The sequence below is a fragment of the Stigmatopora nigra genome, chromosome 8, assembly GCF_051989575.1.
Source record: "Stigmatopora nigra isolate UIUO_SnigA chromosome 8, RoL_Snig_1.1, whole genome shotgun sequence".
In the NCBI taxonomy this organism is placed as follows: Eukaryota; Metazoa; Chordata; class Actinopteri; order Syngnathiformes; family Syngnathidae; genus Stigmatopora; species Stigmatopora nigra.
The window spans coordinates 7,822,707-8,064,235 of NC_135515.1; the positions used below are offsets into that span (position 1 = coordinate 7,822,707).

The following is a 241,529-nucleotide window of genomic DNA, read 5'->3' on the forward strand; positions in this document are numbered from 1 at the left end:
ACAAAGAAGTGTGCTTTTGTTGTCAAGCAGTGTCGTGTTTCACCAAGAAGATTAAGAATTCCATCCCTAAATGTAAACAGGCATTTTTAAATGACAGTTCATGTTGCACATTTAATCCTTAACTGTGAGGTCTGTGGTTAGCATTTATATGCGTGTTGCAGTTTTGTGTTAAATGTCAAGATTTGTATGCATATTGAAGAAATGATTATTCAGTGTTAGAAAATGGCTAGGGAAAAGAAAGAAATTATATCAGTCAGTTTGGCCTTGGAATGAGGGCAGTGCTGCTTGGGAAAAGGAAAAAAATCAGACACAATCATCTCCTCTTTATACGCTTTGCTGCCATAGTCTTCTGTTTCCCTAAACTCCATTTACTTCCTTCCTTCTGTCATGGATCCCTCTCAGGGTGTGGGGTCTCTGCCAAGCCGAGCGTGCCAACGGATCATGACCAAAAGCCGCATTATCCTCGCAATCCTATGTCACAATGCCTATATCACCCTACTTCAATCCCATATAATGGCCATAAAATACATTAAAATTCAATACTACAGACTACAAACTAAGGAACGCACTGGACTTGACAGCCTGCCAAATGAGCTTTAATGGCTTGGCTCGTGTCCTCCAACCTTCTTTACTTTGTCCCACTTTGGGATTTTGCAAGTTGCTTGGCCATTGGAAGAAAGCCCACCCCCCGTATCAGGTGACCCATCCACCGAGGGTCTTTGCTCTGTGCCCAGCTTGCGGTGAAGGTAGTGCTCCTGGTGGCCGCTTGTATCCAGTGTCACAAAAGCACCTTTCTGCTCAGAAAAGGAGACCACAACATAGTGGTTCCGTTTGGTTCCGATTCAGGCGCTAGCTACCCTTGTTGGATTTCAGGACCACCCCCTGTTCTTCCGCCAGACACCCTCATTGGTGGGCTTGCACTCTTCTTGCTGGGATCAGATGGACCTGGCTCCCGGGGGGGAATCTTCCAACAACCATTCTAGAAGCTTAATGAACATAACGTATAACCGGGTGAGTTTCTTCTCATCTTGAAAACTTTAGTATGTTGTGATTTTATTTCCCTGTTATTTTCCATCTTAGATGCCGTTCAGAGAGCAATTCTGGATGCCTTGCAGCGAAGAGATTCAAAGACGGGTTGATTGCCGTTGACTCTTCAGTTATCCAGATGGTCCTCCATCCCCAGATCCCAAGCAAACATGAGCTTCACCTGTCAGTGGATTTTTCTGTCGGTTTTCACGGTAACGTTGACCTCAATTGTCTGTGTTTATGCCAAAACAACCCCTCAGCGCAAGTATTACTACAGCAAGAAGCCTCTTCCTCAGGTCACGGCGCACAACCTGGGGATCCCCGGCACCCCAAAGCCCAAGATGGGGAATAACCCCGCCGAACTTCACCCGCTACCGAGTCTGGCTTTTTCTCAGGACCACACAGATACCCCCAATCCAGGTCCAGACAACTACACCATGGATTACAACGAGTGTTATTTTAACTTTTGCGAGTGCTGCCCACCTGAGCGAGGCCCCCAAGGGCCAAAAGGAGATGCTGGCCCGGAAGGTACATAGAAAACCGGTTCTCCTCTTTAAAAAGACTTGACTGTTAATTGGGTTTTGGAGGTTTTTTTTTAACATTATGTTTCTAGGGGCAACGGGGGAAAGAGGCTTTACCGGGTCGTTTGGCTCACCTGGACCAAAAGGTGCAAGTGGATCGAGGGGGGTCAAAGGAGACAAAGGTATGTCCGTTATGATTTCTCAAAGCTAGCATGAGAGCCTGTCAAATTATGTTTTTCACGTATTCAATGGTTTTTTTTGATCATTTCATATTGTGTATGTCTTATAACAACTTTTGTACAATTTTTTTTAATGTATATATATTTTTTGTGTTTACTAGGGGAAAAGGGTGAAAGGGGCTTCACCGGTCCTGGTGGATATCCTGGTGTTATGGGCAAACCAGGGCAGAAAGGTACAGAATTTAAAAACTATTCTTCATTATTACGACTGGATCCAAATACCAATCGGAAAGTTCTGAATGTGTGAATGCTTATGTTTAAGTGTGGCTTCCATATGTCATCTCTTATTGATGGAATTAAATGAATAAAAAGCATGCAAAAACTTGTTCTATTTGTGCAGTAGTACAGTACAGTTAGGAAGAAGCTAACATTAGCTGATGAACACATGCACATAAAAATAAAGAACAATTATCCTCTTTCTTTACAGGTGATGTTGGACCGAAAGGTGAGAAAGGCGAGGTGGGCATGTCAGGCATTCAAGGTGAGGGAGGACAGAGAGGCGAACCCGGACCCAGTGGGATCCCGGGTGACAAAGGAGAACCGGGAAAAGCGGGGCCACTCGGACCCCCCGGAGTCAATCTTGGCCCTAAAGGAGATAAGGGCGATAAGGGGGAGTGCGGGACCTATGGGGAGAGGGGCCCAAAGGGGGATCGTGGAGACACCGGCGCACCAGGAATCCCCGGTGCCATGGGAATCCCCGGAATCAACGGCAAACACGGGGCTTCGGGGCCCGTCGGCATCCGTGGAGATCCCGGACCACCCGGAGCACAGGGGGAACCTGGCGTGAGCGGTGCTCAGGGGCCGCAAGGCGTCCGAGGGCTGCAGGGCCCAAAGGGGGACAGAGGATACTACGGGATGCGAGGCGAAAGGGGGATGCGTGGCTTTAAAGGAGCCAAGGGATCCGGCTTCCCCGCCAAACGCTCTGCCTTCAGCGTGGGCATCTCGCCGAAAAAATCCTTCCCGCCGTCGGGATTCCCCGTTCGCTTCGACAAGGTGTTCTACAACGACGAGAACCACTTCAACGTGAGCAGCGGCAGCTTCGTGTGCGTCTACGCTGGCGTCTACGTCTTCTCCTATCACATCACCGTGCGAAATCAACCCCTACGCGCCACGCTGGTGGTGAACGGCTCGCGGCGGGTGAGAACGCGAGACGCGCTCCACGGCCAGGACATCGACCAGGCGTCTACCATGGTGCTGTTGCGTTTGGCGGCCGGCGATCGGGTGTGGATGGAGACCCTGCGAGACTGGAATGGAGTGTATGCCAGCAGTGAGGACGACAGCATCTTCTCTGGATTTCTACTTTACTCACCCTGATGGTAAACCTGTATTTTCAGTAAGTGGCCGTGGACAGCATACACATAACCAAATTTGAATATTCCAGTACTTTGTGGTGCAAGTAGTTTTACATTTGTCAACTGTACCCATTTTTTTAATGTTACAGTATTCATTATGTTAGTTTATGAACTGTACAATTTCAACAAATGGAGTTCACATAGTTGATTTAATTTTGCTCCTATCATTCATTACCAGTAAATGATTTAGGAATACTTGCATCATGGTCTATAAAGATCCCCAAATAACTAGTAATAAGATCGTTTTGTGGATTTAATGTTTGCAGTTTTTTTCAGGTGACTTTTTTTTTCTTTACCAATGAAACCTTCATTCTTTGTATGAAATTCAGAATACAGCAACAAACCCTCTAATTATACATACATTTTTTGCAATCATGTTTTTTTGTTTGTTTTTCTTTCCTTTTTTTTTACCAAAGACTTTTCAAAAAAACTCTAATTGTGTTGAACAATGTTACAGTCAAAGGTAAGTAAATACTTGTTTTCCTTAGAAATAATAGAGAGAAAGAGCATGTCCTTATCACTCTTAAATATTCTTCCTTTCCATAGGCCAAGTTGGGGCACCGGGCCTCTGTTTGACTAACTCCAAGTTCCCAGCCGCTTCTTAGTGCCGGAAATGGTGCGTTGTACTGGAGACTGCAACTGAGCTTCATCGGATCCAAAAGCAGGTCAGTGTCTAGAATCCTCTCTAACACAGGATCTGTCAGAACCTCTGAAGGAAAATATAAGAACTGTGGAACCATGATGAATTAGCACGGTGTCAATTTCCAGACCATGTACAGTAAGGCTTGTTTTTCTTTAAAATATACATATTTATATATGTATCTATATATGTATATATGTATGTATATGCATATGCTAATGTATGTGTATATACATATGCATATATACATATAAGCCTTTACATGGTCTTGCTTTTTAAGGAAAAAGCCTCACTATACAATGTATAGTGAGGCTTTTTTTCTTTAAAAAAAAGAAAGAAAAAAAACATACATAGCCAACCCCTCTAAGAGTGTGACGTGAGCAAAAAGTGTCAAAACACAATCCTTTTCTTCATTTTTATTCATCAGCATCATTGCTGTCATCCCCCCAACGGAAATAAGACAACTTTGCTCCAATAAGTTACATTTAAATAAAGGATAAATGTCCTATATGATACAATAACAAACCTATAAGGATGTTTTAAACCTTCCGATATATTCACAGGGCCACAACCTTAAAAAGAGAAAACTCCTTTACAAAAATATAATACTTCACTTAAAAATACCAATTTACAAGCATAATTATTGAGTTTCCATAATTTCAAGCATTATTATATTTGTGATGGCAGTTTTTTTTATGTTGAATCACTCCCGGTCATTTTGCAAATGTACATACTGTTGAGGCCAGTGTTTAACCCCCCAAAAAATAAATTTTACAGCCAACTGCTAAAGACAGTGACAAATGTCCAATTTGTTTTGGCCTGGCTTTAAAATACACCAAAACAAAGAATAGGGCTAAAATAAGTCAGAAAAATGATTTCAACCTAAATATTAAACATAAAATGGCAATTTTCATCACTCCAATGTCTTATCTTTTAAAACATTTTTAAGAAAAATGTAACTTAAAATCTATCAAAGTAATCCTACCACCACACCAAATGTGCTCTATGTTAAAACAGCATCCCGTTGAGCAACTTTAGCCTTCAAGTCCTTGCAGTCAACGATCAAGAAAGCTCTTATTAAAACTTGAAAGTCACAAAATAAAAGCATCCATGCAGCACACATACTCTAAGATTGCGGAGGTGGACTGAATGAAACAGACGTCGGACATGTAACAGGGTGCATTTCAGATCCAAGTTTTGAAAAATGTTAAGAGATTGCAGTGAGAGAATCTCATTTGCACGTTGACCCGTAAAAGTAACTAACTTCATTTTCTTCTCATGATTAGTGTTTCACCACAGATGTGAAGGACTGACAATCTGCGATGTTTACTTGGAACAGGGATCTCAAACCGAGGGCTGCAGTGAATACTGGTCTTTGTTCCAAATAGATCCAATGCTGACAGTTTGGTTGGTTTACCATTTTTCGCCATTTCCAGGTGACTTTTCAAATTTTCTTATTTTGAAAAAAAAAGTGCCATTTTCAGGACAGGGGAGAAAGAACAAATATGGCCAGGGATAATAAATTGAGCTAAGTGCAGTAATGGACGCATGTTTGACACACCTGCTTTAACCAATAAGTAGAACCTGTCAGCAATCAACTGATTTGAATGAAAACATCTACCCCTATAGGACCGGTTTGTGATCCCTGAGCAAGAAGATCCGCAAAATTCCTCCCCCATCAACCGGCAAACACTTGCGGCGTCAACGGCGGTGGCAGGTGCTCGTTTTCCACGTTATCGGAGTCTATGGCCGACGACGCGGTGGTGGTGGTGGCGGCGACGGCTGCTGGAGGGTTCTGCGTCTCCAAAGTGTCCAGAACGCTCTGCACTTTCTGCTCCACCTCGTCGGTCCAGTCGATGAGGTCGCTCTCCAGCTGGCGCGCTCGCTCCATGACCAGCTCCTGGCGCTCGCCCAGGCCCGCCAGCAGGTCCAGACGCTTGCGGACCTGGTTGAGCGCGGCGGCGTCGCCCGCCGGGGCGTGCTTGGGCGACGCCCCACCCCCAGACATGTAGCGGTCAAAGTCCTCCGAGGTCATGTTAAGCGACTTGCCGTCCAACTTCTCGATGAAGGCCACGGCGCAGCACTGAGGAGACAACGAGGAGGTTGTCAATAATAATAATTAAACTTTTACAGTCATTCATTATCTAAACTACATTATCTTCACTAGGGTCGCAGGAGCACATGCTAACTCCACACAGTTGGAGCAACCTGGATTTGAACCACGACTTAGCTTCACTTTTTTAATTATATTTTTTTACCCAGGATAATTTGGTGCTCAAAATATCCACACTATGAAGACTCATGATCTTGCGCAATTGGAATTTGTTCCTTACCAGATTGGTGAAGTAGTAGCCATCTTCTCCGGTCATGAGCCTGCTGGGATTGCAGAAGCGGGTGATGTACTGGATGTTGGACTGAAGCCGCGGGGGGTTGGCCTTCAGCACGATGTAGATGAGCGTGGGCAGGAAGTCGTCGGCCGAGGCCGCCTCCTTCGTGCTGATGCGAATGGCGCTGAAGATGTGCTTGCTGCAGCGGGTGATGCATGCCAGCTTATCCTTGGGCACCCGCTTGGAATCTATTTCAATCACGTCTGGGGGGGGAAGATGTGGATTTTATTTTAGGGGGACGTCAAAGCCCCAAAAGAATTGTCTTTGACGGGAATGCGACTTACCCGTGATTGCTTTAACCACGTTGTCGGATGCCTCAGGAATCTCCTCATCGACGGGAACACCCAGCATCTCAATAGTGACCCAATGCAAAGCTCTGTAAATGTAATGAATTTAGAGGAAAACATGAGTGTCATTTTTTAAAAGCATACATTCAGTACTAAAAAGATGAGTTAATCAATACATATACATACATATATATATATATATATATATATATATATATATATATATATATATATATATATATATATATATATATATATATATATATATATATATATATATATATATATATATATATATATATATATATATATATATATATATATATATATATATATATATATATATATACACACGATAGTATTAAAGACATTACATTTTCCTGCCTTGGAGTTCATCAAAGTGTCAGTGTTGCGATTTTGAAAATATGGACCATAAAGAAATACTAATTTCAATTACAGTTATTTCTGTGTACAGACCTGATCCTGTTTTGAGTAGCCAGGTCTTTCTTTTCATCATCGGACGTTTCAGGGCAGAAAACCTCTTTGTAAAGACGCGTCATTATGTATCTTTCCACTTGGTCCATAATGCTCTCTACGTATTCAGAGTTGCCTAAAAGAAAAACAATAACATAAGATAGTGGAATCAACGGGGGGGGTATTGCAATCCTTTTCGGACCTTTGAATTGAGAGTGAAGGCGATCCGAGAGAGACTGGTAGAAGTCCTGGACGCATTCGGACATGTCTTCAGCACATGAGACCTACAGTGAAATGTTAGGGCAAAAATGAGTGAATATTGAAGAAAACCCATCACCATATGGGAAGTGGAACTAACCCGTTTGTAGGCCATGCTCTCAGTGAAAGAGCAACACTGTTTTAAGATTTGCCGACCATATTTCAGGGGCCTGAGGAACTCCACGAACTCCTTCGTCGCATGGTCTGTGTCCGCAGAGGGTGGGCGGTTGATCGAAGGGCAGGCGCTGGGGCCCGACTGGACATCCGAAGGTGCTGCGCCATCTAGAGGGTCATTTCATTCCATTTCTTCTTCACAGTGAGAGGATAATCTGTTGAAAGGCCTACCTTTTTTGGGTGGTGTTTTGAAAAGCTTGGTGACGGCATTGACCTTGCTGGCCTTTTCCTTGCTCTTGCGTTCCTCAGTTTTGCCAAAAGGTGCAAAAGTGGCTCGTGGCTGGGCTTTCTGATGTCTGCTTGCATAGGCCTGGTCTTCCTCTCGCTGAAGTCTGTGGTGAGAGAGGGAAAAGAATGAAGCCACGGGATGTTGACGAGGAGCTATAAGACCAGACAGCTCAACCACAACATCTGAGCTCTTGTAGAGCATGCAAACAAACCTCTCGGCGAGAGCCCAGTCTTCCTGGATCTGTTTTTGCTTTTCTTCTCGCCAGCACTTGGAACACAGACCCCCCCACGCTGCATATCCATAAAACCCACATCCTTTAGTGCAGAGCAGCTCGGACTGGTCCAAATGAATCCGACGCCGTTCAGATCGCTGGGTCATCATCCTTCAACTTGCACTGCAGACTTTGAACAGGAGGCTTACGTAATTATCATAAAAATAACATCGCGTTACAGTCACTGTAGCGTCGATTCGTTTTTTGAATACTACTTGCTAATTGCTGACGTTCACATTTCATCACAAAAACTGTAACATTTCCAAACAATCAGACTATACCACCCGCAATGGATTGAAATTAATTTGTTGTTTGTATGGAACATTTTGCACCAGAACAGTAAAATGTTTTTTTTTATATCCAACTCAAAAGGCTACAATTTGACAGCGAACGATGCTTAAAAATGTGAGGATGTCTGTTTTTTTTTCTGTCAAACAATGGCGTCATTCGCAGGATGGAAAAAAATAACGTTTTGCACAAGATCGTACCTGGTCCTGATGGCTCGGATGTGGAATGTTTACATTAGTTTGACGGTTACTTCTGATCGAAAGCTAGGGGGTGGCCATTTTGCCGTTTTGCTTGAGCACTTCTTCTTTTCTCAAATATTACGTAGATGGATAAAATGTTATATATCGCCCCCTCTTGGATTGGCAGTGTAGTAGCCCACCAAATACATTATTTACAGCCCCGCCCTCGCCCCAACCGTTGACTAATGCATGTTATTATGAAAACAATGTATTTTTCTTACAAGTATTAAAGTCCAACCAAAAACCATTTACAACCCCTACACACAAACATATACTGACTAATGCACGTTATTATGAAGATTTTTTTTTTTTATGTGTCCTTTTTTAATAGGCGTGGCCGAGGCCAGAGTTCAAATAGCCGACGTCAAACGCGGAAATGGCTGATAGTCCCGGAAAAAAGACGGCCGTGCTTGCATGCGTGCGTGCACTGCAGAGCAGCTCAAAAGTGACGATTTGCCGACGAAATCCTGCCAAACTTCTCACGGGACGATGCTGCACATTTGGTACGCTGTCGTTTGGGGATTTCGAATCCCCAGTTCTCGTCTTAAGAGTGATTCGTTGACGTGATGTAGCCCCATGTGTGTGCAGACAGCAAAATGTTTGCAAACAAATTGGCTACATTGCGTTACCGATCGCTCTCGGTTTAAAACTAAATCATTCCTTTGTGTGTTTCAGTCCCTCAACGAGCACTGACTGCTGGCAAACAACAAGAATGTGGCCAAAACGACCCGAAAGGAGCAGCTTGCCGACGCCATAACAAAGTGAGTCACTTTTAAATAGTTCCGATTTTCTCTATCAGTGTAATATTTAAACGCCAGCGTTTAGTGTTCAGGGCTTTGCGCAATTGTCTTTTTTTTTTTTGATTTTCATCATGATACATTCAATTTTTTTTTTAAATAACAAAAAACGGTGGATAAGTCAACCACACAAATGTCATCAGTGGATGTGTAAGGAATAAACAGTAATCCCTCGACTATCGCGGTTAATGTAGACCAGACATGGCTGTGATAAATGATAAACCGATAAGTAGGCTCATCCCTATTGAAGTAAATAAAAAAAATACTGTATTGGCAAGTAAAGGAGTAACTTCTGCTTGTGAGTTTCTATGTGGCTTTTCACATCTTTCTGAATTTACAAAAAAAAAAATCTGCCATGTAGTGGAACTGAACATAAATAAATTATGAACTTTCAGACCCTTAACTTTTTTAAAGACCTCAGGGCTTGGACCTTTTTTCCATAATAGTTTTAAATGTAGTTTTGACAAAACAGATTTATTTAACAATAGTACAGGTGTAATTTTTTTTCTCATTTAAACATAAGAAAAACAAACTCTTTGTATATTTATTTTTTTAAGAATGAGTGGATTTGAAAAAAATGACTGAAAACTTGAGGTAAAAGTAGGATTTATTTTAATGTTGTAGGCCCCTGTCCAGTGTTTTCAAATTTCCCACCATGTGTTCAAGATCCTGATATAGTTTCATGGAGGAAAATGGACTGATCGTTTTTTAGTCTTTACAGCAGACTGTCTAATATTGCCTTTTGATGTTTCATAGGAAAAAAAAAGCTAAATGTAGGAGGTAGTTTTGTACTTTAATCTATTGTGCCTTCACTCCATTTTTGGTTTCCTGCCTATGCCAAGATTGGTTCTGCCAGAGCCTATCTCGACATAGGCAGGAAACATGCTCCTGTTGGCTGAAAAACATTTCCAAGGTCTTACCTTTTTATTTTGGAAAAAAACTGTTTGTTCTGCCTGAGCATATGTATGAGTTTTTTTCAAAATGAAAGGTAAGACCTTGTGAATGTTTTTATTTTTCAGAATTCCACCCAAGGGGGACCAGGTTGCATGCCTGAGCCTATCTTTACATAGGCAGGAAACCTGAAAAACAAAAAAAAAAAAAACATTTCCAAGGTCTTGCCTTTTATTTTGAGAAAACTCATAGATTTGTTCTGCCTGAGCATATCTAAGTTTTTTCAAAATAAAAGGTAAGACCTTGTGCATGTTTTTTTTATTTTTCAGAATTCCACCCAAGGGGGACTAGGTTTCATGACAAAAGGTGAGCCCTTCCATCTGACTCTGTATTGACCTACTTTTTTTGTTTTTCAGAATCCACCAGAGGGGGCCTGTTTTCTGCCAATGAACAGATAGGCTCAGACACCTTAATTTTTCTGATTTTTCAAAATAAAAGGTAAGCCCTTCCCATTGGTTTTTTAACTAACTTTGTCCCTTAACCCTTTTTTTTTTGTTTTCCAGAATTCCACCAGGGGGTGGAGAAGATTCGATTTTTTTTACGATGCTGGACCACCAATCTACAAACTTTTTCAAAATAAAAGCTGAGGCTTTTATTTTCTGGATTTCCTGCTGGTGACAAGAGGAACTACATCATCTTTTAAAGTTTTTCAAAATAAAAGGTGAGCCCTTCTCATTATTTTTTGAACTAACTGTACTAACCCCCCCTTTTTCAGTTTTCGAATCTTCTCCACCAGGGGGTGGAGAAGATTCGATTTTTTACGATGCTGGACCACCAACGGGAACCAATCTACAAACTTTTTCAAAATAAAAGCTGATTTCCTGTTTTTCCAGATTTCCTGCTGGTGACTAGAGGAATTACTTCATCTTATTCAAGTTTTTCAAAATAAAAGCTTTTAAATGTATGCATGTGTTTTGTCTTTAACAAAAGATGCAAGTCACAATCAAAGTTTAAACATTTTATTTACAAGTAAACATTTTAATATCACATTGAAATGTTACATTTGAAAAAAACACTTAAAAAATAAAATTTGGAAAAAGCGGGGATAAACACTTAGAAAAAGGTGGGAAAAGTACTCAGGAAAAAAATGGGATAAACACTTAGAAAATAAAATTTGGAAAAAGGGGGGATAAATACTTAGAATTTTTTTTTTTGAAAAAGTAGGGGGGATAAACACTTAGACAAAAAAAATTGGAAAAAGCAGGGGGGATAAACACTTAGAAATTTTTTTTGGGAAAAAGCAGGGGGGATAAATACTTAGACAAAAAAAATTGGAAAAAGCAGGGGGGATAAACACTTAGAATTTTTTTTTGGGAAAAAGCAGGGGGGATAAACAGAAAATAAAATTTGGAAAAAGCAGGGGGGATAAACAGAAAATAAAATTTGGAAAAAGCAGGGGGATAAACATTTAGATAAAATTAAATGGGGATAAACACTTGGAAAATAAAATTTGGAAAAAGCAGGGGGGATAAACACTTAGAAAATAAAATTTGGAAAAAGCAGGGGGATAAACATTTAGATAAAATTAAATGGGGATAAACACTTGGAAAATAAAATTTGGAAAAAGCAGGGAGGATAAACACAGATAAAATTAAATATAAATGAGGATAAACACTTAGAAAATTTAAAAAAAAAGCAGGGAGATAAAGACTTGGAAAAAGCAGGAGGATAAACACTTAGAAGATAACATTTAGGAAAAAAACTGGGGGATTAACACTTGGAATTCTTGCTCCAACATTAAATGACAACCTTCTTACCTTAAAGATCTAGTCAAAAAGCTGTGGAAATGAATGGCCAGTGAAATGTCATCATGATTTAGGCTTTTATTGAATTTGGATTTTCAGAAATACAGACACTCCATATGATGCAAGAGAGACATCTTCAAGTGGGCAACCAAGATACCTCAGGCCTGTTGCGTGCAAGAAAAATAGCAAAAGTTAGAATATATAGAGATTGGAGATTCAACTTTTTTTTTTTGGTGGGGGTAAGTTTTACCTTGATCAGTCCCAGTCTCCCCTTCTGTAACCTCATGAGTGATCTAGGCACACAGAAAGCTGCATCTTGGTGCTAAACAGAGAAAAGTTGCACACAAAAAAAGCACAAGTTAGCATATATACAGCCTGGAGATTCAACAGGTGGGCTTAGTTTTTTTTTTTTTTAATGGGAAGTAGTTTCATCTTGATGCTAAACAGTGAAAACTTGATTTATCAAGGCATTTGGGGGTTGCCAACCAATTACAGCATATAGAAATCTTACAAGAATTTTAATAAACCATCAAGATAAAGAATGAAAATAAGTTAGCGAGTGCTATTTCCCCTTTTCCAGACAAGGCGATTAAATATGCAGACAGATGTTAACGGCTAGGACAATGGTGTCAAACTCGGGTTGGTTCGCAGGCCACAATAAGGTCAACTTGATTTCACGTTTTATAGATCTAAAACAATTGTTTGAGCTTTTTTTCTTTATGAGGGAAAATATCTTGTAATAATTTGTTTCTCATTTCAAAAGGAAACAAAATATTTGGGGGGAAATGTTCAATATTAGCGTGGAAAACTATTTAATTTTTTTTTTAGATTTTACTATATGCTTTTTTTAAACATAAAAACACAAAAAGTAAAAAATGGATTAAAAATACAGTTATTGATTTTAAAAAGGGGAAGATGAGGTAATATAATGTACATGAATAATCTTCATTTAAATTTGATCCTAACAGAAAGTCAGCACTCATGATTTACTTTCTCAGGCCGCACAAAATGACAGTGGGCCAGATTTGGCCCCCGGGCCGCTACTTTGACACCAGTGAGCTAGGAGAAAGTTGGCTTCAATTTTGTATACATGATTTTTTTTTTTATAAAACAGAACAATTACAAATCGGGAAAGGGTGTTAAGCACTCAGAATGAAAACGATTAAATACAAAACAACAGGAACTAAGTCGTGCCCCTGGATATCATTCTAGAGTGAACACTTACCCAGGAAACTGTCGCTTGATGTCTTGCATTGTTTGATTCAATTTAAAGTCTTGCTACACGACTCAATAATGGAGAGAAAACGGAGAACATGCTTTTTAAGTCGAATCGTGACGCTAACACTAACGCTGACTAGTAACATGTGGTACAAAGCCGGCCGGTGGAGAAAAGAAGCCCATACTTTAAATTGTCGACGGTGTGTTAAACCTGGCATTAAACGAAGAGATTTGTTGGCGTTTTGGGCTCAATTAAGTGCTGAAAAATCTCTCGATCGCATGATAAAAACGCATTTAGACCAGTAAATTGCTTACATCGTTGGCGTGGCCGTCCACCATGAGCGTGGGAAAAAGCGTTCCAAAAGAAAGAGTTACTGCGCATGCACTTAATTAACTCCGTCACGTCGACCATAGGCGTAACCGCGCCCATATTTTCCCGTCACATTGAGGCGTAACCGCGCCCATATTGTCCCGTCACATTGAAAGTGGAAAAGATGGTGAGTTGCTTACCGCGCTCCTAAGAGTTGCTTTGTCCATCCCAACCCGTCTATGTTTTGAAGATGACGCAGAATAGTCGTGAGTTGTGTGGTCTTGATGCTATAAAACACAAACAACCATTCACGCACACTCAGCATAATATGCATGTCTTTAGAATGTGGGAGGAAACCGGAGTACCCGGAGAAAACTCATGCAGGCCTTGGAAGAACCCGTGAATATAACTCGAATCAATCATGTAAGAATGAAAAAATGAAAATGATATACCTGCGTTTTTTGCATGCCTTTCTATGTGCGTGTGGGTTAGACTCTGCCTCCTTTCCATATCGCACCAAACCACGCCTCTATCTTCACATTTTTATATCGCATCAAACCTCGTCCTTATCTTCACCTCTTTTCATTAGCCTGAGAAGAAAAAAAATCGGTGGTCAAAAAAAGACAACAAAATCTCTCCAACTTCATCTCCAGGACAACTTTGGTGATAAAAACTAACAATGGCAGGTGAGTTTTGCATTTCTTCAACGTGTTTTCTGCACTTTTATTTTACTTTCGCTTTCTGCAAAACCAGCAATAATAAGCAAAGTGCCAGAAAAGTGTGTGTGTGTATATACACACATATATACATACATACACACACATGTATACATACATACATACACACAAATATATACATACATACATACACACACATCTATATATAAACACACACATTTATATAGTGAATATATAAATGGTAAATTCTTAAGAAAAACAAACGTTTATTAATCAGAAATGAAAAGAGCGAGCGTACATCTTAAAAAGATGTCACATTTTGGGGACGATGAAAACCCATGGAACTCGTCAAGCCGTCTTTCCAAGTATCCAAGCTGGAACGGCGTTAAGTCGCTAAATGCGAACTAAGAAAATTTGGCAGCGTTTTTTTTGTTTTTCTTCCCAGGGGAACTGATGGCAGTGAGAACAGCGTTTTTGGAGGACGTGTCCGATATTATCATCAAACAACTTCTGCTCAATCTTGTGGATGAGGAGGTCTTCAACCCTGGGGAAGAGGAGGCTATACTCGAGGAGCAAAAAAGAGCAGATAAGGCTCGTCTCTTAATCGACATGGTGATAAAAAAAGGCGACGAAGCGAGCTGGAAAACCATTGCTCATTTGTACAAGAGGAATAAATTGTTCGCCATGGAACTCGGCCTCCCTGCTCACCGGCCTCAAGGTGGGAAGACGTCGTTCAGAAGTGCAACTTCTATTGGAAATTCACCAGATTCGGGGGCCGAATTCAAATGGTCGAAGACTCTTGTCCGTTGCAAAAAGACCTTTTGGAATTCCAAGAAGAACGATCTGCAGGTTTGGGCTGAAAATGTGCCATTTATGTCCACATTTTTGTGACTTGATGTTGACTTTTGCCTATTTCTAGATCTACCCCGTGACTAAAGAATCCACACAGAATCGTGTGGCTCTGCTCATCAATAATATAGAATTCAAGGACATGCCGTACAGATATGGAGCTGAGGCCGATGCTCGGAACATGAAGGAGCTCCTGTCTGCTTTGGAATATGAAGTGGTGGAGCACACAAACCTCACTGGAAAGGTAACCGCCAACTAAAGCCGTGGTGTCAAACATTGTAGCGCATTCATACTGGACATATATCAAATGAAATGCTTCAAACCTAGAATTTGGTGACTTCTGTGTGTGAACTCAATTTCCCATTTGTTCTTTCACCCAAGCAACCAATGAGTTTGAAAAGAAGCTGAAAATGACCTAAAAAAAACAAGTTCCCTCTAAGCTGCGCGCGTGCGCAATATTCTCGTCTTCTCTGCGCAGCAGCAATCATATGGCTCGTAGTAAATAAAATCCAAACTTTTTTTAAACCCCTTTACCCATGATTTACTGGATGTGACCTGTTAAGTTCCCTATAAAGGGACGCACTGCCTGCCATTGACAAGAATAGACGTTCAATTCACTTAAACGGAAGGCATTTTTGACACTTTGCAATTGTACCCGTTTTACTCGTGGCAGGAAATCGACAAGGCCATCGTGGAGTTCTCCAAACATCCCAAACTCCAACACACGGACAGTGTGATTGTGGTGATCATGTCCCATGGGAAAAAGGACTTTATCTACGGCGTGGACTGGACTGCAATACAAATAAAGGATGAGGAAGATGTCTTTGCCGTTGAAAACATTTACAAAAAGCTGGCTTCTGCCAATTGCAAAGCCCTGTTGAACAAACCCAAGATCATCATCATCCAGGCCTGTCGAGGAAGTGAGCAATGAACACATTGGAAGTACAGTTTTTCACACTCACCTGACTCCATGCGTCTTGTTCAGAAAGCGACGGATCGGCGATCATCCAGGACAACACTCATGGGGTGGCGAGCGATAGCGGCCCGTCGGTGGCTAGGTCCGCGCCTGCCGACCAAGTGGCGGGTGGCTTACAATATGTGCACAAAGAGAAAGATTTCCTGGGAATTCTCTCTTGCACCCCTGGTCAGTGCATTTATTAGCTTTACTGTGGAAAGGCCAAGCTTTTAAAAGCTCGTGTACAAATTCTATCTGAAATGAAGTATGAAAAACATTTTGTACCAGGAAAACTATTAGTATTCCTTTTTTTAAATCTTGTTCTTCCTCTTGCAGATACGGTGTCTTACAGAAACATGACGGACGGCGCGTATTTCATTCAGTACATCATTGATGCGCTGAATACATTTGCATTCGAAGACGATATCGAGGAGATTATCAAGAAGGTAAGGCCATTTATTTATCCCTTTAAGTACCCATTTTTCCAGAGCAAGTTTTTTTTTCCAATCCAATTGTAATGGCTGTTGAATATTAGCTTTCTTTTTTTTTAAAGAGGTATTTGTCATTTTGATTCATGCCATGATGTACAATTGGTGTTTTCATGTTTTGACAGTGGTCTTTTGTTGTTGTTGTTGTTTTCAATCACGCAGGTCATGAGACGTTTTGAAAAAGAGTCATTTGCATTGGAAATGCAGATGCCAACTATAGAGAGAAGCACCTTGCCAAAGCGCTTCTACTTCTTTCCCGGCCTGTTTCCCACAATTTGAATTCTGACCACTTAGGAGTAGCACAATACTTTGGAAGTTCTTAATCACAATTGCTGCCATTGACGGCAATACATGTCAATCCATTAGGCTCCATAGGAAACTCATTGCAATAGTCTTGAACAGCTTATCAGTATAGTTAAATACTTTTCTTTTATACAGCATATCTTATCTTGTTCTGTGGCCTTTGCAACTGTACTATGTAACTTAACTATGAAGCTACTTTTACACTTTACTCGTACTATTCATGAACTAAAAACAACTAGTATTTATGAACTAAAAACTAAAAACAACTACTATTTATGAACTAAAAACAAAAAAACAACTACTATTTCTGAAATAAAAACAAAAAACAACAACTGTAGCCACGCAGATGAATTGTGTTGCTTTATCAGACAACACACGCATTTAAAATTACAGGAACCAAATTAAACAAAGCCAACCAAAAGCCCGACAAAATAATTTGGCCTTCACAGCAGTTGTGGAATAAAGATTAACCTGTATTTAAATACTTTGCAAGCAAGTAATTGTCCTGCAAACAAGTCCCATCCAAATTCAGTGCAGGTTCAGGTTGTCACAAGGAAAAAAATAATACTAAATTAAAATAAAAACAGCCCCCCCCCACACTTGAAATTTCAGAAAACTGTCAGAGAAAGACGCAAACGTTTTTCTCTTTTTGAAACAATCTTTACTTGGAAAAACAAAACTATTTCATGACTATACAACACAAAGGCAGCAGGTTTGAATAGGCAACGTGGTAGCGCTGTTGCTTTTTTCTTCCCCCCCCACCCCCCCACCCCCCCTTACTTTCTTGCAGGGCTACTTTTCAATTCATGCTAACATCTTCAAGGGAGAACAATCAGAATGGACATTTAAAGCTCAAAAAGTTATCAAAAGAAAAAGAAAAAAAGGAGCCATTAAACAATTACACATCCTAACTTGGGCAGTGTCTTGATATTTTGTTGTTGTTGCAACTTAGTTTCAGTGTTAAAGCGAGCTTATGAAACGGTTATTTTTTCATCCCTTGAACACTGTTCTATTCCGCACACCCTTATATGAAGCAAATGGGGTTTGGGGCTCATGATAAAAAAATAAAAATGAAAAGTTAGCAAGTCAAGCAGAAGGACATTTTCAATTCTGAGATCTTGTTCAAAAACCAATAAAGTTTTACACCTAACTTAACCATGCAGGAGTTGGATTTTGTGGCAATGTTTTTAACGGAAGTAAAGGACAAAGTAGTATTAGGGCAACAGATTTAAATATTAATATTATTATAATTATAAAGTACCCTCCCTGGAAAACGGGTACAGTTTTGACCAAAATGTCATACAAGTAAAAAACAAAAAAATGTGCTGTGGTAGTATGGAAAATAAAGGCATTATATTAAAACACCCATATGTATTGTATTTTTGACAATATCAAAATTAGCCATTCATTTTCAAGCTGCTAATCTTCACAGGGTTTACAGAGGTGCTGGAGTTTATTCCAGCTAATTATGGGCACACCCTAAATCAGTAATCAACAATCGACAACCAAACCGGTCCTACAAGGGCCGCAGTGGGTGCAGGTTTTTCACTGGAACTCAACAATAGGATACCTTTTGCAAGTGTAATCAGATAATTAAAGTCACTTATTTTAGAAGACACTTGATTGGTTAAAATGTCAGCACTGGATCGGTTGGAACAAAGACCCCGCAGGACCTATTGCGGCCCCCTTGACACCCCTGCTTTATATAGGGTTAAATTCATCTCATTTTCTGAACCGCTTGATCCTCATTAGGGTCGCGGGGGGTGCTGGAGCCAATCCCAGCTGTCTCCGGGCCAGAGGCGGGGGACAACACCCTGAATCGCTGGCTAGCCAATCGCAGAGGGTTAAATAATTGAGGGCCATTTAAAAAAATAAGTTAATTGCTGTTGAATTTTGAAAATTATGTTTTTCTATCAAACTGTGATACTATAAGTACAAATACCTATATTATTGCACGCTTGTTTTTTTCCCCTTTTTTTGTTGATCCAATACTACTTTGTTGACATTGGATAGAAAATTAAAAAGTGGCTATGGGGGGGAAAAACAAAAACAAACCCACCAACAACAGCCTGTTATGTCACCCTCACATTAAACAAACACCTGCAAACATTGTCATACTTGGAATGTATAAATAGAGCGATACATTAGGCATTTTAGTAACTTTTTTCCACACAACAATTCACTTTGAGGGGGAAAAAACATCATATCGTTGACAACACTCAAACATTTGTTGCAGCACCTCACATTTTTTACAAAATATCCCAAACGCATCCTCCAGCACGTCACCCTCAAGTCGGATGTATACAGAAAGTGACACGCCTTGTGACAGAAACATTGCGTAATACCTTTGCATTCATGGTATAAATAATGTGTGTGTGTTTTAGGCCAGCGTGCCCCCCACGGCCGACGCGATGATGATTCCCAGAACCACACAGCAAATAATAATCATAATTTTCTTCTATTAGTGAGCAACGAGGGCGAGAAGATTGAGTGAGTCATCCGGGGCAGCAGAGAGCAGAAGAAAAAAAAATGTTAGAAAGTTTTGGATTCAACCAACGTGCACCGCACAATTCATGCAAAGTCTATTTTTTTCCTTATAATAAGTTCGCCATGCAAGTTAACCAATTATAGGAGACATCATGCATTAAGAGGGATGTCAAAATGTGAAAAAAATCATCAGCAAACATGGCACTAAATTTGGTAGCGTTGGACAGAACATCAAAGCTTTTTGTGGATGATGCTTAGCCCACTTTAAGTTTTTTATTTGCTTTGCTAAGGGAAAAAAACATGCAAAAGCTTTGTAGCAATTATGTGCATGGGAGAATCACAACGCAGGAAATGTTGCCGTCATCTTTGTTAGAATAACATTAAAGAAAGGTTTATATTAGGGGTGTCAAACTTAGTTTGGCTGGCGGGCGGGCCCACTTTTATGCCAACTCGATCTCACGTGGGCCAGACTAGCTTGGTTTACGAGCAGCATTCGGTCCAAAGTCCATTTACGGCAAAATGAACCTCTTTATGATCGTCTAAGTGGGCAGGGCAAGGTACTGGTGGCGTCCTAACTGAGGCCGACTGCCAGACATATTATGAGGATGATCAAACAAGCAGCGACGCAACCTCCTATCAGGATCATCTTCTGTGAAGATGAAGGAGGAACGCAGTGTCAACAATGTTTGAGGATTAGACACACAAGGAGTCATTCCAAAACTGTCCTTATCAACTTCATTTGAATTTGAGGAAATTAGGACTTTTGGTTTTGGTGTGCATCCCTAACATTTCCAATGGCGCCATCTAGCCACCTCTATATAAAAATTCAAGTTTATAGCTTTCATTGGTCCTCAAAGAGAAAAGAGAAAAACGGGCTAGTGTTATAAATAAAGGCCATTTGCCAATTGAATATCCATAAATAAATAGGCAAGAAATACTATTATAATACAAAGTGAATGACAAATGTAAACATGGATGGAATTATGCTTGCATTTCTTTCATTTTACCGGGCCTATTTAGCGTTTAGTTTGGACACCAAATGCTGCTTTTGGCCTGCATGGCGACTCCACAAACACAACTCACGAGCTCCACATGCAAGGCAACATGCTTACTTGACAACAACACATGCCACATGCTCGTGGTCGTGACCTCGGACCACTCGTCACTCACCCTCCGCGCTTTACTCTGGTATTTAACTGCCTTCTTAGTGTCTGAAACGGCCCTCTCCACATAGTCTACCGAGTGTTCCACATTATATTCTATGCGGTCTATCATCTCTCCCTGGCAGAGGCCGCAATAGGGGGGAAAGAGAAAGAAAGGGGCAGGGGAGAGAGAGAGAGAGAGAAGGAAACATTAGTTTCAGGGTTTAGGGAGTGTTTCTCACCCGCCTGTTGGTCTTTTTAAACTTCTTGCATTTGGGGATGATGTCTTTTGCTTCCTCCACGTAGTCCTGCGCCTCCCATACGATACGCTCAATGTTGTTCACCAGATCGCCCTGCACAACACATTTGAAATCATCCTGAATCAAAATACAAATACCGTACGAGCTCACCACTCCATTGATTGGATCCGCCAAATATATGAAAAGTTTATAGTGTCAGAAGAATAATAGATGTTATTCAGGTATAGACCAGTGTATTGTATTTTACGCACTATGGGGAGCTACTAAAATACAGAGTTCACTTTCTCAAAGAAATGACCTTTAGCACAGCTCCATCTATATGATCTACAACACGACAACAACAAGTACGACTCACACTACTACTACTGCTACCAGTACAACAACTACAACTACTGCTACTACTACAACTACTGCTACTACTACAACTACTGCTACTACTACAACTACTGCTACTACTACAACTACTGCTACTACTACAACTACTGCTACTACTACAACTACTGCTACTACTACAACTACTGCTACTACTACAACTACTGCTACTACTACAACTACTGCTACTACTACAACTACTGCTACTACTACAACTACTGCTACTACTACAACTACTGCTACTACTACAACTACTGCTACTACTACAACTACTGCTACTACTACAACTACTGCTACTACTACAACTACTGCTACAACAACTACAACTACAATAACTACTACTACCACTACATATCCTTCTAGTGGATTTATAACACAACCCATAACTGCTACAACTCCCACCACGTCTTACAATCCCATGTGTCTCATATATGAAACAAACTTTAAGATGGGCCATTCATTGAATGCGAATCTTATATTTTGGCGCTCCTTATAGTGCGGAAAATACGGCAATTGAACAAGCGATTGCAACAAGTGTGTGTGAAAATGGAAAAAGTGAAGTGACTGAATTACCTTTGCGACTGGGCTGGCTGCTGCCGTCTAGTACTCTGGCGCTTAGTGCCATTGATGTGCATTCACAAGTGAGGAAAAATCAGAAGTAGAAACAAGCAACGTTAATGCTAAAGAGATAGCGGAGTAGAGGCCAGAAAAGCTTAATTAACACAATCGCCTGGCATTTTAAAACGCAAAGGTTAGTTCACTCAATTATCATTTGCAATTAAAGCTTTCCTATGCCCAGAGGAAAATGTGGCGTGTGTTCATACGAAAGCTCCACAGCCCAAAAAATGACTGATCACAAGTGAAATATCCATTTCTGCCATCAAGCAGGCCCCGCTGGTTAAATATTTGACATGGACACACAAGGTCACGTGTCGGCTGGAACATAAGGGTTTGCACCTGGCTCTCCACCAACATGGCCATGTCCATGAACATGTCGTGAAGTTCGCGGATGCTGTTCTCCAGCTTGATGATCTCGGTGTGCCGCGTCTCGATCTCATTCATGGCCTGCTCCGTGATGTTGTCCATGATGATCTGTACCGCCAAAAGAGCCAAAGGAAAGCATTTAGTAGACTCTGCATAGAAATAAATACTTCTTGAGTTTGTCTCTCTTAATAGTCCAAAACAATGATAAGTGTCATAAATGTTGCACATCTTACCCCTGAAGTAAAAATAGCTGGATTGTCACTTTCCAACATACTTTCCAGCTCCTCGTTTGTGGTATTCCTTCCAGCTAGGAAACACACACACAAAAAAAAAACACATTTGTATCAAAAGCTACCTGCAATTCACCTAAGTGGGATTAAGGGTTTTTTGACGAAAAGCGCTCAAATGGATTTGACATCTGACCAAGTGAAGTTTTTTTTTTCCCCAAAAGGGCAATAAAGCATCCAAAGTCATTGCCATTTACACATCAGGAGGGGCCACAGCTTGAGTTGAAGGACAGAATAAGTGAGTCATCTATAAAAGGAACAATTTCACACATATGCACTCACACACACAGCCTTTATATTAGGCGATCCGTCATCTGCTATCAGCAACCTTCACCATGTTCCTCACCTTTAATTTAGTCTTTGTCACATCACTTCCATGTCAAGCCCCCCCAACTCAAACCCCCAAAAGGGCTTCTTTAACCAGCCCATGCCCACTCCACATTATCTCTTAAAGAGCCACAAAGGCTCTGAGGGAGGCTCTTATTCTGTTACCATGGCGACCCCAACCCCGCGCAGCCAAATGCCCAGCCTCCCATCAACTGGCTTCATCCATTCAGGTTAATTTATGATTCAAAAATTCATTTTACACTGCTACCTGTGCAGATGGTCTTGACGTCATTTTACGAGAGTAATTTCCTCTTACTCAAATAAAATTTAAATAAAAAATGTTTTTTAGTCATCAATCAAAAATTTTAAAAAATGATTGAATGGGGAAAATACATTGAATAATTAATCATATATTTACATGTATAAGCAAATATTTATTGACTCAAAATATGATTTTGCTCTTCCAAACGTTAAATTTGATTAATAGAACATTTCTAGAAGCATTTTTTTGGCCAATCACAAGTCATGGCTTGCCATTGACAACAACATTGACATCGAATTGGTTTAAAGGAAAGTCAAGGCAAAATCATTAATACTGTACATATAGGGCCACTTATCATTGACATGACTTTACATCCATGCCATGAAAATGAGCGAGAGCCAATTATAAAACAAGGCAAAAACGAGTGAAATAGTACTCACTGATCTCCAGCTGCCTCTGGATACGCCCCTTGCAGCGCTCCCTGTAGTCCGACTGGGTGGTGTTGTACTCAGACATCACCTCCACAAATTTGCGAGACAACGTGGAATGCTGGAAAGACACGAAGCTGCCACTTAATCCGAACACCCTGGCTGCCATTGACATCCATTTCAAGTGAATAGTTCAAATGGATTAGACGTGAATGGGATTGCAATCAATGTTTATGTAAAGTAATCCCAATAATAGCAGAAAAAAATCGCAAAGTATAGTGAATTATTGATAAGTGAAGTCGCGATAATGGAGGGAAGTCTGAGGTTTTATCCCAATCTGTCATAGGTAAAAAGATGGAGGCATCCACCTGTGTCTTACGTATCCTCAAATCGGCGGACGACCTGTTTTGACTTTCTTCCTGCTCGATAATATGCTGAATGCCTGCAACACAAAAAAAAAAACATCAATAGTGTAAGATTGTGCATTTCCTAAATAATCGCATAGACAATTAATGTGAATGTATATATTTTCTCTATTTGCCAAGACCATGTTTGGACCGATTTATGGAACGCTTGAACTTGAGCAATTATTTGTCTCAGCTAAATAAGTGAACCAGAACTCACTCTTTAATTTGGAGCGCACTTTGTTGGCCAGTTTCTTGATATCCGCCATAAGATCCTCCAGTTCTACCTTTGTTTCTGAGGAGGACAAATAAAGGAGATTTGTGATTCTAAATAGAGACAAGACGAATCCAAGTGTCACCACAGGCCTTCTGTTCCAACTTCACAAAGACAAACAAACAGCACCCGCTGCTTTTTTATTTCAAACATGCCTGCTGCACACAACACATTTATTTTCTATACTTTCATCAAGTACTGCGGCATTATTGAAAATATTCAGCTATAGTAATTCATAAAAGGTGACCCAATACATTTTAATCATACATTAATTTTCCACTGTACTTGGTGTAATTTATGCATATTGTTTGGTTATATTATCACATATACAAATGTATTTCCCCCACAAAAAAAGGATGTTCTAACATATAGCATGTGAAACACTGAGGCCACTTGGAGGCACTAATGCGCCACAAAAGCATGTCTTTTCACAATAAAAGCAGTGGGATAAGAATTGGAGCTTATTTTTAGAACAAGCTTTTTCTAAAAGTACATCAGCAGCAAACAAATTATACACAAAGGTAACTCACGAGGTTATGAAAAAGGGGGGTGGGGGAGACAAAATAATGGCTGATGCAAAACCCAAGACATTAAATGCCATTTTTACAAAGTAATTTATCATCTTGCCGGCAACAGGGAGGTGCATCTCCATATGTGAATATGACACAGGATACTCATACCTATTAATAAAGAGTCTCAAGTGGAAGTGTTTCAACTAAAAAACTGCATAGCAACCAAGTCCAGACATATAATTATGCAATCCATATTGCAAATATGATCCATTCTATGGTCAACGTTGGGGTCTATTATCAGTTTTGTGCCATTCCATATTTCCTTCTTTTTAAACCTTATGCCTTTTCTCACCAATTTTCCAAAATACATTTATTTATATTTGTTTTATTGATTATTTAGCTTTGTTTTTTCATTTAATAGGATGCACATATCCTAAAAAAAATCATCCTAAACCGTGTCAAAATTATATCCTATAATATAAAATGCCCCATGTCGTGATTATTATTATTATTTTTTTTCATATTGGTATTTTTCCAGCACTACCATAAGGTATAACAGTAAATAATACAAACACCTGCCCCGTGGTCCAGGGTTCAAGGTTTGAGTTCCCGGTCTTCTATGTGAACTTTGTCTATAGTTTTCTATCGGGTACCTCATATTGTATGGAATTGGCAAATAGTATGATTGTGAATATTGACGAAAAGTTTGAATAATTCCAAAGACTTGAGGGAGGCTTGACGATGAAAGGTGTAACGTTAGGGAACAAACAATGTAACCATGGAAACGGCTGACGAGGTCAACCGTCACAGCCAAAATAGAAATCATTCCCGGTTACCAAACAGAGAGAAGGCCAAGCGGCTCCATCAAGTGTCCATCCAGCCTCGCCATTGGCGCCGGGAGAGAAAGAACGCTGATGAATCGGCGAATACGAGTGTGAGCCAAGCAAATTAGAGGGCAAAAAAAAAAAAAGAAAGAAAAAAGTGGAATCAATTGAGCCGCGGCACGGCACTTAATCCCTCTTCTTTCTCTCTCCGAGACGCTCTCAAACGGAATCCTCAGGTCATGCTTGTCGCCGGCCTTAATACGGCGTTGCCATGGCGACGCTCGCAGCCGGGACTCTCACCGGCTTCAAATTGTTTCCAAAGTGGAAGGAGGGGGAGAAGATGGAGAAGATTACAAGGTGCAGGAAAGTTCCCAGCTGTGATTTTTTTTTTAATCGTGACGCCTACGATATTGGTCATTTTGACAAATGATCATCTTTGAGTTCCATTGACGTCACCGGACGTCCAATCCATTTTGAAAGCCCTTTGCACATCCGGAATTGAAATATTTGTGCCATGTTGCACTCCAGGTAACCTAACTTGCTTCAACCTACCATCCATCAAAAATTAAATCCTGTAGCCTTTTATACGAAAATGTTAATTAAAAAAAAAAACCTATTTAACTCAGAGTGCCATTAACTAGACGTCCAATTTGACTGAATGAACATATTGTCTTTCTCCTCTAGAACACAGGAGGGCGTTGTCTTTCCCACGACTCCCATAATAAAACAAATAAAGATCAATGTTGTCTTTTATCCATCGGCATCAGCTCTCTTTAGGATTAGCGGCAATCCGTCCTGGTGGACAGTCGGCCTCAAGTCGGGACACGGTGACATGAACTCCCGAGCCAAATGGATTCCTTCGCTTTCCCCCTGGAGTCAATTTGCTGCCTTTATCTGACTTGTCCGTCTCATCTCGGTAAATGTACAACCAGTCTTTTGCGTGTTTGCCCTGCTTATTGAGCGGTCTAGAGTCCAGGCGCCACCTATTCCCAGGCTGACCTCATCACACGGACGGCAACCGTCAAATGTTATTAGCGGCTACGGCGGGGAAGGAACCATCAACCCTTTAAAGCCCAAACTGCTAAATAATTGAGGGCAAATTCCATCAAGTCGAACCCTTTAAATGTTACCTCGGGGGGAAAAAAATGATAACATTTCAAATATTTGTACCATCTTTATGCGTACATTAGCTTCCATTAGGGAGAACTAAAATATCCCATAGTTAACAACTCATCAAATATGAGATCAAAACTCTTATTTGCAGTGATTATTTAGTCAAAATCTAAACTCTGATCCCGACAAAGCCAAGCCATGTAGAAAATGAACAATACAATAATAACGGAAAGCAAAATACCTAAGCACGATCCGTCATGATTTTAGCGAGTAACATATCAACATTAAGAAATAATTGATGGCTGTGAACTGTTCAAACGTGAAAATGAGGACTTTTCGCATATTTGCTGTTTTCACATTGTCTTTTGTGCCAAAGTCGAAATGCTGCTTGCCAGAAAATGAGTCCGCAAATAAACACACTTGGGATTTCACACAATGTGATGTGAGAGGAAAATTAGACATTCTTTCTTCACTTTAGTATTTTCTCACTAAAGCAATCCGCTATTTTCCATGTATTTTACAATGTCTGCATAATCAAGTAGTAAATACAAACCCCAATTTGGTCCACCACCACAAGGTTTTAGTGCATTTACCCAATCAAAATGAGTTTGCTGCCCTGTTACATTCAATCATGCAAAAAAAGTGTGGTTTAATCATCATCGTCTTTTTTTCAAAAACTATACACCTCTACCAAAGATGAGAAAAATGTCAATAAAGCCAACATTTGCAGCTTTGCATCTCCACCACGACTCAAAAGTCAAGTTTAATAAAATCCCACACAAGCACAACAAATGACTTTTTGGGCCGACGCAGTCCAACGGGGACGAAAAGCATCGGATCGTATTAAATTGGGTTATTAATATTAAACCTGAGAATGAGGACTGACTTTGCCTTTAAAATATGATACAGTTACTGCTGAAAGAAATGAATAAGAACCCTGAAACTTCTAAATGGATTTTTTTCAAAGCCTTTTGGGACATGCTGCTTTACTGAATCGCTCACTGGTCGTCGTCCACTATGCCGATCATCAATGATTTTTGACCTTTCCTTAAAAGAATCCATGGCCCGGCACGTCATCAATCTTAGTAATAATAAGACAAGCGTCAGTAATTCTTAACATTAACAAAAATCTCAAGACACAAGTAGGCAGCCGAAAAAATGAACTTTAGTATAAGTGGCATTGGCTTTTACCTAGAAATGTGTGTGTGTGTGTGATAATTTATAATGTGCATGCGTGTTTTAATTATAGAAGACAGAGGAGGAGGGTGAAGGATAAGAACCTGGGGTCAAGATGTTGGAGGGGCAGAGAGCTACATCATGTAATTAGAAATGCAATAAATCAGGGTAAGAAACATTAACGGTAGTGTTAAAAGTGACTTATAATAGACTTTTACTGACAGAATTACAAGGTCGTATCAGTGCTGTTTTATAGGAATTAGCATTAAATGTTAAAAATAAAAACGTAAATATTGGCAGCCGTGGTTGCCTGAATTTTATGGGTAAAAAACCTGGAAGCTATAAAATACCCCATTTGATTTAAAACTGAAATTCATTGTAGACAAAAATTAATATATGTATAGATTATTTTACATAGTGATCTAGTATATGCAAGTGCATATAAGATAGTGCTATGAATGAGCTGCTTTCCACATTCTCAACCGAGATGCCAAACCACGTCGTCATTCTGGCAGTCAAGCATGCTGTCTGAGGAGATAATGAAGGCAGCTTTGGAAAGGAAAGCATTACTCTTTTTACAACTTAATAGAGTGAGCTGGCAGCTGAATAAGGACGGGGCTATTAGCACGGTGGGCAGAATGCTCGACTGCCGCGATGGCGGCATGAGTTTGCCCTCTGATAGAAGCAAGATGAGAACAAGAAGGAGATCGCAATCACGTCAAAATAAATACTGTATAATAACAGTTAGAACGTACCGTTTTTTCCGGACTATAAGCTGAACATGTTTCATAGTTTGGGCAACTAATACTCACAATCTAGACATGTTTTTTCCCTCTCTTTGACCACTGATAGGCTGTTTTGTTATTTTAAGGTATAGTTTTGTTATGTTCTTTTGAATGTATTTGGTTGTTAATTAGACATTGACATTTTATTGTCAAGTGATCTTACATGTGTCCTATTTTTTTTCCACTGTAGTTAAACTTTGGCTAAAAGCATGGATAATAGAATTGAAGCTAAAAATACAATGGCTGATTCCATATGTGCACCATAAAAGAAAACATAACATGTCATCTGGGGAAAAGCTAAAAAGCGCATCGAGAATAATTATGCAAACTAATCATCGGACAGCCTCAGCTGAGCTCCAATTTCATATAAATCTGCTTATATACTACGGCTCAATCAATCTATAAAGGAGTGATTTACCGCTCCGGTGAAAGCTTTCATGTTACGATCCCCCACGTTTCCCCCCCTAAGCCCCCTTTCATGGCTCTGCCTGACTTCTATTAGTGAAAAGACTAGGATAGATGTCAAAATTGCTCCTTTGCTGCCTCACTGCCCTTGTGATAGGCAGTTCAAAGTAAAATAGTGTGCGTCTACGTTATCACCATTTGTAAAGGAAGAACCACAGCGAGTCATCTACGTGTAATGAGCGAAACTGACATTTGCATCGGGCACTGATAGATGTATAGAACACAAACGATCATAGACTGTATTTTCCGGACTATATGTTGCATTTCAGTTTAAGACACACTAAAAAAAATACACAATGAGAAAAAAAACTATATATAAGTCGCACTAGAGTACCATTTAAGGGCCATTTTTTTATTTTACAGAAACCCCCCAAAAATGTTAAAGTAACAATAGTAAAATGGAGAACAAGAGGCTAATTGGGCATCTGTTAAGATTAAAAAAATCTTCCCAGATTAAAAAAAAAAAAAAAAAGAACGGGCTGTCAGTGGCGAAAGACGAAAAATGTTGCAGGACTATTAAAAAAAAGGGCAACATATAGTCCAGAAAATACGATACACTAGGTCCCCTTATCTTAGAATATGTTGCCACAATTCTGATTTTTTCTTAATTCCAATGTTTTTGTTTTGTTGTTCAAATTGTGCAAACATTAACAACTCAAGGGATGATGGGAACACGTAATGTGTGACATCATCACCTTTTGCAGTGCGTTTACATAAGAAAATATGGTCTCTTCTGGAGGTCATCACGATCATTTGGCAATTTTATGCCAATATTATGTTTAACCCAGTAGCTTCACCTGTGGTACTTTTACACCATTTACTATTCACTTTTCCATTTTTTTGATGACATACAGTATGCTGGTATATTGGAACAATAACCCTGTATGAAACAGGTTGCATTTGAAAAAAAAATGGGAATTGGACTGTTCATAATGCATAAAGATGTCAGCATATGGGCCTTAGATGCCATTTCATGCCGCTGTGTGTTGCAAATGCCCGCCGGCCAATTAAAAGTCTCATCTGTCTGACACCTGTACCGGAGGGGGCTGATCGATGCGTTCCCAGGCAGGTAAGTGGTCAGGATCAATGAGAAGGAAAGTAAAAAGGACTTTTGGGGAGCCTTCCTGCTTTAAAAGGGGATGGGTGGGGGTCCAAATCGATGGGCTGACATGAATGAGAAAAGCAGGTGCGAGGAAAGACGAATGACGTCGTCGGGAGATGTCCAAATGATTGGAACTGCGGGATATAATGAAGTGGTGAGGAAGAACAGGACAAGCTGTGCCCCTCCGAGACGCCACGGGAACATTTCTTGACAAATTGGTTCCTGTTTTCCCAAAAAGAACAGCTTTCCTATCCAATGAGGTGCAGGCCAACTTTCAACAGACATTTTAAAGGCAATTAATAGCCAGGCGGAATGCAACTCACGAGGAACTACCATGTGTCACAAAAATCCTTAAGGGGTGTTTTTCGACTTCATTTTCAGGACAATCACTGTCTGAGGAAGCTGTAGAATAAATAAAGAGCACAGCCACCCACATTTTCTTTGTGCTAAGATTGTTCTTCTAGGCACCTTGGCTCGATAAAGTTGAGTTGTGCCACATACTTGCCGTCTCTGGAGGCTAGTTCTCAATCAAATCTCTCGCCGGCAAATATATACGCGAGAGAGGAGAAGATGACGTTGGCAGGTTGGTGGGAATAGTGCCCGGGGGCAGAGAGAAGCGGGCTTGTGTTCGAATTCACTTCCTGATTGGGAAATTGTGACCCATATACTAACAGTGTCCCAATTTAAGGTCTGCACCATCCGTCAACAGTGGACCTGCCTCCCTGACAACCAAAGTAGGGTTTAGCCTTCAGTATTATTCCCAGTTGCATCACTGTAGACCCCCTTCCATCACCTGTTTTTATGATAGTTGTATGTAGTAGCTTGCGTATTTCTTCTTTTTATAGAGCGTTTAGTGTTTTTTAGTTTTTATACTTGTATAAAAGTGTATTGCAAATGCTTGTAAATAATAGTACATCAAGAAAAACTAGGGGAAAACTGCAAATCCTGGTCGTACAAAATTGTTACGCGATATATGCAATATCTGTCAAAGCAGCCTTACTTTCATCAGGGTTTGGTGATGCAAGGATGGCGCTGTGTTTCCGCTTCACCTCCTCAACTTTGTCCGCCAGGGATTCAATGAAACCTCGGATTTCTTCCACCTGTCGGGAAAAGGGAATTTCAGATCAGTGCTGAACACGCTGTGGTTGGAGGAAACACAAATTCGACAAAAGGTAAATATAGAGGAAAAAAACACCAGTAAAGCAAAGTTACAGTTGACCAAGTCCAAATTGTACTTTCACTGAACTCAGTAGCACAGTAACAGACTGTCTGTGTATCGTTGCCATGGAGACAAGCCCCAGCCAAATTAGATAGAACAACAAAAATGTATCCATGCACTTCATTTCCCAAGATTACATAAACCCATGGTTCCCACCCAACCTAAAAGTCCAATGTGACATTTTTATGATGTGGTAAATGGCCGAGACGTTGACGTGATTGACAGGCAAATCCTCCCGTCATCTCTCTCATCAATCTCCGGTTTGGACGGAGCCGTGGATGAAAAGCTGACACGACGTGCAATGACAGCCAAGTAGGGCGGAAGTGATGATTGGTGAGGAAAATGGAGTCGTTGCTTGGTTAGGCAATGAATGAACTCTCAAAACAGGCTAATACTGTACACTTGGACATGACACTTTTGACAATCTGCCACAAGCGGTTTGCGCTTTGACAATCCCAACCAATCAAGGCCCTTTCCATCTGCTTCTGGCAATATGGGGGCAACATCTGGAACAGCAGGTCACTTCATCTCTCACGTCAGCGTTCTCCGTCACTACCCACTCTCATCTCCTGTCGTAACTTGTCCTGCACCTGTTCCACTTTAGATCTTCACCCCCCCCCCCACACACACACACACACACCAGTAGGCTCGGTTGATAGCTCACGTTTTTGACAGTTTCATTGGGGCTCATCCCTAGATCAACCATAGACAGGAGCAATATAGACAAAGATACTCTTATAGGCCATATTTAAAGAGGGTCAAAAATAAATACCTATAATATGGTTATATTGTCTGTCTACACATGTTGCTGCATCACTAGTTGCTTTAGATGAGATAAGATTAGAAGTTTATTTCATCCCGTATTCGGGAAAATGTCATGGTTGCAGGAGCAAGACAGACACAAGACACAAAATACATTGTAGAACTAGTTAAAAAATGGATGCTTTAAGCATTACGGATACCGCTTTAGTCGTGTTCTGATCGGAGTTATTTGGTGCAAGTCTGAAGCGAGTCCCAATTCTTTCCTGTTGTGGACGAGTCAAGTCTACAATCTATCCCCCCGGACTCCTGTTAACTTGGCAGGGAGTTCAGTGGGAGGGCAGCGGGGACGCATCTCATTATCAACAAAGGGTGCAGCAATGAGGCATAGATTCTTTATCTGTTCAACGTCAAAGCAACGACTTAACAAGCAGCCATGACAGTCCGTTTAGGTTAGCCGAGGCTTTCGGCACCACACTTCAAACTATATTGACCACTGGCCTGTTTCTTGAAGAAGAGAAAAACAAATCAGCTTTCAAATTCATGTTCACAGACTATTAAATAAAGGATTATAAGTCACCAGTGAAGGCCCAGCTTCCTCAAGTGTGACCCACCGCCGGTTAATATCACGTTATGGCTTTAATTAGCTGTTGATTGGATTTTTCTTTTGTTCACACACGAACATAATTGTCTGGCCATGGCCACCCGGGAAAAAAAACGGCCTGGATGGAAGGCCCATTAATGCAAGCGATTGAACGGGCATAAAAACGGCATCCGTTTGCCGGGAAGACGATGTGAGCAACGACCGGGATGAAAGCACCACTGAAAGTGTCTCACTTTCCACACCACGTGTCGGGTGAGTCACGGCGTGTCTCTCATGAGAAAACAAGAGCGAATTTCATTAGTGTGGGTGCAAAACAACATCAGACGCGGTCGCAAAGTGCACACGCAGAAAAACACGTGCGGAAATACGACAAAAACCCTGTGTCACTTTCAGGGTTTTTTTTTATGTGGCTTTGCCACGTACTTGCACGGCCACCACCTCACTCTGACTCTGGTACGTGTCCCATTCTTGCAGGCATCTTTTTTTTTCTCGTTATGGTCCGGCTTGGTAATGAGTGATTAGAAGGCTGGCGGCGCCAGCAAGTCTTGCATCTGTTCACTTTGCACTTGCATCATCAATTTGGAGCAAGACGAGAACCAAACGGTGAGTGAGTCCTTATCAAAATAATCAATCGTTCATTCTCTGAACCGCTTACTGTATTTATTCGCATATAAACCACTTTTGTTGGACAAAAAAATGACTGAATCCAGGGCACGGCTAATACGTGCATAAAAAGTCAGCATTTACAAAACTACCAAGTTGACAACGCCATAACACTATAACGCCATGGCACCATGACCCCATGGCCTCTTGACCTCATGACCTCATGACCCCATGACCTCATGACTTCATGATGCCATGACGACGTTTAAAATAAGACAAAATTCCACTTTACTTTTCTATTGCAGTAGTATAAACCACCAAAAGAATATAGATATTTTGACATTAAAAGCATTATGGCTTATAAGAAAGTTGTCATTTCTGTCATTAGAAAGCATCAGGTTCTCATCAAGATACAAACTTATTGCTGAAGACTATCACAGCAATGTACAGCATTGTCAAAATAGCTGTCAAGTCAACACCCGACATACTTGCACATGTAGTAAGTGTGGCCTGTCTCGAATGGGGCGCCTGCTACTCAACGATAACAAAGTGGGGGAAAAGCTTCATTACGGCGACCATCTGCGCTCTGTCTCAACTTTGCTGCAAGTCCAGAGACCATTTTTTTCAACAAAAATAGGGGGAAAAAAACAAGCCACCAGGCTGATTGAAGACTCTAAATTCCCCAGAATGGCTGCCATCGGTGTATAAAACCAATCAATATCCTCAAATTCCAATTATCTGGATTTTGGGAACCTTTTCAAAGCAAGAGATATAACATCAGAAGGTTGGATTTTCTGCAAAAGAGAAAAAAGACTGCAGCAAATGAACAAAAATCTATAAATGGTGATGACGAAAGGAAAACGGAGGGGCGGCTACGGGGTGAAGGACAGAGTAATCTGCTAAAGAAGTCCACTTAAAAGCCTCATTAACACACGCAGTCAGGGTGAGAAGCTCAGTGGCTTCCAGTTTGACCTTCCTCTCCTCTATTTCTCTCCCTGACGTTATTAGCATGTTGGAAAACTGTCTTCCCAACACCTTGCAGGAAAGTCATGTGAGCGGACTAAATAATAGCTCCCTTCTCATCTCCATTAAAGTCTTTATTACATTTATTCCGATAAAAAGGATGCTTATCCTTGCTTGAAAGGCAATTAGAAAAAAAATGTATTTGGCATCTCAAGTTGTCATGCTTGGAAAAACTTTTTTTTTTAAATTGTGCACTCAACAAGCAAGGCTAAAAAGGAGTTTGAGTGAACTTTACTGAGTTATTTTGCATGGTGGCTTTTTTGGTGACCTTTCAAGCTCGCCACGTATTAAATCCATAAGACGGGAAATGACAATTTGGCTTTAAGCACAACCATTGCCGGTTGAACAGATTGCTTGCCTTGTTGTTCACTGGTACGCACACATGCTGTGTTTTGACTCATTTTCTGCAAAGAAACATGTTGCTAAGTCCGTCTTCCAAACGGTTCATGTCAAAAAAATGATAAGACGAGATGATTTTTTTTTTTGCTCAGAAAACTATCATTACTATGGTGGCTATATTTGGAGTTACGTTTTTCCGTAATCATCAATTTTGTATGCATGGAAAAAAAGGGCTCTTATGTGAGAAAGCGGCAAAATGAGCAAAAAAAAATGTACCTGCTCAAAGAATTCATCCATGAATCCTTTGTCCATCCCCACAGTCACATCGTCCTCCTCCTCAGTGGTTTCCTTCCCCTATAAACGACAATAAAAACATTGGCTGGTTAAAATAATGTCAAATTACACAAATGGTTCATTTTCACAGAATATTTAACTGCATGAATCACAACCCCACCAACTAAATATAAAGAAAAATTAAGAATATATTACAGGTATAAAATCTCCCATGGCAAAACACCCCAAAAAATGCATCAATTTTAATTGGCCAAATGAATTAGCAAAATATCTTTAAAATGAAACTACCCAAATAACTCCCCTTAAACAGTAGTTTATTGAAATATGTATGTATAATGTATACACCTGGTGTCCCTCATTAGCTGGGATAGGCTCCAGCACCCCCCACAACTATTGTGAGAATAAGCGGTTGAGAAAATGACAATATGAGCAATAGCACAGGCCCATTTAATTCAATAGGTCCATTAAAGCACTTCATTTGAATGCAAGGATGAATGGGAATTAATGAGCCGCCATCTTTACTCTAAGTGTTTATTACGGCAATAATTGAGTTAAGCTAATGATAACGTTGGGAGGATTGTCCACTGTCATGACCACTGCCATTTTATATGGTAACTATCATTCTATAGCTATTGAGCATCAAAACTTGGTCTTTTCACAACTTTATCATCCAAATGTTATTGTCATGATGCATTATATTTGCTTCAGGTGGACTCTCTTAGCAAATCCGTCATCTCTGCCACATCACATAAAGATGCTGTTTATAAAACAAGCTGTTTACAGAAGAGAATAATAAAAAGAAGGGAGGAGGAAGAGGCCATTCAAAAGGGACCGTGTAGGAGCTCCCGCAAGAAAAAAGGAGCAGCAGTTGTGTATTCTGCCTCCGCACAGTCAGAAGACAACATTGCTTTGGAGAATGAGATGAGCGGGGTGCCCTCAAAAATGCCTGAAGCCACCGACACCCCCCCCTGTGGTTGCAGAGACGGCGTTCCTACTGAGCCTCAAAGAGGCTGGAGGTGGACATCGATGACGGCACATTTTCTATCCTTTCAAATGATTTTGCCTTGAAGGATCCTGACTTGTAACATTATTATGTCTGCTCTGAAAATTCTGCATCCGAGTCCTGTTTTTAGTCCCGACAAAATTCATTGTAAATGATGGCCTTCTGGGAAAGCTTCCTTAGACTTGGTCTTTAGACCGAAGCCAAACCAAAATGTATTCTGCATTTCAAAAGTGTGTCAGCTGCACGGAGAGATTTATTATCATAAAACAGCAAAAGCAACATTCATTATCTATGTCGGCAGCGCTCACTAGCGCAAGCGCACACTTTGAACTTCCAACAATGAATTGTTTTCCGCACGGTAGGCAAATAAAAGTATTTATTATTAGTGCTGAAGCAATGTGGTGCTCATGAAAGACAATTCTCTTTTGAAAATGCACCAAAAGTCATGGCTTCACTAATAAAATGGATTATACAAGGCAGAAAATGTACTAATTTCCATTGACACATTATTTGAAATGTGATTGATTAATAGAAGCCATTAAAGTGACTGAAATCACAGTAAAAGACCATTTCAAATTGCACTTGATTGCAATTTGTCCATTCTCAATACACAAGCACGTCCTCCATAATTAGTGGGTGTGTGAACACTTATGCAAGCACATTTCCCCCCCAGTTGTCAAAATGGATTTTTTTTCTTTTCAATTCCACCAGAAAATGATGTCTACTTTCGACATGGACAAGAAGTTTTAATGTAGTTTTTGTAATGAATGCCATTGAGTTGAATGTGGCAATTGGGGATGTAATTCCTCATATTAAGTCTGAGTGAAGACCTCGAATACAACGCATCAAATTAGATGCGACTGGTGCAAAGCCTTGCGGCATTGTGTGTTCAATACACGGCGAGAACTCGTCATCTATAGTATTCTCTTCTGCTTCAAGTGGTGCTGACGTCATCACGTACATTCAAGCAAAGCACTCCACCTCTCGTTTGTTTATAGGAGCAAAATCCAGCATGTGTCAAGAATAATTCGGTGGCATTATCTTTAAGCGTCATTCGACAAATGAAGGACATTTTTGGGCTTGAAAATTCTGAAAAAATTAAACTTCACCCTTTCAGATTTCTGTTATAGATTCAGCAATAATGGGTCATGCATTTCAATGGGTTTATTGCCTCTTTGCAATGGTAGATTTGTTTTATAACATGATGTATAATATTTGGCATAATCACAGGTTGTTGCAAATCTACACAATAGTAATTGGGTAAAAGAAGGGTTTTAAAAATGTTTTCACTTTGAGGAATTTAGTCATTAGCAACAATAGACGTCCTCCAATCTAATTGGACTGGGAGGGTTGGCAGCGCTCCATTGCAAGTCATCATTAAATGTCAGTCTTCTTAGTTGCAATGGATATGATGTTCCTAAATGTGCATGTAAAACTAAATAATCCAGAGGGGAAGGTACTGCGACATATTCTAAAACATACAAAGATGTTTTAAAAATCATTAGTGGAGGATGAATGAATATATAAGAGATTTAACAAGATTGAATGGAGACATCCTCCAATTCCTGAGTGAACCTTACTCGCCCCTCGAGAACCATTTGGCTTTTTTTTTTCCGAAATGGCAGAAAACGACTTAGGTCGGAAAAGATGCTGGATAAGAAAGGCCTCCCTGTGGGATGGAGGCTTCTGCAGCAACAAATAAGATGAGGAAGAATCATGTGGGCGGCAGATGAGAAGAAGCACAGCAGCACAAAGTCCAAGTGTGTGTGTGTGTGTGTGTGTGTGTGTGTGTGTGTGTGTGTATTCTCTCTCTGTGACAATCCCCCTCAACATCCTTCTGTCTTAATGGTCTTTATGCTTCCTATCCTCCAAATATCATTTCCACTAGAGAAGTGAGCTGTTGGCCCACACAGCAGGGGAACGATGGCCTCCTCTTTCTTGGTTTGAACGTCTCTATTGACTGACTTCTTGTCACCATCCAAAGCTCTCTTCTATTCTAATTCGCCTAGCGCCAATGGTGACTTTTTTTTTCTCCTCGCTTCTTTTTTTGGATTCAAGAGTCAATAGGAGCCCAAAGCTATTGATTTTGTAGGTCCTGTCAAATGGGGATTTGTTAGTGGGCAGGTGTTTGATAGGAATGGGAGCCAATGTTTGGTTTTTGTGGGTCGCATGGGTGGAGTTTTCAGGATAAAAAAAAGTGTGTAACTGGAACGATTAAAATCAGGCAAAAAATGGGATTTGGCAAAAGAAAATATTGACATTTTGTAAAAGTGGGAACAGGTGAAAAGGGTTTATTTTTGTTGAAATGTGAAAGATGTGAATTGGCAGCAAAGATAAAAGAGGGTCTCAATGGGAAATTCTTGAAAAAAGAGACTGCAAGTGAATGTTTTTTTGTTTTGTTTATGTATGTCAACAAGAGCCAATTGTATTGATTTTGTGTTTCCTGGTTTATTGTCAATGAGACCAAACAAAAATGTGTTTTTGAGGGAAAGCTGAATACAATTATGAGCCAACAGGAAGATTTTTGGCATCAAATGGCCCCAAAGGGTTCAAGGCATTTTTGGTAGAATTGCCCCATTATTATGGTGAAGATCAAACTAAATTGCTTAAATGTTCAAAATCAGCCAAAAACATACATATTTGAGTCCTTGTTGAATGTCAATAGGATGTAATGGAATTTTTACCAAAATAAAAACAAACAAACAAACAGGGTTTCCTCCACATTCCAAAAATGTGCTTGGTAGGCTGATCGGACACTCTCCTCATCCTGACCTTCTCTGGCAAAATGATGAGACTAAATAGCCGCTTGGAGACAATCAACAGGCAATTTAAAGTTATGTTATGACTTGGAACGCCGCTCGATTCTGGGCATTAATTCAAAATATGAGCAGCTGCCAATTCTCACAGGGATAACGCCTGCCATAAAGGATGGGAGGCGGAGGAGAGGGGGTCCATCTCGGAAACAGAGCATGTGGTTCTTCTCATTGTGACTTGTTAACGCATGATTAGTTGACGGGTATGGATATTAAAACAATTAGGCGGTATTTTCTCGCCAGGAATGTAATGGACACGTCCCAGGGAAGGCATTCTTCCCTTTCCGCTTTTTCTGTCATAGTCATTGATTTCTATCTGTAACACTAACTCAATCCTATACGCTCAAATTTGGAGAAAAGGAATCAACCATTCCAAAACAACACATAACTTTTTTCTAAAGATACCTATTTGTGTGAAAAAGACCAAAACGCAAGGCACACAGATACGGGGTCTTTTTTCAAGGTTTGCATGCCATTTATACTATTAGTTAATATGTCACTCTGATTCCAAACAGAGAATCTACTTGAGCCAACATTGAAAGTGAGGAAGAAGACAAAAGTAGACTTGACAGCCTGTTGACAAATTAACTAGCAGAGAGAAAAAAAAAAAGATGTGTCGTATTATTGCAGCAAGTTGTCGTGCTGGGAGGAAAACATTCTGTGTCAGAACCAGACGCCAAGTTCTTCCAAAACGAGAAAATGAAGAATGATGATGATTTCCAGGTGCGGAATTTAGATTGCACGATAAACGCATCTCTTTTTTTTCTCAAGAAGCCAAGTGATAACCAGACAGCAAACCCCGCGGCGAGATCGCTAATAAGCTCATCAAGTCGCCCTGATAAAAGCTGACAATGACATCACTATCCCAGCCATCTGTCGGCGAACCGCTGACGGGCAGAGTGGGAGCGGCGGCCATTGGTGACGGCACATCGCCGACCCGGTTATTGAGACTGACAGCTTTGGGCAGCGGAGGCACGGCAAAGACCAAGGAGGGTCGGCGTGGAGAAAAGGCGGCGGCCTCGTGCATAAAAGGCCATAAAGGAGCATTTCCAGCCAAAGCCAGACACTTGCTTACAGATGAGTAAACGTGGAGCTGCAAAAACGACAAAAAGCCCAGTGCCTCTTTTTCTGGATGAGCAATAAAACCTTTTTTTTTTTATGTGGCATTGATACACTCGCAGAGCAGCATGTTTTATGCATCACAAAAGGCAAATAAAGGCTTGAAGGGCATCTGACATTTGTGGTTTGGACTTTGCTGAAAGGGAACACGCATGCCGTTGACCTTCGACTTGAACTGCCTTTGCTGTTTTGAGATGGATATCATAAAAGAGTTTTTTTTTTCCACAGGGATGCCGCAACTACTGCACTTTGCTCGCTTTTCTATCTGCTATCACATTTGTTCATTCGCTCCCTGCTGTTAAAACAGCAAGAAATAAGAAACCTAAAAATGCCCCAAACCAACAGAGTACAGTAACCAGGAAAGGCCCACATATGACAAACCAGGAGCACCCCGACATTTAACTCAAAATGAATAGCAAATGATCCAAAATGAACTAGAATAGACCTTTAAGTCATCCAGTAATTTCATTTTCATCCCTTTGGAAATCAACCATTGGAGAATAAATGGGAATGTTGTCAAAATGTTCCGTTTTTGACAAAAACTATACAACTTAAAGCGCATTGAGTCCCTGATTTTTTTTTATGTATAAATGATGGGAATTGAAAAAAATGTAGAAGGAGTTACAAATTAAAATATTAAAATTGAAGTGTTCTTTTCCAATGGAACAAATGATTGCCTTAACATGATACATTATAATGATGGTGGCAGGTTGACTTGGCTTGTGGTTTATTTAGACGGGTAAAACCAAGGCGGATGCTATTTCTGTTTCATTCTCTGTGGTACAGCAAGTGCATCTTTTCAGCAACACCAAGTGGCAGCAAGACACGCCTCTGGAAATCGCACGGACACACACACACAAACACGGACATGGACACACACACTCAGCAGCAGGGCGCACAAGCCGGGTTGGCAGAGCAGCGTTGCCTCCCTGGAGGTCAATTCCTAGCAAGATCCGCTAGTGAAAACTGCAGAGCCGTAAATTGTTTCCCTCTCCCTCCCCGGCTTAACTGGCAATTACGCAGATCTGACAATGGCCACTTTAGCACGGGCGCAAATGCAAACACGCGCACGCACGCACGCACGCGTCGCTGCTGCTGCTGCTGCTGCTACTAAATGGAAAGATTCCTGTCATTCGAAGTAATAACCATAGTGGATGGATTTAGATGTCACCATTCCAAAAGCATAATATTAGGGTCACTATCACAATGAATTAACTCATCTAGTAATAGTTGTTTTCTTACTGCAAAACAGAAAATAACCAACATGTAGTAACTGTTATTTTGCCTTGATTCAGTCATTATTTTTTTCATATGCGTGAAAATACGGTATGTGTATTTGCCAATCTTTGCAGAGGATAAAGAATTTGTGTCCCTGGTACATGTGAAGGGTGTGCCGCGGGAAATTATAAAAAGCCATACGTTGTAATATTCTCGTCTCATCTCATTTTCTGAACCACTTTATCCTAACTAGGGTTGCGAGGGTTGCTAGAGCCTATCCCAGCTGACTTCTGGCTTTATTGGCCTCAACTTTTGTTGACATGAAATATTGGGAACACAAAAAAAGTAAAGTTAGAAAATGTAAGTCGTTTTCTTGTTTTTCAACCTTTGGCATCATAGAGTCTGTCCAGCCTGTCTTAGTTTGGTCAGTATGAAAAATTACATTTTGGAATAATTTGAGGGAGGGATATTGGATACCTGTTGATAAACCTTTTGATGACAACGTCACCGGCCCACCCAGTCAAAATGGATTGGACGTCTACCGCCGTCAAAGGTGGCCAGCAAGTTAGTTTGGGTAAAAAAATAAAATCGAGTTGGCATTATTGTGGCCCACGTACTTAACTAATATAGACCATCCAATCCACTTCATATAAGCTTTTATAATGCAAGAGAAATCAGGAATATTTCATATATTGGTGGCTAATGTCATTCTGGGAAGCATTTTAACAGGTGAAACGGGCAGCGTGGGACTAATGCTTGATTTGCACGGATCGATCAAACCACACACTTGCAAACAATCCGAGTGATTTATCCTGGCACACTTCAACCTTTTATGGAGGCTGATTTTAGCTTCTCGAAATCGAGCGACAAAGACGCACGTACACGTCAAAATAGCTTTCGGACATAACACATCATCAAACGACCGCCTGTGTTTAGTTTAAGAGCCCATTTTAGTAATAACTGTGGGAGCGCTACTTTTTGCGCATGTCATTCCAAAGTAAATGCGCGTTCGTTAGGGGGAAGAAAGAAACAGGGAAAAAACAAGAAAACACAACTCACGTGTCGAAGTTCTTGCATGCGGTCCTTCATGGTGATGATGGAGCGGATGTGGACACGCCAACAGCCGGCTGAAGGTGCGCGTCAGGCGGCTTCACGAGGAAGCGAGCTCTTATTTTTATTCCTTCCTCCTCTTGCTTGTCGCCAGCTAACTTCCTCCTCGATGGAGACGAACGGACACGCGGATGGGAAGAACCTGTTGGTTGCGACTGTCACTTTTGACTAGAAGAGGAGAGAAAATAGAGGGGAAAAAGAGAGAGCGAGAGGAATGAAAGAAAGGGGGTCGGGGGGATCTAGTGGGCTGCCGGAATTAGGTTGAAATTGACCATCGATCGAAGGGCTCGTTGAGATAACGCCCAGGTGGTTGTTTTCTCCGCGTGTGCCGGTGCACAGCGCCGCCTGGGAGGTAAGCGAGCGTACTGCAGACAAGAGCAAGTCAAACAGTGCCAAACAGTGATGACCAACCAGGAATCGAGCCCTCGACCCCAGAACTGTGAGGCCAACATGTTAACCACTTGGTTGCCAAGAGGGTAACTTCTGTTCTGAAAGGTTACATTCATTTTTCAATGTGAAAATTAGATGCAAACGCATGAGTTATGAATAAATGACAAAATTGACGTGATTAAACTTTTTCATACTAGTGTATCATTGAAGCCACAACATGTAGTATATTGATATTTATCAATTTATTAACTGAAGACAATGCTGATCCAACATTTTTCTTGAATAGAACCAAGACAAAAATATGCTGGGAAAATTCCGTGTAAAACTAAGAAAAAAAGTAACTGTTTACTTTTTTTGGACATCATGATATAATATATGAGTATAGGTTGTTCAATTTGGGGAGTAGTGACGTAAAGTATTTATATTAGTAGTACAGTATATTAGTATATACATAGTACATTGCATGATTTAGGGGAAAAGTTTCTTTATCTCGGCCATTGTGGTCATTTAAAATTGACTTTATGGGAATAAATAACCATGGTTGGAAAAATTAGATTCTTTGTTATCAACACAAACGCATTGATTTACTGATTCATCAGCTTTCTCCAAGCACAGTGATTGGGATTGATTCAGAGGTCTCCATAATTAACATTTTCAAAAAGGATGAAAACCCAATAAGATGTCCACTATGATCAGACTGTATCTGCAAATGGCATTTTATATGATTGGCAATTGAATGAATGGCAGCTAAAAATGAGGTCTTCGCTGCCGTGCTGTGTATTTGGTGTCCGCCCGAACCTCTCTGAAAGACAACATCACATGCAGAAGTGAGACTAATATTTTAAAATGTACTGTATGTACACGGGGAGGGAAAAGGAGCAGTTGTCTATACCGTCCTTGTCGTCGTCTCCTCTCCTTTTTCTCCAGAATCCAATCCCGGCTTTTCTTTACCGATTTACCTCTCATGTTTTTGAAGCGGCATCTGTGGATGGAGAGAGTGGAGCCAATTAGAGGTTTGTTGTGTGCGGTTCAACCCGTGTGAAAAGCAGGAAAACCCACAGGACAAGAGGTTCACGTCAAGTGGGACGACCACCTTTCGGATTTTTTTCTCTGGGCCTTTCGGGTTGATGAATGCAAGTACAGTACAACCTGACTCACAACTCAGGCCCACATCTAAATGCTATATTTTCATTGTCATTAAAAAAAACTAAAAACATTTGCATTTACACATAATATATAATGTTAGGGATATTTTTTAGTTTAGACCTGGGTTTAAATCCACGTTGGTCCACCTTGTATGGTCAGCTGGGTTATGCTCCAGCACCCCCCGCGACCCTTTTGAGAATAAAGTGGTTCAGAAAATTATATGTATTTATACATATATATAAAAGAGAGGGAAAAGAGGTTAAGTGTGCGTAGAAAAAGAACTCATGAATACAGTGCCCACACGTTGATTTTTTTTGGCTTGGCATTTAAAAAACATCAACAGCCTTCCATTAGACTTGAGTTAAAGGGCTGAGGTCACCATTATCGTTTTTTTAAAAACTGGAATATGTGACAGGGAACCATTTTTTAACCAGCCAGTCGCTGTGTAATGTTAAGTAAACAGGAGGTAAAATATGCTTCAAGTGGCTTTTTGCTCTCCATTGTTGTTTCAACGTGGCCCATCTCATCATCAGTGCCACCAAGGGCAAACCGCAATGGGCGTGAAAGCAAACCATGACAGAAGCTCATATTTCAACACACACAAATTATCTGCTCAAATTCATTTACGCAGGTATCTGCTAGGGAAAAAAGTCCAATTAAATAATGTGTTGACGGTGCACATTTGCCCCGAGGTGGCATCTTAACATCATAAAAAACAAAACAAAAAAGATAGAAAGATTGGATGCTGTTCAGTGTTTAATCCAATAGACACACTAATGTGTTTGTTATAAGCAGGTTATTGCATCTGTGTAAACATGAGTCATTGTGTGCATGTGTATCTTTGTACCTTTGTCCTGAATACTGGACCTGGTTGGGGACATTCCTGTCCGACGTTTCGCAGCCCAAACCCTGAAGTTTACAAAGTACAATTGTTAGGAGGGCTATACATTTTACTGACAATTTAACCAATTGCCGAGCACTACTTTAAGACATGACCTGATTCATCATTTGCAACTGACCTTGGGCAAGACGCCAGTCATGCCAGCGAAGAGACACAAGAAGAACCTGCAAAAATGCAATGTCAGACACAATGGCGATTCACACAAATTTCAAATAATGCACAGACTTCTTGGCCTTGGTACTGTTGGGATAGTCTACCACCATCCCTCCGCTGAAGCCTGCCCTCATGGCCTGGGACGTGATCAGTTCCAGCTACCAAATGAGGGGGTTACAAATTATAATTACAGCAGGAAAACATTTTTTTTTAACAGTAACAAAAGTTTTGTGCATTTACCTGGTCAGAGTTTTCAGGGTAGAGTTGAAAAACAGCCCGGGCACCCCTTGACTGCAATATAAACAACAACAACAACATAAGGCCATGATAATTCAGGTTATTCACAAAAGCAGGCACATTCTTAGTAAAGACTATTTATCTTCATTCATTAAGCTTAGACCATCTATGCGAAAAGTACACTATACTGAAAGGCTAATAACGCTCCTTGCAATAAAATGGAATAGCATTTAGATATCCCACATCAACAGTGCAGCAGTGATTTGAATGAAAACAAATTGAAACATAATGATGCTGCATAAACTAAACAAACGCTTAATGAAAAATGAATAAATTATGAAGCGGTGAACACAAATCGCCACGACCAGTATGACAGAATTTGCCAATAACAAAAGCAGCGAAACACATTCATTAATAACAGTTTACCAATGGCCAGCCTATTTAAGTACACACTTCTTTCAACAACATAGCAAGATATTTCATCTACACAGACAATGCAATTTGTTGTGTAACAATAAATAATTGATGATATTTTGCAAGCTTAATACCGTCTTAAAACTACCCACCCGTACAATTACACTGAAAAGAACTAACCAAAGAAGAATAGAGAGTACTAAAGAAGGCGAAGAGTCTTTTTGGAGGACTGTGCGAGCGTTTGTCAGCATTGCAAAGCCACTGTAGAGCTGAGATACTGCAAGGGAAAAAAGAAAAAGAAAATCAATTTAATCAAAATAGCCCAGATACACGAAATGAAAATGACAAAAATGATTGTACCTAACGCAGCCGTCAAAGGTTCCCGGACGGAAGGGCATCCCTTGGCCCATGTCCCCCAATACAAGATCTCCTTCCACTTCTCGGTCCAGTGCCACATCTGACAGACGTACAAAATGTGTCACATTGCAAGAGCTTCTTTATTCTTTAACATCCAAGTGGGTGTGTTATGTTGGCGCAATGAAGAGTGCCAAAAACGAACCTAGCATTGCCGTACTGATGTCCACACCGACCCAGCAATGGCCTTCTTCTGTCAGGTAGTCACCACTTAGACCCGAACCACACCTGGGGGGGAAAAAAAGGATGACCTCTTTGCAACTTAAATGAGTACGGTTTTCTAACTAATTCGCCATTAAATGATCTTTCAGTGACATTCCGCTGTCTGAAGGGGTTCGATCCCTGATCAGTGCTCACTGTGTGGAGTTTGCATGTTCTCCCCGGGCTTGCATGGACTTTCTCCGGGTGCTCTGGTCTCCCCCACAACACCAAAACATGCATGCTAGATGCTTGAACCCTCTAAATCGCCCCTAGCGTGAATGATTGTCCGTCTATTTGACTGGCCAACGATTACACGGTGTCCCGCAGTTAGCTGGGATAGGCTCCAGCACCCCCGGCGACCCTTGTGAGGAAAAAAAAATGATGGATGGCTCACCCAACATCCAGCAGAAAGCTCGGCTGGTCTTCCGGAAGGTTCAGAAGTTCCACGGCTCTTTCCGACATCTGTGTCTGAATCTCAATCATTCGAGAGCTAAATAAAAAACAGCAAAATAAACGAACTTAATGGCGCGTATGATCTTTGACTTCTGACCTCGGCAAGCCTGTCATTTTGTAGACGGTAACAATAGATCTCTTGTTAAACATCAAACATTTAGACTTACTTTTGAGTGTACTTCTTTGCCTCATCAGCATTGTAGAACTACGTATGGAAGAACACAGAATTAGAACCCGAGTTGTTTACAAATCAGGCTGTTAACTAAGATGCGACAAAAATTGAAAATGAGAACTGACCACATCCGCAGGAGCAGTGTGCTCCGGTCGTCGACAGGAGCTCATATTAACCGGAAAAAAATGCGTGGATGTAGATTAATACTCAAAAACAATTTCGTCGTTTTAGACACATGTGACTGATCGGGTAGGGAAGCTCTTCTTCGGTGAAAAACGAAAGCAAAATCAACATTGTGCCATCTAGCGGTACTTCTTTTCTTATTGGTGTATTTTGCATGACGTAGGGGGAAGTTCTGTTTGTTTTCCTCGTTCAATGAAGGGGAAATGGCGGAGGTCGCCCACAAGCTGGGCGGCGGAGTTTGCCGGCTTTCCACCCTCAGGTACGGCCAGAGTCGACCGATGTACTCTGGGGAAGCTTGGCGTGAAAAAGACTATTTTCCAGCATGCCGGGATGATAACATTTTAACGTGGAATGAAGGCGATATTCGGCTAAAATGCATGAACCCAGAACCCAAAATAGAAGTCAAGCCAGTTAAAAGAACTGATCAGGTGACTGAAACTTGCTTGGATGTCCACTCTCCTCGTTTAACAAGGTTTGGTGTTCGTGCAAAAGAGACTGTGAACGGTTCAAACAATTCCTTACTGGGACATTGGAGACTCTCCGGGAGTAAAGGAGTTGGTTCCCACTACCTTAACGCCCACATCACGTCAAGCCACCAGCTTCGAGCATACTGCATCGCCCGGGTAAATAAGTCAGAAAAACGGCGCATCTTCTCCTTTAAATCCAGAAGCTACAGCTGGACGAGGGACTCTAAAGATGGCCCCTTGCACAGAAACAAAAGGGCCTTTTATGACCTCCTCAAAGTGTCCCCCAATGCAACCCAGTCCCAAATCAAGACAGCCTACTACAAGCAGTCATTCATCTTCCACCCGGACAAAAACCCTGGAAATGCGGAATCCGCTGTGCGATTCTCCGAGATCAACGAGGCCTACACGATTCTGGGCAACAAAACCTTGAGAAAGAAGTACGATCGGGGTATCCTGACCACGACAGATGTCCACAGTGGAGGAAGACCCCCATCTAAAGACACCCCGAGCAGATCCACCAAGCAGCAAACCACCTCCAGGCGGTTCTCCCAAACAGGAGGAAGGCCCATTTATGACTTTGATGCCTTCTACCAGGCCCATTATGGCGAACAGCTTCAACGGGAGCGAGAACTAAGAGCCAGGAAGGAGAAGGAAGTTGAGGCCCACAAGGAGAAGCTGCACAAGTGGAGGGAATACAAGATAATTGATGGGACGGCGGTTTTGTTGCTGCTCGCAGCGGGCATCCTCTTCATGAGCATCACACAACCTTGAAATACGAGCAGGACAACTTGGACAGCTCAGTATTTAGTCATCAACAAAGTACTTGCCGATGCCAAGTAGAGAGACTTGAAAAATCCCTTCCATTTATCTGTATAAAGTACTGTATAAATGTATCATGAAAGTCTAATTATTCCTGCAAAAAAGAAATAAATGAATGGCATCCAATGTCTGAAAAGTTCTGCACATTGTGTTTTTAAATAATTAAAAAGTACCTTAGCTTTTATTTACCAGTTTAGGATGTAGTCAGCTGGGATATGCTCCAGCACCCCCTGTGCAGAAAAGTGATGATTCTGTCAACAAAAGAGGATTAGTATCAGGGATTTTACTTCAAAACAAAAGATGCATTCATATGACAACTACTACATTAAATTATGTAGCTGAATCTAAATAGTTTGTTCACATTTTATTCACAGAAATATAAAGTAGCATGTCAAGTATACGTCACTTTGTACAAAATTGCACAGACTCTTCAAAACTCGGTCAGACAACGGAAACAAATCAACTTTAAATCTTTACCAAAACAAAAGGGGTTCCAAGGCTGCACAGACTCTCCAAAACACAGCCAGAAAACAAATAAAAATATTTTTTTGTTACGCTAAATAATGTGTTTGGGCCTTGTGAGAAGTCTGATATGTAAGAAGGGGCCCTTGAACAACAATAAGATTCAAAAGAGGAGAAACTCAATTTACAACAGCGAAGGAACACGAAATATTGTTTCCAAAAATAGAATTTAAATTGGCACATTAACCTGCTGGGCTGTCTTGGAAAATGCTGCCGGGTGGCCATTTGGACATCTTCTCGATATGTTCCTCCTGTGGACTCAATGCTTGTCATTTACAGCCAACCCTTCCTAGTCAAATGGATTGGACAGTATATCTAAAGTACACTTTTCCCAAAATGACAAGCTGGCACCAAAAAAAAAGACTTTACAGAACCACATCTTCACTTACGCAGATTAAAAATAAAATCAAAATAAGCCAGTGGGATAGCAAAATGATGGCCATCTTGAATATTATGGTGCTGCTTCACAATTAAAACCATTGCAAATTGATGTAGAAAAATCATTCTTTTTCATGCTGCGTTCAAGAAAACTGGGAAGTTGTGTGCAACTTGACAAATTACCACCCCAAAGGTTTGGTAATTTTCCCTTCTATTTTAATAAAATGTCGTACATATTTACCTTTTAAAAGGGAGAAACAAAAGAAGAAATGTTGCATCAGGAAAGCTGCCTTTTCCATAGATTGGGTTTTTGAGAGCTACAATATAAAGGAATATATGTTCTTATATATTACATTTCTAATGATACAAATATTTTGGAATATATATATTAGATCTATTATACTATAGGGAATGTAAAAAATATATGATGTTATTATACACAGCGTACTATTTTTTGGGGGTAAAAAAATAAAGACCTACAGACTCATAAACAGTTTCTCTACAATTCTATACACAAGCAAGACATATGATGTTTAAACTTTCTTAATTGATACTATTTGCTAAATTAGAAAGTTGCACATTTTTGGAGCTGACCCAAAACTTACGATTTCCATCTTTGTTGTGGTGAAGAAGTTTCCGTTTACATTTACTTCATTGAGATTTGGAGTACGTATTTACTTGTTTTTACATCTGCCAAAGGCCTCCATTGTTTATTTGCCAAACAACAAAAGAAGAAAAGTTGTTTGTGCTTGTCAAAATGTTCACATTTTAGCTTAGAAAAATCAACAGTGAAGTTGTACTGTTTGCAGAATGTCAACAAACAAGGTTCATTTAAGAAGGTTTTTGGGATTTGTGTTTCTTTTGACGTTTTCAATAAGGTGAATGATCTTGTCAATTTGAGTTGAGTTTCCGACCAAATAAAAATACTATATTACTATAAATACTATAAAAATACTAAATGAAACTTCTGTGGATTTTAGCTTAAACTAGGTCCACGTGATAACTCTGTTGTCTGCATCTATGATGGTTTAGGACCCCATCTCACCACCCTGTGAAAAATATCTGGAAGCGCCAATGTTTTGATGCTAAAAAGACAAAACCCCAGGCCCAAAATCCAGACTTCCCAGTTTTCTCAAAAGCAGCAAAGACCCTCAATGAAACCCGTCTTTTGTGTACTCTATATATCCTACTCTATGTGTGTGGAGATTGCCTCGAGGGGGAGGAGGAGGATGAGACCCCGTAAGGACTGGGAGCAGCTTTCCAAACATGAGCCTGGCCTTGTTCTCATTTCCAACTCGGGTGTCGGACGAGCAGAATGGGAACCACGTGAGAAGAGGGTGGTCGCTTCCTGTTGCTCTTTCTGCCTACGCACATCCTCCAGTGTCATCTAAGCGTAGCCCTTTGTCGCGCCTCATGGCGATGCCCAGCGCAGCTGCGCGCTCCGGCCAAGCCGCCGCCGCTGCTCTCGACTCAAGACAAACAGGAAACCGCCGTCAGAACCCAAACAAACGATGCGGCACGCTCAATAGAAGGAGTATTGGTTCTCCACGGCTCGGGCCCGCCGGGTCCCGTCGGGGTCGTGGTAGTCTTCCGAGGCGCCGCCGGAAGCCTCCAGCAGGCGCTCCGAGCTGGCGCTGCGGCTCTGTAAGCCCCCGCCGGTACCGGGGTCGCTACGGGAGAGGGAGGGGAGGGTGGTGGGCGAGGAGGAGGCGCTGGAGGAGAGCGGGGTGTCGGCGGTGGTGACGGCGACGGTGGGGCCGGAGGAGGGTGAGATCCCGGGCGGGTGCGAGGCCGACTGAGTCAAGTCCGGGCGGCAGCTGGCGTCCGCCCTGGGTGGCGTGATGAGTGGAGGCACGCTCACCTCTGTGGATTGTTTAGAACAGATGCGTTAAGGTTGTGCGCATGACATTTTCATGTAATGATGCCATTGGTTGACAGCCTAAGTCCTCCTAGTCAAGCATCGTCAATGGCACTGGAACGTGTTAAATCCGTTTATATAAAAACTCCAAATGACACATTTTTGGTTCTTACTGTAGCCCCTTAGAATGCCACAAGGTAGTGCCAAATTCACAACTAATAATAATTATTGTCAAGGAAGAAACTTCTAAATCTTGGATTTGTACGGTAAATGGCTGCTTTCTGTGCATTCCCAAATCACTTGCCTTTTGGGATTTTCTTTCAAAAAGATGGCAATTTTCTGAATAAAAATGTACTGTTAAAGTAGCATTTGAATTAATTGTGTTGAGTAATAAGGGCAGGAACTGTGGGAAAACTGATTTTATCTTCATGGCCATAATTCTAATAATTTCAATACTCATATTGTGCAACAACACAAGTTAAAGAAAGTGTGACAAGCAACCTATGGCCCCCCAAATAATAAATGTTCACGATTCACAACAGGGGTGATTCCCTATGAAAATTGAGGATTTACCGCATCTCGGTGATACTCGTTGAGCACTACAAGGCTTCTCTTTCACAAACAGTGTAGGCATTATTTTATGATCCTTTCTCAGTGACTCTAGCAACACCGGTGCCTGAGCAGTGTATCAATAACGCCTTTTATAGCGGAATCAAACCCCGGCTCTATGTGCAACACAGTGGGCCCATTTATGACCACCGAAGCAGGGCTGGGTCGGTGAGTCTGGCCCATTGCGGTATAATCGCCCCCTCACTCCCCCGTACAGGAGGGTATTCATGGCGTGCCAGTGCGGAGGCTCCATGCGGTGCAGGTTCATGGAGTTTTAGCCCCGTTCAGAGAACACAACATGCCAGAAGGTTCTGCACCAACCTCTCAAAGTTTCCAGCTTGAACTGTGGCCACTAAAAAATTAGCTGTTTCACGTGCCCTGCTTGAAGTGTGTATGTATACGTGTATATATACGTGTATATGTGTACATGTGTATATATGTGTATATATGTGTATATATGTGCAAATGTGTATATCTGTGTATATCTGTGTATATATGTGTAAATGTGTATATCTGTGTATATCTGTGTATATCTGTGTATATATGTGTATATATGTGTATATCTGTGTATATCTGTGTATATCTGTGTATATCTGTGTATATATGTGTAAATGTGTATATCTGTGTATATCTGTGTATATATGTGTAAATGTGTATATCTGTGTATATATGTGTAAATGTGTATATATGTGTATATGTATGTGTATACATCTGTATATTATATATATATATATATATATATATATATATATATATATATATATATAATATAATATAATATACACACAATGATTGTTTTTTTCAATATATACTTAAAAAAAGAGTGACATTTATTGAAGTGAACTTTTGTTGATATGCATGGTCTTTATGTAATTTCTCTAAAAGTACAGGCAGATGCAGTGTTGGTATTTCTATTTAAGGTGCAGTTTGTCCATACCTGCGTTGGCACTTCTCTGCACTTGAACGTAAGAGCGTAGCGTGATGTCCGCCGACCCCCCGGACTCCAGCGGGATGGGATGAGCGTGGAAGTGTCTGAGCATGTCCGAGACGGTGTGAAACCACAAATGGTGGACGTGGCACTGCCCGTTGTCGTTGACCGACAGACGCAAATGCTGCGGTGGGGAAGGAGAACAAATGGTTCGCTTCAGTGAATTGTTGAAGCCGACGCGGTGAGACAGAGGTCAGAGTCGGACGGAAGCGTGCGTGCGCGAGTGCGTGCGCGAGTGAGTGCGTGCGACACGCTGGGCCAGCTGACGGCTTGCTGCACACGTTTGGCTGACAGGATGCAATGAGCAGGAAACGTGTTACATAATAAGAATGGACATGAGTGAGAATTGAGAAAAATACAGATGCATAACATATTTTGCTCCCATTCTTTATCAGCTAAACTTAATGATCGAAGCTGTTTGCATGAATAATTAAAAATTGTTCTGTGCTTAAGCCACAGATGTAATATCACAATAACAGTAATTCATTCATCTGAATGTCGGGTCGGCTTGGGTCGTTCTAGAATTGAAGAATTATACACCCTATACTTCAAATTCTAAAGAATTGATATACAAAATGATCAAATAGGCATTATTCCTGAGAGAAAAACTAGTAAAATATTTACTTTTCAAATTAAAAACATTTTTCTCTTCTGAGCATATTGAATGGCAAATAATTTCAGAGATGGTAGAAATAGCGAATGCCATGACATGCCAGACTTGATAGCATCAGGCCGCTTTCCAAAAAATAGGTCAAGCAAAATTACGTCATTGCTTCTATTTTTGTAAATGTTAGCGTTGATTGACCGTCTTACTCTACCTCGCGTGACCCCACTGTGCATATTATGCTACTCCTGAGAAATATCCAACAATAATTTGCTTTTTCAAACCCTGTGATTATGCCAAATATTGGAAAGACCACATAAATCGCATTGTATATTTTTTGTATCATTCATCCTTCGATACTTTAGTATATTAGCTACTATTGATGATTATGTAGAAGAGGAAAAAAGAGAAGTAAAGACTTATATCCCTAAGAATTCTAAAGCAAAAAATAGAAGAAACACACTATACATTTGTCAGATGTCATTCCTCACCTTGGCTTTGCCCTGGAAATTGAACGTGAGCACATACTCGCCAGGGCGAGTCTCACTTTGGCGGATTACGAAGAGCCCGTGGCTTCTCGGCCCGCCCGCCAGCACCAGCTGAGCAGCCCGGACACGCGACAGCGTCCCGTGAAACCACGGATAACCGGCGAGACTAGCGTCTCCTTCAGGCTCCTTCGATCCCTCTCCTGCCAAACAGTGATCATTTTTAGCTCTACTATTCGACAGATTACTGTATTTCATTCTGTATGTACAGGAGGGAAAGGGTCAACAAGTAGAAAGAAAAGCCCCCCGATCCAATAGTTGGCTGTATATTTGACAGAACAAACTTCCAAATGATTACCTGCTGCACTGTTGGAGCTCTGGGCCTCTGGGGATTGAAGGAAGCGCTCTAAAGGCATATGGGATGGATGCTGAGTGAAAGGGGGTTCCCTACAACGTACTGAAGGGGCACTGTAATGCTCTGCCGCCACACATAATCTCTCTGGAGCTCGATACACACCTAAAATAAAGAGTTTAACCTTATTTACAAGACAACTGATGGCACATGCCAACCTTGACGATGGTGCTCACCCTCAGAAAGCAGTTCGCAGCTGCAGGAGGCCACCATGGAGCAGTCTTTGGATGAGACCTGACCATGCGGACATGACGCCAGCTCGATGTCGTCGCCGCTGTCCCTGAATACGAGCACGACAGATCGTTAAAAAAACGTACAGCCTATTACTTTGTCGTCAACAAGCAGGAATTTAAGTCATTTCTGTGTGTGTTTGTGTAAAGGAAACCTGTCAAAACCTTTGCTAATTGGATGATTAATGCTTGTATGTTTCATCGCTACGCCCCTTTTGTTTGCTTTCTTTATGAGCAAATATTTATATTGAGGTTTACCCGGGGTCTATGCAGTCCTGGATGTCAGCGACCCAAGAGTTTTTCTGCAGCGAGTCGATGGTTTCCAGGATGTATTCGCCCCCGTTCTCCACCTACGGAGTCATAAGTCAGAATTGGACATGTGCTGGAAGACCTCATTTCAAGGCTTTTGCTTGTTTTTTTTTTTACCTTTAAGACAAACGTATTGTCTTTGTCAGGCATCTCCAGGGGCATGGTGGTCCTCACCTCCACAATAGCTGTCAAGGGGATGTTCACCTTGGCTTTTGAAGACTGAACATGGAAAATAAAAATAAAATTTAAGTCAAATGTGAAGGAACTGAAAAAATATTTTGGTCATTTATAATTGCATTGTTGGTTTAATCTACTCGGGATTGGCTAAACTGTAAAACTAAACTAAAAAACGGCATATACCAATCCTTAAAAAAATTGTAGATCATCAATTTAATTCTAAAAAAATGAATATTGATACACAGAGAGACTCTAACATTCATTGGTAAGAAATACAATAACATTCAGAATCGGCAGTACACAGCAGTACTTTTTTATGATGTATTATTGAAAATAAGGGGTTTATTTTGAGAAGAGCATCCGGTGCATGCAACATATTCCCGGAAAATAGCTTTGATAATCTAATTAGCAGTTCAATTCTATACTAGTAGCCCAAAATAAGAGCGCTTTAAAACATACAACTGACAAGGATCCAAGGTTAAAATAACTCTTTCACAGTAAGACACCATACTTAAGGTTAAAATAGAGTTTCAAACATAACCATTAGGCGACCTGTCTTTAGTTGTATGGTGAGCAGGCCTCCAAATGGTCCTTCATGCATGATAATTAAGGGCCCAAATGAGTCATGGCGTATCCAGCCACACCCCCCGCCCCCAGTCGGAGAAGCCCTTAAACACGGGAGGCCAATTTTTCACGCCATCATTGGACTGCGACAGACACAAAACAGGAAGCGGTTTTACATCATGTGATCAAAGAGCCGAGACTCTGTTTGCCCTCTGCCAAGGATAATCTCAACATATCCAAAGGGGGTCTTTCTATGTGTGTGTGTGTGTGTGATGGTCTGCTCTGGCTTATCAGCTGATCTGTCTGGAGTAACAGCATTCTCATCTTGATCTTGGCCCCCATCCACACCCGCAATTCCTGTCTGAGGATCAAATGTCTAGCGTAAACTTGCCTTATGAATCGCTACCGGTAAGCCTGAGGCGACCAATGCTGCCCCCCCCCCCCACAACCCCCCTGTTTCTGAGGAAATAAAGAAGCATACATGGTAGTGCAACTAACTGATCCGAAATATTTACTTTTTCTGGTTTCTTCCCTTTTTTGAGGTGGTGAAAATAGTAACCTAAAACTCACAGAGAATGTAAACGAATCAGTTGTGTATGGTGTTTTCACTTCTGGGTTTTATGACCACTGCTGATTGAACAGAAGTCTTAAAAGCATACTTATGTTTTCTCCTATTTTATACATTTTTTGATCATTTCAAATTGTGTATGCTGGATAACAATTTTTGATGGGATTTTGTTAAGTACTTTTTTTGTAAAAAAAAAAATCTCGTTTGACCCATTTTTTCTGTAATCCAGATCATCTTGCTAATATAGTCCTGCTCTAAGCATGATATGCATATGCACATTCCCTTTTCACTATATACATATAGCGGGTGAGCAAGCAATGTACCCAGACAGTCAAGCTGTCAGTGTCATACAGAATCTTAAATTTAGTGCATACTGATTGGGCACCCCATCCACTAGAGAAAATTTGCGACTTTTAGGTGTTCTCTATGTGAGTAATTATGTGCCACGTTGCATTTGAAAGTGTTTTTATTGCTTATGGCAATCATTACATAACAAAAGTCAATTTTTCCAAATTGGAAAGTGATTCACCTATTTTAACTAGCACATCGTCATTTGAGAAAATGTAATTAGAGGCACAGTACACCTCATACTGGCTGCCAAATGTATGCTAAATATTCTAACAAACCTGCCTATATACACCATTTGGAGTCTGCTGAACTCTTATGCATGTTTTTGGAGCGTGGGAGTAAAGCACCCAGGGGAAAACCCACACATGCACAGGAGTAAAATGAATAAAACATTTTCTATGCCCCCTCAGTGACATAGTTTGCACTAAGCTGAGTGCACAGTACAATATTGTGTTAAAAACAAAACAAAAATCTGAGGCTGACCTCAGACTTTTGCAGGAGGTTAATTTCTCCATCAGTATTTGAATCAATGATTTGATGGGACAGCAGGTTGTGTGCGGTCAGCTGGCGTCTGCTGTGTCATCGTGCGGCAGCCAGGAAGGAGACTGCGCTGGTCACTTTAATCATCCGACACCGCTGAGTTTGCACTCCTGGCCGCCATGTGAAGAGGACAGTGCTAAGAAAGCCTCTCCTGCTTTATGGAAGTGCTCTTTTTTCACATGTGGACCATAATAGAAGGCCGCATGTGAGAGTGCTGAGGAACAACAATCGCATGTTCCCTTTGCTGGTGACTCATACGACTATTTTTGGGTCTTTGTTGTCAGCGTGTGCCCGAGAAGAGGAAGCCATCAGATTTTTTCTGCAAGAGTGGTGGCAATTTTTGCAACTTACTGACACCTTTCTGTTTCAAGATCCCACAATCAGTTCTTTTGCTGCACAAGCCCAGGGGTAAGAAAACCTATGGCTCACAAGCCAAATGAGGCTCTTTTATGGGTGAGGTCTGCCTCACAGTTCTAGGCTCCTGGGTTCAATCCCAGGTGGGTCTTCCTGTGTGCATGCTAGTCTAGCTGGTTGCCAAACCCTGGCTATTATTGGTTGTACTTTGCCTCCTTGTGCCCTATGATTGTCTGCCTGGTGCCTCAAGTCAGCTGGGATAGGCTCCAGCACCCCCCGCGACCTTTGTGAGAATAAGCAGGTTAGAAAATAAATGAATAATAAAAAAAAAAAATCTTCTCCGTGCACACTCAATCTCTTAATTTGCAAGTGTAATAAAATTTAAACTTTGTGTACTTTAAAAGTGACAAAATAACATTTTTTAAAAAAAACTAATGACTAAAAAAGGTTCCCGACCCCCTGCCCTAGCCTATTCCTCATCTGATATCTGAAAGCTATTATGATTGATAAAACCTTAATGACAACAAACCTTTGGCGGCACATAGAACTCCAGCAGGAACCTGTCAGCCCCTTCGTCCCTCTTGCTCTTCCTCAGGAGAAGTCGGCACTTCTGCCACTGCGCGGCACCCATGCAGTTGGTGTCGTCAGCCACCATGTACCTCAGTGCCCCTTCCCTTTGGATCTCCAACATCTCGGCCTTGTGGCCCTGGGAGCTCCTGGACAGTCTCAGTTTTTGGGACCACTTTTCTCCTCCCGCCGTCGTGGTCGCCGCCGCCGTCTCACCTCCGGCGGTTCCGTTGGGCTTCCTGACCGCGGAGGGACCGTCGGGCTCGGGGGAAGCGCGGCGATGCCACATCTCCTTCACCCCGTCCACGACGCACAAGCTCATGTTCCTCAGCGAAAAGCCTTTCTTGAAGCGAGCTTTGGGACGACTGGCCGACACGTCCTCGGAACTTCGGGATTGACCCAAGGCGGGCGTTTTGTGCGCGGGTTGAGGGCCGCGGGCGCCGCTTCCCCCGGCTTCTACGCCGCCACTGTCCATGCTGTCCAGGGATTCGCTAGAAGCTCCGGCGTCCTTGCGTCTCTGGTAGAGCTCGTGGCTGTAGGACAAGGGGCAGCTCTGGATCCCCAGAAAAGGAACGATGCCGTATTTGGGCGCGACGGCAGAGCCGTCCTCCCCCGGCGAACACGAGCGTTTCTCCCGAGCCTGGCTGAGGGCCGCCGAGAAGCACTCTAGGAAGTGGCGGGCAAAGTGTTGAGAGAAACTGGCGTCGGCGCCGGGCGAGTCGTAGCACGGGTTCTCCGACAGGAAGCGCTGGAACTTGTCGGCGAAGTCTACGGCCGAGGCTCGGGCGTGGAGCTCGCAGAACTCTCGCCAGTCGGGCAGCGGGCACGAGGATGAGAGCTCCGGGCTACCGGGCGCCGCCGCTCCGTTCATCACTGGGCCATGCCAATCCGCCGAGGAGAGGCTAGAATGGAAAAGAAGAGGAGGAAGACAATGTTTAAAATAGAAATACAGAAAATAATGAATAACAAATGTCTGTCTGGATCAAATAAAGAATAGTGTAGCTTTAAATCTTTGATGCATGCCATCTCGTTCCCTCCTCTTTTGATTTCCTGCTATTGTTGTACTATTGCCGTTTAATTGGGTCAAATGGGAACAAGAACACCAGGAAACGGCGCCACCGTGAAGTAAATGGCCAGCGTCTGGTGTGGCCCAAAACGTGCCCAGTTTGACTTTGGTGACAAGCGATTGGATTACTGGAGGTTCTGTCAAGGACTTTAAAGGACGCTTGGAGGGTCATCCATCTTACTCAGTGATGATGACAGAAAAAATGCTGTTAAAGCTCTTTCAAAAATCATAACTGAAGAAGACTACTTTTGTTTTTGTTTTAAATTCCACGACCACCAGAGCAAGGGAGCCAAACCAATGGCACAAAAAGCCAAGAGAGTCCTAGATTTTGGTGCAACCAATAAAACACAAAGTTTAACCAATTAATTTACATCTTATGTACTGATCAGACTAGATTAGGAGATCAGATTGATGAAAATGGCAAATTACAATACTAAATACTTAGCAAAAGTAAACTAATGCTTGAAGGTACATACAGTCTTCCCTCAAAAATCGAGACTTCAATTATCGCAAATTCACTTCTTTGCAATTTTTTTCTGCCATTAGTTTTTTTTTAAGTTCATAAAAATGTAAACAGATGCCAGTTTTGCTGCTAGGACTCAGCACTGAAGAAAAATAAAAAGATAAATATAATAGAGGTGACCCTACGATTTTTCAATTATCGCAGCCATGTCTGGTCTACATTAACCACAATATTCGAGATATACCGGTAGATACACTTCCTGTATATGATCTGCTAAGAAGTAATCATCAAATAAAGATTGTTGTATGTTATTAGCCACCCACGTTATTTTTTTTCACGGCCGTGAAAAACTACTTTTAAGCTGTGGAATTACAGACATTTAGACAATCTAAAGACATTTTCATGATTTCTTATCCAATACATATAACTACTTGTGCGCTGAATTGCTAAATCCTTGCAAATTTGGATAACATTGGATTTTTACTGTACTTCATTACTTTCAGAACTTAGATAAACTAGTTTTAGCAACAATCTCTTTTCATGGGGTCTAACACAGACCAGCATTAAAATCAGAAAATGCGATTGGTCTCCACACCGTGATTTCCAGTCACGCGTGCTGTCGGTCTGCACACCAGCGATAGCGACACATCTGCAGAGAAGCATTGCGCCGCAACACACATGTTGATCCTATTATTTGTTTCTGTGAAGCATGAACATGAAAGAAAGTCAAGGAGGAAGTAGGCAGGCTCGGCGACACACATGCGCGTACACCCCCGCCCGCGCACAAAGGGATGACAAACATTCCACACGTGGTGAAAGGCCATTAATGCGAAATACGACACACACGTGCGAGACAGTGCCGGACTTTCTTGGAGAAGACGCTCCATTGTCGACTCCATGGCTGCCATTGACGGCAAAGGGCGCTCGAACCGTTTAAGTTGATGATCATGTCAACATAGGAGCACCTGTGTGACTCAGGAATAGGATGCCCCGTTTCCACCACAATAAAAATGAAGACATTTTTGGGAATTGAGTGAGGAAAGAAAAAGATAAAACCCAACTCAAGCATCCTCCCCCAAAAATATATATAGAATTTTTTACTTGATAATGTAGAAAAGGTATTTTTTTTACACAGTGCTTCTAAGGAATATTTTTCATTACAAGGCAATTATGATTCGATTCAATTCCTTAGTTTTTTAGGTCAACAAATTGTACCTAAAAAAGAAAAATAAATATAAAACCACCATATCAACATGACACAATGGGATATTATAATGTGGCAGAAAAATGATTATATGCTATTATTATATTAATAATCCAATCCGAGTCATTGAAAAAGCACAATACTGATATTTCCCTTGACCAGGAAAATATTAGTATTGTCCCTCAGTTAACCTCAGGTGTCAAAACTCCGTGTATATACAATTCCTTCCCCATCTACATGAATGAACCCATCATATGATCTGCATTCATTCAGCAAGCCCGTATCTATTCAGCTATTTAAAAACCAACACCGGGCCAACTTTCCACTCATTCAGCAAAAGAACAAGAACACCCGAGGTAGAACGGTGAGCTGAACGGATGAGGATGTGCTCCCGTAAGAATTAACACACACACACACACACACACACACACACTTTCAGAGTCAGCATGAAACTGAAGCCGTGGGACGAGAGGAAGTGGACAGCTCGGCCTCAGCACGCTTCGGCCTTATGATTGACAGTCGGGAGGAGGACCTATGAATGAAAGAAGGAGCCAAGGGAAGGCGGCTTCCATGTTTTGGCTGCAGCTGCTAAAACAATCCAGCGAGTGTATACATGTGTGTGTGTGTGGAGGCGGGAAGAAACGCCAAAAAGCCCACCCCGGCCCGCCCCCGCTTTTAAACCTCAAGGCCACCGGAGCCAAACCTCCTTCCGTTATCTCGTCCCTATCTGTTGTTAAGATCTACCACGACCGAGCCTCCCCCTCCTCGTCTCCCCCTACCCGGGGGTGAGGGGGGGCTTGATATCTCTGTCAGATGCTTGGGAGTAGCGAGTGTAACAGTAAACTGAGCAGGAAGGAGAGGAATAAAAGTGCAGAGTGGAAAGTCCGATTTTTCTCAAGGGTGACAAACGGGATGCTTTGTGAATGGCATCCAGCAATGGCTGACCTGTCACAATGCAAATGTCCCGATCACATTCTTGTCAATGGGAGTCCTAGTCCCCTCATTTTGAGAAAAATAATGAACTGTGTCTTGCATAAAATGTGAAAAAACTCACTTACTTGTGCCTGCCATTGCACACTCAAGGGGGGCACCATCTTTTCTATTTTGGTATCAAAATTAAAATGATGGGAAAATTGGCTCGGATTTCAACAAGAACACAAATGTACTATGTTATGTTCATCAAGGGGTCAATATTGAAAAAAAATGTGTTGACCTGGAATAGAGGGATGAAATCCATGTTTGTTATTGGATTTTCTTGGATTTTTGGGTGATGTCAGTATAAATGTGTACTCATAAAAGCTTAGAGAACTGACCTTAAAACAGGAAGCTGACATTAAACCAACAGGAAAGTAGTCCACACCCCTCAGTCTGATATTGAAAAAAAAAACATTTTTTACCCAAAAAAAATAGTCATGTGTTCTCTCTAACTACCATTCTATAAAACACAAACCCAATGAAAAACATGATACATTTTCAAGACCATTATTGAGTAGAATACTTGATTTGAAAACAAAAAGGATAATTTTGGGCTCACCAAATAGAACAATTCAACATTGCTTAGCCTTCTCAGGGCCACGGGGTGCTAGAGCCTATCCCAGCTGACTTCAGGCCAAAGACAGACTACACCCTAGATCGGTCGCTACCCATGGGGTCACTAGAATAAGCTATTTTCTCAAATATTTCCACTTTCTGGCGACTGATGAGCTTTTTGACCAAAGACACGGCGGCGGCGGGTGCTTCATACGCCCCCCGCAAGCTGCCTCATGCCAGCAGCACTCCCGCAGTGATCAGCTAATGAGCATGATTGGCTGCATCGGGCGCTCCCCCCAGGCGCATTGGGTCCGCCCGTGTTTGCTAAGATTAGCCCGTAGGGCGCGCGCACGCACATGCAACAACAACACAACGCGGCGACTACAGTACACAGCGGCACGCAATCTCACTGTGAATTCATTAAGGATGTTTTCTTACGTAAGATGTAAATAGGGCTGCAGAGTTAGGACATTTCAGGATAAAACAGCTGTCAGCCACAAACACAAACACACACATATACACAAACATCCTCAAAACACTCCCACAGTAAAACAATGAATTGCCAGTAACACGAGGAGCGACATTGATTGGATTAGGAACGATTGTGGGAGCGCGTGGCGTTGGGACAAAAAACATGACTGAGGAGAACGTCAAAGGCTTCAGATCAGAAGTAAAAGGAACAAGAAAACCAAGGTGGGGATTATCAGTAACAGCCCCCTTGCCCCGCCTTGTTTCCAATGAACTTTGAACTGACTTCTGATGATAACCCCCAAGGCTTAGAGACGTTTTGGCCTAGACAGGCCAGCAGGTAGAAAAAAAGGTTCCTAGAGCAGTGGTGTCAATTGTCAATGGCACTGAAATATGAGCTTCCACAGCCAGTTTAAGCGAATTGGACATCTATCAATGTCAATAGCAGGCATGAGATAAATTAGTGACACTTTTTTTCACTTCTACTTAGCACTTATTGGCTACTATTAATGCCCAATCTATGTTGATCGCCATCTTTTTGTCTCCCAGTCAAAAGGCATTGGGCATTTGTTGCTCTCAATGGCAGAAAACAATTTCAAGAAGCATCTCCGACTCATTCTTTCCTTCTGAAAATCATTTCATTTTTCAAGTGTCATCATCCCATCTAAAAAGGCATTGACACAACATTAACCTGGAAATATTCCACTCTCCAAAATAGCATTTTCATATTTACAGTAAAATCAGTTTCCATCTTTTACCCCCCTGGTTCTTGTTCTCCATAAATAGCAATGGCATTTCAATACACGCACTGGAACAATGGAACATTTTCTCAACCTTCAGCTTTTATTTATTTATATAATACTCGTCGACGCCGCTGTTCTTGACCAACATCGCCGATCCGAGCTGGACAAATCTCTGCGACGACACCACGGCACAAAAAGCAATCATTCATGGGGAAAACTCACGTGAAGACGTATGTATTTCCCAGATGGCGACGCCCGAGCGCACAGATCGGCGACGAGCCTCCGCCATCACCAAACAAAACCGAGGCGTCCATATGGCATCAAGCGATAAAAGGACGGAGAACGTGTGGGAGACGCACATTCCATCGCTGACTGCCATTTCCTGTCACTCACCCACCAGGTCTAACTAATTTCACAGATGACCACCGGCCTCCAAATACGCTACAAGCGTGACACCTCTTCAAGCTTTTCATTTTTTTTTTTTTTGGCGCACGCACTCCACGCAACATTAGAAACACCTGCGACATCAGCATCAAAAATGCTCAGTAGAATCAATTACGCTGTCATAAATTTAACACATACAATACATTCTGTGACTGAACTCTTAGCTGAAGGCACTCATAACTCAAATCCAGTCTGTGTATTCATGAATGATTATGGCAACCTGTAAAACACCAGGAGATAGATTCAAGTACTCTCTAAAAACATACAGTATAATATTAGAACATACATTTTAAAGAGCTGTATAGTTTCTGATTTAATTTGATGGTTCTATTCAAAAACTCTATTTTCTAACACAAAAAGTCATCACATACTTTGATACTATGGAAAAGGGGGGAAAAAACTTCATAAATATGATATAAATACTCCTTGAACCTAAATAGGCCTTAATTCTCTTCAAACGACTGAAACACAAGCCAATATTGAATTGAATTAAATGCCTTTATTGAGATTATAAAAATGTAATGAGATTCAAAGCTTGATCATGAAGTGCACACATAGAAAATCAATATAAATAAGTAGTAAACATAGATGAGTAGTGAACATGAATAAGTTACCTCATAGCATGTAAATCTCTCTGTGTAAACATGATTGAAATATTCCAGAATATCATCAATTCTACCTGAACTTTACCTAGCAACATGCAACTGGAAGAAGCAGAAGAACCTTGGATTTTGACGGATCAAGTTCCCTTTTAATTTAAGATTAGAAATCTACCTAGTCTGTTTCAATTTTTCCTCATTTGAATGACAATAGGCGAGTCTGTAGCCTGTTCCTAGGGGCCTTTTTCTGGCTCAGCGAATGGTAATGGGGCCTTTTCAAGGAGACACCCGATAGAAAGTCAATAGAAAGCCCAGCCAGCCAGCAGAAGCAGCAGATCCGGTGCCAACAGTGGACTTCATGAATGGAGGCTGCCTCTGCTCTTCTTCAATGGCTCACACATCCAGGCTGCAGATGAATGGCAGTCTTTGGAGACAACACCATGCTGACGCCCACATGGACACGACCACCACCACCATCGGCCAGGGGGGCAGGCTCCGAGATCCTCTTTAAATACTGATAAACGGATTATAAGAAGACCCATAACCCCCTCCCTCGTTTGGTGCCTACAAAAGTGACTTAAGCGCCTGTCCAAAATGTCCGATGTGTCGCACACGCCAAAATAAAGCAGTCAACATGGCTTTTTTCCGCGCACATCACACATGACAGACATCATGAAAGAACAGATGGATGGATGGATGCTGGCACATGCAAGCGGGGCTCACTCACCTCAGTGCGGGACTGGTGTCATGACGACGATGGCTGGCGGAGGAGATACTGCCTCGTGGGATCCTTTTCCTAAGGTTTGAAAGTCCACCGCCCCACGCGTGTACCTCCAACTCCGCCCGGATACGCCTTCTTCACGGCCCGACGAGCTCCTTGTCCGTCCCCGCTAAGTACGCAGTGTGAGCCAGCCTGGCTGTGAGTAGCTGCTCCCGAATGTTGGTGCCTGCCAGACAAGCTAGCGGGAGGAAGATGAGGCATGACTTCCGGTTTGGCCCTTCCACAATACAACATCGAAATACGTACAATGAACTCATTCCCACAGGCTTTGATATACAAAAGAACCTTATTTTTATAATAGCGACCGATGTGTTATTTTTGTTTCAATAATAAACACAAATTGCTTGACAAACAGTCTCTGATTAATTGCATTGACCTCATGTGTGTGACCTCGTTTCACTTTGAAAAGAAACAAATCGACTAGTTTTAAGTTAGCAAACTTCGATATTTTACAACAAAACAAGTGCATCAGAGTTTTAAATATAAAATGATAACCCCAGTCAGCAAAACCAAATGAGTGAAAAACAATGTCCACTACATCACTTGGCTATATTTTCAGTAATTATCTTCAGATGCATACTACTATACTGTATTTAGATTAAAAATAAATCTATGCTTTTTATTATACTGTGTGTGTGAGACTGTCCACACGCTTGTTGATGTTTTCCACTTAGTAGCTAGCTAGCTTGCAGAATACATCCATCCTTTTACTCTAATCCCCTCTGAGAGGAATGACGTGGGCTCTTTCTCAACAGGGGCCAAGGGCCACATCGTCATGGCCTAGTCGAGCAGAAGACAGCTGCTGCCTTTGGTAGACCTGCTAGTTGCTAATCCAGGCCGTTTTTCAGCTTCAAACCTGCTTAGAACCATGCAAAAACTGTTGTGCACCTCTATATAGGACAAGGGTGTCAAACCCAGTTTGCTTTTTGAGCCACATTAATGCCAACTAGATCTGATATGGGCCAAACTAGTTTATTTTTGGCCCAGAATTAATTTACTTGCTGTCAATGGCACTGAAAGATAAGCACCCACAGCCCATTTTACTGAAATGGACGTCTATTATTGTCAATTGCAAGCAACGAGTTAGTTATGCGTCACCATTTTAGGGTGTTTACATGTCTACTTTTTTGGAGGGGGTACCGATCCCGGAAGCACGTGACGGGGTGATTCAGCGAGATGCATTGTCAGAGCAAATCGTGGAGCAACAACACTGAGCCACCTGACAGAGGAGCTCTGTTTCCATGGCAACACCCAGGGGGAGGAGAGGGCGTGGGAGGGTTTTTTTGCCGTGGGAGGAAGGAGAACGATGGGAGAAAAGAGAAATAGTTAGGAAGCTGAAACGTTGCTGAGAGAATTGAGTGCAATCAAATGAATGAACGTGTGCGCGCGCGCGCGCGCGCACGCACACACACACACACACACACACACACACACACACACACACACACACACACACACACACACACACGTATCTATGCAACAGTTCTCAGAAGAATGAATGAATGAGATTTAAAGCAACGCGGCACAATGCATCCATTGGCAAGACTGGGGACTTGCTTAAAAAAAAACACACAAGAATTAAATCACAAAGAAAAGATAGCATAATTTGGACAGAATTATTCACGTGCCACTGAAAAAGGATAAGCCATAAATAAAAAATAAAATGAAGCAAAATAGCATGCCAGAAAATAATGGGGGAAAAAAAGATCAAGCTGTAAATTTAAAATTACAAACAAAAAGAACAAAGTACTAAATATAACCATGTTAAACAATAAAATTATAGAACTTAAATAAGCCAATTACCCATCCAATTAAAATAAAATTGGGGAAAAACAAATTTAAAAAATGCCCATCGAACAACAATTGAAGTATTTGAAGAGAATACACATTCCACTTAGTTCAATGTAAAAGTCCTGTAAAAAAAAGCAGAAGATATAAATGTTTAACTCATCTTCAACAATGATGAAAAACCTCATTTAAAACCCATTTGTATTGGGGGGACTGACTAAAATGCTAAATGTACTGAAACCTACATACTATAGAAGAAGCATAGCAGAGGGCAAAAAAAGATGCACACGTCAAATCCACTAAATAATTCATACCATAATAAAGAAACAAATTGACAAATTAAACTTTGGAAGAGAAAGAATGAAAAGAGCCATTGTTCCCAGCGACTGCTTCCTCACCGCAGGATGACATAAGCGCTTCTCTCGCACTAGAAAACGGTAAAGAAACACGACACAGCTGCCTAGTGACTTGGAATTAAGAAACAGTGACCCTTAAGCGCCGCTGCAAAATAGCAAGAAGCCATTAGGAAGTAAATATTTCAGGAGGGGTCTTGTGAAAGGGCAGGGGTCGATTGGGTGATAAAAAAAACAACAAACAAACAAAAAAAACATGGTTGAGTGGAGGAAGTCATTCTGCTTGGAGTTAAACCTTGGTGGAGTTCTTTTTAGACATTTTAATTGATTGTATAGGTAATACAACTAATATCAATTCAATTTAAAATGTAAAAAGATGGATGGAATAAGTCAAATGAACTACGACCGCCCAGTACTCATGCTAAATTTGACACAATACTGCCATCTTTTGGGTTACTGGACTAACTATGTAACAAAACAATGATTAATAAAATGGTGCATTTGTTTTGTTAATTATTAAGAGATTAAAAAAACTGTTTTTATAATTGGTTTTAGGGGATTGTATAGAGCATTTTATTTTAGTCTGGCGAAAAACAAAGCAAAAAAGGAACAGGTAAAGGTAGATCAAGAAGAAGGAACAACAAAGCGAGTGACTTTTTGAGCCCTCCCTCATGCGTTGATAAAAATAAACAGGGTTAAATATTATAATTTGCTGGATAATATTTATTAGGGATAAATGTGCAATACAGAGAAATTTCAGTATCTATCATGCATGTGATGTTACTCTAAAGATCAAGCGATTTTGAAGTGTCATCTTCTAATTTAACCGACGATAATTTTTGATTGATTATACACTACAATTAATCTTCATTGGATTGCTGGCAGCCCTGTCAAAATCAACTGGACGTCTATTGCCGTCAATGGGACTAAAATATGATCATTCACTGCCAGCAATCACAATATAATTCCCCAAATCACTCTTTTTTTTTAAATCTCTATTATTGTTATTTAAGATGGAAAGCAAAGGAAAGGGAAAGCTGCCCCCTCGTGGGGTCGTGAGCAAACTACAACAACAAAAGCCCATCTGACTCTTCACGTGGATTGTGAATGAAGCCAGGCTGCCTCCACCTTACAGATTTGGGTCGTTCTCGTGGAAGCGATGCAAGTGGTCAGAGTACCTGAGAGGAAACATGAAACCTGCATTGTCAATATATTTTGTGAATTTCAGAAATTTCAAAATTCTTTAGATAATATAAGCCATAATCGATAAAAATAAAACAATATCTGCAAAAATATTGTATAGTATAAATGTTTTTTTTCTTTAGTTAGCAATTAACCTCACAAGAGTCACGGAGGGTGCTGGAGCCTATCCCAGCTGACGAGGCTTATATGAAAATATAAAGATTTCAACTGACTTTTTAGCACAGAAAGCTGAGCAGTCTCTCCCAATGCTCTCACTCCAAGCCGTCTTGTACAGCACCTGTCAATCACGGGTATGACAATTCATATTACGATGGATATTCCAAAGGCTGCGTTAAAACCTCTTTTTTAACCCACCAAGAAAACCAGACAATGCAGAAAGACGGTGTAGAAGAAGGCCACGGTGCGTGCCATCTTATTGGAGAGGATGGCACGACCCTGTGAGGATTCGAGAAGAACCAGTTAGATTGAGAAGAAGGTTGAGGACGTTTCGAGAAGCCGTACCAGGCTCAGAGTTGCTTTATCCCAAGGGCTGAGGCTCAAGTAGCGCCGCTGACGCTCCTGCGGGAAAAGACAGCGGCGTTCATACAAAGTCAAGGAAACTGACAGAATGCTCGAGTTGGGCACCTTCTTGCTGAAGGAAGTGAATGGATCCAGTCTTTCCTCGTACTGGGAGGAGTAACGCATCACCGTGTCGTCGTTGCCTCCGGCCTGCGGCGCAAAATAAAAATGGGAGTGGCTTCCACACCGGGAGGGGAAAAGAGAGCGAGTCGTACATACCCTGCCGGCGTAGCTCTGCAGGAACTTGATCTTCTCGTAGAGTTTGATGTTGTCGGCGCGCAGGCTGTCCAGCTCGTGCTGCAGGGCATGCATGGTCTGCTGTGTGGAGCGGCTCTCCTGGGAGGTGGGTGTAGGGGTCAAAGGTCACGGGTGGACCACGTGGGAGACGCCGATTTGACTTACGGCTTCCAGCTCCTGGTTGCGGGAGCGGAATCTTTCCCTTTGGCTGGAGATGATGGAGAGAAGAGAGTCCATCTGAGCTTGAGGAAGCTCAGCGTGGACACCAGGATCTGATTAAAAAAAAATAAAAAAACATTCAATGGAAAAGGAAGGAATGTTCAAGCATCTTACTCTTTAGTTAGTCATTAACTTGTTCAACTTTTAGGATGCATTTGTATGAGGTTTTGCACCATCACCTGAGTTGTGAAGCAAGCAAAACCATATCACCAAATTGATGTCAGATTCCAAGTTAAGCACAGAAGATCATTTTTTTCTGAAAAGGATGACTTATTTATCTATTTACATTGGTACTTATGTGGCCCAAAAATCTGTAAAATTGAGAATGAAATAGTAATTTCTTTGAAAGTTGAAGGTCCTAAGTGCCAACATTTGGAGTGAACACTCTCACAAAGGGTTCAAATGAAATCAATTCCATATAGAAGGCCATTGTGTGACCCCCAACTATTTCCTGGCAAAACTAGCTTAGCAATTTACCTTTTGTTCTCAACTGTAACACACCAGATAACTGAAATTCTACAGTTTGTTATGCTGTCCTCTTAATATTGTTGTCGGTACAGGAAGGGGGAAAAAGGGCCATACCGGCAAACATGGCAGTAGCTTCCTTAATAGGCTCAGGGATGTCGATGACCTCGGCACCGTCAGCTCCGGGTCGGGAGGACATGGCGTGCACGGTGCTCAGGTCGTGCTCCAACCTCAAGATGAGCTCCTTCTGCTCGGCGCCGATGCACACGGCTGCCGCAAATTCCCCCTGAAGCTCCCCGTAGCGCCCTGTGGAGAAAAGGGGGAAAAAAAAGAAAAAAGACTTTTCACTTGAAACATCAAAACATGTCATTAATATCAAAAAGGCACTCACCTGCGGGAAACCGTCAATCACAGGCGGACAAACTAAACTTTAAAAGTACCTTTTTAAAAAAATGTTTTTCTCTGAGAATACTTGAAGGACAAACTCCCACGGCACACTTTTAGTATTTGTATAAAAGAGATTTACTTCAATTATCACACCTAGGGTGCATGTGAATAATAATAATGATGATGAATGAATCAAATGTCAATCATAACAAATACATTGTGAACGTTTCATACAGTGATATTGCTTTTCAATGTTGTAGAAGAAGGGGGGCGGGGGCCAGGGGCTGGGGGGGGGGGGACTGTCTTACAGTGCTGAGAACAAACAACATGATACATTTAGTTAATAGAAAGATATAAAGAAAGCAATGATACATGAGGAAACAAAGCAAAAAATGGAAGGAAATAGCAAGTCGGGGGTGAGAGAAGTGCTGAAAAAAATAGGGGTGGGGGGTCCGGGCATGGTCCGTCCGTCCGTCCGTCCCTTTTACAGTCATGCACACGCTCGTCAAACTAAGCGGTGGGTGGGGTGGGGGGAAAGCGTTAGGACTTCCACGTTGTTGATGAGAAAAATTCAAAACGCAACATAAAGCCTCGACGAGTATCTTAAAGCTTTCCAAAAGTTGTGGGGGAGGGCACAAAATCTCTCACTCTCCCCCCGGGTCATTTGGTTGTCAGTCTACACTGCGGCGGAAACTACGGGGATGGGGGGGGGGACGACAATGTGGACCACTACATCACTATTTGGCTTTTTGCTTCCTCTTCTTTTTTTTTTAAAAAAGTTTTTTTTTTGTGTGTCTTGGAGTTTTTTTTCTTGGTTGTTACATTGAAATGTTGAGCTCGGAAATGACGGAACAAAAGCAAAACAAAAAAAGAAGGAAACACGAGCAAAGTGAAGAGAATGGATGTGTGGATTGTGCTGTATTTTAAGGTGTGTATTGACTAGTGTGTGCTATGCATACAGCACCGCTGTATCCTGGGTTTGAGGGGTCTGGGGGGGTTGCAATTCCTTACAAAAAAAACCCACTTCATAAGATATATTCTAAAAGTATTAATATTATTACAAAAAACATCTTGAGGTTTTTCTCTCTTTTTTTCCTCCTTTTTTTGTGAGTTTTTTTTGTTTAGTTTTCCTGAATAGGGTGACCAGTGCTGCTGTCCAGGCGGCTTCCGTTACAATAATTCTTTCCCCCCCACCCCCCAAAAAAGAATAAGCACTACTTAAAAAAAAAAAAAACAGATCATACAGTAAAGCTTTACGAGTTCAGAAAAAACATGATATGATATACAGCATCTGTTCCACCTTTACAATGTTATTCGACAGTGTATAGAATCATCTGGATCTTTAAATTTGTAGAAAAATATCTGTGGATCATGAAAAAAAAGTCCTGAATCGTCCCTTCTCTCGTCCTGCCTTTTTTTCTAAACCAAAAAAAAGCACACTGTGACACTAAGTGACTCCGTAGCTACTTGACCTTTGACCTTTGCCTGGTTATTTACAATTTGCTTTTCTTTTTTTCCCTCCCCGGATAGTTGGCACACGTCAAAACCCGCAAAGACGTCACAGCGAAACCTGACACGGAACAGAAGGAAAAGACAAACCCGACATAAAATAAAATGCCCTATGAAGAAATTCAGTGTTTTTACAGTGTCTGCTGTTTTTTTCCCCGCGTGCTTCCTCCTTCATTTTGCTTGTTAGGTATATATATATATATATATTTATATATACACAATATCCAAAAAAATCGAGGAGGGAAATGTCTGATACGACCCCAAATGGGTCGGTCGTTAAGGACAACACGGGCTCGTTATCTAAGTACAGGTCCGTGGGGGGGAATTGGGGGGGCTGCGGTTCAGAGTGGACGCGGTCCACACGACGACATCACTTTTGGGTGCCCTGCTTGGCAGTTAAAGGCACAAATCTGATGATCGAATGTGGTTTTTGAAAGGGGAGGATGTGAAGGGGGGAAAGACGGTAAAAAATGGGTTAAGTGCTTAATAGAGAGAGAGAGGGAGAGAGGTTACAGTAGCCAGACGTGCCGTGTGGACACCTGGGAAAAAAAGAGATATGTTGATTTGTTTATGGGCTGGAAGAGTAAAGAACAGACGTGCTTGGATTGAAATCCTGTGCATTTTGCAGGTTGGATTGACAATATGGACAAAAGTAATGATTTTTTTTAGCGGTATGTAATAGGAAGCCTGATTAATAGACTCTTAATTGCATGTTCAATTTGACAAATTTCTTCTAGGGTTGTTTATCGGCTTCTATTTGTAAGTCATAAATATAAAAGATAAATGGTTTAGAGTAAAAAAAAATTTCTGCACTTCAAATCTTACGACAAATGCTCAAATTGAAAAGAATTAAAGTTATTAATAACAAAAGATTTAACAGAAGCTTTACACAATACAACACTTTTCTTGACCATTAAAATGTTTTAAAATGGCACTATGACATTAAAGCTTTTTGTTTTCTCCCAAAATAATTGCTTTTCTATTGTTTTGTATTAAATCAATCATCCTATTTAAAAAACATTGTGCTTTATGGTACAATATAAACAAGATAAATGACTAACAAAACCTAACAGTTAAGTCAATATACAATTCTTTTAAATTGAATTAAAATACCCTATTTTATAAGCGCCACTATGCTACTGCATTATAATATTTGTCCAATCCATTTGAATTGAAAGGGTTGGCAGCAATAATTCACTGCCAACCTCTCACAACCTAAATAAATTGGACATACATATCATGGACGGCAGTCAAATAGTTTACTATTTAAAAACTTTTCCCACCCAAAAAAATACTACAAAACGAGAACTCCCATTAAAAATGAATTGAACAATAACAACCAATAGGTCCAATTTATAAATTGAGATTAAAGCCATTAGAAAAATAGGAAGCCCATCAATGTATTATTATTTTTTAAAGCAACTAATTTTCAATAGTATATAAATTAATTAAACAAATTTCCCTTCATCCATTTTTACTGCCTACCAAAATCCCATTACTTTGTCCATATAGCATCCATGGATTTTAATGCACATGAGCAAAATTGTTGGTACGCTTCTATCAAAGAAAATGTACAAAAAAAAGGGAAATAACAGATATTGTACTTTTCCCACGCAGTACAAGTATAACTTGATATGATGCCATTTTAAAACGATATTACTCCTCCAAAAGACAATACCAACAATCTTGTCTGTCTGTCTTTCTTGTGCGTGAGTGCGTGCCTTCTCGGGGGGGGATTTTGAGCGAGAAGATCCTGGCTCGATACCAAATCAGGTGCTTACTAATTATATCTAGTCGAGCCGTGCTCCCGTTCTGTCACACGCAGTTAAGTTTAAGGACGCAGTTCATCGTGGATGAAAAAAACAAAAGCGGGCCCACGTTTTGTTTCCATTTTAGTGTTTGGCGGCCTGGCGTCTGTGCTTGGTTCTCAACCACTTTTCACAAAAAAAAAAGGCAGCCTGGGATGCAAACTCTAGTGTATAGTGTTTTTTACAGACCCTGTCCTAATAAGTGCTTTGCAATATATGGACTGCTATAGGTTTCCTTTCTGCATAATGGTAGGCTGGCTCTTCCTGCTAGCTGGTATAATTTTATCTAATCTCAATTTGGCAGATATGACCTCTTTTTCAACCTGCATTTTTCCTCTTCAGGTGATTCTTTCATTTGACCTATTTGACAACAAGCGTTCACCCGGACCTGATCGTGTGGTTAATGTGGGGGTCGGAGGGAGGGACAGGAGGGGATGGATTCTACCTTAAGACCACGTGCGGTGGCGGCGTCAAATACGCCGGCCAATCCACGTCTATCTTGATATGTTATTTCTATTCTCGAATCAACGCTCGAGGGCTGGGCGGCATAAAAGCGTGCCGAACGCATTCATCCGAAAAGGTATTGAAATGACACTAAACGTTTTTTTTTTTTTTCGATTCATGAATATACAAACAAATGAGAACTAGTACGTCTCTGTAAATAATAACCAATACTGCCGGCAGTCTATAACGTCTAGTAAAAATGTTACTTGCCCTCAGGAACAGTATAATAATCCCTTACAAAATAGACAACTCAAATCATAAGACATTAAATGAACATTACAGCACCTATAAATAAGCAGAATAAAAACCATAACTATAAATGCCAACAAAAAAAAAAAGCGATAAAACAGAGCTACAGTAAATCATCGTATTAAACTACGTGGTGAGAAGATTAATGTAATGGTAACGCGTCAAACAGCTTAAAAAGAAGGGTGTCAGTTGTGCACTAGTAGTGTGTGCAAGTAGATACGAAATATGAACCCCCCGACACTCATTGGAAACCCACACACGTGCACACCCATACAAACACACACTCACACACAAAAGGGGAGGCAGTGGGCTGACAGGCACTGAGGGCTTATGTGGGAAGAGGAGGAGGTGATATGCCTTCAAATTTGTAGTGTTTACAGTAGAATTGAATAGGAAAGAAAACAATTCCCTGGATATTACAGGAAAAACTAGGGGGTGGGAGAGAAAAGTGTAACGAGAGCTCATGTTAGAAACTCCAAAATTCATTGAGAAAGGAATAAACATCCTACCAAGAGGAGCTGGATAAACTAACTTTTTTTTTTTTGTAAATTGAACTCTGAGTGAATTGACCTCGACCCTGACTTTCATGCAGGCAGATAGAATATACAAACCCACATGAGACACACGCACTTCCTGATTTGGCCTATAAAAAGATGCGTTTTGTGAGGAGGAAATTAGCTGGTGGCAAGTGCCCAAACACACACATAAGCACGCAGACACAAGCGCACACACACGCGCACACACACACACACACACACACGCCCGAGCAGATCCAGTGCTGGGTCAAACTGTGAGGTGCACAACTTGAGAAAAACAAACAAAAACAACCCCAAAAAAGTATCATCAGCTACAGTACTACGTGAATTCATCGTATCGTATTTTCAACAATGCAACATAATTCCATCCTGATTTGGAGAAAACGAACCAAAAAGAAACAGTAACTTGTTATTAATCGCTTCTTGTCTTCTTATTTTGAAGTAATTCAAATGCTTCCTAAAAGTCCCTATTTTGTTATCTTTAGAGTCAGAAGACTGTGCAATCTCTTATTGGCAACCAAATTGCAATATGAACGAACAAAAGAAGAGCCAGACGGTTATTTATCTTTAAAAACAAAACAAAAACAAAAGGACGTAAAGGGTTTTTCCTTCTCTCCTCTTTTTCCAGACGTGAGTGTGTTTGTTAGGTGATCCTACTGGCCATTATATGGCTGTCAGCAGGATAGAGATGGGAGAAAAGGGGCAAAGGGGCAAAGGGGGGGTACACAACAGGTCAAAGTTCGTACATGGGTAACCATGGCAGCTCAGGCGCACCACTCTCTTAAGAGCGCATAGGAGTGAGATAGAAAAGCAAAAACGTGGCGCCCTCGCCGACGTAAACCCTAAAACGTACAAAAAAAACAACAAAAACAAACACACGCACGCGAGTGAGTGAAAAAGGCCAAGGGTTTGTAACAGTCACTCTACAGTGTGAAAAAAATGAGGCATCTCACTGAGTGAGGGGAGGTTTGTGGACACTTGGGAGGTGAGAAGAAGAGCGGAAAAACATCTTCTTTAAGAAAGTGAGCGTTCTCCTCAGAGAGTTCCTTCTTTCTCTCTTTTCTATCGTACAGTCAGCCGGTAGACAGCTGCTGCGACAGGCCTGGCCCGTCTTTTGACCCGGTCCGGGTTTCCGAGCCCGGCCGCGGGTCAGACCCCCGGCGCGAGGCTAACCAGTCTGGTGCACCAGTGGCTGGTGATGGGGCCTGGGTGGGGGGTGCTTGGGGAGGGGGGAGGTACAGCAGGGCCAGAGGCCAGCAGGACGGCTAAGTGCTTTTTCTCAGTACATACAAAAAAAAAATGTTTAAAAATCCGTTCAAAAGGAAAAAAAGGAGAGACACTTATGCTCTCTTATTTTGTTCTTCTAGGTTTTCAGTAAATCTTCTGTTTTAAGGATTTCGCCAACCACACGCTGTCGTTTTTTTTTTTTCCTCTTTTGGGAAAGCTGCGTGCTTCAAAAATGGCTGCTGAGCTTGACTTTGGCTGTGTCCGCTCTCCGACCGGATCGGAGCAGGGGGGTCCGAGGTTGGAGGTGGTGAGGTTTACGAGACGTGAGGGGCCCGAGGGTGGTGGAGGGTCGTCGGGGAGAGGGGAGCATTTAGAATTCCCACTCCGAGGGGTCCTCTTTGCTGGCGGCTTTCTCCAGCCGGTGAATGATGTTATTGAGGTTGGCCGCTTTTTTCTTGCGCAGATTGTTGTCCCTGGGGTTCCTGGCCGGGCCAGAGGGCGGGACGTTGGTGCCGGAGGCGGAGCTGCCGGGGGAGGCCTCCGTCAGGCTGAAGAGCCCCAGTCCGCTACTCGAGCCCGGCGGGATGCAGTCTAGCTGCGAAGGGGAATGATTGGAGCCCCCTGCTTCAGACTCCGCCTCCATGTCGTGGTCTTTGCACGCCCCCCTGTGATCCTCCGGGCCGGCGCCGAATCCCTGGCGCGCCTCCACCGTGCCCTCCGACTCGGTCCCGTCGCAGCTGTCCCCTTCTCCCGATTTGGAGCCACGGAGGGAAGGGGAGCCCCCCTCGCTGCCGGGTCCCATTCCTCCGGCCGCCTGGATTTCCTCGATGAAGAGTTCTCGTCGAATGCGTGACCTGGAAGAGACGTCGGAGCTCAGTGTCGTCGCGTGCCGCCTCTTTAACTCAATCGCCGCCGTTGGCTTTACGAAGCTGAAATTAGCAATGGACCCTGTCATTGGCTGACGGCCATCCTGATTCAAATGAATGGGGGGCGTCTAATATAAATAGTAGGATGAAAAAATCATCAAAAATATGGGACAATATTACGTTTTTATTTGTACAATTGGCTATAGGCTGGCATGTATTTTTTTTTAATGGAAAATATTTTGTTATGACACTGACCTGTAATTATGAAACCAGTTGATGACGGTACTGGTCTTCAAGTTGAGCTGGGAGGCCAGCTCCTCAATTGTCTTGGGCGAAGGGTAGGGTTTCTGTTGGTACGCCCGCTTTAGAGCCTCCTTCTCCTCGGGGCCCAGTACCACCCGGGGCTTCTTCAGATGTTGCTGCAGTCCCGGACTTTGAGAGCCTTGCACGTAGTCTGGCCCCACCAGGGCTCCGTCCACAGAATGGCTGTCGCTCAGGGAGCTCAGCCTCCTCTTCATGTAGGCTGCACAAAAAAAGGAAATGACGGGTTAAAATATTGATAACACTTGATTGATAAGATGGAAGGACAGGAGGAAACCACAACTAAGGTCAGGTCTGTGTCCACATACTTACTTGCATACCACATATTAATATTATGGCCTGTTTTATTCATGACCAAAAGCGCATAGTTACATTCCTTATAAAGGGTTTAATTCTATATGTTTTTGTTGTGTTTAGAAGACAACACCATTTCTATCAAGTTTTTAAACACCCACCCCCCAAAAAATATTGTTTTAATTTATTAAATTTGAAGAAAACGTCAAATCCCCCACTTTCAATTCTAATTTTGTCATTTTGCTCGCTTTTGTGAACGATAATAACCTTGCTCGGATCATTGTAAACGACTACCATGTATATTAGAAAGCAATAATATTCTGCCAAGCACCCTAACTAACACTAGATGGTGGTACTGTACTTCCCATGAAGGGTAACAATGATGCCTGCTCTATGTTCCACACAAAAAACAACTGTGGCAAAGCTCATTTTTGGCACCGGCGGCTACAAAAAATGAGCAGTTCACGGCAGCTTCACACTAGTTTGACATTTAGTCCACCCTGATACACGCTGCAAGATATATTGGGGGTGCAGGAGCAGTAGAGAGGCCCTCAGAGCAAGGTTAGAGCACACTAAAAAAAGGCTAGCTGGCCCCTTGCGGGCGGGTATCGCAAAGGTGAGGGGGGCCAAACACGTTACTGCGACGTAGGTCCGTCCGTGTCTTTGCCGGCGGGTCGGCTCTGGGTCAGGATGACTGCCCGCTGCTATGGGCACGCTTTGCATTGGGGTCAATACACCCAAACGAAGCTGAAAGGAGAGTCACCCCTGAGCGCGCACTATCAAAACAACGAATTATCTCGCTGGTGCTCGCATTCCATCCATGAATTTGGGAATGTTGAAAGCTGACAGAAGAAAAAAAAACAACAACAACGGGGGTCATAATGGCGCCCATCAAAGGGACGAGAAAGCCAGACGGCGTCTTGAGGGAAGCTCCAAACAAAGATTAAAAAATACAAGTTTATAGACTGATGATTATTACGATGATGACAATGATGAAGAGGAGTGCTGATGACTGTGAGTAAGCAGGCCCGCGGCGGTCCCCTAGCTGTCACATCTAATACCGTACATGATGCCTGGCGCCCTGATTGCTACTGACATCACACCAAGATGACTGTGATCTGCACAACATGCTCGCCTGTCCTGCTGCACAAAGGATATTTTGCCCGTGCAGATGTGCACGAGTGATTCAGTCGGCCTTTTCTTCCGTATATATTGATCCCATAAACGCAAGTCGGAGCGAGATCTCTTGTGTGGACGGACGGTTGCATTCCGACTCTTCTAACCCCGGAGCTTTTTATACACACCTTTCTTCTCCAGTCGCTTCATGTCCATGAGTTTCTCCACGCTATGAGGGTCCTGGAGCCACAGCTGCATACGGACAAAGGGTTCTCTGCCCTTCAGGCTCAGCTTGTGCCAGGGTTTAGGTCGGGCCAGCAGGTCTGATACAGAACCCTGTGTCAGACCTAGGATCGTCTCACCGAACAGACGCTGGCCTGGTTGAAAGAAGAAAAAAAAAAAAAAACTATATTATTATTCTTATTTGTGACAGAACCCCTCAAATTGGCCCCCCACCCCAAACAAAATGTAAATATATCGCTTCCGCTGTCCGTTAGAGAGCAACATAATATGACACCGGTTCAGGTGACATACTATGTTGGATATTTTGTCAACATTCCGTTGTCCTAGTGGAAAAATACTGTCATATTTAATAATGAAATAATTAATATATATATACTAGCATTACACTAATGCTAGTATTATGGCGCAACAGACATGCATGTGTATTGCCTTGTTGATGTGCAGTTTTCCAAATGGTTGCTAATATTTTGTGGTAAAATATGAGTGAGAGGTCAAACGTTATTGTAATGGGCAAAAAATAAAAAAGATGACATTAACAAATCCCCAGGATTACTAGAAATGGACCTCTTACCGAGGTTGTTGTCCGTCAGCACCTCCTTCACCTTCTTGGTAATAGCGTAAGTATCCAGCTCAGGAGACATGGCCACCATCTCCTGAATACTCAAACCCGAGTGACCGGGTATGGGGAGCGGAGTGCCGAGCTGGGAGTCCCCGCAAGACGTCTCGTCGGCGGCTTGCTTGAGACCGGACGACTGCGACGAGGTCAGCTCGCCGGTCAGTCCGTTGACGGACTCTTCGGCCGAACTGAGAGGCGACTCTGGAGCGGGGCTGCAGCTGGCCGACGTTTTGGGAGTACCTTCTGAATACGGACAGAGACAAAAGGACCAGAGCAAGAGGGAGTCGGTCAGGAGACTTGTGCTCACATTATCCACTCCTTTTGTAAGCTACGAGGGATTCGATTCCTATTTAAGGAACGGCAAAGGTCTTTAAAGTTCTAGTTTGTATGTTTTTTTGGGCTGGCTGCTCTCGCCTTCATCTCCCTGTCTAGGCCTTTTGCAGTGCTGCTGCTGTGCAGCTCAGCAGGCTGGAAGAGAGCAGTCATGAGGAGCTGTCAGTGTACATTAGCTGCTGTTTACACCCCCAGAGAGAAACACAGACACGCACACGCACGCACACGGAGCTGCCATCTGGCGCCGCAACACTAACTTGTCGATGACATGACAAACCAGCAGCTTGCTGGCTGACACTGCCGCAGCGCAGTGGATTGGGGGAGGCAGTGGCGGTGGGAGAGGAGAAAGAGGAGGAGGAGGAGTCACACCAGCGAGGATACGTGTGGGAGAACGCGAGGTCAGATGGGCCGAGGGAGGGGAGATGGAGTGATTGACAGATGGACGCCAGCGACTGGCCTCTGACTTTAATCGGGGCTTTCCGTTGCGAGTAAAGAGCTGGCGTGAATCGGGGATGTGTGCCGCTTGCCGGATTTGCCTACCTTGGTTCTGAGCTGCTTGGACGTGTGCGTTTTGCCCCTGGTCGCCATTCAGCCACGGCTGCATGCGCATGTACGGCTCCCGGTTCCTCTGGTTTAGCTTGTTCCACGGCTTGTTTCGAGACAGACCGTCGCTCAGGATTCCCTAAAGCGTGCATATGACTCAGTCAGATATGATTGGCTTCCACAGTGTGGAGAGAAGGCCGGCGACAAAAACCCACCTCTTTGGAGTCTTCCTGGTTGTGGTTCTCGTCTCCCACCGCAGACCTGCGGGGGTCCGTGTGCATGCTGCTCCACCACTGCTCCCTCCAGTAGCCCACCCCTCCCGCCGCGTTCCCGGAACGTAGCGAACCCTCGGAGCTTCGGCCCTGTCTGAGAGCGCCGTCCGATGACGTGTCCATCCCCGAAGAAGGCCTGCCCTCCCTTTTGATGCCGGAGCTGTAGTCCAGCACCGGGGACGGGGAGGAGGGGGACGACAAGTGGGAGGTGGGAGGCTTCTTGAGGGAGAGAGCCAGGGGGTTGTATGGGGGCAGGGGGGCAGAGAGCGTGGAGCTCATGAGGTCTCTCTGAGCCAGTGATGCCAGGGAGGACGAAGAAGAGGAGGAGGATGAGGCTTTGAGGATGGGCTCCAGCGCAGCCTGCTGGGCCTCCATCTCCCTGCGAGCTTGCTCAAGGATGGAGCGGATGGCCTCATCCGACCCGCTGCCCCCTCCGCCGCCGCCGAGCCCGCTGCCGCCCCCACCTTTCAGGCCCGCGTACGAGGGTTGCACGTGCGACAGATCTGACAATAGACAAAGGGGTGGAAAGGGAGAAAAATCAAAATAAACGTCAAGAGGGTCCAGAAATTGGCTGGATTTGCCAAAAGAAAGATTTGGACTCACCTGCTTTCTGCACCTGCAACTCTCTCTTGGCTTGCTCTAAAATGGACTTGATGGTTTCATCGGAACCGGCGTCTTGAGTGCGGACGCGAGCGGTGATGTTTCCTGGAAGGAAAGAAAAAAAAGAGGGGGAGAGGAAGAGATGAAGACGAGAAGGGAAGCCAACTATGTGGAGATGAAGATTTGAATTGATCACAAAAGATTGCGCAACACCGGGGGCGCCGCCGGTACCTTTGGGAAGCACAACATGCAAAAAAGGCACTCCACGCGGGCAAACTAGCTTTTGAAACCTCTGAACGCACGCGTTACCATCGCGGCCCATTTGTGGCAGCCCGCCAATGGGTTGACAAAGCACACACACACACGTACGTATACATACGTAGTACATACGTAGTACAGATACAGTTCACCCTTACACAAACATGCCACACGGACAGAACGTGCTTGAATGTGTGTGTGAAAGGGGACAGACCTGCGTGTGAAGCTGTATTGGAGAGGGCTCTCCGCTTCGGAACATCCTGAAACACTCGGCTAAGCTGAGGCTGGCCTGAGCCCTCTGTTAAAAACAATATACCACACACTATGTTATAGCACTTGTGGGTTGATTTCTTAAACGCTGCGCTACTGGAATGTGGTTCCCTAATAAGTTAATGGAATGCGGGGGGGAGCTAGGAAATGTATTGATTGTCATTGAGTGGGGGGGTGGGGGGCACTGTGAGCTTAAACTATGAAGACACAGGTGTCAAACTCAAAGCCTGAAGTCTGGCCTGCCATATCATATTGTAAATTATACACTCTATGACTTAAAATAAAAATAATTTAAAGAGATAAGTTAGACAATATTTGTCATTTTTAAAAATTAAATAAATTTTCTCAGATTTTTAATTTAAAAAAACAATATTTACTTTTTCCTCCTTATTTTTAAAATATGGAAATAAAAAGTCAGATTAAAAAAATTAAAGACTGAAAATATTTGCTCTATAAGAGAATATTTACAGTTCTTGGTCTGTTTAAATAAATAAAAAATACACAACACAATACAGTAATTTGCTATTCTGAGGCCAATAAAGTAGATAAAAATCCAGATATTTTAGGGGTCGGCAATTCATCCAGTCGATTAATTGTCAATTAATCTGGTCGGCCCCAATTGGCCGACCCAAGGAAATCACAAATCCGACATGGCCAAAACTAATTTTGACATCCCTGTACTAAGACAGTAGTGTGTGACATAAAGACAATAACATCTGCAGGCCTTACTTTAGCAAACTCTAAGACAAGGTGGTAAACTCTCCAGCATTTTTTTTTGTGTCCCACCGAGACCAGCTTTCATCAAAAATGTCCTGATGCGTGAACAAAAGCAGGCCCGAAGCAATCGAATCTAGCCGCAGTTAGCGGAACCCCAGACTTCTTCCTAGTTCCCACCAAATCGATGCTATTGATGTGTGAAAGGTTTATGTATTGACTACAATAGCTAGGAGAGGCTCCTGGGATGAGTGTGTGCGGCGGCTTTAAGAACTCGATGACACACGGATGTTGGGACGGAATGAGGGTTGGGAAAGAGGAAGAAGAAGAAAAATATAATGGCCAGTCCTTATTGACAAGCTGATCAATAGATGTGTGCGGGGCTGTTCACATACGCGCACACTCATGCTGGACACACACATACTTTGTGAACAGAGTACACACTAGGCATGGGCTGATGGGACTACCGCGTAATGCAAAAAAAACGTAGTATGATCGCAAAAAGAATGCAACTATTTTGAGTGTATCTATATTTTGGTCAGTTGGGAAAAAAGGGCCAGAAATATAAATAATATTGCGCTGGAAAGCATGTATATTTTGTAAGATGACCATTTGAAGGTACTTTTTAACAATCCAACTTTTAAATGGAGTGAACAAAACGCATCATTGGTCAAGCTTAAATGTGGTAAAGTATAGAGCTAGAATCGAAAATGATCATTTAAAATACAGAATTTTCAGACTACAGGTATAATTTGCAGTAGTAAAAAATGGTTAAAAAAACATGTCTGACTGGAGTATAAATTGAATATTTGGGGTTTTTAAAATATATATATATATATATATATATATATATATATATATATATATATATATATATATATATATATATATATATATATATATATATATATATATATATATATATAAAATCCAATATGAATTTCACACAAAAATCACACTAAAGTCTACTAAACTTAACTATTAAAAAATGTCGACTTATATTCCAGAAAATACGATATGACCAAAATGCCTTCAATTTACTTGACTTACTGTACTATTGTTAAAATCCCACTTGGACCTTTATAACCTGTGGATCTGCTCATTCACGTGGGTGTTTACGGTTAACGATACCTTGACTTGTCATACCATCGAACCGGTTATCGGCACATGCCTAGCGTTAGGACAACCGCGGAGAGACGTCCAAACTCACCACGTTGCCGTCCCTGGATGCTGCGCAGGGCCAAGATGTTTTGCTCGTCGGCCAGGAACTGCCTCATCTTGTGGAAGGGCTCCTTGCCGCGGATGGTGAGCTTGTTCCACGGTTTGGGGCGGGCCAGGATCTCGCTGACCGAGCCTTGGGAGAGTCCCAACACGTAGTGGCCGAAGACGCGCTGACCAATGTTGTGTTTGATCAGCTGCTCTTTCACCTGCCGGGCAATTTCCGCCGTGTCCATGTCCTCCCCGTCCAAAACGCTTCCCGTGGTGGCGTCCGAGTGACTGGGGGAAGGCGAGGGCACGCTGCCCGCCGTGCCGTTGCCGTTGACGGGAGCCATGTCCGGGCTGGCCGGGGGCGGTTGGGGGCTGCTGGCCGCCAGGGGGATGGCGGCCGACCCGCAGCCGGGAGTGGAGGTAGGAATGGAGCCCAGGGTCGGGGTGAACGGGGTGAACAGCAGGGCCCCGCTGGGGATCCCGGATGACTCCTGCAAGGCTTTGGAGTAGAAGGTTTGCAGCAGCTGCCTCTGAATCAACGAGTTCAACGCCATTTTCCCGCCAACTAGCGGGAAAACTGGCGAGTAGAAGTCCTGTCCAATGCCCGTGGGAGTGAAAGGGTGCGTTTCGCCGCTGCTGTTGTTGCTGCTGGTGGTGGTGGTGGAGGAGGAGGAGGTGGTAGAGGAGGAGGCCGCGATGGTGGCAGTGTTGAGGGCATCCCTGTGAGTGCGAGACATGGAAGGCTGCGAGGAGGAAGCAAGAGAGGGTGGGGGCGAAGACGAGGGGTCGCTGGGTTCCTCCTTGGGTGTCATCTCTTCTGTCCCTTTCCGCCCGGCTGGCCCTACAAGAAAGGTCAAAACACACCATGCATTATGGGGGGAGTCAACAAAAAAGGGGTTCCAAAAAGCAGCCGAAAAAACACAAAATGAACTCAAGTCCTTTCCAAATGATAGTCTTTTTCCTTTTTTGCCAACCCCCCCAGACAAAATGCCCATGCATTTGTGATTTCAACCTTTCTTGTAAGTCACAGCCTGGAAGGGGAACACAAAAAAAAACAAAAACAACAGGACAAACAAAACAATTGACAGTTCGTTTTTTGCTGGTGGATGGAAGCGGAGACGTCAAAACGGAGATCCTCAACGTCTCTTTGTCCCATTGCGGATGGCGTGTGTGATAAGTCCTTACTTTACTAATCATTTCCAGGGGAAAAATATCTGCAAACAATATTTATTGCCAAACAGAATACAAATGGCGTGTTGTGGGTCCTCGCGCTCAAAGTGAAGGTCAAACAGACGGAGTTTTCACATTCATCAAAACAAATACTAAAAAAGAAAAAAACTGCAACGTGCCCCCCCGCCCACCTCTGATCTTTTAACGAAAAGAATCTATCTTGATGATGGGCTCAGCGAGTAATATTATTCAAACGCATAACCATTGAGACTTAACATGATTGAGCGAGACAGTAGGCTCCCGTTACTGTGAATGTTAATCAATTCTGAGCTACTCAGCTATTCAAGCCTAAAGCTATGACATTTCAAACCCATAAACACTGTAGCGGTGGTCCTGATGCAAGGGAAAGGGGGGGGGGGTGGCATAGTACGGTGTCCTCATTTTTGGTGTTGTGCAACTTTATCACCCTTTAGGTTGACCTACTACTGTTGATTTCACTCGTTGAAGATGTTTGTGCGTGGGCTCCATAGAAAATCTTTTATAGGACATATTTTCAAAAGTCGGTCTTAAGTATTCTCAGAGAAAAAGACTTTTTTTTTAAATATATAAATGAACTCAGAACCTTACTTTAGCTGTCAAGTAGCCACCTTTCAACACTTACCGCTCAGCTCGGCGTTGGCTATACGCAATGCGGCGCTCTCCGATTGAAGTCTACGGTTCCTCTCCAGCAACAGTACCTCCATAGGTTTGGATGAATCCTGATAATGAGAAACGCATATTAAAAGAAAAAAATCTCATTCCCATGCTCATGATGACTATATGCGTCCAATTATCCAATAATTCCATGTCACAATTATGGAACAAGGATCAAGGGAGTCAAGTCATTAGGACACTTACCTGCATGGACTCTGATGTTCCAAACTCGACAGACTTGAGAATACTGAGGATATAAGAGACAAAACATGTTGAAGAACCGCAAATGACAATGAGGAAATTAAGCGGTGTGGAGACCAATGATATCAAGCTTCAAAAATAAAAGCCTCGCCATCAAATGAGGACATTTTTTTGTTCCGCCTCAGCGACAGCAAGCGGACGCAATAAATTGTTTTAAAGCTCCTCACCCCAACTCCTTCTTCACCTCTTCGTAGTCTGCTTGCTTCTCAAGTTTCTCCTCGAGTTCCTAGGGATGACAAAGAAGGTCAAAAGTGGCAAAAATCCAAAGAATGAATTGTTCCCTAAAAAAAAAATCAGGGATTTTGTCATTGGTGTACCTTGAGGATGGTGGTCTTGCTGCTGAGCTGCTGCTCCAGCTGTGCGATCTGAGTGCTGGTGGTCTCACGGAGTGTGGTCAGGCTGGCCTGCAGTCTCTGGACGTCCTCCACCAGTTGTGCGCTCTCTCTTTCTTTGGCCCTGAGCTCCACTTCCAAACTCGAGTGCGATGATGCCACTTCTGTGGGGTGCTCCTGCAAAAACAACCATATATATATATTCAAAATGCACATACATCCAATCATTTTGGGAGAAGGTTCACTCCCTTATCTGTGCTATATCAAGATATACAATCACCAAATACTGTTTTTCTATCTGAATATTACATTGTATGACTGAAGGAATTGAAGTTCCATCATATGAAGAATGGCTGTCAATAATGGACGAAATATTTCAATAGTATCACTCTCACATACGTGCATATGTAAATTGAAGAAAAAAATTGTTTAGGAAAAACTGAGGGAAGTAGGTGCCTTATCAGGAAGAATTTGTCCAATAGAATTTGTCCTTACTGATCATCATAAAGTCTAACAGGCTGTATATTTATACACTTTTCTTTTTAATTATTTGTATTTTTAGTATTGTCTAAGTGTAATATGCAACCTCATATAAGGGCAGTTATCGGCAGAGGTTGACAGGTATGCAACCGGATGTTGACTGTTTTTTGTTGTTGATATTTTTTCTTAATTTTAATAGTAGTAGTTAGTAGTAGTGGAACATATACATATATTTTTTTCTAACTGAAGGCCCTAGTCTACTGTACAAGTGTCAAAACTTTGCTATTTGGGATTATCAGCAAGCGGGCGGCGCTAAAGCCAAGGTCTTTGCGTGCTACAGCTGAGAAGTTCTCCGATACTATTTACAGAAGCAGTAATGAGGCAGGCAACTCCTCAAATAGTCCTCTTGCTCATTTAGTCAATGACCTTGGAGACCGATGACAACGGTAATCAATTAGAAGCCACTACGATGGGACCACCACTTCTGAAGTAAAAAGGCCGGCCTGATCTTACACTCTTCAATACGTCTTTGTCAGCCAGTCGGTAAATCAGCGCGGCGGCGAAAAAGGCGTTACCGTGTCGGGGTCGGCCTTGTCGGTGGGGCTGGCGGCCTGCTGGGATTGGTTACTCAAGGACAGCTGCTCCCGCAGTGACTCAGCCTCTCTTTGCGCCACCTCAGCTCGCTGCGAGGAAGACGAGAAAGGACGCAGTTCTTGCAGTCAAACACCATTCATTTCACTTTATGAAATCTGAATTCATGCATTATGTTCTCCTATGTGGACACATTTCAACAAAAACCCGCGCCAGCCCAGAGAAATCGTGGAAAAACTAGCCACTAACTTAACATAATGATGTGGCCCAAAGGTACCATTTCATTGAGGGCGATGTCGTTGATGTAACAATTTACTAACACTTTTTTTTTTTCATCCTGGATCAAATCAAGAGAATTAGACTTCATTTGGCACTCGTCAAATTCAGCCAATTTCAATACTGGCTCTATTCCTCTTGGCGGAAGCACAAAGGGATGTTTTTTGGTTTTGTTTGTGTTTTTCCTTGGGTTCAATAAAGTGAAATATTACATGGTCTGGGAAAATTGAGATGACACCCGCTGCCTGTTTTTTACGGCCAAACTGCCATGCTCCAGTCGGGAATCATCAGTACCGCGGGGTAAACACGCCATCATTAGGAGTTACAGGCAGTCGATTCCACGGCGTTCTAATTGCAAGCACATTGAGAAGCCGCTATTGACAAGGCGGGGAGCCGGACTGCCTCGTCGCCAGAGCAAAAGGCTGTTTTCCATTTTCTCCTTAGAAAAGCGTATAAAAAGTCTGTGGCTGAGCTGGAGGCCATGCTGTCATCGTCTGTAAACCTCAAATCAGAAGTGTGAATCGTGCATGTTTGTGTGTGTGTGTGTGTGTGTGTGTGTGTGTGTGTGTGTGTGTGTGTGTGTGTGTGTGTGTGTGTGTGTCTGTGCGTGTGGCATTATTATCATGGCGAGTCCTAACCTTTAGGCAAATATTAACATTACATGCCCATGCTAACCCTTTAGCCACAAATCAGACTCCTGGGCTAATAATGAAAGTTAACAACAATGACATTAACAGATACCAAGGGAATATTTACAGCACAAGGGCAGAGGGCGTGCTAAGGGGCCTGTTTGAGCCGGATGGGGTTAGTGGCGTTGTAATAAATTAAAAACAAACGAGAGCAGGGCAGTAAATATAGAAGGCTATGAATCATGTCCTCGAAGTTTTGTGTTGAGACGTTTAGGCTTAAAATCAATTGATACACTAGATTTTGTGTTTTATTATTAGCAGACGTTGGATGTGGATGACAAGTTTTTGGTCATTTCCCAAATCTAAACCCCATTAAGACCTGGACATACTTCCAAATGACAATTTGGGTCATGCAAATGAACATTTGGTACACAAATGTTGGCTAAATGACCCAAAAATGTGATATGGCAGGTTTAAATGATCATTTTGTTTATACTATTAATCTTTTTTTTGTAACAGCATTTAACATTGATAACCACTGGCGTCCAATTCATTTTAAACAGGGAAGATTGGTTGCCAAAGATCATTTTCCATCGGCCTCGGCAAAGGCATTCCGTGAGAGTTAAATTCCGATTGTACTTTAATCAGGGCATTTATGCGTTCATTCATGTTTCAAACACCTGTGAAGATTATATTGTGTTCAATAAACGCTAGATATATCATTTTGTTTCTTCTTCAAAAGATAAGAAATCATGAAATAAAGGAAAGCATTACTATCTCAATCATTTGAGGGTCATTGTGTTTACCTGATTGGCTCGCTCAAGGTCTGTCATCACCATCTCAATCTCGTCGGCCCTGAGAAAGACATTCAGTTACAACAGCGGATAGATATCACATAAGCAATACAACAAACGGTAAACAAAGCCAGAAAACGGCAGACGGACAATTCTCAATGATTTTTGCCGAGCAACTGCCATTTACACAATGACAGCACGGCGGCCATTAAACTAGCGTCTACATTTCACCTTAATCCACTGATTGTGAACTTCATAACCCGAGCAGCTTGTATGTGTACGTGCACGCATGTAGTTAAGCGTGAGTTTCTATGCGCGCATGTAAGCCCCTGCTAAAACCTTAGCCACACTAAAACAGAGGGATTACATTAATAGAGCTCTAAATCCTAATACAGCAGACTAATCTGCTATGAAGCTGTGTGATTGTGTCAGACTAATGGTCTGCATGGAGGCCACCATTCACCTCTCACTTGGGAGAGGTCAGACACCAGGATGGCCCTTCAACTGCTGTTGTATTGTTTACTTGGACAAAACTATTTGATGAGTTCCTATAAATCATTGACCAGAGGTTCCAAGGTTAGATAGAATGACGATCCATAAAATCTGGTCTGATTATCGATTATAAATCGGTTACAAATTTAGGGCCTATTCACAGCAGATAAGTCTATAGTTTGCTTTTTCTGGTCCGGACCAAATAAAAATGTGTCATTTTTGGTGTGATGCAGTTCCTGTTTACAATTTCCACAAGAGTTTGAGGTTTTTGATAATAAACATACATCGCCAAACATTGTAAGACAGTAAAGTACATAAGTAAAACACCATGGAGCTAAAAATCATAAATGCACTGGCACTTTTATGTGTAATTTCCAACATAGTTCTTGTATTGGCATCAGTGCAAAGTAGACATTCTGTTCTGCACCAGGTAGAACCCCAACTCATGTTAGCCAACGTACTGCTATCAACAGATAATGACGCCAACCAAACAATATTTCCCATAATGCCTGCGGCTATGAAAACCTGTTCCGTGCAAAAAGGTGTCATTTCTCAACTGGTTTGAACCAGTGCAGTCACTTTCCTATATATATAAGCTGCAGTAAAACCTAGTATGACTTATGGCAGTACTATTTGTGCAGGGTTGCAAAATGCAACATTAAACGATGCCGTGATAACGTCTATTTTAGGAAACTTTTCGCGTTTGAATAAATTTCTTGTTAATAGACAAATTTATGAAAATCCAACCATCCATGTGTACTATAGCGCTTAACCTTCATTGAGGTGGTGGCTGGGTGGGCTTGGAACATACTGGGGGCATATTATCGTGAAAATGAAATGACCACAATTATTCACGCCCCAGGCAAACCCAGTTTAAATACAAAAACAGCAAAAAGATGTTACTCATATCATTAAATGAATAATTAAGTCAAAATTTTAAAGGATGCAAAGCTCATTAGCTGCTTTGACAACCATAGACTATATAAAGAGCCATAATCTAAATCTATGAGAAATTCCATTCAACCTTTATGTTCTGGAATCCTTTGATAGCAAATCAAAGGCTCACACAACTTTTTGTGTGTCACACTATGAGAAAACAGTGTTATATCCCATGGGCGTTCATACTACCGATTTGAATGTGTTTAACAAAACAGACATAGATGATATTAGGTCAACAATGTGCCATAGGCGATGCATAAAAAAAATGCGCCTGATGAGAGCTTTTTTACTTTCCCCTTTTATTCTTTCCCTGAGAGTAAAAAGGATCTAGTGTGCATTTAGGCAACATTATAGTACGCTACCTCACCAGCTTTTATCCTGTCTTAAACTATAGCGTGTGCGCGCGAGAGCGAGCGAGCCGCCTGCGCGTTATCACGCGCACACGTGAGGTCAGAGCCGACAAGCCAGAAAAGCTTGTAATGGAGAGCGTTTATGGATATCGTAATGCAACCCAAATACGCCCAGCGCGCCCGCTCCAAATGTGATCATTTAATCAAAGTACAGATGCACAAAGTCTTCTTAAATAACCTTTGGATTTGGCTTTATTTGGGAATTATAAAGGCAAAGCTAGAGGCTGAGGGCCAAAGCAGATCACAGGGAAAGGATTTTCGCCCTATTCTGATGCTCGGCCGATCGGGCAGGCGCGGAAAAAGGGGTGTGGCCATCCCTCAGCGTGCTGGCAGCCAAAATGAGAGGTCGTCGTGTTAACTCATTGGCTGCCATTAACGACGATAGACGCCCAAAATCCCTTTGAAACGGGAGGGGGGTGGCGCTCCGGCTCAAACGGATTGGACGGAAAAATGATCCATGGGATTATGTGAGATTTTTGATTAATCAAATCTTTCACGGCAACATCTATCAATATTGATGTCCCATATTAAAGGCAAGGACTTGGGACATGTAGGTTATTCTATTATTATTGCCCACTGTAGTTGATCACTTGATAATGTCCAAAGACTATTTTTCGATTATATCATCATAAAATTGGGTGATTTTCACTCCTAATATCTAATTACGACTAGAACCTCAAAATCAGGTGACCCAGACTTGTGCAAAAATATGAAATCAGGACATTCCTAGAGAGGCCGTCTAGCAGAATTCAAGGTATTAGAAGTTACGAAAGAAAAATCCTGTACAGACAGAGCGATGAGATGGAGGAGCTTTAGATCACAGTCCAAATGCCACAGTGACAACAAACATGCACTTTTGGAAGCATTTTGATGTGCACAGTGACATCAGTCCTGGAGGTCTGAGAAGCCCAGAGCCTTTAAGCTCTTACTGTACTTCCACCATTTTCATGTGTGTCTCCTTTCAGCCTACTCCATGTCTGTGTGCTACTCTCCTACTATCCTTTTCTCTTTGCCCCGGTCCTTGTCCTCAGTGCCGGCAGGATATTCCTCGATTTAGATTTTCATTTCCCTCCTCTATCACCCTGTGATCCCTTCTTCCTTGCCGTAGCTTCCAGACCATAGCTTTCTCTCTCTCCCTTTTTTATTTTTTTTTGCCTTCCAGCCTTCATCCCTCCATTCGCTTTTCTTTCCTTTGCCTTCTCCACATTGCTTTTTCACAGCACGTTACCTTGGGGATTTCAAGCAGGCTTAAAAGGAAGCTAGTTGAGAGAGTGCGACAGTGTGTGTACCTTTTAGCCCACTCAATAGTGTGTCTGTGTGTGTGTGTGTGTGTGTGTGTGTGTGTGTGTGTGTGTGTGTGTGTGTGTGTGTGTGTGCGTGTATTTGATATGCAAACAGGAAATATGTACAAAGTGCTCCCTAATCACCAACAATTTTGTTCCTCCTCAAATGGACCCTCAAGCCTTTACGCACAGATAAAACTAGTGCACCCACGCACAGGAAAACACGCACGGCACCCCGCGGGGCCGTGGATCAATACATCATTAATCTTTAATAGTGACTAAACGGGTAAAACGCAGCCAGGCAGACCCTCAAAGAGCTACATTTCTGCTTCACACACACATGGGCGCCGCAACATCGAACAAATTCATGTACATGTGTGTGTGTGTGTGTGTGCGCTTTAAAAGGCAGATTACCAAAATGCACCAAGAGGATGGCAGATTTGTCACGCAATGGCCTCCTTTGCGGCAAGTTCAGAGCAAGTGAGCGCGCACGGATGCGAGCGCTCGTGTGAAAACGGGCGCACGTACATGCACTTTTTTTTTTTTTTGCGGTGCCAAACTGTGAATCAGTCAAAGGGTTAAAAGTTGTGTTCGGCCAAAACACTGGCGATTTGCTCAGCCAAGCAGTAAACGGGGGGAAGGACTCCAAGGACTGGGAGGGTGCAGGGTTAGAGAGGGTTTGTGTGTGCTTTAAAGCGTTGCATTAAAATTTCAGATCACAGCACGCCACATAGTCAAGGACCCTGACTGCCTCGGGCTCACGAGTGAGCGAGCGAGTGTGTGTGTGTGGGTATGTGTGTGTGTGTTTGAATGCGTACATGAGCGTGCGCACGGATGTGTGCCGCCATGTGTTTATTATCCGATGCAAGCAAATGGGGCCTTCTACACAAAACGTGTTCCCTTACCCCATAAAAGAAGTAAAAGGAAGGAGTGAATGTGTAAAGAATGAGAGAAAAGAGTACAATTTGGCCATAGGCGAAGGAAAATGCAAAGGGGGTGACGGCAGATTGTCTATAGAAGGTATTGATTGGCGCCATTGCACTGTGCAATCTTCCTGTGGACTTTCCTCTCATAAACAGATCAAAAAGATAGTGGTTTGATGGAGGGAGAAGTAGAGAGGGGGAGAAAAAAATTGTGTGGGGAGGGAGGAGGGAATAGTTGGATCGATGTGTTTGTAACAGCCGGTCAATTTAACAACTCTCTTAATGGACAGATGAGGTGAATTTGGGACAAGGTGGAGAAGGGAAAGAAAATGCTGAAAAGCCAAGTTGATCATCGCAATGAAGGCGTTCATAAGCAATGGCTGTGTTTACATGGACATAAAAAACCTGATCGGAATCAAACTGCTTCACATACGCAAACCCATTTGGAATTATTTAACCAGATCAAATCAAGACCACCTACAGTTCTATTTTGAATGAGATGGCTGGATTATGTTAAGTGATAATCCAAAAATCAGTCTCTCGTCAAAATTTCAGACCAGTGCGACCTCACTACGCACGTTTGTGACGTCTGTTTCTGTTATTCGTGGAAAACTGTAGAAGCAGAACGAGAGGAGAAGAAGGCGGGGGCAAGACTTAACCGGTCTGAGACGAACATGTTGCAAGAGATATTTAAAGACTTTCAATTGTTGAAAGAGCCCATTGTTGAAAAACCAGACAGATACACAAAACAATACTATCGTTTTAAGCAGAGTGCGACATCCGAGTGTCCACAAAAACAGTGCATCCCATCATAATTTGTATCCAAACAGCGACCCTGCACATGTAGCAATTAGATTTGTTGAATGTGTTGGAAAGAATAAAATTGGGTAGTTCATTTTTCTTATAGTTTTTTTCTGACAAGCTTTACACTGTCAGATGTACTAACGTGGTCAATTCCACTTCCTCACTAAAGGGACAACAGGAGAGTGAATGTCAAAGTGGCACTTCACGCTGTGGAGTGCTGACAAGCAAAAGCTTCTCTTTTCATCTTCACCAGCGCCAGAAAGATCGATACTGATGGATTGTCGCTTTTCAAGTATCGGAACTACCTGATCTGGCAGCTCCCTCATCTGTCACAATCTCTATGAATCACAAGCTAGGGTTTTTCTGTTCTTTCACCAAACCAACCTTGGATATATGAAGATTTCTCTCCAGTCTTTAGGATTTTTATGAAGTTATTCAAAAATACCACCAAGTGAATACAAAGTGATCAAAAATGTACCCATGAGAGAATGATCTGCTAGTTCTCCCAGTCAAAATGGATTGGCTGTCTAGTGACATTATTGAAAGCCAATGAGGTCAATGTGGGTCTTATAAAAAGGTTCCTCAAGTTCCAATGTCACTTTTTGTGGTGTTTGAAACAGAAGAAGAGGAAAGGAATGCACATTTTATGTATTGCAGTGTAATGTGATTACCATCCCAAATCATTTGCCCCCTCTTTTATGCCAGTACATCAATTTCAAAAGCATTTAAAAAAGGGCAGGATTGAGGACATGAGATGATGAAATTAAAATCACACTCTTTCAATAAATCCAGTTTTTGACCACCGTGCCAAATTCTAATTGATTTGGATATTTGTGTTCACATCTGTGCTGTCCCAGCCCCTCCCCTACGGATCGTGTTTCACTACATTTGGGATTGCCGGGGAGCACTTTTGACATAAATACACGACGAGGAAATGCTATGCTCGCGGCGCCGGTGGCGGCGGCGGCTACGCGACGCATCGCAGTCCCTGTCGGTATTTACGGGGTAATGCTGGGATTTGGAGGCCGGATGAGCCTTGTGGGAGGCAATCCAGCTGTTCTCAGAGCAGAGGGAGTTTCCAGGCAAAGAGGTGCACAGAACGCGGTGATTATGTCAGTAACAGACTTTAGAGGGGGGATGGGGAGAGAGAGAGAGAGACACATACTTTGCTGAGGATTCCTCGTCGTATTTCGTCTTCAAATCAAAGAGCTCGGCCTGAGTTGTTTCAAGTGCTATTAAGAAAAAACAAGACAAAGTATTAAATGTGCTTCCATGTCATATTTCAAGGTTCCTTCAAGGTGGATTACCTGTCTGGAGGGACCGGGCCTTGTGCTCGGCCTCTTCCAACCGTGATGACATGGAGTCTTGGCTCTCCTGGAGTTTCCTAGTGTAGTGGACAAAAGACGTTTTAGAGCAGGGGTGGCACATGTTCAGTTTGGTTCGCGGGTTACGTTCATCTGGTTTATTTTTGGTCATGAAAAGGTAACTTAATAGCAATTAAAGATGAGCAAATTGGGCCTTGATTGTCATCAATGGCAGACAGGGAGTCCAATTTGGATCACTTCTAAATTACTTACAGGTCACTTTCTGTAAAATTTGAATCATTTCCTACTGATTTTAGGGGAATTTCCAGGTGTTCCCGTGTTTTAGTCGCTTCTCACTGGCTGCCATTGAAGTTTTGCAGTGCCCAAGTCAGAAAAAAAACCCCAAAACAAATGAGCTAAAAAGTCAGGCAGAAACCCCGCGCGGTCCGGATGAGACTTTTGGCCCTCGTGCCATATCTTTGACACCATTGGCTGAGAGTGAGAAAGCCCAGTCACAGATACTAGGGTCAATTAATCATAGGGTTCACATTTGGTTGCAACAGCAGCTTTTGCTCCATTTTCCCACCATTTCTCAAGTGTTTCTTCCCTTCCTAAAAAATCCCTCCAATGTAACCCCTCCTCATTAAGCAGCCCTATTAGGCAGGAATGTCTAGCCACTGGGGCACTCGGCACCGGGATGGGGGGGGGGCGGAGAGCGGCTTGGGAGGAAGCGGGTGGGGAGGCGGGCGCGGGGCCTACCAAAACCACAAGGATAAAATACATTCATTCTTAGCATATAAAAAGTTAGTCTGTGCTGAGAAATTGCCGCCGCGTGTGAAAACATCAATAATCTAGCACAAAGAGTGTCTTTATGGGACTCTTTGATCCCCCCCCGCCCTCCACCGAACCCCTCCCCGCCGAGCCGTCTCTCCCGTCATCTCCATTTTTTTTTTCCTGCCCTCAATTTCATCCTTTCATCTCCCTCCTTGAAGAAGGCACGTATCAGAGGTGCCATCCATTTACTGGCCTCTCCTACGCAGGAAGTGGGCCTTCAGTCAGACAGGAAGAAGACTATAAAACACTGACGTACAGGAAATGCAAAGGGGACAACTCATCGTCTGTGCTGTATGTCTTCAAATGGAAATGAGCTGATGTCATCATCATAACTAACACGATTGATCAAATAAAGGCAATGTCCATGGCAAGAGTTTCATTGTGTTGAAGAATATTAAAGTTCATTATCTAATGGGTGATTGACATCTTTGTGAAATTGGAAATAGGAACATGTTACATTTAAAGAGAAAATATCCATTCTGAAAATGTTCATCTCGTGAAACATTGCCTATTTTTGCAAAATTGGAAATTGTTATTGTGGTTTCTTGTACCTTCGATTAGAGGCACAAGATGAAGACTCAGTTTAAACAGATTCTATTGGTCTTAACTAGGTTTTTTTTTAAATGAGCAATTTCCTAGAATATTGCAAACTAGCCCTTTGATGATCTTAATGATATCATTTTGAAACTGTCTCTTAAACAACTCGAGCATGTTCTTTCTAACTCTAAAACGGCATCAACACTAACCAGGATAACCACATTTAACAAATGCCTTTGACTTAATGTGGCATCACAAGATAACATTTTACAGCAATAAAAAAAATCTGTGGCCACTGTGCTTTTTATTGCTACTTGTGCGGAACACAAGTGCTCTGCCCTGACAAAAATTCCAATTAAACAATATATATAAATGGGGTTATTAAAAAAAATGGAAAAAAAGCGAAGTGTCCCATAACAATTCATTACGATCAGTAATCTTAACCTTATTAAATCGAGTGAGTTAAAAGGCCCACGTGAAACATTAAAAATAGTTGAAATAGTTTTTGGTAAAGAGTGAAATTATTTTTAGTTTCAATCCATCATTCCTTAAAAAAAGAGTTAATCCATATACATCATACATATATATCTACATGTATACATATATATGTATAAAGGTACATACATATGTATAACTATATAGATGTATATAAATGTATATACATATGTATAACTTTATATATGTGTATAAATGTATATACATGTGTATATATGTATATACATGTGTATAAATGTATATACATGTGTATAAATGTATATACATATGTATAACTGTACATACATATGTATAAATGTATATACATAACTATAAATATATATGTATACATATATGTATGTATATATATGCATATATATATATATAATATATATAAACGCAATCATCTAAAAGGTTGTAATGAAAACAGGCAGGTAGACACACCTCTCTTTTTCTGCATAGTCGTTGTGTAACTGGAGTTGCGTTTCTTGCGCCAGGTTCTCGGCTTGGTTCTTCAGCGTTTGCTCATATCCACGTATCTTTTCCTTCAAGGTTTTGATGGTCACCTCTGCGAGAAGAACAAAAAAAAAACACAGCTCAGTGTCAATCATTACTCCCAAATATATCAAACTAAAGCTTTCTTCTCTTTGAACTTTTTTTAAACTGTTGTTGGGCAACCTCACAAAACACCAGTACACACATACACAAATACAAACAGAAGCGTAATATCATGTTTTATCTGTCTATCTTTCCTCTATTTTGAAATAAATGACCCCATCGGCCACATTGTCCCGGTCACCTTCTAGTCTGGGTGCATGTCAAGTCTAATTTATGCGCATATAAGCCGTCCCCTTGATTCCGTCATCATTTTTTAGGGCGACGAATCCACGAGAAAATACTGTACCCGCTCCCGCCCGGCCAAAAGCGGACGTAAGATATACCCGCCTTCTCCGAGAGCAGATACGGCGTATTCATTAGGACCGCATTAGTGGCGAAAGCCCATAACCCGCTGACGGCGGAGCTCCGCACGGGGCGGCCCGGAAATAAATCTAACACATAACTGGAGTAATAAATAGCCCTCTTGTGTATGTGTGTGGATTTCTGGAAGAAAGATATAAATGCCCGAGACAGTGATAAAGAGCATCGCAGCCTTTGACTGAGGGCTCTTAGCACACGTGTGTGCGCGCGTGTGATTTAAACTCCAGTTTCACTACCCTGACACATAATCAATAGAGGAGAGTCCCCTTGGAGCCCTCTTACCCCTTAACTGCTTAACTGAACTTTAAACATTTAGGTTGCATGGATCAATGGCCCTTGCACTGTTTGTGTGGGTGCGCCAGTGCAAACCAGCGCATGTGTGTGTGTGTGTGTTGAACAGGAGTGGGAGTTCCACGCCACATTTTGGGCTTTAAATATCCCCCGTCCATTCAAGTGGGAAGGAGGGATAAAGGACGAGGGAGCAGGAAAATCAATAGTAGAATGGAACCCTGCCGCTATCGAGCCGCTCCAATTAACCCTCGCTGAGAGAAGGGAGATTCCAAAACACCCCCCCTCACCCCCCCCCCCCCCCCCCCATCCAAGACCCCTCCTTTCCTCGGACTTGAAATCAAACCACTTTTACAGCTCCTTCTTTCGCTCATCTACGCCTTTGTCACTTTTTCCATCTTTCTTTTACCCTAAGGTAGCCTGTCGTTTTTTATTCATGAAAATATGCCACATGTTCTTTTCCCCCCGCAAACCTAATTGGAAGAGTAAAACCTGGTACATTTTGTGGCATCCATAATGCACGAGCCATTCCAATATTTCCAAATGTGGATTGAAAATGTCGGCTCAGAACTTTTCCGTGCACTGTAAAAAATATCGTCCACCCGCAGACGTTAATGTCGGAGGGGGAGTCGGGGCCTGGAACGCTAATGCAAATGGGACACTTGATTCTATTCACATTTTCATTGCGTACACTTGCCAGCTTATCCATTTTTAATTGTAATTGCAACCATTTCCAAAATCACACTTAAGATTTATAAAGTCGTAATTCAAAGTGGCACACGGCTCTAAAATTTTTCGTGAAAGTAAGGATAGATTATTTATTTTAAAATCTGATGAACAGGCTCCCCAGTGATACGTTTGCTTTTCATGGTTGCATGTGTTGTGAAAGAAAATATTGTTCTCCTCCCGCTTCCTCTCTGACTCTTTCATGCTAGCAAAGTACGTCAGCTCATCTTTCATCAACAAGGTTAGGCATTTGGGGGATTTTTTTAAGAAGTATAGATGGGACAGGGCATTAATAAAGAAGAAATCAAAATTCATGAACGCTCTACTTCACAAATGAGTCAATTTGTGGAACGTTGGTCATGTTAATATTCTTCAATCCACTTTTGCATGGATAGGGATGGCTCGTTTTTGCTTCATGGCACTTTACAAGGGAAAACAATGAAATAAAACTGCCGATTACAATTAGAAATCAATTGACAGCCTTAAGCGTCAGTTCACTTTGACTGCAAGCTCTTTATCTTTTGGCACCGCAGGCTAAATGGACTGCAGCCGGGTTGACGTCGACGGCACTGAAAATAAATATAGGTCAACCTAGTTAAAATGGATTCCGTGCTTAGCGTTGTCACTGAATGAATGAATTATGAATAACTAACTGGGTTGGCGGCAAATAGTAGGAATAGCTCTCGTGGTAAATACGGTTTTATGTAATATATGCAAATGTGAAAATGATTTGAATATTAAGGAAAATGTGAGTGATGAACATGAATGTCAGTCAGATGGAGAGAATATTATCACCATGATCATGTTTTTCCCTGACCTTGGTTTTTAACTTCTGCAAACTCTTTATTGTAGTCCTCCAGTGTCTCTCGAAGTTTGGAGTTCTCCGTCTCAATGTCGTGCATCCTCTGGAGCTTCAACTGCAGCTGCTGAGCCAGCTCCAACGCAGGTACGGGATCTGAGCACGGGAGAGCACGTGCAACATTTTAACGCTGGGCGCCAAGCAGATTACAAGAAGGCAATAACCGCATTCAGCAGACCCCGTGAGAGCAAACGTTTGCCCCCGCTGAGGTGTCCTTGAGCAAGGCGATGAATCTCTAAAGGCTCCGGGAACATTATTTTGCCGCCGACCGTGACCTCTGTTCCCCCACTGGAGAACCACTAATGAAGTCAAGGGCAAAATAATGTGACAACTACAATACTGGCATTATATGAGTGAAGTAGAGAAACAAGCTAATCCTGAACTACGTCATGTAAAATAGGAAATAAGTGCATTTGATATTACATTTGGAGGCGGAATCACTGAATGTGATAACCCACCCAAAATCCCTATTTGCTAACTTTGCCTATTTTGCTTCAGATATCATTTTTAGAGAAGTGAAACCACCGCAGGCTTTGCAATTTTCGTATGAGCACTTTCAGGCATATTTTGCAAATTGTCATTGGAACGGCATAACAAAATTGGAACCTGGCAAAAGAAAAATGTGTCTCTGAGAAACATTATGGTGGTCACATTGCTATCCGGGTTGAGTTTCTTCAAACTGGATCTGTTTTTGACAAAGCAGACAGCATAAAGTCTGTCTGCTACTACCACGACTGATGACATCTGTCTGAATGATAAATGGAAGCAAATAGGAAACAGGAAGTGTGTAAGTGACTATATAGTCAGTGTTGGTGCGACTATTTGCTTGTTTATTCCTTCTCTAAGCCTAAAGAGACTGACCATGTATGGAATATAATTGAGGGTTTTTCCTTGGGAAATATTGTCAAGTGATTTAATGCTACTTTAATAATTAGTCTACCCTTATAATGGACATCTGGCCTTGCCTTTTCTTCTCGGTGCAGCATGCAACTAAAGATGTACAGCAGTCTAAATTGAATTTCCCCTTGAGGAATGATAATAAGTATAATAAATGGAAAATGTAATTACAATTTTCTAAATAAATCAACTTAAATTTAATGAATATGTCAATCTGGGTCAAACTCAGACATGGTGAAACAACTATTACTCTTCAACACAAATTTAAGTTACATTTTTTTACCCTTGACGACAAGCATAAAAACAAGTTAGACAGTTTTACACAATGATAATAGGTATATGTGTGTGTTTTTTTTACCAATTTTTGTTAAAACTGCATGATGGGCAATGGCTGGTCATTAAAGTGAGTGCCAGTGAAACAATCTGTAGAATTGGATGACTGTCACAAGTGTGAGTGTTGATATACTCAGTGTGTTAGCTGTTTTTTTTCTCCATTCGCAGCTCATGAATAAATATAAACATGTTTGTTTTGTTCCCGAAAAAAATTGACAGTGCACTGGCAGCTCTGTCTATTTTTGACCACGATACATTCAAACTGCCTGTAGGAAGCTACATTAAAATAGCGTAACATTAATGCTTTAGCAACTGTAGACCTATTATTGTGGTACATATTAAATTCCATTTACATTTAAATCTCCGCCAGTAGGAGGAATACCCAGAGGCTATGTATTTAGTTCCATATTTTTTAATTTTTCTTCCTGATTGTCCTCCAATGCCTTCAAGAGAGGACGCTGCAAGACATGTTCATAATATAAAACGAAATAGGTGATTTAAACTAGTTTCAATTCTTCATCAGAGTTCCAAAACAAAAATGGTGAGAACTTTTGCAGGGATTAACCTATTTGAGTCAAATTTGCAGTGATGATATTTTGGGAAAGATTAGGATGCTTCAACTTTAACAGTTGAAGTGCTCATGTTGTAATCAAGTTGTAAAAATATAGTCACGACTTGCTTCCAATGAAAGACGATGTTGACCTGGTCAGAGTAAAGGATTTCTTCGTGTGATAGGTAAATAGTCAATCAAGATGTTAAAAAAAGGGGAAAAAAAGAAAATGAAGTGAGGTAGGCCTCTTCCCCACGTCTGAATGCACAGCAGGGTTAACTGTCAGTGTGATGTAGAGAAGCCTGTCAGTCAAGCCAATCACATGTGATTGGTGCTCATGGGTGGCAGACTGGTGACAGGCAGCCAAGAGACGCGGGCGACGCTCATCAGCATGCCAGCAAAAAGAGCAGTTTGTGTGAGTGCGTGCATGCGTGCGTGTGTCTATACTGCAGATAAGAGGAACTGACAGCTTACAGCTGGGGGTAAGAGCTGCGGCGTGCACGCCCGTGCGCACGCGCCTCATGTCTGACACACTTAGATATCTTAACTATGCTAATGAGAGATCAACAGAGAACGATTGGAGAATTTCATGCCCATTCCGTGCCGTCAAGGTGACACACCACGCCAGGCCCAGCTCCCGCAAAACACATGTACATCCAAAGAAGGAGAAAGAAAACAGACGTACCCGGCATGGAGACTCCTATCTGCCTGGAAGTTTACGCCCTTGGAATTTTTACTTTCTCAGTCTTATCAAACCTTTGTCCTTCACAATCCCCAGCACCCCCATTCCTTCCTTCAATCTACTGTACAAAGCAGTTTGACTTGTGGGCCACTGATGCTAAATGCTCTCGCCAGACACCTTTAATCTACAGCAGAGCTCAATGTGGCTGACTAACCAGGCCTTCAGCTGATAGAAGACAGAACAAAACGCACTGTTTCCACTTTCAAGACTGCTGCATTAGTCAGACTGCTGCCGTGTGTGCATCAGGCATTACATCATTGTCTCGCTACGAGTTAAGAATAGCCCCCCCGTCAGTGCCGCCGCTGACTTATTGGGAGCAGTACAAATCCAAAGATATTACTGTAGGTCTAACCGTGTGGGAATATGATGACCTCCTTACGCTATGGATGAACTCAACGCCTCTTAGATGTCCCCTTTAGAGCCCTCCCCCTTGTAGCCTAAGATGTTACACCGGCGGCGTTACGGTGCTCCGTGTCCCTCTTCGACCTCGACTCGCCAACTGCGGCAGCCAATAAAGACAAGACCATTTTTTTGTCTTTCTTAAAAGCAACTCAGTGAGGACCAAGTCTTAGGGGCCCGCAGAGGAATACCAAAAAGATGGTGTCATGCTATTTCCCCGTCTTCATTTGTTGGTGCTTGCATGCATGAAAAGGTCCACCTTAGGACATTTTGATGCGTCTAGTCACTCTAGGTCAACACGTGATTGGGCAAGAGGTATCTACTCACCGGGGACATCGATTATTTTCTTGTACACGTTGAGGAAGGCGGCCTCTGCTTCTTTACTCCTCTTGCTCAGGGCATCAATCTGCAAGAGAAAAGAAGAGGTGAGCGGTTAACAGGTTTCCCCATGATTCAGATGTATGTGATGAAACCCAAACTTTCACAGTAAAACCTGTTTACAGTCTGTTTTTTTATCGTGATCAGTAAAACTAGTAGTGACTGATTTTTCCAGAGATACCAGTATTGGTGCTAGCCAACATTGTCAGTACTCTGAAAAAAACTAGGTTAGTCCGTTGGAAGACCCAAGAATTGATTGATTAGTAGGCCTAGCTTTTAATCTGCTGTTTAGAGCAGAAAATGATGGACCGTAACGCTGAGCCATGTTGTTGCACGTAACCAAAGTTGTTAGGGTTTCCTTCGCATACGTTCCTTGGGTTCTTGACGTTCTGTTTGCCGCGTATCGGTCGGTGGATCCGACTTTCTTTCTGTCCCGAGCCAGCGAGCGAGCGAGCGCAAGTGTGGTCGTATCCCCTCCAGCGAACTGACATCATTAAACAGCTGGCTCCGTCTTTCCAGCCACAGCAGGGGCAGATTATTCAGTCGGCTCTTAGCGGCAATACAGCACAGATCCATTACCGACGTAACCATTAACACGAGAGGACACGGCATGTATTCCATTCCCGATATTAATGGAAATGGACGGCATTAGAATGGATCCATAAGGGATTAATTCCGATTTGGTACAGGATACGTTTAATACATTTGTCAACGAGTGAAAGAGCGATAGACCTACTGTCGTCACGCTCCAATAAGAGAAACCGACAGAGCAGGCCCACCACAACACATCTGAATTCAAGTAGAATGGAAGGAAACAGATGCCAAATAAAGACATTCAGATGTTGCTACTGTACTGGGCAGCGCTACAGCTGACTACTGTGCCTCACGCACCCAGACTAAACAGGCATGTGTTTCTCCTCAGCAGTGTATTAGTAAGGAAGGGGGGGAGAAAAGAAAAAAAATGAGACAAAAGCCAATATAAATCCAAATATTAAGTCTTCATGTTCCCAGCCAAACCAGTAGTGCTGCTGATGGGCGGTTTGGAGGTTCTCCCTACTGTAAACAAAGTGGGGTACATGTAATTCTTCCTGCACTCCTATGGGAACCTAATAAATCTCTTCACATGGCTTTGATTCATCTCTAGTTTTTTAGCCGCAAAACATCTGGCCTTTGGCTGTCTGGTGCCAGCAGCCCTCCCTTCTTTCCCCCCTCCATTATTTGGCTCTTTCCAATTTTCCCTCTTGTTACTTCCACGTTTGCTGTTTTTTTTCTTTTTTTCTTTGACTAACCATCAATCTTTGTCACATGCGTCTCATGTTTCTCTCAAATGGACAGACAGGTTTGACGGCTTTCAAACACAGAGTCCTGCTGTTATGATATCTCATTCTCACATCGTGCCACCTCGTCTCTTTGACCCTCATCGTGTGACACGATGGAGTGATTGGGATCCTCAATGGTGAGGTCACTAATAGGAGATTAAGGATGCATTGGGCTAATGCCGCTCACACACCAAAATCAAACGTGTGTCTTTTCAAATAGATACTATACATTAACTTGTAAACTAGTAGCCACAACATTGACTAAACCAGAAGACCACAACTATGAAAGTCCAGAAATGATCATATTCCATTTTGATTGACAAGGATAACGGTGTTAACACGTACAAGTCGTTTTAGAACTTCCGAGAATGATGATAAAACAAAGGACCATTGCCAATGTGTCACTCAAAATAGAGACTCACCTTAATTTGATTTAATGTAAGACAAAGCTCTTTGCAGTGAAAAGTGGGACTAATATTAAAACAAATAGCATGTTTATGATACAAACAAAGTTTGAAAACTACTGTAGTTGCAACTGATGTAATAGTGAAGTTCTTCAAGGCCTGGCACAAAAAGAAACAAAATTAATATTTGTAAATATTGAGACATTGTAACATTATGCCGGATGGCTAAAACTAGCTGGCTTCTCCATTTTTTGCTGCATCCTCCTCGGTTCACTGTGGGGACAGGCAACTTGCTCTCTTAAATAAACAGTACAATACTCTCATTTTAAATCCAATGATCACTTCTGCACCTCCATTCAAAAGGACAAATCGAGTCACCGCTTCATTTTTTCTAGTCACTCTTGATTCGTTTAACACCTCCAAATATATTTTTCATTTGCTTTTTCCCAATCTGGCAAGTACCATATAAAGAGCTCTTGTCTCGGAATGTTTTTTTTCTTTTTTCAGGGCAATAGAGGCGGGTCTTAGCTTCAAGCCCTGTATACTGGACTGTTTTATTTTTTTAATTGAATAACAAAAATATAGCCTAAATCAGCTGTTAGCCATCTTGAATATATATGAGCCCTTTAACTCAAATGAGTTCGACATCTACCGCCATCAGACTCGTGAAGCAGTTAACAATGGTTTTGAATATTTGGGAAAAAAAAGTTCAAATCAGGCACTCTGGCAAAGCGATACACATATATTATCTTCCAGAGGCGGTGAAAGAAGACAGCTGCATGACTGTACAATGACGGGGCCAAGGTCAGTGGTACAGCGGCTTTATATAGCGCGACATGGGAGGCAGGAAATAGACGTTTAATGTAGGACACACCCTACAGTTAGAGGCAGGTTAACTGCAGGACCAGAGCCATTAGAAGACCACCCAGGATTTGCAAATACAACCCTTGCGGTTCCCAAACTGCCGCACGCTCCACCAATTCCGATCACATCTGCTCTCACACATCCTCCCGTGCCCCCTTACCCGCACGCAAGCGGGCTGAAAACAAATGAAATGACACAAATGATAGCGCACGTTGACATGGTGAGAAATGCTCGCCATTGCAAAATAAAAATCTACGTAAAGATTCCCGACACATCCCATGCAAACATCGTCGGCGCCCCTCGGGCCACCATCACTCAGCACTAACTCGCTCCCCCTATCCCCGTGTGAAGGGCATCGGGCCCACCTGAATGGTTGGTGCATATGTGGGTAAAAAAGGGGGGTGGGGAGGTTTTTTTTTACGTCTGTGTGTGTGGGCCCACTAGAGTCTGATAAGGGGAGGCTATGGGAAGCAGAGACTGAAGCCTTGGATAATGGAAAAGCTTATCTGATCGATGGACCAACACTGAGCGTGCAATGTACGCACACCAACTCACGTACACACACACACACACACACACACACACACACACACACGTGTTTCCAGAAAAGACGGCATGTGCGGACGGAACATTTTTATTGGTGATAATTACAAGCTGCAGGCAAGCACCTTTCAATGACAAATAGCGCCAAACTTCAAAGTTGTGTCTGGATCCGACAACCAGACGCTTGCTGGAGGACGAGCCACCGAGACGTGGCGCTGTCTTGTCCTCCATCAAAAGGTTTTGGTTGAGGGGGGGTGAGCAAACAAAGCCAGGTCTAAAAATTACACACTACTACCGGCGCTGCTCGTGTCGCGGCACGCCGGCACGGCAGAATAGCCGACTGATTGATGGGCTGTTCCTCGACTGGCGCGGCTGTACGGTTTTATCTCAATAATCACACGATAATGTCTCCTCCACTGGCTGGCCACCCACTACGCGCCTCGTTTTGTTCAGGCCGCGCACCTCGAGGTGTGTCGGTGTGAGAGTGGTGGAAACAGCTGACAAAAAGAAACCCAATTACATTACTGTTCTTTCTTTGCTCTAAATCAGGGGCCACTCTAATGCCAAGTAAATCTCATGTTGGCCAGACCAGTTTATTTTTGGCCCAAAAAGTGAACTTACTTTCCTTCTTTCAGCCCTCCCAGTCAAAATGGATTGGGCATCTAGCTCAGTCTTTGGCACTGAAAGACTAGGATCCATTTTTCATTGTCAATAGCCCTCCTTTTTGTGTCACTTCTGGGAAATTTGGAATCATTTCTTATTGATTTTGAGGGGGCGGACTGGTGGAGTGAGTGGTTAACGCATCGGCATCAGAGCTCTGAGGTCCTGGGTTCATATCCAGGTCATGTCCATCTATGTGGAGTTTGCATGTTCTTCCCGGGCCTGTGTGGGTTTCCTCCAGGTACTCCGGTTTCCTCCCACATTCCAAAAACATGCAAGGTAGGCTGATTGGACACTTTAAATTGCACCTAGGAGACAACTGGGATTGACTCCAGCACCCACCGTGACCCTAATAAGTATAAAGTGGTTCAGAAAATGATATGGCAGATGAAATGATTTTGAGGGACTTTCCAGGATGCTTATTGTTAATTTTTACGTTCCTGGCGATTTTTGAGCAATTCCTGGATGGAATGAATGTGGTGGTGGACAGGAAATTGAGCAAAGTGCACGCACTTGATCACACAACTCACAAACTTCCGGATTGGATCCGTAGAAGACCACCTCCGGCCCGCAAGCTGCATGTTTGTTAACCCCTGCTGTAGATCGTCAGAACACGACGGAGGCACTAGGAATGATCTACTTTTATTTTATGTTGTTGTTATGTTTTTTTTTTCTCCTTCAATACAACCGCTGGCTGTGGTGGCTGCCCTAACCAACATGAGAATATGGAAAATAACCCAGTGTTAAACTGTAATATTCTATGGCCAGTAGCACAGCAGCCCTGTCACTATCCATTGCTGTGATTTGGCTTGTGTGTGTGTGTGTGTGTGTGTGTGTGTGTGTGTGTGTGTGTGTGTGTATAGTGTGAGTGCCTTCCTTGTGTGAGCTGGGAGGAGAGATAGCCAGCGTTGAATGTCCACCCACTCCAGCCCTAAATAATGCCCCAGTCCACAACAGCCGCTTCCACTCTTACCCTCTCTCACATATGGGAGTAACCTGGGAATGCAGAAAGTGGGAGGAGTTGGCATGGAAATAGGCCAAAATGATGGAGGAGGAGGAGGAGAGCGAGTGTGGGAGAACGATAGAAGCGCCCGCACGCACGCAAAGTCACCTCCAATAGGCCGAGGTGCGTGTCAATGTAAAGGGGCCCGCTGTGGGGGGATGTGGGTGTTACTACGCACCTAAATAAAACAATGTACGTACAACACACTAGGGCAACAGCAACGGCCTTTGCTTCACCCCATCGACAACAAATAGTGGAGTGGGAAAAGTAGAACAATCAACAAATTCAAAGGAAGTGGCATTTGGAGAGTTTCGACAGACTAAAGCCAACGTTTTGTGATGCCATTTTTTTTTTGTTGCAGGATGCAATTTAAACACACCCTGGGGCTGCAGGACTTGGTGAATAGGACAGGAAAATCAAGAGAGGAGGACAAAAAAGTGGGAGGGGAAATGAGATAGTGGCGAGAGAAAAAACAGGAGGAACGAAAAAGGGGGGGGGGGGTAACGGAAGACTTGAAGAGAAACAAAGTCAAAGTGGCTGTTAAAATGGTGTCTTGTGCGTGTTTATGGTAAGAATAAACGAGAAGCACTCACCTCTCCTTGGAAGTTCTTGAGCAAAGGGGCGACTTGTTTCCGAAAGTCCTGGAAAAATCAAAAGACGCCAAATGTTAGTCTTGATGGAATTATAATGGCGGATGAACAAGAAAATCAAGCAAATGGTAAACACAACACTTCATATCATGTTACTTCAGCCCTTTTTGAGAAATTCTCATGTTTGCAGTGGCAACATCTCTTCGTTAGTCAAGATAGGGTAAAACTGGGTTTTAGAAAACATTTGTGTCCAATTGTATTTGTTTACTAGGTTAAAATAACACGCAGTAAATTGATATGGCCGCTTCCCTGTTTATTGGGGGAACAAAAGAGGGGTGAGGCGAGGAGACCACATTCAAAATAGAATAGAATACATAGAGTACATGGGGGAGGGCACAAATTAAAGGCTAGCCAGTCTATGTTGCATACTGACAGATCAATTATTTTTTCTTCCCATTTCACAATTAGTTTTGAAATAACTTTTGGGGCAGATTGCACTCAAGTCAAAAGGTTCCCCTGATCAAATGAGTCCATCGAAGAAAACCCACTCTCGCCCCGCTACAGCCAATAGGAAATGAGCGGTACGCGTGTGAGTGATGAGCATGAGACCAGGTTTGCACCCTGGGGTGCCCTGGTAGAGCGGGCTTCTCACCAGAGCAGGTGCAGCACCACCTGGGCCACCCAGAGGCACCATTAGTGCGTGCAAGACGCAAACATGCGGCACAATGTAGACCTACGCTTCATGCAAATTCTCTCCATGTATGTTTTTTTTAACTTGGTATCCAAAAATGCTTTTCATTCCACATGAATCCCATTGCATGACTTTCCAGTGCGAGTCAGCGCTTTCCGATTAGATAGCCAGTGGACTATGTATCAGGGGAACATGCAAATCGCCATGCTGTTAGTTGAGCCTACATCCTGACAGACTGAACTGGAGCGTACAGTAAAAAGCAGAGCAGAATAGGACACTTTGTTCGGGAACATTTGATTTGCACATTCACACACACACACACACACACTCACAAATTGCCTAATGAAGATATGAAGTGGGCCAACGACAGATGTGAGCATCAAATAGTAGGTCGAAAAATCCCCGGACAAGGCAACGGGGAGACGACATTAACCAAACTGACTCCAGAACAGCGTCTGGCCAAATCACAGGTCGGTCCAGACAGGCCGAGGACGGGTCGCGACCTTACTGGCCCGCCTCTATTGTTACCTCATCAGGGGTCACAGTGGCTGTTTGTCTGGACCAATTCAATATTCCCCTGCCAGGGATAATGACCCCCAACCACCCACCCACCCACCCCCTATCTTTTCAAACACACGCAAGATAAGCAGGCACAAAACAAACACCCACGCACAGCAGACGAGAGCTTCTCTCATTTGCAATAAGATTCTGATTAGATTCTAATGTCCCTTCTATAAAGCTACCGTTTATTCAGTTTGCCTTCGGTGATTTCAACTTTAAACACACATCATTGACGTTCCATAAAGTCAAAAGTGTGTGTCAAGTTTGTTCAAATGAACAGCTGGTTGGCGTAAGAATATTTTTGGAAGGTGTAATACTTTGCAAATGTATTTTTAAAAAAATGTCATTTTCAAGAATGGTGTCAATGGCGTCTTCCATTATGCATTAGCCTTAAGCAAATTTCCTGTTTACCTCACCTGATATCTAAAAAAAACAACAACATTGGACTCTTTTTGAGGGATTGTTCAAAATCTGTCAAACGAATCTGCATATCCATAAATTGGATTCAAACATGCCACAACTAATCACTGAGCTCGATCAATTTTTCCCCAATCTTGATCTTTTTTCCCTAGCTCAAGTGATACAATAAAATGGATTTCCAATCCTTGATACAACAAAACATGCAGTGACAAGTAACTGCTTTCCCCAAGCCTTTTCTTCTGGCCTGAACCCGTTTGGTCATCTCTCCAATGCGGCGCCCCCTGGCCCCACCACTTCCAAAGATTTATGACCATATAACATAACAATGCGCACACACACACCGCATGGTCAATCAGTGTGTGTGTGAGTGTGTGCAAGCAGAAGAAGGAGAAGGAGAAGAAGGAGGAGGAAGAGGAGGAGGAGGAGATGGATGGCTGGTGCGTGAGCTGCCGGCAGACAGCAGACAGGCCAGCCCAAGGAAGCCTCTAGGGAATATGGAACTCCCATTCGCTGTCTGTCTGCCCCGCAGCTAAACACAAACGCGTGCGTGTGTGTGGACGTACGCGCACACAAGCACGCACAAGAACACACAAGTGTTGCTTTACTACCGCTGCCTCTGGCTAGCAATCTTTGGGGCATTTTACAACCGTTCCCACCACATCCCTTTAAAAAAAAAAGAGGCCGATGGAGGAGCCTGGACTAACTAAAAGGAAAATTAAGAACAGAATGAATAATTCAGACGGAACGCACGCACACACGACGGCCAAATCAGTGTGTCTGTGGAAATGAATAATGAAAACTTTGTTTTCACGCCGCATTTCTTTGCACTACTTTTAAAATGTTACAAAAGCGGGTGTGTGCGTCTCGGTACGCTAGAGCGCGGTTCACGGCGAGTACGGCTCAACAGACGAGGAGACGCAGTCAACGTGGGCCTTTCGCTCTTCTGCTCGCTGAATTATGGATCAGACACGGACTCCCGCCCAGTTTAATGCAGTCTGATCTGATGTGACTGTGATCCGCGTTGACTGGTTGGTACGGACCTTAAAAAGAGGTCCTCAAAAGACACAACCGGGCCATTTTTTTTGTTTTAAATCAGTCCACGTCATCAAAAATTGTACCAAGCAGCCGTTTTGGGGGAAGACCACATCAATGAGTGTGGGCCGCTTTTGGAAATGTTGTGCCTTTTAGTGCCGTCGCAGCTCTGTAATGAATCCTGTCGCTCCAACGGCCCGGCTCAGATTCCTCCTCCGCATACCAGGGAGATGCCAGGGGCCACACAGACGCCAGAGGAGCCTTCCTAAATCACAGCCTTGTTACACTGATGAATGTCTACGTCCAGTTATCTGCCTCTCTGTGTGTGTATATGTGTGTGTGTGCGCGTGTGTTTATTGTGAGTTTGTAGCACTTTCCTTCCGAGAGTATGCGTGCCTCCCTTCCTCCAGCGACGGTTACATTTGGAAAAGAAATTGGAGACCAAAGCGTATACTTGAGTAGTATCGACAGCTCCGAAATTGAATGCCTTAAGTGAGTCAAATTCAGAGTTCGGAAGAGTTGTAAAACTGAATTAGAGTTTCACTAGACCTATTTTTGTTCAACAGTAAAGTGTGTTTTTGGTGTACATGATACTTGGATATCAAGAATGGACATGGATGATTCTCCATCTGCATGTGTAGTGGTTGAGTCATGACCAAATCAATTGAGAAGCAAAAGATTAATAATGTCATCATCTTTTAGACGTCGCATTTTGTTTGTTTTTTAGTCCAACGACTAAAACGTCGACATTAATCTTTTTATCTTCCACTAGTGTTTCGGTGTCATGTAGCTCATCACAGTCATGAGGATGAGGATGTTTGGCATAGTGGCTGTATTTATCTAGGCAGAGCTCTACTTCTTGTTTTTATTTCAAATCCCATATGCTTAAAAGAGCCAGTGTTGACTACCTTCTAACTAAAACAAAGGTCTCTGATCAGTATCTTCTGTGAATGCTTTGATTTGCCAAAAGTAATGATGTATACACTTCAACTACTGCACTACTTCTAAATGTACAATAGCAGCGGTTGCTCAAGAACTATTATATAAAAAAATGTTGCCTGAAAAGAAGTGGTTTGACATTCTACCTGAAAGCAACACTTATCATACTTGAATGACTTAAAATACCACTTTAAACTTTGATTATACGATTAAGGAATGTTTGATGATGCTGAATCAATCAATTTCTGAGCTGATCCCATAAAACATGGCCGTCCAAACAGGTCCTCAAGGGCCACAGTGCGTACAAGTTTTCATTCCAACACACGAGCAAGATACATTTTCACCAGTTGGCTCTCTTAAAAGTTAATTCCAGTCAGGTGCTGCTTCTTTCAACAGAAAGCTCATTGGTTCAACTGTCAGTGCTAGATCAGTTGGAACCTGCACCCACTTTGGCCTTTGCTGGATTAGTTTGGAGGCGAAGAGGAACCTCACTTGCACTTGTTCATTGTGCACTTGTCACTCCAAATGGCGCTCACACACAGATACACTTGCAATGAGAAATTTTGGGTTCACAGAACCGATTGCTTCCAACTTTGGAGGTTGCGCTGTTGTTTCCTCAAGAGTATCATCAGCTAAAGTGGTGGGCTCCGAGCTACAGTCAATAGAGGCAATCTTCACTCTATGTTAACCATAATAGGGCTGCGATCAACCCCGTAGAGGCTTGACAGTTCTCTATTCACTGTCTACAGCCTTCATACATAATTCATTAGCCCATCAATAATTCAGCATGGTGACATTACCAATAATAACACAACAATACTTTGTTTTCGCCTGAACGCTTAAAAAAAAAAACGCGTTGCCTGGGTAACAGAGATGAAACAAATATTCCCAAGAGGGAGGGACGGGAACACAGGAATAGGACAGAATTCCCTCCTGATCCTGCTTAGGAGCCTCGTCACACTCTCTGCCTTTCTCCCTCAGCCTATCTTTTGCAGTCACACACACACACACACACACATTTACGGACTACACTTTCTGCACGCACAAAAAAAAAAAAAAACTAGGTCAGATAATACAAACTCCTGAGGGGTTTTCTGTTTTGTCTCTTTAGGATTTCAGGAAAACTAATGGAGAGACTATTTTTGGGAGCCAAGCCCACATCTCTGTACTCCTCCGCCTCTTCTGCTGCGCTTTCTCTGTAAATAATGACTGCTGCATTTATGAGAAAAGAAGACACGCACGCAGAAGCCAACCACGTCCGCCAAAGACTACACGTGCCCGCGGGTATATACACGACACACACACACACACACACAAACGTGCTGGCTCACCTCTGGTGTGTTCTTCTTGAACTCGCGGCTGAGGTCGATGAGCTTCTTCCTGGACTGTTCGCTTTCGTCCTGTCGGTTGGCGAGCTGCGTGGCGGTGGCATCGAGTTCTTTCTGAAACATGCACCAAGAAAAACAAAGACGTGAGAATTGCCATGCAATATTGGATTTATTTTTTTTGGGGTCTACGGTGACATTTCACACGACAGCGATTCTGCTATCAAGTGAAAACTACAGAGGACAAATATATCCGCCATGCGTCGACATATAAATGCGATGAGTCTACAAAGCCAAGGACGCTTTTTAATGGAAATAATTGAATAAAGTAGAATTTGTCAGAGTCATTCATTAACTATCTGTTCATTAAAAACTGCTTTGACTAGCTGGAATGTATTGATTATTTCAAAAAAGACATATTTCAAAAATATTTGAAAAATATACTAACAATGGATGGCTGATTTGACATTGATCAGAATTTTTGTCACACATGAGAATGATGCATTAAGAATGTTTATCATAGAATCCCAGAGTATGACAAATATTAATGTCGAAATTCTAATGACTATCCAAATGTGAAAATTTACAACAACAAAAAACAGTACATAAATAATATATAATTTTGAAAGGTGTAACAATGAACTCAATCACCGCCATCCCAGTTATTTGCTGTGGTAGTTGTTCAAAAAGTAAGAAGATTTACATTTATACTACAATTGATGACCTATCCATTTCAACAGGGAATCGACAACCACAGAAATGAATGGGCAACTTTTTCTCGACTGAAATTCAAATTGCCCAGATAAAGTAGTGGCGAATTTTCTGATTTAAAATCTTTAAGACAGGTGATCAACTCCATTGGTTCATTCTTGGCATACTGCGTTGAACTTGAACACAACCAAGACATGCACGCCACCCCTCTCGAGCTAACCGGCACATTCTAGCGTCACCACTTGCCACTGCCTGCGCGAGCCTTGGCGAAAGGCTGCGACTTCAACGCGAGCTTTTCACAGCAATTATCGAGTGACGGCCCCCCCGGAAGGATGCCAGCAGCGGTGGCGGCAATATTCCACACGAGAGGCGTCTTTATCGCGTCCACTTCGCATCGTCGTTAAGAGTTATATTGACGGGTGCTCATTCCAGATGATGATGAGCCGAGAGTTGACATTAACAAGACATTGACGGCCTTATAAAGATTGTATCTGGCCGTGGTGAGATTGTGTTGCCGTTGGATTGTTGCCCTCTGTCACGCTTCTTTTCCACTCCCTTTCTGCGCTCATCGTTCAAACGGCAGAACTCCTCCGTTGAAATTCTTCTCCCCCCATCCTCCTCTGCGCCCTGTGAGGCCGCCCACCCCTGAGAGTGATTAAACGCTGCTGAAGGGCCGTTATGCTAACTAACACACTAATCATTTAATACACACATTACCACAGGGGCCCTCGCGGCTGCGACTGCTGACAGGGTCCCAAAACGAACTCATCCACTCATTTTGCCCACCTCCCACCATAAACCCTCTAAAGAAATGGTGTGATCAAGTACTAATTAGGAAATGTTCCCCCCCCCCCCCTCCTCCGTCAGCATGGAGTCAAATTCCCCAAGTAGTCGTGATCTTGTTTTATCCACAAATCACCAAGCCCAAAAACCTACAATAACGGAATTTAGTCGAGCGTCGCTGTTAGCGCTTCATGGAGCAACACAGGAAAAAGAATAAATAAATAAATCAAAGGAGAACAAAAAAAAAAAGCTCAATTCGTGCTTTCGTTGCCCATGGAGCAGTTGATGTAGCAGCCTGTCTGCCCGTGGCCATGGAGCAGCTGCTCGGTTTGTTAGTCAATTCGAGCGTGCGCAGGAGCTTGTACAACGCCTGATATAAAAAAAAAAACAAAAAAAAAGTAGGGCCTTGATAAATTTTAATCACGTTACATTCTTTGTCAAAGAAAAATAGGGGATGGGAGGGTCTATGCCAGAAGAGGCTTAAGATCAAATGATTCCAGAAATCAAAAGGGCAGGTAAAATGGTTCAAGATTTTCTATAAACATCAATGACAGCCAATGAAGGCTATTGACAATTTTGGGCAAATTACAAAAATATATATATATATATTTTATTTAAACTTGCTTTCCACATATAAATGGGCATTTCATTATTGGTGTGGAAAACCACAACATTAACTTTTGGTATACAGTATAAGCCAAAATTTCATTTCACATATGCTGACACCAGATTTAAATGATGAGTTAATTTGAAGTATTTTTTTTTTTAATGAATGTATAATTAGGTTAAGTTAGAACATTATTTCATCCCATATTTATGAAATTTCTTGGTTGCAGTAGCAAGACAGACACAAGACACACAAGACATGGTAGACCTAGTTAAAAAAAACTGATTATAAACGGGGCCCAGTGATCGGGTGGTTACAGTGTCGGCCTCACAGTTTTTGGGTCAATGGTTCGATTCGAGTTGGTAAGATTAGATAGATAATTTGGATGCCAATGAATTAAATGGGCACTAAACAAAGGGTTAAATGTAGCACGTTGATTTGTGAGCTCATCCATTCAAGGGCCAATTCATCAATCCATCAAAGGAAAAAGTGTGGTTCAGATTTTTTCCCCTAAAAAAAGAAGCAGTATATCAAAAAAGATCAATACATTTCACTTGAGACCTAAAAAGGACATAAATAGCAGCGAGTATTTGGGGTGTACCTATTAAACATAAGGATACCATTTTGAAAATACTGAATCCCTCTGTGAACGTGTTGTGTAAATATTGAACATCCCTGTGATAGAACAAAAAAGGGCTGAACTAGAACGGGAGCGAGAGACGCTATGAATCGTCAACAGTGTTTGACTTGATTATGTAATAAGTGTTTTCATGTGTGACCACAAAAGATGAAGTTATTTAGAGTACACTAGGGGGAATTGGGCCGTCATTTTGTCAATGTTTTACGTATGTTTGTTAGCTGTCAATTCAGGCATCAAAATAATTTTAAGAAAATGAAGGAAAAATATTAGGAGACGTTAACTGTAGCATGTGTGCAAATATTTGCCTATTTACAATAAGCATGTGCAACGACAGCAAAGTCTATATACTCTATAGTCATATTGACAAACTACAAATAGTCTTTGGTTATAACGTTATAGACTTAATTCTGTGATGTCTTATATAAGAAAAATAAAAATAAAAAAACAGTGGTGTCCTTTGAACACAGCTGTTCTTTATTCAACTCAAACAAAATGCCCTTTTAATTACAAAATTAGATCGGGCAAATCAGGCGGAGTTAAGCTCCACACAACATTACAGAGCAATTCAACAGTTTGCCAAACTGGTCATCCATAAAAAAAAAATCATCAATGAGGCTCAGTTTCTGACACAAACTGAAAATAGCCACATTCCACTGCTCCGGTTTCCAATTTAGGAGGTCACATGCGACACATGACGACCTTCATTCTTCCGACCAATCCTTTGCCATGGCCTGCACACAACCCCGAGTGTTCCCAAAATCCCCATTGCCTGAAAATATTCAGGCCGTTGAGATGAATAAACATCCCACAATGAAAAGAGGATTGATCCAATTCCAAGTGGGCAAGTAATTATGGGCACAGTCTCGCCTGAAAATGTGTCTGGCGGGGGGGTTGCGGGAGGGTTGGGGGGCATCATACATGGTCAGGTTTTGTCTATGCAGCAAACTCTCTGCCCACATCAGCACACCAGCAGACTTTACACTCATCTTGCTGATAGAGCGTAACATCACAAAGTGCACAATTCACGCTCTTCACCCACAACATATCTTACAGACTATTAGGGAGATCACCCCCATACAGTGGTTCACTTGTTTCACCGTAATAATGTGAATAAAACTAGCATGCATATTTTGAAACCAAGTGTGCAAAATAGTGGTACCACTAGCCAGGCAATGTTTGTTGACAAACTATCTCAGAATGTAAGTGGATAACTTAAATAGTAGTAGCTGGCCTGCAAAAAACGCTGACAAATTCATTTGTATGCATGCGAGTATGGCATTAGAATAGCGACATAAATACTTAAACATGAGCAAGCTGTGGTAAACTATTTGAAATTCTTAGCGAATGACAGCAGCCCATTGGATAGAGAAACCTGATCTGTGTTAGTACCCACATCAGAGTTGAAGTTAATGACTAAGATCTAAAGATAGCTAAACAGGAAAGATGAAGATCTTTCATGTTCTTTATGATCAGAATTCACATTTGTCATCGGAGCTAAAAATGCAAAATCAATAGTTCCAAAATAATCTTCCCATCAAAACAAAAATAGAATGTCAATCAAAAGCATTTTTTCCAATCACCATTGTTCCTTACAGAAAATTAGCTGCAGACTGCAGAGTTGTACTCAGTTGAAAAGTACATCAAATGGAAAACTAACTAGAAAGAAAAAGCATCAGAAATGTATTCAAAACTTCAATGATTTAATGTTAATCCTTCAGCAGTAGTTAACATCTGGCCAGAGCCGAGAAAGGTCAGCATGACTGTTACAGTGAGGCCACCCGGTCGGACCAGGCCGGCCCACAGCAGCAGTTCCTGTCCTGGTTCATTTGATGGCCTGGTCAAGTGTAAAGACCATCGGAACACATTGCCAACACTCCCTCGAGAGACTCGCGACGGCGTCTTGGCCAAGTTGCCTTCCGCACGTCGTTTCACATGCGTGTACTCGCACATGAATGGGCAGACGAGCCGCCGCGCTAACTTGGGTCGCCCAGTCTTTCCACATCCTTTGGACTCGCGAACATGTTTGTCCTGACCGGGCTGCCAAAGTGGGCAATGTTTGTGCTGGCGTCACAGCAAGGGCCCAACAGTTACCGTATTTACCCGCATATTAGCCGCCCCCACGTATAAGCCGTACCCTTAAAACCGTTGAATATTACAATTTCATGTCAAGTCTAATTTGTGCACATATAAGCCTTACCCTTGATTCAGTCATCATTTTTTAGCGACAAATACAGCGTATATGCGACAAAATATGTTATGCGTTCAACATATATCCCTTGAGCGCCACCATCGCTGGAGAATAATAACCATTTACAGCTATCCATCAAAACAGAGAGGAACATTTATTTACTCGAAATAAAATCCCAGTGAAATAGAGGCATCCTCTTTGAATAAATCCCTCCAATTACTGCCATAAGGCACAGGTGATAATACAGCGAGCCCGTTTAATTATATGGGAGGGACCCAATCAGGCATGTCTTATTATGCCAATCATATTGACTACACATTAAATGAGATAAGCAGAGACAGACGACAGGAATCCTAACTTGATGGAATGTCTTATGCCCTCACAGTCCAGCGATTCAGAAACAGATAGGCCTTGAGAAATGACAACAAAGTTATTGTTGTGTACACAGTATCGAGTCGGTCTGTAGCCTGCTATGGTGACCAGGGAGGCACACAGAAAAAGGGGAAACGAGAGAGAAAGAGAGAGAGAAACAACACAAGCTTTCCGATCTCATTCTCTGAAGAGTAATTGAGATTGTAACTGCTAGAAATACTTTGTTTACACCATTTGGCCAGCGAGACACGCCAAGTTGTGTGCCATGCCAGCTCAATGTAGTCCAAACACAATGTAGGTGCAGTTCCACATTCGCTGCACGCTTTACACATTCATCTAATAAAGTACCGCCTTTGAATCGGAGCCAGCTATAAAAAGAGACAGACAATACATTCAGTACTTCTCGGTAACACAAACAACATATTAGTCACACTACAAAGGCGGTTCATATTTTAAAATAAAACATTTTGCCGTGCGTTGCAACGTGGGAAGCCTTTTAGAGGTTTGCAACAGATGTTTAAGAGATGAAGCTCTACGCGTTGCCTGTGCACTCGCTAATCTGTCTTTTTTATCGCTGCCAAGTCTGAGGCGGTTATGTGGTTATGATAGTAAACAGAAAAGGCATCTGCGAAGATGCCTTATCTGAAATCTATCAGGCCTACCTTTCAAACATCCCCTTCGCCGCCACCCCACCGACCCTATCCTCCATCTGAAGATGTCGGGGCTGACTGTTCTCCACGCTGTACTTACTCCACGGGGGCGGAGTCGCCGCCTCGGCGGTTCAGTCAGGAGCGACGGGGACGCTCGCTTCGGCGACACGCTACATGAGCACGGATCACAGGCGACGCCCCCTCAAAACACGGCGCAACAGCAGTGCAGATAAGAGATCGCCAACTTTGCCGCCTTGTCTGCCTGTCTACCTTTGACATGGGGGTGGGGAGGGGGCTTTAAATGCGACAATCAACAAACATGGCACTCATTGCAAATCGCAGCATCCATTTTTTTTGTTCTCCTGCCAGATGTAAAAACGTTTACCTAAAGACTCGACTTTTTGTGGGTGTGATCATTGACAGCATTGGCATGCAGACAATAGTCCGCGGATCATAAAGGGGTCTTCTCTCGTATTCAACCCAGTTTTATGTCGCTGCGCTAACCAGTTCTAGACTAACCAGAAAAAACTTGAGCACCATATTTTTCAGACTGTAAAAACCACAGCAACCACGACCAATGAAGACAATAAATCTTGCACTGTAGTATAAATCCTATTTTAAAATTTCAATTTGTGAGACCAACTACATGCATAATTGCACTCGCAATAACAATTAAAATAGCATCTGTTAACATAACATTAAAACTTAACTACACTCACCCATCCAAAATAAAATATTTAACAAACTCTCGCTCCAAATCACAACCTAAGTCATTGTTGTATTCATCTTCAGCATCAATTCTCAACAGAATAAAAAAAAGGGAGGAATCCATATAATATTGCACCCAAATACTTATATACTATATACACTCATAATATACACTATATACAGTCATAATATATACTATATACTTCATAAACAGAGTACGGTGAGCCCCCAAAATGATTGCCAAAGACTTACATTTGGCGTAAATAGTGGTTGGAGTCTTAACAAGAAGCTTGTAGTCTGTGAGCGTTTTGCTGTTTTGTTTTGTTTTTAAACACAGATCCATATCTAGCAGCAGGACGAGAGCTGTCAAGACTCACCTCGCTGATGCTGATGGAGGCCTGGATCAAAAGCAGCCTTTTTACATGGCAGCCTCGTTTATATTGATCCATGTTTTTCCTGCCGGAGACTCCTTGTTGTTTTATCTCTCCCAGCATCCCGGCCTTAACTCTCCTGAAGCTGGCTGAGCACGAGTCATTATTTTGTCTGACCTATTGTCTTGACAAGTGGAGGAGGGGGGTGGGCTTTTTATGCCTAAATACAAATATAATGAGACTAAGATGCTTTGTGGCATGGAGGAAGTGCAGCTCACTTGGTCTCATTTTGCAGAGTTTGAATTCAGCCGGAGGCCCGTGTCACAAAGGGTGAGTGGTGCGGGGTGTGCGATGAGAGGAGAAGGGGGTACGGCGATGTGCCGGGTGTAAAAGGGCAAGATTTTTCATCCTTGCGTTTACAGGGTGGAACGGCTAGGATATTGAGATCCCAGATAGGATCAGAGGGTAGTGAGCTGTTTCAGCCGTGATAAAGGCCACGCATTACAAACACAGCACAGATACGGAGAGGGAGAAAAGGGAGAGAGAGAGTATATCACACCTCTCATCCCTGAATTAATGCCTCCATTTTACCAGGAAGCCATTCCGTGCCAGGGAGAAGAGATTGGGGCGAGGATGAGTGCACAGATACGACGAACCTTACACAAAAAAAAAAATGGAAACAGCCATCGCGAAGAGGGGTGATAGGGATTAATCAAGTCGGCAAGAAGAATGGTGGTGCTCCGCTGGCCACGTAGCTCATTGGGGAGGGACATCAGGGTCCCAAAGACTGGACCATCATTTGACACCGCCACTATCCGTTACATGACATCAGATGCACATATAAGTAATCACTGGTGGATAATGACAGGGTCGGGGGGCCAGGCTGGCCACAAAAAATAATTTGCCCCCCGCAGTGGACAACAAAGTCAACGAGGGAATAAAATCAATCAAAGTCTGGACGCCCGCTAGCCACTCATGTTGGTCTTTTAAAGTCTACTGGAATGGAAATTACAGCAGTTGTCAAAAGTGGCTGGATCTTGGTGAAGATACCATCTTTTCCCAGACCATGAAAACTATCTGATTTATTGCATTTTACTTTTGAACTTTGAAGACGTTTCACAACTTTATTTGTTCAGTTGCAAGATATACGCAAATCAAAAACACTCCTCACCCTTACACCTTTGGGAACATTAAATCCTGGCTCTATACACCATTCAAAAAGATCCCAATTGACATCACATTGTTCAGATATGAACAGAGTTAGAGTCCCTTGTTTATTGTTTAATGTGTGTTTGTTATGTTTCAGAAGACCAGGGTCTTTCTTGACATATTTTTGGCAAATGTGCAGTTGGGTGGTTATCAAAAAGTCATGATTAGGATTGAATTTGTGTTGCAAACGTCATCAATAATTGGTCTAATCATGGGTGAAGTTTGCAATACAATTAAATTTTATGTGTTCCTTTGGGCGGCATTCAAAAAAAAAAGGCCGCTTGAGTACGTTTACTTTGCTGTTGCTATATAAATAAGAAAAATTAAAATGAATTTGTGAAATATTTAGTTTTCTTTGTCCAAAATGTTTCATAGTCATTAATGTCCTTTGAATTCACAAATAATAAATAATTTGAAAACGTATTTAAACAAGTATCATATTAGGGCAACGTGCATTTATGACACAGTTTAGTACAAATCCTATTTTTGTTGCAGAATATATTTAAGGTCTGTGTTGCAACATTGGAGATCAAAGGCAAAACCAAGGAAAACAAGAACAAAAACGAAGCCATCATTTTTTTAAGTGCCAAACACCAATTCAGAAGGACAACACATCTAACCAGCTATTCAACATGATGGCGTACTAAACTCATGGACATAACTCAACGAAAATTATTTTACAACGTACAAAGGCTTACGGTAAGTCGGTCCTTTCAAAAGCCGTAGCATTAGAAACATGTCAAGTGGGGCCTAATACTCCTTCTTTTAACTAACTAGGGTTGGGCGTTTTGGTGTATCAACCATGGGGACAAAAAACAATTGGGCAATTGTTTACAAAGGTACAAAAAACAATGCAGTCTTTACTTTCCCTGAGCCTACTTAATTCAGCCTTAAATGTCCATCGGTACCATAAATAAGTCCTTAAGCAAATATTTCCATCTCATCCTGTCACCTTTTTCTGGACATCAGAAAAATTTTGACATCCGGGGTCTACTGCATAAGCCTCAATAGAGTATGACCGTAGGCTAACCCGAGTTCTCTAACACTACGGTGGAAGTAAAAAGACTGAGAAACCAAGAGAAAGTACATCGTTTCTTGGCTCAGCAATGACAGAATAATGAACTTGCGTTAGGCTAACTAATAGGGCGTAATTATATCAGTCTGTGTGGAGAGAATGTGATCTTAAAACGGGAAGAACAAAGGAAAGGAATGGTGCTCAGTGGGAAGTAGGTTCAGGCAACATGTAAGAGGTCCAGCTTTCAATTGATTGATCCAAACATCAAACAAACCACTAAAGTAATGGTGTTGGTGGTGGTGGCGTTGGGGGGACGGGGGGGCGTGAAGGACAGCTAAAAGCTATTTGCAGTCTTGACTGCATAAAAGACCTGACCTGTTCAAAACAGCCCACATATCAAGCCCATCAAATGGCAATCAATAGACCGAAGCGGTCAACTCAACAAACCGTCACCCAACTAAAACATGAATCCTGGGGCCCAAGCGTCAGATGATAGGCTACACTCAGCTTATCCATTACCATCAGATAAAGAGGAGATAAAACACAGAGCCTAATCCTTTCATGTGTCGTGACAGCCACAGCACCCTCCAAGGCATTCTTTCAGTCTGGCTCTCAAATAGTTTTATGGCGGAAGGCAGCCATTCAGCCAGCCAGTCAGGGCTGTTCTGGTCTGTTTGTCTTATTTCACCGTTTACACGCTGTTTTATAGGCAGTTATTACAGTCGCCATGGCGATGCCATACGTTTTTATGGTCTTTTGGTCTCAGGGCAGAGAGTGTAATAAGTAGGGCATACACACACACACTCACAAACATACACGCACACCCACACACACACAAACACGCATGCACGTTCACAAAAAGCCTCACAAAACACACTCCTGCTGTGGAAAGGTCTCCTGTCCCTCCCTTTCCTCCCTTGCGCTTTATCAGTCTCAACAAAATGCCTATCTGCCTGCCCCTCGCTCCATGTGAAACACGGATTGGCCCACTTGGAGTTGGTCCTCTCGCAACATCTGGAGCTGATCAGAAGGCCTCCTGGAAGTTGAGGCCTCCGGGCCTATTAATAACCATACTGCTGAACTCAGGGTCAGACGGCAGTCAGCGGATGAGCCCGTGTCTACTGAGAGCGCAATCCCCCTCCCCCTATTCCTTCCCCGCCAGTGGTCCACGTTCACTTTGAGAAACTAGGAATCGGGGAGGCCTCGGAGCTTGACTGTTCAGCAGCCACATCGCAACCAGATTAGCCCAGTCTAGACTTGCCAAGGTCTTGGAAAACACAAGAGTTGTACAAATGGAGCTGGTGGTGCTGATTGTTAGATTGTTTGGCCCTTCGCTCATTCTCGCACCTCAAGTTCAAGTTCAAGGAGGTTCGGGTGATTATATTGGAAAGCCAGATGGAAAAGTGGTAGTCTGTTTATTCCGACTGTTGGGCCAATCAGACAGTCTGGGTCAAGTTGAGGCCGCTGGGGTCAGCGCACCCCTGAACTTTGGCTCCAGTCTGACAGCTGCTGGGGTCAAAGGTTCGATGGGAACGGGGGTCCCGCCGTCTGAGGGTGACGCGAACAGACGTCAGTATGCTTGGGGGGGAGTCAAGTACCTTTTTCCTGTGTGGTTCTTAGAGTTTGAATTAGGTTTCAATCTGATCAAAACCTAAAATAATTGGGAGTCAATTGATTTCATCATTCCAGGAAGTTAAAGTCAAATTGATAGATTGAGTCTAGAGTTACAGCTATCGAGCTTTTCATATCCTCCAGATAAAAATGACGCTGCATAATCAAACATAACACCTAAATAAATATTAAATACAGAAATTATTTTTGTCTGGAAGCAAATGGATCAATAGGTTTATTCTGTTTGTTTACCAAGTGTATCTTCAATAAAGTGCACTGGTGGCTGCGTCTATTTTATTTAGCATTTACTAACATTGACGCTTGAAATTGTAGACCTCTTGTTGTATACTTTTGATTGTAAAACAATTTCAAACTATGGACAATTTTTCTTTTTCAGACTCCATTTCTTCCCACCATTGCACTAACATATTTCATAATGGCTTCTTGAAATGGTGCATGCAAAAATAATCCATTCATGCACGCATGAAACAGTCCATGTGCCACAACGATGAAAATTGAATTCTAAAATCCCAACCTTGAATTTTTCCTGCTTTTTTATCCTTAGAATTGTGTATATTTGGCATCACCAACCATCAAGACGCAACCAAAACAAATCACATTTCTATCTTTTACTTTACAGAGGTCAATCCTGTTTTCAACCCTCAAATGCTTCTCCAATAAATTTGCAAAACAAACATTTCTCAATAAGGGCCTTGCAAATATATCAAATAAATAAATTAGCCGGGTGAAAATTCTGTTAAGCAGAAATGATTCCTCATCTAACGCACACACACACACCTGCGAATACAGGGGAGTTGAATCATCATAATCGGCGGTAGTTTTGTGCTGAGCCTAGCCAGCAGTCTGTGTTATTTTTAGAGGGCTGACACAGAAGCAGGCCGTCCATTTACTCTGCAAGCTGGCAGGGGTAACCATCAGCACTCTGGGTTCTTTAAAACTGACCAAAATGGGCATGAGCTCAACATAAACAGGGAGAAGGTGTGGACACTTGCACAACTGATTTAGCTCAGATTCAAGGCATTACAGTTTTCTTGCTTTAGTCAGGCCCCCCTTACAAGCCTTACATTCAACGTCATTTTATAAAAATGAGTACGATATGGATTGTTTAATCCAAATGAAAAAAGGAAATGTACGTGCTAGTCAGCGTTAATTTGATTGTTATCTAAACAACAATAAGTACATCCCACCTCAGTGAAGAAGAAAAAAATGAACAAATGGAGGGAGACGCGAGGCTAAAGGTTGAAGGCTGATCGCCTGTGATATGAATGATTGGCCCAACCTGAAGGCCGACGATGGATCTCGCAATTGAGGCCGTGATTGACATTGAAAACTACACCGACGGAGCTTTTAGCAGATAGCAAGCCATATCATAATTCAATCTCTGTACCATCAAAGTGCGCCAATATCATAATTCAATACCAAGAACCATTAGCCCGCCGCGCACCAATATCATAATTCAATCCCGAGGCCATCAGCCTTTGCCAATATCATAATTCAATATGAGGACCATTAGGACACACCAATAGGCCTATTAGAATTCAATACTGACTGTCAATGATCTAACCGGACAGTGATGCCGAGGCCACGTGTTGTTATGGGATCACTACCGCCTACGGGAATCTCCCGCCTGATTTAGCCCAGTGTGATAACCAATGCTAAACCATAGAAGGGCACGCCGTTCAATCTTACAAGAACATGGAAGGATTTGCTGCAGAAAACGCGTCACGCCAGGTTATGCTGGAAGACACACGGCGGAGGAATACTTGGCAACCAAAGGCAGCCGAGCGCACAGGCAAACTTCAGCAAGGGGGCCCCTGAGGTGTGACCATTCGCAGTTGGTCTCAATGATCACAATGTGGTACTTTGTGGAAATGGGACTCCATTTCGTTTTCTGCTCCATTGCTCTGTTTATATTTCCATGTTAAAGTCTTTTTTTTTTTTGGTACCTTCAAAAAGGTCAGGCAGGCTCAGTTCTCCACAAATCTGCAACTTCATAAGCAATCAAACGGTTTAGTGTTTAAAGCTTCCAAAGGTTATTTTCACCTTATATTCTGAAGTGCTCCACGTAGAAACCCAAATACCTTGAGCGAATGGAAAACACAATTAAGTACTGTTGTCGTAAGTTTCCTTTCACAACAAAATGCTGTTTTTTTATGACAGGATATAACATAAGGACAACATTGCCAATTATCACTTTGGGGCCTCCCACACAGTCCAAATAAAAACCACTACATAAATGGCCTTTGTTTTGCCAGACTTTCTTTTGCTATAAACAAAATAAAATGGAGTCTTTTGACGGATTGGGCACAAGGATATGATCCATTATTCAAGTTAATAACTTATCTCACTCATTTTAGAAAGAAAGTCCATTGACTTGATTGCGGGGAACCTCGTTTTCCGACACACGTGGCAAACATTCACTGCCTTTCACAATGATCCCAAGAATTAGTGTCTAGTCAGTAATGGTTGTGACGTCTATTGAAATAGCAGCAGTGTAAATGGGCAATTCTATTAAGAGTATCAATGAAAGTACACTGAGCACCTGGCCAAATGATAGACAATAATTAGATTTGAATCAGGTCACTTGTAGCCATAATTCCAGTACAAGTTCAATTAACAAATTGCTAAAATTGAGACAACACGAAGCTATGTTTAAACTTGAGCAGTAAAACATTCTCAGGAACATTATACCACCATTATTGCACATAAATCACACTCACACTCTTACCTCGGGGCAATTTAGAATGTCCAATCAGCCTGTTTTTGAAATTTGGGAGGAATATGGGAGTACCCAGGACCCGACAACCACTCATTCACCGGGCTGGTGATTCTATAGCACATTTATTTGACATCCTTATCATGAACAAAGACATAAAATATATTATTGCACAAGAACAGCCTACAAATTATGAACCAATTTGAATAAAAACAGTCCTTAAATAGCATAAAACTACAATCCTTAATGAAGACATTCTGTTTGTGGAAGACTTTAAGCACCACCAAATCCATCTGTTTCTCCAGTTCTGCTCTGAGCTGTTTTTATCTCGACTAATATGGCGCTGGTCAAAATTTCCATAGTGCAGTAGTGCTAAATGTGCTAAACAGCATTATTAGATCATGACTCAAGTTTTTTTGGGGTCAAATTAACTTTAACTAGGCGCCACTGCCACACCCTTCCGCAACAGGAAGGTAAAAGAAAGGAGCAAAGGAAGAATCCAAGGTAAGGACAACTTCCTCCGAGATACGAGATGTCTCTTAACCTTGCGTTGTTCTCATACAGTAAACTCTGTGAAAGAGTGAGGCCACAATGAAGCGTGTGGCAGACACTAAAGACCTGCCATGCACTCGCCCAACTCTCTGACTCATGCTTAGTCGCCAACACCCACCAAGCACACAGTGCGAGCTCAGTCCCAATGCCAGGTTTTGTCACTGGGCAGAGGTCTGCTTGGCTACAGTCAGAGCATGACGTTATGCCCCCCCCCCCACCCCACCCCTTTTCACCCCTTTCCACCCCGTCTTCAAATCCTCCCCCAGCCTGTGCAGCAACAGTATGGGTAAAAATATCCCGACCAGTGCTTTCAGACAACCAGCTCATAAATTAACACTAAAACTCCTGCAGACAACAACAACAGCAGGCCGGTTGCTGCTCGGGTTGCCGCCGACCGCCGCACCAGGATCATCTTACCCAAGCCTTGACTAAATTTACCCGGTGCAAGCTGGAGAATAAGAATGAACTTCGGATCACTTTGCAGCAGTTATGACAGTGCTGCTAACATATATACAGAAAAATGCTCAGCAAACCTGACCTCCAAAGGCAAAAAATCATTTTAAACCTTGAAACCTAAATCTAGTTTTGACCAGGCGTACTGTAACAGCAAAATTCCTTTACTCTCGACCAATGACACATTGTTGTTTTCAAAGGGATAGGTAAAGAAATCACGGAATGTTTCGACTTCAAATATTTCTAGAAGTGCGGATTGCACATGTTATCCAATCCAGGAATAAGTTCAAATTTGCTTTTGCATGACTGCCTGTGAGGTTTGGGTGCTATTTTTTGTCTACTCACTCAACATCCTTCAGTTCAAATGTAATATTGGTGATAAGAAGCTAGCAAGAAATGTGCCAATTATGTGCTTGTTTATTCATTGTTTTTCAATAAGGGTGGTGTAGACAAGACGATTTTTGTTTAATAATGCTCATAGGCTACAGTAAACGTTCAAGTTTGCATATGCAAAAACTTAACTTAAAATTTAAACAGAAACAGAATAAAAAATCTTGTTATATGCTGGACTTAATTGTCTGTGTATGTAAAATAATTTGGTGCTAAAATTTAAGATTTCTTTTTAATAATCAATGAAACTGTTCTTCATTTGAATAATCATTGAATGAAGCATAAATAATTTGTGATGGATTAAGCCTTAAAACTTCTGAAATGATCCCAAACTTCTGACATTTTGATCTTTTATACGTTTCAACTTCTCATAACAAGCAAACTGTTTCACTAGCTTTGTAGCAGGAAAGACTAATAATAAATCAAGCAACATTAAGAAATCTATTAAGGAAAGAAATGTTCCTGCTCTCACAATGTTAACAAAAGTACAGCCACGCCAATTTCGTAATTGGCTCAATTCCCCACAAATAATGACTAAAATTTGCTTAATCCTGTGAATAAACAGATTTACGGATGTAACAAATTTAAGGAGCGATCAAAGCCATTAGGTCTAATAAGTGGTGTGCAACTATGTCTCCAATTTTCCAAGGTTAGGAGGAAAAATCTGAAGCATACCGACGTCTCATATCTTATTAAGGCTTGCCAATAACGAAGTACAATCTCCCATTGCTACCAAGTAAAGACACAATGTTCCCGGCAAACTGCTTGACTGGGTCAAATTAAAAGGAAGGGGGCGGGGGGGACAACAATAGGAGGGAAGACTGATGAGCTCCGCTAAAGAAAGTCCACTCCGTAAAAAGATGAACAGGGATTAGGCGTTAAAGTCCACCTAGTATGGATTTTTTACACTCAAATTAAATGTCTAAAAAAAAATAAAGCATCAAAAGTCACAGATCAATAACTCATAATTGATGTAACATTGTCGATCAGCGTTCTTAAAAAAACATGATGTAACAGCACAACAAGAGCAGAATGACTTCATGGATAAGGTGTATGTAGATGACTACTACTGTGTTTATCATGGAATACAAAATTAAGAGAAGAAAGTATGCCACAAAGAACATGAGATTTTACCATAAAAGTTCAGAATGGAGCTAACGCAACATAAAACTGTTAAGAAAACAGAGACAGGGGAAGTCGAAACAAAAACATCTTGGACTCCATTCAAATTGGATCTATCGAATAGTAAATATCTTCCATTTGCGACCTTCAACTCTACAAGCAAGTTTGGCAATTGAAAAACTAAAAATGGAACATCTTAAATTAGTATTCTTTAGAGTTTTTGGCCAGGGCAACGACATGCTAAATATATTGGTTTCTATTATATTATTAACAACAGCAGCTAACCCAAAATCCTAGCCATCTATATATTTTACTGCACTTTCACCCAAAAAAAAAAAACCTGAATCATTGGCCATACCTTATTTATCACTTGATCAAAACACTCCTCAGTAAAATATTTTGAAACAAAACAACAGAACCGACTACTTAATTTCTTTCTGAGTGCTCAATCCACTCAGTCGGCATTTTTTGGCTAAAACCAAAAAAGGGACTAAAACTGTTTTTGTTTGTTTTTTTTTTCTACAAAGAACGATGGATTTTCTCTCAACGAAGGCCAATCTATGGCGTTCAGTACCCTGTGAAGCGATAGTCCGACTTTAAAACCTCCATCTGAAATTCACAGTCATCCTGCCGTCATCTCTGAATCACTGATCCATTTTGCAAGTGTGCGAGACCTTGCTAAAAGCATCGCTGTTGCACCCATTTGTGTTTCAAGTGGTGGAGAGGGAGGGAGCATGAAGTAAGGGGGTAATATAAAAGAAAAGGGGGGAGAAGAAGAAAAAAAAAACACACGAGCTGAGAAGACAAGTTAACAGCTCGCAATGCCGTTTCAAAGCACTCTCTGTCCTGTAACAACCACCTAGCTGGTTCCTCATGCGGGGAGGGGGGGGAATGGGACATGCTGATCAAATAAGATTTTAATGAACATCAGCAGCTGGAGCCCGAGGAATAGACTCTGATGGCTTAAAGCGACTGACATCTAGGTTGGCTTGGATTTTCATCATCAAAAGATAACACATCCCAAAATCCTGCGTTAAAACGGGAAGAAAATACGGGATTGCATGACAGTCAATATAACAGTTATTTTGCAGCAGTAGTCCAATTATAACTTCTAAAGTCGCTTTCAAGAATTTCATAACATCACTAACAAGTGTTATTTTTAAAAGAGCATGTGCAACAGAAACTTCCGTCTAATTTTTTGGCATTTGAATTTTTTTTTTTAAATATCTGTGCACAAGTGACGAAATATGAATGTCCATGTTAATAATATTCTATGCTCACTTTCCTCTTATCATTTGATGAATTGAACAATGTAACACGACAATTATAAAAAGTTCCAAATGCCTATCTGACATCAAAATTGGCATAATCCTCATTTTGACCTCTGGAATCAATTTGTTTCAGTGGCGGTTTATTAAAATGTGTGGGGCTATTTGGAGTTACTATAAAAAATAATCTATATTCAAAGTACACTACCTTAGATGCTGCCACTGACAGTGATAGACATCCAATCCATTTGAACTTTGGGGGAAGGAGCAATCATTCACGATGAGCTTTCTATTGAAGATTCCAATTCAACTGCATTCCAGAGTGCTGCAAAGTCACTAACATTCCACTTCGAAGTTCTGAGGCAGACCTCAAAGCGTTCCAGTTAAAAGTAAACAACAAATATGTGGCTGGCCTCAACAAGCATGTCCTTTAGCCGTACATAACAGTCGATTACGCTAAAAACCACTAAATATATTGGCTACACACATAGCCACAAAACATTTCATATGGAGGGTATCAGGACATGAATCGAAGATGCAACTTGACTGTAAGTTGGACGCTCTTTGAATACAATGCCAGGTTTCTCCCAGTGTTTTATAAGCCTGGAGGGACGCCAGGCTCCCTTTTGCCCCCACCAGGCTAAAACAATGTATAGCTAATTTAAAAGCATTTTAAACGAGTCTAGTGATACGGTTGAACGTGACATCTTTCGGTTAATATGCGAACACAACTTTTCCAGCTCTGTGTTATTGCACTGAAACGGCATTGTTTTGTTATTGTTAAAACTGGGTTAAACCTGTGTTAAAGTATTGCTCATAAATGGTTTATAATACGACAATAGACATACATTCAAAATTCCTGTCCAGGGTGGGCCGCCAGTAAGCTTATCTGACAAAAAAAAGTTTTGCACGTTTAAGGGAAAAAGGCCACATTTATTGTAATTACAGCTTTAGTAACGTTAGCGTTGGTTAGTGTGACGCCAACATGTTTGGACTAGCATTTATAGTCGGGTTACGTCACTGCCATTACAGACACAAAACTTGTCATTGTGTTGTGTTGTGCTGGAGAACATGACATTAACTCGTTAGCTGCTATCGACAGTGATAGGCATTCTGTATATTCAAATTGGGAAGGCTGGCAGTAATTGATCGCTACCCGCTCTCCCAATACAAATGAATTGGACAACTATTGCATTGAGTAAAAATGATGCTGCCTTAAAGATGATAGTTTGTTTATTGAACCAGTGAAGAACAAAAACTTCCAACAACAGTCATATACATTTTTTCTTGTCAAGTAAAGGAATTTTCCCACATCCCAAAACAAATCGCAATCCGCTCCATCGGCATTCAGGGTGGAAAAAAAATGGATCGGAATGAGGACTTTCTCTTAGGGCTTTCCTCTTGATGGGAGTGCGACTAAATAAGATGTCATCAATAATAGACATTGAATGTTCTGAAGAGTTGTGCGCTTTACACACACACACACATACACACACCAGTCCTGACTGATTCCTATCCCGCAGACAGGCCTGCCAAGCGCCAGCCTTTTTGCACACGCTCAGATTCACTGTCCTGACTAATCGCTTGTGATAGGGGCCTTTGCCATAATTACCCAGGGCCTTATCACAAACTTATGCGATGCATTTTTCATGTCCTGGCTGCTGGCGCTGCCTTCACTGTCCATGCTGGCAGTCCATCTAGAGGGGGGTGAGGAAGGGGGATGGGGGGGAGGCAGGACTGATCCCGCACAAATTCACACAGCAGTTCAAACAGGGAGAAATGGGTGAGAGTGGGGTGAAGGGCCAGTGAGGAGAGAGGGGAGGAAAAAAAATAGAAAGGGAGGAGGAGGGGAGGGTGGCAGTGAGAGATTGGAGGGTGAACAGGAAGGGGGAGGGAGCCAGATAGCGAGACACATTTTTTTACATAATGTATGAACAAGGGGGCAGGGGTAGGATCAAATAAATACGACAAGTAGAGCCTTGATGATGTGGCATAAGTGCAACACAAAGCCGGCCGGGAAGACTTGTTCGATGTTCTTTTGTTTGCGCTTGTCGTGACCCAAATTAACGCGCTGACTCGCCGCCAACCCAGTGCGCACCTTGTATTTAAAACAGCCATTGACGTAGACAGACGTCCAAGTCGTATTGACCCGGAGAGGTCGGCGGCGGCGGTGATTATAATTGCTCAGTCAATATGGCTAAGACATATATCGCCGTCAATGGCAGACAAAAAGTTTCACTTCAATCCAATTTGAATGTTTTTTTGATGACGCCACGTCAATGGACTTTTAATAGTGGCCAAATTGAAGTCCAGCAAGGGCACGTTCACGTTAAATGCCTCAAGGAGGGGATGAAGAGGAGGGGGAACAGACTCACACTCAAATACACACACACAACAGTGCCATTGTCTTCGTGTCTTGTGATAGGTCAAACCGGCTGGAATATACACACAGACCGCCGTTCACACGCACAAACGGGGCCCGATATTCGGCCCCGGACACGGCCGGCCACGGTTCCGCTGGCATGCACTACTGTTTCAGGAGTTGCCCACCCCCCTCCCTCAAAAGATAATAAAAATAAAATTCAACAAGGTCACGTTCCTCATCCTGTGGACTAAAAAAACGTCTATTTAAATAACGCTAAACTATTTGTCTGGTTAAGTTATGGGAAACAACGCGATCGTTTTGATTATGGCTTTAAAAACATTATAATAACAGCCGAGCAAACCGCCACTCGGCGTCAAACTGCCTCCGAACCGCTAGCCGATCAGCTCGCTAACATGTCAAGTAAACTTGCGCTTTCGTTTGGAAATATCTCAAAATGTGCTTAGTTTAAGTGTGGCGTCCACGTCGGATGTCCTCACATCGCCGCCGGTTAACGAGCGGTGTTGATACCCCCGACTGCCCCCCCTCCTTCCAGCCGATCCGAGGTAGCCAGCTTGCGGCTAAAGCGTCGGGCTAACTACGGCTACTAAAAGTTGAACAACACGCGACGAAAAAGGTGGCCAAGGCGAAATAGCTTCTCCGTACGAGCCGACGTCGATCGCTGGTAATAGCCCGGGGGGGTTGTTGGAGAGTGGGGGCTTTGTTATTTGACCGCGTCCCGGTGGCGTCGCCCCCGCCGGTACCCGGTCGCATTTGGTCCGATCGATGTAGAATTGAACAAAGAGGATCAATTTCTGATCAGCGAGAGGAGCCACTTTCATCAATGCGAGGGGGAGCTCTCCGGGCTCTTTCCCCCTCCGTAAACGGGCGATCGCAGCGGCGGCGGCGGAACAAAAACAGCATCAAGCCACCGGGGAAAGAAGCCGGAGCCCCGCGCGGAACCGCGAAGCGAGGGGAGCCGAGAAAGAGCAGCCACTGACCTGTAGTTGTTGTAAGTCAAAGCGCTTCCAATATTGAAACATCGATCCTGCATTGGCCGCCATCTTGAGACATATTGAGACAGGAATGAGATGCTTATAGAGCGCGCGGGGGTTGGAGTTCAGTGGAGGGGAGCGGACGACTCAAACACCCGGACCGGATCCTCCCCATCTTTCGCCTGGATTTACCGATGCCGGTGGAACGGAGTCACCCAGTCGGGGTGCCGCTTTAATAACGCCATTGGAATTGCTTAAATAGCATTTTATCAATACGCCGATTTCAAAGGTGAATAATAAACGTGACTGATCTGCAAGCGACTATTTTTTTGCTCATTACAGAGGAAAAACAACACCATCACATCCACCAGAGTTGGAAAAAAAGGTGTGTTAATAAAGTGAAAAAACACAGTTGAAATTTTCAGATGTGTAATAGAGTAAAATATGAATAATTGTATGAAATATTAAAAATGAATACGTGGTTTTCCAACAAAGGGAGGCAGGTATTTTGTCAATCCCAGTACTATTTTAGCCAATCCAAGGCAAGTATCCTAAATTATCTGTCCTTCCTTATTCCATCATAAATACCCACCTGGAGTTAGGGGTAGAAGGGGGGCGTGGTTTTTGAAGTGTAAACATCAGACACGTGCACCCCAGCCGACACCCCCCCCCCCCCCCCCTCCCCCAGGTAGCCTTCAGACTGTCAACAAAACAATGATTACAGATTGATCTCTCTCACCAAAATATCTTTTTAAATTACCCCTGTAATCAAAGTTATTTGGACACCCATCGCCATCAAGGGCAAACAATGAATTGAACAAATGACCTTCCAAGGGTTTAATAGCCTCCTATTTTTTTCGTGGACCAAACTAAGATCGCTTTCTGTCTTATGTACTGTGTGCGTTGTTTTGTAGTGTGTAGTCAAATTATGACAAGGGGCAAGCACAAGAAAATAAAGCCAAATAGACCACTAAAAGCCAATGAATTGTTTAGAAGGGAACCAGTTTAAACCCCGCAAAAAACATAAAAAGATAATTCATATTAATAAACAGGCTCTTTGTTCTCCACAATTTACTGTAGCAGTAGTGTCTGCTAAGTAAACAACACCAAAAAAGCTAGGATGCCAGTTTTGGGGCTATTATTAACATGACATGTACAAAATATTAAAAAGAATATTTGGTGTTTCCTAGAAGTGGACCATATTATTTTTTATTTGTCTTTAAATCCCTCCTAAATTTTTCTTTTTAATCATTCTCAATTTGTTAAATCATTATATAAGTACATTTTAACATGAAATGTAAACAATTGTCTCAAACATACATAAGAATGAAATGTAGGCCGACTTTGTAATATTGGAGTCTAAATTCGGTCTGAAAGACATTAATCCCCCTCCCCTTTACCATCTGCAAACTCAGTGGTCATTTTTCATTGGATAACACAGCAGAAATCATGACTCCAGGGTGTGTCCTGGTGGACATTATTCAGTGCTTGCTGTCCAAGTGACCTTGAGCTCCACAGTTGACCCCCATCTGCTCCCGAGGTGTCGCTCCCTCTGACCGCGCCTTCACCGCGTGGGGAAGAATTCTTAATCACGTGCTATGTATGCACAGACTCGTTTCCAAAGAGGCCTTTTTTCCCCTATCACTACCTACGTTTACCACAAAAATACATGCGATTTTTATGTCCTAAAACGGCATGCTGGTCTCAATCTGTTTTATCATCGCAACCTATCGGCTGCTTCTATTGTTTTCCTTTTTTTTCTGGCGTGTCAGGGCAGCAGTCTGGGTGAAATTACTTCTTTTTGGGGGGTGGGGGGAGCCACACAGCGCTCACAGTCTCGCTATCGGTTCGATCTCCAACAAAAATATATACACTTGAAGATTTATTTAGCTTTCCCAACAGCGATTGTGCTTCAATGGCACTTGGTAAAAATAACATAAGGAATGTGGCATAGATAATGCCCCTCTTTCATTACACCTTGTGAGGTTTGTTGCCGTTTAGGCCGTCTTCCGTATGAATGGTGTTCATTCCTCCGATAACCAAACGAAAATAACCGCCGCCCTATTTTATACATCATTTCAATACATAGTAATTAAGCTTCAGCCCTCCTTAAATTTGACTCAACACCAGGGTAGCTATTTACTGTACGCAAATGGAGAAGGCCTATTTTGAATGGATTTTAACCACAACATAGCTGCTTTAAACTAAAATTGTCAAAATCCCTGTTGAATGTGGACCAATAGGATTATTAATGGGTTTAATCATGTCCATCCACTCAAAAATAATCTTTTTTAATCAAGTGAAAGAACAAATGTCATTTTTTCGGTGTATAATAGTAAAGGAAAACCTAAATAAAAGTATTTCCCAGTAGTAGGCGGAGTAGTTTTTGCAGATGTGTTTAGTCAATGAAATACAACTATCTTAGATTGTTCTTTTTTTAACCATTTTTTTTCTTCATGATCAAAAGCCAATGAAATTTGCATACTATGATACTATGATTATTCATATAAGGCGTTGTCTCTTGTGGGAACTAATATCAAAGTTATGGAATACTCTATCTTAATATTCAGGTCTTTTTGGACATATCTTTGCCCCAACATGGCTGCCTTAAACTAAAATAGCAGATTTACGGTAAAATATATGTTCTTTTAAGAGGCATTTCCATAGAATTTTGTGTCAAACTGACGTCAAGGGGGCTTTTTTTCCCAACAACATTCAGGGGGGTGTTGATAAGTTTTAGGGGGACGCCTTAAAATCAGTTAAATTAATGCAAGAAATCTTGAAGGCAGGTTGAACTCAGATAGAAACTAAAATAATGATCATAAGTCACATAGCTCTTATTAGCCTGTAGCTACATTGTCAATGTTTAAGTATACAATATATTAATTTGTTATACTTGTATTTAATGCATTGCTGGCAAGCATAGATCAAGTCGAAAACTGTTGTGTGTGAAATGATGTTGTCACTCCCCGTACCTTTGTGACTTTTGATGCAGCCTGTCATTAAGTCAAACCTGAAATACCGGTCCAGCTTAATCTGTATAGTGTAGTATTCCCTGTTTTCTAAGTGCATGTGTGTGTGTGAGATTTTGTTGCGGTTGATTTTCATCTAAATACATAAAAAGGGCCTTGCCCTAAAAGCAAAGAACTATAAAGGAGAAAAAGATCATCATTCACTCAGTGTGTTCTCAGAATTTTAACTCACTCAGGGTGGTGTACGACAACCAATCCATTTAAAATGGGAAATCTAGAAGCATAGGGCAGTGATCATTCACAATTGGATGTCTATCACCGTCAATGTCTATCAATGATTTCAAGACTTTTTTTTAATAAGTTATCTATTCAACCACAAGAAAAGAACAAGTAGGATCATTTTAGTGCTTTAGTGTTTGACTATTTTGTAAAATTATTCAATGTTCCTATTCAAAACACACATTTGACATCTTCACTGGCTACCAATGATTAGTTTACCCAATATATAGTATTTATTTTTGCTTAGTTAAAATGCACTGTCACGACACGTAGGTGGGGGCAATGGTCCCATTATTACATTTATTATTTTACATTATTACAGTTATTAGAAGTTGATTTTTTTTCTCAAATCTATCGGAAATCTATCGGCATCCACGACAGTGAGTGAGTTTAAGTTAAAATGACATTGTGTGTGCCGGCTGACTGCGAACTGTTGCCTTTTTTTCCCTTGCCCACGAGGCGCTTTTAGCGTGTGGCCCGGTGTGTTCCACTTCCGAGACGGATGCGTGGCCCCCGGGGGCCCGCGGGCGGAGCGCGACACTGATCGCGCCAGACAAGCCGGGACGCCTGCATCGGATCATCAGCGTCCGGCAGTGCAGTGAAGGGCCTCGCTGGCACTTTCACACAACCCCTGACCTCTGGAGTGACCTCTAGGGTCAACATTAAGGTCGCGGGTCAGCCGGGGCCTCCGTCTCCACCCCCCCTCCCCTTCGGCTTCCCCTCACTCCCCGGTTTTCATCTCCTCTTTCGCTCACACTCCCACACCAAGCGGGACCAATTGAGACATCCTGTCCCCCGAGAATGTGAAAAGAGAAAATCAATAGGGAAGATGAGTGATGACCCGGGGGTCCCGTCGTAAAAGACTGCCGGACTGTCGGAGTCCAACAAGTCACTTTGACACCGCCAGTAAAAGCCGGCCGGCATGGTACAGCCTCGCTGTATATTAACCCTCGCCGTTTGCACACTTAATGATTCACACATTTTTAGCTTTTGCCAAAAAGAACAAAAGGTAGGTAACCAAACCAACAAAAAAAGGAACGTGAGGTGAATCAGGTGGCCAACTAACAATAATCATGTGCAAAATATTGTGCAGGATATTGCTCATATACATGCTCACCTTACTTTGGCTAAGGGCCACAATAGAGGCAAGAAATTATGAAATACTATAGTATTTTTAAAATAACTCTTCATCAGAAAAACGATATGAAACTACTCTGTTATTAGTGCTCGGAAGGGAATTTAAAAAATTATGAGAAAGCAATTTCCTGCTACCCCGACGATATTGACGCATAAACTAGCTCAACTTATGTCTACTGATATTGACAAATCTGATTCAATGGACACATTTCAAATAAATAATGAAATGCAATTACATATACTATTTTATTAATACACGAAAATCCTGTTACTATATATACCATTAAATATTTCTATATAATTAATCAAGTGTCAAAAAAAAATGAATAAACAAGAGATAATCTATGAATCTATTAACTCACTGCCTGCCATTGACAACCATGGACGTCCAATCCATTAAAACAGGCCACACATTTCAGTGCCTTTGTTGGCATTTAACATCCGCTAACCTCCTGGAAGGCAGCAATCAATCAGTCCTTACCAACCAATTGGTTGTTCAATAATGTCAATGGCAGACAGTGGCTAAAATGATGGTTAATACCACTAGGATCACACAGCTGTTTTTCCCTCAGCAGCCCCAGATAAAACCTCTCCAGGTCGGGCATCGGATTAAGAATCAGCTGAAAATAGAACGCTCCTCCTGAAAGAAGAGGCCGACCGATAAATAATGCAAAAAGAATACAAAAACTCTTATGGGGTGGGCCCATCTCACACACAGAAAGACATGCACAGACACGTACAGTTGTCTGTTATTTTTTTTTCTCTCTCTCTCTCTCTGTCTCTCTTTTTTTACCCTAGTGAGGAAAAATGAATGGATGTCACAGGAAAGAGAAGGACCCACCCAGTGGAGTAACATAAGCTATTCACCTCACTCCATGTTTTACGCTTCCATCCGGGGGTTCCTGGCAAACATGGTTTTTCGTGTTTTTCCGGCGAGTTGAGGCCTTGCAAAAGCAGATGTTTTAGACTTTTTCTTTTTTCTTTTTGCATCATCAGCACAACCTTGACGAGACTCCGGCACTACTTTTTCCTTTTTGGTCACTGCAAAAAAAAAAAAAAAAAAAAAAAAAAAACAGGCTTTTTGTTTTGATTTGTTTCCATGCTGAATAAAACATCCAACATTTCAAAGTGAAGTGGCAAAACATGGCTAATTCAAAGGACTGAATATTTATTAATTGACTAAATGAAATATGCATGCCCTTCACCAATATGATATTTATTCCTACTGTGTCACTTACTGAAAAATTGCACAAAATTCCTCAAAGATTCCCAACACAGCTTTGTGTATAGGGACACCCAGTGGTAGTCTCACTGTAGTGTTTCCAAATGGACAAGCATTTAAAAAAAACAAGCTAAAGTTAAAATATAAATCAATCTCAATATTTAAAAATAAGAAAATATGTGTGACTTTATTGAAAATATGTACACACCTTGAAGATATTCATTTAAAATGCTCCAAAACAGGTTGAGATGGGGTCATTCTTTTTGCCATTGCAAAGGAATGGGAATGTTTTTAACAGATTTTGAATATGAATTTAAATATGTATACATTTGTATTAAATGTTTTGGGCAAAAAACTGTTTACGACTTTAGCGGGCCTTGATTTCTTGTTTTTACATATATTTTAGATACATTTTGAAACTATTGTTTTTGGCATTGGAAAGGAAAAACAGATGCCTATGATCATAGGGCATTTAATTAAATGACCTTAATAATTTTAAGGCATGTTAGGAGCAATGTCATGTTGCCAATGAAGAAGTTAGGGTGAAGGGGTCAGACAACCAAGTCAAATTTTGGACCACGATGGCAGCTTTGAAATTGAGTGGGCAAAAAAAAAAAAAAAAAAAAACAGTTGGAAGTGTTTGTTGGGCTTTGCTTTACTTGCTCGTCAGGTTATCTCAGCTCGCTTGTCAGGATATCCCAAATGGCACATTAACTAGAAATGCACCAGGAATTGAAGCCATGCTAACGTTTGGGCGTGTCAAGAGGTGCCTTGAGAGTGGGATTCAGATTTTCAAGGCTTAGAGATACCATAAAAAGTGCTACACAAGGTGTTTGTGTTCAGGGATAAAGAAAGGGCCAATATGAGAGTTCAAGGTGGTTGGGAGTTGGTTGAGTCGGAATGTGAGTATCCCTTCCTTACAGCAGGCTTGGTGGCTGTCTCTTTCCTCTCTCTCCTGGGATTTTTCACCTTTCACTTGCTGAAGCCTTTCGAACTTGGGAATTGCTCTGTTGCCATCCAGAGATCGCTGGGGTTGAGGTGGGTGGCACCTGCGATGGAGGACGCGCTCTAGATTGCGCCAGCCATCATTGTGGTCCGAACATTACTGCACTGCCTGCAAGGTGTTGAGGAAAGCGGTGGAACAAAGTCATGTGGTCCAGAAGTGATTTGACTCCTGAACTGAGTGCTCATCAATTTTTCAAATTGCAGGGCATTAAAACATAACCCTGCTACTAACATACCTTCTAACATGCTACAAATCTAAAGTTTTATTATTTATTATTATTTATTTATTTTTTTCTTGTGGGATGTTATCTTTTCTTCATTGTCCATTTTCAAAGACAAAACCATTTGAACTCAATTTTGATCAGAATGACATAATAGACAGAGCATCCCCTAATGCACGGCACAAGGAAATAAACTTATAAGGAATTGGTATTTTCTTAAAGCAACAAATTATGCTGGCATTGATGGGAGTATTGTGCAACATTATTTTTAATATATACACATGCACACAAACATACATATAAACATTTATACATACATACACAAACATATATGCGTATACACATATAAACATACATTACACACAAGTACACACATAAATAAATAAATATACATATGCACCACTAATAAAAGGATATCAAAAATGATGAATGCAAAGTCCAAAGAAAACCAATAAAATCAGATTTGAAAGCAGCGATCATAAAGTATTGGAGGTGTTTACCCGGTTTCGAAATACTCTGCAGGTTGTCACAGAAGCCCCTTTGATTTGCAGCAGGAGGAACTCAAGCACCCTGCCACGTCGAGGATCCAGCACCCAATTGGAGCCGTGGGATCTGGATTAAGTTTTTCAACACTTTAAGACACCATAACAAGCGCCACAAAGCGTGTTCGTGTTCGGGAGAGAGAAGGGCACATATGGGACTTCGGGCTGGTCGGACCCACGCATGCTCAAACAAGACCAAATGTGAGTTTCCCTTCCTCACAGTGGGCCTTGTGGCCGTCTCTTTCCTCGTCCTCTTGGGACTTTCCGCCCTTTATTTCCCGGAGCCTTTCGAAATTGAGCCCAAGTCGTCGTCGACGGCGCCGGCGGCGGCGGCGGCAGCCACCCCTTCCGAGGTGACGCTTTTGATTTGGACTCATCCATTCGACGGGAAGCAACAACTTCCGGACTGTCGGCAGCGCTACGCCGTCAACGGCTGCGTGCTGACCGACGACCGGCGCGCCTACCCAGAGGCGGACGGTGTGCTGGTGCACCACCGCGATGTCATCTCGGGAAATAGCACCCTGGGCAACCTGCCGCCGGAAGCAGGCCGCCCCCCGGGGCAGAAGTGGATTTGGCTTAATTACGAGTCTCCCTCACACACGCCTGAACTGTGGCGTCTGGAGGGGCTCTTTAATCTGACTATGAGCTACCGAACTGACTCGGACATCTTCCTTCCCTATGGCTACCTGGTCAACAAAAATGGTGATGGGAAGCTGCTGTCAAAACCTTCTAAGGCTTCTCGTTCTGGTTTTGTCGCATGGGTCGTGAGTAACTGGGTAGAGTCACAGGCCCGCGTGGCCTTCTACTACGAGTTGACTCAGTACATCCAGGTGGATGTATATGGCCAAGCTGGTGAAAGTCTTCCCGCAGGCCATCAAAAGGTGGTGGAACTTTTAACAAATTATTGCTTTTATTTAGCTCTGGAGAACTCACAACACACGGACTATATCACGGAGAAGCTGTGGAACGCCGTGTCGGCCGGGGCCGTGCCGGTGGTCCTGGGGCCGAGCCGGAAGAACTACGAGCGCTTCCTGCCTGCAAAGGCCTTCATCCATGTGGATGATTTCCCTTCAGTCAAAGAACTGGCCCGCTACCTTCTGCGGCTCCAACGGGAGCCGATTCGGCTCATGTGGCACCTGCACTGGAGGACGCACTTTGGACTGCGTAAACCGACCTTTTGGTCCGAACACTACTGCACTGCCTGTAAAGTGTTGAGGAAGACTGTGGGACAAACTCACCTGGTTCATAATTTGACTCGGTGGTTTGACTCTTGAGCCAATTGATCATTGACATCTTAATTTTGTAGGGGGTTATATCTCCTATGCCATTTTTTTTTTACAGAAATTGCATCTTGTACTTTAAAAAATGTTCTTGAATTTTCCATTTGTGAAATAAACAATAATCCAGGTTTTGCAATGACAAAACAATCATTTGTTATTACGATCAAAGAGAAAACGGACCGGGAATAAAAAAAAATTACCATCCATTTAGTACTTTTCTTTGGACAGGCAAAAGTATAGTATTATACATTTCAGAGAAAAACTATTGATTTGAAGTACTGGCACTATTAAATAGCAACAAACTATGCTGGGATTAACTGGAGTACAATAGAAAAAAGTATATTGCAAGTTAGGGTTTTGTATGGTTAATGTGCAACCAAAAACACAACTGTGAAGCATCCCACAATGCACTGCACAAGGAGGAACAATGAGGCACCGGTATTTCCAAATAACAACAAATTATACTATCAAAAACCAAAGTATTATACAAAATCATGCCTCACTTTCCACATAATGTACAATTTCTAAAAATATTTTTGAAGTGGACCTTCAGCTTTGTATAGATCAAGTCAAACAAATGGGTCATCAATGGCAGCGAATGATGAAATAGGCGCCGCCGTGTAAATAAACAGCCACTTGGAATCTGACGACAACTTCCTGCCGTGGAGCTCATTTGCCCAGATAAGCCTCAGTGAATGGAAAAAAAACATAGCAGCGCAGTTATGCGCAGAATCATACCCAATCGTCGGGCCTCCCTCGCTATCCTTTCATCTGTGCCTTTTGTCTGACCACCAATCAGCCCCCTCCCCCTTTCTACCTCGTTTTGTTTTTCCTGTCTACTGAACAGAGACATGTTGATGTGAGGCCCGGCTTGCACGGCCACAAGGGAACAAGTCTCTGGTGCCGTTTGATCAGCTGCAAGATCAGACATGTCGCCCCCCCCAACGAAGCCCCCTAACCACACACTCCGCTGACTTATCATGCAGCATAACGCGCAGACTTGAAAAGATGCGCACCAGGCCCGGTTCCCGACGTAAAGCCGATGGAAAAGCGGCCTCTTGTTTTCCTCCACCGCTCGCGACGCTGCGCCGGCATGTTCGGCAGACACCAGGGACCCCGAGTGTGCTATTTCCCCTCGTTTGCTCTTTTTTTGTCGCCCCTGACAGTAAGATGGATGATCGCAATCACACGGGAGCCGTAAGGGAGACGGAGCGGAAGGTCCGAGAGCTAGCCATGGGAAGCCAGCCGTCAGATTACTACGAGGCGGGCTTTTATTTGTCGCGTTTGTTCATATGCGTTGGCAAAAACGTGATGCCACTGTCTGAAATGATGCATTTTTTTTCCTGTGGGCCACATTTAGAGTTGCTCTATGAAGGGTTTTTATCAGGGCCCTAAGTGAAGACCTGATTGGAATTCATTCATTTTCTGAAGCGCTTTATCCTCACAAGGGTCAAGGAAAACTGGAGTACCTAAATAAAACCCACATAAGCCCTGGGGGAACATGCAAACTCCACACATGGGAATACCCTACTGGTTTTCGAACCCACAATCTCATTACTGCGAGCCAGACACACCAACCACTCAACACCGTGTTGCCCTTATTGGACTGATTAGGATTGTTATTTGAAGGCCTCAAATGTTGATCAAGAATGGCGGATGTTGGAGAAAATGTCTATTTATTGGATGTGTCGAGAAAAAAAAATGTTTAAAAGGATGCACAGGGACAATATTTGGTGAATTGTGACTTTGCGCCAAATTGCAGGAAAAGGGAATTGCAGTGATCAGACACTTTAATTCCCATCATAAACCTACCGTAAGTCAATATGTCGTCTGGCAATGTGGTTGAAAGTTCCTTTCATCCAGCGGGTGCGCATTTCCCTCCCCAGTCGGTGGATGTTTTTAGGAGAAACAGCTGTTGCCGTACAAATGAGATGAGTGGCTTTGCAGCCCCGTGAGGGAAACACAAACAACACAGTTAGTCAAAAGGGTGGCGAGAGGCGAACATTCTTGGCTGAAAGGAAGCATGGATTTAAATCTACTGAAATGCTTTAAGTATTCATCACCGCACACCTTCATCTAACCCCCCCCCCTATCCCCCCCCCCCCAACTCTTTGAATCTCATATTGATAAAGCTCGTTTTTTTACCTTGTTGCTAGGCAACTCCTCACCTCAGCCCTGGAAAGTTGTCGGTAGCTGACATGCCGTAATATTTAATCCTGGAGGAGTAGAGGGAATTGAAATGGACTGTGGTTTAGCTATTGAGCTTTGTGCAGGCAGTTATATATATGTATATACTTATATATATATATTTTACATACCTGGTCATACCTGCTGGGTCTGAATGTGCGAGTGGAGAAAAATGACTCTGGCTATTTCTGGGTCAATGAGGCGGAGAGGTGAATAGTGTGGGGCATTTTGTTGCAAAACAAAGAGAGTCCAGGGTTTGTTGTCATTTGGTTATAATATTTGGTTGGACCTCTTTTTTGGGGGCATTTTTATCATCTTTTTTTCTACCAAGATTATTAGTTATTTGGGTGTCACTCGTATGTTAAAATGTGATTTTGTTTTTCTGGCTGTAATTTCATTTTGTATAGTATAACCTGACATCCAGGTGCATAGGTTTATTCTCCACTCTTGGCTTTTCAGGCCTGCAAGGTGTTGCAACTCCAACAAATGGAGAGAGACAGCCAGTCATACCTGATAAACTCGCACCAGCACATTTGGTGTATTGAGCGTCTTTGAAATGCCGCATCTGGTTCTCCTCAAACATAGCGTCAAGAGTGGGCTACTGGCTTTTTTTACTTCTTCTCCTTTCTGGTGGGATAAAGCTGCCGTCTATTTGAGGAGGAGGAATTCTCCACTGTAATCACCAAGGATACAAAAGCTGAGGACAAAATGGAGTATGAAAGAAGAAATTAAGTCAATTGACTCCTGTATTTTCCGGACTATAAGTCATCCTTTTTTTCAATTTTGATGGGCATAGGACAAATACTAATAATAATTTTTCTTCTCTTAAACCACCAACAGATAATTTGTTGTTTTTTAAGGCTTTAGTTATCTAAAAAAAAAAAAATGTGAATAGATGCCTATTAGCCAGTTGTTTTACATTTTATTACCGTTACTTTAACGTGTATGTTCTTTGTTTACAATCAAATAAAATACATATGCCTCCCAAAAATACAACCTTTGTGTATATATTTTTCCTCTTCATTGACTACTAAAAATGTGGTAATTAAAGAGTAGCGGAATGTCAAACTCAAAGCAAGATTTTTTTTTAATTCTGGAAAGATGTAAACAGGAAATAACAGTCTATTGAGGGTACAGGATACATTATATACACTTTGAACATTTTGCTAGGTCAGATTTAGTCCTATTCATGCAACAATGTGTGTTATTATGTATACAGTGGTATTATAGAAGTGCGCTGGGTGTTTTACTAATGTTAAATAGCTCGATGAGCCATGTTTTAGTAAACAATAGAATACAGTGTCATTCTACATCCACGTCAATAGTGTTAAAATACATAAATTGAAACGTTTTTGCACAGGTTTAAGTGTCTAGTGGGTGTCTGAACATCACAAGTATAATTACCCGAGCAGCGGTTTTCTGACATGTCAATTGGAAATTAGTCATCAAAGCGCCATTTGTTGCTGTCAAATAAAGTATACGGACAGACAGTTAAGCCCAAAATGAGTCAGAAGTTGGCCACGCGCTTTGACTTAGTGATTTGGTTGTTGTGTCGGTCGCAGTCATCCCGAGACTTGAAATGACACAACAAAGTGGAAAAAGACCCTGTTTGTAAGCTTGCTGTATTTTATAAGAAAAATGATTCATAAGTTGAAGAACTGGGAGGGGATTTTGCACTAAGGATGTCAAGTGAAATGTATTCATAGCCCTAAATCACGACGTCCAATCTAAAATTTGAATTGGGAGCGACTTAAAGGTCCTGAAACTAAAAGGCTCAATTTCTTTAATTTTTTTCTTGTGTCCTATCCAGATAATATTCAACAAGTCAAGAACTGAAAAGGAACCACAAAAAAACCCAAGTTGCGAGATTCCATATTGTCATGTGGCCAATCTCCGAGACATTGACAAATAGATGTTCTCCTGACAGGTTGCGGGGAAGTAAAAGAGAAAAAAAAAAGTACTTTCCAGATGTGAGCTCTCCAGATGCATGCTCTAAATAGCAAACTATCATTTTAAGCAGACGTCGCTGGCAGGCCTTCACGTCTTAACAAGGCAGAGAGGGTTACAAAAAAAAAAATGAAAAATATGTCTGACAGGCTCCAACTTGATGAATGGCGAGGATGCTACAAGAGAGTGTTCGACACTAACGAGTACATTTTTGGGCTCCGGCGCTGAGGAAAGTCTCCTATCGCAGCCCGGGGAGTTTTGCCAGCGCCAGGCAGCCAAACGGATGTGTTTACTACGCCGTCTTTTATCCGTGGAAAGAAAGAAGCCAAGACCCTCATAACACTTTATGGGCTTATATTTCACTGTCTGACACCATGTAAGCGCTGCTACTACACTTAGACTGAAGCGCCGCTGCGGCCGTGCCAAAACAAAAACAAAAAAAAGGAACTGGGAAGTATCATATCGAACTAGGAGCTCGGATGCTTACGGCAATAAAAAAAAAAGGCAATAAAAGATGGGAGAGAAAAAACAAATGCCCTGCCGAAAATGTATAGCGGCGTTGGTCTTAAACGGGAAGTGATTTAGGTTGTGGTGTGGGTTTGGAAGGAGGTTGGGGGCGCTTGCTTTTTCGCAGGGTCAAGGACAGGGGGTCCATAATGACGTCGTAACCGGATCCTTCCGGGATTCCTGTCGGGGAAAGATCGGAATCGGTCATTTTGGAGTGGAAATGCTTGGATAGTAACTGTTTAAAAGACAACAACCATTCAAAGTACTATTACATTTAAAAAATAACATTTTTTGGAAGCCTCAACTTGTTGGTGGAGGATGACGACTCTACAAATAATATCCAAATAAATCATGACAGGGCCCAGACATACGGTAAATCCAAATAAAAAATCAGCATGGGCACCTCACATTAGCACACATTTTAAGGAGCAATCTTCATTGTGTCATCTTTGAGACAATTAGACTGGATGTGTCATTGAAAACACATGGAGGGTGTGCACAGTGATGCAATTAACTCCTGTACATAAATTATACATGTATTTTTCTATTCATTTCCCGAATTGTATTTCAAATGATTACACACACATATATAGTTTTTTGGGGTGTATTTGTTTTGCTTTGAGATGTGTTGGCTTTCCATTTGAAGGAAAAAGGTTCAATAAATATCTGAGTATCTTGTGTAAAATGCTTTTTCTCTACGTTTTTGTTATGAGACTCACCGTGAATGCCGATCATGTGCTCCAGAATCAGGACCCTCTCGGCTAGGATCTTCACAGCCTCCCTCAGTTGTAACACCACATTAGGCTGGAAAATAAGCAAAGTCAAACATAAAAAAATGAATGCATTTCATAATATTTTTATTTTTTGCTTGCGGAGTGATCTTGAAAAACAGTATTTAAACTGTATTCTGACACTTTTAAGATTTTGAAATCTTTTCATGTAATCAAAGTTTATCATCTAGAATTACACATTAGAACAGATATTGCTATTATCAAAAGCTCAATAGACATCGCACTCTCCAACTTTATTCTATAAAATGTCCCTTTGATGAAAAAAATCTGTCCGTAAAACGATGAGCATTTTACAGGTAGTGTATGTAGCAGCTTACATCATCGAAGCCGTCTCCTTTTTCCCCTTTGAGCCCCGGACGGCCCTGGCGAAGAGCAAGACAATCACCTTGTCATATTTTTATTGTTTCTTTTTTATATTACTTGACAAATGTATACTCACCGGGTATCCCTGCTCTCCAATTTCACCTGGAAAGCCCTAATGGAGGAATAAAACATTGAAAAAAAGACAGCACCTATTTTAATGCCATGGTTCTCATACACTTATCCTGGCCTTCTTGAAACAAACATTTGGTGTTGATAAATGAGCCTTCTTACCCTATCGCCAGGATCACCTTTTGGTCCATCATTCCCAGGCAGGCCCGGTTCGCCATCATCACCCTTGTATGAAACAGAGGGATACATATTTCAACATGATGCCTTTGTGGGAAAATTTCACCCCCAAAGCAATCACTAGGAGTTATTTGACTCTGTAGTTAACAATATGGGACCCACAAAGAAACTCCCCATTGACATTACACTCCAACCAAAGCAAAAAAATCCTGTTGACACTTTTTGACATTTCGCCAGAGTCTACAAAATCATTTCCCAATGGCTACTATTGACCCAGAGTAAAATTCTCAATTGGTGGTCATTCTTTTTTAGCAATAAGCCAGAAAGCCCCCCCCCCAAGTGAAGAGGAAGTGATCCAGATTTGCACACAAAGTGACCACAAATTGAACAGGATGTTACCCAGAATCGGGCCAAAATCAACACAAAGCATTTCAGAGTTACTGTAAAATCAACATAAAATGAACCGGAAGTGACCCGAACATGTCCAAAATGAACAGTTACCCGGAATTGACCCCAAAATCAAAGTTAACTGGTCTGATAACAACAGGAAAATCCGCAGGGAAGGGCCTCTAAATGACTTAAATTCAACAGTACTTGACGTGGAAAAAAATCAACACGAAAATACACCAAAAATAAACATAAAAGACCCATAAAATGCCCCAAAATAAACAGGAGATTAGCAATTAACATAAAGGCATTCCTACACACAAATGACTTTTTTCCCCTAGTTTACTGATCAATATCCAATGGCAGCTACTCACATTCTTCCCATTTGTGCCTGGATTGCCAGTGGGTCCCCTTGGTCCCAAAGGACCTACAAACATGAATAGTTCACAGTCATTGATAGCCTTGTGTAATCATACCAAAGTATAATGTTAATCCTTGTAGTTCCTGGATGACGTTTGTACCTTGAGGGCCATTTGTACCGGGAGGGCCGGGTGGACCAGGGGGGCCATTTAGACGAATGTACTCCCCTTCAAGACAAAAGAAAAAAAAATAGAATAGAGGAGCAGTTGTTAAGCATGAGCCCTGGAATTTGTCCTAAATGTCTGCTTTAAACTAAAACTGCTGACCTTCTATCGACCCTCATTGGTATCCATCAATTTGACATTTTGAGGAATGGTCAGTGACTAATTGCAAGTCTATCACTGTCAATGGCAGCCAATTATTGGATTATGACTTGAAACCGACAAAAAAAGAACCTTGACAGTCCACCCATTTGCTTTCCCACCCCACCCAAATGTAGACTGTTTTATTAACCTATATTTTTGAACATGACTAATTACTTTCCACAAATCCGACAGGAGGGGAAAAAAAACAGACGATTTAAAACGCCTGCCAGCAGAAGATTTGTCAAATGCTTATTATTATATTTTATGATCATTTGTGGCTTGTCTGTTTCCTCTCGGCCTTTATTTGTTTTCGTAAATACTCGGCGGGCCGCATCGGAAATAAAAACTCGCAGTCTAGCGAGAGGGTGGTGCGTGCCTCACGGGCTATGGGTGGGTTTCTTCACCGCAGTCGAAGGAAGCCCAAAAATTGAATTAAGATAAGAGCAGTTTAAAGATAATAGAAAAAAAATGAGTTTAAACTGATCCCCTGTGACAGTGATTGACAACAGCAGCAGGACGGTCCAAACCAGAGTTCGTTAACCGGCCTATTACACACTCAAGCATAGTGTGTTTTCACAGAAAAGAGTGGAAAGGTGGAAGTGTTGCCTTGTTCTCAAGCATGGAAGATGTTTCAAAAAAGAAACAAACAAAAAAAAACGTTAAACACAGAAACACACTCCCACTTCCTCTCCACTTAAGCATATGCTGAGTTGGCCCCATGGGGAAGCCGATTTTCTTCTGGAACTCATTTTCTTCTGTTCCACTCGGCTCCAAAATGGGGGAGCCGGCCAAGAAACTTTACATGAGTGGCAGGCCTTCTCCTTTCTCATTGGCCAAGGGCCACAGCCCGTTCCCCGAAACACGCACAGTTGTGCTGACAGCTTACAAATGAGGGCCGATTTACGGCCGTTTAATTCCCCGGAAGCAAACGTGGTCCCGCAGACCCAAATCTTCATTGTTCCGGACCCGCAGACAGACAGAGGTTTGAGGGCCCACAGAGACAGATGCAGCTTAATCAGAGCGAGGAGACCGCATGAGCGTGAAAGCTAGATGTCTGCTGCCGTCTAGCGGCAAAAATCCCACTATGTCTGATCATTGACTATTTTTAGCTTCGGATGAAAAACAATGAAAAAAAAACTCTTTTAAATCTCCAGTCTTGAGACATAGACCAGAATTTGAATGCTTGTCTGTGAGGCGGGGGTGCTAACCACTACATCACGGTCCTGCCCTTTATATTATTAAAAAAATAAAATAAAATAAAAAACACAGTTTAATGACAGTGATATTGATATTCTTGAACAGACTTTTTCTATTTTCAATTATTATATAGTTCTATCTTGTCTTTCAAGCATCCTCCATTTATGACCTAAATTTGAGCTATTAGTGAACTTTGGATATGAGCCACAGTTACTGATGCTCTTTCAACAGCCAAATTCAATAAATGTCCAGCAGGGCGTTACAATTTTCCTGCAAGGACGTGCTAACAGCTCATTGAAAAACTTAGCCTTCAGCCTCATTGTTGTTGGTGGTCTTTAGTCCGTTAAGCACGTGGGAACAATTAAACGCAATGAGAGCCAAAATTACTTGAGTTAAAATGCATACGCTGCTCTTAGTCGTATCCTACTTGTAAACACTTTTCCATTCCTACGCTTGCTTTTATTTCTTTTCCGCTGGCGATGAATCAAAGAACGGCAGGAACTGTGTCAGCATAGCAAGTGTTAAGTGTGATGTGCTCACCTAGATCATCCATTTGAAACACATCCCCATTCACACGAATGATAGAGGCCTTGGAAGGAGAACCTGGAGGACCGGGTGGACCAGCCTCGCCAGGGATGCCCGTTTCACCAGGCAAACCTCTGCCCCCTTTTGGTCCTGAACACCAAAACTTTGATTTAGACACAAATCCCCCCCAAAAAAACCACTTGGAATCTGGGGGATGTCTTACCAATGACACCCGGAAGGCCCGTTCTCCCTGGTGCACCTCGAGGCCCGCCTGGGCCTGGTTTTCCAGGAGGTCCTTGTACAACATCGCATGTACATGAACCTGTTTAACAGAGGGAAAAAAAAGAAAAAATCTAAGCATTTGAATGCCACGCAAGGAGGGCATGAAGCTAGTAATTAAAAGAAAATAAAGGGAAGCTAGGTCGGATAAGGATGAGATAGGGCAGGGTGAGTGCATATGAGCACAGTTAGTGACAGTTAATGCAGAACCCAGTATCAGGACATTTCCCATTTGGGCAATAATGATATATGATACTTGATTGATTATCTGTTTTAAATCATGTAATTGAAATGGTGTCTGACATACTAGGCGGAGTCGGTAGTGGCACGTCCACCTCGTTGTCAGCCGGTCCCGGTGTGGGTTTGGGAATACCTGTTGCTGGCAAACGTCCATCTTCTAATAACTTGAGCTAACAAAAGAGAAGAAGAAAAGATGGGCTTCACGTTCACTCCCAATCTGTGGTGTGGTGGGTGATCTTGCTGTTTACCTGCGACTCGATGTTGTCTATCCTGACGCCCATGTCCATGAATGCGGTGCAGTTCATGCACTCTGCAGGTAGAAAAAGAATTTGCAGATTAAAGAATATACCTTTCCTTATTATGTTTTACCCTCTGCTGATGGCAAAGGCATCAGGATCTCCAGCCAAGAAACACAAGAATAATGCCCATCATCTGCTTGAATCCGAGAATTTATTAGGAATTCCTCTTAAAAATCACATCATTCACTTTACTTGTAGGATAAATATTATTACATTAGAAGAAGTTCGGCATGCACACCTGCTCATCTCCTGGCTTGGTGTGTTTTAGGGTGCCCCGAAAAAACTAAAATGGTTCACTGTGTGTAGCGCTTCCGCCCATACGAGCACTCAAACTGACTGATATTTTTGCTTTGCCACAAAGCAAACAAAAACATCTATTTAAAGACATGGTTCAAACAAATGAGGTGTACTTTCCTGGCACAGGATTTAGGGAGATGTGCCATGATGTTTCATTTAATATATAGCCAACGTCCAGCTGTCGTGGGATGATTTAAAGAAAAATGGGTGTTATTGGTTGGTAGGGGTGAGTCATAATTAAAACATAATTCTTAGCTCAAATATGCAGAACTTAGCTTTAAACACATTAAGAGTGACATTTGATTTTCTGGTCAATTTCAGATGCCCACCTACAATTGATGGTGATTTGGTTTTAGTGCCTGTGGCCGCCAATCAATTTAGAAATTGGAGTGGCTGCCACAAAACGATCAGGAATGAACACGGCCACCTAATAGGAATGGTTTCCATCAGAGCACCATTACCTATCCACAACTACTCAACAACTAAGAAAAAATATGAAATGACTACCGTATTGGCCTGAATATATGATGACCCCTCTTTTTTGGTCTTATAGCCATGCAAAAAAAACATTGTCTTACAATTGGGGCAATACTGTATTTAAATAGTTGGTTAATCAAAACTATTTTTTTCAACCTGAAAATTGTCCAAGTACTCTTTTTTTTTAGCATCTTAATTGCAAATATTCTCCTATTTTTGTTCTAAAAGGCTATATTGTCTCTTCTAAGTTTTCATTCATTTTCATTTTTCAAAATGTATTCACATTTTTTTTTTAAAAACAAAACACAAAATGGCCTTCAGGCATTGAGTTGAACATCTGTGATGTAGTTGTTTCATTTTTGAATTCCCATTGAATGAAAGCCTCTCAATGTGATGCTACCGGACCAACTGTATATGCTATCAATCCCTAACACCACCTCGCACACAGAAGTTCAAGCTTTAACTTTGTTTGTTGGCGTGTATAAAGGCACCAGTTAACAGAAAAACCTATTTCTTATAAATAGGCTTCGTTCTCTGGTCTTTGGCTGAAGCCTGGAATGTCAGCTGTCAGTCCCTCAGATGAGACCCACCCACATTGTGGTCATAGCGGAGAAAGCAAGACTGAGAAACAACTGGTGCTCATAAATAACGCAGCAACAAAAATGACCCCAACGGCTGTGCTCGGCCTAAATCAGTGTCTCTGACCACAGGGTACAAAATGCTCGCCGCGGCTACGGAGGATGAAATAAGACGCCGGATCCCTTGACGCATTAAACCGATCCTGTGGTTTGCTGGATGCTCGTGGGCGGGGTTTCTCAATGCATCATTTTGAACTCGCAAAAAATCCTTCCTTAACAACTTACATTCTGAAATATACGTCAAACCAAATACCAAAGACTGGTCAATTGATGGCTCCACATAGGATGTTTGTTGTGACAAGATGCAAAATTGAACTTTAGTGAGTATGTGAGAACCAAAAAAAAACAGACCCAATCATTTATCAAAGAAGACCAAAAAGGAGTGTCTGTTTGGCCTCAAGCTGTGCCGAGTTACTGTATCATTTCAAAAGAGAAACAACTGTCTGTGCCTCGACTAAAGCATGATTGATTTCTGCTCTCCCGGCCTTTCATCAGTACTAATAGGCTAACTTGTCTTGTCCAGAGCCAAGAATCAGCCAGCCATATACTATAACGCCATAAAACACACTGGCCGCAAAAAAAAAAACATGATTAAATCAATGTAGCGTGCATCTGAAAAAAATAGCAAAAAGAAGTGTGTTTCCATTTGGCTGGATGGAATTTAATTATGTCGGGTTAGGAAACCAAACTTCCCTTGTGTTCATGCTGATGTTTACAATGAAACCGCAGCTATAGGGGTTTGCTTGGATCCATAATTACATTGAGGCAACACTAGACAAAGCTATTTATCTTGGAATGGACTCTGCTCATGGGAAAACAATCCAAATTGGGTCTAGTTCAGTGAGAAGTAAAATACACAGACAAATTTCAGAAAAAAAACTTGCTGTGAAAGACGACAAGGGCTGACAATCGTTTGGTCATCACTTATAGAGACAGACAACACCTTTAGTTAGCATGGCCAAAAGGAAGATTTATTTAGTAAGGACTGTATTTCTTCAGATACTCCTTAAAACGCAAACTGATTTGACGCTTGGACGGAATCTGCAGTGAAAACATTGGAGTTTGGGAGTCAATATTTTCCCCATCAGACCTGAATATAGATTCCAGAACCACAGACAACCTCCAAGAGGACAAGCTCCATCCCACACTGGCCAAACCGCCGAGTTTCCAACTATATTGCTTGGCATCAAGGACAACAGGCGTGTGTTCACGTCGAAACACACCTACACACATCCTGACAAGCGCAAATCATCGCCCTGTCTCAAACCCTTTTGGTCACACACCCACTTTGGCCACAATATGAGGGAGTTGAAAGGACTATTTGTGAACGGCGAGATGCCTGGAAGTCCGCATTGGCAGCGGTCCGAATCCCCACCATCGTACCACTTGACAGGTCACACAAACACACTATTTCAATAGAAGGAAACTTGACAAAACACATCGGGAGAGACGTGATGCAATGCAAAATGAACCCCGATGCCAATCATCTCATCATCTGGAAAGCAGCCCCCAGCCCTTCCACCACAAAGGAAGACGGATGGATCCGTTGGCGCAGACGTGCACTCATCAGCTTTAAATGACACAAATGTGCACGATTCTGCGGGGGAGCAGCAACCATTATGGAAAGGAATTACAGGCGGGCTTTTTGTGGTTGCATTGATTTTTTTATGCTGTCTTCTGAAAGGGTGGAGAAATAAAAGTGAAAAATGGCAGACTGAAACTTGAAGGAAAATTCAGCAACAAATTCTGCTTTCAACTACGCAGCGGCAGCTGGGTTTCGGGACGCTCCGTTTTTTCACCCCACGGCAAAAAACAACAACAACAAAAAACAGTCACAGCGCGATAAACAACAAAAAAGAAACATTAATTTGTTGTCAACTGGTGGTTGAAAACACAGTTCAAGTTGAGTCCAACAAGTGAAGGCTTATTTGGAACCCAAAATATCTTGACAAAGAAAAGCCAACATGAAAAATATAGAAACAGCAGTTCTGCAAACAATTCCCTTACACATTAACAGGCAAAGTTCCCACCTGATTTGTCTTTAAAACAAACGACTCACAATAACTCGTATACTAATTTGCAAGAATCTCTTGGTTGAACTTTTCCTGCTTAACTCGAGTGAATGCAGACTGAAGGATCAAATGAGAAGCGAGTGAGAGAAATGGATCGCACAGAAGAAGCAAGGTGATGGAGAACATCACCAATCAGGTGCACGAGAAGACCAAAGGTTACATGACCTTCATGTGAACACATAAGGAGATATAATCATCGCATCGTCAAAGTTGCACATGTAGGCTGCATCTGTTTTATCGCTTCCGATCGGAGAAAAAGGTTTTTGACAAGACATGGGAAGTTAAGACTATGTGAAAAGCAGTCAGGAAATTGCAAGGATCCTCCTGAATCTGTAAGTCAGGAATTGGCCGGCAAATCCATTCCAGAGGTCCCCGCGCCTCGCCGTTGGGAACGACCACCGAGGTATGCTCGTCCTTACAAATGATCTATAGTCTCTCTAGAGTACTTGAGAGAAAACAACTGGGACAAAACCAGAGCTCACACAATTACAAGAATTAGGAATCTTCTTGTTACTCAAAAGACATACATACTACTAATCTAAGAGGTGGTGTAAAACAGTAGAATCGTCAATTTGGGAGAGACAAAATCCCAATGCGAGCCTTCATATAGTGTCGGTTTCTTTACATTTCTGGGAACAACTGCGACCTCTGAAGTGGAGCCAGAATCCCATGAAACCAAAACCAGAGATGATGATGTCATCTTCATTGGGCAAGACGACTGACCTGATAACGTTGATATCAGCTTTCTAAACAGACTCATGTACAATGTAGTTTAAAAATAAGTTGAACACTACAGGATGACTTGAAGCAGTTTATAGGTTTGCCTCATTGAGGGGACCCAAAAAGTCTATAAACTCAAGTTCAAATGCCTGGTTTATGTGATTCTAAAAAAAAAAATCAAAAATGAGAGACTATAACATTGAAACACCGCCATAAGCATGTCACCTCAGCCTTTACCGTTTCTGACCGTGAAATTGTCAATGACATCAACCTCTTTTTTAAAAGGTGTACTTAAAATCCAAGATGGTGTTCCAGCCGTCCATATGGTGACGATTTCCTATGCATTCTTATGGCGATTTAAAGAGTGTAAATCAGTTTAGTCGAGCCTTGAACAAACAGCTATAATACTTCATCACACTCTTTTGACCACATTGGTCTCGAGTGAACTGTAATCGCTGGTATTACAGAAAGTGCGGATATAGCCATGTGTTAATCTTTGTGTGAAATTATATCCAGCCCAATGTAAATAATTGTTTCCAAAGGCTTTGTAATAAAAGCGTTCCTTGATTCCATTAGCTAATACGTGATTACTTAAGCTATGAAAATCTTGGCTTTCCAAGTGCAACAATGTACAGTATTTAAAAGACATTGTCATTGGCTGCCAATTGACGTATGGACTGGACAGTTTATATAATCATTGGCAGCCAATGTGTTAAATTCCTTTGTAACTTTTGGGGTGACCCTCGTGAGGATAAACGGAAAAATGAATGACTGAAATTCAAAAGAGTTTGACTTTCAGAGATATTTTTGTCCGTGCTATTGTGACAGCGACACAAAATACTCAATACACAAACTCACACTGGTGTAAAATCACCAGACGTGTCCACACTTTTCTTGGTCTTTAGTGGGCAATGCATTTGCGGTCTGGGGTATCCATGAACAGCAATGACCTTCACTGAAAGTGTGCTACCACAACTCATTTTACGGCTCGGCTGGACATTCCACTTTGTTTTTTTTTCATTCATTCAAGTGTAAAATCAATGCTTTATAGAGCTGTGTGAGGAGAGAAAACAAGTTTGTTTGGCAAAACAAATTTGACTGAAACCAGCAGGCATATCAAAAAGATGACCTGAACAGTAGCACAATAAGTCTGTTTCGGTTGTAGCATTAAGACAATCTTAAATGCAAACTGTGTTCTTCCTCTTTTGAGATTTTTTAACTTAAAGCAGAAGGGAGGATAAGAATGATCTCACCTTCTCGGCACTCCTTGCCAACGAATCCAGGGCAGCATCTCCACTCCAGTGAGGTCACCTGTTTATAGGAGACCACAAAGGTTGGCCTGAGGACAGTCCTGTAGCTGATTTAAAAACAGAAACACACAAACATTACTATCACGGGGGAATTTGTCCTATTTCTCAGGGGGAACAAAATGTCAAAGTGAGCACACCAAAAAACCCTTACAACCAAAGACAGGATCGCAATACCTGAGGACTTTGGAGCAAGTGGCGGGCCAGCGGCAGGTTTGAAGCACCCTTTGCACAGAGGCTTGACTTCCATTGTTCACCTGACAGGATACCGTTTTGGATACAGTGTACTGGCACCAGTTCCTAAATTAGAGCATAAAGCAAAAAGGTCATGCCTCGAACTGAAATTTACATCATTCTGTGTCTCTCTACTTTTTATATATATATTTTTTAATTGTATTATTTACTTTCTTTACAATAAGGTGGGTAAAAGTTTGAAGAACAATATTTTTTTAAGTCACTGATGGAAAAATAGCATTAAAATATAAAATGAGACACAAAGACAATTGTTTCCATCTTGACCACTAGACGTCACTATAGGACCCAGATCTCATGGATGAAAATATAAACATCCAAATATTATTTGGGATAAGCAATTGCTAATGAAAACAAATAAATAATCAAAATTTGTATACCTATGATGTTTTGCCAAGAATATCAAGATACTAACTATGAAGTAAGCATTTAGCAGGGAATGAGATACCCTCCTGTATTGGACGTCTAGCACCGTCAATGGCAGCCGATGAGTTAATAAAAAAAACAAATACGTAAATACAATACAATTAGAATCTCCTGTTCACAAATGACAGTGGAAGCATTTCAAGTTGAGATGCTTTCAGTCTTTTTCCTAAAAGTGGCCCTCGGATTTAAAAAAAAAAAAAGTTTGAATGTGGCACCTTTACCTGCAATCACAATGCATTTTGGGAAATGTAGGCACTATAAAATTGGACTGTGTGCACATTGTTTTAGAAGTATCACGTTGTAGAAATACTGTTTTGAAGCGCATATGTGACCAATTGTTAAGAAAAGTAAAAAAATACATTAGCAAAAAAACAACAACAAAAACAAGAAATTTAGCTTACTCACCTGAGTTGTGCCTGGGCTCCAGGTGGTCCATTATTGCCACTCAAGTCCGGTACCACTACGCGCGGCCGCGGTACAGCGATTCCCGGGAGCCGATAAACAAAACCTGTAGCCATTGAAATAGCAAACAAACATGCCCATGTGCAAAGCGTCAACCAAACGTGCAAAGCCATTCTGTTTCTATTTTCTAAGTGCATCCGCGATGCTGAAGTGCTAAGCGCGGTGGTCGTTTGAGTCCGTCGCCTGCTTGCAAATAAAGTGGTGCTGTCACAGCTTCTTTCCTATATACCGCACCACTGACGTGTGTGACATTGTGTGGAGTCAAATAACCACTAAGAAAGAGTAAATGCGCATTGGAAGCGAGTCAAGGGCTGAACCCAGTGCGTAAACGCTATTACCAAGTCACTGTCTAATTACAAGAGCCGCATTAGGAAGAAACGTGGAACACAAAACCACTTCTTGTCATTCCCTAAACCACAGGTGTCAAAGGGGCGGCCCGGGGGCCAAATCTGGCCCACCGCAGCATTTTGTGTGGCCCGAGAAAGTAGATCATGAGTGCCGACTTTCTGTTTTAAGATCAAGATCAAATTCAAATGAAAATTATAGATGTATATTATATTTCCTGATTTTCCCCTTTTTAAATCAATAATTGAGCTTTTTTAAATCCAATTTTTTCGTTTTTAGTTCAATTCCCAATTTCCCTTACTAAGGAAAAAAGCTCAAATAAACAATGTTTTACATCTGAACCAAACTGAATATTTAGGGCTTTTGATCCAGTTCTTTTAATCCGATTTTTAAAAAAAAAATTAGTATTATATCTAAAATGGTCCGGCCCATATGAACTCGAGTTAACGATAATGCGGCCCGGGAACCACCATCGTTTGACACCATTGCCCTAGACGAATGTGAGACAAACATCACCTATTTCAGCCCTAGAAGACCATAAATATGAATTAATGTGTAAGAACACCCAATGCGTAAATGCTATTATTAGGTAACCGCCTAATTACTGGGACTTCATTAGGAATGGACGTGGGAACCAAAACCACTTGTCATTTTGAGGACAAATTACACATAAAAGGAAACGTTGATGCTTACAAATCCATAAAGATGTATTAGGCACGTAAAGTTGTTCCAAAGTGAGCCTTTTCTAAGTAAACGTCTAATTATCCCTTAATAGTCACTCATTTAACTCATTGATTTCCATTGAAGGCGGTAGACGTCCTAGTCCACGTCACTGGCAGAACTGGCAAATATAAGCAGACATCGCCTGTCTAAATAAATTACATCGATGTCAGTAACAACCAATGAGTTGATAGTATCATATTAAAATGAATAGTAATTTTACTCTACTCGACATTTAACAATAACTCTGCAAAAAATGGGCTCTGATGACACATGAATACACATGCTTACATAAAACTATCAAATTTATTTTTTAAATTTCTTTAGCTTGAATATAATAAACTCCAAAACCAATCCATTCAAGACTTCCACATATTGATCTGGAAGTAAATTTCATTAACTCGTTACAGTTCCATTAAAAGCAGGTTTTGTGGCTTATTTCTATTTTAAAAAAGGCTTTAATGCTCTACCCTAATTAAATATACATATAAGATATAGATTGATAGTTACTAATCAGCGTTTTAGTTGACTGTATTCTCGCTGGGAGTAGTTGTGTTGGGAATCAGCGCCCTCCGCGGGTGAAATGCTGTCAGTACATGACAACAAGCCTTTTGCAAAGAAGTAGACGTGTCCCACGTACAGGGTTTACTCACTTCAACACGCAGACAAATCAATGGAGGCAGACGCTGGCAGCAACGTGGAAGAAAGAACCGATGCGGGGATCTCTCTGGACCCTTTCATCGAGTCCGTTCGCCAGCAGGTGGAAAACCAGGACCCGCTTTTCCTCATCGGGGTCCTTGTTGCGCTGGCCGTCGTTATCATCACTTGTGGTGCGTTAGCACGCTATTGTTAGACAAGTAGGCAGGCGGCCTCAATGTAGTACGCTAAGCTAAAGGCTAACATTTGTTGTCATCTGCTTGAGTGTTGTCTTTAACGGAACAGATATTCACGAAGAGGCAATTCTTCTTTGTTTTTGTAGTTTTCCTCAAATACTTCCTTACCAGTAAAACTGTCCGGAGTGCGGTGCTTCTCGTCGGGCTGTGCGACGCAGGAAAGACGCTTATCTTCAGCCGAGTAAGTGTATCCCAAATACGGCTAAGTGACTGGCCATCACCCTCTTGATTACATTCTGTTTTTAATGATCGTTATTCTTGTCATTTTCAGCTTCTATCTGGGAAATTTAAACGGACACAGACCTCGATCACAGATAGTAGTGGTCCTTATAAAGCTAAAAATGACAGAGTAAGTATATACAAAACAAGAGTGGGTCACTCAATTTTGGTCATTTTAGAGGGGAGTGATCTCAATTTAATGTCTAATCAAATAGGCTATAATTACATCGGGCATGTGTTGTATCATCAAATTAGAATGAACAATACATCTAAACTCAAGTACATACAATTAGAATGAACAGTACATACAACCAAGTGAATATTTTTATATAGTCTTTTGTGCACATAGAAATGCCACAATGAAGTTGCCCCACTCGTTATTAATGGGGCCAATGTTTTTTTTTGTCACTCACTGTAATGTCATCTGTTAAGAACACAACCTGGACTCTGATCGACCTGCCAGGCCATGACAGTCTTCGCTCTCAATATTTGGAGAAGTTCAAAACAGCAGCCAGGTGACAACAAGACATTTGTTTATTTAGACTTATTCCCCATTTTCATAGTTAAAAAATGTTACAAAGTGTTTCATTATTGATGAAAGCCCAGTGAAATGTATCCACTGGGCTATCTTTCCATTGACCTCAACCTTCATTTTTTTCCTCCAGAGCCATCGTGTTTGTGGTGGACAGTGCCATTTTTCAGAAAGAAGTGAGAGATGTTGCAGAGTTCCTGTATGTGCTGCTGACAGATGCCGTGCTCTGCAGTAATGCGCCCACAGTCTTAGTGGTGTGCAACAAACAAGGTGCTGACCGCGGTAAAGATTCTCTGCCATTTGTTTCCAAAACTTCAATATAATGTGTCATTCCATAGACATCACCATGGCAAAATCTGCAAAACTGATTCAGCTACAGCTGGAAAAGGAACTGTGAGTAAATACAATTGTAGCAATCAATTTTTTTTTTTGCCTAGAAGCCATTTTTTTCCTATGTCTCCGATTACAGGAACACACTGCGGGTTACTCGATCAGCAGCACTAAGTTCCCAGGACGGTTCGGCGGGTGGAAGTGTTTACCTGGGAAGGAAAGGCAAAAACTTTGAATTCAGCCAGCTGCCCATGAAAGTGGAATTCCTGGAATGCAGTGCTCGTGGGGTCAAAGGGGAAGAAGATGATGCTGACATCCATAGCTTGGAGAACAGCCTAGCTAAACTGTAAAAGAAGAAGAAAAAAAGAGACTTCGCCGGCAACATCCTTTCACACGAATGGAACCAAATCTCACGACACCCGAAAGAGACAACATCCAACAGAATCAAGACTGAAAGCCCAATTAGCAGATTTGCTTACTTGCTTTGCGGTGCTTAACCAATAATGAATGTCAACTTTTCATCATTTACATAGGAAACAATTTTTTTTTGCAAATATAAATTGTGGACAGCTAAAGTAAGTGTTTGGAAAAATACTGCATTGAATGGAAAGCTTTGGTGTGCCTTTTTATCCTGATAGTTTAAGTTTGTGTGGGATTGTGGTAAATGTTATTTTTGAGCTCCAGATTGCTTCTAAATTGTGACATTTTGACACAGTGCAAATCATATTTTTCCATCTATTCGCTGCTGTGATCAGTGAAATTTTGGGTTCACTTCAGTCAATTTACATTCTTTTTTACCCGTATCATGGTTGTACCACTGAGCTATTAAAGAACATTCTGGGGCGCTGCATTTGGAACAACAGATCATAATTTATTCCTGTAAAACAACTTTTCTTTCTTTTTACATAAAACCCAAATAAAAATCACTCTGAATCCTAGTTTGTCTTTCACACAGTATGCCTGATGTCAGCCATTGTTCACATTGAACTTTTTCTTCCAAAAAGTCTTTGGATTCAATGGCTGTTAGGAGTAGGAATATTTACAGCCCGGACAGAGGATAAACCGTCAAACTGGAGCTTTGATCAGCCACAATCAGACTGGGTGTTCCTTTGAGCAAAACAGGACACAACCAGTTGACTTTATCCCCATGGCTGATATTCCCTTTGGGTCCAGAATTCGGCTTTGTCTCCACATCATCCTCATCTTTCTCATCGTGCGCCGCCACATTTCTCTTGCCCTTTCTTTTTCCCTTCCTGTAGGAGGCAGATGCACCCTTGACTTTGACCTCCTCTGCGGCCACCACAGCGTGTTTACTAATGTCCCACACAGCCACTTGGCCATCATTGCCCCCAGTGGCAAGCCAGTATGGGTGTGAGAAGAAAGGCATAAAATGAGCTTGGGAGGCACCTTGGCGGTGCGCCTTGAACGCCCCCTGCCTCTCCAATTTGGAGCCGGCACCCACCCGCATGAGGTGCACTCGCCCGTCCTCGGCGGCGCAAGCCACGACGTTTCCGCAGCTGGCCACAGACACGCAGTGGGCCAGTGGGGGGTTAAAAAGCTGGCCAGGGCGCTGCTCATGGTCATCTTCCTCCTCTGATATGTCTTGAAGCTTAAGGGTCCAGAGGGGGCGTGTCTTCTGCAGACTCCACAGCATCACCTGAAATGAAAAAGGCAAAGGGTTCAATAAACAGCCTTGAAAATTGCCATTTAGTTTTGTGTGCAAAAATGTATGAAACAAATTGTAACTGTAATGCTCCAACCTGCATGTCCAACCCAGCAGACAGCAGATTGTTAGGCCTGTGAGGCCGAAAAGCCACAGAGGAGCAGATGTTGGTGTGTCTGCGAAGAGTCCTGCAAACTTTCCCCCCAGGTAGCTCCAGGATCCGAACTGCCCCAGAGTCGTCAGCCAGTGCAAGAGTGGAACCGTCCTCGCTCAACGCCAAAGCATTTATCTCTTCCTCCCCGGCGCCGACGAACTCCCGCACGGGGTCCTTAAAGTTCCGAAGATCATATGCGCGAACTGTGTCGCCGTGAGAAGCGTAGAGCAAGCCTGACGGCGAGGGGGAAAACGCCACGCTGGTGCAGTCATCCGCTCCCGGGAGGTTGAGGTGACTGACGACACATCCTTCTTGGCTCCAAACGACAACATCACCGCCTTCTGAACCGGAGGCAATGAGTCCTGCGGTGCCTGAAGATGCGCAAACGCACAAAATAGGCGTCGAGTGGCCCTCATGCCACACTTTGGCCATACTAAGAGAAAGGATAAGAAAAAAAACAAGTATAAAAATCAAGACAAAAACACACAAAAGTATCTACTTGAATAACTGCATATATTTACATTTCACACCATTAAAATACCATGAACTATGATCTCTAACTACGTACATATAATTTGCAGCTCATTTCATCACGCTATTCTTTACAAATAATTGACTTTCTGACTATTTGCTTTAAAAAATGCATCTGGATGATTTATTTGTAAACAAAGACTGTAGTTTTGTGACGTTGTGTCTTGGGTTATTCCAGGAAATAACAACATTAGTTACTGTTCTGCTGACAACCATAACATTAGCCACCCTGTACGTACTTACATGAATAGTTTAAAAGATGCTCTCACGCGGTTTCAAAGGCATCAGAACAAAGATATTAACTTTTCACGTCATCGCCTTTCTATTAAGCATTGTCGCTGTCTTTATCTGCGATTTGGACTAGATAAAAGGAAGAAATCAGTTTGGCTAACTGAAGCTAACCACCATGTGAATGACAAACCATCTAGTCGCTGCTAAATGACGTCACTCCTTTCAAAGCAGAAGCATTAAAGCAGGGGTAAGGAACCTATGGCTCGGGAGCCACATGTGGCTCTTTTGATGGGCGCTTATGGCTCTCTGCTAAACTGTGAGCTAAAATCTGGACACTAAATATAGAGTTGCTTTAATCTTCCAGTTCTTAATTCCTTTAATTTCTTATTATTATCTACAGACCATTAATGAATTAGATGTCTTTTAATGACCATTCCATTTTGCAGGAGGGAGGGGCGGGAGGTAAATGTGACGCTGGAGTCATTCCTGCTGTTACCATCTGTATTCAGTAACAAAAAATAGAACAGAAAAACACAAAACACAAGTTCACAATGGCGACTTTCCCCTGATTCATCAAAAGCCGAAGACTTGATGAGTGCGGTCCATTTCTGGGTCAGTGAAAAGCATACAAAGCTGTATCATTGAATAGGCCAGAGGGACAGGAGTGAAGGGGAGGGCCCCTGTTTTGCAAAACACACTATACTAAAAGCCCACTTTGACATCAAACAGTCACAGATGCCTTGTTAAAAAGCAGCAACTCAAAGTAGGTATGCTCTTTATGAGTGTTCAGTTACATCATGCCAAACAAAGGACCTTGATGCAAAAACTGTATCCATTCAACTTGACATTTACAGTGAGCCCCACCACAATGAGAACACCATATTTCCCAGCGAGGTCGGTCCTTTTCCGCCAGGAGCCCAATGGGGTGACCTACCGAATTCCGGCATTGCTCTACCTGCCACGCTGCAGCTCTTTCCTGGCCTTCTGTGAGGAACGCCTCAGCCCGTCTGACTCCCAGGCTCACCTGCTGGTCATGAAGAGAGGGACTTTCTTAAGAAACTATGTTGAGGTGAGATAAGAAAAGTAATATTTCACAAACCAACATGATTTAATATGCATATTTCCAGTGGGAAGGTCTGCAAGTTCTTGGCACGGCGTATCTGCCAGGTCACCGCTCCATGAACCCTTGCCCCGTGTACGATGACTTCACGGGCACCGTCTTTTTGTTCTTCATTGCCATTCTGGGCCACGTGAGCGAGTCCTTCCAGTTGGCCACTGGCAAGAACTTGGCACGCCTCTGCTTCGTCTCCAGCACAGACAATGGCGTTACGTGGAGTCCGGCTACTGATCTCACACAGCAAGTTATAGGAGATACCATCAAAGGCAAGACATCTTAACTTATTTCAAGATCAATATTTCTATTCAAAGCCATAGCAAAAGTATAAAAATAAGGTTACAATCCATGAATATTCTCCTATGTAAAAGAGTGTTGCGCTGGAACAAACAGTCAAAGCCTGATTGGGCTATTATCTCAGCAGTCAGTATGGGCAACTGCCATATTGATGTTGCAGGTTGATAGCCTAAATGCAACGTAACCAAATAGTGCTGACCACTATCAGACTAGTTGGACATTCAGTTTTACTGAGAGAAAAAAAAGTATAGTACTTTTTGTTTGTTTGGTTTGTTATTACTTTAACCACTGTTTTTTAATGGTACACTTCTGACAACCACAGCTACAAGCCAAAGTTTTTAAACCTTATTTGTCCCACAGTGCTATTTTTCCTCCTATCCATCATTTGTGAAAGTTCCTCACAGGCTCCTTCTTACAGAATGGGCCACTTTTGCACTGGGACCAGGCCACGGAATCCAGCTCAAGTCCGGACGCCTCCTCATACCCGCCTACGCCTACCACATCGATTGCAAGCATTGCTTTGGAAAGTGGTGTCAGACGACCCCACGTGCCTTCTGCTTCCACAGCGACACCCACGGGCTAACCTGGAGTTTCGGGGAGACCATCCCGGGCCCGGAGAGTGTAGAGTGCCAGGTGGTGTGTGTGGACGAGGAAGATGGGACCAACTTCTTGTACTGCAACGCTCGTAGCCAGTTGGGATTCAGGGTGCAGGCCATAAGTTTGGACAATGGAGCCACATTTCAAGAGGGTCAGCTGGTCCAGAGGTTGATGGAACCTCGGAATGGATGTCACGGGAGCGTGGTGGGCTTTCCAGCTCCACTACAGTTGAGCTCCAATCCTCAATCATCCCACAAAACCGGCTCTCCAAATTTCATAACCCCCACCTGCGTGGTGTACTCCCACCCGACACAGACCAGCGCCCGCAAGGATCTAGGCATTTTTCTAAGTATTCATCCCCGCGACCCCGACAGTTGGTGCGGGCCATGGATAATCTACGAGGGTCCCTGCGCTTACTCCGACTTGGCATACGTGGAGCTGCCGCCCTCGGCCAACTCCCCACCCGCTATGGCCTTCGCCTGCTTGTTCGAGTGTGGCACCAGGACGCCCTGTGATGAGATCTGCTTCAGCATCTTCACCCTCTATGAGCTTATCCACAATCTCCCGCAAGGCTTGAACGTCCTAAGCGAGGATGGTAACAAGCAGGGGGAGACCGAAGTCAACGCTAGCATTGTACACATGAAGAAGCGGAAAAAGCTTGGTGACCTTTGCACTTTGTCTTAAATTAATTTTAAAGTGTGGTTTCCAGTCATGTTTTGGGGAATTCAGTCGGTTGGTCACCTAGCCACTATCATTTGCTTTAAAAAAAACTTGCTTATTTACACTTTATTTGTTTTCCAAGCATGTGGGCAGATGTGAACTTTTCCAGGAAACACCATAGGCAAATACACTACTGGCAAACATGTTTTGGTTTTGCTTCATATTGTTATTTCCAAAAATGTTCCATTGAAATTGATAACTCTATATAAACCTTGTGGTAATAACTCACTCTTGAATCCTTCCTGCAATTGTGCACATTCAAGGCTATCACCAGACATGCCATTCTAGTTCACTAACCCCAAGTGTTTAGTGACTTGCTTAATATTGCTAAGTCAAATTATCCTGAAAATTATATTCGCATGCATTATATGCGAGTAAATATGGTAGTCCTTTGTTCGGCATGACACAGTGGCTGAACGGTATGGATAGAAAAATTACCACCCTAATTGCATCCGTGTCTAAATGATGACAATTAGGATGACCAAATGATGATTGGGCGATAACTAATCTTACTCTGCCATTGGCTGAACCGCTACGGTTGAAACCAATAAAGCTGAGGAGAGTTATTGGGGTTGAAGAGAGTCAAGCAATAAGCAGATATTGCGCAAGGGAGGAATCGGGACATCCCCCTCTCCAGCCTTTTGGTCTACAAAACGGCAGTCTCAACAGGAGGGGCTCATTTTACGTTCTTCATTTCTCCAGCCACACAATGATTCTGTGTGTCCTCTTGGCGGTGGTGGGACTCGGTGGGGTCATCGCCGAAAGCCCTCCTAAAATGATATCATGTGATTTTGGCGTGACCGAGGTGAGAGCAAATCTGTCACAGTAAAACTAATGATTAACGTGGCTGTTCAAAACAAATTGACATATTCAAGGTTTACATGTATTTATTTATTGAAATGGTCGCTCAAGGCAATTCTGTACACAGTACAAAGACTTTTTTCTGAATCTTTCAGGGGGAACTTAAATACTTGATGTCATAGAGTTGTGATCATACATTTATATAGTCTGTTAAAATATGTGAAATACTAGCAATTTGGAGGGATACGGACTGAAGTAAAAAGACAAACCATTTCAATATTGACTTAATAGTAATTGAGCAAATTGCTATTCTGACATGGACATCTACTATCAAAAAAAGAAAATAATTTTCCTGATTACTAATTGTAAAAGTAATACATATGTTGCAAATTCAGCTTTTTGTTCCATTCCTTTTCAGTGCATGATCAACACCTGCTTAACCACCATTGTCTATAACGCTGGCTACTCATGATACACATATAAAGGAAAAATAAATAGTTTTCTCCGAGGGTTAGACTAACATGATGTGAAAAGGTTTGGGGTCTGTATGACCAAATTAGAACATTTCACCATAATGCCAAGATATGGTGGTCTGTTGATAGAGTCCCAAAGAAGAGAGATACTTTTCAACTCTTCCACTTCTTCTTAGTAGGGAGCTGACCCGTCGCCTCCATGTACTTGTGGATGAGTTCCTCCTGCGTGGCTGGCATACACGGTTGATATCTGCTGTATTCCATAGTATACTCCCCCTTTCCCTGATTGGAACAAACCAGAGGACAAAACACCATCTTTAACATCATAGCCAATGCAGACTTAATTTAGGCGCGACCTGCTTTTCTTACTTCAGTGCTTGATCGTAGTTCTGTGGCATACCCGAACATGTCGTTTAAAGGAATCTGTCAAAGCGCAATCAAATCGATTTAATAAGATTCCAAACTGTGATCCCGGTCACTTGACAAGCTGGACTTACATCGGCGTACAGCGTGAAGTACCCATCAGCTGCATCCTGGCCCGTAATGACACCGTGGCGGCGGCTCATCCCAGCAATGATCACGCCCTGGAACTCCTGAGGCGCTACAATTTCCACTGACATGATGGGCTCTATGATGGCGACATTGGCCTTCTCCATAGCTGTGAAAAGCCGCACGGATGAATTGAGGTGGATGCTAGTTACAATTAGAATGAGAAAAACCTTCACCTTGCTTTAGAGCTCCCTCCCCCGCACGGATGAAGGATATCTCATTAGAGTCCACCATGTGATGCGCCCCATCCTCCAGGAGAAATCGGACTCCGGAGATCTTGTGGCCGCTCAGGGGTCCCTTCTCGCAGGCTTCCCTGTAGCCCTATGAGGTGAAGAAGGGGGAGGAAATCAAAGATTAAGACAGCTGGACTTTTATGTTGGCTAAAATGAAAAGAGATATTTAAGGGAAACCTTTTCCACGGCTGGCACAAGTTGCTTTGGAACGTTGGTTCCCACGGTTTGATCTTCAAATTCCAGCATGGTGTAGTGTTCTGGTTCCAATGGCTCAAGGATGCCGATAACTTTACCATACTGACCAGAGCCTCCGGTTTGCTTCTTGTGGGTGAAATCAAACCTAGTGAAAATATGGACAGTCAAAATTCAACTATTTGCAATGGCTTCATTTTGACAGTTTCATCATTTCAGTTTTGAAAATTGTTTACCACATTGGATTGTGTGTACGTGAGCAGCCAACCCCAAATGCTACCCGTTTCCCATCATTTTGACTTTTGACATCTGCACAATTGTTTCTATAACAATCTCCAACATACTAGCCAATTTCATCATTCTCTGTTCTAAAGTATTCAGCAATGAATCAAAGGCATTTTTTTCAAAACGCAGCTTGAACATTACAGTGCTGTCACTTTAAAAAAGGCTGGCCCTCTTGTCAAACAGGAAGTGAGAGCTCACTCCTCTACTTCCATGAGGAACAGACGACTGACCCAGAACTGAAAATTCAGGCAAGAACCACATTAAAAAAAAAAAACATTTCACAACATTATTGTGAAACGTTCGTAATGGCTACTTTTGCCTTGAATTAATGTTCTTTCTAGCTTTCCACATTCCATTTCAACAGGCTCATCTTATCAAGAGACAAACATTGCCCTGCCCTGTTTACCTACACCTGCAGTATACACAAAGTCCAAGTATAGCCTCATTGCATTGTTCCGATTCATTCTTTCCGCAGTCAACCCACGAGGTAATAGAAACAGTGATGGAGACCGGAGAACTGAACCCAAGCCACTACCCTGCTCAAAGGGCTGCCAAAGTTGTCCAACATTACCTGAACACCCAATACGCCTCACCTTACAAAATCTTCGGATTGCACAAAGTCATTCGTGCGAATGCAGAGGCAAGTGGGAGACGCACAATAATAGGAGACGATAAAACAACAACCCAACCAGGATGTATTTTCCCTTTTTTAGGACGTGCCCAACTCTGGGAGAAAGTACCAGCTGGACCTTTCTGTGCAGGAGTGGATTGAGAAAGTAAGCTGTTTTTACATTGCAACATGTCAAATGGCAGTATGCCACAGGTTTTGACATGATACCTCTTTTCACCCTCATGTCTTTTCTACAGAAAATCCAAGGGGAATGCTCGGCAGAGGTTTTATTCCCAATGGAGGATAGCCACACTCCACCACAGGTCAAGGTTTTGTCATGCGAGAACATCTTGAAAATAAACACCTCCATTCAGGAAGAGGCTTTTTTCCAGGAGCAGCTGTCTCGACCCAATCTGCTTTTTGCTTCCAACATACCCGGTAACTACCCACAACTGGTATTTCTGTAAACCTACTTTATAAATTACACTTTTTACACAACTACAACTAAACTGTACTCGGTGATGTGACGCTAATCAACAGATATTCTTTCCACCCTCAGACAGCTACGGTCACATTGCTCCAGAGCATGTCCCTTTCTGGCACCTTGGAAGTATAGTGTCCAGCTACGTCATGCTCAATGAATCCACACAAGAAACTTTGTACAACATGGCTCAAGTCGCCAATGTCACACAGCAGGTTGGCTATTCTACCTGCTAAAACCTTCTCCTTTGACACGCTAACTCCAACTGTGTATGTATGGCAGGAAAGTGCAGACAGCAGCCTACTGAAATATGAATATGACGTACTGCTTCATGATATGGTGTCCCAGGTACTTGCCTTATAATGCAACGTTAATTAATCTAATTTCCCTGGCGCATGCATTATTTTCTAAGGAGAGGCAAAATAAATTCTTGTAGCTGGCCAACCTACATTTCTGAAAAGTGTTTAGCATTCCCTGTTTGTGTTGCAGGATATCTTTGCCTGGAAGGTGCTGTTCACCTGGTCTCCTAGTGAAGGAATTAAAGTGCTCAAGATGGAAAAAGGGGACTACCCTTTGGAACAAGGGACTACAACTTAAATTTAAAAAAAAAAAAAACTACACTTTACACCACATTTCTCTACTGCTTGGGAGTGACTGAGCCCATGAGTAATGAATCAACTCTACATGTATGATATAATAAACAAATCATTTAGATACTTTATTGCATTCTAAATATGTGTTGGCTGTGAGTACTTACGGAATAGCCTTAGTGATGGTTTCTCTGAATGACACTTTGGGTTTTCCCATCACACAAGGGCAGTTATACTCTCTCTCCATTCTCTGGAAAGACAAAATAAGAATGAAATGATGAATGTTTGGATGTAGACCTGTTAACATAGCAATATTAATTGGCATATATTCGTTATCATCTGCAAAAAAAACATTGAGTCTTGTATTGTTTAAAAAAATATGTTCCTATAACCTTTTTAAAATGCTACAAGATGGTACCAAAGCCAATCCAAAAATAGTGATTGTGTCATTTTTCAGTGCCAAGTGGAGGAACTCTGAGTAAAAAGGTCAAGAGCTTGTCAAAAAGTAGTAGAGTAGTGCATGGATGCGATGTTGTAGCATCTACCCATATTTACTGTACCTGCGAGTAGATTTCTAGATGTAACTCGCCCATGCCTGAGATGATGGTCTCCTTGCTCTCGTTGTCAAAATGAACCCGGAAGGTGGGATCTTCTCGGGTGAAGCGGTTGATGCCTTTGGAAAATTTATCCAGGTCATTCTACTCCGACAGAAAAAAAAAACGTGTTTAAGTCAATTCATTTGTAATTCCTTGACATGCTCCATCGTATTTGCTTACCTTGTTGGTTGGCTTCATGGACATGGAAATGACAGCCTCAGGGACGTGAATTGATTCCTACAGAGAACACGAGATGATTAAGAAAGAGAGGCTTACTATATTCACAATATGTACAGTTACTTGCCATTGAGAGGTTCTCGTTATTCCTGGACGTGAAAGTGTCTCCACTCGCACAGTCAATCCCAAACAGAGCGCAGATGTCACCCGCATACACTTCGTCGACATCCTGGAGAATAGAGTACGACACAGAGATCATTAGATTTGTTTTTGTTCTAATTGTATGAAATGGCCACAATTATTTGCAGCTAATGCCCAACTGCTCTCACCTCCATTTGGTCGGCATGCAGGCGCACAAGCCTCTGCACGCGCACCTTCTTGTTAGTGCGCGTGTTGAAGATGTACTCGCTCTTCTTCAGGCAACCCTGGTACACCCGCATGTATGTGAGTTGGCCAAAACGACCCGCCTGCTCAGACGCAAAAAGACAACAGTGTCAGAGAGAGCTGGCATGTATGTATTGGAGGTCAAGTCCAGTGCTCACCTCTAGTTTAAAAGCCAGACTGACAAAAGGCTTTGTAGGGTCTCTTGTCGGGTCCATTTCGATTTTGAGTTTGTCACTGGAATCTCTATGTTGTCAAGAAATGTGCATTCAAAAAATATATATATTGACGGTTGACTGTCTTACGGGCGAATCCTTGCTTACTCATCATTAAGGATGGCATAGTTTTTGACCTCGGTGGGATTGGGCAAGAAACTGAGTACGGCGTCCAGGAGGGGTTGCACACCTTTGTTCTTCAGGGCTGTGCCCACCAACACTGGCGTGAATAGACGTTGCACTGTGGCTCTGCGCAGTGCAGCCTGTTGGACGATCAGAAATGTCAAGTCAGTTGGGCGAACATTAATGACTATGAATAGACATCATGTAGGCTTGGGATGGGAACAGACAACCTACACTGAGCTCATCATTGGTGGGAATCTTTTCTTCTAAGAACATCTCTCCTAAAACTTCATCAGCATTAGCGACACATTCAATCAACTCCTGTCGGCGGTCTGCTGCCTCCGCGCGATAATCTGCCGGGATGTCATCGTAGCGGATGGCTTGCCTTCAAAAGTTGGAGACGACTTTAGCATAACTCCTAGCCTAGATGTTTTTTTTATGACTCAAACATTCTACTTTTATTCCCGGCACAAAAAGCTTTCATTACCCAAAGGGTCCTTCGAAATATATGCTTCTCTCTTCTACAAGGTCGATGATGCCTTTTATGTTACCCTCCAGGCCCATTGGGATGTTGACAAAAGCGGCATTCTGGCTCAGTTTGGTCCTACAGATAATTACAAAATGTTATTAAAAATACTTATTCAAATGAGTTGGAATATTTCTCGTGACACGAGAAATCACCTGAGCTGCTGAAGGGCTCTGTTAGGATTGGCGCCCATGCGGTCTAGCTTGTTGATGAAAGTGAGGAAGGGGACACCGTAGCGCTTCATCTGCCGGTTCACTGTCATGGTTTGACATTGGACGCCGCCCACAGCGCACAGCACCAACACGGCGCCGTCCAGCACACGTAGTGCTCGCTCCACTTCGATGGTGAAGTCCACGTGACCTGGACAGTGAGGGTTTTGCAAGAGAAATGATCGACTGTGTTCATTGTTAATAATAATGTTGTGTCATTGAAGAGCAGACCTTAAGAATTATAGAATTTATATGTTTAATGTGACCATTGGAGTGACAGCTCGCATGTTAACAACATCATTGCAATTTTCTAGGGTATTATTGATGTTAATTGCAGATATGCCTAGGATTGGCTTTTATTGACATTCTTCCATCTTCATTTTTTTTTATTCCTTTCAAAATGTCAAACAAGATCGGTTACGCCACGATGCCCTTGATCAAGGAATTTGACCCCAATATAAGACGACCAGCTCTTTTTACAAGACTCAAGTTTGAACATCAAATTCAATTTTTATACACAAAATAATGACAGTAAATCCGAAACAAATGATTAAAACAATACATTTGAGAGAAAAGGCATGTTATTTTGCCCCATTCAAATCATGCAAAAACTGTCTATCACATCTCAATATCTGAACATTTCATAATTGGACCACACTACATGAGTAGCTGCTCACAGCACCTGGTGTGTCGATGATGTTGATGTTGTGGTTCTTCCACATGGTGTAGGTGGCAGCCGACTGGATGGTGATGCCCCTTTGCCTCTCCAGCTCCATGGAGTCCATGGTGGCCCCAACGCCATCCTTCCCCTTCACCTATCACCCCGCAAGACAAAATACTTATACTGATATTCCCTGATGAAAATGGACTCAATGCAGTGATACAAACCTCGTGGATCTGCGCTATTCTTCCCGTGTAGTATAGCACGCGTTCGGTGAGGGTGGTCTTCCCCGAATCGATGTGCGCGGAAATGCCGATGTTTCGGATCTTCTCGTTCGGAATCACATCAGACGAGCAAGATCGGCAGCTGTCGATGAGCACCTGGGACAATGACAGCGAGGGCATTAAACCCCATGGAAATCAGCGCCTTGCCGAGAAGCCACCGTTTTGCTAATGTGATACCTTTTTAAGAGTGACACCGCCCGGAGCAAGAGTGCGGCTTCTGGTCCAACACAAGGCCGTTTGAAGAACCCTCATGGTGGAGGAAATTTGGGAGGGCGACCGGTCCCCTGTAGTTAACTCTGGTCGTCAAGTAACCCGGTGAATGTCACGCTGAGGCTTCTGGTTGTGAAACAAAACTTCCTGGTTCTACGGAACCACCCATAAGTCAAAAATACTAACATTGTATTCCAGCGGGTGCTTATTGTAACTTGTTGAACATATTAATCATGTAAAGAAAAACATGTTTATAAACACATGAACAATAAATGCAACATAGCGTGGCTCACAGTGTGCATCATTCACTGAGTTATCTATTTTTTACACGAAATCTATGGTTTTGAAGGCAAGAGGCTTTAAATCACGTGACCAGAAATACTGAGCATTTGGCAGTAGTATACATTTTAGGGCGTCGCGTAAACCTCGGTCGTTTTTATTTTTATTATTTTAAAGTACAGTACACAGTTGAAACCTTACCCTTTTGAAATTTGGCAGCTTACAGCCATGTTTATTTTTTATCATTTTGTTTCACCAATTTCTACTTTCTATTGTAGGCTTTTGTAACGAAAACAAAACGCGAGCTACTTTGACACTTATCGCTAAGCATTCTGGCGACACAAGAAGAGGGAAAGCAGCTAACTTCTCTCTAATGTTAAATTTAAAATAATGTTTTTTATTAAAAGCTGCCAACTTTTCACATTAGACAACAACGGGACCTCAGGTATGTTTTGTTATTTCATTTACTTTGATAAACAGGTTGTATTAGTACTAATACTACTACTTTCCATTTTAATGAAAGTAGTACTGTAGTATTGTGAGGTCGAAAACTTTAAAAATATAGTCAAAAGAACTTTTGACTAAACTTATGTATTGCACATATTCTTGGGGGGAAAAATAATAAACTTTAATGCCAGTCCCTAATTACCATATTAAAACAATGTAAATGAACTATGGTATTTTGAAAACTAATTCACTGGTTCTCAACGTTTTACATGGATTACTGCTTAATTGTAATGAACATATAAGTTTAACTGAAACGTACAGAATTCTCTCTCATTCCAAATATCACAAATCTTAATATATATTTGGTGATGTGAAACATGCTTTTCTGGTTTGACCTAATATTAAGTGTTGTACTCTATTCATATAAATTAATACAATATGAAGTCCAACTTCCTATTAAAAAATAAATAAATAAAAGATGTGACTAGACATCTCTTTGTTCTGTATATTCATTGCAGGTAGCATTGCATTCCATTAAGCCAAGTCATCATTAGTCATTTTTGTGAATAATTTAGTTTCGATTACCTAAGAATGTACGCCAATTTATTTAATTTAAAATGAGCTGTTGTTTCCACTGTTATCATTACTGTCTAGTTTGCTGCTGCGTGAGCATTCCTTCCTGACTGTTAGCTTTTTGCTCTGTCATTGTGCATGACAAGAAGCAAACACATCGTTGAAAAGCATTCCAGAATAAACCATTCCAGAATGTCCTTTCAACTGATCAAGAACACTTCAAAAATAATTGCTGTAAACACATGTATGGGTGTGCAAAAAATGACTTTTTTTTCTTTGTTTCTCCCATGTTCAGTGAGTGTGACATAAATGCCTCTTCAGCACACCTAAACGTGTGTCTTTGTTCATGTGTAAACTATCCAGTATGTATCATGACAGCATGACTATTATTTTCCATTGGCCCTAATTAATTTAATCATGGGTGTGATTTTAAGTCAATTGGCATTATACTTACTGAAAGGCAGTTGGTTATCCACTTATCTTTAATGGAGGAATGTATTAACTAAATAATTATTGTTGCTGACATAAAATGTATTCATGTTTTATGAAAAGGGATTATTAAACCCTTAGTTTTATGTATTTTATATTGCTATGCGCTGTCGAGACCATGTCCAGCCACAGGAGAGCACTGTTACACTGTTGGAAATTCGATATATGAAACTAAATATCTGATCTGCACTGGTAGCCAACGGTAATGAGCGTAATTTTCGGCCGTGATGTTCGCTAAACCAGAACAAAACATTTTGTAAAGCTGGCAAGAATTGAGTTAGAGTATTTTATTGGGGAAAAATGGGATTACATTGCAGCTTGTTTGGGCAGTCCCCCGCTACAAGATGGGTGTATATCTATTTGAATCTGTCAAGTGTAGGCTGAGATTTTTCCCCCCCTGAAACTTCACTGCATTTGAATATTAGTACCACGTAATTTGTTTGAAAATGCACTTTAGATTTAATGCATGGGGCGTGTAAGCCTGGTTAGAGTTGCTCACTACAATAATACGTTCTCAAAGATCTACCTTATTCTAATATTGTACTTGCCTTAAAATGTTTTTTTTAACCACCAATCTTAATATTTTATCATGCATTTACTTCAACTGACCGTGTTTAGCAAACGTTACATTTTATGTTCTGGACCAAATTTCGCACGAGCCAAGCCTATGTAATTACTATGCAACAAGTGCTTGTCAAGTTTATGTACCTAATTGTACTTCTCTCTTCCCACAGATGTGAGAAGTCTCCAAAAGCAAGACAAGTGCACCGGAGAACGGAATAATGTAAGATTTTCCTGAACTAGATAGTATGACTAATGATTCGCTGTCTATGTCTTAGTTAGCAAGAGTCACGCAGCCTTAGGTTTCAACTTTTTTTTTAAATCGCCATAGTAGCAGTAAAAAGGGAGTGTCACTGGAGCTATTGTCTTGTACGGCGAACGAGATGGGCCAAAATCGCTCGATATTCTTGCATACCACCACCGGCAGAGCAACATGGAAAGCGAGCAAAGCGCCTCACCGTCTCGACGCTCGTAGGAGAGAAAAGCGCCCTAATTTCCACATAAACGGGAATTCGATGAAAAGACAAGCCTTTTCGTGCTTGGGAAGGCGAAAGCGAGACTCTAGCCCGACGTGTGCGGAGCCGAGCTGCGGACACGACGCCGGGGAGATCGCCCCACGCCACGGCCGTCGAGAGGGAAAGTTACCCCGGGACGAGGCCGTATCGGCGGACGAGGAGGAGGAGCAGGAGCCGCGCGTCGCCGCGACTGGCTTTTCGGAGGGGCCGAAGCCGGTCGGAGATGTGAGCGGGGAGAGGACGATCGGTCAAAGGGAAAAGTCGAGCACGGGGAGTCTAGGGAGCCTTCAAGTTAGCGCTGCGGGCTGCGCGGAGACCAGTGGCGGACAGGAGGACAATGCCTCGGACCCCCCGTCAGGGGCCATGGAGCATCAACCATCGGAGGTGAACAGCCAAGATTGTGTATTGGACCCGTTGAGAGGTTTGAACCCGGATGAGTCGGTGTCTTCGATTACTTTAACGAGTTTACAGTCAGGCGATTGTGTTGATCGAGTGGACGAGTCAATGACAATGACCAAAAGTGATTTCATTAACGCCCCCTGTCCATCTGAAGATGGAAATCGTGCGTCGCACCCTGATAACCCCCCGCGGAATGTACCATACCTCGGCCCCATCCCTAAACTCATCATCACTCGGGATCCAAGTCCCACTCGCTCCGAGGAATCGTCCACCCAGCTGAGCCTCCGCACCGAACTCTACGCCGCTTGGAGCTCGGAGCTTCACCCGGACGACGAGTCTCCTTGCTCGGACAGCGGCTGCGGGGGGTCCCCGGCGCTGATGCGCTCGCCTAGGAAGCTGTCCAACTCGTCCTCCCTCGGACTGTCGTCCGTCTCGTCCTTCGAAGAGTCCGAGGACGACTACACGGGCAGCGATATCGAGCCCAGCTTGTCTCCGGCCAGGTCCTTCTGCAGCCCGGATGATGGTCCAACGGTTAGTGGCATTTCTGTTCTTAAACACTGCTTATGTCGCTTCTGCTAGACTATAATTTGTATTGTCCTGTCCAAATATTATGGTGAAGAGTTGGAACTTGAAAATACAGCATTGATGCCACGCTAATTCATCAGGGACATATTTACATTACATTTAGTCACATTACAGTTCAGTCAGATGCCTGTGGCATTAGATTTCTTTGCATCATTGATAATGTAAATAATATAAATAATATAATATGATGAAAAGGAAATATTTGTTATACTATTAACCAAAACATTTGAACTGTTAAAGAACTAGAACAATGGAGCATCTTAAAACCAGCCATCCTTTGATTCTACACCACTTCCTTTTCATTTTGTGAAGACCTTCGAGTGTATGGAAATTTGTTTCAGCTATGAAAGAACCAAAATGACATGCATGGGGAGAAAGGTAAGTTTTACACTGGCAGGCCAGTCATGCAGTCAGAAATTGGAAAATGGAAACAAGAATGTCGAAATATTCCACCAGTGCCCTGAGAAAACTCTAAATATTACACCCCCCCCCCCCAACTCTGAATTGGAGGCATGTTGAATGCAGATTCTTTCATCGTATGACAATAAGATAAAGTTAAAGGTTGTGATGGTTGTGACTTGTCAAAACAATGGCGTAGCATTATTCATCCTCAGCAATGCTCGGCATTGACAAACGTGTAGTTGCACGAATGTCTCTTTGTAAACACAGCTGTCTTTCCATTGTTTATTCAATGGAGCTCATCTTGTTTTATAACTGATGGCTATTTATAGTTGCTTTAGCCATCCTTATTATTCTCATCAATCAGCAGTAAAACATTGGCACATTCGGGGAACACCAATACCAGTATTGTTTTTTTGCCAATATACTGCAACAGTACTGTTTACTTGATGCTCCAAAATACTACAACACTACTTTTTTGGACTATTTTTTCCATCTTGGCAGTCTTTTAACCTAGTGACTCTTCAGACAAAAAAAGCAATTGTACTGTTTTTTTGCCATTTAGTCCAAATTTAAGCACACATACTTAGTTTGAAATAGTTAAAATCCGTGGTTTGTTGTGATTTGTGATGACGGACGGTAGAGATTGGTTATCTCTAGTAACCTTTTTTCACTAAGTACTGGTGGGGCTAAAGCATTGATAACAATTTTCTGTGTCAACTTTTATAGTAAGTAATCAGTATGATGAATATTGACATCTAGTAAAGGATACCAACAATCCCACGGCCAACCTGGTTACAGGTGCATAAACTGCCAAACATGTTTGACTTGTTTTGGCACTCGCGTTGCCAAATCAGCAGTGTTGCTGTCAAAGAGGTCGCAAAGATCATTTAAGGAAAGATACAATACATTTCAAAGGTAGCTCAAGTCAAATGGGTATTACTGGTCATTCGAGTTTTCCTTTTGGGTCAGAATACTTGGATACACAGTGAATCTTTGAAATGAAGAAAATATATTTATAGAAAATAGTAATCTAGGAATTATAGTTGAACATAGAAACCTGTCAAATATTCACTTTTTCAAATTTCTTTGTGTATTTTTTAAACCTTCACAAATTACAACAAAGCTGCACACTGTTCATTGACTATCCAAGCCTATTTAAAAGAATAGAAACAACAATACCCTTTGATTGCTATTAAATATCATACTTCAGCCTGAACAAAAAAAGGAATAAAGCATTAATTAGATTTTCCAAATCCTGTTAAAAATTTTAGACCATTTGAAGGATAATTGGCTACCTTATTACACTACAAAATGATGGCAATGTTATCAGAGCAGTCAGCACAAAACTGAAAACCTGTCATTATAAATGACAATTCAGCATCATTAAGTGCTTAAAAGCAGGCTCTTTCATGTGCATTTGGCAAAATAGACTTTTCCATACACAAGTTGTTGTTTTTATATCTGTTTGTGTGTAAAGCTTATACATTTTCCCACGTCAGAACTTCAATGGCTTTAGTCAATGAGTGGACCCTGTGTCATTTACCGGCTCTTACATTCAGGAAATGAGCAACCTGAGTACACTTGAGCTGTTGTAATACACAGGATGACGTGGTCTCCTGAGTTTCTGATAAGAATTGTGGGCTTTAATGGGCACATTGTGTGCTCCTTCCAATTTTAGTGAAAAAAATGGGACATTGTGTCCCAAAGGGTGTGCGTCACGCCTAGCGCTTGAATCTCCAGCGCATCAGCCTGGCCGCCAAACCAGTTACAGTCAGTACGCGAAAACACTCTTGACGGCTGCGCAAACTTGCTCACACATGCAGAAACGCACGCGCAGGGCTGTTGACACGATGGCGTCTCAAATGCGATTTCAGCGTGTGTGTCATGGAAAATTGAGTTGAAGGCAAAATCGCTTGCTGGTTGCAAGGTGCCAAATATTGTACTTTTTTCTTCTTCTGTCTTGAGATCAACTACCAACTCTAGCTATCCCTGACACATGATTGTTGTTGTTTTTGGGTGTTTTGTGAGCAGGCTGAATGCTCCCATGGAAGTATATATTTTGATTTCTGACATTTTTTTATATAAAAGTGGAACAGCTCACAAGAGCAAATGGTATAAACCGAGATGAGATTACACAAACTTAAAATGCGACATACAAGTGAAGCTTCCACTTTCTTACATGAATGCACAGTCACATTTTGTTTCTTTGGTCATTCAAATTGGCATTCTCTGTCCCAGCATTTAAATATATGAAAGGAGTTAGAAAGCGAATAAATATAGGCCCACTAGTGACACAAGTGACATGTGCTTTTTGTGACAGAAACAGGAAGTATTCCTCTCTGTAGTAGGATGTGTTTCGGTGTGATTTTCCAGTCATCGCTTGTGGTTTAAATTTGGTGACTTTGAAAATGATGAAATTTTCCTATTGCTGTTTAAATAAAAGTCCTTCCCACTAGCAAACTTGGTGAGCTATTATGCGCGGTGGAAACTGGAACAAGTGGGACTTGCATGTCGTCTGGAAGGTTAGCTTATTTTCCTCCAAATTCAGTTAAATGTATATTTGAAAGCGAGTACGTATAACAATACATGTATTGATAACTTTTAGTGTGTTTTGACCCTTTAATCTAATAAGAAGCACTGTATTAGAGTATTTTTTTAAGAAGTGAAAAATAAAATTTTACTTAATTGCTCAGTTATAATAATTATTATTAACCATGCTCGTCACTGGTGCAAAAGTGCCAGAAAAACATTTGACTAGGCGCAAACAACTTGGATAAGGTGGGGTAACGGGATGTGGGTTTGATATCAAACACACAGCGTTGTTGTACAAACATCTACCACAGTGCAATGTGTAGTCACTCCTTTCACTGATGAGTGAGCCGTCTGACAGGTTCTGTAACCACACGCGTGTGCGTGTACACACGCACATCTTTCCATCACTTGCGGGCACATTGCATTGACTTCCATTCCTTTTTTTGAAACCTCCACTCAGATAAGCTCAAACCTGTAAAATCTGCACGACCTTGTCGGCGCTACACAGTTAGCATCGAAAGCGCACGTACCCCCGTAAGTTAACACACTATTGTGGAATTTGCCGGCATGGGAGGGAATGGCGGTCCTCTCTTCCTACCCCCATTTGCGCATGTATCTGCCTAGAGATTGGCTGGGTGTGGGGGCTCAGCATGGGGCGATTATGGGATGGGGGAGAACAAAGAGAGAGATGGTAAAGAAGAGAAAGGAGCTAAGTGGAAGCAGGGCTTGGTCGATATCATATTTTAACAAAATAATAAGCGCTGGTAGCTTTTTAAGATAAAACAACTTGCATTCCGAATCAATGGAGGAGAATCTGGAGGGGTGCCGTGTGCAGATTTAGCTGGGGTGTTGTGAAGGCAGACAACAAGCTTGCACATGTTGAGCACAACAGAAGGTATGTTAGCCAGGGAAGAAAGAAAATGATGTTTGAGGAGGATTCCAGGGCCAGTGGGAGCCACGTTGCCCTGCCTAAGCCCACCAGTGCAGAAACTCCTTTCTTGACGGTGAAGAAAATAGTTTGTGCTTGAGTTCTTTCTTTGTTTCTTAGGTTGTGTGTGGGTGTGAGCTATGAACGAATGACAACAGTATATTTGAAATTCTTGAGAAATTTGTATTTGTCTGAACAAATACATGTGGTGGGATGGTACATTGAAATGCAGGCATGATGTATTCGAATGATGAAATATGCAACTAACACATCTGTCTGCCTTACAGTAAAAAGGTTCTCTGTTTGAATCTATGGTCAGGTTCTCCTTGAGCTTGTGTGGATTTCTCCACATTCCTCAGACTTCACCAAAACATGCAGGCAAGGTTAATTACAGGCTTTAAAACAAAGGGAAGGGTTCTTTTGTCTGTTTTTGCCCGTCTTTGACTGGCGGGAAGTCAATGACACCCTTAAACACAATGTCAGAAATTCCCCATCCATCCTAAAATGCGAGTGCTGACTGTTTCAAGACAAAAGGGTGACTGAAGGGTTCCGAAACGGTGCTCTGTAGACGCAATCACAAGTTGATGTCAAAAGTTCAAGAGGAAATCAGTTCTTGCAGCAAAATATTTACAAGACGTCTGACGCGTGCGTCTCGTCAGCAGTTTCAACCATGACGTGCGTGGTCGAGGTCGATCCAAGGATGCGATTCGAAGTTTCAAGTGACGTCATTTGTTATTCACAGCATGCTTTTTACCGAAACTGAGCAGCTGTGTGACCATGCACAAACAATAATAATCTTCACATAATGGCTCTTAAGTGAGAAGTATGCTTAGATTAATCATAAACCAAACTAGTTATGCTCATAAGTATAATACCAAAGATCATTATTACTGCTTTATTGATTGGAGTCATTTAAATCTTTTGTCGATCTGTCCGCCATTTTTGGTTCAGATTTTTCTGTTATTTCATCTGCTTTAGCCAAACAAATTGGACTGGAATATCTCTTTGTCATTCTACCAAGTACTACAACAAAAATATTTACAATTGAAATAACATATTTATTCATTATACAACCTAGTGAACCAGAGGAATCTTGTAAAAAATGGAAAATTGTGTAATTAAGATTTTACAATGTTGCTAACCTGAACCATGGACTTTATCTCTAGATCATTATAATTAGCTCGCTGCAACTTTAGCCCGCTGATTGATGGAATCTTTACAGATTGATAAAGCAGGTTGAAAACAATTCTGTCCTGTTTTTCAGGTAAACTAAGTGTGGTTTCGTTTTGCAGCAGGTATTTCAACACTGCGACTATTTTATTGTAACAGCAATTTCGACACACTAGCTGTGGAAAGAATGTACACAAAGAAAGTGCAGATAGGCTGGTTCATAATCACAGCGGTGATGGGCGTGGCCTTTGGCTTTTGACGAGGCTATAATTTTCAAAAATTGTTTTCCTGGATTAACGCCCTTGAGTTTCGCGGTCTCCTGTTATGGTTAATGATGTAACATTGCCTCCCAATTATGGGGCTTGGTCTAAAAAAACACTAGGACTGTTAGTCAAAATAAACATTGATGACAAATGTACACTTTGTCCATTTGATTTGTCACATATACACACAAGAGCCTGCTCTAATCTGTTGCGTCAAAACCCCAACTGAACACTGTCCTTGCCGTGTAGATAAAACTTTTCAGACAGTATGACTCTGTTTTACAGCACTTGAGTAAATGTTTTATGAATGGCTTTGTTAGTGTACCTCGCCTAGCTTTAAGGGGAGGTTCCGACCAATGTCTACTAAGGTGTGTGTAGAAATGCCATAATGTTTTTGTGTTTTGCTTTCAGAATAAATCGTGGCATAAATTGAAGACCATGGTGCACTGGTCTCCTTTCGTCGTGTCCTTCAAAAAGCGCTACCCCTGGGTGCAGCTCGCCGGCCATGCAGGTATGTTAAGGGACTACCAGCAACCTATCCTATGGCATGAACACTCTAATGTTTTGGCTTCGACTGATGGTGGTATGCAAATCAAAATCTGCTCCAAAAATGACCTATTTTTGGTGTTCAGTCATGATTATGAGAGTCTTATGACAACAAAGCATCGAAATGAAGTTAATTTAATCTTCGGGTCTTTAATAGAGGAGGCAAAGGTAGCGTGAACAAAAGCCAGCATTTCCATGAGGTGGCCACAAAATGGTATTTCCATATTTTCTCCAGAATCAGAAGAGCTTCCAAAAAACCAATGATGTACCTCCTTTAAGAGCTACTTAGAAGTGAAGTTAATTAATACTAGATGTTGCTTAATGTGTACTCTTCTTGATTTTGACAGGTAACTTCCAGGCGGGCGAGAATGGTCGCCTGTTAAAGCGCTACTGCGAGTGCGAGCAGCAGTGCCTGGAGAAACTGATGAAGGACATTCTTAAGCCATACGTGCCTGGTTATTATGGTGTGGTGCAAAGAGACAAGCAGGACTACAACCTGATGGACGATCTGCTGGCGGACTTTGACTCTCCTTCAATTATGGACTGTAAAATGGGCAGCAGGTAAGAAGACAACACTTTGCTCATGGGTCTGTTTGCATTTTTGCCTAAAAAAGCTTTTCTGCTATCATTAAGGACCTACTTGGAAGAAGAGCTGATGAAAGCACGAGAGCGTCCACGCCTGCGGAAGGACATGTATGAAAAGATGGTCGCTGTGGACCCTGGAGCCCCTACTGAGGAGGAGAAAGCCCAACAGGGGGTGCTCAAGCCCCGATACATGCAGTGGAGGGAGACGCTCAGTTCCACGGCCACAATGGGCTTCCGCATCGAGGGCATCAAGGTCAGTTTTGTCATGCTGAAATATGGAAAAAAAATAGACCAATTCCTGTTGTAAACGACCGGGCAACCCTCGTTGGGGTTGGCTTGCTTCTTGCAGAAAGGTGATGGCACGTGCAACACCAATTTCAAGACCACCAAACTCAAGGAGCAAGTGATGAAGGCCTTGGAAGACTTTGTGGATGGAAATACTCAGACTCTGGTGAGTTCACACTGTTACATTTACATTGAAAGATGTGTCTGTACACCACAGGCTTTAATTAGGTGTTCATGACAATACAATACGTTGATTCGTTGGACACCAATACAGTATTAGTCCGTAATACTATTCCATGATTCAATGCAATGTTACATCTCTAATTATTATTCCATCCTACTTTTTGGATATTTTCCATTGTATTTAGACAGTTTATTCAAAGAAACAGCTTCATTTTGTTCCTTTTCTTGTCTTTAGAAGTTATACCTGCAACGTTTGGAGGAGCTACGGTCAGCTCTGGAGCAATCGCAGTTCTTCAAGACACACGAGGTAACACTGACAGGATATAATTTCGCATGTGACTATAAAATTATTATTTTTAGGCCTGCAGCTAGTACAACTGTACTGTAGCTAAATTATTATTTGAAGCATAGTGATTAGCCACTTGCAACTAGAGCTAGCCTCGTGCTAATCGTTCATTAGTAACAGTAAAAATAAATACTACGGCACTTTCAAAACAAACCATTACAATACACGTTAATCAAAAGATTAATTGAAGCAACAAATTTGAATTCCAAGTTTTTTTCTAATTACATTAATCAATTAGTCATTGTAGCACTATTTTAAGTACAGAGTGATAATACTTTGTTTTTGCAGGTGGTAGGCAGCTCTCTGCTGTTTGTGCACGACGCCTCAGGGAAAGCCCGGGTGTGGATGATCGACTTTGGGAAGACTGTGCCCGTGCCCACCCACAAAACCTTAAACCACCGGACCCCCTGGGTCGAGGGCAACCAGGAGGACGGCTACTTATGGGGATTGGACAACCTCATAGACATCTTGGGCTCTATGCTCACTGAGGTCCCGTGAGCAGAAGACCTCAAGTGTCCTTGACAGGAAAAACTGGAACATTTTGAGATTACGGACTCGCTCCACTTAAAGCAAGATAGGACTTTTTTATCTAAGTGGATTCAAGCCCTGACGCCTCCCCGAAGGTTATTTGGCCTTGTTTTTTTTACATTTAAACACACGGCAACACTAAAACACTGGTTATTCAACCATGTGTCAACTGACTAGTGTATATATGCGTTTATTTAATTTTTTTGCCCTTTATACCACTCGTTTAATTTCCCTGTTCAAATTCTGTGCCTACTTTTTTTTAAAAGAAAGACCATTCCTTCTATTTTTCTTGCACTCTTTATAAAAAAGAAAGTGATGAACATGCCCACCCCCCCCCCCCCCCCAATACACGCATCAGCTACGTTTTTTGGAACTTTTTGAACTAAGCATCCCCACCAAAGCCATCGATCAAGACAGGCTGTGCCTTTTTATTTTTTTGATACAGTAGCTGTGTTAACCCATGCACCATAAACAACTGAGCTGTTTTCAGCAATGGTAGAGCGATACAAACGTTTTTAAAGCAAATTTTTAAACTGGAACCTACTGAATAAGTGGCCATTTTTCACTATTTTGTATCTTCTAATCTTTTAACTGGACGAGGAGTTTACTGTAAATGGGAAATAACAGCAATAGGGTTACTTACGCCTGGTTAAATATGAATGATGTTTTTTGATTGAGGGGCGAGAGTAAATGACCATGTGTTTTGGTGTGTGTTTATAGTCCACACAGCAAAACAAGAGTCATCTCCAAAAAGTCCACAAAGAGACTTGTTTACAAAGTATTATACTTCTTCTTCCATGCATGTCAAATAGCTAACAGCTTCTTGTTTTTCTAACCTTCTGACCGGGTGCATTCTAATGAGGAAACTGGATTTACTGTTTATAAGCACAAGTGTATTTTTGAGTGGCATACAACTGCAATAACAGGTTACATTTGATAACAAAGTCTTCTTTGCTTCTTTTCCATGAAGGTAATAGATAGCAATAAACTGGAAATAAGACTTGGTAGAGAGTGCTCCAGTCCCCTGTTCATTTCTTTTGCACGCACTTGACCATTATGACACACATTCCATCATTGCAGAGCATTTAAATTCATCTCATGTGCTTGACTGTCACACGGTGTCCTTACATGTAACAAAACAGCCTGTCCAGCCAAGCCGGCTTCCACCCCTCCTTGAGGAAGTGTGTAGATTGTTCCGTCGCCGCGTCTCTGCGGGTCTAACGCCCTGAGCTGCCCGTTGCTTCGGGTGACGTCGTCCAGTTTCCACAACTGGTAGCGCAGACTCTTCCCCTGCTTTGCCAAGATGAAAATCTCTCTGAGAGATGGGCTGTCTGCTGAGGGACATGTTGAAGGTGAGCTTAAGTCTTGCTGCAGGTGGATCCACGGCAAAGTGGGGTCGGCTGGGGTGGTATCTGAACTCACTTCCCTCTTGTCCGTACCCAGGAGAACACCTGGGAAAATTGGGAGTGAATGAGTAAACAGTGTGCTGTTTAAACTTTACTGTTTTACCTGTAGCCACGGCCCAGTGTGCTCTGTGTCCACCACGCTGGCATGGCTCATGGTTGTAGTCTTCGTCATATCTGGATGGTCAATGTCAAGGTTGATCATTAGAACGGCATTTTGTAGAATAGTCAGTCAGTAGTTTATTTGTTCTACATTCCTCTCAGGGAAAATGCATTTCCACGTTGCCACGGATACGGGATGAGAACAGGCTGTCTGTTCCACAAGTGATTGATGATCTTGGTGGTGTTTTTGCCACTTAGACCTCCTGACAGCAGCTCAGTTTTGCATCCACACACCTCCTCGGCCAGTGACGCCATGTTCCTGGCTTAAAGACGTAAGGTGCCATCAAGAACACAACAGTCTTGCCACTTCACAACTGTCTTTTTCTACCTGAGAACATTTCACCCTGAGCTGTGAAGCCTCTACTGAGCGCAGCCTGAAAGATGGTGGCCATGTCAATGGACGGCCAAAGCAGATGAGCAGCCATCCACAAGGCAACCAAGCCGCACCTAAAAGATAAACAGAAGATAAGGCATAATTTGATCGAATGTCTAACAATGACATCAATGTTTAAAGTATATTTAGAGACTGTTCAGTATGATAGTAGTATGCTATCAGTCAGAAACACGGCACTCGATAAGCATTGTGTACTCACTGTGGGCCGTCTTGGATGAGTGAAGGTACATATGTGTTTACCAGAGTCCAGTGGAGAGCTCGGTTGAAACTGAAGGATACAAATTCACAGTTGACTAGTATTTTTTTTCCTGATAATGTGATTTTGAAAGTGTTACAGTCAAGTGTCAGGTTTGCAGATGACACTCATTGGCTGCAATTGGCTGTGATAGATGAACCAGACTTCCTTTGATTGTTTAAGGTGTACACTTACCATGAAATGAAATTATTGTTGTTTTGTAAGGGGAAGAAAGTGTAATGGTCAATAAAATGCTTTTAATTGTGTGTGTTTATGTGTGTATCTGTCTATTCTGCCAGGTCACTGGGGGGGTGGGGGGGGGGTGGCTTTTTGACTCTCACAATTCAAAATTTTGGCTCTTTGTGTCTAACATGTTTTGTCGGTTTTATTCAATGAGCCACCACGACAGATCAGATGTTTTTCATCACATGAGAACGATCTGATAATGAAAGCACATAATTGATCGGTCACCTGCTCTCTCTTTGGCGAATGAGCACTAGCGGCTCCGTGTGGTCGCCTTCAACTGCGCTCCTGCTGTTTCCGATTGTTTGATACAACTTCTTCATTTCCGATGAGTTTGGGGTTGCTGAAGATGGTGGTGGTGGTGGTGGGGGTGCAGGAGGAAGAGGAGGATGGGGCATGGAGCACCCCGACATTTTCCCAAATGTGCTGTCATTTAAAAATGGACCTCGTTAGTAACGTGTTTACGCAGCAGTACGGTAATAGCACAGCATTGCCCCAGTTAATAAGTTCGTTTCCACCCGTAAACAATGTCGACGTTATATTAGCGAAAATTCCAGGTAAAACAATTACTTTGTGTTGTTTCAGATGATGTGTAGGTATTTTTATACTCACTTTTAGACTAGCCTAACTGAGAGGCTAGCAAAGCCGGTGTTCCCATAGGTGGCGCTCATGCACTCTGTCAATGCATAAAACAATTCAAAAGACAACGATGAAGAACCAATTTGTTTTTTTTTATCGCGAGATTCAGGACTGGATTCATTCGGTCGCTTCCCCTAGCTAAGGTATGGTAGGTGAAAAAGCTGGCCTTAAGTTCGTATTTAACATTAAACAAATACGCCCTTGTAAGTAGTTAAAAGCATATTTGGGCAATGTTTCTCTTAACTGGTTTGGAAATCTCTAGCCAGGATAGTGACGGATATCTTAACGCTTCGTTAGCTTCTCGTTTTTGCTCCACGCTTTTCGAATGAATGGCGATTGCTATTGTTAAGTGTTGAGGTTTTTGTTATTACCACGTCTTTTACTATGTTCTTTTCGAACCTTTAGATGGCCACGACGGAGGTGCGACTTAATCACACGATCTACATTAACAATTTAAACGAGAAAATCAAGAAAGATGGTAAGTGACCAGGTCCACTTTAAGTACTACTACGCTCCAAGCTCATATAAGCACGTTTTGTCTGTTTTTTTTTAAGTATACAACAATTCAAAATCACACTTATACGTGTAACTAAACAATCATTTGACTTAAATATTGCATATTTTGTATTTTTCCCCAGAGCTGAAGAAGTCTCTCTATGCCATCTTCAAGCAATTTGGCCAGATTTTGGACATTTTGGTATCCCGTACTTTAAAGATGAAGGGTCAAGCATTTGTCATATTTAAGGAGGTGAACAGTGCCTCCAATGCTCTTAGATCCCTGCAGGGCTTCCCCTTTTATGACAAACCCTTGGTATGTCCTGCTCTATGATTCCACACGCTCATGTTTTGCCACCGATAAAAGCTGTTGTGAAAATGTACCGTGGGTCAATTGTCCACAGCGCATCCAGTACGCCAGTACGGATTCTGACATAATTGCCAAAATGAAGGGAACTTATGTGGAGCGGGAACGTAAGAAGAAGGAGGAGAAGAAAGAGAAGAAAAAGCCTGAGTCCAGCGGTAGCAAGAAGGGTGGCATGGCTGTAAGACACTTTATTCACAATGAATATCTTTGTGCATGAGCTCTAGTTGGCATTAATGTGGCCCCAAACTAAGTTTGACACCCCTGTTTAGTCTATACAAGTACACTGTATGATGTGTATTTTCCCCCATAGGGAATGAACCAAGGGGGGCGCATGATGCACATGCAAGGACAGCCGCCCTACATGCCCCCGCCAGGCATGATGCCACCCCCTGGGATGGGGCCTGGACAGATGGGCCCTGGTGGTATGGGGCATGGTCAAATGATGCCCGGACAGATGCACCAGCAGGTATTGTCATTTATTAAAAGTAGTTTGGGATGTTGTAGTTGTTTTATTGACTTTTTTTTTCAATTCCAGGTTTCTGAAAATCCTCCCAATCACATCTTGTTCCTCACCAACCTGCCTGAAGAGACCAATGAGCTCATGCTGTCCATGCTCTTCAACCAGTCAGTTAAAATGCTGCATGTTTTTGTCCCACAGCATGAAATTTCCAAAAACGTGTGTCTCTTTCCGCCCGCAGATTCCCGGGTTTCAAAGAAGTGCGTCTGGTACCCGGCCGGCACGACATTGCCTTTGTGGAGTTTGATTCCGACGTGCAGGCGGGTGCCGCGCGAGAATCGCTGCAAGGCTTCAAGATCACGCAGAGCAACGCCATGAAGATCTCCTTCGCCAAGAAATAACATTTCTTTGTCACTTCTTTCCAGGACAGGTTTGTTTTTAAGTGATACTAACTGGGGGTGTACTATTTTTAATTTGGTGTCTTTCTTTTTTTAATTTTTCTTTTACAACTTTCTAGTGTTTGTTTTATTTTGTTCATGTGAAAGCATTGCACCCAGTGTCTGGTCTACCAGACATCACACCTGGAGCATCACATTTTTTTTTTTTAAATAAAAACTAAATTTATCAAATTTTCTGCCTTGTAATTAATCGAGTTTTCAGAAGTCCAACAGATGGCGCCAATGTTTTTTTGTGGTCAAAAAATCTGTAGTTATTTCTTTTTTTTGTACTCAAGTTTCATTGTAGGGGAAAAACATTTAATCATATGAATATTTGAGCATTATCCACATTTTAATAGCATTGATAAACATTAATACATCCAATGGGAGTTATGAGTGCCAAAAATAATTTGTGCATGAATTGGCTTCATTATTTACATATGGAATGGTACATAATTCTGTTGCACACTTCATCATTTGGAGGCAAGACATCAGTCAAATAAATTAAAAGAAACTAGTTCAAGTGGCATACAGTGTCCTCTCCAATTTGAAATAGCAGTCACTTGGATCGCAACAAACTCAATTAAATTTACCATCCACTTGTGTGCCTATTAGTAAATGCTCAATCCCAGTTTGCCCACCGTATTCTCTGGCCTCTCATTGTGCGGTGTAATTATCTGCTGTAAACACTGTCGATTGATTGGGAATTAGGCTTAGTAGTAATTTGTGCCAACTGTACCTACACACATGTACACACACACAACCACAAGGAGCCCCCCCCCCCCTGTTGTGGATTTAAACTGTGCCCTGAATGATTGTCTTTAGGTAGCCTCGACTGTGTTGCACATTCTTTTGCCACTTTCCCAAGCCTTTGTACACTCCCTTATTTTGCCTTGAGAAAGCGCTGACCTTAGCCACAGGGGCGCCATGTATGTATACGTGTGTGTGTGTGTGTTACATGGTCCTGGCAACATGCCTGGCGTCTTCCTACTCAACAGCACAGTGTTCTTACAGTGAAGGGTCTGAAAAGGCGACTTATCTGCCGGCTCCAATGTGGGAGGGTGCTGACGTCACTCCGCAGTCGAGTCAAAAGAAGAGAAAGACCGAGAGATCTTCCTGGTGATTGTTTTTTGTTGTTGTTGTCCTTTTCCAGACTATTTCTACTGGTGGGCTGACTCAATTTGAATTTGTGAATGCAGTAAGTCACCATGTAAAAGGTTAGGTCAAAAGGTCAAGCAAAATATCTGCTTAGAAAGTAGGATTTTTTTAGAAGCGTTCTCACCGTTACATTCAACGTTAAAAACAAAGTATATTTCTGTTTTTTTTGACCACCTGCTATCTTAGTGCTAATATTCGTTGGAGGGAAGATGCCATTCATTCATGCCAAAGAAAACTAGCATAAATCATCTTTATTGAATACTGAAAACAATTCCTATTTCCATAATCAACCCGCGCAGAAAACATTAACTATTTTTATTTGGGGGTTGAGAATTGGCAATATTATTCAGGTGAAAATTTTGCAACCTCAATGTTTTCATTGAAAATGACTTTTTGTTTCTTATAGACGACAACGCTTTCTTCTGTCTCCTCAGCAGTCCAGGTCTACAAAGGTCCAACGCTGCCTCTCACAGGTCAGTCTGGGTACAGTGGCATGATAAAAAGATGGAGTACAAAGAATGCTGATAAGTTAATTTCTTTCTCAAATGAACTTTGTCAACTATTATTTACTTCCTTAGGTGTACTACGATCAGCTATGGAGTACAAACTAGGCCATTTGTACGGTTTGCTCACTGGCCTCAGTTTACAATTCATTTAGGCACCAAGGTCACTGCCCCGCCATTCAAATTGAAGCCCCCGCTTCCTCAAGGGTCCTCTCTGTTCTTCTGCCGGGGCTTGGGGTTGGGGGTCAGCGATGAGCTCCGGGGGCCGAGGAAACGCCAGCGGTTGTCCGGGAAGTTAGGGAGCAATTAGACCACCATGGCGATGAAGAAGCGACATTGTGTGAACACGCGTGGAAAACATGCCATGTGCATGATGGGATTACCATAAACTCGTTTTGTTCCAGTCCAACCTTATATGTTGGTGTTTACCACTACTGTGTGGCAGATAATCTTAACTCTTATCATTTTTTGTCCATTATCTCCTCAAATTCACTAATGTATTCACACGAAAGATTTCCCATTCACTGCTATTGATTTGGACACACAAAATAATCTCTGTTATAATTACTCAACACTACAAAATAATCTATTAGTGATCATTTTTCACTGAGAAAAGAAATATCCTGGAAAGCATCAGGAAAAAACAGTGACCCCAAATTGTCTCAATATCGACAGGAAATGACCTAAAACAACTAGAAAGCCACCCCTTATCGACCCCCATTCCCAAGCAATTTCCTCCGAAATGGCATTTTTAGTTGAGTAATTCCCCTTTATACCGCTAGAAGGTGCTAATTCCCCATGTATACTCCGTATAGTACCACACCTAACTACAATTGCACTGCAATTCCCAACTGACCAGTCCAATGTACCTCAAATCTCACATGACCACCATCTTCTATAATTATACCATTACATTCCAAACCAGCACCCTGCCTGTATTTATCTTGGCGATACAACAAAACGCGTCAAAGAAAAATCCCCCAAATTAATTGGATTTATCCTCCAATTGAAACGATTTGAGATGATGGGCTAAACAAACGGGTCCCCAAAGGTTCAAGCTTTGCTGCTAATGGGCACAAGGCGGATCTTTTGATGGAAAAGGACAACAAACAGAAAGAGAAAGACTTTACGCATGGATAATCTGGCGTGACGCGTAATGAAGCAAAGTTAGAGCGCGGAAGAGAGAAAGTGGCTCTTTTGTCAGCGCTGGAATCTTCCGGACAGGCGCTGAAAGACGGATAGTCCCTGCGTCCAGGACACACCCTCCCTGCGATTATTCTCTCTCTGTGCCCCCCCTTGCATTGTTTCTCACCCAACTCGCCGCCAGGCTCCCTAGAATCCGCTTGGCAAAGGACCAGCCGGCTGGATTTTGGACGACGAGCGCACAAAGAGCCAACAAAACAAAAAAAAAACAGTTTTTTTTCCCAGCCCCCAAAATGGGCTAGAATCGGAAGACATTCGATTGCTTCAGGGCTTGGTTGAAAAGCCTTGAAAGAAAGAGGGAGAGTGACCCGATTGGGATGAGAGTTCAAGTCAAGTCAGCAACCCGAACGGACCTTTAAAGCATCTTTAAAAAGCAGAGGAAGCGCACATAGCCACGGACTGGTGGTGCGTTTATGGTCGTGGTGCTTTTGTGGACGCGCACCTTTCAGAGGGTGCGCAGGTGTACGCGCGGTGGATGGGAATTGAATCAGCCATGAAGTAAGTCGAAGCCAGAAGGGGGCTGTCAAAGGTTTGGTTCGGAATCGGTAGAGGACTGGAGGGGGTGCCCTCGCCACCCCCGACGCCGGGATGGACGGTAGAAGTCATCCGGAGCCCAGAAATGCTACCGGGAAGCCCACTGCCTCACACCCGGGGAGCCTCCACCTGCCTCGGGCTGTCTTCTTCCTCATCGCGCTCACCATGCAACCACAGGTAAGCTGCCGATTAAGTGCTATTTCCAGCTTGTACACAACGCCAGTTGACTTTTAGCATACTTTGGTGCTTATTTCTGTTTTGTTTCACATTTGGACTTTATTCTTTCGTTTTTTTTTGTTCATCCGTTTTGTATGGCTAACAGTGGCAAATTATGGCGCTCTGCCCACCTGTTGTTCCAAACCAGGGAACCGCGTTAATTCTGTGTTTACGGCATGCATGAATGCTAACACCATGGCAATTGTTTTTTTTTCTTTCTTGTTTCTATCAATCTAGTCGAGTATTCTTTTGCCATTTTATATGTATAGTGTTCTTGATTAGTGTGTAATTTGGATTGCAAGCCCCATGAGGAGAGGTTCCTGCACCCAAGACAAAAAATAGCATCTTCTCTTCTAACTTGTCAAGATAAGGCCAGTTAGGTTAAGTTATCGCTTACGTGCACAACCTTCCTTAAAATCCTACGACCAAACTTTAATGCACAAATATAGCCATTAACGTACACCACTTTTTACGCTAACCTTACCGCAATGTGCTCCAAGTTACAAAGATATTAAAAAATGTGATATACATCCCATTTTTCTGTATTCCTAGATGTAAGATGTAAACGTTATATGTTTATTTTTTGTTTATCATTATCCTAACAAGTAGCATTTAGTAGGTTAACATGAATCCAATATGATTTGCACCCAAATTTGAGTTATAATAGGCTTCAGGGAGACAAAAATCAGATTTTCTACTGTAAGCATCCACTAAGTAGAGGTTCACATGCCTGAGCTGCGGGTAGGTGCGGGCTCAATTCCCTCCGGTGGCAGTTTGTTTTGGGGTGCGGATTGGTCGTTTGTCTGTGTGGCCTATGGCTGACTGGCGACCAGTCTAGGGTGTAGTCTGCCTTTCGCCCCAAGACAGCTGGGCTAGGCTCCAGCAACCCCCACAACCCTTTTCAGAATGGGCTGTATGAAAGAAGAATGAATGAAGATCGTCTAAAATGCACGTCCAGGTAAGAAGTTGTTATGCCAACACATAGTTTTAAGATAATTTATATATTAATCATACATTTCAACCAAAAACATGAGCTAGAATAGGCTTTAGGTGAGATAGCCATGTATGTGTCCTATTTTCTATCGTGAAGAGCCACTAAAGTATTTGCGCAGGTATCTGGTTGTTATGACAACACACAAGAAGACAAACAGATAAAAGAGAAACTGAATGAATAGAAATTTCTCAGGATCTGTATTCATTTGCTCCTGCTGTTTAACCAAACTAATCAATGTGAGTATTACCTCTATTATTTCACAATTCATTGATTTGAGCTGTGCCTAATGTGCCTAAACCAGCTGCTGTGTGATGCATCGCCCATTTTTAATACATTCCATTTATTATTGGTCACTTCATTAGTTTGTTGTTTAAGAAATTCTAGTTGTTGGGCTCAAAATACTGACTTTTGGACAGCTGTTAAGCACTGAAGGATGGCTGTGATGGGAGACAGGCCCAGAGTTGCTTCATCTTTATGCATGTGTGCGTGTGTGTGTGTGTGTGCATGTGTGTGCGCACATATACAGTATGTATGTTTTAACAATAGTGAACACACATCTAACATATGTGTGCCTCAAGGCATTTGCTGAGCAATTTCTAGGGCGTGTGAATGTTGAATGTTAGGGCATTTATGTCTAGGGTGTGTGTGCGACTGTGTGTGTACCCCGCTATGTCCACAGCTGAACAACAACACACTCCACTCCCTACATTCTCTGATCACATTCTCACACACATATAGTCTGATTGTATTGAGATCAGGTGGAAAATAACAAATAATGATATTGTTCGTTTAGTTATCTAGTTACAGTCAAAATATTGCAAGTTGATCTTTTTTTTTAGGTCATTAGAGGTGGGTATGCAACGTGTGCTATGGTAAATTAGTGTGAAAAATTGACATTCAATAATATATAGTATGTCTTTTTTCCTTGAAATGTTGTCGTTCAATTTCATTTTTAAATCGTTAGGGCAGCCCGGTGTACCAGTGGTTCGTGCTTCGGCCTCAAAGTTCTGGGTTCGATCCGAGATTTTGCCTGTTTGCGTAGGTTTTCTCTGGGTACTCTGATTTACTCCCACATACTTGGTAGGCTATTTGAAGACTCTGAATGGCCCCCTAGCGTAAATGATTGTCCGTCTCCTGGTGCCCCGTGATTAGCTGGTCACCAATTTAGGGCGTCCGAAGTCACCTGGGATAGGCTCCAGCACCCTTCCGGCGACCCTTGTGAGGACAATGAATGAAAGAATGTGAAATTAATTGGAACCGTTACACAGTGTAGGACAGAGTCCACAATTTCTGATCTAGTTATTCACAGAGCTGCCACTTAATGGTCCTTCAGTTGTGAATTAAAAAGAAGGACACGCTCGTGTAGGTGGTCACAAGGAGTGGAATAGTCGAAGACAATGGAGTCCTGTTTTTGACCATCTGGAAGAGCTTGTTGGACTCTTTCAAACGGATGCAGCGGTATGACTGACATTTTTTGGGCCCGTGTATTGAAGGCTTGTCAGTCTGTAGACGGGAGATGTCGACTATGGTGCGCTTCAGCGACTCTGCAACTCTGAACGGAACTAGCCCAATGCAAAATAAATGGATGCTGCGAGGACGACACGGTCGTCTGGACGGATTGAGAACTGACATGCCGGGATGGCGGGATTGACTTGGACGTGCGTGAGAGAGTCAGTAAAAAACAAGGATGGAGACTAATCAGTATGCGGCCAAACCCCCATCGGGAATACAGTCGTGCAGTAATGTGCATAAATAAATATTTATATCTTTATTGAAATAAAAACGAGATTTCCAAAACATATTATCATAAATGAAGTCATGATCACTATCCATTGAAATAAGTGGTATGATTAACACATTTCCTTCCATTAACAATGGTCAATAATTCAATCCCAATTCATTTAAAATTGGAGGTCTTGATGTGAATGTTCATCTTTCAGTGGCATTGAGTTAATAATATTACATTTTGGCCAAATTGGCATTTTAATTTTTGCATTTTGTTGGATTTTTTTATTTGGTTAAATTGAAAATATACATGCAAAATTTAAGGAAAATCTTCAAAAGCGAGTATTTCAATTGTTTTTGCCAATCAAATGAGAATATCCCAGATTGGTCTCATGTCCTCATTAGGTCAGTAACACCCATCAACCCATTCACCAGCATTTGAGTCTGTTAGTGTTTATCCGTATGGGTAAAAGTGACATCACAAATTGTAAGAAGTGGAATCTGTGACCATTTAAACATGATTTCTTTAATGATCAAACTTCTCAGATATTCACCTTTTACTTAAATACGTTTGTCAACCGTTTTTCCACATAAACTTTATCTATCCCATCTGTTGTCTGTCCCTTAGAGTCAACAAATAGTCTTTATGACTCAACGGTGTTTTCATGGCAAACAAAGTCAATGCAGACGGATGTGATTCACTCTTTTTTTTCTCTACTACTTTTTTGGGGGAGAAAGTTGAAGATAGTTTGCTGCCAAAGTCATTGTTTGATATTTGGCACACACTCGCACACACACCTGACCCTGCTGCTCCAGAGCTCTCTGGGGGTCTTGTTAATGCTTGCCTCTGTGTGTGTGTGTGTGTGTGTGTGTGTGTGTGTCCTCCACCCACCTCCATAGAGGGAGCTGGAAGAAAAGAAGAATGGTGACACAGTGGTGTAGCTTGAGAAAGAGAAATGACAGCAGCTTGTTCCCATGTAGAGAAAGGAGGAAGAGGCCTACCCTAAGAGGAGAGTAAAAACTATGAAGGGTGCGGTGGAGACAAAGCAGGAGAGAAAAGAAAAGCCAATCCTAGGATTATGTTGCAGGCCAGCCAATGTTGACTATTCTGATGGAGGTCATTTCTTCAAATGGCTTTTAAGTGCTATTTATTGGCTGGATTTGGAAGGCAGACCCAAACTTATTCATGAATAATTGACATTTTAGCTCAATGAAAAGCGGACCTATGTTTGGCCAATGAGAAAATATCACTCATAGCACTCTATGTGCAGACTTTGTCCTCATAACTCAAGACTTTACCTGGGATTGCATTATTTTGCACTTTTACGCAACTATACTGTACAAAATAATTGACTTTTATGTTGATAGAATTTATTTAGTTGCATTACATCATAGATAAGAAAAATCTGATTTAAAAAGTTGAATATTTTTCTTGAAATATTATTTTTAAAAAGGTTTACATATCATATAGGACTTTATAAATGGAAAACTTTCTAATTCCACAATATGCATTTTTTTGTATAGGACTCTAGAAATCAGAAAATCAATGGCTTTTATTTGGAAAAGATGCATGTAGTAGTTTTGGGTTCCGGTCCCAGGCAATTTCAGTGAACAAAGATTTTGAGACAAGTGGTATTACAAAAATAAGGATGATAGATGGATGGTTGTTTCAAGTGATTTAAGAAAATGATCGTGTGTGTGGCTTCACTTTTAGATGTGAATTCTTTCAAATTCTGCACATCATGGATAACAATCGCTCATTTCAAATGATAGCTCCCAATGGATGTAGTACTTAATAATTTTGTCATATCCTGACAGTTTAAAGAAAAGGGCATTGGAAACTTTAAAGTGGAATGACACTAAAGTGGTTGGGCTCATTAAAGTGTCTGAAAAATCTCTTGAGACTTCAACTTAATGGTCATCTAAAATGTATTTTCTGGCGCCTTTTTACCATGTGTTCATAAGATGGTCCATTTTCTATACTTGATGGTCATGGATTCCTGTCCAATCTGGCTCAGGGTTAAGATGTGTCCAATCACGAGGCACATGTCGAAATACAACCTTTGACATGACCTTTTCTCTCTGCGTTTTTCCCGGCAGACGGTTGGCGCGGTCGGGATGTTCGAGCTGCAGATCCGTCACTACCAGAACCCCAATGGTCTGCTTCTGAACGGAGAATGCTGCGACGTCCCACTGGGCGGCGGCGGCCAGCATTGCTCTCCTCGAGACCAGTGCGACACCTTTTTCCGAGCTTGCCTCAAGGAGTACCAGGCCCGCGTGGCTCTGACTGGGACCTGCACCTTCGGCTCGGGTGGCACGGGGATCCTGGGAGGAAATTCCCAGTCGCTCCACCACCGAGGAGATGACGGGGCTAATGGACTCATTGTCATTCCCTTCAAATACGCCTGGCCAGTAAGTACAGGGGCCGAGTCGGTTATCTGTGGGGTTACCTAGGTAACAGGCTAAGCTTCAAGCACAACAATACGCTCAAACAAGGCTGGCTGGAATAACAATGACCCTCAGAGGCAGAGTTCAGATTCCTTTTCTTTCCCTCCCTGCCAAAGCGACAAAGGCTTTATCACTTGATCTGCCAGGGGAAATTCCCTTTTGGAGTCACCAGCGCTGCCCAGGTCCATGGAGCTTAATTGATTCACAACGGAAACGACTCAAAACGTCATTCGATGTAAACCGCGGCAACAACCCGCATCTCGGAAATCTTTACAAACGTCTTTTCAATGACTTCAATTCATTAATTAATACAACATGGACCTGGACTTCACCCGGTAGCTCCAAATTTGGTGGGATCGCAACTTTTAAAAGTCTAAGAGCGTCTTGCTGCTTATTCTGTTTGGATTAGTGGTGTCAAACATAGGTCAGATACAACCCACTAGGGCAGGGGCCGGGAACCTTTTTGACAAAGAGAGCCATAAACAATTCATATTTTCAAACATTATTCCTTGAGAGCCATACTCGGAATTTAAAAGTAAAAATATACGAGAATGTGAGCATTTATAATTCATTTCACCACTTTGAAAGTAAAAGAAAGTCTGAATTCTTTTGAGAACATTATTTCACTATTGCTAATCAATGAGTATCAATGAGAGAAGATTCATGCAGAAGTCTAATGATGAAAAATTATGATTTTAAAAAGGCAGAGAGCCACATACACCCATTAAAAGAGCCATACGGGTGCCGTGAAACCAAAATTTTGGTGAGTTGTGGGATGGAGTTCTACCAACTTAGCTATACTGTAAAACCTGAAATGGACTAGAATAATGTGATTAACGCGGCCTAATTTATGATTTGGCATTTAAATTCATTTGTTTGGAAATGAATTGGACATCTTATGCCGTCAACGGCTCTGGAAAATGGACATTTGCTGCTGTAATGAATTCCTAGTGAATGTAATATTGAACATTCCCTATGCTGATTTTCTTGCCGAGGATCCATTAATCATCCTTTAGGACACCAATCCGTGTAATCAGGAGATGTAGTGATTCTCCAATCAGACAAGCCTTTCTTAAATGCACGTTAGCAGGAAGACTAAAAATGCAAAAATGCTGCCCCAACATTGCAAAAAGAATCCGTGCCCTTGCATCCACACAGGTTGTTAATCACGGTTAGCCCATTCTGTCGTTGAATTATACATCCACTCGTTTACCTGATTTATCCTAGTAGAACTGATTAGCCTTGTTAGTGTGTATTCCAACACCTCCCAATGTGTGTGTGTGTGTTGTTGTTTTTTAAAGATACGTTAGACTGCAAGGCAACACGGAAGTATCAATGCATTCAGACAGGCTGGCTCTGAGTGCGCCCTTGCCTCAGGTGAAGGGTGGGGGGTGCTCATGGATGGGAAAGGTGAGCTCTTCTCTCACTCCTTTTCACTCTTGTGGGAAATGGGAGCTCACCGCTTCAGGTGCACACTGATGTAATTGTCGGTTTTTATTTTAATCTAATTAGAACAAGAATGGGCATAATGAGCACTCGTGTTTCTTTGGAACTTTAGTGCAAAAGAAGCATTCTTGCTCCAGCATGTATTTTTTATCGTTTACATTCCATGACTCATCTTTCTGAGAATTAATATGATTTTATTTTCACCATTGTGAAAATGTCATATGAAATTATGACTGCCTTGTTTTGATAACACATGTTTTTTTCCCCCTCACAGCAGCAATTTGCGTAGGTCAATTATGCCGTTCAGTGTTTGCAAGATAACATTCATAAGACTGTTTTGATTTGGGGTGTTCACCTAATGTGTTCCAGTCTTGTTTCATTTCAGGGAATTGAAATTGCGCTGAGCTGAGATTTGCCACAAACAATAGCAACCGACGCATGAATAAGCCAAATGTCATTCATATTGATGACAGTCCATTTTGTCTCCCATTTTTTCCAGCAATTTGAATATAAATACATACGAAAAGATTACTCGCTGTCAGCACTTGCCCAGAGAAATAGTTTTGTACATCAGAAACATGATCACACACTGTCAACCTTACCAGTCAATGATTGCCGACGCCACTATCTTTGCCGCAACCTATCTAGAGAGACAATAGAGCAATACTCCGTCAAAACAACAAATATGAATGCAGCTCATTGTGCCTTTGTGAGCACCATTGTGTTTATTATGTGCTCTATGTATTGGGTAGATTGGTTTTAACAGGTTTTTTTTTCTGAATGCAACCCTTGAAGGAAAAAGCTGGACAATACTGTAGTACTGTGTTGTCGTTTTGGTGAGGTGGCGTTATGGTTTGTTTGGGAAAAGCTTTTATTAGAACATGTTTACGTTGTCGTTTTAATCAGTCTTGATAACAACATCCTCTTGTAATTTGAACATACTGCATCCTGTTTGGGTTTCGTAATTAGGAACCTATTAACTTTATTTATATGTTCTTTTTAAAGAATCAGTGTGAAATGCTGTTCTCTGCACCTTGCATTTCTTCAATCGTGGTAAAAAAAATCGCATTCAAGTCAGTAATTATGTCCACTTGGCCAGTATTGAACCAGTTCGACCTTTTTTAAACGTCTCATACTGATAGTTTCAACAAATATAACAAAAAGTATTTATTTCTAAATTACACACTCTCTCTAAAGTTCTAAACCCTCCTAAAAATTAAAATGGCCGCAATGGAAATAGATTTCCGCCCGAGAGCTAATAATAATAGTCCATTGCGGCCATATAGTAAAGAAGCTTTGATGAGTTATTGACTTGAACAATCACCTGTGCTAATATTTGTTGACTTTTTAGCCTGAAAGCAAACAGAGAGAAAGTCGATATTGCGATACGGCGCTTGCTATCGTCGCGGCACGTCGGCACTGTGATCATGTGAAGCCAGCCAAGGAAATTCAGAAGAGAGCCTTCTCTCTTTCCCTCTTTTGTACTCTAATTGACTCTCCCACGCCGCCCCTCCGCATACCTGCGTGTATGCCGATACTCTTTGGACACACACTTTGGGGCTTTCCCTATACGGGCGAGTTGGCCAATCGATCGTGCACGTTGTCGTCGAGAGCAGACTTAGAAAGCGTTAATTCCCTTGAGGATTTGGAGGAGTTGTGTGCTGAAGAGATAAGTGAACTAACTGTCACCAAATCGTCCCATGGGAAAGCATTTGTTAATGATTTAATTTGTGTGCAAATTGGATTTTCTTCAAAGTGAAATGAGACTACGTGAAATTAGTCAATCGGCACACAGGTGTGTGTACGTTGTGACTTTCTCAGTCACAGATGTAATATCTTTCGCAGGTTTAATTACAGCTGATGTTTTCCTTTCGCTACCAGACATCGATTCACCCCAAAGTCTCTTGGCTATCTGTGTATCGTTTCACCTTGCACTCATGTTGAGCTACTTTATTATTGTTGTCCCTGGGGAATAAAAACAGTGGTCACACAGTTGCAGTAAAGCTGAGTGCTCACTTGTGTGTGGAAAGTTTAGACCACCTGTATATAACATATATAACGGTCTTTGACACCTATATACAATATGTATGTTAGTACCTCTACTTGCAAGATGAATTCGTCCCAGAAGTGGTTTTGTAAGTAGAGTTGCATTTTACATGTACATGCACTAACATTCCCAATACTAAATCGGAGTATAGCAATTTTATATGAAATATGCGAGAAAGAGTAGGAAAAATATTTCTTGCAGCGAGGATAACTTTCTTGGGGCCTATGATGAAAAACAAAGAATATAGTTGCATTAAGCATGGAAAAACTTGCGAAACAGCGGGCTACAAATGCATCATGGAGAAAAGTGGGGTCTTGGGACATAACCAATGGGAGAGCAACTGTATTACAAGAATTGCACAAGAAAATACACAATCCTAAACTGTATTGACATTTTGGGGTGGTGTTTGCGTTTCTTAACTTGAATTTCCTTCGTATTCCCAGAGAAATTCTCCCGTTATTCTGCAGAATATTCCATATGTAGAGACCATCATAAGTAAATGCACCACTTTAAAGGCATATACATACCTTTACATATACGTATTGCATTAGTGCATTTGTCTGTAGACAAACAGTCCTGAATTTAGGCTCCCGTGACCCTAGTCAGGATAAGTGGAACAAAAAATGAATGAACTTCATTGCGTACAAGAAAGAAAATTGTCCTGTTGTAGGGTATACACTTGAGTTCGATGTGGAGATTTTTCTTTCAGGCCCCTAAATCACATTTAGGGATGTGTACGTGCATTTTTTAGTATAATGGTGACCCAAGAGCCTACTTTACACCAATGAGCTGTTAAAAAGCCTCTTTGTGTATGAAATATTTTGCATCTTTGATTGCTGTGTCCTTTTAAGAAGACAGAAATGTGTTTGCCCTTGGCCGTACACACAGCAGCAATGCAGGAAAAAAAGATGCAGAAATGTCAGAAAGTGTATCGAGTCACAGAAGACCCCCATTCACACAGTTTTACAGACAGACCCCACCCATTCTTTCCTCACTAATGCCTCTTGCTAAAAGTGCCCCCATGGATGTGAAGCCACTAGACTAGACGGGGTAATTTCCTGCAAAGTTTGCAGGGAAGAACTGGCGCGGGGGGTGGGGGTGGGCCCATTTAGCGAGACTAGGGCAGTCAGTCTGGGTGGGGGGAGGAAAGGAGGGTGGGTGGATACCCTGTAGATAGGAAGTTAAGAAGCAGGAAGTGGGAAGAGGGGGCACAGGTGTTTTAGGGTGGGAGACTGTCTTTTTTTGTGACTCACGTCATGTTTTGATGAGATGGACGTTATTAGGTGTGTTTGTGTTGGCCACCTGAGGGAGCAGGATGTTGGGGCTGCCCTTTGATTATTGTTACACATCAACAACTTGGGGATCAGTCACGGTGAAAGTACGTCCTTGTTTCTCAACAAAAAAAGTCACCAAGGGAGGATATTGATTCTTTTTGTTCACTCTTGTAAGCAAAAAAAAAAAAAAAATCCATCAACACAGTAACAACCATGTCGCACGGGTTAGCTTTTGTGCCGTCTTATCTCTTTTGTACTAGAAAGACTTCCACTGGCCGGCCATTGTATTCTATTTTAGTCCAGTAAAGTGGAAATCGATTCTGTGCTTTTTTAGCTTTTTGAGGCAAACAAGTGACACGGAAATGGAAACAAGAACACATGTTTACGCCCCAACTGTGAGGAGCCGGGGGATAAAAATTGACTCACACAGCTACTAAAACACTTTGCAGCATTTTTTAAAGCTTGTTAGAGCATCTCAGTACTACGCAAATCATACCTGTCAACTTTTAGGTTTTTCCCCATACATTTTGTATGTTTTTTTTATCATTTCTAATTGTGTACAGCGTTTAACAACCTTTCTACGGGATTTTTTTAAGTGAGTTCGTTCGATATAACGATTTTGTTTTTCCATTTTGGCTCTAATCCGGATTGTCCTGGTCATTGGTGGATGATGAAAACATCGTCGACTGCCATTATTGTCATGCTTCAAGCATGATATGCACACTCTCCTTTTCACTATATATACTTATAGCGTGTCAACAAGCAATGTGCCCAGACATTCAAGCTGTCAGCGTCATACAGCAACATCTAGAGAATCTTGAATTTAGTGCATAGTGATTGGGCACCCTGTCCACTTTGGAGTCCCTATGTGAGTAAACATGTGCCACGTTACATTTGCATGTTTTTTTTAACGCTTGATAAGGGGAATGGCAATCATTAATAAGGGTAAAGTAATTGGCCGAGGTTAGCTGATGGTGTAGTGGTTCACTTGCCTGACTTGTGTGAATTATCCCCGTGTGTTTTTTAACGTCGCTGTCAGAATATTAATGCTCGTTACTCCACGCGTTTCCGCCCAACTCTAATCTGGCGTGCAGGTGAAGCGTTTGCTGTTCAATCTGACTCAGGCACAGCTGCTGTCATGACAACTGCATGTGTGAGTGTGTGTGTGTGTGTGTGTGTTTGTCCAGCACTCGTGCATATGTGCGAGCTGGTAATTGCCTTGGGCCTCCTCACGCTCCAAGTGAGAGTTGGCAGGTGCACGAATACATTACGTACACTGCTGTATTTTATCAGACTGGCCAGAAAGTTAGCAAATTGAATCCGTTCACGGCGTACACACTCGCATGTTTAATTGTCAATTAGCCTCCTCCTTTGCACACCGACGACACGCTAATGGGCCGACTTCACTTCATTAGACACGCTGATGTTTAAGCCAGCGGAGGGAACTTTTCTGGCGGAAAACTCATCATGGGCTGCTTGAATGGATGCATAATGCATAGGCACGCCCATGTTTCATTCATTTTCTGAATTTGCAATTAAGGAGGACAAAGTAGGGCTTTAAGGTGGAATAAAATCAATAGTTATTTTGTTTTTCTGTTGTCGTCTTGCATCTATTTGACTTATTTTTATGCATTTTGGACTCAGCTATTTAAAAAATAATAGGACTTAATACATCGTTAAACACAGTTATGGCTGAATATAATTTCTTAAACCATTTTATGTTTTGTGTTTTTAGCTATATGATTTTGAAAATGTAAATGTGGAGCAAATTTGGGACAAATTACGTTTGACATTTTTCGAAATTTTAAGATTTAAGAGGCATTTAGAGGCAAGTTAATTGATTTGAATTTCCACAAAGTTAACTATTATTACTTTTTTATGCCGGAAATTGTCTCGGCGACTTCCAACCCATTGTGCCGTGTTATTTTGTCGCATTATCATTTTTCACAGCAATATTTAAAAATTACATTTGAGTTCTTTATCTCTAATCTCTATCTTCTCTAAACAGTTGGAGCTCTCCATCAATGGCGGCCATTGTTCAGTGATTTAGAAGCTGCTGTCAAATTGTCGTAAAGACCAGTTAAAATATTGTGTGCGTCTCTCTGTGTGCGTTTTATGTCGTGTTCATGCGATGGAAGGGAAATTCCTCTCTCAGGGTTGGGAGTTCTTCCTGTGGCAGAGCTGTGTTTGTACAGCCTGGCTTTGTCGGGATATCCTACCCGGCCCATGTCTGAGCCGCATGCAGGGGGTGGGGGCGATTGGTGGCTGGGGGGTGGGGGGGCTGCCATCATTAGATGCTCAATGCTGAGAATCGTAGTGCAGTAGATGACAGCTTTATGAAGAGTCTTCTGAGATCTTCATTAAATGTGAATTTGGCCGCTGGAAACGCTGGACCAGCCGCTGTAATCCTCCTCTTCTTTGGATTTACCTTAGCTAGAGGGAAGAGACTACTTTTAATTGTCTGCAATTTGATTTGAAACTCCTTGCTGTTTCTGGTCATGATGGGTTTAGAGCAGGGTGTCAAACGTACGGCTCGTGGGCCGGCAGTGATTCGCTAAGGGCTCTGGTCCGGTCTGCTGGGATTTTGTTGGCGTCAAATTGGCGCCTTCAGTGGCAGTCAATGACCCTAAAACTCTAAAATTCCCCAAATACCAACAGAAAGTAACATGAAAATGCCCCAAAAAAATCTGGTTTGAAAGCTCAGTCAGAACAGATCTTGATGTACTGAGGAGACATGTCAAGAAAGTTAATTCTAGATCTGGGCGTGCGATCAATTGGATTTCCGTCACTGTCGGTGGGAATAAATGACATGTCAACAAACCTGTGTATCATCAACGAGGTTGTGGTAGTTGACTTAGAAGCTTCATTTTTCCCCCCACTCGCTCAGGAAGCTGGCTAACCTTATTTTTTGGGTTTGTTTGTTGGTCGGAGGTCGACTTAAACTAAATTTACGTTGTTTATTGACAACTATAAATCGTCCATTGAGAAGAAGCGCATGAAAAAAATGGATGACTTTCTTGTGTATGCCTTGTTTTTATGGACTCCACTGTGTAACTGTCTTCTATTTACTGATGCTTTTGGCCTCTGTGGCCTCACAGTTTTAAGCTTCAAATAATGCATTTTAATGGCTGATCTTCCAGCCGTCTCTTTTGCCCTTTAATGAACTGCCGCCCAGCACATCTCATTAGCAAGCCGCCTTCTAAAATCCTTGCCATGCCCGTGCGTGTCTGCGGGTTATCTTATCGCCCGTCTTCTCTCTCTAGTCATCTCGTGTAATCTTTCCACTCTTTTATATCTCCGCGTATTTGTTTGCCCTCTTTGTTCTCCTCATTCATCACATCGCTCAACATCCGAGAAGTGATTTCATCTTTTTTTTTTTTCTTCCTTAAACGCTTGCGACTCTTTGTCCTCTCCCTTCCACCTTCATCTCTTTCCGTACTTGCCAAATCATTTCCCTGACGGTTGTTTTCACGCCCCTTTTGTTAGAGAGCCAGCAACTAAGTCTAGTAATAACTCTATTTGAAACTCACGTTCATTATCAATGTAAGACAAACACCATGGAGGGAAAAATATTATTTTGGAAGGGAAATTAAGCAGTAAAATGAGGTCAAAATGCAAATTTCACAGTTAAGGGTGTATAATTTATTTATTTAATATCATTTATTAGTTTGTTTGTTGGTTGTTGTTATTTGTGCACCTTTTGGTGAAGCTTTAAAACTCATTATACTTGTATAATGACCAAGATGTCAATAGCGTCATACTGCGACATCTGCAAAATCGTGAATTTAGTGCGTACTGATTGGGCACTGGGTCCACTTTTTCTGGGAAAATTCTTGTCTTTTAAGTGCGCCCTATGTGAGTAAATATGTCCCGCATGGCCATTTGTGCGGTTCATTATCACTTAATAAAAGGTACTGCAATCATTAATCAGGGGAGCGATTGGCCGAGGTTGTCAGCTATGTTTACTGATCAACGTACTAAATCACATCGGCAAGTGAGAGGAGTTGATAAAAGATGTGCTAGTGCAGCAAGAGTGTCGTTTTGAGCTCTCTTTGGCCATCTCTCATACCTTTCACACTCCGCCTTCCTCTTTGGCCTTTTTCCTGTCTTCTCCTGTCCGCCTCGCCATGACGACGTGAGCAGACTGAAGCACTCTGGGGGTGGACAATCGCAGAATGATAACAAATGTTGCTTTGCAATAAGAACAAATGGTATTCATCTGGAAAGAGGGCATGGCCTGGCTTATCTCTATTGTGCAATATACCTGTGGGCTCCATGTTGTTGAATTCAAATTATTTTCGATATTTGATGTTTTGCAGTGTTCTGAAGCTATACAGCAGTGGTTTTCAAAAATATGCTTTTTTTTTAAAATCCAATGTTAGTTATAGCAATACTCATTTATTATTTACAAATAATTTTTAATATCTGAAACTTCTAGGCATTTCTTTGTATTTGTTATTTGCTGAACCTATTTTTTGATTAATAGTTCTATTTAGAAATGTATTTTAAACTGGTTTATTTTAGTAGACAATTCAAAAAAGAAATCATAAATACACATAAAACAATGTTAAAAGATGAACATCAAGTTTTAAATGTAGTACAGGTTATATTAAAAAAAACAGGATAAAATCTCAATATTCCTATATTTGAACTCAATGCCCGCATTGACGGCACGAAACTGGCAAGGGATGATTCCAAGAAAAAAGAATTGGACTTTTAATGCCATAAATTGAGTTAGTCTTCCCTCTGATGGTGTCAAAACACAAAAATGTGATTTTGTGTTTTTTTCCCTTGACAGAAATCCTTCTCTTTGGTGTTGGAGGCTCAAGATGACGACAACAGCACATCAAAACCAGGTGCAGTCCATATTTTCACAGTTTTATCTGTCACTCGCTTATTTTTTTTCCTCTGTACTGTTATAGTAGTGACGGGTTCACCAAGTGAAGTGTTTATACGCAGCATTGTAATGAAGCGTATGTGTGCTTGCGAGAATGTCTGATCACACACTAGGTGAGGACATCCTTCTTTCATTTCCTTCTCGTCTCTGTTGTTTGAAAGTGAATGCAGCTTTCTATATGTATAAAAGCATGTCAGACACAGTGAATGGTGTCTTCATTCCTGCCTCCTCCTCCTCCTCCTCCTCTTGGATGGAGCACGGTTTCATCCCCAAAGAGATAGCGGAAATAATGAGGGGCGGGTTCTCTTTCCACTGCCGTTCTTCACGTCTCCTTGTCTGAGCGCCTGACAGTTTCCAATTGTGCCACCCAAACCCACCTAACACGGGGCGTCGTTCAATCAAGAGGGGATTAGTGGCCGTACCTCTCCAACTGCCCTTGATATATTGTGGAAAGGCGTTTAGTTCTTGGAGGACGCCATGACTTTGGGTAAGATAGCGGCAGCGTTATTACGCCAGGTCTATTTAAATTGGGTTCAACGTTTCATCAGTCACCATTTAATAAGATGCGGAAAGGTGAGTGACAAAGGCAGAGCAAGTAGAAATATTCTGCTGTATTTACTTTTGGACAGAGGAGTTTTAGTTAAGCGGTTGGATATCATTTTGACATGGAAATGTCAATTGAAGGATGTCTTACATCAAATTGTGGTAGTATCATTAAAAAAATCATAAAAAACATGCCATTTCTGACTCAATTGACTGAAAAAAACTTGGAAATAGAATACAGTATTTTGTAATAGAAGACATGTTTATCTTCCTAAAAGAAGAAATCAGTCAATCAGATTATATATTGCTCAAGTCCAGTTCAATACCAAACACATATTGATGTCCATTGTTCACGTTTCTCATTTTACTTCATGCCACCATGTTATTATTCCTATGATCAATACAAACTGTCATTTTTTAAAATTAAATGACCTCTATGTGTCTGTAATGTGACAGATGTGTGCTTTTTTCTTCTTCTTCTCCTTTGCTCCCTCAGATCAGCTGATTGAGCGTGTTCTTCTCTCCTCCATGTTGAATCCCGGAGAGCAGTGGCAGACGCACCGCCACCACGGCCGCTCCTTCAGCATGGAGTACCGCCTACGCTTCCGCTGCGATTCCAACTACTACGGGCCCTTCTGTAACAAGTTCTGCCGGGCCCGCGACGACTTTTTCGGACACTTCAACTGTGACCCGGGCGGCTCCAAGGTCTGCATGGAAGGCTGGACGGGGCCCGAATGCAAAGAAGGTCAGAAAAAGGCGCTTTGTGGCAAGTATATTTGCAGAAAGCCTTGTGTTCTGCGAGAGGATAACATTCCTGTCAACTTATATATATTTTCCCGTATTTTATAGGTTTTTTGATCATTTCAAATTGGGTATGCTGTATAAGATATTTTGTGCACCCCGTCCACTTTGAAGAAAATTTTATACTTTTATGTGCGTCCTATGTGAGTAAATATATGCTGCGTTGCATTTGTAGGTTTTTTTATCGCTTAACAATGGGAATTGCAATCATTAATAAGGGGAGGAATTGGCTGAGGTTTTACTGGTATGGGAGTTCTCTTAAATAGATAAACAAGGGCAGCAAATAGGTGAAAAATGTTCTTTCAGATGTGGATCAAACAACAAAACCGTGAAAATAGAGTTGTTTTCCGACCAAGTCATTGAGTCACCATTTTTCTCACAAAGCCACCACTGACAATAGTACCACATTTGCATTTGGATGGCTTATCCTTCACCTGCGTGTGTGTGTGACTCATCGGCTGGATATGAACTCTGTGACCGCCAGGTTTTTTGCGTCTGTGTCTCAGTGGCTCAAATTGAATGGAGGAAACAAAAGCGGAAACTGTGAGACAAGAAAACTTGCTCAGTTTAAGGACATCCTGCCGTTATTGGAATTCCATCTTTACCTCGCCTCATAACACTTCCTTCTCAGCAGGTTACTGATTGGACTATGGATGGGCAGGAAGACTGAAAAAATTGCTTGGGTGTGGCCACTTTTAATGCTTGATTGTGATGGCTTAATTACGTTTTTTTTAAGTTGGAGGTGTATGGCATTTGCATTAATTTTGTCGCAGTGGTTGCCATTGGGGGAGGCCTGGTAGCCAAGTTGTTGGCACAATAGCTTCAAAGTTCTCAGATCGAGGGTTCGATCCCCAGTCCAGAGGTTGTATATTGTTCCTTGGGTTGCGTGGGTTTTCTATGGCTACTCCGGTTTCCTCCCCCATCCCCAAAAGATGCAATAGTAGGCTGCTTGAACACTCTAAATTGCCTCAAGGCATGAATGTGAGCATGAATGGCTGTCCTTTGTCTCCTGGCGCCCTGCCCTGAGATGGGCTCCAGCACCCCCACAACCCTTGTGAGGATAAAGGGTATGGAAAATAAATGAAAGGTTGCCGTTGACTGGACATTTAGGGGCCTCAGTTGGATTGAAAAATGATTAATTCCTGCTATCCCTGCCAGTCAAAATGGATTGAATTTTATGACCGCCATCGGCAGGGAATAATGTCATACATCAAAAGTATAGTTTTTTCTAATTTATGTGCATGTGTGTTTTTCAGCGGTGTGCAGGCAAGGATGCCACCAGGCCCACGGCTCTTGCACTCTACCCGGAGAATGCACGTGAGTCACCCATAATATTGTCGGCTTCAATCCGTCCAATGCATGTTCTCCTGAACCTTTGTGGGTTTTAACTGGGTACTCCAGTTTCCTCCCACTCCTCCAAAACATTTGCTTCTGAGCTTAGTGTACGTACTTAGGGTTTTGCAACCGTCTTCAAGTTGTTTTTTTAGATCGTTATCACGCGTTGAGTGCTCACTCGCCTTATGGAAGAGCTCTTCAGGAGTCAAGGGTGTTTTTGCTTCAACCGAGAAGCGTGTCGCAATGCAGATCGTATCGAGCCCATGAAAAAAGTGCTCCTGTTTTGGTCCATTTTCTCCTCAGGTGTCACTACGGTTGGAGGGGGACTTTGTGCGACCAGTGTGTGACCTTCCCCGGCTGTGTATACGGGAGCTGCTTCGAACCCTGGCAGTGTGTGTGTGACGTCAACTGGGGAGGTCTACTCTGTGATAAAGGTATGCGTTTTCTGGCTAATTTTTCTAAAAGGTGGCTAATTTTAGCTAGTGCAGTGCCTTGAGATTTTTTCAATGCAAAAGGTGTGACGCAGCTAAAAAAAAGGTTGGGAAACACTGGTCTAGACAACTGGTAATACAATTAAATTATACTAAATCTGTGTCTCGGGAAAGGTGCTTTCAGTTGTGGTTCTCGTTACACCCTGTCAAGCGTTTCGCATAATACTAATATCTTCTTTAAGGGATATTGTCCCTTACTAAGAAAGGTTTAACCTGGCTCTCCCTTTCCCAGCACATTTTTACAAAGACCATCCAACAGGATCCCAGGATACACCTCCTTCCATGGCGTGGGAGGGGGAATTCGGGACCCCTCTGCCCATGGGATGTTACATTGTGTAGGCGAAAGGTGATAGCCTTGGGTACAGCCATTGTTGGGTAGGCGGGGTTTCTTATGCTAGAGAAGACACAGATCACTGCACACATTTTGTGTATGTGTGCATGTTTGTATAATTATAGACACTTTGAGGTTGCATTGCTGGAATGTCAAAAATAATTGTTCTAACCAAATTGTGCTTATGTTTCAGACTTGAACTACTGTGGGACTCACCAACCTTGTTTGAATGGCGGGACCTGCACCAACACGGAACCCAACGAGTACCAGTGCGAGTGCCAGGAAGGTTTCCGGGGACGCAACTGTGATATCAGTGAGTACATTTCAGCAATTCAGGAATTTAGAGCAGGCGCTTTAATCGTAGGTAAATCACTTAGCAGCATAATGCTCACACTTTTCTTTCTAAGATCCACTTTTCAAGGAGCCAACCTTGGCACCGAGTTCGGAGGGAGCGCAGCTAAGAAGCGCCTCATTGCCAACAAAGGGTGCCAAAATGAAGCATAGATGCTGGAACTCTATTCATCTTTTCAATATTAAAGGAATGACATAACAAGCAGCTGTGACAGGTCGCTTATGTTGGCCTAAGCTGTCGGCACCACACTTAAGCTCCTGAAGGCCTAATGTTCGTTAAATGAGTCAGATATTGGTGTTTATAAAAAGTCTCGACCGATGACTTAGGCACTCGGTTTTTTTTTGTAGGCACAGTTTTTATTGTAGGCACCTCTTTGCTTTGCGAGTATATCATCTAATGAAGTATCCTGCGAGTGCATTACAACAATGCAAAGTATAATCTGCCACTTTCTATACGACTTCCCCACGAGGGAGTAATAATGGGCTTATTCTTCATCTGCTTCCTTTTTCCTGTCGGCAGTCGAACACGCGTGCCTGTCGTCGCCGTGCGCAAACGGCGCCACCTGTGTGGAGGACTCCACGGGTTTCAGCTGCTCCTGTGCCAAAGGATGGACCGGGCCGACCTGCGCGGACGGTGAATGGCAAACACACCCACACACATAAACTATCTCCGTGAAGTGCGACTGTCTGTGCGTCCCCATTTTTTTGTTGTTCAAGCGCGTCGTGTGGTTTTTGTGCTTCCTCTAGTGGTGCGTAAAAGAATCACTCTTAAAGTATACTTTCATTTTCTGCCAAAAAGGGTTGGTTCAAGAACATTTACTCACTTTTAAGTCCAAACATTTGAACTCAATCATTCATTTTGGGGAGATTATTTTTACTGTAAATCTTTTTTTAATGTATGTAAAACAATTTCATTGCATAGATTTTTGGGGGTTCTCGTATTTTTATTTTTAACACAGCATTTCCTGCATTATTTTGTCTTTGCTTTTTCACGATTTGGCTATTTTTTTGTAAACTTCCGAAATTACCTCAAATATTTTTCATAGAACATTTTACTTAGTGTTGTTTAAGGTTTGGTACCTACCTCGTGTAATATTACATCACTTTTTTGTAATATTACCCCTTTATCCATATAAATTGATAATGTTGGTCATCATAGCGGTTCATGGAGAGCCTTTTATTTTAAAGTACTTTCAGTGTAATAGCTTTAATGTGTTATGTCCACTGTGAGACTGCTTTTGCTTTCATTTGCATAATGACCTCTAAGTGCAAATCACAAGAGGTCTGTATAAATGTATAAATAGACACCATGCTGTCATTTTTACAAGCAAGATATGTCCAAACGTTTTCCCTTCACAGCTCATCAACTCCCTATCTACGCGAAATGAAAGGTTTCGAAAGGTCAGGCGTGTTGTGGTGGAGTAACAAGCCAGCTGTCACATGTGTGTATGTGCGTCATACAAGTGTGTGCTTTACTGCATATCAGATTGGCCTGCACAGGTTATTGTACGTCAGAGTAAGAGACTGTAAACAAGTTGCGTTCCGCATCCTTGATGTGGAACACTGTTAGGATTTGGATACACAACAACAACATGTATTTTTTTTCTAGTTTTTATTATGATGTGCGAGACAAGCAGACGAACAAAGCCATCGTTTAACTCTGCTTTTGTTTGTTGTTGTCGTGGTAGTCCGGCAGGTTGGCTGTGGTTATGCGCGTGCGATAGGAATTATTTTGTTGGGAATTGCCTTGTAGGGATGTGAACTGTGGTTTGTTTATTATTGGAGTATTTTTCTGTCCCAGGGCAAAATGTGTACAAAGTATACAGCGAGCTTTCTTTCATTAGACAGTTGAGTATGGGAAACAAGATTGGGTTGCATTCATTTGGATGGAAAAATATTCATTTATTTCTGGATTCTATACTGACAGAATAAGAAAGAAAGCGGCATGATTAGACATTTTTATGTATATTGTATTCCCCCAAAATGTTCTGTAGTGTAATTATTCATACTACTCTAACTTCCTACCATCACTGACATCTACAGGATGGTAATGGAAGGCTTTTAAACCAATGTCCTTTCTTAGAATAATTATTTTGAAACTAGAACATTTTGCCATAATCCAACAATTTCCTTTTGTTTGGGATAAGTGGAACCAAACCTTTTAACCCCTTTTGCTCCTCCTCCCCCTCTCTTATTGCAGAGGATGAGAAAGTGCTCGCATTGTGCACTCAGGAAATGGTTGCGTTTGTCAATATTTGATCAGAAACAATGGTAGCAGGAAAGATTTGAAGCCTCTCTAAGTGCTCCAAAACCTGTATGACTTAATAGCAGATGTTCCTTTTACATATAGGTCAGTAGTTCATGTAGAATTTCTCCTTGCAGTGGTGAAGCAGTGCGACCGGAGCCCTTGCGGGCAAGGCTCGACCTGTCAGGAGGTTCCGGGAGGGTTCCGATGCCTTTGCACGCCTGGATGGAGCGGGAGAACCTGCCAGCTAGGTCAGTGGGTCAACATTAAGTAGCCATGTGTAGAGAGCTTCCATTATGTTGGGATGTTTCCCCCACACACCTAATCTATATTATTAACTCATTGGAAAATCCATCATGTAAAGTAGCTGTCAAGAGCAGCCAGTGATTAACATAGACAGACAACATCTCTATGATGGGCATTACAGTGCGGATTGTCTTTTTTTAAAATGTGAAAATACACAGAATTTCATTTTCATAATGACCAATGGCCAATAAAAAGGTAAATAAAAGCCAGTTTTACAGGAATTGTTAATCCTCCCATTTTATCATTGCTGGTATTATTTTAATCAATCATAGACAAGTATCTCAAGTTGTCGGCCCTTTGTCTTGATCTCATTAAACTGATAATCACATGCTCTTGGGCTCAAGTTTATCATTATTTTTTTTTTAAAGTCAGTGTTTATGTGCATAGTAGGTATGGCGGAGCTCACCTGTAAACATCATTTTTCATATTTAATACAATTTTCTTCATTACTAGAGCGAAAGAAATGTGCGCTCCGCATACTTTAATACCTGAGCAATTGTGTTTCACATAAAGGTCATTTATAACGGAGTTTTTGAAGTAAAACCAATAAAAAGTCTTCTTTTTTTGCCCTGTCAAACTAGCTACTTTAGATTGGAATGCAACATTCCTTTTCCCTTCATATCTAGCAGCTAATTACAAGTGAAATTATAGCCTTGTATGTACTCTTTGTAGCTCTTGAAGCAGAATTTCAACAAGGGCAAATATTTCCTTTGAGGTGAGCTGTTCATATTAAAGCGCAAACATCATCGACCCTTCAGGGCCGCGTTCTCGCGGTACGCCGCATTTATTCAAACTGACAAGCATGCACCTCTGGGGCTTCATATGTTAGATTGTTGTCAGGCAGGGAATATTGTGTACAGCCAGCTCACAAATAGACTACACACACATTTTATGCGGTCACGTAGCTGCCTGGGGATTGAAACGTAAAAAAACAAAACATAATCTATATTTCAGTTTGATGGACCCTCCTACTCAACTTGGATAAAGTGATACACAACTCTGTTACATGATAATCCCCCATAGCGACTCACACGATGTAATACACTCATGCCGCTTTTCAAAGACAAGTAATAAACAATCTTAGGTCCTACTATGGGGGGGCCGGTGGCAATTTTATATGAGAAAAACTAGTAGGGTGTTTGCCGTTGAGAAAGCTAAGTAGTCTATTACTGTTTAATGTGTTTCTAAAAATGAATGAAATAGTTTTTTTTGTGTTGTAACATGCAAGCTTACCACATTGTTTACCTTGTTCTCCTCATCATGAGTGTATTCCCTTCTTGATTCCATCTCTTTGCCACAGAGCTGGGGGATTTTTAGGATCTATGTTTTCTTGAAAACATTAAAAACACTGATACACATAGGAAAAAAAAGTTTGCTTTTTCCAGTCATTATTAATTGCGTAAGGTTCAATTCAAGTGAATTCAGAAGAGTAGCCGCAATCTGTTAATGGGTTAGTTATTTTTCCACAGATTACATCAAAGTAAAAAAAATACATTGATCGATTTATTTATAATAATAAAGGATGATGATAACTGCTGTCATTGCTTCTGCCTTTAGACATGGATGAGTGTGAAATGAACATATGCGTCCATGCCCGCTCCTGCCGCAACCTGATTGGTGGATACCTATGTGACTGTCTACCTGGATGGGCGGGACCAAAGTGTGATATCAGTGAGTATTACAAATCATTCATTTATTCAGTTGTATATTTTGTTCATTTATTGGACTTTTAAAACTTTTATTAGGGAACAGTAGCTGTCAGAGTTTATGCCTGAATGGTGGACGTTGTGAGGTAAATCACTGCACATCTCGAAATTAAATCTCCTCAAACTGAACACTGAACTATCTCATACAGGAGCAGATGTCAAGGTCCGAATGTTCATGCCCGCCTGGCTTCTCCGGGAAACACTGCCAAATCCACGACATTGCCTGTGAGAGCGCTCCCTGTCTTCACGGAGGGCAGTGCGTGGAGAACGATGACCACATCGCTTCCTGTGAATGCCCTTTGGGGCATGCTGGAATGTTCTGTGAGGTTGGTAGAATTGCAACCCAATACCCACTATTTAGTGTTCTGCAACAAATGATGAAAATGTCATTAATAAGGCTCGCAGAAGAAGCTTAAATTCATCCTACATTCTGTTGCCATAACTCAACAAAAAGTGGAGTTTTTCCCTTTTGATTTTGGGGGTTGAGCTAACAGTTAACATACATAAGACTCATCGCAATATCTGAAAAATTGCCTTAATACTCACATAACACTGCACATCATACTTTCCTTTCAGGTTGTGTTGGATCCATGCAATCCTAACCCCTGTTTGCAGGGGTTACCGTGCCACAGTGTCGATGGCAGGTACATGTGCACCTGTCCTGAGGGATATTACGGTAACGAGTGCCTGAGCCTCAAGAGTCCCTGTTTTGGTGCACATTGTCCAGGTAGAAGCGATGCTGGACCGCTGGCGTTACCCCAAGATCAACTCACTATATTGTCCCTACCCTCTTTCCAGGATCCATGTCATACTCCAAAGGTGGCATCAGCTTCTATCTGATCCTGGTGGGCATCCTGGTGTTGGTATTGCTGTGCGGTTGTGCCGCGTGTGCCTTCGTCCTCACCCGCCTCCAGCTCAAGCGTAAAAAGCAGCAGTCCGTCCCTCAGGAGGAAGCCATCAACAACCAGCGGGAGTACGTCAACCTCATCCGAAACCTGGACAGTTTGCTGCCCCCACCGATTCCGCCTCCCGCCGCCCCGCCGCTTCCCTCACCATCCGGCGCCACCGCCTCCACACCTCACTGCTATGAGGAAATCGAACTGACTTTCCCGCCTTCTCCGGCCCCCTCCCATTCATCCTCCCCTGGGTTGAAACTAGCCCGGACCCCAAAAGTGGACATTTCTAACCGGGAAAGGGAGAAGCTGAATCGCTTCCTCTGCACGGACAACCAGGAACTACAAGTGTGACCCTTGACGCATATTTTATTTGGCATACTTTGCACTCTATTGCTCACAGGGTCCACGTTCCTTCACTGAAACTTTTCAAATCGTGAGACATTTCATCTTAGCTTATTCACTCCCAATGATGTCCAACTCACTTGAACTCGGAGATGGTGTCGGTATCAGTGGGGGCCAATGTGGAAAGTGCTACAAAATGTTTGTACTTCTGGAAAAAAAACTGAGCGGGCGATCAATTATCATATGAATGGATGATTATTTAATGTCCAACTGGATGAATGTGAGTTTATTTAAAGCAGCCTGCACACACATATTCTATTTACAAAGGAGGACATTGACATTTCAACTCTTTTAACTGGACCTGGGCTGAAATTAGAGCTATTAAGACTGTATTGGAACTATATAAGGCCACAAACCTCAGAGTTGTGCTTTATGCCTCATGACATTTTTGAACGTATACACTGTTGCCTGTGTCGTCTCTGTGATGCTACTTTTTCCATTTTAAAATGTAAAATAATTTTTGTACATAAATATCCTGTACATACTGATGCCTCCATTTTTTTGTACCGTGGTTCAGTCTGAGAGTATCTCTGTGGTTGTTTGACTGGCATTCTGAAATAAAAGTGCATTTACCAGTTTGCATTTATTGAAGTTTAATTTATTGGGTTATTGGACTTGTCAATGTACAAATGGGGAGGGGGGATACATTTGCTAATGCAAATGAGACAGTTAATAATTAAACTAAGATAACTATTTAGTATATGAACTTTGACCAAGCTGGGAAGTCTTCCAAACATCAGTATGAAGATTATTTAATTCTCCTTTGGGGCTTCTGTGAAATGATAAATCATTACATTTAGGGAATGTATCAAATAGGTCCATTTTAGATGTTCTTTTTCAGTCGCTTACTTAAAAAAAAATCTAATAAAATCATGGATGATTTGATAACCTTCCACCCCAGCAGAGGGCAACATTTTCCAGTTACCTTGAAATACCACAAAGAAGAAAGATAAGCGCGGAAGAAGGCGTGTTCGGTGCCTCCTTTTGAGCTCACCGTTTAACCCAGTTCTCTAGTTGTTACCATCAAAACAGGTAAGCGGTATCCACTTAAATATTCATATAATGTTCCTTATCTAGCAGTCATCGTGTGTGCATTTGTCAGTTCCCACTGATCCGCGGCACTGGTAGCCAATGCTACGCTAAGCTAAAGTAGCTCACCAGGCAATGATCTAGAGGCCCGCTTTATAAACACTCTTTATCGGTCAAAGTCGCTCAACTTCTGCATTATTCCTCAAAACACAGGTTTAAGAGTGTAGTGGATCTGTAACCAAGATCCAGCCAATCCATCAACTGTCTCTGCATCTGTCATGGTTTTAGCTTAGTTATGGTTTATATTTTTTCCACCTAAGAAGGTTAAAGTCCGCGCGATTGCGTGCTCCTACGATGATGGAGACAAACATTTAATATTGACTGCTTAACACAAATAACAGTCAATCTTGGATCATAAAAATGACGTGTTAAATTCCTATCCATTTTTTATGAGATCCCTCTCTCAATTGCCACAGAATATGAAAAACGGTGATCAAATATTTATTTTTGTTAAGTCCTTCTTGATGTATAACTTCATGAACGCAGATCTTACAAAAAGAAAGAACAGATCACATCATTAAAAACATGTTTTTGGGGACTGTTGTTATTGTGGTTATGAGCAGTCGAACATCATAAACAACATTGTCTTTGGTAGTGAACGAGTTAATTCAAATAATGTCCCGATAATATCTGACCCGATTTTGAAGATCTGTGTTATAGATTTCAGATCCGATATTTCCATTATTACGAATATTCAAATTAAAACCCCCGTGATCTGGAAATGCATGTTTTTGTATTAGTATTGTGTTCAAATACCAGTGAATGTATTGTGATTTTTTTTTTAAAGTTCATTTTAATCAATAAAATACCCGGTGTTTAAAACATGCTGTGGCTTCAAGACTAATATAAATTGATAAATCACCCCATGGTTCTTGTCTTCTTTATGCCCATCACAGCAACCGTGCCCCGCCGCGCCCCCACCCCCAGCGGCGCCGTCATGTGGCAGGAGGCCCGCAAGCACGAGCGCAAGCTCCGTGGCATGATGGTCGACTACAAGCGACGGGGCGAGCGCCGCCGAGAGTACTACGAGAAGATCGTAAGTAGACTCGCAAAATTTCCCCTCAAAGAAAAAAAAAGAAAATTTACCATCCTGATCTTAAGCGACGATGTTGTTCGCATGCATGATGATAATCGTGCTGCCTCAACGTGGCGTCACTTTGCATCCACTTGAATTGTTCCGTCACCACCGCGTTGCGTTGAACTGGCTTGACGTGTTTCATAACAAGCGCTAGTCAAAAGTTTAAGCCACATTGGGCAACGTCGTAGAGGCTTAGCAAAATTAACAAGACTTAAATTGTTCTTCTTTTTTTTTTTTTTTTTAAGAAAAAAGATCCAGCCCAGTTCCTTCAGGTCCATGGACGAGCCTACAAGATCAACCTAGATCCTGCTGTGGCCCTGGCTGCCGAGTCTCCCATCAACATGTGAGGGACACAAGCATACACCACACTAGCCATCAAAAGAGCCTTCTCATTCCGCGCTAAACATCTAAAACATCAATAAAATTACATAATGAACTCATTGGCAGCTATTGATCTTTCTGGGGTCTAGAATTTAGACAAATCAAAGTTGCGCTGAAAAACGAGCCGTTTTTATATTGGCCTCGTAGATACTTTGGTATACTATTACCACTTTCAGCACTGAAATTAAGGGAACACATCTTTTAAACTATTTTATATTTAATAAATCACTCATTGGCTGCCATTGATGGCGATAGAATGGCACAGATATATATGATCATTTTTTTTTCTTAAAGGATGCCCTGGCAGGGAGATGCCAGCAACATGATTGACAGGTTTGATGTACGGGCTCATCTCGATTACGTCCCCTCGTACACGCCTCCTTTGATCACTACACCGTAAGTTGCCTGTTTAATTTTACATCAAGCCGTACTTAATTTATTCGTTCCATTGACCTTCGATCTTTGCTTGCAGATCAACCGAGCAGGAGATGGAGGAAAGAAAGTGCAATTACGAGCGCTACAGAGGGCTCGTGCAGAATGACTATGCCAACAGTTAGTATTGTCTTCTCCAACATTGAGCATATTAGCCAACATGAGAACGTGAAAAGTTACTTATGTCCTCCCGTAGTCTCCGAGGAGCAGTGTTTATACCAAATCTATGTGGATGAGCTCTACGGAGGCCTACAGAGACCAAATGAAGAAGAGAAGAAAAAGTAAGTCAAATTGTGAGTGCTTGCGTGAAAGTAAACATTCTGACCAACTCTGCCAATTGTTTGGATGTAGGCTGGCTGAGAAAAAGGTGGCTATCGGTTACACGTACGAGGACAGCTCTGTGGCCGAACCCGATCCCGCTTCAGACAAAGACGAAGACAATTCGGAGAACAGCGAATCTGAAGAGGATGAGGTCATCCCAGATATTGGTGAGACAAAAGAGATTTAATCGGGCGTAAAAAGGTCTGACTGAGGGCACATTATTTTTTTGCATGGCAGATGTGGAGGTCGACATCGACGAGCTGAGTCCCGAGCAAGAAAAAGATCTTAATAAATCCGCTACTTCCTACGGAATGGCCGAAGGAGATTTTGTCAGGTACCCTTTTGACATTTTATATTATGGTTACAAAACCACTGATTTTTTTAATTTATTTTTTTTACTCTTTTTAAAGCACTACTAATCTTGAAGATGTATTTATTTTTGGGCATAATGCACATATGAACCGCTCAAGACGTAATATTGTATAAATGAACTTTTTTTGAACATTTTAATAATAACTGGATTTTGGTGAATTTTTCACTTGCAACACTAATATTAAATTAAAATAATAGCCTAGTTTTGATACCCTGTATAAACACAAATGTTTTATAGTTCCGCTTCCCGACTCCAGGTGGCGCTATGTGTATTGTCAAAGCAATGTGGCCTCCTTTTGCTGTTTTTTTTAGTAATTCGGCAATTACTATGGAGACCCATATTGTGCAATTTAAAACTGATGAAAAAAAATCTCATTGTTGCTAATGGCAATGAGACATGTTAGTTCAGTCTAACCCCACCGTTGAGAATATTTGGCGTCAATTGTCATCAATGCGAGTGAAAGAGTGAAGGCAAATATCCCGAGCTCCATATCATTTTTACACCATGCTAATGCTAATGAGGGAATTTTATAGTCCTGTCATTGCTTGAGGCATTCACTGGGGTTTGTCATTGCATGTTTATTTTTGAACGGCAGTTAAAATGTCATTAAAAAAAGCACTTGGCTTGACTTAAGTGTGTGTTGTAATTATGCCCGTCAGGATGTTGAGGAAGGACAAAGAGGAGGTAGAGGCCATCAAGCATGCCAAGGCACTGGAGGCGGAGAAAGCCATGTATTCTGTAAGGATGTATCTCTTTTAGGAAAATATTTGCGTGTGGGTGTGTTGTGCACTATACGTGACGCGTATGGTTATTTCAGGGCCGTCGTTCTCGCCGTCAGAGGAGAGAATTCAGAGAAAAAAGGTTAAAAGGAAGACAAATCAGCCCGCCCAGGTAATTCTTGATGGATTGTTTTGAACATACCAAATGGTGACGGCACGTGGCCATGTTTTGAGCTAATGGACCACTTTGTGCAATTAAATGAATCCGAATGCCAGTGGCGTTTTTAGTCAAAACTAAGCAAATAAAATACATTATTTTTGTTGTTATCCATCAGCTACGCCAGGAGAGACAGTCCAACGTATGATCCATACAAGCGGTATGTTCACCCTCTAATTGTTCTCTTTCCATCCATGGGCTGCTGAGTTTTTTTTTTTATCAAAACAATTTCCTTGGTCTCTTTCAGGCCAGAGTCGGAATCTAGCTCCGATTCCCGCTCGCGTTCTCGTACCCCCGGTCCCGAGAAAATCACCTTCATCACCAGCTTCGGTGGCAGCGAAGACGAAGCGGCTGCAGCACCGGCCGTTGCCCCCCACAGTGACCACGGCTCCAATGTGCAGCACCCCGCAGGTCATAGCAGGGGCTCCCGGTCGGTAACTTTCCCTCCTCCTGGCTTTTCATTGGTTAGTTTGTTGACATGATCGCTGGCAAAGGCTGAGTCCTCATTCAGTGCCTTTTTTTTAATTTAAATCTATTGAGGTGAGGTATACTAATCTCCATGAAGATATTCAAGCCAAGTGTGCGCCCTACATAAAAAGGAATTTCTTACTTGTCCACATAAAAATAAATTTTCTATCAAAAGCCTAGAAAATAAGCAGCCAACAAAATCTTCCCTTTACCTAAATTTGTGTTTTATTCTTTTAAGCACATGCATTATTGGTACTGACAAATGACTTCTTTTTTTCCCATTGTGAATTTATGGATTTAATCAGTGTTGTAGTATCAACAAGTGAATGTCTCAGTTGTAGGAAACATTTGGGCTCAGTTCTGAGTAGCTCATTAGGCTAAAATGTTGTTTTTCTTTGTTCAGGAGACGAAGATCCTCGTCCAGCCGATCACCTTCCTTCTCCTCCTCTTCCTCGCGGTCGTCCTCATCCTCCTCTCATTCGCGCCGACGAGGGCGCAGAGGAAGGGACGACCGACGTTCTCGAACCCGCTCCCGGTTAAGGCGATATTCTCGGTCGTACTCGCGTGACCGAGGAGGCTCCCGGCGAAGGCGAGAACGCACGCGCTCCAGATCGCGACAGAGAGAGCGAACGAGGGAGAGGAGACGAGACACTTCAAGGAGACGATCCAGGTGAGGATGTCTTTGGTGAAAAAACATCTTGAACTTAGAAGCTGACCCCTTTTTGGTCTGTAGATCCCGCTCCAGTTCACGGCACGGGGCCTCCTCGCGGCGAAGCGTCCGGGACAGCGCTGATCACAAGCGAGGCGAGAGCGGCAGTGGCAGTCTCTCGCCTTCACCCACCGCCCGCCTCAACAACAACCTCTCCCCTGAGCAGCGAGGGCCCCCTGCTTCTACGAACGTCATCACCGACAAACTAAGAAAGTAAGACCTCTGACTCAGATGAGTGCTATGCGTCCAATGTTTAAAATATCTTGCAGTTACTGTATTTTCTCGCATATATTTGTCGCTCAAAAAATTAATTTCACAAAGGGAATTAATCTGTGAATTTGAATAGGAAACTACGTTCATTGGAGAGAAGCCGACATTAAACAACATTCATTAATAAGCATTACATAGGAAATAGACCTAAATCATTGTTTTACTGGCCAATCAGCACCATGGACAGAGGTCACATCTTTCCAGTTTGAACAGATGTGACCTCTGTCCATGGTGCTGATTGACCAGTGGAACAATGATTTAGGGAACCAATAATTTGGTCTATTTTGCTATGAAATGCTGATTAATGAATGTTGTTTGTCGGCTTTTCTAGTACATTCTTAGACCACAAAATTTTGAGAGCGAGCGAATCCGGCGACAAATTGTGCTTTCGACTTAATGTCGCTGGTGCGTTTTTATTGTGAGGCAAAAATCAGGGATGCTACAGTTCATCAGAATGGTGACTTAAATAGAAAAAAAAACTAACTTGCTCATATTTTGGGTAAAAATGCAGCATCATTTTGCTGATATGATATTATTGGTAGATCGGGACATCATATAGGAAATATTAAGTGGCTATAACTTGAATAGCCACTATCCTTAAACTAAGGACCACCAGTGAAAACGTTTTCTGCTTCTTTGTTATCTTTGCAGGCCTGAAACAGCGGGTGGTAAAAAGACGGGAGCCGCCAAAGTCAGTAAGAATTTAATGTTGCTGAGGTTTCTTGCTAAAGCCTACTACGCCTCCCTCATCCCTGACAGGCTGGCGTGGCCGCCGTGGTGGCACCACGCGTTGATGTAGAAGCCCCTTGCCCTCCCTGAAAATAATCATTCTCTAGTTCGAATTTTTTTGAAAATGTCTTTAATATACCTCATTGTCAAAGTAGTTAACTTGCCTGAGTGGAAGAGTCAGGGAAAGAGTGGGATGAAAATACATGTAATGTTAATGTGGGAAATAACCAGACTTTCTGTTTTCATTCATTCAAACTGTATTAATTTTAGTTTTTACTAACAATTTATTCAAGATCATCAATATTAAGTATCATTTTATATCTTGATAAATTATATAATACAAAAAGTCTTTAGGATAACTAGCCTTAAAAATGCAACATATGCTGTTGGCGGTCTAAGTGAAAAAGATTAGAAGTCGCAAGCCTGGCCAAACGGAACAAAGTGCAATTCATAGCCTGGAAAATATGATAATAATACATAAGACTTGGCGTCTCTCAGACATGGCCCAAAATGATGTCCATGTATGTGGGTGCCAGGACTTTTTTTTTTTAATTACTAAAAATAGTGACTTGCCCTATGAAACGTCCGGGCTTGTTCAAACAAACGAATGTATTGCAATGTCCTACAGTTTTAAACTCTGAGATCATGGTCTGTAATAGTTGTTCCCTGTCAATCATTGCGTAGGTTTTATCGATTTATTTTTATTATTATTATTATTGCGGCCTTTTTCTTCCTCTCCTTTTCCTGGCAAAGAAAACTTGTAGCTCTGCATACACGGCAGGCCTTTCTCAGTCGAGAGTGGCGTTCGTCCTCATGCATTGCACTCGCCTGCGGTGTTATGACCTGCCGTTTTTCTTGCCTGGCCAGGTTTGAACAGCCCACTGCTGGGTGTGTCGGCGGCAAAGCGCCACTGGCTCTTTTGTGAACTCGCCGGACCTGAACTTGCTCTTGTTTCACGTAGCGGCCCTCGCTGCTCCCTCGGCTGTCCTGCCACATTAATCTCCCCACCCTTGCGTTCTTTTCGCCTCGTCATAATTTACTGGACACTTGTGCCAAGGGCTCCTGCGGGAGAGCAAAAAGTAGTACTTTATTCACATGTTGTCCACTTTGTGTCATCCGAATTGTGCATTCCAAATTGTGCCGGAACACGCTCGTGTTCAAGGTGCTAATGCGACGGTGTCGTCCGCAGTCCAAGCTGACGCCGCAAGAGAAGTTGAAACTTCGTATGCAAAAGGCCCTGAACAAGCAATGTGAGTGCACATAATGTCGATAAAATGAGGGAGCTGACATTTTCTGGGGGGTGTTTGCTAACGGTTTGTCTTTCCTGCAGCCAAGGCGGATAAGAAGGCGGCCCAGGTGAAGATTCAGCAGCAGGAACACAAACGGCAGGCGAGTTTGTTGGCTCCTGCTTTTGTTTCTAGGTTCTAAAATGTGGGATTGTTTATGTCATGGATCGGTTTCATTTGCTTCTGCAAATGTGGCTTATTGTAATTGTGTGTTTTTTAGTGGTTTGAAGTAGTTTTAGGCTAGAAGTAGTTTTTCAATTCACTTTGTCTTGAAAGTTTTTAAAAAGCGTGTTGAAGTCATTTACTAGCAGTTGCCATCAATGATATTTTTCAGCCTGTGTCAATCAATGGGCTAATTCATTCCACTGGCTGGCACACACATTTACCATTTTTCTACAGCATGTTTTTTTTAAAATAGATTTTATATTGGCTTGATAAAACTAGTCTCTCCAGAACAACAACATAATACAACTTTAATGAAAAGCTGCAGTGTGAATACAACCTGATGGTTGTCTGTCTACCTTTTACAAGACAAGGCCATAAATACACACATGAGCAAACGGTTATCGTTTGGCCCCAACCACAGACATCTTGCTTTGTCTCGCTCAACAGTGATAGCACAATATAAGTGATAGGAACCAAGGTCTCCCTTCTCATTCTTATTTGTAATTAACCTAGAACATGAGCATACGATAGAGCAAAGACTGACCTTGTTTTCTTCAACTTGTAATCAATTTAATTGAATGCCTTTTATTGTGTGTGTTGTCATTTTCCACAGTCAACAAAAACTTATTTCCTCTGCTCTTGTTCTACAGGAGAGAGAGGGAGAACTACGAGCCATGGCACGCAAGATACGCATGAAGTAAGGCAACTCGTGTGTACGCAGGTGGACTTTTTGGTATTTCAGTGTGTTGCAAGACTCTGACCTCAAGGCTTCCGTGTTTAGGGAACGTGAGCGGCGCGAAAAAGAGCGGGATGAATGGGAGCGACAGTACGGACGCCAGAGCAGCAACTCGCCTTCTCCCTCCAAATATGGTAAGATTGTGAGGGTCAGCAGCCTCGTCGAAGCACACACTTAATGTTTTCAGGCTCGGACCATAGAGATAGATGTTAAGGGCAGACTGAGGCTGCTTTTATAATGTGTGGGAGGATAGGAACTATTCCATTTTTTGGGGGGGAATCTCAATTATGAAAAATCTGCAAGCTTTTTCATGTCCTTAGATCACCCTAACTCATTACACTTTGAGGAGCCACTGGTAGAAACAAAGAAAGATGGTATAGTAATTATGCGACATTAGCGATGTGTTTATCATTAAATATTTAAAAATGACCGAGTTTGCCCTCGTTTTAATCATCGGGGGAAGGGTTAGCACAGACTCGTCAGTGGCATTTTAATAATACTAATTTCACTTTTGTACTTCTGCAGTCAAATCAGACACATTTTATTTATCTAACTGTTATATTTCTTTAAAATGATTTTAATTTTCAATTGTTTGACAACAACCCACTGCAGTGTGCCATTGTTGTGTGTAAGATGGACTTTTCAGACTATTATTGGTCTCCCTTTTTTTCCTAGTTTGTTTTTTAGACTTGCATTCAAGTTTAAAGTGCATATATTAAAATATGTTTTTTGCCCTATGGATATGGATGCTCAGAAGTAAAATAATATGTTCAAATAATACTAACATGATGCTAACCTACACTTACAAAAGTAAACAAAGGGGAGCATGAGTCTCCCATTGCTTTAGTGACTCGGTGTATGACCCAAGCGGGTAAACGCCAGATTCCAACCTGTCCCGGACAAGTGTGTTACTTTACGTAACTTGAAGTCGCATTTTTTTCTTAGTATTCTAAGACCAGGGTGTGCTGTGGTTTCTGACAACTTTATGGGCCTTAGGAGGTTACTCTATCGTTTGCTCGTGTTCTAATGATGCCTTTGTGTGCTTTTGTCCCTCAGGCCGAGATTCCAGCTCATCTCGAAGGTATGCGACGGCTACTCTTCCTCTTTCAGTCACGTCCAGTCACTATTATATATGCTTTCTCAAAACACTCGTTCCACTATTTGGATTTTTTATTTTCATCACTTAAAAAACAGAACATTTGACATCATTTCACAGACATAACCCCAGTCCAGTTTCACATCATTGGGCTATGCTACACACACACACACTTTAGCATCAAAGAGGTTTAGATGCTAACTCCATGTTGTTTTTTTCCACTTTTGTGTTCCTAGGAGATACCGATCCAGATCCCGATCACGGTCTCGTTCCCGTTCCCATTCCCGCTCTCGCTCCCGTTCCAAGAGTCCGCACAGCAGATATTGAGTTGAAATATCCAAGAATTTTATTTTGGGCAAAAAAACATAAAAAAAAGTAGGCCAGGGTACTGTTGTTGACATACCAACGCCTCAAACATGAATGTACAGTATGCAACATGTTCCTGCCCTAGCCGTATGTCCGTTGCTAATTCCTTTCTGTGCTTTCTATTGGCTTGAAAAGAAGTTGCAGGTTATTAAATCACTTTTTTTTTCTTTCTAACATTTGCATGCTTTTTATCTCTCATAGGACCCAAAATCAAAACGAGCAAGCAACATTGGCATCAAAGTTTCAGTGTTTTCCAAACTTTCACATCAAATTAGATTGAAAGCCAAACTTGCTCTTTTTATAAACAACATGATCCCCTTTGTGACATCTCCAAATAAAGGTGATCACCGACTAAAATCTTGGTATTTGTCTCTTTGTGCCACATTGAAAAGATCCACGGATAAGCAATGAAAGACTTAATATAGCCACCCCCCTCTTCACACTCCATTGGAATAAAAAAAAAAAAAGAGAAAGCGTATAAAATTGAAGGGCATTTTTTGTTTTATTATTTTTGAAAGTGTTGTGAAAAGCAGAAGTGAAAGTCTGACTTGTCAAGACACCTGTGGAACTTAAATGTAGTTCCTCTTTGTTAAATCCTGTCTAAAAGTACCAAATCCTTGTATGATAATCAAGGTAGACCAATTTGCACTAAATTCTAAATACCTATTTTTTTGGATCAGTAATCTTAAAGTTTCTCTGAAATACTTTTTGACAATACTATTTTAGTGTAAGTTACCATAAGTACAAATTCCTTAGTATAGCTGCAAAATGCTGTCATGTTGCGTACTAGTACCTACATGTATAAAGATAGTATATTAGTATTACATTACAACAGGAATACATTGCCAAGGTCCTTGGTTTTGTCACATTCAGGATTTTTAGGTAACTACTAATTCCCTTTGCAGTGTAAGAACTCACTTTAACTCATTAATTATGTGAATTCCTTCCTAAATATTGACAGAGTTGAAAAAAAGTTGCTCATTTTAATCATAGGTTACTTTCCAAGCATGGAATCTTTGCCAGTGCATAATTTTCTGCTACACTGACTGAATTAATGATTGGTTAGTTTAGTGATAGTTGGGCGTGTGTGTTTTTATTTTTGTTTTCAAGTTCATTTGAACTTAATTTACTTGATATTAATGTATTCGTTTTAAGGCTGGGCATTTAACATAGACTGAACTCATGCATTAATTAAGAGTCAATTATCTTCATTGTCTAATTCTTGAACTGCATGATTGCTGTCAGGCCTTTCACTTCAAATCTATTAGCTGTCTATAGCTATCAACTATTACTAAAAGTTAATACAGATTTGTTAGATTTCAATTTAAAATAAAAGTGCTCATTACTACTTTTCATTATTACAGGGAATTTGATTATTTGCAATATTACTTATGATTAAAATGTTTGTCTTAATTTATTATATCTAATAGTTACATGTTTTTTATGACCATAATAGTATTCACTTGGTCTGTATTGGGTCAAAGACACAATGATAAAATATGTCTTTTAATGAAATGACCCGAGGTCGCAAATGGTAACTTTTGAATAACTGTCCTGAAAAAGAAATGTCTTCATTCATTTTGATTGTTTTGACTGAGACGTTTTACTCAATTTATGTCTGGTACTGATGATTTCCTATGCTTCAGGTCTGTCGTAAAGCGAGGACTTGCCCGTTCGTAGAGGGAGCAGGCGTTTGAGCAGAGGCGCGTCGTTGTGTAGGTGCGGCTTCCTGCTGGGGCCACGCCCCCTCTTGCCCTCCGCACGCCGGCTGCGTGCGTGCGTGAGTGCGTGAAGGGGAAGACGACGCGTGAACTTGAACGCAGCCTTGTCAGTCCAATCCACGCAGGGGAGGAGACGACACACACGCGTGCGCGAGGAGGCCCGTCCGTCTTATCATCCAGCGAGCACCTGGACAGAACCGGCTTCTTGGTCCAGCAGCCACTTATTATTCTCGCTTTTCTTGTTGTTGTTCTTGTAGTTTTTGTGCGAAGAGGAAGCGCGGAGACATCGACGCGATGTCCAGGCGCAAACTTGGCAGCAGACCGCAGCACCTGAGTGCCATTCACGGTAAGAAAAACAAAACAATCACACACGGTGGGCCGGGTAAAAAAAAAAAAAAAAAAAGAAAATAAGAATGAAAGAAAAAGAAAGGATAAAAGAGAGGGGAAATTGTTAAGCGCGCCTTCGGTTTGGGTTTAGGTTTCATTGACTGATCAACTGATGCGTTTGCGGACACTTTCCTGGGTTTATGTTGCGTTTGTGATGCATTTGCTGACACTTTTTCTTGGGATAGGGCTTTCCCCTAACAAATAGTATTTTGTCAAAAAGTTATGACTTAACTCATTCCTTGCCATTGACAGTGGTACTCGTTTAATTCAGGTGCGCGAACTACTTTAAATTCTCATTTTCCTCACCATTGACGGCCCTAGACGTCCAATCCAAATTGAGTGCTAAACTCTCCCAGTCAAAATAGATTGGTCGTCCAGCACCGTCAATGGCAGCTAAATTTATACATATTTTTTCTTTTGAATCAAAACATGATTCCAAATAGGTCAACGTGGCACAGTTATTGCATGTGTTATATGACCATAGTGTCTTGCCCGCCTCAAGTGCGTGTGTGCGGCCGCTCCTTGCAAGTCTGCACAAACAGCCACAGCTCTGAAACAGGAAAGGTGACATTTTTGAGTAACAACTGGCGAGATGAAGCTCCACACTGTACTGTCTGTACCTGTCCTGCGCTCTATTCTGTCACGGTCCATGCTTGGCGCTGGTCCAAGCGCAAAGGTGCGCCCATGACCGCCGTTGAGCAACCGGACCCAGCCGGGGGCCTCTTTGGTTAAAAAAAAAAAAAAAAAGTGGCCCTGAGAGTGCTATCTCAATAGAAATGTGTCTGGGTGTTGCTGAAAAGTAGAATAGATGTGCTTTTTTTGTCATTTGGGAAATAACTGGCTGCTATTAACGGTGAAATATGTCCAATCTACTTGAAAAGGGGGAGGTGGCAACAACTATTTGCTGATAAATGGCCACCCACTCGTTTGGTAATTTTTAAACTTGGGTTGAGCTGCGTCTTGTCCTGATGGAATATTGATTAAGTTGACTCGTGTTTGGACTTGGACTACTGTACATTACATCTGGTGGTAGACATAAACCGTATTTATTCACTGAAAACCAGAGTAGGCCAACTTTGTTTTGCTTTTAAAACATTACAATCAACTGAATTGAGAAAAGTCTCATTTCCAATACATACTGTCTTATAGCAAGACTTCATTTCAATTTCGACATATATGCTGTTATTGCACACATCTTGACCACACTTGTCCCACTGCTATCCTTTGCATCTTCTTTTAACCCTTAAAAAATAGCAACAACCAATTTTATTTTCCTTCTCTGACTGCTTTACTTCCTGCCACTCTTTTGGCCTGGTTTCAAAGTTCTCTCGTCTCGCTCTAACCACATGTGTCAGGTATGAGGTCACATGTCACATTTGTGAGCTTCAAACACGCACACACACACGAAGGAAGGCGGGCAGACCGGGCCGCTCTTATCTTACAACTTCGGTCATTTTTCCCCCCCTCCTCCTTTTTATTGCATTCCGCTTCCTGTTGAGAAACGCACTGCGGTATGTATGAGTCTTCAGGCATGAATACGATGAATCAAATAAGGGTCCACAAGCCTTTTAAAATCTCATCTCATCCTCATTAGTGGGGTGCTGGAGCCAATCCACCCTGACACCCTGAATAAGTGGTCAGCCAATTGCAGTGCGAAAGGAGACAGGCAACCGTGCACACTCAAACCATACCTAAGGGCAATTTAGAGTGTCCAATCAGCCTACCATGCATGTTTTTGGAATGTGGGACGAAACCGGGGTACCCAGAGGAAACCCACAAAGGCCCGGGGAGAACATGCAAACTCCACATAGGTGGAGGTGACCTGGATTTGAACCAAGGACCTCAGAGCTGTTAGGCCGACATGCTAACCACTCGCCTAACTGTGTTGTCCCCTTTTTAAATGCTATGCAAAAATATGTATCACCTGTATGACTCAGTTAAGGGGAAAAGAATCTTGCTCTCTCATTTATGGGAACTCATTTAACTCATTGGTTGTTATTGATGGTGTTAGATGTCAAATCCCTTTTTAAAACCCAGTCAAAACGGATTAGACTGGATTAGGATTTGGATTTAAAATGCGACTCTACTTACAAAAAAAAAAAAACAAGTTAAGAAACCACTTCTGGAACGAGTTAATTTTGTAAGTCGAGGTACCCCAATATATGCTGAGAAACATTCTATTTTTCAAAATGGTTGCCCACCTCTAGTCTAGAGGATGTCATACGTTATTTGAGGTGAATGAGGTGATGCGAACCCCCCCTTTCCGTGGTCTTTTGAGCGAGCTGCTCACTTCTGGGTCGCTTAAAGGAAGTGGTCAGTGGCCTGTGAGCAGTTTTGCCTCATTGTGACGCTTCTTTTGACTGACACAAGGGCTTGAAATCAGCGACAATGCTCCGCGTGCATGTGTGTGTTGCTTAACACACTTGACACCTGCTATTGAATTTAATTTAATTGTTCAGTTCTATTCGGTATGCCTACTTTTGACGGTTATTGTCAGAGGAGTAATCAGGGCACAATGTCTTTTTATTGTTGACGGATCATTTCCTCATTGGTTGCCACGAATGGTGATAGACGTCTGATCCATTTTGACTGGGAGGGATGACAGCCATCATTTAAGCCATGGGGTTTGTTGAGGGGAAGAAAAAAATTGAATTTTACAAAGATTATCAAGTGTTGAGTCATTGGTGGAGAGCCAGTTTGAGTCATTTTGTCAGAAAAACGCCACTCATGCAATACTAAAAAAACGTTATTAGATTCAGAATGATAGGCAAAAACCTTGCTGTGTACAATTTAACAGTGTTAACAGTCAATGAACTATTCCAAGAAAATAAATGGGTGGAAGGGTTTAAAATAAATAATTGAGTATTATTTTTATTTGATTTTAATTTAATCAAATAATTTATTCTATTTATATATTTAAACTTGTTTTGTCTTCATTCATGATAGATAGGATTCCTAAAATTCAATTTAAAATGTTTTGACTATTTGAGGACTTAATATTTGGAATTATTTCCATAATCCTTTATAAATATTATCTTAACGTGAAAAAATATTTTAACCATGTAAAGTGATGATCTTATTTTCAAAATTTTATTCATTGTATTTTTAAAGTTTTGATTAGTGATTTTTTTTCCAAAACAACAACAACAAACCTACATCCAAATTGCAGCAAAAATGTATTCAAGCAAAGAAAGTGCCCACATTTCTTATTTGTAGCATACACCTCGTAAAACTGCATTTCCGTATTTTATAGAATCTCCTGACCCAACGGACGGAAGCGTACCCGCGGCGCAGGACTACCGCGCAGCCCCGTACATCCTGACGCCCGACGAGGGCGGCGACCTCTTGACCTGTGGCCAGTGCAGCCGGGCCTTTCCCCTGGCGCACATCCTGGCCTTCATCCAACACAAACAAGGCGGATGTCTCCCACGAAACCAAGTCGCCCGCGCCGCACCCCCCTCACCTGCCCACCGAGCCCCACGCTACCATAGCGCCACGGCCCTCATCCAGCTGAGAAGAGAGGAGGAGGCGTCGGACAGGGAACGAGGCTGGGGGGCGGAGCTCGGCGTGAAGGTGGAGCCTGGCAACGCAGGTGAGTCCTAGCAAACGAAGAAAAAGGCAGCCCGCTAATGAGCCGGGCTGTTATTTATTTATTTTTTTTACTTCAACGACCCCCGCTACCGGGTCCAGCTCATTAAGTAGCCGTTGCCATTAGCAGTTTTCGGCGAAGTAGTGATGCAAAGGCTAATTGTTCGGAAAGCAATGGCGTCAGGAGGCTTTCTTGGGGTCCCCTAAGGGCCCTTCGCCACCGCGTTGAGCACCTGAGCTCCGTGTCCACCCCCCTCCGCTAGCCACCAATCCCATGCCTGCTTGTCTCTGAGGTGACCAGGTAAACATGCTCTGACTCTTGGGAATGCATGCTGTCGTGTAAAGAACTCAAGAGAGGATGTATGTTAAGGGGGTCATTTCAGAATTGGAGGGTGTTTAACATCCCAGATTCGGATAGAAAACATTAAAAATAGTACAATTACTTGAGGTGAGCATATCTAACAAAAATAATAATAATAATAATGCGTGAAAATATTAAAGTATTGTTTTTTTAATCACTTATTACAAAAACGATAGACCTCCTCTTCAGTCCAAGTGCTTTACACGTCTATAGCCGACAATGTCGCTGAAACAGGATCTAAACAAATAGGTTTTTAGGGACATTTTCGCCCCATGTTGTTTTTCCGGTAAGTTTGGTCCGAACCCTGATATGAATCTCAAACAGGTTTTATAATTGGTTTCCTAGCTTGGAGAAATTACTCGAAGAGGTTACTCTGTTAGTGTAATTAGGTTTTGATGGAAACAAAACGTAAACTGGTCCAGTCACTTGAAAATTCAAGTGGGCACAGCATTTTTACGTCTTGTCGAAAGCTGCGTCGTGTGCGCACATGTTAGAAGTTCCTTCCTTTGTGCAACATTCACGGAGGGGGCCGGTGGGGAAATGGCGCGTGCACTATTTCCGTCCATCTTCGTTTCTTCTGTTGTTTTTTCTCTCCTCTCAGAACAGTCAAAACGGTTCATAATGATACAAAGAACTATGCACGAACCTGTCTTGTTTTTGATTGACAGTGATTACAGTATTTATGTCTCTCTTTCACTAGAATGGGATCAGAATGCATAAATTAAGTATAAACATATTGAAAGTACAGCCCATGGGCCAACTCAGTCCTGCTATCCAGTTTTTATTGAAATTATGAAAATATCATTGCATATGGCCCGCACAAGAAGCTTAATTCATCACCCCTAAGATAAATAGTCAATTGCTTTATATAAAGGGTGACCAGATCTTAAATAACAATCATAACATAATAGATAAACCAAAATAAGCCCTTGTTGTTTAGATGATCAATAAAATGACAGGAGCATGATCAGGGCCAAGCGTCTTTTTTGTTGTTTTGTTTTTTTGGCGTTGGAGCCCCCGTTTACGGAAACCTTTGGCTGGAGGCATCTCCAGTCGTTTTGAGTGAAAGTGAGAAAACTGTTATCCCGCAAACACACGCGGCCGTCTTTTCTCTCTCTCCCTCGCTCTCTCTCTCTCACTCGCTCGCTCATGCGCTGCCTTAGAGTGGGGATGGATTACTGAAGAGCCATGTGCATCTGTCTCGTTCCTCTTTATTTATTCTCCTTGTTTGTTTTTTTTTTTAATTTTATTTTATTCATCTCCCCCTACCCTTCCCCTTCCTCCTCCGTCTTCAGCACACTTTTGCTTCTCGCCCTCTTTCAATTTCTCGCCTCCCCTCTCCGTCTCGGACTCCCGGGGGAGAAGAGATTCTGCCTGCTGCTCGTTAGTGCTCCCAGCCAATCTGCATTTTTAATTAGTAGTTATTGCTTCTGCTTAATATTCAAGTGCTACCCCAGGCCAAATGGGAATCCTTACACACAAAAAAAGAGAGAGAGTGGCGAGCCATGGGCTGGGTATTGTGTTTCACTGCGGGACCGCCAGACAAAAGCCACCATGGAACACCTCCCCAACCCACTCCCCCCCACTGCTGCCGCCCCCTCAGGGGTAGATTTGGGGGCGGAGGGCTTGGAGGATGGGTCTCAAGCACAATCCAAAGGGGTGACATATTTTCACGCTGTCCTCCCCTCCCTTGCGCTACTTTCTAATCTTTTTATCTCATTTTCTTTTTTTATCTCTTGAGTCCTGACCTACCTATCTTCCTCTTCCTGCGCTCACCCGATATTTCTCTTTTTTTGGTATTTTTTTTTCTTCTTCTCCCATCTTAACTTTGGCCCGTTCCCTTCCTCGGGCGAGGTTAAAGGACAGGAACGGCGCACGGAGGGGAAAAAAGAGCGCGTAAAGAAACAGCAGAAGAGTTGCTCTCTTTTTCATCTCTTTCCTCCTCCTCCTCCTCCCCTCCAGTAAAATACAGAAGGATTTGACTTGAGGAAACATGAAAGAGGCTTATAGCAGTCAGCTTTGAACCTCTCCGACAAAAAGAAAATGGAAAAATAGAACACTTTCTCCCCCTCCTTCTCAAATCGGAGATCGTCTCTCCAGTGTTGATTAATGCAGAAAAGGCCTCATTTGTCAAGCGGGCTGAGTCAGTGGCTCATTTGCATAAAGCATTGGTTTTCCACGTTCTGCTAATTAGCAATTTGCAGCTTAATTGGAAAGTGGCTTCTCGCTTAGGAGACAAAGCTATCCACGTATAAAAATATCTGCAGAAACAGGCATTCTTGGAAGATGTCCACCCCCTTTTTTTCTGTACATACATACACTACATGTATGTGTAAAATACAATGATTACAAGCACTAATGTGCTACTACAGGCTGAAGACTGTGCCATGCCCTCTATTGGAGAAACGTAGAAACACGGAGCTCTCATCTATCATCATCGATGGCAGCCAACGGGTTAATTTGGCCCGTGAACATGAGCTAAATACAAAACCACGCTCTGGTACAAGGTTCCATTTCCACGAGACACGAAAAGACATTTCTTTATCCTTTGGGTTTTGACAAGTGTGTCACAGACATATTCAGACGCCAGGGAACTGTTAGAAATAGTCATTAAAAAGCAAAAAGCAAAATATGACTCTGGAAATAATTTATTACCACTGAACTTTGGTTAACTCACTAACAAGTTGTGTTTATGTATTTTCCAGGATCTGGGGAGCCCTCTTATTTCACCTGCCAGCAGTGCGAATGCGTCTTTCCCTCTGCCTGGGCTTTGCTAAAACACGCCCAGCACGCGCATTCCTTCAGCATCTACCAGGAGGACGAAGATGAAGATGAAGAGGACTTGGGGCCAAGAGGAATCCTGAAAGGGAACCGAGCTGTGGCCGCCACCCTGGACCCTCGCCATTTGGGCCAAGCGCTCGCCTCAGCTTTCCGGCCCTCCACCTCACGACCGGCTCGCACCCCTACGGCTCCTTCCGCCGCGTCATACGACGCCCTCCAGGCTCTCAACTTCTCCGAGCGTCTGAGGGTGCTCGCCGTGGGCAACAACAACCCCGTCGGCGGCTCGGCCCCGTCCCTGTCCTCTTCCCCGCCGGCGGCGTCCCCTTTTCCTCAAGCGGGAGTCCTCCAGTCTGGGTTCCTCTGCGAGCTGTGCGACCACAGCTTCCAGTCCCCGCGCGCCCTCTCCGCCCACCGTCGGACTCACGCGTGCGAGAAGCCGTACCACTGCGGGGTCTGCAGCCAGGCCTTCTCCCAGAGCGGTCTCCTGGCCCGTCACATCAGGGGGCACCACAGGGATAGCGGCTACGACGCAGTAGATATGGTGGTGGTGGACGCCACCCGAGGGAGGTTCCAAATGCACCCGGGGAAGGCGGCGACGGATGTCAGAGCGCACGCCCCCTTGGAGTCGGACCCCAAACTCCCCGCCGTGGCTTCGGGTCTGATGCTGCTTCCCTCGCAGGTCCGACCTCCGGACAGAGAGCTTTTGAGGTTCTACCAAAGCCGAAGGGATTGCGGCGAAGAAGACGGCGAGGCGCGGGGGGAACCCCGGCGCTCCTCTCCCTGCGCCAGCCCGTCCGAGGGCTCGCTGGAGAGCGGCGAGACGGGCGGCAGCGGCGAAAGCGGCATCGCCAGCGGTAACTGCACGCCCAAGCGGCCGGAGATCAGCGAGCGGTCGGAGATGGTGGACTTTGGCTCGGCCCAGGTCAGCGACGCGGTGCAGGAGTGGCAACGGGAAAACGAGCGGCGGGGCGGGGTAGGCTCCGACGTCACGTCCGGCTCCGCCGCCAAGAAGAAGAAGGACGAGGCCTGCGAGTACTGCGGCAAGCAGTTCCGCAACAGCAGCAACCTGACGGTGCACCGCCGCAGCCACACGGGGGAGCGGCCGTACCGCTGCGGCCTGTGCAGCTACGCCTGCGCCCAGAGCTCCAAGCTGACGCGCCACATGAAGACGCACGGCGCCCAGGGAGCCAAGGCGCCCTTTTTGTGCCAGCTGTGCGCCGTGCCTTTCACCGTCTACGCCACCCTGGAGAAGCACCTAAAGAAGGTGCACGGCCTCAGCCACGCCAGCGTGGGCGCCTACGCCCAGGTCAGCGCCAACGACGCTTTGGCCGCCGCCAAAGACGAAGAAGCGGCTGTGGTCGTGAAAACGGAGGAGGAAGAAGCCAGTCTCGATCAGATGGCCGACGTGGCAAAGTTAGGAGGACACAACCTGGAGGTTGGCGAGGAAGGCCTGGCGGCTTTGACTCCTCCCTTAGAGCCAGCTTTCAAACTAAACCGTGTGCAGAATTGAACCGACCTTTCAGTCACTCACTCCTCTTGACCCAACAGGAGTCGAAAAAAAGTAGCAAAACTGGAGCCGTCGTATCCCAAATAAACAATTTCAAAGCCACGGAATGAGAAAGTGCCTACACGTGAGCAACGCACAGAACAAAACGGTGACATTGGACAGGGACATTACCAGCGCTGCAGAACAGGAAGTGAACCTCAACAGTCCACGCCAACACAGGAAACCCCATCGCCGCCTCGCAGGTGCTGCAAAGGACGCCATTTGCGGCTCCCCGGCGCAACCCCCCGGACAGAGAGAAATGAACGACTATAACTGAAAACATTTTAGGGAGGGTCTTTTAAAATTCTGTCTGTCTAGCGCGTCCACTTTCTTCACCGTGTTTACAGGCCTTGCGAGGAACCGGAGAGGTCACATGCCTGACTCCTCGTGACAAATGTGAATAGACTTAGTTATTTTTTTTTCTTGTGCGTGAGCTTTTACAGGATTTTTTTCTATGCAGCAAAAGCGTCGTTTTCTTCTTCATGCGTGTGAAACGGGTGTCTTTTAACTTTTGCGTTCTTGTTTACATTTGTGAAATGTCCCACTGTTTGGAGCCGGTGCATGTTTTGCAGCTCTTTTTTTCCCATTCCTGCGTATTTTTAAAAAGAATAGTTCGTAATTTATAAACATTGCACCTTGGTGGTTGAGAGAGTGGTGAGAGGCGCACTTGATTGATGGAGCACTTGCTTACGTGTGTGTGTGTGTGTGTGTGTGTGTGTTTTGATGTGTGTGTGTGTGCAACGTCACTTATCCTTCAACTGTGTCCTGTGACCGTGTGTGTTCACAACTCAAAACACATTTGTCCTTTTGTTTGTGTCTGTGCCTGTGTGTACTGTCAATCCATATCAGGGACCAAAAGAAACCATGCGCGTTATGTCAAAGCAGTGTAACTGTTCAGGGATGATATTTTGTACATAGATTGACAATCTTGCCGTTATTGTTATTCTTATTATATTCTTATTTCCTGTTGCTGTTACATGCCCACAAGCTCTCCTGTTGATTGTTTTTTTTGTTTTTTTTTCGGCTCAACACTTGCGCCTGTCTGACACTGTTTTATAACCTTGTCTTGCAGAGCCTCAATAAAGAGCTGTGGTGTATTTTTGCAGTGTTGTGTCTAATTTTATCTCTTTTGTCTGTTTGTCAGGCATTGGGAATACAAAACTTTGTGACCTTAAAGAATCCGCAGAAGTTTGCTGCAAGTCTGAATAGAAATAAACAACCATTTTATTTATTTAGTATAAAGCAATCTTTTTTCCCCAAATTCCAACTTTTCTAGTTTTACACAAGTGACTTATTTTGGCATGATCGACAAACAATAAAGTTGCCTTTGTCCAAAAAGGAAGTGGCCTTATAATAAAATTTCAACTGACTTTAAATTAACAAGTACCTAAAAAAAAAGAAAGTCCAATAACACCGCTAAATATTTTTCACATGTATTTATTTTCTGTTTCTACTAGTATGAGTCTAGTAAGCCTACAATATTTGTTCCAGCCTTTGTTGACTGTTTAACTTCTTTGTTCTTCTCGGCGCTATTCTCGTTTACATTTTTC

At 42.1% G+C, this 241,529-nt stretch overlaps 21 protein-coding genes and 3 long non-coding RNA genes across 45 annotated transcripts; 14 read left to right on the plus strand and 10 right to left on the minus strand.

The window, feature by feature from the left end:
- Positions 1–1,085: 1,085 nt before the first annotated feature.
- Positions 1,086–3,461, plus strand: otol1b (otolin 1b). The gene is made up of 4 exons (XM_077722853.1): positions 1,086–1,554; positions 1,640–1,729; positions 1,888–1,959; positions 2,214–3,461. The coding sequence occupies exons 1-4, from the start codon at positions 1,197–1,199 to the stop codon at positions 3,098–3,100; spliced, it is 1,407 nt and encodes a 468-aa protein (XP_077578979.1). The 5' UTR covers positions 1,086–1,196; the 3' UTR covers positions 3,101–3,461.
- Positions 3,462–4,179: 718 nt separating this feature from the next.
- Positions 4,180–8,494, minus strand: LOC144200121 (rab5 GDP/GTP exchange factor-like). 2 transcript variants are annotated; one of them, XM_077722052.1, is made up of 9 exons: positions 8,347–8,494; positions 7,799–7,988; positions 7,530–7,690; positions 7,285–7,457; positions 7,129–7,210; positions 6,930–7,062; positions 6,450–6,541; positions 6,112–6,368; positions 4,180–5,861 (listed from the first exon to the last, which is right to left on the minus strand). In XM_077722052.1, exons 2-9 carry the CDS (start codon positions 7,966–7,968, stop codon positions 5,457–5,459), a joined length of 1,473 nt encoding a protein of 490 aa, XP_077578178.1. In that variant the 5' UTR covers positions 7,969–7,988; positions 8,347–8,494; the 3' UTR covers positions 4,180–5,456. The 2 variants fall into 2 exon arrangements, with proteins under 2 accessions (XP_077578178.1, XP_077578176.1); XM_077722050.1 differs by having other exon boundaries at positions 7,285–7,466.
- Positions 7,993–11,037, plus strand: LOC144200126 (uncharacterized). 3 transcript variants are annotated; one of them, XR_013327050.1, is made up of 6 exons: positions 8,249–8,263; positions 8,717–8,888; positions 9,061–9,146; positions 10,490–10,571; positions 10,637–10,794; positions 10,849–11,037. It is a non-coding gene; the product is annotated as an uncharacterized LOC144200126 (long non-coding RNA). The 3 variants fall into 3 exon arrangements; XR_013327049.1 differs by lacking the exon at positions 8,249–8,263 and adding an exon at positions 7,993–8,007 and having other exon boundaries at positions 10,637–11,037; XR_013327048.1 differs by having other exon boundaries at positions 10,637–11,037.
- Positions 11,038–11,941: 904 nt separating this feature from the next.
- LOC144200127 (uncharacterized) lies at positions 11,942–13,570 on the minus strand. Of its 2 annotated transcripts, none has more exons than XR_013327052.1 (3): positions 13,412–13,570; positions 12,129–12,200; positions 11,942–12,042 (listed from the first exon to the last, which is right to left on the minus strand). It is a non-coding gene; the product is annotated as an uncharacterized LOC144200127 (long non-coding RNA). The 2 variants fall into 2 exon arrangements; XR_013327051.1 differs by having other exon boundaries at positions 13,104–13,518.
- Positions 13,530–16,913, plus strand: LOC144200122 (caspase a-like). Of its 3 annotated transcripts, none has more exons than XM_077722053.1 (8): positions 13,530–13,593; positions 13,996–14,092; positions 14,529–14,932; positions 15,003–15,176; positions 15,606–15,852; positions 15,918–16,076; positions 16,224–16,333; positions 16,538–16,913. In XM_077722053.1, exons 2-8 carry the CDS (start codon positions 14,086–14,088, stop codon positions 16,652–16,654), a joined length of 1,218 nt encoding a protein of 405 aa, XP_077578179.1. In that variant the 5' UTR covers positions 13,530–13,593; positions 13,996–14,085; the 3' UTR covers positions 16,655–16,913. The 3 variants fall into 3 exon arrangements, with proteins under 3 accessions (XP_077578179.1, XP_077578180.1, XP_077578181.1); XM_077722054.1 differs by having other exon boundaries at positions 13,565–13,672; XM_077722055.1 differs by lacking the exon at positions 13,530–13,593 and adding an exon at positions 13,764–13,829.
- Positions 16,914–17,446: 533 nt separating this feature from the next.
- On the minus strand, positions 17,447–42,313 carry stx1a (syntaxin 1A (brain)). 6 transcript variants are annotated; one of them, XR_013327046.1, is made up of 11 exons: positions 41,936–42,306; positions 34,706–34,783; positions 30,883–30,982; positions 23,852–23,926; positions 23,596–23,669; positions 23,240–23,348; positions 22,157–22,230; positions 21,897–22,031; positions 21,513–21,553; positions 20,336–20,660; positions 19,091–19,136 (listed from the first exon to the last, which is right to left on the minus strand). XR_013327046.1 is itself a non-coding variant. In XM_077722057.1 (10 exons), exons 1-10 carry the CDS (start codon positions 41,963–41,965, stop codon positions 19,059–19,061), a joined length of 864 nt encoding a protein of 287 aa, XP_077578183.1. In that variant the 5' UTR covers positions 41,966–42,300; the 3' UTR covers positions 17,447–19,058. The 6 variants fall into 6 exon arrangements, 2 of the variants coding, with proteins under 2 accessions (XP_077578183.1, XP_077578184.1); XR_013327047.1 differs by lacking the exon at positions 19,091–19,136 and adding an exon at positions 19,798–19,814 and having other exon boundaries at positions 20,550–20,660; positions 41,936–42,307; XM_077722057.1 differs by lacking the exon at positions 21,513–21,553 and having other exon boundaries at positions 17,447–19,136; positions 20,336–20,446; positions 41,936–42,300.
- A 283-nt stretch (positions 42,314–42,596) lies between these two features.
- Positions 42,597–46,761, minus strand: bud23 (BUD23 rRNA methyltransferase and ribosome maturation factor). The gene is made up of 12 exons (XM_077722061.1): positions 46,593–46,761; positions 46,463–46,500; positions 46,237–46,332; positions 45,787–45,869; positions 45,588–45,684; positions 45,408–45,504; positions 44,817–44,867; positions 44,649–44,734; positions 44,542–44,587; positions 44,370–44,431; positions 43,269–43,358; positions 42,597–43,178 (listed from the first exon to the last, which is right to left on the minus strand). Exons 1-12 carry the CDS (start codon positions 46,635–46,637, stop codon positions 43,124–43,126), a joined length of 846 nt encoding a protein of 281 aa, XP_077578187.1. The 5' UTR covers positions 46,638–46,761; the 3' UTR covers positions 42,597–43,123.
- Positions 46,762–46,795: 34 nt separating this feature from the next.
- Positions 46,796–48,062, plus strand: dnajc30b (DnaJ (Hsp40) homolog, subfamily C, member 30b). Its single transcript, XM_077722056.1, has one exon. It carries the CDS (start codon positions 46,854–46,856, stop codon positions 47,886–47,888), a length of 1,035 nt encoding a protein of 344 aa, XP_077578182.1. The 5' UTR covers positions 46,796–46,853; the 3' UTR covers positions 47,889–48,062.
- Positions 48,063–48,285: 223 nt separating this feature from the next.
- Positions 48,286–66,742, minus strand: sh2b2 (SH2B adaptor protein 2). The gene is made up of 9 exons (XM_077722049.1): positions 64,694–66,742; positions 57,412–58,351; positions 54,449–54,550; positions 54,281–54,372; positions 53,969–54,072; positions 53,739–53,897; positions 53,387–53,583; positions 52,241–52,415; positions 48,286–50,699 (listed from the first exon to the last, which is right to left on the minus strand). Exons 2-9 carry the CDS (start codon positions 58,318–58,320, stop codon positions 50,359–50,361), a joined length of 2,079 nt encoding a protein of 692 aa, XP_077578175.1. The 5' UTR covers positions 58,321–58,351; positions 64,694–66,742; the 3' UTR covers positions 48,286–50,358.
- Positions 66,743–67,583: 841 nt separating this feature from the next.
- Positions 67,584–134,066, minus strand: LOC144200119 (protein CASP-like). 3 transcript variants are annotated; one of them, XM_077722046.1, is made up of 23 exons: positions 133,923–134,066; positions 113,179–113,289; positions 108,208–108,255; positions 102,771–102,849; positions 99,481–99,618; positions 97,116–97,239; positions 94,830–94,906; positions 94,688–94,754; positions 88,684–88,732; positions 86,957–87,064; positions 85,887–86,078; positions 85,737–85,795; positions 85,513–85,555; positions 85,277–85,373; positions 83,447–84,286; positions 81,467–81,550; positions 80,998–81,099; positions 80,338–80,897; positions 80,120–80,261; positions 79,202–79,489; positions 78,576–78,764; positions 76,912–77,179; positions 70,069–76,644 (listed from the first exon to the last, which is right to left on the minus strand). In XM_077722046.1, the coding sequence occupies exons 1-23, from the start codon at positions 133,983–133,985 to the stop codon at positions 76,161–76,163; spliced, it is 4,212 nt and encodes a 1,403-aa protein (XP_077578172.1). In that variant the 5' UTR covers positions 133,986–134,066; the 3' UTR covers positions 70,069–76,160. The 3 variants fall into 3 exon arrangements, with proteins under 3 accessions (XP_077578174.1, XP_077578172.1, XP_077578173.1); XM_077722048.1 differs by lacking the exons at positions 70,069–76,644; positions 76,912–77,179; positions 78,576–78,764; ... (4 more) ...; positions 81,467–81,550; positions 83,447–84,286 and adding exons at positions 67,584–68,066; positions 68,304–68,368; positions 68,446–68,526; ... (3 more) ...; positions 69,052–69,158; positions 69,688–69,876; XM_077722047.1 differs by lacking the exon at positions 81,467–81,550.
- A 7,205-nt stretch (positions 134,067–141,271) lies between these two features.
- Positions 141,272–142,822, plus strand: LOC144200996 (alpha-(1,3)-fucosyltransferase 4-like). Its single transcript, XM_077723413.1, has one exon. It carries the CDS (start codon positions 141,447–141,449, stop codon positions 142,566–142,568), a length of 1,122 nt encoding a protein of 373 aa, XP_077579539.1. The 5' UTR covers positions 141,272–141,446; the 3' UTR covers positions 142,569–142,822.
- A 3,050-nt stretch (positions 142,823–145,872) lies between these two features.
- Positions 145,873–159,095, minus strand: col26a1 (collagen, type XXVI, alpha 1). The gene is made up of 14 exons (XM_077722856.1): positions 158,862–159,095; positions 157,956–158,078; positions 157,725–157,828; positions 152,217–152,278; positions 152,036–152,138; positions 151,673–151,771; positions 151,465–151,599; positions 149,524–149,589; positions 149,377–149,429; positions 148,601–148,663; positions 148,446–148,481; positions 148,324–148,368; positions 147,935–148,019; positions 145,873–147,395 (listed from the first exon to the last, which is right to left on the minus strand). Exons 1-14 carry the CDS (start codon positions 159,053–159,055, stop codon positions 147,274–147,276), a joined length of 1,290 nt encoding a protein of 429 aa, XP_077578982.1. The 5' UTR covers positions 159,056–159,095; the 3' UTR covers positions 145,873–147,273.
- A 1,448-nt stretch (positions 159,096–160,543) lies between these two features.
- Positions 160,544–162,895, plus strand: srprb (SRP receptor subunit beta). Its single transcript, XM_077722914.1, has 7 exons — positions 160,544–160,813; positions 160,963–161,057; positions 161,148–161,225; positions 161,528–161,610; positions 161,761–161,897; positions 161,966–162,020; positions 162,097–162,895. Exons 1-7 carry the CDS (start codon positions 160,657–160,659, stop codon positions 162,305–162,307), a joined length of 816 nt encoding a protein of 271 aa, XP_077579040.1. The 5' UTR covers positions 160,544–160,656; the 3' UTR covers positions 162,308–162,895.
- wdr53 (WD repeat domain 53) lies at positions 162,808–164,762 on the minus strand. Of its 3 annotated transcripts, none has more exons than XM_077722909.1 (3): positions 164,549–164,762; positions 163,718–164,207; positions 162,808–163,614 (listed from the first exon to the last, which is right to left on the minus strand). In XM_077722909.1, the coding sequence occupies exons 2-3, from the start codon at positions 164,204–164,206 to the stop codon at positions 162,997–162,999; spliced, it is 1,107 nt and encodes a 368-aa protein (XP_077579035.1). In that variant the 5' UTR covers position 164,207; positions 164,549–164,762; the 3' UTR covers positions 162,808–162,996. The 3 variants fall into 3 exon arrangements, with proteins under 3 accessions (XP_077579035.1, XP_077579038.1, XP_077579036.1); XM_077722912.1 differs by lacking the exon at positions 164,549–164,762 and adding an exon at positions 164,343–164,530; XM_077722910.1 differs by lacking the exon at positions 164,549–164,762 and adding an exon at positions 164,296–164,530.
- Positions 164,558–167,492, plus strand: neu4 (sialidase 4). Of its 4 annotated transcripts, XM_077722907.1 has the most exons (5): positions 164,558–164,783; positions 165,186–165,299; positions 165,391–165,605; positions 165,664–165,919; positions 166,366–167,492. In XM_077722907.1, coding segments are annotated over exons 2-5 (1,335 nt in total). In that variant the 5' UTR covers positions 164,558–164,783; positions 165,186–165,298; the 3' UTR covers positions 167,229–167,492. The 4 variants fall into 4 exon arrangements, with proteins under 4 accessions (XP_077579033.1, XP_077579034.1, XP_077579032.1 ...); XM_077722908.1 differs by lacking the exon at positions 165,186–165,299 and having other exon boundaries at positions 164,559–164,783; XM_077722906.1 differs by lacking the exon at positions 164,558–164,783 and having other exon boundaries at positions 164,831–165,299.
- A 140-nt stretch (positions 167,493–167,632) lies between these two features.
- lxn (latexin) lies at positions 167,633–171,621 on the plus strand. Of its 2 annotated transcripts, none has more exons than XM_077722915.1 (7): positions 167,633–168,069; positions 170,273–170,437; positions 170,511–170,573; positions 170,665–170,845; positions 170,967–171,103; positions 171,171–171,236; positions 171,378–171,621. In XM_077722915.1, exons 1-7 carry the CDS (start codon positions 167,974–167,976, stop codon positions 171,483–171,485), a joined length of 816 nt encoding a protein of 271 aa, XP_077579041.1. In that variant the 5' UTR covers positions 167,633–167,973; the 3' UTR covers positions 171,486–171,621. The 2 variants fall into 2 exon arrangements, with proteins under 2 accessions (XP_077579041.1, XP_077579042.1); XM_077722916.1 differs by lacking the exon at positions 167,633–168,069 and adding an exon at positions 169,912–170,045.
- Positions 168,134–175,026, minus strand: gfm1 (G elongation factor, mitochondrial 1). The gene is made up of 18 exons (XM_077722903.1): positions 174,828–175,026; positions 174,594–174,746; positions 174,388–174,520; positions 173,652–173,856; positions 173,458–173,574; positions 173,205–173,355; positions 172,956–173,110; positions 172,794–172,878; positions 172,581–172,718; positions 172,379–172,480; positions 172,255–172,311; positions 172,039–172,176; positions 171,646–171,728; positions 169,498–169,660; positions 169,264–169,408; positions 169,036–169,196; positions 168,908–168,961; positions 168,134–168,820 (listed from the first exon to the last, which is right to left on the minus strand). Exons 1-18 carry the CDS (start codon positions 174,900–174,902, stop codon positions 168,692–168,694), a joined length of 2,244 nt encoding a protein of 747 aa, XP_077579029.1. The 5' UTR covers positions 174,903–175,026; the 3' UTR covers positions 168,134–168,691.
- A 2,389-nt stretch (positions 175,027–177,415) lies between these two features.
- On the plus strand, positions 177,416–187,483 carry itpkcb (inositol-trisphosphate 3-kinase Cb). Its single transcript, XM_077722904.1, has 8 exons — positions 177,416–177,432; positions 177,544–178,654; positions 184,415–184,514; positions 184,897–185,110; positions 185,183–185,387; positions 185,484–185,585; positions 185,838–185,909; positions 186,237–187,483. The coding sequence occupies exons 2-8, from the start codon at positions 177,593–177,595 to the stop codon at positions 186,444–186,446; spliced, it is 1,965 nt and encodes a 654-aa protein (XP_077579030.1). The 5' UTR covers positions 177,416–177,432; positions 177,544–177,592; the 3' UTR covers positions 186,447–187,483.
- actmap (actin maturation protease) lies at positions 187,348–189,606 on the minus strand. Its single transcript, XM_077722913.1, has 7 exons — positions 189,526–189,606; positions 189,142–189,339; positions 188,635–188,703; positions 188,370–188,488; positions 188,175–188,304; positions 187,986–188,056; positions 187,348–187,927 (listed from the first exon to the last, which is right to left on the minus strand). The coding sequence occupies exons 2-7, from the start codon at positions 189,324–189,326 to the stop codon at positions 187,548–187,550; spliced, it is 954 nt and encodes a 317-aa protein (XP_077579039.1). The 5' UTR covers positions 189,327–189,339; positions 189,526–189,606; the 3' UTR covers positions 187,348–187,547.
- On the plus strand, positions 189,544–191,500 carry snrpa (small nuclear ribonucleoprotein polypeptide A). Of its 2 annotated transcripts, XM_077722918.1 has the most exons (8): positions 189,544–189,695; positions 189,958–190,030; positions 190,191–190,363; positions 190,452–190,592; positions 190,725–190,880; positions 190,950–191,038; positions 191,113–191,301; positions 191,389–191,500. In XM_077722918.1, exons 2-7 carry the CDS (start codon positions 189,958–189,960, stop codon positions 191,270–191,272), a joined length of 792 nt encoding a protein of 263 aa, XP_077579044.1. In that variant the 5' UTR covers positions 189,544–189,695; the 3' UTR covers positions 191,273–191,301; positions 191,389–191,500. The 2 variants fall into 2 exon arrangements, with proteins under 2 accessions (XP_077579044.1, XP_077579043.1); XM_077722917.1 differs by having other exon boundaries at positions 189,545–189,695; positions 191,113–191,500.
- Positions 191,501–192,326: 826 nt separating this feature from the next.
- LOC144200853 (uncharacterized) lies at positions 192,327–193,180 on the plus strand. Its single transcript, XR_013327213.1, has 3 exons — positions 192,327–192,427; positions 192,873–192,939; positions 193,045–193,180. It is a non-coding gene; the product is annotated as an uncharacterized LOC144200853 (long non-coding RNA).
- Positions 193,181–193,886: 706 nt separating this feature from the next.
- On the plus strand, positions 193,887–219,742 carry LOC144200757 (uncharacterized). Its single transcript, XM_077723051.1, has 14 exons — positions 193,887–194,883; positions 199,742–200,053; positions 209,655–209,712; positions 210,793–211,041; positions 212,354–212,414; positions 212,736–212,866; positions 213,448–213,567; positions 214,126–214,239; positions 215,988–216,101; positions 217,714–217,827; positions 217,902–217,948; positions 218,012–218,188; positions 218,439–218,589; positions 218,661–219,742. Exons 1-14 carry the CDS (start codon positions 194,761–194,763, stop codon positions 219,107–219,109), a joined length of 2,220 nt encoding a protein of 739 aa, XP_077579177.1. The 5' UTR covers positions 193,887–194,760; the 3' UTR covers positions 219,110–219,742.
- Positions 219,743–220,043: 301 nt separating this feature from the next.
- Positions 220,044–229,952, plus strand: clasrp (CLK4-associating serine/arginine rich protein). 2 transcript variants are annotated; one of them, XM_077722944.1, is made up of 21 exons: positions 220,044–220,192; positions 221,146–221,285; positions 221,573–221,670; positions 222,003–222,104; positions 222,181–222,260; positions 222,337–222,421; positions 222,492–222,628; positions 222,699–222,795; positions 223,494–223,572; positions 223,652–223,725; positions 223,889–223,930; positions 224,018–224,200; positions 224,642–224,908; positions 224,972–225,160; positions 225,869–225,908; positions 227,136–227,196; positions 227,277–227,335; positions 228,048–228,094; positions 228,179–228,267; positions 229,190–229,214; positions 229,466–229,952. In XM_077722944.1, the coding sequence occupies exons 2-21, from the start codon at positions 221,187–221,189 to the stop codon at positions 229,554–229,556; spliced, it is 1,944 nt and encodes a 647-aa protein (XP_077579070.1). In that variant the 5' UTR covers positions 220,044–220,192; positions 221,146–221,186; the 3' UTR covers positions 229,557–229,952. The 2 variants fall into 2 exon arrangements, 1 of the variants encoding a protein (XP_077579070.1); XR_013327170.1 differs by lacking the exons at positions 229,190–229,214; positions 229,466–229,952 and having other exon boundaries at positions 225,869–225,912.
- Positions 229,953–231,363: 1,411 nt separating this feature from the next.
- Positions 231,364–241,076, plus strand: znf296 (zinc finger protein 296). The gene is made up of 3 exons (XM_077723337.1): positions 231,364–231,662; positions 234,957–235,295; positions 238,358–241,076. Exons 1-3 carry the CDS (start codon positions 231,611–231,613, stop codon positions 239,941–239,943), a joined length of 1,977 nt encoding a protein of 658 aa, XP_077579463.1. The 5' UTR covers positions 231,364–231,610; the 3' UTR covers positions 239,944–241,076.
- The last annotated feature ends 453 nt before the right edge of the window (positions 241,077–241,529 follow it).

Excerpts from the sequence above, each read along its gene's own strand:
- otol1b (XM_077722853.1), top strand. The coding sequence starts at position 1,197 with ATGAGCTTCACCTGTCAGTGGATTTTTCTGTCGGTTTTCACGGTAACG. Across the intron at positions 1,555-1,639 it reads AGGAGATGCTGGCCCGGAAG|GGGCAACGGGGGAAAGAGGC; the intron begins GTACATAGAAAA and ends TTATGTTTCTAG. Across the intron at positions 1,960-2,213 it reads GGGCAAACCAGGGCAGAAAG|GTGATGTTGGACCGAAAGGT; the intron begins GTACAGAATTTA and ends CTTTCTTTACAG.
- LOC144200121 (XM_077722050.1), bottom strand. The coding sequence starts at position 7,968 with ATGATGACCCAGCGATCTGAACGGCGTCGGATTCATTTGGACCAGTCC. Across the intron at positions 7,691-7,798 it reads GACTGGGCTCTCGCCGAGAG|ACTTCAGCGAGAGGAAGACC; the intron begins GTTTGTTTGCAT and ends CTCTCACCACAG. Across the intron at positions 6,542-6,929 it reads GCTACTCAAAACAGGATCAG|AGCTTTGCATTGGGTCACTA; the intron begins GTCTGTACACAG and ends TTACATTTACAG.
- LOC144200122 (XM_077722053.1), top strand. Across the intron at positions 14,933-15,002 it reads CCAAGAAGAACGATCTGCAG|ATCTACCCCGTGACTAAAGA; the intron begins GTTTGGGCTGAA and ends GCCTATTTCTAG. Across the intron at positions 16,334-16,537 it reads TCGAGGAGATTATCAAGAAG|GTCATGAGACGTTTTGAAAA; the intron begins GTAAGGCCATTT and ends TCAATCACGCAG.
- stx1a (XM_077722057.1), bottom strand. The coding sequence starts at position 41,965 with ATGAAGGACCGCATGCAAGAACTTCGACAC. Across the intron at positions 22,231-23,239 it reads CCAGAGGCAGCTGGAGATCA|CTGGAAGGAATACCACAAAC; the intron begins GTGAGTACTATT and ends TGTGTTTCCTAG. Across the intron at positions 19,137-20,335 it reads ACCAGAGTAAAGCGCGGAGG|AAGAAAATTATGATTATTAT; the intron begins GTGAGTGACGAG and ends GCTCACTAATAG.
- bud23 (XM_077722061.1), bottom strand. The coding sequence starts at position 46,637 with ATGAGCTCCTGTCGACGACCGGAGCACACTGCTCCTGCGGATGTG. Across the intron at positions 45,870-46,236 it reads AGCTTTCTGCTGGATGTTGG|GTGTGGTTCGGGTCTAAGTG; the intron begins GTGAGCCATCCA and ends TTTCCCCCCCAG. Across the intron at positions 44,735-44,816 it reads ACCCTGAAAACTCTGACCAG|CTGGAACTGATCACGTCCCA; the intron begins GTAAATGCACAA and ends CTCATTTGGTAG.
- dnajc30b (XM_077722056.1), top strand. The coding sequence starts at position 46,854 with ATGGCGGAGGTCGCCCACAAGCTGGGCGGCGGAGTTTGCCGGCTTTCC.
- sh2b2 (XM_077722049.1), bottom strand. The coding sequence starts at position 58,320 with ATGAACGGAGCGGCGGCGCCCGGTAGCCCGGAGCTCTCATCCTCGTGC. Across the intron at positions 53,898-53,968 it reads CTGCGAACTGCTTTCTGAGG|GTGTGTATCGAGCTCCAGAG; the intron begins GTGAGCACCATC and ends TCTTTATTTTAG. Across the intron at positions 52,416-53,386 it reads ATTTCCAGGGCAAAGCCAAG|CATTTGCGTCTGTCGGTCAA; the intron begins GTGAGGAATGAC and ends TCCCCACCGCAG.
- LOC144200119 (XM_077722046.1), bottom strand. The coding sequence starts at position 133,985 with ATGGCGGCCAATGCAGGATCGATGTTTCAATATTGGAAGCGCTTTGAC. Across the intron at positions 108,256-113,178 it reads TCAAGAAGAACACACCAGAG|GACTTTCGGAAACAAGTCGC; the intron begins GTGAGCCAGCAC and ends TGATTTTTCCAG. Across the intron at positions 85,556-85,736 it reads GAGGTGAAGAAGGAGTTGGG|TATTCTCAAGTCTGTCGAGT; the intron begins GTGAGGAGCTTT and ends TTATATCCTCAG.
- LOC144200996 (XM_077723413.1), top strand. The coding sequence starts at position 141,447 with ATGGGACTTCGGGCTGGTCGGACCCACGCATGCTCAAACAAGACCAAA.
- col26a1 (XM_077722856.1), bottom strand. The coding sequence starts at position 159,055 with ATGCACTTAGAAAATAGAAACAGAATGGCTTTGCACGTTTGGTTGACG. Across the intron at positions 158,079-158,861 it reads GGAGCCCAGGCACAACTCAG|GAACTGGTGCCAGTACACTG; the intron begins GTGAGTAAGCTA and ends GCTCTAATTTAG. Across the intron at positions 148,664-149,376 it reads CAGGCACAAATGGGAAGAAT|GGTGATGATGGCGAACCGGG; the intron begins GTGAGTAGCTGC and ends GTTTCATACAAG.
- srprb (XM_077722914.1), top strand. The coding sequence starts at position 160,657 with ATGGAGGCAGACGCTGGCAGCAACGTGGAAGAAAGAACCGATGCGGGG. Across the intron at positions 161,058-161,147 it reads AGACGCTTATCTTCAGCCGA|CTTCTATCTGGGAAATTTAA; the intron begins GTAAGTGTATCC and ends TGTCATTTTCAG. Across the intron at positions 161,226-161,527 it reads ATAAAGCTAAAAATGACAGA|AACACAACCTGGACTCTGAT; the intron begins GTAAGTATATAC and ends TCATCTGTTAAG.
- wdr53 (XM_077722909.1), bottom strand. The coding sequence starts at position 164,206 with ATGGCCAAAGTGTGGCATGAGGGCCACTCGACGCCTATTTTGTGCGTT. Across the intron at positions 163,615-163,717 it reads CTGCTGGGTTGGACATGCAG|GTGATGCTGTGGAGTCTGCA; the intron begins GTTGGAGCATTA and ends TTTTCATTTCAG.
- neu4 (XM_077722905.1), top strand. The coding sequence starts at position 165,354 with ATGCAAAAACTGTATCCATTCAACTTGACATTTACAGTGAGCCCCACC. Across the intron at positions 165,606-165,663 it reads TCTTAAGAAACTATGTTGAG|TGGGAAGGTCTGCAAGTTCT; the intron begins GTGAGATAAGAA and ends GCATATTTCCAG. Across the intron at positions 165,920-166,365 it reads TATAGGAGATACCATCAAAG|AATGGGCCACTTTTGCACTG; the intron begins GCAAGACATCTT and ends TCCTTCTTACAG.
- lxn (XM_077722915.1), top strand. The coding sequence starts at position 167,974 with ATGATTCTGTGTGTCCTCTTGGCGGTGGTGGGACTCGGTGGGGTCATC. Across the intron at positions 170,574-170,664 it reads TGCAGGAGTGGATTGAGAAA|AAAATCCAAGGGGAATGCTC; the intron begins GTAAGCTGTTTT and ends TCTTTTCTACAG. Across the intron at positions 170,846-170,966 it reads TTTTGCTTCCAACATACCCG|ACAGCTACGGTCACATTGCT; the intron begins GTAACTACCCAC and ends TTCCACCCTCAG.
- gfm1 (XM_077722903.1), bottom strand. The coding sequence starts at position 174,902 with ATGAGGGTTCTTCAAACGGCCTTGTGTTGGACCAGAAGCCGCACTCTT. Across the intron at positions 174,521-174,593 it reads GAATAGCGCAGATCCACGAG|GTGAAGGGGAAGGATGGCGT; the intron begins GTTTGTATCACT and ends GCGGGGTGATAG. Across the intron at positions 169,197-169,263 it reads GGAGGGAGCTCTAAAGCAAG|CTATGGAGAAGGCCAATGTC; the intron begins GTGAAGGTTTTT and ends GGCTTTTCACAG.
- itpkcb (XM_077722904.1), top strand. The coding sequence starts at position 177,593 with ATGGGCCAAAATCGCTCGATATTCTTGCATACCACCACCGGCAGAGCA. Across the intron at positions 178,655-184,414 it reads GCCCGGATGATGGTCCAACG|AATAAATCGTGGCATAAATT; the intron begins GTTAGTGGCATT and ends TTTTGCTTTCAG. Across the intron at positions 185,910-186,236 it reads AGTTCTTCAAGACACACGAG|GTGGTAGGCAGCTCTCTGCT; the intron begins GTAACACTGACA and ends TTGTTTTTGCAG.
- actmap (XM_077722913.1), bottom strand. The coding sequence starts at position 189,326 with ATGTCGGGGTGCTCCATGCCCCATCCTCCTCTTCCTCCTGCACCCCCA. Across the intron at positions 188,704-189,141 it reads ATTCGCCAAAGAGAGAGCAG|TTTCAACCGAGCTCTCCACT; the intron begins GTGACCGATCAA and ends TGTATCCTTCAG. Across the intron at positions 188,305-188,369 it reads TCAGGGTGAAATGTTCTCAG|CCAGGAACATGGCGTCACTG; the intron begins GTAGAAAAAGAC and ends TACGTCTTTAAG.
- snrpa (XM_077722918.1), top strand. The coding sequence starts at position 189,958 with ATGGCCACGACGGAGGTGCGACTTAATCACACGATCTACATTAACAAT. Across the intron at positions 190,031-190,190 it reads CGAGAAAATCAAGAAAGATG|AGCTGAAGAAGTCTCTCTAT; the intron begins GTAAGTGACCAG and ends ATTTTTCCCCAG. Across the intron at positions 190,364-190,451 it reads CCTTTTATGACAAACCCTTG|CGCATCCAGTACGCCAGTAC; the intron begins GTATGTCCTGCT and ends AATTGTCCACAG.
- LOC144200757 (XM_077723051.1), top strand. The coding sequence starts at position 194,761 with ATGGACGGTAGAAGTCATCCGGAGCCCAGAAATGCTACCGGGAAGCCC. Across the intron at positions 211,042-212,353 it reads GGGGCCCGAATGCAAAGAAG|CGGTGTGCAGGCAAGGATGC; the intron begins GTCAGAAAAAGG and ends TGTGTTTTTCAG. Across the intron at positions 218,590-218,660 it reads TTTTGGTGCACATTGTCCAG|GATCCATGTCATACTCCAAA; the intron begins GTAGAAGCGATG and ends CCCTCTTTCCAG.
- clasrp (XM_077722944.1), top strand. The coding sequence starts at position 221,187 with ATGTGGCAGGAGGCCCGCAAGCACGAGCGCAAGCTCCGTGGCATGATG. Across the intron at positions 224,909-224,971 it reads ACTTCAAGGAGACGATCCAG|ATCCCGCTCCAGTTCACGGC; the intron begins GTGAGGATGTCT and ends TTTGGTCTGTAG. Across the intron at positions 228,268-229,189 it reads GCCTTCTCCCTCCAAATATG|GCCGAGATTCCAGCTCATCT; the intron begins GTAAGATTGTGA and ends TTTGTCCCTCAG.
- znf296 (XM_077723337.1), top strand. The coding sequence starts at position 231,611 with ATGTCCAGGCGCAAACTTGGCAGCAGACCGCAGCACCTGAGTGCCATT. Across the intron at positions 231,663-234,956 it reads GCACCTGAGTGCCATTCACG|AATCTCCTGACCCAACGGAC; the intron begins GTAAGAAAAACA and ends CGTATTTTATAG. Across the intron at positions 235,296-238,357 it reads GGTGGAGCCTGGCAACGCAG|GATCTGGGGAGCCCTCTTAT; the intron begins GTGAGTCCTAGC and ends TGTATTTTCCAG.